This window comes from Capra hircus, chromosome 8 (genome assembly GCF_001704415.2).
Source record: "Capra hircus breed San Clemente chromosome 8, ASM170441v1, whole genome shotgun sequence".
NCBI classification, from domain to species: Eukaryota; Metazoa; Chordata; class Mammalia; order Artiodactyla; family Bovidae; genus Capra; species Capra hircus.
In genome coordinates, this window is record NC_030815.1 from 59,165,201 (window position 1) to 59,434,972 (window position 269,772).

At 41.0% G+C, this 269,772-nt stretch overlaps 1 protein-coding gene and 1 non-coding gene across 4 annotated transcripts; both read left to right on the top strand.

The window, feature by feature from the left end:
• On the top strand, positions 11,699–230,850 carry UNC13B (unc-13 homolog B). Of its 3 annotated transcripts, XM_005683831.3 has the most exons (40): positions 11,730–12,068; positions 61,887–61,916; positions 64,647–64,746; positions 72,240–72,357; positions 73,438–73,561; positions 79,068–79,141; positions 97,504–97,561; positions 126,708–126,942; positions 141,825–142,139; positions 144,351–144,441; positions 192,474–192,520; positions 195,341–195,419; positions 197,088–197,162; positions 197,631–197,850; positions 200,242–200,469; positions 201,079–201,220; positions 203,229–203,398; positions 203,845–203,960; positions 204,303–204,466; positions 206,900–207,050; positions 208,438–208,506; positions 209,897–209,986; positions 210,291–210,419; positions 216,302–216,429; positions 217,063–217,148; positions 222,205–222,331; positions 222,465–222,561; positions 222,795–222,938; positions 223,246–223,323; positions 223,796–223,873; positions 224,114–224,202; positions 224,439–224,591; positions 224,714–224,837; positions 224,947–225,003; positions 225,195–225,275; positions 226,225–226,372; positions 227,825–227,881; positions 228,687–228,779; positions 228,956–229,115; positions 229,280–229,585. In XM_005683831.3, the coding sequence occupies exons 1-40, from the start codon at positions 12,047–12,049 to the stop codon at positions 229,563–229,565; spliced, it is 4,833 nt and encodes a 1,610-aa protein (XP_005683888.2). In that variant the 5' UTR covers positions 11,730–12,046; the 3' UTR covers positions 229,566–229,585. The 3 variants fall into 3 exon arrangements, with proteins under 3 accessions (XP_005683889.2, XP_005683888.2, XP_017907606.1); XM_005683832.3 differs by lacking the exon at positions 227,825–227,881 and having other exon boundaries at positions 11,699–12,068; positions 229,280–230,479; XM_018052117.1 differs by lacking the exons at positions 11,730–12,068; positions 61,887–61,916; positions 64,647–64,746; ... (6 more) ...; positions 144,351–144,441; positions 227,825–227,881 and adding exons at positions 167,662–167,906; positions 175,939–178,448; positions 190,090–190,112 and having other exon boundaries at positions 229,280–230,850.
• TRNAC-GCA lies at positions 194,689–194,760 on the top strand. The gene has a single exon. It is a non-coding gene; the product is annotated as a tRNA-Cys (tRNA).

Consider the following 269,772-nt stretch of genomic DNA (forward strand, 5'->3'; position numbering starts at 1 on the left):
TGGCGCTGCAGCCCGGAACCGCTGGTTTTGATTGGCGGCGGTGGCCCCAGTGGATGGCGGAGGAGACAAAGTGATGGCTGCAGGTCGCCTGAGGGCCCACCCCGGCCACGTGCGGCTTCTGTGATGACAGGTCTAAAGGGGCGGGGCCTCAGTCCGCAGTGTGCGGCCTGGGCTGACCGGATCCGGCCGGAGATGGGGAGCTAGAACCTGCGCCAAAGCGCTAGCTTGTGGGCGCCCGAACCAGGTTGGAGCCCTCCCAGGCTTTCGAGCTGGTGTGAGCTGCCTGCGGAACTTGAGCCTCTTAGTGAAGGCGTCTGGGTTAGCGCGCGTATTTGCCCTAATGGGGGACATCTGTAGGGTTTGCAAAGTAGTGCAAAGAGCTTCAGAATTCTGTGAAAATGCGGGAATCTGGTTGGCCGGGGTCTCAAGTCTGTGAGGAAGAGCACTTTCTGTAGCCTACGGCGTGTAGGAGACAGGCAGTAAGAGTTAGGTCTATAGCTGTGGAGGTAGGTCGGCGAGAAGTCTGTGAATTTTATGAGCCAAAGTAGAGCCTTTGCTTTGTTCAGTCGACTGAACTGTGTGACTGTTACACACGTTCTGTAATTTAATTAGCGCTTGAGTCTTCAACTTCCCGGGAGCTCCACGAGTTTCCAAGATATGTCCAGGGGAGAGCGACGCTTACGAGCCACCGGTAGATGGCAACCCAGGTCCCTTGCAGAGCTGAGTGGCTCTGAGCCCAGAGCCTAGTGAGCTTCTCGATGGAGCCGGAGGTATTGATGGCTGTGTGATGGACTGGACCTGGTAAAGTTATCTCAAAGTCTCAGATTCTTTAGATCTCTGTGACTTTCTTTCTGTGAGTAGTTAAGAAGCGGCTTTACTAAACACCAATGGTGCGCTAGGCAAAATGAAAACAGAAAAAGAAAAAAATGTTCTGCTCTTACGGAACTGCTCAGATTGTCTTTCTAATACTTCTGTAATGCTCAGTTCAGTTCAGTCGCTCAGTCGTGTCCGACTCTTTGCGACCCCGTGAATCGCAGCACGCCAGGCCTTCCTGTCCATCACCAACTCCTGGAGTTCACCCAAACTCATGTGCATGAGTCGATGATGCCATCCAGCCATCTCATCCTCTGTCGTCCCCTTATAGAGGGTAAAATTGGAAGAGTTTTGTGTCATGGAAAAAGCTCAAATTTGAAGTCATTTGGTTTGGTAAGGACACTATACTAGCTGTATTGGGCAAATTACTTGATTACTAGCTAAATTTGGGTAAATTACTAGATTAAAAAAAATAAATTTTTAAAAAAGTTTTTTATTATCGGGATCATTTTAAAAGTCTTTATTGAATTTGTTATAATATTGTTTTTGTTTTATGTTTTTGATGTTTTGGTGGGAGGCATTGGAATCTTAGCTCCCCACCAGGGATCCAACCCACACCCCTTGCATTGAAAGGCTAACAGCAACCACTGGACCACCAGGAAAATCCCTAAAAATAAACTTTTCATTTTAGAATAATTTTAGATTTACAGAAAATTTGTGAAGATAGTACAGAAAGTTTCTGTGTACCCCACACTCAATTCTCCGCTTTGTTCTCCACAATTGTTTAGTAACGTCTTACATTATTAGTATGGTACATGTGCTATAATTAATTAACCGATATTGATACATTATATATATCAATACATGTAAATATGTATTTAGGATACATCCTAAAGGAGATCAGTCCTGGGTGTTCATTGGAAGGACTGATGTTGAAGCTGAAACTCCAATATTTTGGCCACCTGATGCGAAGAGCTGACTCATTTGAAAAGACCCTGATGCTGGGAAAGATTGAGGGCAGGAGGAGAAGGGGATGACAGAGGATTAGATGGTTGGATGGCATCACTGACTCAATGGACATGAGTTTTGGTAAACTCTGGGAGTTGGCAATGGACAGGGAGGCCTGGCGTACTGCAGTCCGTGGGGTTACAAAGAATCTGACACAACTGAGCAACTGAACTGAACTGATACATTATCATTAAAGTCCATACTTTATTCTGATTTCCTTAGTTTCTACCTAATGTCCCATCCAGAATAACACGTTAGGTTTAGTTTTCATGTCTCCTTAAACTCCTCTTGGCGTTGGTATTTTCTCAGACTTCCTTGTTCTTGATGATCTGGGCAATTTTATAGACAATTTTATTGATCAGATATTTCAGATATTTTGTGGAATGTCTTTCAGCTGGAATTTGTTTGATGTTTTTCTGATGAGGAATCTATTGCAAATCCATTTTCCCATTCTGTAGCTTGATTGTTTATTCTCTTAGTGGAGTCTTTCAATATGCAGAGCTTCTTTAACCTGTCCAGTTTACATCTTTTTGTTTATATTCAATGGTTTTTATGCCCTATTTTAAAAGTCTTTGTCTACTTGGAAATGAGTGTATTATCTTAGGTTATTGTCTAGGAACTTTATTATTTTACCTCTTATTTAATCATCTGGAATAGATTTTATGTATAGTGTGAAATAGATGTCAAGATTCATTTTTCCCTCATATAGTTATTTAGTTGAACCAGAAACTTTTACAAAAACTGTTATAGTACAATTTCCAAAAAGTTAAGAGCAAGATTCTTACAAGAAGCTAGAATGAACATATATCAAAGATAAGCAGGTAAAGCATGTGTAATGAGCAATTGAGGAAATTAGGGATTATATTAGTCAGAGTTCCGGGTGTGTGTATATGTAGATATACAAATGGAGAGGTTTTATTATAAGGAGTTGGCTCACAGTATTGCGGAGGCTGACAAGTCCCAAGCTGTCAAGCCAGAGACCCAGGATAGCTGATGGTGTAGTTCCAGTTCCAGTCCAAAGGCCTGAGAACCAAGAAAAATGCCAGTATAGTTACAGTCTGAAAGCCGGCAGCCTGAAGACCCAGGCAAAACTGATTTTTCAGTTCGAGTCCACTGGTAGGAAAAAAGACTAATGTCTCAGCTCAAAGGAAGTCAGTCAGAGAGAAATTCTCTTCTTCAGTTCTTTTGCCTATTCAGGTCTTCCACTGATTAGATGAGGACCCTCCCCTGCCCCACCACATTAGGGAGAGCAATCTGCTTTACTCAGTGAAAGTGAAAGTTGCTTAGTCCTGTCTGACTCTTTGGGACTCCATGGACTATACAGTCCATGGACTATTCTCCAGACCAAATACTGGAGTGGGTAGCTTTTTCCCTTCTCCAGGGGACTTTCCAACCCAGGGATCAAACCCAGGTCTCCGGCATTGCAGGCAGATTCTTTACCAGCCGAGCCACAAGGGAAGCCCTTCCTGAGTAAAGGAAGCTTTACTCAGTGTGCCTATTCAAATGTTAATTTCATTCAGAACCATCCTTATAGACATATCCAGAATAATGTTTGACCAAATATTTGGTACCCTGTGGCCCAGTTAAGTTGACACATAAAATTAACCATCCTGGGTATTCACAGGCATTTGAAAAAAGAGTGCTAAAATGAGATTTTAGATTAGATATAAAGGTAGTTAATGTCTAGAGGATAGTAACACCATAATGTTTTCTAATAATCAGAAATCCTTTGCATCATCACCAGACAAAAATCTATTCGTTAACATATGACTTCACAGAATTAGCCTTTATTTTTGTTTGTTTATTTATTTGGGGGGTGATTTCCTTTTTAAAATTTATTATTGGAGCTTCACAGTGTTGTGCGTCTGCTGTACAACAAAGTGAATCAGCTGTATCTATACATATATCACCTTCCTTTTGAGCCTCCCTCCCACCCTGCCTCCCCTCCCGCCCGTCTTGGGCATCACAGAGCACCGAACTGAGCTCCCTGTGCTGTATAACAGCTCCCCACTAGCTGCCTATTTTACACATGGTAGTACGCAGAGTTAGCCCTTAATAACACATCATGAGTAAAGCAAAAGTTTGTTGCCTGGGTAATCTTTGGCTGCCCCTGATGTCTTTTCTTTGCAGCATTTCCAAGTTTTGGATGATTTTTATGAACAAAATAATCCTTTCCCCCTTTTCTATGCAATGTCTGTTTTTCATAAAACACATGTTAATAATATATGATATGTTCCTGTCCCTCCTTGCACCATTGTCTCACTGTTTTAATTACTGTGTTGATATGTGGTGGTGCATATCCTCCAACTTTAAGATCATAAGATTATATTGACTATTTTCAGCCCATTCCATTTCTGTATAAATTTTAGGATCAGCTGGCCAGTTTTCATAGACACACATACACATGCCTATCTTCTAGGATTTTTATTAGGATTGCATTAAATGTACAGATAAAACAGGTTTTTTATAATTGTTTGTTGTTCCAAATAATGTCAACATTCCCTTATTTAGTAAGAGTTGTGAATCTTTACAAGAACCTTTTTACTTTAGGACCAACAGAAAAATAATAATTTGGTGACTCTAAGCACACTGATCTTTTAAAACAGAACAAGGAGATTTTATTTTGTCAAGTAGACTTTCTGGGTGAAGAAGTAGAATATATTTTAAGGCATTCCAGTGGTTTTAAATTTTCACATACTGAGTTTGAGTAACAAGAGTGATATTCAAGTAGAGAAACCTCGTGGGTTATTAGACATATAGGTCTGAAGCTGAGGAGAGCAGTCTGAACTAAAGATAAAGATTTGGAACCTACTGACATATATAGATAGCTGTGGGCAGGGTTTAGAGTTTGAGGAGGAGGAAAAACAAAGGCCACACATGGAGACTTGAGGTTCTACTTCACATCTATATTACATAGTTTGAAGAAGAAAATGAGTCAGAAATAGTAAATTAAGGAGGAAGAAGGCTCTAGATCATATGTATGCGTGTGTGTTGGACATGCCAGCAGGTCTTGGTTTGTGCCAGAGAGCTCCTCATCGTGCTTATGACCACTGGGCAGGTCTTTGTCAGTCCTGAGTTCCCTCTCCCCATCACCCGCCCCTTCCAACTCCACTGGCCCCCACCCACTTACTCCCCCTCTCCCCAGCATTACTAAAATCTTTGTGTGTTTTGGCTCTTGGAATTGGTAATTGTTCTCTTTTTGCCAGATGGGGTTGATTATCTCCAGAGGATGAGTTTGCCCATCTGTTCAGGTTCATAAAGATGTGAATTGAATTTTGACTTTCTCTTAGGATTTTCTCCTGCCATACCCTGTGTGCTTGGCAGCATTATGCCGTGTGGATTAGCCTTCAGCCCCTGACAGCCATTCCTTCTCCTTCTGTCCACACGGCTAGGCCCTGGGAGCCCTTGGCTCAAAAGACAGATCTTTTGGGAATTCTCTGGCAGTCCAGTGGTTAGGACTCTGTCCTTCCACCGCAGGAAGCCTGGTCAGGGACCTAAGATCCCTGCAGCTGTGCATGTGGAAAAAAAAAGATGTTTTGTATAGTGTATTTGTAGCTTGTTTCTTTAGCAACAGATTGTATAAACTTTTGTCTATGCACAGGGCCTATTGGAGAAGGCGACGGCACCCCACTCCAGTACTCTTGCCTGGAAAATCCCATGGACGGAGGAGCCTGGGTAGGCTGCGGTCCATGGGCTCGCAAAGAGTCGGACACTACTGAGTGACTTCACTTTCACTTTTCACTTTCATGCACTGGAGAAGGAAATGGCAACCCACTCCAGTCTTCTTGCCTGGAGAATCCCAGGGACGGGGGAGCCTGATGGGCTGCCGTCTATGGGGTCACACAGAGTCGGACACGACTGAAGTGACTTAGCAGCAACAGGGCCTATTCAATTTTAAATTATTTAGGTAGATATCTTTCTACCCCTTACATCACCCCCAAAGCTTCAGTAAAGCCTGCCATTCACAAATGCTTCCCATTAGGGGTTTGGGGGAGAAAAAGAATTCTGTCTAGGTTAGGAAAAAAAAAAAAAGAAAGATCAGCTGAGGGAGGTGAAACATGAGTGAATTACAAATTCAGTAAGGGCCAGGGACCCTAGGCCCAGAATGGTCATGAGACCATTCCTTAAATATTCTTAAATACTCCCAGTTCCTTAAATATTCTTAAAAGACCTTCAACCATCTAAGGATGTTTTATTGACCCTCTCTCATATTCCCCTGCACATCTCTCTATTCACAATGCTTTATTAAGCCAAACCATTTTTCTATACCCATCTCTTCTGGGAGTTTATATTTGCATATGAAAAGGCTTATTGCTATAGAAGACAAAATCCTTAAAGAAAACCTTAGGCCCTCTGACCCTAATCCTGAAGGAATGTGTTCTTTTTTGGTAATGAGAATACATTAATAGATCATTGGAGCATTATTCTTTGTTTTAAAGCAAGTTACTTTAAGTTCTGTGTTCCTCCTTTCTCAGAAGATAGGTCATATATTCTAATAACAAAAAAGAACATTTAATATTTACAAATGGTTGGAAGTCCTCTGTTTTGAGATAATGCCAATTTGATTTTTATCTTTCTGTTAAAGAATAGTTTCCCAAATGAAGTATGAGAATTGTAAGTGTATGTCACTGAGGAGACCCCAGTTTTGCCTCAGGAGAGGCTGTAAAAGGCCTGACAACAGTTGACATCTGCCTTGCTGTCTTATCTCCTGATTTGTAGTAGAGACCTCTAGTTTGCAGGGCCCAGGTTGCAAGCATACTCTTCTAGAGATCATTTGCCTCCAAACCGCAGAAAACATCAATTTAGGATTCAAAATGGTTTGGACAATTAACGAATCCTTTAGTATTCACTGGAACTTCCACCACTCCCTGGTATTTCCACTGCAAAGAAATGTTTGATTGTAGTAGTTTAAGAAATTAGTCCAAGAAAAGAAAATTGCATCTGTTCACGTTTTAAAATTTATTTGGCTGCATTGGGTCTTAGTTGTGGCGCTTGGGGTCTTTGTTGTGGCAAATGGACTCTCTAGTTGTGGTGCATGGGCTTAGTTGCCCTGTGGCATGTGGGATCTTAGTTCCCTGACCAGGGAGCAAACCTGCATCCCCTGAACTGCAAGGTAATTCATAACAACTAGACCCTCAGGGAAGTCCCTCTGGTTCCCTCTAATCACCTTTTGGTGAGAACATTTCCTTGGAGAGTTGAGGACTTTGAAAGTATTAAGTATAAATCGAAATTATTTTCTCCATTTATTAAGGGCAAAGGGACTGTTCACCCTCTCCCCAATTCTTAGAGTGTTTTATTGGAGACATGGTAAATCTGAGTCCTTATTCTAACCTTGGGAATAAAGATAAGTCTCTCTAAGGATTAAGTCTAGTCCCCAGTTTTACAATATAGAGTTATCTCCTAGGTTGTGAACTAAATGAACTTTAGATATTCAAACAAGGGTCTCTTTGGAGATGTACAGGAGATTATTAGGATGTGCAGCCTTTTGTCTCTTGAGGAGATATTGTTCTTTCTTCTGTTTTGCTGTATACATTCATGAGATTTTATCCTAATTTTGCAGTCATTTTCAGGCTATCTTTTATTGCAGGAAAATGGAGAACAAGAGAATGGTCATGTTCCAGGTCTTGGGCGAGTTCTTGGGATTGGCCACCAAGTGAGGGTCCTTGATGTTGCTCAGGAAAGAATTTAGGAGTGAGCCATAGAAAAAGTGAAAGTGGATTTATTTAGAGAGATACACATTCCATAGGCAGCATGTAGTCCTCAGAAGGTGAGAGGGCCCAGGGCTGTGGGAGTGGTTAGTTTTTATAGGCCAGGTAATTTCATGAGCTAATGAGTGGGAGGATTATGCCAACTATTATTGCCTCATTTTCTTTATCAACAAAATAGGGATTAAAATAGTCATATCTTTATTGACTGAAATCTCTATCTCTAGCCTGGATTGCTTTCTCAGGGTCAATTATATCTTACATACTGTCTAATGTGACTATCTGAAGGTTATCCCAGCACATCTCAAACTTAATATACATGTCCAAGGGACACATCTTTGTCCTCAAAACTACATTAACCATAACATCATCTTTTTAGCCAATCTGACTTTATTTATTAATTTTTTAAATTTATTTGGCTGCACCATTCAGTTTGTGGAATCTTAGTTCCCCAACCAGGGATTGAACCTGGGACCTTGCAGGGAAAGCACAGAGTCCTAACTACTGGACTGCCAGGGAATTCCCTAATCTGAGTTTAAAACTCTCTCCTTTGCCCTCTCACCCAGTTGTTGGCTATGAAAGAAAGGATCTTCTCTACTATATTCGTAGTCATTGTGTGCCAAGTTCCATCACTTTTGGCTCCTTAACACTGATGGAAGGGTTAGGGGGATTGTCTCTTTCCTTCCCCCTCAGTTCTATATTTACCGCCCTAGTTTAGTTCCCCCTCATCTCCCATAGATCTTTCCTATCACTTATAAACTATTTAAGGATAAGAACTGTGATTACTATGTTACTTTTGTATTGTCTCTCTATGCCTGACTTAAAAGGTGTTTAATAAATACTTGTTAAATTGAGTTATTTATCTATTGTTTATTTATGGTTGCACCATGTGGCATGTGGGATTTTTCATTGCAGCGCATCCTTCACCTAGTTGTGGCACATGGGCTCAGTAGTTGCAGCACGAAAGCTTCCAGAATGTGCAGGGTCTGGAAGGGTCTGTGGCACACGGGCTTAGCTGCTCTGCACCATGTGGGATCTTAGTTCCTGGACCGCAGAATGAACTCCTGTATCCCGCATTTCAAGGTGAATTATTTTTTTTTTTAATTTTAATTGGAAGAAAATTGCTTTACAGTGTGCAAGGTGGGTTCTTAACCACTGGACCACAAGGGAAGTCTCAGGAAGGGTAAACTTTTAATGGTCTTGGAGCATGACTTAAGGATGATCATGAAGTTAGTAGAGGGTTCCCCTAGAACAGGGTTTGTATTCTGCTCCTTCTGCCTGAGAGTTTCCAAAAAGACAGCAGCAATGCCGGCCCTTGGTATTTTGGCTTTACTGTCTTGAAATTTTGGGGTTTCCATTATTACCTATTTTCTTTGATCCTTCCCTCCTTCCTCCTCATCTCCTGGATCTCAGAAAGTCTTAGTGCTCAGCTACCTGCCAGCTAAATCTAAGTGTCAAATCCATGCAAATGCTGAAGAACTTTCAAGTACTGTGCTGTAAAAATTAATGTAAACAGTGGGACAGGAAGGTTCTGGCTTTTTATCCCTGTTTGAGTTGCTTCTGAAGATACCCTAAGCTTTCTTATGAGCATAATTGTTCCTGGTCAAGTGCCTAGAGAGCAGAGGACCTTAGTGCTTTCTTCCTCTGAACTTTTAACTGGGAAACTGGGATGCCTCAGAGTCTACATCACAACCTTCAGACACTGACTGTTGCTCTGCTTAGTGTCTTTTCACCTCCCAGCTGCATTCCCCCATCATGTTCACAACCTAAATAGTAACAAACATGTATTGGGCATGTAGTATGCACCAGGTATTTATTTATTTATTTTTGTCCATGCTGCGAGCAGGCTTTCTTTAGTTGGGATGTGTGGGCTTCTCTTGTTGTGGAGCACATGCTCTAATGTGCATGGGCTTCAGTAGTTGCAGTGCGTGGCTTTGGTATTTGCAGCTCCTTGGCTCTAGAGCACAGGCTCATTAGTTGTGGAGTATGGGCTTAATTGTTCAGAGGCACATGAGATCTTCCTGGACCTGGGATTGAACCAGTGTCTCCTGCTTTGGCAGGCGAATTTTTTACCATTGAGCCACCAGGGAAGCCCTAATTTAAAAGCATTTTGTCATTTGAACCTCAAAACCCTCTTATGAAGTAGATACTATCATTATTTCCTGGGAAATTGAAGTCATGTAGCTTGCCCTAGGTCACAAGTACCAGAGCTATGATTCAAATCCAGTTATGGTAGGCAGATTTCTAAGATGGCCCCCAAATGATCCTACCTCCTGGTGGTATTTATGTCCTTGTGGAATTCCCTTTTCCTGAGTGTGACTGCTTCTGATGAAAAAAAATAAGGAGATATCACTCTATTATTAGATTAGAAAAGATTGTGACTTCCCTCTTGCTATTAGACTTTATTGCCTTCTTGGTTTGCATGCTTTGAGGAAGCTACCTGCCATTTTGGAGAGGTCCACATGACAAGGAACTGAGACCAGTCAATGCCGACAAGGAGCTGAGGCCCTCTGTTCAAGTGCCCAGGAGAAATTGAGACCTGCCAACAATCATATGAGTGTTTGGAAGTGAATCCTTTTGCAGTCCAGCTGGAACTTTGCTTGCAGTCTGTAAGAAGCCTTGAACCAGAGGATCTGATTAAGCCATACCCAGATTTCTGACCCACAGAAACTGTGAGATAATATTGAAAATTTTTTTAATTGATAAAGATTTTTTAAATGTTATTGTTCAGTGTTACAGAGTACATATTAGTATATCACTCCCAGTTTGCTGATGGGAAATATGCTTGTGTAGACTTTTGAAGTCAACTTGGTATATATATTGATAGCACTAAAATATTTTTGTTTTTTTAAATAAAAAAAATTTAATTGAAATAGTTGATTTACATTGTGTTAATGATTTGTACAGCAAAGTGAGTCAGTTATAGATACATATATCTTTTTTACATTACGGTTTATCATAGGATATTGATAGTATAGTAATTATTATAGTAGTAATATTGTTCTCTGTGCTGTACAGTAACTGTGAGATAATAAATGCAGTTTTAAGCTACTAAGTTTTGGGGTAATTTGTTACATGACAATAGGTACTATACCAGGTGAATATGATTGGCTTCAAATTTCATGCTCTTCACGATTTTATTAGGTTGTTTCCCACTACTCTATACTTTTTCCAAGTGCAGAGTGACTTTCCATCCTTTGTTGGATGGCCTCTGCATCCCCTAGGAGAATCACTGGTTCCATAAGAGTTTTTTTGTTTGTTTTGTTTTTTGGTCTCTATTCTTAGTTCCAGAACCCAGAAGTTCAACATCTTTTTAGTTCCTTGCTCTTGAGGTTAGGACAGCTGGGCTAAAGAGCTAGATATTTCAACCTCCAGAAGTCCAGAGAATGCCCCTCAGGCATCTTTGTTGTTTAGGCTTGTGGAGTTGCTTTGCTCAAAATCTTTCTTTGGATATTTCTCTAAATTTGGACAAACCCTGGATAAATCAAGTCTTCCCCTTTCCTTCTCCAGGCTCCTACTTACAGCTAGCTAGGTTTGCTTTTGGAGGGCAAAGACCCTGTTAGATTAATATAGACCCTCCCTGGGTCTGACAGGCAGAATCCAGCTGTGCCAACGGCTTGCAAACACAGAAACTTGAGGAGAGCTAATGAGGACTCGGAGCTTCCCAGGTGACTCACTGTAGAGAATCTGCCTGCCAATACAGGCGATGAGGGTTCAATCCCTGGATGGGGAAGATTCCCTGGAGGAGGAAATGGCAACCCACTCCGGTATTCTTACCGAGGAAATCCCATGGACAGCGGAGCCTGGTAAGCTACAGTCCATGGGGTCGCAAAAGAGTCGGACACGACTTAGCGACTAATCAACAAATTAGTTTCAGTGTGGTACTTTCTTGTTAATGTTACAGAGGGATAGACTCTTTAAGGAAGTCGGACAGAAATTCTCAATGAAAAGAATCTGTTCCTGGGTAGAAGCCCCGCCCACATGAAAGGGGCACAAAGCTGCAATTCCCGCCTCACACAGGTGCCGGGGAAGCCCGCCCCTCCCGGCCCTAAGCCTCGTTAGTGGGCCGAGTTGCCTTCATTCTTTTACTGAGGCAAGCGGAAAGGGACCCCGCCTCCTACGTGCCCTTCGGGGGCGGGGCGGCGGACTGGGCGTGAGTTGATTGGCTGGGAGGCGGGGCGCCAGGGCTTGGCTCCAGCCAGGCGCTCGCTCGGATCCCGGGTGGAGTGAGGGAGGGAGTCCCGATCGCCTTTACCTCCCAGCGATGGCGCCGTGGTGCCGCGCCCAGTCCCCCGCCTGCCGGCCGGTAGTCCCCACTATCGGGAGCCCGCTCAGACGGTGAAGATTGGAGCGGGTCAGACGGAGCGGCGGGACGCTGCCTGCGACGGGGACCATGAGGAGCGACGAGACCCGTGGGGTCGATAGCGGGAACTGCCGCGGCACCTGCTAAGAGGGAAGAGGGAGCGGCCCGGCGCAGCGGCGGGGCGGGGGCGCGGCGGAGGATCGCCGGCTGCTCGGCCATGTCGCTGCTCTGCGTACGCGGTGAGTGCACGGACGGGGTGGAGGGACCGAGGTCGCTCAGGGATCTCCACGAGCTTCCAGTGGGCGTCGGGTTACCACCTTTTCCAAACTTCACGCCCCGCCCGTGTCTCGGGGAACCATTATGTTGACTCCTTTATGAACATCTTGAGTTCTTTCCACTCTTGTTTTTCCTCACGCTCCTGTGAGGGACTGTTACCTCTCCGTTCCGGTGGCCATGTGACAGTGTTGTTGGCTGGCAGGCCCAGATCCTGTTAAATAATATCTAGAGCTGTCCTCTAGTGAGAGTGGACGAGCTAGGGACCACGGATAGCGGGCGTCAATTGAGCGGGCAGCCTCTATTCTTTTCTTCCTTCTCACCGCACCGTAAAATCTCAGTCGGCTTAGTAGCAGGTTCTTTCTAATCATGCTTTGAAGGAGTACAGCTGTCATTATCCCTCCTTCCAATGTATTTATTGGCGTTCCACCCCCCTGTTGCTTGTCTTTGTCCCCTGCTTCTCCTGTGTAGTCCAGGCTAACTGTATGCTCATACTCGACTTGAAAAGGTGTGTCGGCTTCTCTTCTTTCAGAGCAGAGCATAAGAAGTATGATTTACTTATTTATATTTATTTCTCTCACACTAACTAAAGGTGAAGTCCTTTATTGCTTTTCCACTGAGGACGCTTGACCCACCTGAGACGATATTTTAACTCAAGAGCTTTGGGGTTTAAGATGAGGCAAGGTGTGTCGACTAAGCTTCATGAGGGTAGAGGCTGTTTCTTAATGGTTTTTGTGTTCTAGGCGCCTGATATAGTAGAAGCGCAGGGCTGGTTTTGAATGAGTGCAGGGACTGTGATTTTAGAGATTATCAGATCAGGAAAAGCAGGGTTTGGATTACCTATTGAATTTGATCTTGGGAAATTCAAGTTACAGCCTATCGTATCCGTGTTGAACAAGGTAGAATAAGGTGGCTCAGTTGTGAGTGAGGGAATTTATCTATGAGAACCTTTTCCCAGCACCTTTCATTGGATAGAGTTCATGTTTCTTTTGATTCTGTGGATTAGAAGCATGGTTGGTTGTGATCTCTGTTAAATGTTTCCCCCAGCTTCTGGCAAATGAAACTGCTTTCCTCTGTTCTCTCCCACTGTTTTGTTAAATCTGTATTAACCCAAAATGGATTTGGTTATTTCTAGGGATTATGAGACACAGAAATTTTCTTCATGCTTGATTTTTCATTAATGAGAATTTTGCTTTGCTTTTAGTAAGACATTTTCTCTCAGCAGCTGGGAATCTATTTATTCCTTTAGATCCCTGCTGTTGAGTAGCAGGATTTGGGAGAGGTTGGGGTTTGCAGTGTCCCTTGGACAGTTTTAATTCTCTACTGCCACACTGTATTACAGAACTATCCCTTATGAAAGATTCTTCAGCCAGGAGCACTATTAAACCAGAAATTCCTCTTTAATTGAATTGATGCTTCAGAGAAGGAGCTGCTGCTTTCAATTTGTTCTAATATCAGGCAGCTTTCATTTTCAAGGAATTCTGTTCAGCTAACTATGCTCTTTCTCTCTGTAATTGAAAATAATCTGAAAAATAATGCACAATATATGTTAAAACTGAATCACTTTGCTGTATACTTGTAACTAATACAACACTGTGAATTAACCGTAACTCAATTTAGAAAAAAAAAATTCAAACAGTATTTAATCTGATGTTGAATTTGACAAACTGATATTGATTTAATCATTCCAAATATCTCAATCAAGAAATCAATTTCTTGGTTTAAACCCTTTAATCATGCCTTATCCCCTGGAGGTTAAGGGTTCTCGGTAGTATGACTCTAGTCCTCTTTTTGGCCCTATGTTCTTGCCCATCCTTACGCAGATATTTTGCTCAGCACTAGCTTTGTTCATTCGCACCATGGCAGCGTTCTGTTTTCTGCTTGTTGAAAGTGTGTTCTTCCTTTCCTAGCTTATAGTCTACTTTTGTTGTTGAAAATGTCCTCAGTTCCTCACTCCGCAGTGATCTTTCTCTTTTAATGCTCTAAATTCCTTAAAACATAAATTACTTATGATCTGAACAGTGCTGCTGATTTGGCGATGAATTGTATACCGCCTAGCAACTACTCTTGCTCTGTGTTCATGGTGACCCAGCCTAAGGAGATAAAAGCACTGGTCAGATCAGTTCTGGAATTCTGTGTTCAATTAGGGTATTTGATTCTAAGAGGCAAACTGAGAAATTAGTTTGTTCAGAGGAGAATAATTAGAATAACGAAGGGTGTAGAAACCATTTGAGGAATTGGGAGGTTTTATTCTTGCAGAAGGATCATAATAGTAAATGAAAATTTTCTAAACTGTTGCTCAGAGAGAACTAGGACAAGTCAGCCAGTGTTGAAAATGATAGACATTTTAGCTTTTAACATAAGAAAGAACTTACAGAGTTGTTAACAAATGGAATGGACTATTTATGAGAATTTTTAACATAGGATACTTAAGCAGAGATTGAATGAGTGGTAAAAGGAATTTCAACGTTGAGTGGGAGGTTAGACTTGAATTTTGAAAAAAAAATTCTTTTATATAATTCACTTAAGTCTTTCAAGTATCTGGCACAGCTTTCCTCACAATACTGGTATCTTTTGCTTCCATAGGAGTCTGTACCACCTAAACAACTCCAGTAAACTAAATCAAGGATTTTCCTTAACTTTTGATGTCTTGATGTTCATGACAGTTTTCTCCAAATAAATGAGCACTTTGAGAATTGAGTCTTTCCATATTTCTTTGTAATTGCTATAGTGCTTATAACGGAGCTCTGGATTTTTCTCCCTAATTTGAACTAAAAGTGACCATACTTATTAAAAAATCTAAAACAAAAAAAGTTTTTGGGGTATAAGAAGCAATATATGCTAACATACTGTTAATCACAGAAAATTGAGAACATCCAGAAAAGTGTAAAAAGGAAACTAAAAATCATCATGGTCCTGTCACTTGCTCAGCATCGTTAAGTTTTTTGTTCATTGCTTTCATTGTTTTGTTTTTATTATAGAGGTGATATATATGTATGATAAGAAATTCAGTTTAGGATGTGACGTGAAAGGACAAAGTTCTCCTGTCTTCATTCCCTATTCTTACTCCCCAGAGGTAACTATTGTTTACTCTTTCTTATCCATCTTGGAAATTTTCATTACATTTAAATATATAGATTCTACAATTGGAGGTATATTTAACTTTTTAAAAAGCTTAATGATTTATTTTCCTATTAGCTTTTGTGAGTTTAAATTGTTCCTTTTAATGGCTGTGGAGTACCGTTTCATTTTATGAGCATATGTAATTTGACCAGTTTCATATTGATGAATAATCAGAATTTTTTTTGCTATTATAAATTTTACCTTTATAAACAATATAATTTTGCTGTTATAAACAATGCCACAATGAACATTGCTATAGATAGTTTTATTATGTTTGGAGATCGCCAGTCAGCTTTCCATCGTGATTTGCTCATTGCTGTTCTCTTGGCATAATAATTATACTTACCTGGACTCATTAGCAAACCAGGTACCTCAGGAGCTCTCATATCAGCAATCCTCTATTAGAAGCAGGTCCTTTAACCAGTGGGTAAAACTTTGTTTACCAAAATCCTGAAGACCTCAGCTCTTTTAAGTTTGACCTGTGATTTTCACGTGCTTGTTTATCTTCTTTGATTATTTAAAAATTTATTTTCTGTGTGTTAGTCGCTCAGTTGTGTCCAACTCTTTGCAACTCTATGGACTGAAGCCTGCCAGGCTCCTTTGTCCATGGAATTCTCCAGGCAAGAATACTGGAGTGGTTTGTCATTACCGTCTCCAGGGGATGTTTCCAACCCAGGGATCTGAACCTGAGTCTCCTGTACTGCAGGCAGATTCTTTACTGTCTGAGCCACCAAGGATGCTGAATATTTATTACTTGTGTTTTTAAAACAGAACAAACCAATATCACTAGTAATGAGAACTATATCAAGTCAATGTATGTTGTGACTTGCCCTTAGAAAAACTTAAATTTTATAAGCACATATCAGTCATCTAACTAACTGAACAGATACTACTGGGAAATTCTTAGAAGGTAGACTCTGATGGACACTCAGGACACCTGTTGATTGTGGGTTAATTCTAGCCTGAGAAGACTCCAGAGATATATTTTGATTTATTATCACTCTGAAAAGTAGGAATAATAATGATTTTAGAGTTTTCAGGTATAAGAACAGGTTGGTCAGGAGTTTCTTCTCATCTTATTTCTGCAACATTGTCATCTGCCTCAGCTAACTCCTTGCTGCTGGGTTTTCATCACATCAAGTAAAGTAGTTTCTGCCCTCATGAACAGAGTTGCTGCTGGGTTCCTTTTGCTTAGCTGTGGCAGCAGGAAGTTGATTATGCCTTATTTGAGCCAGGCAGCAGGGAAGGGGAAAAGGACCAATTTCCTCTGCCAAAGAGAGTTGTCACAATTGTGTTCTTCCTTATAAGCAGTACATTCTGTAATTTTTTTAGTTTTTGGAGGTTAAGTTTCTAGAAGTTGCACTCTTTAGGCCAGCAGGCTGAGTGTTGATCCTGTTTTACTAGTGCAAGGTATTTCAGACTTTGCTATGTGAATTTGTTTAAAGTTTGGGATGTGTATCATTGGTAAATATTTGTAGAGTACCTTTTTTATGCCTGTTTATGATACATATCTGTAGATAAGAGTCCAAGCAATCTACATAGGTCTTAAAATGTTAATATCTCCTTTCTTAGATAAACTCAGAATCCATTAGGATTATTAAGTCTGAGTTGGGATAAGTAGAATAAGTTAAGTTCCTGCTAGAGTGGGGAAATACTGCACTATTTTTTCTAACTTTTAAATAAAGCACTATTCTTTAAGTTGGGGTGTTCTATACATACATTAATAGTGGACTGTCTTTAATAAAGTTCAGAAAAGAGTCAATATTTATATATTAAAATTTTTTTGATTTATATGTATATTAAAGTAAACAAGTCTTTAAGTATATGACTCACTGAATTATCACAAAGTGAACACACTCATGTAATCACCACCTTGGTCAAGAAATAGAATACTACTAACACCCCAGAAGCCCACGTACTCTTCCTTTCAGTCAGTACTTCCTCTCATTTCCCCCAAAGGTAATGTTATACTATTCCAACGCTACAGAATAGTTTAGTATTTTTTTTTGTAACTATTAAACTTCATTTATTTATTTTTTTAAAATGAACTTTATTTTTTAAGAGCAGTTTTAGGCTCACAGCAAAATATAATATAGTTTGCCTGTTTTTGAGCTTTTAAGAATTGATGTATTATTGACATATTGGACTTCTCATAAATGGAATTATACAATATTTTTTGGGGGAATGCTTCTTCTGCTTAATCTTATGCTTGTCAGATGCTTCCACTTGATGGATTTTGCAGTAGTTTATTTATATTGCTGTGTAGCAGCTCAGTGTATGAATATGCCACAGTTTATTTACCTTTGCTGGATATATTTCTTTTTCTATCTTGGACTGTGATTTTATAATGCCACTCCAAATGTTTTTGTATGTTGTGTCTTTTGGTCTTACATTCGTATGTATTTCTGATGGGTGTGTGTATATATATGTGGGATCAAAATACTTGTTATGTTCAACTATAAGTTGATAATGTAAAACAGTCTTCTAAGATCTACCAGTTTACCCTCCTAGTAACTGTATTTCTGATATTCATCAAAAAGAAAAAAAAAAAAGGAAATTTGGCCAGTTATCAAACCACTTCATAGGAATTAATACATACTTTTTGCATGTAAATCCTATAGGCTTGGTAATGTCTTTTTTTTTTTTTAATGACCTGACCATTATGCTCAAATTGATGCCTCACATTTAAGACTGAAATTTGTGGCTTTCATTTTTTTGAAAGAAATATTGAATTCTTGTTTATCATGCTGAACAAAGATAATAGCTTAGCCCTGAACTTAGTGGCATTACATACCTTTAAAAAGGAATATCATTTTTCTAAAGAGAGAAGTTACATATTTTTATATTTGCAACTTTTTTGTAAGTCTGAAATTATTTTTGGGGCTTCCCTGGTGGCTGAGAGGTTAAAGCGTCTGCCTGCAATGCGGGAGACCTGGGTTCGATCCCTGGATTGGGAAGATCCCCTGGAGAAGGAAATGGCGACCCACTCCAGTATTCTTGCCTGGAGAATCCCATGGACGGAGGAGCCTGGTGGTCTACAGTCCACGGGGTAGCAAAGAGTTGGACACGACTGAGCGACTTCACTCACTAAGTCACTAATTATTTTTAGATGAAAAGTTTTAAAAGAAATTACTGACATGAGAAAATGCATGTGAACATGGAGCTCAATGAAAAAGGGGATGAGGAGAAAGGTCAAACGGTAGGTAACTGTAGGGGGGAAAAGGCTGAAAGATACATATCAAGATATTAACCGTGAGAAGCTCCTAATGGCCAAAGATGGGCAATTTGCGTCATCAATAAGGATAAAACCCACAAGGTTGAAGTACATCAGCTATGTTTATATCTATGACTTTGTCATATTGAAAATAACAGCAACTAATTGGTCACTGTTGGAGGACCACATATTTTGATAAGATTTGAACTGTCAGAGAAGGGCGGTGAGATGCATTTTCTTAGGGCTATATAAAAATAACTTATTTCCTTTTGTATAGAATACTTAGGTGTAGCTGCTACTGATGAGGAAGATCAGGCAACCAGCTTTGTATTTCCTCCTTTGTTGTGATCTTTCTGTGATTACTGAGAAAGAAAAGAAAAATGTAGGTATCGGTAGAATTTTATGTTCAGCCTTATAAAGGAAATTGTCTCATTCTTCCATTTGTCTTCTTCAGTAAAAATAAATTCTCAGGTATAATCTCCAAAAGCAACTATTTGAGAGAGGCCCTGACATCAAAGGAAAAAGTCATCAAGGCTTCCTTTTTGGTGTGTGCAGTGAACCCCATAGTGATAAAATATGTGGTCAAAATATGACAAGAGAAATTTCATGCTAGGGTGTATGTATACAAATTGTTTCCTCCTAAGCAATTATAGAAAATAGGAAAAATAAATTCTTAATCACAAGAAAGTACATATTTCCAAAAAGAAAAATCCTTTTTTCTATTACTTCTTTCTGTGCATTTAGTTCTTAGTACTTTTTTGGGACTGGAGAACAGATAGGCCTGTGGACTGTGTTAGGCTATTAATTTTCTCTTGCAGCTGTTTGCCTTAATAATTTTCATAGTGTTTTACTATAAGTGGTATTGAGAAGAGGCTAGAGGGCTGTGAATGAGGAAGATTCACCTAGCAACTAAGGGACTGGACAGTGGGAAGGTAATTGCTTTTATATGTGATTCAGAGTGGGACAGAGATGATTCAAAGGGCTAGCTCACTGATGTTTCTGTTAGTTATGAGCCAAATTTGTAGAGCCTTTATCTGCAAATGGATACAGAAAATCTGCTTGCCAAGGAGAGGATGGTGAATGATACAGATATCTCTGTCTACCTCATTTCAGCCATCCACACCTATGATCACATCCTAGAGTATGTCACTCCTTGGAATGGTGCTCTGCTTTTATAATTTTAAACTTCATCATCTGACTATTTGATGATGCTCTCCAGTCTGTCTTTCTTGCTTTTACTCTTACTATGCTTTACTAGTGTGATATGGGGTAGATATTAAAAGTTTTGGTTTTAGGCAGATCTGAGTTAGAGAGTTGACTCATTGGAAAAGACTTTGATGCTGGGAGGGATTGAGGGCAGGAGAAGAAGGGGATGACAGAGGATGAGATGGCTGGATGGCATCACTGACTCGATGGACGCGAGTCTGAGTGAACTCTGGGAGTTGGTGATGGACAGGGAGACCTGGCGTGCTGTGATTCATGGGGTCGCAAAGAGTCGGACACGACTGAGCGACTGAACTGAACTGAACTGAGTTAGTGAATATATCAGCTCCACCACTTGTTGTATGTGTTGTTTATCCTTACGTGTTACTTAACCTTAATTTCTACATCTTTAAAATTTACACATCTATTCAAACTATTTATGAAGCTCCTATTAAAGGTAGATACACAAATAAAGAATATGATTTCAGGAACTTCCCTGGAAGTCTAGTGGTCGAGACTCTGCACTTTCAATGCAGGGGATGTCGCATGGGTTTAACTCCTTGTTGGGGAACTAAGCTCCCACATGCTATGCAGTGTGGCCAGAGGGGAAAAAAAAGATATAAAATAAACAATACAATAGAAAGATTAACAAGTTAAAGGTTAATTAAATCCAAATTCTAATAAAAATAGAAACATCAGGGCTGGAAAATGGATCATACCTAAAAGATACTGCCAACATTAAAAAGTACTGTGAACTCAGTTCAAGATGGAGGAGTAGAAGGATGTGTGCTCATCTCCACCTGCAGGAGCACCAAAATCACAACTAGCTGTTGAGCAACCATTGACAAGAGGATACTGGAGGCCACCAAAGAAAGATACCCCATGTCCAAAGACAAAAGAAGCTGCAACAAGGTGGTAGGAGGGGTGCAAACATGATAATATCAAATCTCATACCCCTTGAGAAGGTGACCCACAATCTGGAGCATGGTAATACCAAAGAAGTTCTTCCACTGTTATGAAGTTTCTGAGCCTCATGTCAGGCTTCCCAACCTGAGGATCCAGCAAAGGGACCGGAAATCCCCAAGGAATCTGACCTTGAAGGCCTATGGGTTTGATTATAGGACTTCCCACAGGATGGGGGGAAACAGAGACTCCACTCTTGGAGGGCACAAACAAAATCTTGTGCACTCCAAGACCCAGGGAAAAGGAGCAGTGACCCCACAGGAAACGGAATCAGAACTACCTGCTAGTGTTGGAGGGTCTCCTGTGGAGGTGTGTGTTGGCAGTGGCTTGCCATGAGGATGGGATACTGGCAGCAGCTTGTACTGGAAGGGGCCCCTTGGCATTAAATCCTTTTGGAGGTTACCACTAACCCTACTATGGAGCTCAGTAGACCTCAGGGCTGGGTCACTCAGACCAGACAACTAACAGGGAGGGCACAACCCCACCCATCAGCAGGTAACTGGATTATAATTTTACTGAGCATAGCCCTGCCCACCAGAGTGAGACCCAGTTTTTCCCACCACCAGTTTCTCCGATCAGGAAGCTTATACAAGCCTCTTAGCCTTCTCCATCAGAGGGAAGACATAAGAAGCAAGAAGAACCACAGTCCCACAATGGCTAGAACCAAAAATCACACCACAGAAAGTTAACCAGGATGAAAAAGTAAGAGGTTTTTGTTCCAGACGAAGGGACAAGATAAAACCCCAGGGAAACAACCAAATGAAGTGGAGATAGGCAACCTTCCAAAAAAATAATTCATAATGCTAGTGAAGATGATTCAGGATCTTGGATAAAGAATGAAGGCAAAGATTGAGAAGATGCAATAAATGTTTACCAAAGACCTAGAAGGATTAAAGAACAAACAGAGAGGAACAGTACATTCAGATCAGTTCAGTCACTCAGTCGTGTCTGACTCTTTGCAACCCCATGAATCACAGCACGCCAGGCCTCCCTGTCCATCACCAACTCCCGGACTTCACTCAAACTCATGTCCATCGAGTCGGTGATGCCATCTAGCCATCTCATCCTCTGTCATCCCCTTCTGCTCCTGCCCCCAATCCCTCGAAGCATCAGGGTCTTTTCCAATGAGTCAACTCTTCGCATGAGGTGGCCAAAATATTGGAGTTTCAGCTTCAGCATCAGTCCCTACAATGAACACCCAGGACTGATCTCCTTTAGAATGGACTGGTTGGATCTCCTTGCAGTCCAAGGGACACTCAAGAGTCTTCTCCAACACCACAGTTCAGAAGCATCAATTCCTCGGCGCTCAGCTTTTTTCACAGTCCAACTCTCACATCCATACATGACCGCTGGAAAAACCATAGGCTTGACCAGACCATTACTTTGTTGGCAAAGTAATATCTCTGCTTTTCAATATGCTGTCTAGGTTGGTCATAACTTTCCTTCCAAGGAGTAAGCGTCTTTTAATTTCATGGCTGCAGTCACCATCTGCAGTGATTTTGGAGCCCCCCAGAATAAAGTCTGACACTGTTTCCACTGTTTCCCCATCTATCTGCCATGAAGTGATGGGACCAGATGCCATGATCTTAGTTTTCTGAACAATACATTAGAAGGAATCAATAGCAGAATAACTGCAGAAGAACAGATAAATGACCTGGAGGACAGAATGGTGGAAATAACTGCTGCAGAGCAGACTACATAAAAAAGGAATGAAAAAAAAAATGAAGACAACCTAAGAGACCTCTGGGACAACATTAAATGTACCTACATTCACATTATAGGAGTCCCAGAAGGAGGAGAGAGAGCGAGAGAGAGAGGACCCAAGAAAATATTTGAAGAAATAATAGCTGAAAACTTACCCTACATGGTAAAGAATCTGCCTGCAATGCGGAGACCTGGGTTCGATCCCTGGGTTGGGAAGATCCCTTGGAGGAGGAAATGGCCACCCACTCCAGTATTCTTGCCTGGAGAATTCCATGGACAGAGGAGCCTGGCAGGCTAAGGTTCATGGGGTTGCAGAGTTGGACATGACTGAGCAACTAATGTATATGTATACCTAACATGGGAATGAAAATAGTCAAATGAGTCCAGGAAGCAGAGAGCCTCAGGCAGGATAAACCCAAGGAGGAACACTGATACACATAGTAATCAAAATGATGAAAATTAAAGACGAAATATTAAAAGCAACAAGGGAAAAACGACAGATAACACACAAGGGAACTACCATAAGGTTACCAGCTGATTTGTCAACAGAAACTACAAGCCAGAAGGGAATGGCATGATATATTTAAAGTGATGAAAGGGAATAACCTACAACAAAGAGTACTCTACCCAGCAAGACTCTCATTCAGATTTGATGGAGAAATCAAAAGCTTTCCAGGCAAGCAAAAGTTGAGAGAGTTCAGCACCACCAAACCAGCTTTACAACAAATTTTAAAGGAATTTCTTTAGGCAGGAGACACAAGAGAGGGGAAAAATCTACACAAAATAAACCAGAAACAATTAGGAAAATAGTAATAGGATCATACATATCGATAATTACCTTATCTGTAAATGGATTAAATGCACCAACCAAATAGACTGCCTGGGCAGACTGAGAACATGTGCATGTATGCACTTCCACTTATCACATCACTCTGCTTGACCCTTCAAATTGTATGTAATTATTTTATATTGTTAGGTTAATCATGTTTCCATTGTGGTTTGCAACTATAATTATCTTCTATTTTTTTGTCTGGCTATTGATTGTGAAAACATAAACATTTGTTACTATTTTGATCATGGTTTTAATACTGATTATTTAATAATTAATTTTAGTAAATTTAATATTAAATTTAATAATTTCATAGTGATTATATATTTTAATACCATTGTATCATGATTGGTCAATAGGGAATCATAGCATTCTATATTACTAAAACTACCATTTAATAGAAAAGCAGTTTTTAAAATCCAGATGTGTAATAGAATTATCTTGTAATTTTTTGAAAAATGCAAATCCCCAGATATTGCTCTTCTTCTCCAAAGCTCCAGATGTGTTTCTAATGAGTACCCATGTTTAAAAACATCTGGACTATATGATCATCTTTTATCTAGTTTGTTTCATTTTTAAAATTTCATATTTAGTGCTCCCATATCATTTAGTTTATGTTTTCCAATTTCTCTGCCTCTTTTTTTCTGTTGTACTTTCTCAAGCCTTTAACAAGCATCATAGAAAAGCTTATGTATGCATATATATAGTATGTATAATATATACATTTTAGAAAATTTATGAATTTTTGCCTAGCTGAAAAAATTTATGACATTTTGATTCCACTATATTTCTCTATATAGAGAAATACTATACTATATGTTTAACAACATATACAATATGTTGTTAAAAAACAAGAAATTAACACGTGATACAGTATTTTAACTAAAGTACAGATTTTGTTCAAATTTCACAAAATTTTATGCTAGTGTCCATTATTTGTTTTTGTACTTTATTTAAGACTCCACATTGTATTTGACTGCATTGAGCAGCTGCAACGAATTCTGGTAAATTCTGTTTTCATTTTTGTTCTATTACAAATATTTCCTAATTTTCCTTGTTATGGCTTCTTAGTTATACCCCTCATCTAAAAGTGGACATTTAATTTCCAAATGTGTGGGATTTTATTTAAAGTATCTTTAATATTAACTTCTCATTTAAATGCTTTCTTCTCTGCAGTCACCCCTGTGGTTTTTTTCAGTCTAATTTTACTTAGGCTTTCAATGGCTAAGTTGAAGATATCTCTTGGTAAATGTCACATTGCACTTAAAAACATGTGGATTATTTTCAAATATCTTTTGATATTGATTCTACTGTAATTCCACAGTGACAAGAGAATAGGCTCTGTATGATTTCGATATGTTTAGACCGTGACATTTTTGCACCTTGTTTGATGTCCCTGGATATGTTCCAGTGTCTCCTAGTTTCTCGTCTGTGGGAACTTTGAATAGAATTTATATCCTGCTGTTGTGTGAAAATTGTATAAATTTTAATTATGTTGAATTGGTTCATAGTGCTTTTCAGGTCTACTATATCCTACTTCTCTGTATCTTTGTTCTGTTAATTTTGAGTTTGATATTGAAACTTCAACTAAAAATCTTAATTTATGTACTTAAAAATAATTGTAATATGCAATGGAACTATATGTAATATTCTTCTGTATTTTCCAAGTCACCTGTAAATGTGTTATCATACATACTTTAATAATTAAAAAAATAAAAATTAAAAAAGATACTGTAAGATTCAAGTCATATACATTAAAATGTACAAATATCAATCATACCTCAATAAAATATTGTTTAAAAGTAATATGATTTCAGGTAATCATAAATACAGTGAAGATAAGAAAGTAGGATAAAGAGATTGAGAGTGATCTGAGTGAGAGCTAATTGAAGTAGGATTTTCAAGGAAGGCCTCATTGACGAGGTAACATGGGAGCTGAGACCTGAATGAGGAGAAGGAACCATCAGAGACCTGAGGTAGGTTTTTCAGGCAAAGTGAATTGGAAGCAGATATTTGAGGGGAAGGTGAAAAAGAAGGGGTTACTAGAAGAGTGGTATATAGAGAGATAGGCAGAGGCTAAGTCATATGAGGTCCTATAGTTCATACCAAAGAGTTTCAGTGTTACTGTGAACAGCATTGGAAGCCACTGAGTGGTTCTAAGCGAAAGCGATGCTTCGATTTACAGCCAATTTGCGGTGAATAGACTGGAGTGGGTAGCCAGTGGAAGCATGGGGTCCGCTTGGAGTGTCCAGTGAGAGATGGATAAAGGCTTGTAATAAGGTAGTAGTACTAGAGATGGTGAAGATAGGTATAGCAAAGTATCACTGAGGTGACTGTGAAAGTGATTAGCAATATCCCAGGATTGAGTGAGCACTTCCTTCAGTATGAAAATAGTGTTAATAATCTTCATCCGGCTCTGTGACATCTGTTTATCTAAGTCAGGAAGTCATCCTAGACTTCTCAGTTGAGGAAAGAAACTTGTTAGGTTCAGTTGAGTTCATGGTGTCTGTAAGATAAGTTTCATGTAAAATATGTTGAGTTTAGAAGTATTAGTCTTGTTGCAGGTGACCCTTCAAAATGGTACCTAAACATGTAGAGCCATAGCTTAGTAGAGAAGCCTGTGTTAGAGATAAATTTTGGAGTTGTAGGTATTTGGTAGTAAAATCATTAGCTTGAGTGAAATTGTGTATGGAGGATAAAAGAGAAAAATGAGCTAATGCTGTACCTAAAGGGTTGGGTAGAAAAACTCATAGGTGTGGTCAAAACTGTAGGAAAAGGGAGGTGCTGTGTCAGTATCTGAAGCCGAGACTAGAAGCAGTTTCAAGAGGGAATGATCAGATGATCGAGATGAATGACACTGGTTGAGGATAAAGAAAAACAAGGTCATTGAATTTGAAAACGAGAACAGTTTCATTAGAGGTAGTGTGAGAGTGGGCTTCCCATGTGGCGCCAGTGGTAAAGAACCTGCCTGCTAACTGCAGGAGACCTAAGAGATGCAGGTTCCACCCCTGGGTCCGGAAGATTCCCAGGAGGAGGGCATGGCAACCCATATCAGTATTCTTGCCTGGAGAATCCCGTGAACAGAGGAGCCTGGTCGGCTACAGTCTGTGGGGTCGTAAAGAGTCAGACATGACTGAAGCAACTTAGCATGCACACATGTACGCAAGCAGTGTGAGAGTAAGCATCATATCAACATGGTTGAAGAGTATCAGGGAGGGGAATAAATGGAATCAGGAGTTGTAGGCTACTCATTCAGAAGTTTTGCAATGAAGAGAAGGGTGGCAGCCCAGTGGTTAAGACTCCGTGCTTCCAGTGCTTCCACTGCCAGGGGCACAGTTTGATCCCTGGTCGAATCAAGAAACTAAGATGCTGCATGCCTATGGGTATGGCAAAAAAAGAGAGAGAAGCATTGAGAGTGGTCTTAAGAGTAAGGAAATTTGAATGTTTGGAACTCAGATGAAAGGGATCTATAAGAAGTCAAGACGAGTTGGGGGGTAAGTAGAGAAAATAACTGATTTCTATGTAAAGTAGAATGCAAGATATTAGCTGAAGGTGGGGTGGTTGAGATGATTTAGCAAGCTCGAGGAGTGCTAAAGGATTCATTCATTCATTATTTCAGTAGCTTATTATGCCACATACTTGGGGCAGAATTGTGATTTTAAAAAATCCCTTGCCTTCTTAGAAGTTGGACTAGTGAGGGAGCTAGACATTAAGTAAATAAAAATCTTACAAGTTAATGTAAAATTACATCTAGAAAAAAAAATACAGCCATGATTTGTGCTATAAAGGAGAGAATGTTATGAGACCATGTGCTCAGAAAAGTTTCCTACTCAAGTCAGAGAAGGATTACCTAATGAAGTTAAGGTTGAACTGAGATCTGGAAGAAGAGGAAGCCTTAGTGAGACAAGGGAAGAAAAATATTCTAGGCAGAAGAAATAATATGTGCAAAAGGCTTTGTGGTGAGGAGGAGGAGCTGAAAGAAGGCAGCTACAACTGGCATGCAGAGAGGGAGGGAAAACAGGTCAAGACAAGGGAGACGGCCTTGTAGGTCATGTTAGGGTGGAAGATTGGTGGGCATGACACTGAGGGGGAGAGGCAGAAGGATAAAAGTTTATAAAGCATGGGGTTTAGAGTTGGCTTTAAGTTTGAATTCTTTTTTCCTACCATGGAAAACTTTTGGCAAGTGTCTTGACTATGAAGCTTCAATTTATGAATGAATCTGTCCAGTGTACCTAGGAGTTTAGAATTAAACCCTAAATGAGATCCTGTGATGAACAGGAGACAGGGATCAAGACCATCCCCAAGAAAAAGAAATGCAAAAAAGCAAAATGGCTGTCTGAGGAGGCCTTGCAAATAGCTGTGAAAAGAAGAGAAACCAAAAGCAAAGGAGAAAATGAAAGATATACCCATTTGAATGCAGAGTTTCAAAGAATAGCAACGAGAGATAAGAAAGCCTTCCTCAGTGATCAGTGCAAAGAAATAGAGGAAAACAATAGAATGGGAAAGACCTGAGATCTCTTCAAGCAAATTAGGAATACCAAGGGAACATTTCATGCAAAGATGGGCTCAATAAAGGGCAGAAATCGTATGGACCTAACAGAAGCAGAAGATATTAAGAAGAGGTGGCAAGAATACACAGAAGAACTGTACAAAAAAGATCTTCACGACCCAGATAATCACAATGGTGTGATCACTCACCTAGAACCAGACATCCTGGAATGTGAAGTCAAATGGGCCTTAGGAAGCATTATTGCGAACAAAGCTAGTGGAGGTGATGGAATTCCAGTTGAATTATTTCAAATCCTGAAAGATGATGCTGTGAAAGTGCTGCACTCAATATGTCAGCAAATTTGGAAAACTCAGCAGTGGCCACAGGACTGGAAAAGGTCAGTTTTCATTCCAATCCCAAAGAAAGGCAATGCCAAAGAATGTTCAAACTACTGCACAATTGCACTCATCTCACACGCTAGTAAAGTAATGCTCAAGATTCTCCAAGCCAGGCTTCAGCAATACGTGAACTTCCAGATGTTCAAGCTGGTTTTAGAAAAGGCAGAGGAACCAGAGATCAAATTGCCAACATCCGCTGGATCATGGAAAAAGCAAGAGAGTTCCAGAAAAACATCTATTTCCACTTTATTGATTATGCCAAAGCCTTTGACTGTGTGGATCACAATAAACTGTGGAAAATTCTGAAAGAGATGGGAATACCAGACCCCCTGACCTGTCTCTTGAGAAACCTGTATGCAGGCCAGGAAGTAACAGTTAGAACTGGACATGGAACAACAGACTGGTTCCAAATAGGAAAAGGAGTACGTCAAGGCTGTATATTATCACCCTGCTTATTTAACTTATATGCAGAGTACATCATGAGACATGCTGGGATGGAAGAAGCACAAGCTGGAATCAAGATTGCTGGGAGAAATATCAATAACCTCAGATATGCAGATGACACTACCCTTATGGCAGAAAGTGAAGAAGAACTAAAGAGCCTCTTGTTGAAAGTGAACGAGGAGAGTGGAAAAGTTGGCTTAAAGCTCAATATTCAGAAAACTAAGATGATGGCATCTGGTCCCATCACTTCAGAAAACTAAGATCATGGCATCTGGTCCCATCACTTCATGGGAAATAGATGGGGAAACAGTGGAAACAGTGTCAGACTTTATTTTTGGGGGCTCCAAAATCACTGCAGATGGTGAATGCAGCCATGAAATAAAAAGATGTTTACCCCTTGGAAGAAAAGTTGTGACCAACCTAGACAACATATGAAAAAGCAGAGACATTACTTTGCCAACAAAAGTCCGTCTAATTACGGCTATGATTTTTCCAGTAGTAATGTATGGATGTGAGAATTGGACTACAAAGAAAGCCGAGCACCAAAGAATTGTTGCTTTTGAATTATGGTATTGGAGAAGACTCTTGATAGTCCTTTGGACTGCAAGGACATGCAGCCAGTCCATCCTATCCATCCTAAAGGAGATCAGTCCTGGGTGTTCATTGGAAGGACTGATGTTGAAGCTGAAACTCCAGTACTTTGGCCACCTGATGTGAAGAGCTGACTGATTTGAAAAGACCCCGATGCTGGGAAAGATTAAAGGTGAGAGGAGAAGGGGATGACAGAGGATGAAATGGTTGTATGGCATCACCAACTCAGTGGACATGAGTTGAGTAAACTCCCAAAGTTGATGATGGACTAGTAGGCCTGGAATGCTGCAGTACATGGGGTTGCAAAGAGTCGGACACGACTGAGCGACTGAACTGAACTGAGATCATGTGTGTGAAATAACTTTGTAAGCATTTACTCTAGGATAGTCCCCTTTTCTCTTCATAAAGGGCTTAAATATCCTGAAACCTATAGACAAAGAGTTTATAAACATTTATTGATCACTTCCATAAACATTTACTGAGCAATTAGCTACAGGTGAGGCATTGAACTAGTCATCCTGGGTATATAAAAATGAGTAAGAAATGGGCCTTGCCCTCAAGAAACTGAGAGCCAAGATGGGGAAACAGCTATATGTACAACTAAATATGTTTCAAGGTACAGTTTGGTAATTTCTAGAATTGGAGAAGGAAATGGCAACCCACTCCAGTATTCTTGCCTAGAGAATCCCAGGGATGGGGGAGTCTGGTGGGCTGCTGTCTATGGGGTCGCACAGAGTTGGATACGACTGAAGTGACTTAGCAGCAGCAGCAGCAGAATAGAAGTAGAAAATAAAATGGGTGCAGAGATGGAGTGTTTGATTCCAACTGAGAGACAGGAAAGGCCTCAACTGGGAGAGCGAGAGGAAGGAGGTAAAGGTGGAGTCGGGTTTTTCTTCTTTTTTTTTTTAATTTGTAGAAAGATTTTAAATATTTGAACTTGTTGGTATGTAACAGTATTTGTAGGATAGTCCACTGGTTGATTGATTGATTGAAGTATAGATGATTTACAAAGTTTCAGGTGCGAGTTTTTCTTTAAGGTATCATTAATTTGGATCAGGAACAGAATAACAGCTTCTGAGGAGCTGATTTTGATTTTGGACTTGTTAAATTTGAGGTGCTGCCAATCTGTCCACATGTCACAGACGGAAACATGTCTTGGGAGAGCAGGGTTAGAGATGTAGATTGGGTGCATTGCTTGTGAATCTTTTGAATAGAAGAATGGTGGCAGGGTAAATGTTTGCTCAGCAGCATCTTATATTTCATATAATATTATATTTCATCAACTATAAAATCTCTTGCCAGAGATTGCAAGAAGCATCATTTTGTGTATCATTAAGAAAAAATACTATTGATTGAGCTATGATGCATCATTGATTATAAAATGGATTTTTTTTCAGAGTTGTTAAAATATAAGAAAATGTCCCACCATCTAAGAATCAGTGAAATATTAAAACTAACATTTAATGAGCCCTTACTTTTGACCAAACTCTCTTACTAATAAACAGATAAGGATTAATTATTTAATTCTCATGATAACCTTGTTAGTTTATTATTCTCATTTTACAGATGAGGGCAGTGGGCCCACAGAAATTAGTACTTTTATGTATTGTGTAGCTGAATTTAGATTTTTCTGCCTAACTGTAAACTACAAGATAAAACCAGGCAATCCTAAAGGAAATCAACCCTGAATATTCATTGGAAGGACTGATGCTGATGATGAAGCTCCAGTACTTTGGCCACCTGAAGCAAAGAGCTGACTCACTGGAAAATACCCTGATGCTGGGAAAGATTGAGGGCAGGAGGAGAAGGGGGCACCATAGGATGAGATGATTGGATGGCATCACTGACTTGATGGACATGAGTTTGAGCAAACTGCAGGAGATAGTGAAGGACAGGGAAGCCTGGTGTGCTGCAGTCCATGGGGTCACAATGAGTCGGGCACAAATGAGCCACTGAACAACAAGAACTATAAACTATAAAATACAAAATTAATATATAGGATAGTGCTTTGGAACAAAAAAGTCTTATTTTATGAATGTTTAGGGGAAGATGGTTTTGTGCATTGTTGCCTGTGAATCAGTCTCACTATAGCAGTGGTTTCTGTTTCCTTAGGATGTATTCAGGGGCAACATTATAGCAGGTGTTTGTTGACTGCTATAAAACACCTGCTGTAATATATATATATATAGACACTGTATGTAGGGAGTTCATTATGGCTGTCATTTAATAGAGTTTACAACTTAAATTCCCATTTCCCTCTTGGGAGAAAATGTGGTATAATGGAAAATCCAGGATTTTGGATTCAGGAGAACTGTTTTGAGTCTCACTGCATGCGTGCTAAGTCGCTTCAGTTGTGTCTGACTCTTGGCGACCCCATGGACTGTAGCCTGCCAGGTTCCTCTATCCATGGGATTCTCCAGGCAAGAGTACTGGAGTGGGTTGCCATTTCCTTCTTTATTGAGTCTCACTAGATAGTGACTAAAGTTTCATCTCTGTTTCTTCACTCAATCATCTTTTGTCAAATGGGAAAGATAATACCTGTGCTAGTCTCAGCTGGAGTGAGGGGCAAATTGACAGTAAATATGAAAGTACTCTGCAGTTAAAAAAGAAACATAATGCAGAGTGGTACATATAACTGTGTGGAAAAATTTAGGAGCTGGAAGCTATTCATTAAGTCTGACCTAAGATATATCTGGGAATTTATTGGTCTTCCACTGAAATACAGCCACTCTTGGGATATTGTATGCCAAGTCAACTTAAGACATAAAACTGTAGACTTTCTTTCCTGGCTAGGTCAGGCAAAGTGCTGGGCTGTTGTTCTTAGGCAGTTGATACTTGAAAATTTTGACATCTACTAGTCTTGAATATGGGAGAAGGAAATGGCAACTCACTCCAGTACTCTTGCCTGGAAAATCCCATGGATGGAGGAGCCTGGTGGGCTACAGTCCATGGGGTCGCAAAGAGTCGAATACAACTGAGCAACTTCACTTTCGCTTTCATGCATTGGAGAAGGAAATGGCAACCCAATCCAGTGTTCTTGCCTGGAGAATCCCAGGGACAGGGGAGCCTGGTGGGCTGCTGTCTATGGGGTCGCACAGAGTCGGACACGACTGAAGCGACTTAGCAGCAGCAGCAGCAGTCTTGAATATATCTGATTAAGAGAACTATCATGTTGGTATATGCATGCATTTAATATATGTATTTTTGTCGTGGATTCAGCAGGAATTTATTCAAGAGACTGAAGTTCACTGTTTGTCTTGTGCTCTCTATGAAGTTAGGCTAATATGCCTTACTGTTTTCATCTGAAGGACGATACAGCCTTAACCCATATAAGGCATTATTGTATACACTATATTATGTTGCTTACAAAGATAAACAGATGTGGTCTATTTGTCAACTAGTTTGCAGTCTAACAAGGAAGACAGATATGAGAGAATATAACTATGTTACAGAACAGAATATGATAAGTGACATTATAGATTTCATCTGGTTGATGGTAGGGAAAGCTTTGACAAACTTTTCCTCCGTTTAAGAGCAATATATGCTCACTTTAAGAATTTTGGAAAGTACATTGAGAGAAAAATTAAAATTATAATTCTACTGTCTCTGTAGTGTGTGTGTGTATAAACTTTTTTTTTTTACATAAAATTGCATCATACTTTATATACAACTTATCTTGACTTTTTGCTAGTGAAGTATTAGCATTTAGAATAGAATTTGACAAAACCTTTCTGGGTTTATATCTTTAATTTTTGGAAACTGGAAAGAATCTTGTAGAATGTTTAAGAGGTGCCAATGTAATGATCCATTTGAAATTATGATGGCAGCTTATAAGCTATTTGAAAGTATATATGAAAAAACAAGCAAAATAGACAAGGAAGGGAATATATTACTGTGTTAATAATGCTGATGTGCTTACAGTTAAGAGATCACTGTGTGTGCACGAATGCTCACTTGTGTCCGACTCTGTGACCCTATGGACTGCTCCTCTGCCCATGGGATTATTCAGGCAAGAATACTGGAGTGGGATGTTGTTTCCTACTCCAAGGGATCTTCCTGATCCAGGGATCAAACCTGTGTCTCTTGTGTCTCCTGCATTGCCAGGCAGGTTCTTTACCACTGAGGAAGCCCAAGCGATCACTGTAATGACATCATAATAAATCACTGACAAGAAATTATACCAGTATTTGATAATTGAGGATTGGTTGCCAAATGTGTCTTTGTGATGTCAGTAGCTATTGCTTTCCTTGGAATGGTCTGGCCATTTCTGGCAGAAGTCTAATCTAAAGTCACTTACAGCCTCTGTTCTCCTTTTAGGATGCTAACTGCTGTTTCTTGCTGTGATCTGTAAATGCTATTTATGTAATGTCTAAAAAACTTGCTGTCTACCTTTCTTGAGATCTAGGTCTGTACTTTTTGTTGCAACTGTAGAGGGGACTTAAGTTACTAAAAACTACACCACACACGTAGACATACCCGTCCACACACACATATTAATGATGAATTCTAGCTTATAGCTACTTTGAGATATCTTCAACAGGACCACAGACTCTTTCATATAATAAGTGCCTACCAGGCTCCTCCGTCCATGGGATTTTCCAGGCAAGAGTACTGGAGTGGGGTGCCGTTGCCTTCTCCGCATATAATAAGTAATGCTCAGTAAACATTTGCTTTGATTTAATGTGTATATGTATCAGTTGCATATCAGCAGTTAATAACCTGTGGGCTTCCCTGTGGGATATTTAATGGATTTTTAATAAAGACTAAGAAGTAGTTGTGATTTACATGCAAGATAAGAGATTTTATTATAGTAGTTTTAGGTATTGAAGTTAAAACATTAAGCTGAATGAATCAATAATGTTCTTAGTTTTCTTTCCATTCCACTGTAGTCTGAATGAGCTGCCTAAGGAAGGAATTAGGTGGATAGATGGCTAGACTGACCTTGTGCTATGTGTGTATAACTAAGCTGGAATTATTTCTGATAAATAGTAACCATAGAAATCTGGTTGTGTATTAATCTAAACTATTCCAACTGAGGTTTTGTTTATTTAGAAAACATTGAAAAAGATACACTTGAGCACTTGCACATGGTCAGTTATAACCTGGACTGTATTTACTTTAGAATTAGTCATCGGCTTTGTTAAAGTTTGACGTAAGTAAGTTGTTTGTCTTTTGGTTTGAGAAGGAGCTCATAGGTAGTACATTTTTGATTCTTTGAGAAATTAAGCCTTTTTTTCCCACAAGGACAGGGTAGCATATTTATACTTCATCAGTACTTAAGTTACGATAAATAGCATAGTAAAGTGGAGGATTAGCACTGATATTTGACTATTTCAGAAATGTAATCCTTGAATGAAATCATATGCATATTACTGTTTTGCAACTATTGTTTAGTCACATCACCATATTTTTACAGGATTTATTTTTCTGTGCTTTTGTTCATGTGAACATAAACTGAAGCATTAGCTATTTCAGTTGGTGTGGATTTAGTACAAATAGTGTATTGCAAGGAGAAAGCTGTGAACTGCAAGAAGTGTGGCTTTTGAAACTGGGTTTGAATTTCAGATTTCACTGTTTATTTAAATGTGAGACTTTGGATAAGTTACTTAAACTCTCTGTTTTAGTTAATATGTAAAGTGGAAAGTTGTACACCCTACTGTAGTGTTTTTTCCAAACTGTAGGCACAATTAATTAGTCTTGAAACCAGCTAGAAAAGTATTATTTTGTGAGACTTTTGTTTCATAGCTTCAATTCTTTGGCCATCTGATGTGAAGAGCCAACTCTTTGGAAAAGACCCTGATGCTGGCAAAGATTGAGGGTAGGAGGAGAAGGGAACAACAGGGGATGAGATGACTGAATGAACATGAGTTTAAGCAAACTCCAGGAGATCATGAAGTACAAGGAACCCTGGCATGCTGCAGTTCATGGGATTGCAGAGTCATTTAGCAACTGAACATACATATATACAAATGGATGTAAGCAGATGGGAACTTTGTTGCAATGTAAGACATGTTTCTTACTATAGGCTGGGTTAAAAAAAAATTGAAAAACATTTTTCTATAATGTTGTTAGGATTAAGTGCCTACTATAGCTCCTGTTTTACAGATAGGCATTGAAACGAAGATGGCATTGGAGAAATTCTAATGGAGTATTTTGGCTTTGTTGGATTTTGTTGTATTCATACAAATTTGGTCTTTATTCCAAGATCTATGAAATTGAAAGCTGGTTTGTTACTTCAAAATTGTTATTGAGTATGGACAATTATTTCTTATTTAGTAAATTATTTGACACATGAAGTTTTTTGATAAGTATTATTTTGGGAACTTATATGAACTGTGATGCTAGAGAAGACTCTTGAGAGTCCCTCAGACAGCAAAATCAAACCAGTCAATCCTAAAGGAAATCAACCCTGAATATTCATTGGAAAGACTGATGCTAACAATGAAGCTCCAATACTTTGGCCACTTGATGTAAAGAGCCGACTTGTTGGAAAAGATCTTGATACTGGGAAATGGGGGTGACATAGGATGAGATGGTTGGATAGTATCATTGACTCAGTAGACATGAGTTTGAGCAAACTCTGGGAAATACTGAAGGACAGGGAAGCCTGGCATGCTACAATCCGTGGGGTCGCAAAGAGTCAGACGCAACTTCAGTTCAGTTCAGTTCAGTCGCTCAGTCGTGTCCGACTCTTTGCGACCCCCTGAATCGCAGCACGCCAGGCCTCCCTGTCCATCACCAACTCCCGGAGTTCACTCAGATTCACGTCCATCGAGTCAGTGATGCCATCCAGCCATCTCATCCTCGGTCGTCCCCTTCTCCTCCTGCCCCCAATCCCTCCCAGCATCAGAGTCTTTTCCAATGAGTCAACTCTTCGCATGAGGTGGCCAAAGTACTGGAGTTTCAGCTTTAGCATCATTCCTTCCAAAGAAATCCCAGGGCTGATCTCCTTTAGAATGGACTGGTTGGATCTCCTTGCAGTCCAAGGGACTCTCAAGAGTCTTCTCCAACACCACAGTTCAAAAGCATCAATTCTTCAGTGCTCAGCCTTCTTCACAGTCCAACTCTCACATCCATACATGACTACTGGAAAAACCATAGCCTTAACTAGATGGACCTTAGTCGGCAAGGTAATGTCTCTGCTTCTGAATATGCTATCTAGGTTGGTCAGAACTTTTCTTCCAAGGAGTAAGTGTCTTTTAATTTCATGGCTGCAGTCACCATCTGCAGTGATTTTGGAGCCCCCAAAAATAAAGTCTGACACTGTTTCCACTGTTTCCCCATCTATTTCCCATGAAGTGATGGGACCAGATGCCATGATCTTAGTTTTCTGAATGTTGAGCTTTAAGCCAACCTTTTCACTCTCCTCTTTCACTTTCATCAAGAGGCTTTTTAGGTCCTCTTCACTTTCTGCCATAAGGGTGGTGTCATCTGCATATCTGAGGTTATTGATATTTCTCCCGGCAATCTTGATTCCAGCTTGTGTTTCTTCCAGTCCATCATTTCTCATGATGTACTCTGCATATAAGTTAAATAAGCAGGTGACAATAGACAGCCTTGACGTACTCCTTTTCCTACTTGGAACCAGTCTGTGGTTCCATGTCCAGTTCTAACTGTTACTTCCTGGCCTGCATACAGATTTCTCAAGAGGCAGGTCCGGTGGTCTGGTATTCCCATCTCTCTCAGAATTTTCCACAGTTTATTGTGATCCACACAGTCAAAGGCTTTGGCATAGTCAATAAAGCAGAAATAGATGTTTTTTGGAACTCTCTTGCTTTTTTGATGATCCAGTGAATGTTGGCAATTTGATCTCTGGTTCCTCTGCCTTTTCTAAAACCAGCTTGAACATCAGGAAGTTCACGGTTCACGTATTGCTGAAGCCTGGCTTGGAGAATTTTGAGCATTACTTTACTAGCATGTGAGATGAGTGCAATTGTGCAGTAGTTTGAGTATTTTTTGGCATTGCCTTTCTTTGGGATTGGAATGAAAACTGACCTTTTCCAGTCCTATGGCCACTGCTGAGTTTTCCAAATTTGCTGGCCTATTGAGTGCAGCACTTTCACAGCATCATCTTTCAGGATTTGAAATAGCTGAACTGGAATTCCATCACCTCCACTAGCTTTGTTCGTAGTGATGCTTTCTAAGGCCCACTTGGCTTCACATTCCAGGATGTCTGGCTCTAGATGAGTGATCACACCATCGTGATTATCCGGGTCGTGAAGAACTTAGCGACTGAATAATAACAACAGTGCAGTAGGTGGAAGTGTATGTTTATATGACCACTTGGAGTGCAATCTGGCAATACCTAGCAAAATTGAGACACATATACTTTATACTCTGGTGAATTCCAGTCCATGCATTTGGTCAAAGGAGACATGCAGGAGAATGTTCATTGCAGCATTATTCGCAATGGCAAGAATTTGGAAAGAACCTGAAAGTCTCACAGTAGAAGTCTGGATAAATAAATTATGATATGTTCATGAAATAGAATGCTAAACTAAGTTACATGAGTAAATCAAGCTTCACTTATCAATAATGATAAATCTCAAACCAAAAAGTATAGGAAAGCAAGTTTGCAGATTCATTCAATATAATGCCATATATTTAACATTTAGAAACATCCAAACAGTACTGTATATTATTTATGGACACAAATATATGTAGTAAAAAGTTTTTTGGACTGGAATGACACATATTACTGTCAGGATAATGGATATTTAAAGGAAGGAAAGGAATAGGATTAAGTAGGTATTTTAATGTTATCTGTAATGTTTTATTAAATATTGAAAAGAAGATCTGAAGCAAATATACCAAAATGTTGAGATCTAGTCAGTATAGCTGTTATGTATAGGTGTGGTCATAATTTGTTTCTGTATATTTAAAATATTTAAATAATACCATATTTCTTTATAAGATTTAATATACAATTCATGGTACATATTAAATACTCAATGGTATCTATTAAAAAATAGTACATTGTTTTGAGGTCCAGAGAACAATGAATCTTTTAGGAATTAGGGCTTAACCTACTTAGATGGTTTTCCAGGATTTCTAGTAAAATGAAAATTTAGTTAGGTGTAGACATAGGTTTAAGAAAGCATAACTATTATGGTGGAATTATTGAGTGTTTCTATAATACGGAGCTAGACATTTTTCTTTGTAAGCATGAATCTACCAACTTACCATGCATGTTATTTGCCCATTGTAATCTAGGGTGAGTCGCAGTGTGTGTGAGTACCCTTGAGAGGCTCCTGTGGTCTCTCAGATGGACTTTGTTGTAATTATGCTTCAGTGTGTCTCACCTTGGCTCCTGCCCTTATTGTGTTACAGATGTCCTCTGCTGAATCATCCTGAGCAATTTCTTGAGGAAATTGCTTGAGGATCCTGGTTAACCAGTTTTAGCACTTATTCAAAGATCTGTCGTGCCAAGCATTGTGATCCTGCATTCCAGGTCCTCAGTGTGTGCTAATGCAGTGATATTGCATAGAACTTTTTGTGATGAAGAAAATATTCCACGTTGGTGCTCTTCAGCGTGGTGACCACTAGTCACCATGTAGCTATTGAGGTTTTGATTGTGGCTGGTACAACCTAGGACTGACTCCTAATTTTACTTAATTTTGATTACTTTAAATAATCACATATGGCTGCAGGCTATCATATTAGACAGTTCATCTCTAGTCTTTTAAAAAGAATGCTAGGTTTGATTACTAGCACTGAATTTCCTGAGCCAGTTTTCCTAGATGTAAAAGGGGACTAATATTTCTTGTCCTAACCATCTCTGGGGATCCTAGAGAGAAGTTAAAGAATATATGAGACCATGTAAAGGAAAGATCAGTCATATGGGATGTTATGTACAGTTGACCCGTGAACAACACAGGTTTGAACTGCTGGGGTTCACTATTTGTGGACTTTTTAAAATTAGTGAATAATGTTGTACTACATGATTCACAGTTTTTATTTTATTTTATTTTATGTTTGCCACACAGCATGCAGGATCTTAGTTCCCTGACCAGGAATGGAACCCATGCCCCCTGCAGTGGAAGCACAAAGTCTTAAGTGCTGGACTGCCAGGGAAGTCCCCACAATTTAAGTCCATGGATGCCAAAGCACCCGTAGAGACTGCAGACAGAACAACTGCGTATGGGGAGCAATCTTGACTGTGCAGAGGGTCAGAGCCACTAGCCCTGGTGTTGTTCAATGGTCAGCTATATTAGGAGCCATAAAACTGCTGCTTATTTGACTGCAGTTCCACTTCTAGGGCTTTATCACAGGAAAATACATTAAAAAATTTTATTTATTTATTTAGCCATGCCAGGTCTTAGTTGCAGCATGCAGGATCTTTAGTTGCAGCTTGTGAACTCTTAGTTGCAACATGTGGGATCTAGTTCCCTAACCAGGGATTGAACTCAGGCCCCCTGCACTGGGAGCCTAGAGTCTTGGCCACTGGACCACGAGGGAAGTCCCCAGGAAAATACATTTTTTATACATTCCTGATTATCTTTAAGGATAGTCATCAGAGATTTTTACAGTTTTATCAGTTTGCTAGGGCTGCTGTAAAAACGTACTACAAACAAGGTGGCCTGAACAACAGAAGCTTGTTTCACAGTTATAAGTAGTAGATAACAGCATGGTTCCTGCTTTCATGGAAGGCATAGATTAGTGGGTGAGGAGATGACAGGTGGTCAGAAATAAATATGTAAATACAAGTCATCATAAATATTATAAAGAAAAAGAATTGGGAGTAAATAACCGTGTTAGTTTTGCAATGAATGGTTGAAGAAGGCCTCTCTGAAGTGTGGAGATTTCAACTAAAACTTAAAAGGTGAGAAGGAGCTATCTATAATCAGTAGACTGTTGGGGTAGGATGGAAGAAGAGCCTTTCCAATAGAGGAAATGGACCTGTTGGAAGGTCCTGTGGGTGAAAAGAGATTATAATATTCTAAGAATTGAAAGAAGGCCCAATGTTAGGCTAGAACAGAAGAGAATAAAGCTGCATAAGTTGAAAAGTAAGCAGGCCCAGATCAGGCAAAATTTTGATTGCCAATGGGCAACCATTGAAGGATCTAATTTACATTAAAAAAAATTGTGAGGTAGAGAGTACTCTAGTAGCATAGTGGTTAGGATTCTGGGCTTTCACTGGTGTGGATGGAGTTCAGTCCCTGGTCTGGGTCAAGAGGCATGGGCCCCCCAAAAAAAATCATGGGGAGAAGGCGATGGCAACCCACTCCAGTACTCTTGCCTGGAAAATGCCATGAACGGAGGGGCCTGGTAGGCTGCAGTCCATGGGGTCGCTAGGAGTCGGACACGACTAAGTGACTTCACTTTCACTTTTCACTTTCATGCATTGGAGAAGGAAATGGCAACCCACTCCAGTGTTCTTGCCTGGAGAATCCCAGGGACAGGGAAGCCTGGTGGACTGCCGTCTGTGAGGTCGCACAGAGTCGGACACAACTGCAGCGACTTAGCAGCAGCAGCAGCAGAATGGGTGTAGAATACTTTAAAGAGGACAGGATTAAAAACTGGAAGCTAATTAGTAGTCTACTGCAATAGACCAGGTGAAATGAGGATGGCTTAGGCTAATGGAAATAGAGATCCAGAATAGTGGATTTATTTGCGCACTGTTAAGTAGGTAAGATTGACAGGACTTGATAGGAAATGGAGGGTGACAGAGAAGGGATCCTTGAGGGTTGGTTCACAAATTTCTGTCTTGAGCAAGTGGATGATGGCAGTACTGTTTACTGAGGTACCAAAGATTTGGTGAAAGAACAGCCTTGGTGGGAGGATTAGTCAAGAATTCACTTGCAGAAATATTAGGTTTGAGAAACCTGGAAGACTGGTCTGCAGGTGGGCATTGGGAAATTGTAACCACAAAGATGGTATTTTAAAATCATGAGAGTAGATGATAATCATTTAGCGAGTGAGTGTAAAGCAAAACAAAGTATGAAAGCAAGTTCAAGGGAACTCCAGCAGTCTGAGGTCTTGGTAGAAATGATGACAAAGGAGACTGGAAAGGAGCCACCTCATATGCGGATACAAATCCACAGATACCACGAAAGTCAAGATGAATCTGTTTCAAAGAGTGAGGAGTTAATGTACAGTAGAGTCAGATGAGAACTGGAAAGTGTCTGTTGGGTTTGGTGGCATGGAGGTGACAGGCCTTGTCGAGAGCAGTTTCAGTGGGGTGGTGAGAGTAGAAGCCAGATTAGAATAGTTAAGAAGCAATAGGAGGTGGGGAGGCAGAGATGAATGTGTTAACAGTTCTCTTGTAGCACTTGTTCCCTGTTTGGATAATATGGCTGCTTCTCTGCTAGACTCAGTTCTTTAAGGGCACTGGTGATGTCATAGTTACTTTTCTGACCTCTCTTAAGACCTCCTCTTATACATAATTGACCCTCAATAAAATGTTGAATGAATAAAACACCTTGTAGTTTCCACAGCATACTATCCATTTTACTTTATAGTTTTAATCTTACACTTTCGAATCTATGTATTATAAACATTTCTTTTGTAATGTGTAAATAAATATTTATAATATATGGATCAATATAATTTTGATCCTTCATGCCCTCTTATACATTTTTGGTTATTAAGAAAAATTTTTCATGTCCTATAGATTTTTTTTGGAGCATGCTCTTTTTCTTTTTTCATGAAACAGTTAATGGTTTTAAAAAAAGTATATACTTGCTATGTTCAGTTTATTCTACATTATTGTACATTTGTGTAAAGCTGCTTCTTAGCCATCATTTCTAAAACTTGAAACGGTAGGAAATGAAGGTGTTTTTATATTGTCATACCTATAAATGTTCTCTACTTTTCTAAGAATCTTGTCTAATTTTTTTTCTTGTATAGCCTCCATGATAACACTTAGTGGGCGTCTTTATCAACACAGTTATTCCTTTTCCACAGTCACTATTTTCTCTAAGCTGAATTTAAGTTTTGAGCTTTTGCTAGTTATTCCTCCATTGTAAGTATATTCTCCTAAGTTTTTCCCACTTCACTCTTTTCCTTTCAGTATTCTTTTGCTTTGAACATTTCTGTGCTCTCCCTTTATATGCTTTTCACTGTATTTAGGGATATTAAGAGAGTCACATCCAGCAGATTATTCAGGTTAATTATTGTTGAGTTCATGTCCGAATCTGTGACCCCATGGACTGCAGCACACCAGGCTCGTCTGTCCTCCACCATCTCCTGGAGCTTGCTTAAGTTCATGTCTGTTGAGTCAGTGATGCTATTTAACCGTCTCATCCCAGTAGCATGTTGGACACCTTCTGACCTGAGGCCTCATCTTCTGATGTCATATCTTCTTGCCTTTTCATACTGTTCATGGGGTTCTCGCGACAAGAATACTGGAGTGGGTTGCCATTGTCTCCTCCAGTGAACCACAGTTTGTCAGAACTCTTCACTGTAACCTGTGTGTCTTGGGTGGCCCTGCATGGCAAGGCTCAGCTTCGTCGAGTTCTGCAACCCCTTTGTCACGACAAGGCTGTGATTCATGAAGGGGATTCAGGTTAATACACGCTCTTTGTTCTTAGCCAGGGCTTCTGGTCCTGATCCTGTATCTACTTTCTGCTTTCCTTCTTCAGTGAGCAAAGTAGGGAACTGAGGAAGTCTCAGCAACTGGTTTTTATCTTGCACCTTTAAATCCCAGAGCAGATCCAGGTGTAAGAAGCTACCTTGATTCCTTTCTTCTGGCGTTAGTACTGCTTATTTCCCTAGGACCACAGGGACTTCCTCAGAAAGAGGCATTATCAGTGCGATCTTGAAAGAGTACAGAGAGAATTACTGTTTTCCAGTCTCATAATTTTGTAGTTCCTTCAGTCTGCCTTCTTAGAAAAGCAGCACCAACCATCAAGTTGTGGGGATGAGTTATGAAATTAAGTCCATGAAAATAAAAAGTGAAAGCTAAGGAGCTCAGTTATAGTTTGGGAAATTGTGTTTAAGATGAGCCGAGGCAAACATCTGGGGGCTGAGCTGAGAATATCAGATCTTTTGCTGGTTTTGATTTTTTTTTTTTTTGAATGGTGACTACTATAACCCTGCAAGGTCCTGGATACAAATTACATTGTTGATTTGATCTTAAAATTGGAGAATGTCATTCAGCTTTGATAGAGTCAAACAGAATCAGAGGCATTGACAGCACATTGGCTGGTGCAGCCATTCTAATACTAGATTGAGATTGAGACCCTTGAGGGTAGAGAGGGTATCTATTTCTGTGTTACTCGGCAAAGTGCCTGACAGTAGTCCCTCAGTAAATATTGAAGGAATGAACCTGAAATGTAAAAGCATCTGTGTACCAGAGACTACTAATGCTCATCTACTCTGCCTTGGCTTTGGAAGCTAATTCTTAATCCTTCACATACTTTATTTTCCCAGATCTTTTTCACCATCTCTGCATTGTAGTCCATGGGGTCACAAAAAGTCAGACATGACTTAGTGACTAAACAACAACAGCAACCTGCACTACTTAGTGCAAACACCATCATCTCTTGTCTAGACCATTGCAATAGCTATCCAATACACGTATTTTCTCATCCATTTGTGCTCCCCTGAGGTACATTCTCCAAACAGTAATCAGAGCTGTCTTCTAAAAATGTAAATCAGATCATGTCACCCTCTACCCTGATCTTCCAATGGCTTCCCAGTGTGTATCTGTTGCTTTTTATTTGTTTCATTCTTGAGTTAGGAGAGCTGGCATTCTGATAACAAGAAATTCTTTTATACAATATTTCTACTCCCCCCTTCCCAATACACACACACACACACACACACACACACAGAGGACATCATTAGCAGCAGTCAGAAAAGCTTCAAAAGAGAGGTACAAATACATTTTAAAAACCCAGATCCAATTAAAACATCCATGTAAAGTCAGTAAACCTTTCCAACCCTCTCATCCTCAGTAAAGCCCTCTAGTATATACGTGTCGCATAATGGTGCCACCTACTGAACCCTTCCTAAGCTTCTTCCATTCAAAATGGAGGAAGCTAACAAGGACACCTTCTGGAAAAATACCTGTACTCTCCAGACCAGGAGAATGGCAACCTACCATGGTGATAAAGAATATAGATAGGTCTTTAAGTTGAACTGCCTGAGTTTGAGCCCCTGCGCTTTTACTTACTGACTATGTAACCTGAGCAAATTGGCTAAACATCTCCAAAACACAGTTTCCTTATGTATAACATGAAAATAATACCACTGCTTATCTCACAGAGTTTCTGTGGGGATGAAGCCAGCATTTAAGGGATTAAGTGGCACTGTGTTTTCAAAAAGTGTTAGTTGTAGTTATTGTTTTCACTGATCTCACTGTCATCACTATAATCCTATTCTATTCCAATGTCTTGTATTTATTGCCATTGTAGCATTTGTGTTGTAACTATTTCTACATCTACTTTCCCATAGACTTTAAGAGACCCATTTTTATTATTTGTGTATTTAAACAATTTATTTTTAGTTGGCTGTGTCAGGTCTTTGTTGTGGCGTGTAGGAGCTTCGATTTTCTTTGCGGCATGTGGGATCTTCAGTTGCAGCATGCAGACTCTTAGTTGTGGCATGTGGGATCTAGTTCTCTGACCAGGGCTCGGACCCAGGCCCCCTGCATTGGTGGCGTGGAGTCCTAGCCACTGGACCACCAGGAAAGTGCCAATAGACCTGTTTTTAAATTTATATTCCACTTATATATAAAGGAGATCAGCCCTGGGATTTCTTTGGAGGGAGTGATGCTAAAGCTGAAACTCCAGTACTTTGGCCACCTCATGTGAAGAGTTGACTCATTGGAAAAGACTCTGATGCTGGGAGGGATTGGGGGCAGGAGGAAAAGGGGACGACAGAGGATGAGATGGCTGGATGGCATCACCGACTCGATGGACGTGAGTTTGAGTGAACTCCAGGAGATGGTACTGGACAGGGAGGCCTGACATGCTGCGATTCATGAGGTCGCAAAGAGTCGGACACGACTGAGCAACTGAACTGAAAGTGAAAGAAAGTGAAGTCGCTCAGTCGTGTCCGACTCTTTGCGAGCCCATGGACGGTAGCCTACCAGGCTCCTCTGTCCATGGGATTTTCCAGGCAATAGTACTGGAGTGGATTGCCATTTCCTTCTCCAGGGGATCTTCCTGACCCAGGGATCGAACCCAGGTCTCCCGCATTGTAGACAGACGCTTTACCATCTGAGCCACCAGGGAACTGAACTATATATACTAGTGCCAAATATACTTGATGCACAATGTACATTTGGGTTAATCTGAATAAAGATTAATGTTTGAGAGCCTCTAAATTAGTGGGCCTTTGTACAGAGAACACAGGCTTACAAAGTCTGGATAAAACATAAGCAACTTTTAATAGTGCCTCCTAAGATCTAGTGGAGTAAAAGGGGATGATTCCTTTGCCATCTATGAAAATGGAGGGTTTTGTTTTGTTTTGTTATATATGTCAACCTCAGAGAAGGATGGGTAGAATTCTTCCCATAGCTTTTGGGTCCCCAAAGAACCTGAGTCCTTCAACCATTAGTTCTGTTGTCTCTAACTGTCCCAGAGAAATGGACATTGATCCTTCTCTTTTACGGGGCCAAGTAGATGTGGCCTTTACCCTTTTTTTGTTTGTTTGTTTGTTTTGGACCATGCTGTGTGGCATGTGGAGTTTCCCAACTAGGGATTGAATTCATGCACCCTGCATTGGAAGTGAAGAGTCTTAACCACTAGACCACCAGGGGAAGTCCCTGGAGTTTACTCTTTAATGTGTTTATGCATCCAAGGATTGGGCACAGATAACCCATTACTCCTAAAAATATGTAAGTAAAAGCCAATACCATGTTTATATTTTAGGTGTAGCCCTGGGTCGGGAAGATCCCCTGGAGGAGGAAATGGCACCCCACTCCAGTATTCTTGCCTGGAGAATCCCATGGATGGAGGAGCTTGGTGGGCTACGTCCATGGGTCGCACAGAGTCGGACACGACTGAGCCACTTCACTTCACTTTCACTGGCATCTAAACTCAAAACTGCCTTATTACAATTACATTGCATCAATCAATCTTATATGTAAGGCTCATGTTTTCTAATTATGTGAAAGAATTGGTAGTTACCAAATTGGTTACCAAAGAAAGTCTTGTTGCAAAGAAGTACTTATGGTATTTGTTTGGGGGAGGGGAGTGTATGTTTCAAAAAAGCAATTGTCTCATGAGCTAAAAAAGAATTTTGGCCTTAAAGAGTTTTTGCCCATTATAGGAGTTAAGATTTTGGTGTGAATAACTCCCAAGGGGAGATAGAAAGCAAGAGGTGAATATAAACTGCTGTAACAATTTGGAGCAAGGATGCTATTTTTGACAAACAGTACGTTGGAAAAAATTTGGGAAATTTAGTAAGAGATAGTATTAGTGTTTGATGTTGAAGAAGGAGTATTTAAACATGTGGAAATGAAATGTTTTGTGAATGTCCTTATTAAGGACAAGAGTCATATGTTTATTAACAGATTTTCTTTTTTGTACAATTTACTTTCTTCCATTTTTTGATAACAGTATTAACAGTCATCATCTTAGCTAACATTTATTGACTGCCTACTATGTGCCAGAATCTGTTCTAAGTGTTTCACCTTTATTAACTTAATCCTCATATATCTGTTATCTGTATTTTAACTTTTTTCTGCTTTGCTCATTCCTGCCAGACATTGCTTCTTTTTTTAAAAAATATTTGATCAAAATTCTACACATGTATAGTTTAAAGGGTCAGGCAGTAAGGTACTATACATTTTGTTAGGACAAACAGCAGTCTCCCTTCCTTCCCACTAGAAGTTTCTTTAAGGAGACCTTATTTTTTAAGGTTTTTAAAATTAAAAAAAACTTTTTTTTGGCCATGTTTTGCAGCATGCAGGATTTTAGTTCTCCGACCAAGATTTGAACCCAGGCCCTCACTCTTGCTGTTTTCTGTCCCCACTCTTTAGCTTCCAACTGTAATCAAACTACCAGAGATCCCTCAAGTGCGCTGTTTTTTCCCTCACTTCTGAAAATGCATAAAGAATAAAGATATGAAGATAAATCAAATGTAAGCTTAGCCTTGTGAAAACCAGCCAAGCCACACAACTAGGTTTCCTGGGAAGAAGAGAAATCAGTTCCTCAAGAGAATAGAGTTTACTTGGGGAACTAAAAGATTCAGGATGCATGCAGTCATAATAAACAGGCCATCTTGTTACTGCTTGAACCTCAGAAATTTGTCAGTGTGGAATGGAGACATAATAATTGTTTGGTTTTTCTCTTTATTTATTTATTTTTTCTACTTTTGTTCTCACTTTTCTCAGATTTGTCTGTGTGATTCACATTTCTCTCCTCTAAGTGAGATGCTGATTGATTTGGTCAGTCACTATCCCTTATGCTTACTTCTAGCATAGTTTTTCTTTCACAGCATCTGTTGAACAGCTAGCTGTGTAGTTTACTGATTGACTGCCCTTGGGGCTGATGATCACTCTTTATTTAATTAAAGAGGGACAGGATGATGGAGTCATGTTGTAGATGTAGGTACTTAAATACATGAAGAACTGCACCGAGTTGCTTTCCTTTGCTCAGGGTCACTGATGCAGTGTTTATTTTAGCAAGGCACCTAGAGCAGGATGGACTCCTTTCCATAGGTGAATGCCACGTAGCTGGGTATAGAATCCTTGGATTGCCATTTTTGGGGTCATTTTGTCTTGAGAAGAATGTCGATAGATGGTGCTTTTCACTAAAATATTTTTAGGTACTCATCCCTTCTTTTTTCATTAATCTTATCTGATACCCTTGAGCTCTTTCTTCATCTGAAGAAAACTTTCTTCTGTATTTGAATATTACTTCTGTTCCATTTGTTCCTGTATCATTTTTTAGGAACTCAAGTTATTCATGTGTTAGAGCTCTGCTACTGTCTATCTCTCCTTTCCCCTCACCTCTTAAAATTTTATTAATCTTTCATTTTTTTTTTCTTTTTCATTCATGGAGAATTTCTTAAATTTCTTCTTTAAATCATCATTTCAGTTTCTTCAGTGTTGAAAGGCCTCTTCTCTCTATATGTCTAATGAATTTTTTGGTAATTTCCCTCTTTCTTTTCTTTCAGTTTTAATTTTTATTATTACTTTATTCTTTTTCTTTTTCTGGCTACAGCACGGCTTAAAGGATTTCAATTCCTCGACCAGGCATCAAACATAGGCCATGGCAGTGAAAGCCTGGAATCCTAACCACTAGGCCACCAGGGAATTCCTGATAATTTTTCTTGTTTGCCTTAATATTCTTATCTCACTGAGCTTTTTTTTTTTTTTTTTTAAATCTGTCTCTTAGGAGACTTCCTTATTATTTTAGTCTTTCATTTTTCTTTTGTGACTCTATGTTTTAAATACTTAGAAGCTGTGAAATACTGCCTATTTTTTTTAATACGTAATTTTAAGTGTTACTTTTGAGTGCTGTTTTCTTATTTTTCTTGTTTTAGAATCATTTCATGATCTTCTTAAAAACAGTTAAAAATTTGTTTCCACCCAAGAATAATGAGATAGTCATTCATATGTAAGTTTTTTCCCCTCTAGAAACAGGATATTTCCTAAATGGCCTCATTCTCCATTTCCTGTTAGAAGCCTCCACTTAGATTTTCACAAAGGGCCCTGATTGCCAGTTAAGTGAGCCAGCACCCTCAGGAAATGAGGAGTAGCCTTGGCTGGAAATCATCCTAGTAGGGGAAATTTCTCATTGTGTAGTTTTTATTTGTCTTTGGCAAAGGTGCTATGTCAGGTTCAGATCTGGTATGGCCACACTGCTGCTTTGTATCAGAATAGTCCTGGCTTCTCCTAAAGAATGGGTCTGCTCCTGTAGCTACCTTTGTTGCACTAGAAAATGGTCTGCCGCTTGATAGTTGATCATAAAGGAGAGGGAAGGAAAAGGACATCTTGCTAACTAGTCAGAATGCCTGAGTCAACTCCTGTGTTCAGTTGTTTGAGAGCTGACACGGCTGGTGCATCTTTACATCCAGTTCAGTTCAGTTCAGTTGCTCAGTCGTGTCCGACTCTTTGCGACCCCATGAACCAAGCATGCCAGGCCTCCCTGTCCATCGCCAACTCTCGGAGTCTACCTGAACCCATGTCCATTGAGTTGGTGATGCCATCCAACCATCTCATCCTCTGTTGTCCCCTTCTCCTCCTGCCCTCAATCTTTCCCAGCATCAGGGTCTTTTCAAATGAGTCAGTTCTTCACATCAGGTGGCCAAAGTATTGGGGTTTCAGCTTCAACATCAGTCCTTCCGATGAACACCCAGGACTGATCTCCTTTAGGATGGACTGGTTGGATCTCCTTGCAGTCCAAGGGACTCTCAAGAGTCTTCTCCAACGCCATAGTTCAAAAGCATCAATTCTTCAGCACTGAGCTTTCTTTATAGAAACTCTCACATCCATTCATGACTACTGGAAAAACCATAGCCTTCACTAGACGGACCTTTGTTGACAAAGTAATGTCTGCTTTTTAATATGCTTGTCTAGGTTGGTCATAACTTTCCTTCCAAGGAGTAAGTGTCTTTTAATTTCATGGCTACAGTCACTATCTGTAGTGATTTTGGAGCCCCCCAAATTAAAGTCAGCCACTGTTTCCACTGTTTCCCCATCTATTTCCCATGAAGTAATGGGACTGGATGCCATGATCTTCATTTTCTGAGTGTTGAGCTTTAAGCCAACTTTTTCACTCTCTTCTTGGCTCTTTAGTTCTTCACTTTATAAGGATGGTGTCATCTCCATATCTGAGGTTATTGATATTTCCCCCAGCAATCTTGATTCCAGCTTGTGCTTCCTCCAGCCCAGCGTTTCTCATGATGTACTCTGCATATAAGTTAAATAAGCAGGGTGACAATACACAGCCTTGACATACATTTTTTCCTATTTGGAACCAGTCTGTTGTTCCATGTCCAGCTGTAAACATATAATACACCATAATAATTGCAACTATATTAAAAATACATACTATACCAGATTGAAAACAGAACAGTAGGATTATATGATTTCTGTCTTTTAAAATGTTAAAGAAAGAAAGAAAGAAAGAAAGTGAAGTCGCTCAGTCATGTCTGACTCTTTGCAACCCCACGGACTGTAGCCTACCAGGCTCCTCTGTCCATGGGATTTTCCAGGCAGTAGTACTGGAGTGGATTGCCATTTCCTTCTCCAGGGGATCTTCCCGACCCAGGGATCAAACCCGGGTCTCCCTCATTGTAGACAGGCACTTTACCATCTGAGCCACCAGGGGTATTTAAAATGTTAACTTTTTAGCAAAAAGGAAATGGTGGTTATCATATTTGACAAGTGACACTTCTTTAATGCTAGATTTTAAAACAGGAGGTTGCAAACAGGGGAACTAGTGCTATAAGGCTTTGGGAATTATTTCATGAGAAGGACGAAGTAGAACAAGGAAGGTTAGCCATTCCCAGTGCCTGAGGAACCAGGTCAGTGGTTGTAGAGTCAGTGTGAATAGGATTATTTCCTATAATCTCAAGGGTGCCAGTTGTAGATTTGATTCTTTAGCAAGGTCAGAGAAACTCAGGAACTGAAGTTCTAGTGTTTTTGAGCATTAAGCATGGTGCAAATAACAAAAGAAACACTCTCTTAATTTTTACTTTTAATTGTAAGCATCCTGGAGCCAAATGCTCTGCCTGTGCATTCTCTCTCTCTTTTTTCTTTCTTTTTTTTTTTTAAATTTATTATTTATTTATTTAGCTGTACCAGGTCTTAGTTGCAGCATTTGAACTCTTAGTTTCGGCATGTGGGATCCAATTCTCTGACTAGGGATCGAACCCAGACCCCTACATTGGGAGCACAGAGTCCTAGCCACTGGACCACAAGGAAAGCCCCTGAATTTTCTGTTATCTCTGACTTCCAGATTTTTCATATTGGCGGAGTCCTAAAGAGCTAGTGTTCAATTATGATTATCTCTTTTTTGCACATTTTACTTTTTGCTTTTCATACCTATTAGTGTCGTGGAATTAGATGATAAGGAGGGATTGTGTGCTGTAGCTGGAGCTCCTCTCAGCTTTGACTCTGAAAAAACTACCTTGAAATTAACTTCATATTTAGACAGATAACAAGTTTGTTGATCAGTCTGTTATGTTTTAACATCACTTTCAAATGATGTGACCAACAAGGCCTTAATTTCCAAAATATAAAACAGGTAATACAACTTAGTTTAAAAAAAACAAAAACAATCAACCAATAACACAGTAAAAACAGGCAGAAGATCTAAAGAGACATTTCTCCAAAGAAGACAGGCACATGAAAACATGCTCAACATCACTAATTATTAAAGAAATGCAAATTAAAAGTACAATGAGGTATCACCTTACACTGGTCAGAATGGCCATCATTAAAAAGTCTACAAATAACAAATGCTGGAGAGGGTGTGGAGAGAAGGGAAGCTTCCTGCACTGTTGGTGGCAATGTAAATTGGTGCAGTCGCTATGGAAAACAGTATGGAAATGGCAACCCCCTCTAGTATTCTTGCCTGGGAAATCCCATGAACAGAGGAGCCTAGCTGGTTACAGTCCATGGGATCTCAAAGAGTAGGACATGACTGAGCTCACACAAACACACACACAATAGCCTGTCATGAAAAAGAATGTGAAAATATATATATAACCTAATTACTTCACTGTACACCAGCAACTAACACAACATTGTAAATCAACTATACTTCAGTCAACAAAAGAGCACCTGGGGTAGGAGTTAACTTCACTACTTTTAAAGTCATCCATTGAGTTTTTAAATTTTGGTTACTGTAGTTTTTAGTTCTAAAACTGACACTTGGTTCTTCTTTATATCTTTCATTTCCTTGCCAAGTTCAGTTCAGTTGCCCAACTGTGTCTGACTCTTTGCCACCCCATAGACTGTAGCACGCCAGGCCTCCCTGTCCATCGCCAACTCCCAGAGTTTACTCAAACTCATGTCCATTGAGTCGGTGATGCCATCCAGCCATCTCATCCTCTGTTGTCCCCTTCTCCTCCCACCTTCAATCTTTCCCAGCATCAGGGTCTTTTCAAATAAGTCAGTTCTTCACATCAGGTGGTCAAAATATTGGAGTCCTAGCTTCAGCATCAGTCCTTCCAATGAATAGTCAGGACTGATTTCCTTTAGGATGGACTGGTTGGATCTCCTTGCAGTCCAAGGGACTCTCAAGAGTCTTCTGCAACACCAGAGTTCAAAAGCATCAATTCTTCAGCACTTAGCTTTCTTTATAGTCCAGATCTCATATCCATACATGACTATTGGAAAAACCATAGCTTTGACTAGATGGACCTTTGCTGGCAAAGTAATATCTCTGCTTTTTAATATGCTGTCTAGGTTGGTCATAACTTTTCTTCCAAGAAGCAAGCATCTTTTAATTTCATGGCTGCAGTCACCATCTTCAGTGGTTTTGGAGCCCAAGAAAATAAAGCCTGTCACTTTATTTTATAAATTCTTTGCCAAGAGTTTCCAGCTTTTCATTTATTCGGTTCAATTACAGATATGTTCGTAATTATTCATTGAAGCATCTTTATGATGTCTGTTCTAAAATCCTCATCAGATAATTTCAACCCTCCTGTCATCTCAGTTTTAGCACCTGATTTTATTTATTTATGTATTTTAAAAAAATTGGTTTGCTTAAAACTGCAGGTACATTTTGGAGAAAAGAATTGGTCAGAACAGCTAAAGAAGCCTGGAAAGCAGAGAACTCATTTTGTTTCACTTAGTTTGTTTGCTCCTAATCTTTTCTTGTTTGCAGTGAAGTCAACCCCTACCCCAGGTGCTCTTTTTTTTTTTGTAACTGAAGTATCAGGAACATTATAACATTATAGTTATAGAGTATTTGATATTTAAGTATGCACATATATTTTTATTACAAATAAGAAATAAAATGGGTATCAAATTTAGTATAGTATTCTAAGGTTAAAGTAGTGACAGCTGAAACAGTCTTTGTTACTCTCTAGGTATTAATATAAAAATTCAGAATAAATTAGTAAAACTAGGCCTTCAGAATTCTGAGGATTTTATTTTTCAAGTAACACCAAGCACTATTTGATGTTTCTTTAAAAGTGAATTTCCATGTTGTTGTTTTTGCCGAAATCTGTTGCATGTAACTTGATCATCAGAACACTGCAATTTATGAAAATAGTTAATTTTTAAATGGTAATTGGAATATTTTATGTCTCAGTGTCCTTCCACATCATTTCTTTTATCTCCTCTTCACCTCATTTTACAGAAACTGGCATCCGGTCCCATCACTTCATGGGAAATAGATGGGGAAACAGTGGAAACAGTGCCAGACTTTATTTTTTGGGCCTCCAAAATCACTGCAGATGGTGATTGCAGCCATGAAATTAAAAGATGCTTACTCCTTGGAAGAAAAGTTATGACCAACCTAGATAGTATATTCAAAAGCAGAGACATTACTTTGCTGACTAAGGTCCGTCTAGTCAAGGCTATGGTTTTTCCTGTGGTCATGTATGGATGTGAGAGTTGGACTGTGAAGAAGGCTGAGCACCGAAGAATTGATGCTTTTGAACTGTGGTGTTGGAGAAGACTCTTGAGAGTCCCTTGGACTGCAAGGAGATCCACCCAGTCCATTCTGAACGAGATTTCTTTGGAAGGAATGATGCTAAAGCTGAAACTCTAGTACTTTGGCCACCTCATGCGAAGAGTTGACTCATTGGAAAAGACTCTGATTTTGGGAGGGATTGGGGGCAGGAGAAGAAGGGGACGACCGAGGATGAGATGGCTGGATGGCATCACTGACTCAATGGACGTGAGTCTGAGTGAACTCCAGGAGTTGATGATGGACAGGGAGGCCTGGCGTGCTGCGATTCACGGGGTCGCAAAGAGTCGGACATGACTGAGCGAGTGAACTGAACAGATCGACAAAAATCTTCATTTTCTAGAACAAACGTAGTTTTCATTTCTATCTGAAAACCTTGAGGCCTAAGACAGTTATGCTTTTTGTCTAAGGGTCTATTTAATGAACCGGATAAGGCAATGGCACCCCACTCCAGTACTCTTACCTGGAAAATCCCATGGCCGGAGGAGCCTGGTAGGCTGCAGTCCATGGGGGTCGCTATGAGTTGGACACAACTAAGTGACTTCACTTTCACTTTTCACTTTCATGCATTGGAGAAGTAAATGGCAACCGACTCCAGTGTTCTTGCCTGGAGAATCTGAGAGACGGAGGAGCCTGGTGGGCTGCTGTCTATGGGGTCGCACAGAGTTGGACACGACTGAAGTGACTTAGCAGCAGCAGCTATATAATGAACAGTGTCAAAGCCAAGTCTAGAATCAAGAACTCCCAGTTCCTAGACATTAGCAGCTGTGGCTTTTGCACCACTGCTATCTAGGCTTAATGCAGCTTTTTAAGAGATATCATTGAAATATTGGAAAACACTGAGTTTTTAGGTGCTGTATATTCATAATGATAAACACTTGAAAAAACACATTTTCCTCTGACTGTGATTTCTCTCAAAAGCCTAGAGAAGACCCTGAATTAGCAATATTTCCATCCAATTCCTGAGATACCTGTTGAGCAAAGACCATGTAGTTAGTCTATTTAAATAGACAAAATAAGCTTAAGACAAATGAGTAAAAGCAGGATTTTGCAGATATAAAGTAGGGGAAAAATGTACATCCGTTCAGTTCAGTCGCTCAGTAGTGTCCAACTCTTTGCAACCCCATGAATCGCAGCATGCCAGGCCTCCCTGTCCATCACCAACTCCCGGAGTTCACTCAGACTCATGTCCATCGAGTCAGTGATGCCATCCAGCCATCTCATCCTCTGTTGCCCCCTTCTCCTCCTGCCCCCAACCCCTCCCAAAATCAGAGTCTTTTCCAATGAGTCAACTCTTCGCATGAGGTGGCCAAAGTACTGAAGTTTCAGCTTTAGCATCATTCCTTCCAAAGAAATCCCAGGGCTGATCTCTTTCAGAATAGACTGGTTGGTTCTCCTAGCAGTCCAAGGGACTCTCAAGAGTCTTCTCCAACACCACAGTTCAAAAGCATCAATTCTTCGGTGCTCAGCTTTCTTCGCAGTCCAGCTCTCGCATCCATACATGACCACAGGAAAAACCATAGCCTTGACTAGACGGACCTTTGTTGGCAAAGTAATTAATAAAACAAATTCAGTGAGAACAACAACACTGGTAATGTTAGGAAAAAGCATTTTTATTAGTAGATGATCTAACCTGCATGAATTTCCCTTTGATATGCACAGTGTTTTGCAGATGTATGTGCATTTTTCTGGAGAGCAGGTGTGTAGCTTTTGTTAAATTATCAGAGGAGTCTGTGATTTTAAAAAGGTGGACTTTCTTATAATACAGTGATGGGAGAGAAGGCATATTGGTACAGTTTCCCTGAGGAGTACATGATGATAAAAATGATGTGCAATGCCTGGGCGAAACTAAAAAGGAACAAAACATGTCCATCTCATTTCTGGACTTTCCTGGTATCCTCTCTTCTCACTTACGCTGTTTTTCCAAAGCAGAAGATCCAGAAAGATTTATTCTTGAAGAAATTAAATAGGAAAAGTTCTGGATTTAGGATACTGTTAAGTCCCTTGTTTTAGCCTTGTGCCCGACCAGCCCCCAGGACCTGGTACTCAAACTCTTAGAGATTTTGTGGTCTAATGGACTATGCCTCTCATTGGACTGAAATACTGCTCTGTGCCTTTTTAGAAAATGTTGTTCCTTCTTTTCTTTGCTTGTCTATGTTTTATCCATTTCCTTAATCTCAGTTCTACTTCTGTCTATTTGATAACGTCTTTGATTGTTAATCCCAGCCTTACTCATCTGTCCTTTCTCTTTGGCACATTTTATCTTAACATTGCATTTTGGTTTACATTACATTTATATTTACGTTAAGTTGAGTTACATGATTAGCACTTTTCCTCCATGTGCTTGCATGGTTTTTGCTGTTTCTCTCCCCTGCCTTAGGGTATGGATGATGTTTTTTTCTTTTTTCTTCTCCTCTTCCTTCTCCTGTAGCTGCCTCTGTGGCTGCATTCTGGTGAAATGGAAAGAACTAGACACAGAGTCAGAAGACCTGAATCCTTTATCTGGCTCCATTATTTAATCCATGTGATGTTCCCACTTGATTCTTAATGTGACTCAGCCACATAACCTCTCTGAGCTCAGGTTTCTCCTTACCTATAAAACGGAGATTAAAAAGGGAAATTGACATAAAACCCCAACATCCATTGACAGGAATGGTCCATTTTGGTGTTCTGATATAATTGGATGTAAACGGTTGTCTTTCAGAACTCTACTACTTTGAACATTCATGCTCTTCTACTGCAGAGAAGGCAATGGCAACCTACTCCAGTACTCTTGCCTGGAAAATCCCATGGATGGAGGAACCTGGTGGGCTACAGTCCATGGGGTCGCTAAGAGTTGGACACGACTGAGCGACTTTACTTTCACTTTTCACTTTCATGCATTGGAGAAGGAAATGGCAACCCACTCCAGTGTTCTTGCCTGGAGAATCCCAGGGACAGGGGAGCCTGGTGGGGAGCCTGAGGTCACAAAGAGTCGGACACGACTGAAGCAACTTGACAGCAGCAGCAGCAGCTCTTCTACTGGAATCCTAACTTTTCTTCAACTTTCTCTAACCAGCCATGCATCTTTGTTTCAGCCCCTCAAGATTCAGGTTGGGAGCGTGTGATTGCTATACCTCTATCTGTTGTCTTTGACTTCTTTTTTTCACTCCCCCCTTCTTTTTTATTTTTGTTATTTATTTATTTATTACCCCCCTGCCCCCCACCTTTGACTTTTGCAGTGAGTTGTAAGGTTCTGCTTCCCCCCTCTTTCAGGATTTCTTCAGAAGAGGGAGAGTATTTTGATATTAGGGAGCCCAGAGGACAAATAGCCACCTCATGCATTTAATGCAGTATTTGTTTTTCGTTTAACACCATTTTGTGCATAGTTGTTTCAATCTATAATTCCCTGATGACATATGATGTTGAACATCTTTTCATAGGATTACTTGCCATCGGTATATCTTTTTTGGTGAGGTGTCTGTTAAGGTCTTTTGCCCATTTTAAAATCAGATTGTGTGTTTTCTTATTTAGTTTTGAGTTTTTTATATATTTTGAATAACAGTCCTTTATCATATGTGTCTTTTGCAAAATACATGTCTATAGCTTGTTTTCTCATTCTCATTGTCTTTCACAGAGCAGTTTTTAATTTTAATGAAGTCCAGCTTATCAGTTATTTCTTTCATAAATTATTCCTCTTACAACTAAAAAATCCATCACATGCCCTAGATTTATCTAGATTTTTTCTCTTATGTTATTTTCTAGGAGTTTTATGTTTTACTTTGTGTCTGTGATCTGTTTTGAATTAACTTTCATGAAGGTCTTTGTCTAGATTCATTTTTTTATATGTTAATATCCATTTGTCCTAGCCCCATTTGTTGAAAACACTATCATTGCTCCGTTTTATTGCCTTTGCTCCTTTGTTTAAAGATTGGTTAATTACATTTTCATGAGCCTATTTCTAGCTCTCTATTCTGTTCCATTGATTTGTTTGTCTCTTCTTTTCCTAAGACTACATTGTCTTGAATACTATTAACTTTATAAAAAGTCAGTGTTGGGTAGTGTCAATCCTCCAAATTTGTTCTTTTACTTTGATATTAAGTTGGCTATTCTGAGTCTTTTTCCTTTCCATATAAACTTTAGAATCAGTTTATCTGTATCCACAAAGTACCTTGCTAGAATGTTGATTAGGATTCATTTCAAGTTAAGTTTTACATATGGCATGAAGTAAGGATAATATGTGTTATTTTACTATAATTTATATCATTACACAGTATATTTTATGCTATTCTTGGATATATTTCTATTTTATTCCATTGGTCTGTGTCTATTTTCCTTGTAGTGCCACACTGTCTTGATTACTGTAGCTTTTACAGTAAGTTGTGAATTAAATGAAATTGAAGAATAGTTAAGAGAAATTGACACAAGACTAAAAGGGAGAGTCCAGTGGGAGGCATACTTTGAATGAAAAGGAATAGATTTTGGCACTAATAAAATAGAGAAGGCCTTGTAAAAGGTGCTGAATTACCCATCTGTTGGAAAAAGCAAGGCTTGAATGTCAGCTAAGGTGAAGCTTTTAGTTGTAAATGCAGAACAAAGATAATGGCAGATCTGTACTCTGAGCCCCTAAGTAGCATTGTGTCTTAGAATTTCCTTTTATCTTTTTACCCCCCTGTGGCATTTAGGCGTAATCTTCTTTGACAGAAAGATAGTTGATGGTTTCTGGAGTTTAGCAGTTTTCCTGCTTGTGTGGTCTTTGATCTTTCCTAAGAGCTGGCACGCTACAGTCCCAGCATGGGGTTCTGTCTTAGGCAGTTCTCCACTGATGTTTTGGAAACCAAGCTTTGTGTGATCATTTGGACTGGAACACTCTCTCTCTCTCTCTTTTTTTTTAAAAGACAGTTTATTTTATTGAAGTATAGTTGACTTAACAACGCTGTGTTAATTTCTGAAGTACACTAAAGTGATTCAGTTGTACATACATATACAATCTTTTTCATACTCTTTTCCATTATGGTTTATCACAGGATATTGAATATAGTTTCCTGTGCTCTACAATAGGACATTGTTGTTTATCCATTCTCTATATATAATTGTTTGCTTCTGCTAATCCCAAATTTTGAATTCATCCCATCACCACCACCTGCCCCCTTGGCACCCACAAATCTGATCTCTATGTCTGTAAGTCTCTGTTTTATAGGTAAGTTCATTAGTGTCATATTTTAGATTCCATGTATAAGTGATACCATATGGTATTTGTCTTTCTCTTTCTGACTTCACTTAGTGTGACAATCTCAACATCTATCCTTGTTGCTGCATATGGCATTATTTCATTCTTTTTATGGCTGAGTAATATCACTGTATGTATTGTACCACATCTTTACCCTTGCATCTGTTGATGGACATTTAGGGTATTTCCCTGTCTTGGGTATTGTAAATAGTGCTGCTATGAGGATATGAGTGCATAAATCTTTTTTAAAAATTAATTTTTATTGGAGTATAGTCGCCTTACAATGTTGTGTTAATTTCTGTTGTATAGCAAAATAAACCAGCTCTTGCATGTATCTTTTGAATTATAGTTCTTCAAATATATGCCCAGGAGTGGAATTGCAGGATCATATGGCAACTCTATTTTTAGATTTTTAAGGAACCCCCACACTGTTCCCCATAGTGACTACACCTGTTTACACTCCCATCAACAATGTAGAAGAGTTCCTGTTTCTCTGCACCTTCTGCAGCATTTGTTGTTTGTAGACTTTTTAGTGAAGGCCATTCTGATACTTTATTTTAGTTCTGATTTACATTCCTCTCTAATAATTAGTGTGTTGAGCATCTTTTCATGTGCTTGTTGGCCATCTCATTGTCTTCTTTGGAGAAATCTCTCTTTAGAAAGTCTTCTGCCATTTTTTGATTGTGTTGTTTGTTTTTTGTTATTGAGTTGTATGAACTCTTTGTATATTTTGGTAATTAAACCCTGTTGGTCATAAAATTGCTGTGTTTTCTCCCATTCTGTAGGGTGTCTTTTTGTTTATGATTCCTTTTGCTGTACAAACGCGAATAAGTTTGATTGCATCCCATTTGTTTATTTTTTGCTTTTACTTCTACTGTCTTGGGAGACTGACCTAAGAAAACATTAGTATGATTCATGTCAGAGAATGTTTTGCCTATGTTCTCTTCTTGGAGTTTTATGACATCATAACTTATATTTAAGTCTTTAAACTATTTTGAGCTTATTTTTGTGTAGAGTGAGGCAGTGTTCTAATGTCATTGATTTACATGCAGCTGTCCAACTTTCCCAACACCAGTTGCCAAAGAAACTCTTTTCTCCCTTGTATATTCTTGTCTTCTTTGCCAAAGTTTAATTGCCTGTAGGTATGTGGGTTTATTTTCTGGGCTCTCTATTACACTTATCCACACATCTGTTTTTGTGGTAATACCACACCGTTTTGATGTAGCTTTGTAGTATTGTCTGAAGTCTGGGAGGGTTATGCCTCCTACATTGTTCTTTTTCTCAGGATTGCTTTGGCAATTCCATATAAATTTTAGGATTATTTGTTCTAGTTCTGTGGAAAAAGTCATGGGTAATTTGATAGGGATTCCATTAAACCTGCAGATTGCTTTAAGGTAGTATGGCCATATTAACAATGTTGATTCTTCCAATCCAAGAGCATAAGGTATCTTTCCATTTCTTTAAATCATCTTCAGTTTCCTTTGTAAGTGTTTTATACCTCTCTACCTATAAGCCTTTCCTCTCCTTGGTGAGGTTTACTCTTAAGTTTTGTTTTGTTTTTTTTAAAATGTTTATTTATTTGGCTGCACTGGGTCTTAGTTTTGGCATATGAACTCTTAATTGCAGCATATGGGATCTAGTTCATTGACCAGGGATCAAACCTGGCCCCCTTGCATTGGGAGCATAGAGTCTTTAGCCACTGGACCACCAGGGAAGTACCTTAAGTATTTCTTTTTTTGAATGTGATTTTAAAAGGGATTGTGTTTTTACTTTCCCTTTCTGATATTTCATTGTTAGTGAAAAGAAATGCAGCCAGTTTCTGTATGTTAATCTTCTATCCTGCTGCCTTGCTGAATTCATTTATCAGTTCTAGTGGTTTTTGTGTTGAGCCTTAAGGGTTTTTGATATATAGTATCATGTTATCTGCATATAAAGACAGTTTTACCTCTTCTGTTCTAGTTTGGATAGCTTTTACTTGAACAGGAATTCTTTTGTTATTTGCTTATTTCCAGAAAAACAGTTACTTTTCACTGTTGTTTAAAACTTGTCCCAGATTTAGCCTATTAGCTCTTATTTTGGCATGAATGGAATGGAGGAGTTCCTGTGATGGGTTTTAAATAAAGAATATAAATAATTTAAATCTTAGAAAGTTATCTGACATGAATTTGGGTGCCTGCCAATAGGAATAATTTAGTTCCCTTGACCTCTTTGTCAGGAGGCTGTAAGAGATGTCTTCTTGGCCCCGCCCCACCCCCACTGGCTGGGATGCTCTGGGATGCTCTGCGAGGAGACACTTTGCATCCCTGCAAACATGGCGCTCCGAGGGGTGCCTAAACTTGCGGGCTGCGGTCGGCACCCAACGCGCCCTGCTCACTGTGGCCCTGGGGACTTCGAGCAGGCGCTGCGCACTGGTCCTGCTCAGTTGTCGGGTCCAGAAATTCACAGAATAATAACACGAATGGGTAACAACAGAAAATGGTGTTGGAACAGTGGGAATCAGCAATTTTGCACAGGAAGCTTTGGGAGATGTTTACTGTAGTCTGCCTGAAGTTGGGACAAAATTGACAAACAAGAAGAGTTTGGTGCTTTGGAAAGTGTGAAAGCTGCTAGTGAACTCTATTCTCCTCTATCAGGAGAAGTAACTGAAGTTAGTAAAGCTCTAGCAGAAAATCCAGGACTTGTCAACAAATCTTGTTATGAAGATAGTTGGCTGATCAAGATGACATTCAGTAACCCTTCAGAACTAGGTGAACTAATGAGTGAAGAAGCATGTAAGAAATACATAAAATCTATTGAGGAGTGAAAATGGAACCCCTAAATAAGCTGGTTTGGAACAAAACAAAAAGATGTTTTCTTGGAGTATGAGATTAGATTGGATGACTTTTAAGGACCCTTCTAACTCTCTGCATTCAAGTTTTGATTGGAAGTCTCAGCTTTTTTTCTCTAATGACTTAGACTTAAAAATCTAGTCCTAACTCTAATCTTGGCACATACTAATTTACTAAAGAAATGCTGGTTAAATAAATTAATTTGCAGGAATTCTTCATGGTGTCCTCTTTTTTTCTCTTGCAGTTAAAAGAGCCAAATTCCAGGGTTCACCAGGTAAGGCCAGCCTTTAATTCTTACGTACTTCTCCCCTACTTGCTATGATTTAAAAACATTCTTTCAAAAAAACATAAATGTCATTTGATTCATTGGTTAAATTAGTTAAACTCACTAAGTTCATTAAATTAATTAAAAAGTCAGTATGGAAAGATGTTGGTCAAGAGGGTGCAAAGTTATGCAAAATGAATAATTTCTGAAGATCTGATGTATAATAATGTGTCTATGTTTAACAAATATTATATACTTCAAATTGCTAAGAGGATGGATCTTAAATGTGCTCAACCCACACAAACAGAGGAAATGGTAATTATGAGGTGGTGAGGAATGTGGATATTCTTGATTATGGTGATTATTTCACTTTGTATTCATATACAAAATCATCAGATTGTACACCTTAAATATATACAATTTTAAATTGCCAGTTATACCTCAAAAAGTTGAAGGAAAAAAAGCGATGCTTTTATAAAACATCAAAGAAATCTCTATCAATCTAGTGAAAAGTTAGTCTCCTTACCTATTGGCCAACTTAGTTCTACTTCTCAGAAGTAACTGTTTTGAGGTTTTTATACACCTTTTCAGAGTTTTTCTGTGTATGTGCATGTATACACTAATGAATCAGCTACACATCTTTGTGCAACCTGCTTTTTTTCAAACAATACATAAAAGTTTTTTGTGTATGTGTGTGTATACATATGGTTCTTGCTTTCAAAATGTTGTACACAGAATGTTATATTTAAAGCAGATAACCAACAAGAAACTGCTGTTAAAAAAAAAAGTACACAGAATGTTGTTGTACCTTAGGTCCCTGATTGAATATTCAGGTCATTTCAGTTTTTATTTGCCATAAGCAATACATCTTCTTAATGCATTTATTATTGCCTGCTTTTGAAAATGTATCTGTATGCTGGAGTCCAAAAGTAGAGAATTGCTGGGCCAAAGGTATGTATTTTAAACAAATTAAGTAGCTGCTGCCAAAGTGTGGCTCTGAAAGGTTTGCTAGCTTTTAATCAGGCCAAAAGTATATGAGTGTTTATTTTCCCAAATCCTTACCAACATTAAATAGCATGAAATTTTTTAATCTTTGCTCATGTGAAGGTGAAAAGGGTATCTCCTTATTTTAATACATATTTTCTTAACTGAATATCAAGTTAGTTACAAAGACTTACTCTGGATACCGCTGGGGCCAGAAAGAGAGTACTATGGATTGTGGGGGAAAAGAACATACTGGGAACCCAAGAAAAATCTGAAAAACCAAACCTGGATGCAACAGGAGCTAAAACAGTTTCTGAGCTTACTGCTCTCTCCAGTGGCTACAGATTAGGGCCTCTCTTTCTGAAAAGCTTTTTTGCTCTCCTTTGTCTTCCAGCAGGTTTTTTATGCTTACCTATTTTGCATATACCCCATAATAGCTACTCCAATGGAATTTATGTGCCTCTCCTTTGAGCTTCTTCACCAATCATTTGTCACTATTTCTCTATTTTCTCTATTGAAAATCTTTTGCGAGGGAATCATATTGGTCTCAGCTTTTGGTTAGCTTATTAATTGACTGCCTGCTTTTGGGTGGCATCTCCTTTTGATCCAGCCAGCTGTGGTTGAATATGGGGAATGGAGTACAAAATCCTATGCTAGAAAACAGCTCATTGGTATACTGCATAGCTACTACCAAATATGGATGGGAATTCCCTCACGTGGGTGGGCTTGTATCCTCATATACCTTTGATATAATTGTAGTTATAATTATGGGTATAAAACTCCATAGTTTTTTATGATGCTTAAGAGAAAGATTTACCTTCTAATACAAGTACATGACAGTGCCCATTTTCTTACACCTCTAACACTGGTAGTTGCTTTAAGTGATCTTTGACAATTTGATGAATCAAAAATGATAGTCTTTTTTTTTTCATTTTATAAAGTTACGATTAACTTCTTACACAGAAAAGTGAACTCTCAATTCAGTGTCTCTAATCATGGCTGATGCAAAGGAAACAAAATGTGCTGTATTAAGTCAGGTCAGATTTCTGAGTTTTGAGATCCAGGCCACCTACCTTTGTTTGGTACTCAATTTATACTCTCAGGTTAGAGAATTTCATTTTCTCAAATCTGTGATAATATTTCTTTTTATGTAAGTTGTGCTCTAGGCCAAAGTGAATAGATCGACTTTGAAATCCATTTCCTTTATGAGGGTTTTTCCTCCATGTTTGTCACTGTAAACAACTAGAGGTAACTGTTTGCTCTTCTGCCTTCTTTTAGTACTTTTTCTCTGTGGTACTTACTTCTTTATATATTAATTTGCATAACATCTTTTCTGTAAGATCAATTAGAGTATTATTTTTTCAAACTGCAAGTGGCTATAAAGTCAACCTAGGTGGTTATGATTAATATTTTAATTAAATTAGAATAGAAAATACCAAGGTATCACATCTTACATTTCATAAAGCTTTCGTTTTTGTTTATATGTGTGTGCATGTGTGTCTGTTGGAAAAGGATAAAGTAGAGTCCTTAAATTTGAAAAACACTATTATAGCTTATGCTTTTGAGAATAGTATGTGTTTTATAATTTTTTTGTACCTCTATGTTTAAAATGATACTATATTGTAGAATATATAATTTCAATTTTTCCTTACATGTAATACTATAATTTGGACATTACTTAATTCCAGGGACTTTGTGAGATTGGATAACCATCTGAGCACTAAGTATTATATCTTTGTTTTGCATTTTTCAAAGAAAAATTTAACACATATGTGACCCTGAAAGTGCAAAATGTGAAGAGTACAACTGTAGCAGTTCGTGGCGATCAACCTTCCTGGGAACAAGATTTTATGTTGTAAGTACTTTGCAGTAGCAGCATGCCTACAGTATTTGATAATATTTCCAAGGTAATCACATTGGATTAAACAAGTAGAGGTTAAAGATTTTGTGTATATATAAGATTTATAAAACATATTAAATATTAAAAAACACGTTTTAATAGCATGTTGAGTATTCTTTTTGAAAACAGAAGAGAGGAACAAGTGAGATGTGTAGTAGGGACACACACCTACTACAGTAAAGTGATCTGCAGTTTTGTTCTCTCCCAGATTTATAATATATTTTCAGAGATGAATTATGAATTCGAGTAAACTCTCAGTTTATGTGGGTGAAAATATACCTAGTCAGATTTACCTACTAGTCAGAATTAGCTGTAGTATAACATACTTAATATGATATTAAACCTAACTTAATGTTTTTTCAGTTCTCCAAAGGCTCCTTGAAGGAATGTGGTTATGCATGTGAGGACTGTGTTTGCGTTTCTAAGTTACCTGCTTTTTTAAAATGCTCTATTCAAACTGCTGTTTTTTTTATTTAAAAAAATTTTTTTAAATTTATTTTTTAATTGGAGGAAAATTGCTTTACAATGTTTTGTTGGTTTCTGGCTGTCCAATAACACAAATCAGCCATAATTACACATATATCTCTTCCTTCTGGAGCCTCCCTGCTTAAGTCACCTGCTTTTGAAGATAAGGACATGTGCTTTTAATCCTTTTTGTTTTATGGAGTAAAATATTCTACCTTTATCTAATCAATAATAAAAATGAGTAAATGTTAGTTGAATTGCTTGCATATGACACAGAATTTAGTATATTATGATTGTGACTTTAAAAACTTGCTATTTCCCTTTTTCCTCTTAAATTTAAGCAATTTTTTTTTTTCTGATCTAGGAAAGGAAAGTAAAATATAGGCTATCATTTCTGAAAGACTGAGCCAATCACTTAGCTTCTCTGAATGTCAATTTCCTTATCTGTAAAGGTCTACTCTCTCACAGGGTTATACTTATTTTGGGGGAAGGTAGATACAAGTTGGTCAAAAAGAAAATATATTAAAATTTCTGTGAAATTTGTGATTGAAGTGAAATTGTGAGTTTTATAGTGCATCTGAGACATATGATGACTCTCTTTATGGGGAAACATTCCAAACCTCTAGGCTTTTAATATGTTGCTGCTTATAGTACCACTTAGGAAACTTTATTATAATACTTAAAGGTTAAGATTATGAGGGTTTGGGCTAAGACAGTAACAGAAGGATAGATGGAAGATATTAAGGAGGTAGAACCAATGCTTGTCTTGGATGATTGGATAAGTGGTGTGCTACTCAATAGGACAGGACATACTATATCAGTTACGAACAAGCTTATATTTGAAGTTCTTACAGGACAGGTAGGAAGAACATTACAAAAGATAGAAACTTGAACCTGGTACTCATGGAGGAAGCCTAGGTTGGAGAAATATTTTGGTTAGTTGAAGGCATACGCGTAGATGAGAAAGCTTAGGGAAAATGTGTAGGGTGAGAAAAGGGGCTGGGGTAGGGCCTGGAGACCACCAGTATTTAAAGAGGGGACAAAGGGGACTAAGAAGGAGTGAACAGAGAAGAGAAAGGAGAAACGAGATAGTGGTGCCCTGGAAGCTGAAGAGCTTCCAGAAGAGCTAGTGGTGTCAGATTTCTCACTGGTTGCCTCTCTCTCAAGATTATAAACCTCATTTATTCCCTCTCTGTTGTACTGACATCAGAGTGAGATCATGTGTTTCTTTCTTCACTCATGCAAAGTCAGCTATAAACAGTTTTTTCAAGTCTCTTCCTTGTTTGCCATACCACAGTTCTGGCTGTGGTATATAAACCTAGCAATCCTTCGTTCTTTTGACTTCCCTGTGGCTGTCATAATCACTAAAATTATAACTGTTCCCAGCATGAGAAACGTAACAATCATCTACAGTCTCTCATCAGCACAGTAGCATTATTCTTGTTTATTTTCCAGTTTCCCATAGCACTTCCTCTTTCAGCCCTACTGTGATATGTGTGACTTTTCTTCTGTCTCCCACCTGGAGATACTGTGTGGATTTTCTCTCCTCTCCTTTACATGGGCTTTATTAGCCATGTTACCCACCTTTCTGCTGCTGTTCCTTACTCCTCCTATCCTGCTCTTCTGTCACTGGCAGCTCCATTGCTGGTCACTTGTCTCCCTTTCTCCTTTTCTTTTTTTCTCCCTGATACATTATGTGATAGTATCTAATGTTCATTTTGGTGTTTCTCATCTACCTTTAGTATTTATCTTATTTCCAGGAATAGACTGTTCATTCCTTAAGGGCAAGGAGGGCATCTTCACTTATTGTGAATTTCCTAGCCCAGGATCTTGTGTACATGTATGTACATATACTGTCAATTGAGTACTATAGAGAAAAGAAGCTTCCCCAGAGCACTGGGGATAAGGCAAAACAGAGCTCTCAGACTTCTCTTAGTTGAGCCATCTGAGCAGATGTAGATAAGAGGCTTCTTATAGAAGATATCTTCATTGTTTGGGCCTTATTCCCCAGAGTTCCCTAAAGAATAGATTTTCTTTTTTATCTGCTCCAAGTCAAGCTGTAAAGACCTCTGGCTGTTTTTTTTTTTTTTTTTTTTTTTTAGCTGTTGGCTTGAAAAGGGGCTTCCCTGGTGGCTCAGATGGTAAAGAATCTGCCTGCGATACAGGAGACACAGGTTCGATCCCTGGATCAGGAAGATCTCCTGGAGAAGGGAATGGCTAACCACTCTAATATTCTTGCCTGGGAAATCCCATGGACAGGGGAGCCTCGTGGGCTACAGTCCATGGGATAGCAAAAAGTCAGACACAACTGAGTGATTGACACCAACTTTTCACACACTTGAGATGCTATTTAGGACTTTCTCGGAGGATATTATATATATCCCTAAGTAATTTTTCTTTTTTAAATTCAAAAGATTTGGGATTGTTAGATTTATTTTCCAAGGCTGATCAGCTAATTAGGCTGAATGAAATGGTGTGCAAAAGCTACCTTTCCCCATGGTGAATGCCCTAACATAGTAACTGGGTATAGTCACCTACTTTTTGGTTTTGAACAGCTCTCCAGATAGCTTGGAAGTTTCTCGAGAGAGGAACTGGGTCCTGTATTGTGTGTCTTTCCCAAAGTACCAAGGCATATGTATTGTATATGCTCAGGGAAATTATATTAAATGAAAAAATTGAACTCAGTTCTTTTCTATTCTGTTGTATTTACATAAAAGGGGCAAATTTTCTCTGCTTTACTTGTCTTCAATATGCTTGATATGAATTTTACAGCTATAATGCCACATCCCAAACTAGTGAATCTAAGAATATGTATCTTAATAGTACAATAGGGAAGCCAAGCTCTCTCTCAAGCACACACTCAAAACTTCACGTGATGATGGGGAGGGTGGTGGGAAGGGGGTTCAGGGTTGGGAACTCATGTACACCTGTGGTGGATTCATGTCAATGTATGGCAAAACCAATACAGTATCGTAAAGTAAAAAAATAAAAAGTTAAAAAAAAAAAAAAAACTTCACGTGATGAATAGCTGTTGTTTTTCTAAGAATTCCATTGTGCTTTTCCTGCTGGAATTGGCCTTTTCTCATCTTTCTTACATTTCCCCCGCAAATAAATCTGTGCTTCCATAGGAGCTTTCTAGAGAATGTTTTTTAGTGTTAACATAAGGGTTTGCTTGTTTCATCTTAAGTCCGTAATTATTTTTGAGTTAGCCTTTCCTAACTGATATTCTTCCATATATGACACTTGCTTCTGCTTAGTTGTCGTCTGGCTCTTTTTAGTTTCTCTTCAAATATTTTTTCCTAGTTATTATTATAGGAAAATCATTGTGTTTATTGTTATCTTGTGATCATTTCATTTATAAGTAACAGTGCCTGCTTTAACTGATAATGACTACTGGGTTCTGCAGGGACTGACTAGTGTGAGCTAGCACACTCTAGAGTCCCTCACTTGCCTCACCCCATGTTCCCAACAGGATTAGATGTTCTCAGGGGCCCTTTTACTTTTTCTTCGACTCCCGTTCATATATCTGGTAAAGAAGCCTTGCTTTTTCCTCAAAGATTCTTGTCAGTTCAGTTCAGTTCAGTCGCTTAGTCGTATCCGACTCTTTGTGGCCCCGTGGACTGCAGCAAGCCAGGCCTCCCTGTCCATCACCAACTCCTGGAGTTTACTCAAATTCGTGTCCATTGAGTCGGTGATGCCATCCAACCATCTCGTCTTCTGTTGTCCCCTTCTCCCACCTTCAATCTTTCCCAGCATCAGGCTCTTTTCCAATGAGTCATTTTTTCATATCAGGTGGCCAAAGTATTGGAGTTTCAGCTTCAGCATCAGTCCTTCCATGAACATTCAGGACTGATTTCCTTTAGGAGGGACTGGTTGGATCTCCTTACAGCCCAAGGAACTCTCAAGAGTCTTTTCCAACATCACAGTTCAAAGGATCAATTCTTCAGCGCTCAGCTTTCTTTATAGTCCAGCTCTCACATCCATACATGACTACTGGAAAAACCATAGCTTTGCCTAGACAGACCTTTTTTGGCAAAGTAATGTCTCTGCTTTTTAATATGCTGTCAGGGTTGGTCATAAATTTTCTATCAAGGAGTAAGCGTCTTTTAATTTCATGGCTGCAGTCACCATCTGCAGTGATTTTGGAGCCCCCCAAAATAAAGTCTGTCACTGTTTCCATTGTTTCCCCATCTATTTGCCATGAAGTGATGGGACTAGATGCCATGATCTTGTTTTCTGAATGTTGAGTTTTAAGCAAACTTTTCCACTCTCCTCTTTCACTTTCATCAAGAGAATCTTTAGTTCTTCTCTTTCAGCCTTAAGAATGGTGTCATCTGCATATCTGAGGTTATTGATATTTCCCCCAGCAATCTTGATTGCAGCTTATGCTTCCTCCAGCCCAGCATTTCTCATGATGTACTCTGCATATAAGTTAAATAAGCAGGGTGACAATATACCACCTTGATGTACTCCTTTCCCTTTTTGGAGGCAGTCTGTTGTTCCATGTCCAGTTCTAACTGTTGCTTCCTGACCGTCATAGAAATTTCTCAAGAGGCAGGTCAGGGGGTCTGGTATTCCCATCTCTTTCAGAATTTTCCATAGTTTGTTGTGATCCACATAGTCAAAGGCTTTGGCATAGTCAGTAAAGCAGAAGTAGATGTTTTTCTGGAACTCTCTTGCTTTTTCCATGATTCACTGGATGTTGGCAATTTGATTTCTGGTTCCTCTGCCTTTTCTAAATCCAGCTTGGACATCTGGAAGTTCACAGTTCACGTTTCGCTAAAGCCTGGCTTGGAGAATTTTGAGCATTACTTTACTAGTGTGTGAGATGAATGCAATTGTGCAGTAGTTTAAGCGTTCTTTGGCATTGCCTTTCTTTGGGATTGGAATGAAAACTGACCTTTTCCAGACCTGTGGCCACGGCTGAGTTTTCCAAATTTGCTGGCATATTGAGTGCAGCACTTTCACAGCATCATCTTTCAGGATTTGAAACAGCTCAACTGGAATTCCTTCACCTCCACTAGCTTTGTTCGTAGTGATGCTTCCTAAGGCCCACTTGGCTTCACATTCCAGGATGTCTGGCTCTAGGTGAGTTATCACACCATCGTGATTATCTGGGTCGTGAAGATCTATTTTGTATTTTTTTGTTTTTCTGTGTATTCTTGACCCCACTTCTTAATATCTTCTGCTTCTGTTAGGTCCATACCATTTCTGTCCTTTATTGTGCCCATCTTTGCATGAAATGTTCTGTTGATACCTCTGATTTTCTTGAAGAGATCTCTGGTCTTTCCCATTCTATTGTTTTCCTCTATTTCTTTACACTGATCGCCGAGGAAAGCTTTTTTTAATCTCTCCTTAACTATTCTTTGGAACTCTACATTCAAATGGGTATTTGCTTTTTGCTTCTCTTCTTTTCACAGCTATTTGTAAGGCCTCCTCAGACAGCCATTTTGCTTTTTTGCATTTCTTTTTCTTGGAGATGGTCTTTATCCCTGTCTCTTGTACAGTGTCACAAACCTCCATCTGTAGTTCATCAGGCACTTTGTCTATCAGATCTAATCCCTTGAATCTGTTTCTCATTTCCACTGTATAATCGTAAGGGATTTGATTTAGGCCATACCTGAATGGTCTAGTGGTTTTCTCTACTTTCTTCATTTTAAGTCTGAGTTTGGCAATAAAAAGTTCATGATCTGAGCCACAGTCAGCTCCCAGTCTTGTTTTTGCTGACTGTATAGAGCTTCTTCATCTTTGGCTGCAAAGAATGTAATCAATCTGATTTCAGTATTGACCATGTCCATGTGATGTCCATGTGTATTCTTCTCTTGTGTTGTTGGAAGAGGGTGTTTGCTATGACCAGTTCCTACTCTTGGCAAAGCTCTGTTAGCCTTTGCCCTGCTTCATTCTGTACTCCAAAGCCAAATTTGCCTGTTACTTCAGGTGTTTCTTGACTTCTTACTTTTGCATTCCAGTCCCCTGTAATGAAAAGGACATCTTTTTTGGATGTTAGTTCTAGAAGGTCTTGTAAGTCTTCATAGAACCGTTCAATTTCAGCTTCTTCAGAATTACTGGTCAGGTCATAGACTTGGATTACTGTGATATTGAATGGTTTTCCTTGGAAACGAACAGAGATCATTCTGTTATTTTTGAGATTGCATCCAAGTACTGCATTTCAGACTCTTTTGTTGACTATGATGGCTACTCCATTTCTTCTAAGGGATTCTTGCCCACAGTAGTAGATATAATGGTCATGAGTTAAATTCACCCATTCCAGTCCATTTTAGTTTGCTGATTCCTAAAACGTCGATGTTCATTCTTGACACTTCCTGTTTGACCACTTCCAATTTGCCTTGTTCATGGACTTAACATTCCAGGTTCCTATGCAATATTGCTCTTCACAGCATCATCGGGCTTTGCTTCTGTCACCAGTCCCATCCACAACTGGGTGTTGTTTTTGTTTTGGATCCATCTCTTCATTCTTTCTGGAGTTATTTCTCTACTGATCTCCAGTAGCATATTGGGTACCTACCAACCTGGGGAGTTCATCTTTCAGTGTCCTATCTTTTTGCCTTTTCATACTGTTCATGGGGTTCTCAAGGCAAGAATACTGAATGGTTTGCCATTCCCTTCTCCAGTGGACCACATTTTGTCCAGAGGTATAACTTGGGGGCAGTGCTAGTATTATAATAAAACATGAAATTATTGCTTAAGTTCAGAGACTATGCAGATACTGCTGGCAGTAATGCTCTCATTCTTCTTGTGAAACTGTTAGTCTACCCATGATTGTAGCTCCAAGGGAGGAGGGACAGATTGACAGAGGAAACTTTCTGTATGTATGTGTCTAGGAACATAGAGAATGGTTGAATCATCTGGGACATTTTGATTTTTTCCTAATGACAGGATCCTGATGAGGTTTAGCAAAACAGATATCACTATTTCTTTTATATTACTTGGTTTCTAAAAAAGGGCTTTCTTCTTTCCTTTAGTGAGATTAGTCGCCTGGACCTGGGTCTAAGTGTGGAAGTATGGAACAAAGGACTGATCTGGGACACCATGGTGGGAACTGTGTGGATTGCACTGAAGACGATTCGTCAGTCGGATGAGGTCAGTCAATGCATTGCCCCTTTGGAGGTATGGCTCTAGCCCTTGCTTCTCCTCACCCTAGCTCCATTCAGCTAATGTTCATCCATATATTTCAGATTTTTCTGTCCCGTTTCTAACCAGGACATAATACCTGCTTATTCCTAACGTCACCCAGAGGTTCAAGGAGATTTTATTTCAGTCTGGCCTTCCCTCTGCCCTGTGACTGAGCTCAGGGATGCCAGAGTACCTTTTCAGCCTTGTCAGGTAGTTCGCCCCTCTGTGTACTCCGTGCATGGTGGTAGGAGTGTGTGTGGGATTGGCAGGGTGAAGGAGGGGAGTGCGAGGGAAGGGGAAAAGGAGAGAGAGAGAGAGAGTGTGTGTGTGAGAGAGAGAGTGAGAGAGCGAGAGATTGGTCAATCTAGGAAAACCGTGGCTTCTGAATTTCTTCTAAGACACTGTTCTGAGAAGAGTCCCATCAAAGTTTGTTAGCCAGCTCTTTGAGTCACTGATCCTAGGGACCTGATTTCAGTCTTCCTCCTTCTACTTATTGCCCTAATAGAGTTTAGGGAACTACAGGTTTGGCAGTTGGTAGTCACACTTGACTTCATACAGTGTTTTCAACACTGAATTTCTGCCGCACTTTACCAGATGAGAATGTAACTCAGCATCATTTCCTGTGTCACTGACTTTGAATATTTTCACTGTGGCCCCAGTTCAGGTCAGCTTAACTAGTGATGTTACTAGCTCTTTAGCAATTAGAAGTAGTGATGCATTAAGTGACATAGTCATTAAGAATCATACAAATTAAATATTGATCCATGGGGATGCCTTGTTTTTGAGTTTAGTGCTCTGGAAATTCTATCCCTGGTGGGCTGGCAGAAAGGTGAGCACAGTGAAAACTGCCTTCCCACCAGAGAGGGGGGTACAGAAGCCACCCACAGCAGAGGCAGGTGGTGCGACTCTGGTGTGTTTGCCTCATTAGGATATGTGAGTGGCCCTCAGAAGCTCTCTGACAGTGAAAATGAGAGAAAAACACTTGGGCCTTTAACCAAGAGAGAGTCCTGAAAGAGTGAAGTTTAATCTTAGATCTCTGTTTTCTAGGAGGGGCCTGGGGAATGGTCCACGTTGGAGGCAGAGACATTAATGAAAGATGATGAAATCTGTGGAACTAAAAACCCAACTCCTCATAAAATTTTGCTTGATACAAGATTTGAGTTGCCTTTTGGTGAGTCCGATTTAGAAAACCATTTAATACTTTTTACATTTAAAGCTGTTTGAAGTTGTTTCTAGTTGTTTTATTACTGTGTCTTTTGTCAGCTGTTCTCCTTCAGGGCATTCTGTTTTCTGTTCTCTTCCCTGTAACACCGAGCTCGGGTGTGTGCGAAGTAAAGTCTAGAATGTTGCTCACTAAAGAGTTCACACTAAAAGCATTCTTTTCAAGTCATCTAGTTTCTTATTAACTGTTTCTTATGATGACTTATGAAATACTTGTCAGAGAGTATCAGTGACTTATTCTTTTGATAATATTTTCACATTTATTGTCTTGAAGTTAATATATACCCTATGATTTGTCAATTTAAACGTTAAAGTAGCACTAATAGAATAGTAATTTTAAAAAATCACACAAAAATGCATATTCATTGTAAAAATTTAGATAGTATGGATAAAAAGTTAAGTCTCTCTTCCTGCTTCCTTTGACCTGTTTTGCATTCCCCAGAAATAAACTGTTGACTTGCTTGTGTCTTGGTCTAGCCACAAGAAATTTCTTCTCTAGAAATTTAGTTTGACAAATTTCGGTCATACTTTAGGTAGTATATATGGTGATAGTGTTGTATAAAGCATGTTATCTTGGCCATCATTTCATGTTATACTTATCTATGTTGCTGATCTCAGTAGTTTCTTTATATCATAAATTAAGCAGTCCTTTTTCTTTTGCAGTCATTTATTGATTGACATGTAGGTTGTTTCCAGTTTTTTTTTTAATATATATGCTGCTATAATGAACAGCTTTATCTGTACCCATTTATGAGTCTAAGAGAAATTCCTTAAAGTAGCATTTAAGGAATAGATAAAAAGATATGTTCATTGTTACTTTTCATAGTACTGCCAAGTTGCTTGTGTTAAACAAAAAAGGATTGTGCCAGTTTATATTCCTACCAACTATGTTTCAAGTGTCTTTTTTCTGCACATCTTTGCCAACATTTTGTAACTTCCCAATTTTTAAACATTGGTATCTTGTTTAATTTAATTTTAACTTTTTTCAGTTTTAATTTTGACTGTTTACTGATATTCATGTATACTCTTGTTGTTGCAGATATCAGTCTGTTTTTATCTTGTACCTTCTGGTGATTTGAGCAAAAATGGCATGATATTCCAATAAGCTCAGAAATAATAAACTCAGAACAACTATTACTTTACAAAAAACAGAAAGGAAGACTTTCTTGCATATCTGTAGGCCTAGTTTCAGGTGAAGAGAAAAACAGTTGGATTCTTGCTTAGAGCTTAGTTGCTTGTATTCTTAGTGCTGTGTTCTTAGCTGTACCTAGTCTGGAATGGAGTTTGTCTTGTTGAATTGGGAGCAGGGTGGGTGGGGAGGGATCTTGGTTCAAGTACATCACTTAAAGTTGTAGTTGATTTTCTTAAATATCTCTTAGGACCATTTCTAGAGACTTTCAGTTCAGTTCAGTTGCTCAGTTGTGTCTGACTCTTTGTGACCCCATGGACTGCAGCATGCCAGGCCTCCCTGTCCTCCAACTTTTCCACTTTCCTCTTTAAGTTTCATCAAAAGGCTCTTTACTTCCTCTTCACTTTCTGCTATAAGGGTGGTATCATCTGCATATCTGAGGTTATTGATAATTCTCCCTGCAGTTGATTGCAGCTTGTGCTTTATCCAGCTCCTCATTTCACATGATGTATTCTGCATATAAGTTAAATAAGCATTTGTACTCCTTTCCCAATTTGGAACCAGTCCATTATTCCATGTGCAGTTCTAACTGTTGCTTCTTGACCTACATACAGATTTCTCAGGAAGCAATTAAGGTATTCCCATCTCTTGAAGAATTTTCAGCAGCTTGTTGTGATCCACACAGTCAAAGGCTTTAGTGTAGTCAGTGAAGCAGGTGTGTTTCTGGAATTCTCTTGCTTTTTCTATGATTCACCAGATGTTCTCAATTTGATCTCTAGTTCCTCTGCCTGCTCTAAATCCAGCTTGAAGATGTGAAAGTTCTCAGGTCACATACTGTGAAGCCTATCTTGGAGAATTTTGAGTATTACTTTACTAGTGTGTGAGATGAGTGCAATTGTGTGGTAGTTTGAGCATTCTTTGGCATTGCCTTTCTTTGGGATTGGAATGAAAACTGACCTTTTTGAGTCCTGTGGCCACTCTGTGTTTTCCAAATATGCTGGCGTATTGAGTGTGGCACTTTCACAGCATCATCTTTTAGGATTTGAAATAGCTCAGCTGGAATTCCATCACCTCCAGTAGCTTTGTTTCTAATGATGCTACCTAAGGCCCACTTAACTTCACGCTTCAGGATGTCTGTTCTAGGTGAGTGATCACACCATTGTGGTTATCTGGGTCATTAAGATCTTTTTTTTATAGTTCTTCTGTGTATTCCTGACTTCCCTGGTGACTCAGATGGTAAAGTGTCTGCCTATAGTGCGGAAGGCCCGGGTTCAATCCCTGGGTCAGGAAGATTCCCTGGAGAAGGAAATGGCAACCCACTCCAGTATTCTTGCCTGGAAAATCCCATGGACGGAAGAGCCTGGAAGGCTACAGTCCATGGGGTCGCAAAGAGTCAGACACGACTGAGCGACTTTCTTTCTTTCTGTGTATTCTTGCCACCTCTTCTTAATATCTTTTACTTCTAGAGACTTTAAATGGTATTTTTAAAAAGTATGTTCAGTTTCTCTAGGAAATAGATCTGTGGAGCTCCTCACACTGTCATGCTAGAAATTGGTCAGTCCAGTTCTCATTGCATTTTAAGCAAGCATTCCTCTTTCAAAACTGCATCATTATGTTGTGTCATAGGGAGAAATATACATTTCTTTCTAGATTTTATTTCATGAGAACACTTGGATAGTTTATTTTGGTATCTATAGTATTTGCTTGGCACATAATAGGTGCCCAATTAATTTTTTTGAATAAACATTAAGGTAGAATCTCAGATAAGTGTCTTTGTGAGTTGATGTAAATGTGCTAATACGGTTTTGTCTCTATGATAACCATGATTGGGATATAGTTTTTAAAACCTTAAAGGGTCCTTCTTAAGGAAGAGTTTGGCTTGTAGCATGCCATATTTCAGCAAAGGAATTTTCCTTTGGATAATTCAGAAACCTATGAAATACTCTATTAAATTTTATACCATCATCTTTTAAAAATGTGAACTTTTAATTTTTAAAATCATATTGTAAGTGCAGAAAATACAGGTGTACAAAAAGACAAAGATTTCTTACAATCTCATTTACTAGATTTTTTTTACATATTATGTTTTTTCAATATAGGTATACAGTTTTTCCTATAAAATGGCACTGTATATTATTTTGAGCTGTTTTATATACTAATTACATAATTATAATATTAATATTATATAAAATGTGTTTCAGTGTATGAATGCACAATAATAGTAAAAATAGCATTTGTTAATCAGTAACTGTGTGCCTGTGGGTGTATCCTGCTGCTGCTGCTGCTAAGTCACTTCAGTCGTGTCCGACTCTGTGCGACCCCAGAGATGGCAGCCCACCAGGCTCCGCTCTCCCTGGGATTCTCCAGGCAAGAACACTGGAGTGGGTTGCCATTTACTTCTCCAATGCATGAAAGTGAAAAGTGAAAGTGAAGTCACTGAGTTGTGTCCAACTCTCAGCGACCTCATGGACTGCAGCACACCAGGCTCCTCCATCCATGGGATTTTCCAGGCAAGAGTACTGGAGTGGGGTGCCATTAAGCATTTACATATGTTATCTCATTTAATCTTCACTTTAGTCCTCTGAGGTAGACCCAACTATTAGTTCCATTTCAGAGATGAGGAAACAGAGGCACAAAGTATTTAAATCTTTTGCCTGAGATCATTTGGGTAGTTAAGTGGTAAAGTTAATTTTGAGATGATTTGGCTCCAGAGCCTGGGCTTTTAATTTAAACTAATATATATTTAACCACTCCTCTTGTTGGGTACTTTGATTGTTCTAAGTTTGTGCTATTAAATAGTACTGCAGTAACCATCCTTGTAGCTCTATATTTGTTCTTCTTAAAACTATTTTGAGCAGTGAGGCAGTAATACATGTACCATGGTGTAAAAACTACCCAGTAAAAATTAGGTCTCCCTCACAAATCAGTTACCTTTCTTCGTTATAGGCTACTACAGTTAATACTTGTGGATCTTTCCAGGCTCAGTCTTTGAATTTATAAGCATATATTTAAATCCCATCTCCTTTTGAAAACACAAATAGTACATATTCTAACACATCCGCTGTCCTTTGCTGTTTTCTACTTAGCAGTGTATGTATCTTGGTGAATTGTTCTACATCAGAACATACAGACCTGTAGCACAGCAGCCCTGCCTCCCCTCTCACTTCCTTTTAACGCATGCAGAGTACACTGTTTTATGGATGGGGAGTGCTGAACAAATTAGGTAGTAAATTACTTGAAGGTTTTATTGTAAGACTTTGAAATAGTGTCACCAGTTTCCGAAGAGTAAGTAGTTTGAGGGGAAGGAGGTGAAATTTTGCCTAGGAAGGACAAGGGCTGTATTTGATTCCTTTTTGTGGACTACTAGAAAGTGTACCTGTTTAAATGTCACCAAAGCTGACCTGATCCATATTTTGTCTCAGACTGGTTTCTCTTTTGTGTTGAATATATGGATATTTGATGTTTTTAAAAGATGTTTCATTTTTTGGAAGTTGTTATATTCAATCTTAAATATATAGAAAAAGGCTATGTGTATCATTTTTCTTTGCTCTTTTTTTTGTTGTTGTTGTGGTAGAATACACATAACATAAAATTAAGTACCTCAGCTATTTAAAATATACAGTTCAGCAGTGTGAATACATTCATAATGTTGGGCAGCTGTCACCGCTATTCATATCCATAGCTCTTTTCATCTTGCAAAACTAAAGCTCTCTACCCATTAAACAATAACTCCCCATTCTCCTCTGCCCCTAGCCCCTGGCAACTGCCATTCTTTCTGTCTCTGATTTGACTACTCTAAGTACCTTGTATAAGTGGAATCATATAGCACTTGGCTTTTTTGTGTGTAACTGGTTTATTTCACTTAGCCTAGTATCCTCAAGGTTTACCTGTGTTGTAGCATATATCAGAATTTCCTTGCTTTTTAAGGCTGAATAGTATTTCCTAGTATGTGTATATCACATTTTGTTTATCTGTTCATTCATTGATGGATACTTGGGTCGCTTCCACATTTTAACTATTGTGAATAATGTTGCTATGAACATTCGTATTTCTGCCAAAAAAACTGGGGTTTTTAATAGCGACTATGTTGAATCTATAATTGCTCTGGGTCTTATTGACATCTGCATGATTTTAAGTCTTCTGATCCGATGGGAATAATGATATATTATTTCAGCTTTTGTGAAGATTCAAGATAATGTTCATGGCAAGAACATGTAAAATTAGTCCATCACTACCACCCTTCTAACTTAGATCATTTAATAAAGTATTATCTACCTATGATTACATTATTAACCTGGTAATGTGGCTTCTTCTTTTTTTGTGATAGATATCCCAGAAGAGGAAGCTAGATATTGGACCTACAAATTGGAGCAAATCAATGTCTTGGGACCTGACAATGAGGTAGGAATTGTTATTACAATGTGAAAGTGGAAGTCACTCAGTCGTGTCCGACTCCTTGTGACCCCATGGACTCTACAGTCCACAGAATTCTCCAGGCCAGAATACCGGAGTGGGTAGCCTATCCCTTATCCAGTGGATCTTCCCTACCCAGCAATCGAACCAGGGTCTCCTGCATTGCAGGCAGATTCTTTAACCAGCTGAGCCACCAGGGAAACTTACAATGTGAAGAGTGTCTGTTTAGAACACTTTAAGGGACTGACTCGGGAACATACTAAAGAATGAAAGAATTTAAACTGTATTAAAGAAAACAATGTAGCTAGAAGATTGCCTTTTATTGGAAAGATCTATCCATTTTTTCTTTTCTTCCCATTGTTCCCCAGAAGTGGCTGAATTGGCACTAGTCTGACTTTAGACTGTTGGGGAGCAAGCTTATACTAGGGAATCTGTCCTCTTGCGACACAGATGGGGAAGGCTTTTTTCCAGCTCATTCCCAGATTTTTGGATATGTATCCTTATTTATGTGCTGTTGTTTAGACTACCACATTGCTTAGTTCCGCTGTCCTAACTTATTTCCAGAGATGAGTTTGGTGCACAGAATAGAACACAGTCAGCTCAGTCTAGGCCATTAGGAACGGGGAATGTTTTTGTTGGTGGTAGTAGAGGGAAAAGGTAAGTTTTTTACTTAGGACATGCTGGGCTGTTAGAGCATTTGTCTTATTAGACAGAGGTAGAATTTGGAGTTGTTGTTGTTTTTGAGTCTCTAAGTCAATTCCGACTCTGAGACCCCATGCACTGTAGTATGCCAGGCTTCCCTGTCCTTCACCAACTCCCGGAGCTTGCTCAAACTCATGTCCATTGAGTCGGGGATGCCATGCAACTATCTCATCCTCTGTTGCCCCTTCTCGTCCTGCCTTCAATCTTTCCCAGCATCAGGGTCTTTTCCAGTGAGTCAGTTCTTCACATCAGGTGGCCAAAGTATTGGCACTTTAGCTTCAGCACCAGTCCTTCCAGTGAATATTCAGGGTTGATTTCCTTTATTTTATTATTATTTTTTTGTATTTCTTTTTTAAAATTTAAATTTATTTATTTTAATTGGAGCTAATTACTTTACAATATTGTATTGGTTCTGCCACACATCAACATGAATCCACCACTAGCGTACACATGTTCCTCATCCTAAACCCCCCTCCCACCTCCCTCCCCATATCATCCCTCCGGGTCGTCCCAGTGCACCAGCCTCAAGCATCCTGTATCAAACCTGGACTGGCGATTCATTTCTTATATGATATTATACATGTTTCAATGCCGTCCCCCCAAATCATCCCACCCTCTCCCTCTCCCACAGAGTCCAAAAGACTGTTCTATACATCTGTGTCTTTTGCTGTCTTGCATATCGTTACCATCTTTCTAAATTCCATATGTATGTGTTAGTATACTGTATTGGTGTTTTTCTTTCTGGCTTACTTCACTCTGTTTATATACTCCCTGGTGGCTCAGACGGTAAAGCGTCTGTCTACAATGCAGGAGACCCGGGTTCGATCCCTGGGTTGGGAAGATCACCTGGAGAAGGAAATGGCAATCCACTCCAGGACTATTGCCTGGAAAATCCCATGGACAGAGGAGCCTGGTAGGCTACAGCCCATGGGGTAGCAAAGAGTCGGACATGACTGAGCGGCTTCTCTTCACTCACTCTGTATAATAGGCTCCAGTTTCATCCACCTCATTAGAACTGATTCAAATGTATTCTTTTTAATGGCTGAGTAATACTCCATTGTGTAAGCTTTCTTATCCATTTATCTGCTGATGGACATCTAGGTTGTTTCCATGTCCTGGCTATTATAAACAGTGCTGTGATGAACATTGGGGTACATGTGTCTCTTTCAGTTCTGGTTTCTTTGGTGTGTATGCCCAGCAGTGGGATTGCTGGGTCATAAGGCAGTTCTATTTCCAGTTTTTTAAGGAATCTCCACACTGTTCTCCATAGTGGCTGTACTAGTTTGCATTCCCACCAACAGTGTAAGAGGGTTCCCTTTTCTCCACACCCTCTCCAGCATTTATTGCTTGTAGACTTTTAGATCACAGCCATTTTGACTGGTGTGAAATGGTACTTCATTGTGGTTTTGATTTGCATTTCTCTGATAATGAGTGATGTTGAGCATCTTTTCATGTGTTTGTTAGCGATCTGTATGTCTTCTTTGGAGAAATGTCTGTTTAGTTCTTTGGCCCATTTTTTGATTGGGTGGTTTATTTTTCTGAAATTGAGCTGCAGTAGTTGCTTGTATATTTTTGAGATTAGTTGTTTGTCAGTTGCTTCATTTGCTATTATTTTCTCCCATTCTGAAGGCTGTCTTTTCACCTTGCTGTAGTTTCCTTTGTTGTACAGAAGCTTTTAATTTTAATTAGATCCTATTTGTTTATTTTTGCTTCTATTTCTAGTATTTTGGGAGGTGGGTCATAGAGGATCCTGCTGTGATTTATGTCAGAGAGTGTTTTGCCTGTGTTCTCCTCTAAGAGTTTTATAGTTTCTGGTCTTACATTTAGATCTTTAATCCATTTTGAGTTTATTTTTGTGTATGCTGTTAGAAAGTGTTCTAGTTTCATTATTTTACAAGTGGTTGACCAGTTTTCCCAGCACCACTTGTTAAAGAGATTATCTTTTCTCCATTGTATATGATTTCCTTTAGAATTTGGAGTGTGAGGGTATATTTTTGTGGAAATGACTGGTAGGCAACCTCCTGACAGAATCTGAAGCTCAGGATTGGATGAAGTCAGGCATAGAGTTTGGATTTATTAACATATTTGTAGCAATTGAAGTCATAAGAATAGAAGCACAGACTCAGGTAAAGTATGTAGAAAGAGTATTGAAGAATAGAGACAAAACTTAGGGAAACATCAAAGATAGAATCTTGAGAAACAAGAAAGTCTGAGGAAGAGCTGCCTAAAAGAGAGTGCGTGCTAAGTCACTTCAGTTGTCTGACTCTTTGCGACCCTATGGACCATGGCCCACCAGGCTCCTCTGTCCGAGGGATTTTCCAGGCAAGAGTACTGGAGTGAGATGCCATGCCTTCTTCCAGAGAACCAGAAAAGGTTTTCAGAGCAAAGAAAAATAGTTTTAAGGCAGAAATTCTTGACAGTGTGAAGTATCACCGAGAGTGATTTGATGAGTCTGTTGGTTTCCCAGGGCTGCCAAAACAAAGTAACACATACTGGGTGACTTACAATAACAGAAATATATTTTCTTATGCAGTTCTGGAGGCTGAAATTCTGACATCAGTTTTGGTGGGATCAATTTCTCCTGGAGGCTTTGGGAAGAAGCCATTCCATGCTTCTCTTCTAGTTTCTGGTGCTTCCTAGCAGCCTTTGCTGTTCCTTTGCTTATCAAACACATTATTTCAGTCTCTGTCTCCATTGTTACATGCCTTCCTGTGTTGTCTGCCTGGCCTCATAAAATAGTCTCTCTTTTTGTATCTATATTCAAACTTCCATTCATTTTTTGGGGATATTAGTCATTGGATTAACTTGATTACATCTGCAGGGAGTCTATTTCCAAATAAGGTTGCATTCGTAAGTACTAAGGCTTAGGAGTTCACAAAATATCTTTCTTTTTAAAAAATATTTATTTGATTGTGCCAAGTCTTAGTTGCTGCATGTGGGATCTATTTCCCTGACCAGGGATTGAACTCAGGGCCTCTGCATTGGGAGTGTGGTTTTAGCCACTGGACCACCAGGGACGTCCCCACAACATGCCTTTTTGAAGGACACAATTCAACCCACAATGAGTTAACTCAAAGATGAAGAAGTGGGACAAGTGTGAACTACTCTTTTCAGGGTTTTTCTTTACCTTATCTAAATCCTTAGTAGGCTCTCTGTTATTAAAGCTGCATAACTTTTCTCATATCCAAACCAGCACCCTAACTTTTCTTCATTGAAAGCTTCAGTCTGCCTTCTCCCCTTGGTAAATGCCAAAATCCACTCTATCCTTATATTCACCTTACTCTTTGTATTTCTCTTTTCCCAAACCCTGCCTGTGGAGTGCTATACAGTTTTCAAACCTTTGATCTTTGTTTTCCTAGTAAAGAGATGCATTGCATTTTTTATTTTACAGGCTTTACTTTATGTAGAATCAGATGAAGGGGTTAAAACGATAAAAAAACAAACCCCAAAATGTAGCATACACAATTGTAGAATTTTCCTAGTTGTAGAAATGATGGTTCTTGGTCTATAGTTTCAACTCTTGAGTTTTTTGCTTTCTGCTTCTCTTCTAGTACATGGCGCTCACTGAGTTTATTTTCTTCATCTGTTCCTAGGCCTCCCTGTTTTTTTTTTTTATTAAAATGCAGTTCACATAGCATATAGTTACCACATTTAGTAGATTTTAGTATATTTGGAGTTGTACATTAATCACAATTTTAGAGCATTTTCATTGCCCTGTAAGAAGCCCTGTGCCCTTAGCTATTATACTCTAATCCTGGGAGTATCCTTCTCAGACCTAGGTAACCACTAATCTACTTTCTGTCTGTGTACATTGGCTTATAATAGATATTCATATAAATGGAATTATACGATATATGATCCTTTGTGACTGTCTTCCTTTACTTGACATATTTTCAAAGTTTCTTCTATCTTGTGGCATATAACAGTACTCTGTTCTCTTCCATTGCCAAATAGTGTTCCCCTCTATAGCTATGTACTATGTTTTATTTATCCATTTGTCAGTTAATGAACACTTGAGTTGTTTCCATCTTTCTATTAGTATGGATAATGCTTCTGTGAACATTCAGGTGTAAGTTTTTGTTTGGACATATACTTTTAATTCTCATAGGTATATACCTGGGAATAGAATTGCCGGAAAAGATAGTAACTTATAGTTAACAGTTTTAGAAACATCCAGATTGTTTTACAAAGTAGCTATACCAGTTTACATTCCCATCAGGGCTTTATAAGGGGTCTAATTTCTTCATATCTTTGCCAACATTTATCTGTCTTTTTGAACAGCCCTTCTAGTGGTTAAAAGTGGTATCTCATTGTGATTGTTAGTTTGTTTAAAGGCTGTTTTTATTATCAAAAGTTTTGAACATGAAAAATATATAGAAATAACTCTTCCCTCTTTTGATGGAGTATTTTAAAACAGATCCCAGACATCATCTTCTCTCACCCACAAATACATAAGTGTCGCAGTATACATCATTAACTTGAGAAATAATTGCAGTGCCTTTAACACATTGAATTTAACCATAATTTCTTACTAGTTTGAGTTCAGTTTTCCATTAGTGTCTCAAAGATGTCTTTTCACAGTAGATATATTCAATTCAGGATCCAGGCAAATTGTATGTATTTGGTTATTATGTTTCTTAAACCATTTTTATTCTAGACTTGGTTTCCTCTTCTCTCATTTGTTCTATAGAATTCCACACATTCTGGATTTGGCTGATTATGTCCCCGAGATCTTACTTACCATGTTCCTCTATCCGTCTTATTTTTTTAAACTGAAAAACTATATCTAGTAGTTTGAGGATTAGATGGAGATTTAGATTGACGTTGTTTTTTGGTTTGTTTTGAAGGCAGATTGTGTCTTGCCTCAGTTTTAGTGATGGTAGAATTAAACAGTGGATTCCACTTGATGTGAGTCTATTTCATCTGTTATAAAGTGATCCCACCAGCCTTTTACCTAATGGTTTTAGCAACAAATAATGATGATTATTTTATTAGGGTTGCACAGTGATGTTTTTCTAATTATATCACCTCTTCAACATTTACTAGCTATGATTTGTCTATAAAACAGAACTTTCTCTCACCTGCTATTTGGTTCACTTGAAGTAAAGTCTGTGTAAGAAAAACATTCCCTTTAGCAGTTTTCAGATTAATGAGCTGGTGCATAAGCAGCTTCTCAAGGTGACCTGTGCATTGTTTTCCTTTTTCTAATGGCATATCATTATCAATTTATGAATTTTTATGTATGTCTGTTTCAACCCATTGCAGTCTTTGCTCTTTTTAATACTAAACTTGTCTCATCTTTGATTATTGGAAGCTTCTTCTTTTCTTTTTTCTATATTTATCATGAAAAAGTTTTAAAGGAAAATGTAAAAGTTGAAGGAGTAGTAAAATGAAACCTGTACACTTATCTCCAAGATTCAGTGATTATCAAAATTTGGTCAAACTCACTGCAAAATCATTTTAAAAACACAATGTTGAATCTTATATTTTTTCCCCTATGGTGTGCAACAGTTCCCATGCACAGCAGCTTCTTGGGTCAAGACTGGCCCTGGAATCTACTACTTGAGCTTAAATGCGTCACTGTTTATTACTTTTTCTACTCATGGAAAATTAGGTTTTCACTATTATAAATGCACGCTTCTGTAAACATCTCTGAGTCTGTTTCTCTATGCTTATGTAAGGGAGAATCTCTGGGTATATACCTGGAAATAGAATAGCTCTGTTGGGGCATGTGCTCTATGCAACATTATTAGATGTTGCTAAATTGTTTGCTAAGGTAATTGTGCCCATTTATATTCTAGTTTTCCTCTTCTCTATATTTTTACTAATACTTGTTATTGTCAGATTTTAAATTTTTGCTAATCTACTGGGTTTAGAGGTTTATAATTTAAATTAGCATTTCTGTCTTAACTTAAAAAATATATTTATCTATTTTAAATAGAACAAAGGTGAATATTTTTAATGATAAAAGGTACAATTCACAAAGAAGATAGACATCATAAACCATTAGGCACCTTAACAACAAAGAAACATACATAAAGTAAATATCAGAAGAAATAGAAAAGAAAAAATATATAATCATAGTAAGACATATGTACATTTCTCTGAGAATATTTTACCAAGTGCAGAAAAAATAAAAATAGGAGCATCTTGAATGATGCCATTAATAAGTTAAATATAATAGATTTATATTTAATTAATTTATATTAACCATATCCTATAAAAATATATTAAAAATTTTGTATCTCATAGGTTGTTATTAGATGTCCATAGGACATTTAGAAAAACTGGCAAAAAGATAAACATTACAAAATTTCAAACAGTAGAATTATTTTTGTGTGTGTGTGATTCAGTTATACATATACACATATTTTTGAAATTATTTTCCATTATAAGATATTGATTATAGTTCCTGTGCTATACAGTAAACTTTTGTTGCTTGTTTAGTTTTTTAAGTTAGAAATCTAGCATTCTATTCCTACAAGTGGAATCAAAATGTCATACATTTTTTTACTTAGGCAAAAATTCATGTTTCTAAAATATATATTTTATACATATTATATATATGTATACAAAAGCTTTTCTACTGTGCTTGATAAAGGCTTGAGAAAGAACATCCCAAAAAAAGTGAAGAGATGGAGAAATTGGAGAAAATAAACTAAATGAAATGGAAGCACTGAATATGAAATAGAAAATGTGAAACAAACTAGATAAAAGTAAAAGATCCTCATTAAGTCCATTGTTTTTAAACATGGCTGCTCATTAGAAACATATCTGGAGCTCTGTCAAAAAAAAAAAGCAGTACCTAGACATTTGTATTTTTCAGAAAATTCTAAGATAATTCTGATATGCATATGAAATTTAAGAAGTGATTACAGATTTTTCTGTTAGGTGGTTATTTTGGTGATATAGAATTCTATAATTTTTCTGTTGACCAATCATGGTACAATGGTATTAAGTGGGTGATAATTACATAATCACAATAGTAAAAGATATTTATCAGTTTTAACAATCAATAAGAGAAGGCAGTGGCACCCCACTCCAGTACTCTTGCCTGGAAAATGCCATGGTTGGAGGAGCCTGGTGGCCTGCAGACCATGGGGTCGCTAAGAGTTGGTCACGACTGAGCAACTTCACTTTCACTTTTTACTTTCATGCATTGGAGAAGGCAATGGCAACCCACTCCAGTGTTCTTGCCTGGAGAATCCTAGGGATGGCTGAGCCTCGTAGGCTGCCATCTCTGGGGTCACGCAGAGTCGGACACAACTGAAGTGACTTAGCAGCAGCAGCAGCCAGACAAAAAATAAAAGATAATTACAGTTGCAAGCCATAATGGAAACATGATTAACCTAACAATATAAAATAATTACATACAATTTGGGGGGTCAAGCAGAGTGACGTGGTAAGTGGACGTGCATACATGTACATGTTTTCTTCTGCTCAGCCAGTCTGTGTCTTTTGGTTGGTGCATTTAATCCATTTACATTCAAGGTAATTTTTGATGTGTATGATCCTATTACAGTTGTCTTAATTAAAAATAAATGTTTTGAGGTTTGTTTTCTGTAGGTAAGGCTTTTCCTTCTCTTGTTTTCTGACTAGAGAAAACATTTGTTGTAAAGCTGGTTTGGTGGTGCTGAATTCTGTTAACTTGCTTGTCTGGAAAGCTTTTGATTTCTCCATCAAATCTGAACGAGAGTCTTGCTGGGTCAAGTATTCTTGGTTGTAGTTTCTTCCTTTTCATCACTTTAAGTATATCATGCCATTCCCTTCTGGCTTGTAGAGTTTCTGTTGAGAAATCAGCTGATAGCCTGATGAGAATTCCCTTGTTTGTTATTTGTTGTTTTTAGTATTTTATCTCTGTCTTTAATTGTTGTCAGTTTGATTACTATGTGTCTTGGTGTACTCCTCGTTGGGTTTATCCTGGCTGGGACTCTCTGTACTTCCTGGACTTTGTTGATTATTTCCTTGCCCATGTTAGGGAAGTTTTCAACTATTATCTCTCTCCGAATATTTTCTCAGGTCCTTTCTCTCTCTCCTCCTTGTGGGATGTCTATAATGTGAATGTTGGTGCATTAAATGTTGTCCCAGAGGTCTCCTAGTCTGTCTTCATTTCTTTCATTCTTTTTTTTTCTGTATTCTGTTCTGTGGCAGTGATTTCCACCATTTTGTCCTCCAGATCATTTGTCCATGCTTCTGCCTCGGTTATTCTGCTATGGATTCCTTCTAATGTATTATTTATCTCTGCTTGTTTATTCTTTAGTTCTTCTAGGTCTTTGGTAAACATTTCTTGCATTATCTCAATCTTTGCCTCAATTCTTTTTCCAAGATCCTGAATCATACTCACTATCATTATTCTGAATTCTTTTTTTGGAAGGTTGCCCATCTCCACTTCATTTAGTTGTTTTTCTGGTGTTTTATCTTGTCCTTTCATCTGGGACGTAACTTTCTGCTTTTTCATGCTGATTAACTTTCTATGGTATGGTTTTGGTTTTAGCCACAGTTCGCCCGAGGTAAGAGAAACCCAAGTAAGATGGTAGGTGTTGCAAGAGGGGATCAGAGAGCAGACACACTGAAACCATACTCACAGAAACCTAATCAATCTAATCACACTAGGACCACAGCCTTGTCTAACTCAATGAAACTAAGCCATGCCTGTGGGGCAACCCAAGAGGGGCAGGTCATGGTGGAAAGGTCTGACAGAACGTGGTCCACTGGAGAAGGGAATGGCAAACCACTTCAGTATTCTTGCCTTGAGAACCCCATGAACAGTATGAAAAGGCAAAATGATAGGATACTGAAAGAGGAACTCCCCAGGTCAGTAGGTGCCCAATATGCCACTGGAGATCAGTGGAGAAATAACTCCAGAAAGAATGAAGGGATGGAGCCAAAGCAAAAACAATACCCAGCTGTGGATGTGACTGGTGATAGAAGCAAGGTCCGATGCTGTAAAGAGCAATATTGCATAGGAACCTGGAATGTCAGGTCCATCCATCAAGGCAAATTGGAAGTGGTCAAACAAGAGATGGCAAGAGTGAACGTCGACATTCTAGGAATGAGTGAACTAAAATGGACTGGAATGGGTGAATTTAACTCAGATGACCATTATATCTACTACTGCAGGCAGGAATCCCTCAGAAGAAATGGAGTAGCCATCATGGTCAACAAAAGAGTCCGAAATGCAGTACTTGGATGCAATCTCAAAAACGACAGAATGATCTCTGTTCGTTTCCAAGGCAAACCATTCAATATCACAGTTATCCAAGTTTATGCCCTAACCAGTAATGCTGAAGAAGCTGAAGTTGAACGGTTCTATGAAGACGTATAAGACCTTTTAGAACTAACACCCACAAAAGATGTCCTTTTCATTATAGGGGACTGGAATGCAAAAGTAGGAAGTCAAGAAACACCTGGAGTAACAGGCAAATTTGGCCTTGGAATGCGGAATGAAGCAGGGCAAAGACTAAGAGTTTTGCCAAGAAAATGCACTGGTCATAGCAAACACCCTCTTCCAACAACACAAGAGAAGACTCTACACATGGACATCACCGGATGATCAACACCGAAATCAGATTGATTATATTCTTTGCAGCCAAAGATGGAGAAGCTCTATACAGTCAGCAAAAACAAGACCAGGAGCTGACTGTGGCTCAGATCATGAACTCCTTATTACCAAATTAAGACTTAAATTGAAGAAAGTAGGGGAAACTACTAGACCATTCAGGTATGACCTAAATCAAATCCCTTATGATTATACAGTGGAAGTGAGAAATAGATTTAAGGGCCTAGATCGGATAGATAGAGTGCCTGATGACCTATGGAATGAGGTTCGTGACATTGTACAGGAGACAGGGATCAAGACCATCTCCATGGAAAAGAAATGCAAAAAAGCAAAATGGCTGTCTGAGGAGGCCTTACAAATAGCTGTGAAAAGAAGAGAAGCAAAAAGCAAAGGAGAAAAGGAAAGATATAAGCATCTGAATGCCGAGTTCCAAGAATAGCAAGAAGAGATAAGAAAGCCTTCTTCAGTGATCAATGCAAAGAAATAGAGGACAAAAACAGAATGGGGAAGACTAGAGATCTCTTCAAGAAAATTAGAGATACCAAGGGAACATTTCATGCAAAGATGGGCTCGGTAAAGGACAGAAATGGTATGGACCTAACAGAAGCAGAAGATATTAAGAAGAGGTGGCAAGAATACACTGAAGAACTATACAAAAAAGATCTTCATGACCCAGATAATCATGATGATGTAATCACTCATCTAGAGCCAGACATCCTGGAATGTGAAGTCAAGTGGGCCTTAGAAAGCATCACTACGAAGAAAGCTTGTGGAAGTGATGTAACTCCAGTTGAGGTATTTCAAATCCTGAAACATGATGCTGTGAAAGTGCTGCACTCAATATGCCAGCAAATTTGGAAAACTCAGCAGTGGCCACAGGACTGGAAAAGGTCAGTTTTCATTCCAATCCCAAAGAAAGGCAACACCAAAGAATGCTCAAGCTACTGCACCATTGCACTCATCTCACATGCTAGTAAAGTAATGCTCAAAATTCTCCAAGCCAGGCTTCAACAGTACGTGAATCGTGAACTTCCTGATGTTCAGTCTGGTTTTAGAAAAGGCAGAGGAACCAGAGATGAAATTGCTAACATCTGCTGGATCATGGAAAAAGCAAGGAGTTCCAGAAAGACATCGGTTTCCGCTTTATTGATTATGCCAAAGCCTTTGACTGTGTGGATCACAATAAATTGTGGAAAATTCTGAAAGAGATGGGAATACCAGACCCCCTGACCTGTCTCTTGAGAAATCTGTATGCAGGTCAGGAAGCAAAAGTTAGAACTGGACATGGAACAACAGACTGGTTCCAAATAGGAAAAGGAGTACGTCAAGGCTGTATATTGTCACCCTGCTTATTTAACTTATATGCAGAGTACATCATGAGAAACACTGGACTGGAAGAAGCACAAGCTGGAATCAAGATTGGCGGGAGAAATATCAATAACCTCAGATTTGCAGATGACCCACCTTTATGGTAGAAAGTGAAGAGGAACTAAAAAGCTTCTTGATGAAAGTGAAAGAGGAGACTGAAAAAGTTGGCTTAAAGCTCAACATTCAGAAAACTAAGATCATGGCATCTGGTCCCATCACTTCATGGGAAATAGATGGGGAAACAGTGGAAACAGTGTCAGACTTTATTTTTGGGGGCTCCAAAATCACTGCAGATGGTGATTGCAGCCATGAAATTAAAAGACGCCTACTTCTTGGAAGAAAAGTTATGAGCAACCTAGATAGCATATTCAAAAGCAGAGACATTACTTTGCCAACTAAGATCCATCTAGTCAAGGCTATGGTTTTTCCTGTGGTCATGTATGGATGTGAGAGTTGGACTGTGAAGGAGACTGAGCACCGAAGAACTGATGCTTTTGAACTGTGGTGTTGGAGAAGACTCTTGAGAGTCCCTTGGACTGCAAGGAGATCCAACCAGTCCATTCTGAAGGAGATCAGCCCTGGGTGTTCTTTGGAAGGAATGATGCTAAAGCTGAAACTCCAGTACTTTGGCCACCTCATGCGAAGAGTTGACTCATTGGAAAAGACTCTGATTTGGGGAGGGATTGGGGGCAGGAGGAGAAGGGGACGACCAAGGATGAGATGGCTGGATGGCATCACTGACTCGATGGACGTGAGTCTGAGTGAACTCCGGGAGTTGGTGATGGACAGGGAGGCCTGGCGTGCTGCGATTCATGGGGTTGCAAAGAGTCGGACACGACTGAGCGACTGAACTGAACTGTTGGATTGTTGTTCTTCCTTCTGCCTGCCCTCTGATGGAGGAAGCTAATCTGTGAGCTTCTTGATGGGAGAGACTGGTGGTGGGAAAAACTATGTCTTGCTCTGGTGGGCACGTCCTTGCTCCGTAAAGCTTTAATCCAATTATCTGCTGATGGGTGGGGTTGCTCTTCTTCCCTATTAATTTTTTGGCCTCAGCCCTCATGTCTAAGGGTTTCTCTCATAGCTGAGATGGAAACAAATCTGCCTGCAGTGCAGGAGACCTGGGTTTGATCCCATGGTCGAGAAGATCCCCTGGAGTAGGAAATGGCAACCCACTCCAGTATCCTTGCCTGGAAAATCCCGTTGACAGAGGAGTCTAGTGGGCTGTAGTCCATGGGGTCGCAAAGAGTTGGGCACAACTAACACACAGACACACTCACGTTTATGGACTCTGTGGTTGGGTTATTGGTGACCTCCAAGAGGGTTTATGCCAAAGGGGACCTTCCCAGACAGCTGCTGCCAGTTACCCCATCCCTTGGTGAGCCTGTGCCAACCCAGTCCTCCATAGGAGACCCTCCAACACTAGCAGGTAGTTTTGGTTCAGTTTCCTATGCAGTCACTGCTCCTTTCCTCTCAGTCTTGGTATGCTCAAGGTTTTGTTTGTGCCCTTTAAGATTAGAGCTTCTGTTTCCCCAGTCCTGTGGAAATCAAATCCTACTGGCCTTCCAGGTCAGATTCCCTGGGGATTCCCAGTCCCTTTGATGGGTCCCCAGGCTGGGGAGCCTCATATGGGGTTCCGAACCTTTATGACAGTGGGAGAACGTCTTTGGTATTATTGTTCTCCAGCTCGTGGATCACGCACCAAATGGGTATGGGATTTGATTTTATCATGATTGTGCCCCTGCTTCTGTCTTGCTGCAGGTTCTCCTTGTCTTTGAACGTGAGCTGTCTTTTTCTGGTAGGTTCCAGTGTCCTCCTTTTGTGGTTGTTCAACAACTAGTTGTGATTTTGGTGCTTTTGCAGGAGGAGATGAGCACACGTCTTTTCTACTCTGCCATCTTGAACCGAAAGGCACATTTGTCTGTTTATTGGTGACATTTGTCAGCAATTTATTTAGTCATTTGCTCACCAAATAACTTTTTGAGCACTGTGTACCAGGCACTATTGTACATGCTTTGTATACATCAGAAGTTAAAACAAAGACCAGTGTCCTCTTCGATCAGCTAGGAGGAGATGTGTAATAAATATAGTTAAACTTCAGAAGATCAGAAATGCTGTAGGAGAAAAACCCATCTTCTCCATACAGGGTTCTTTCCTTTTAAATTATTCATTTATTTTTGTCTGCTCTGGGTCTTCATTGCTTAGAAGGGGCTACTCTCTAGTTGTGGTGTGTGGGCTTCTTATTGCAGTGGCTTCTCTTGTGGAGCACAGGCTGTAGGTGAGTGGGCTCAGAAGTTGCACCTCCTGGGCTCTTGAGCACAGGCTCACTAGTTGGGGTGCTAGGGCTTAGTTCCTCTATGGTTTGTGGGATCTTCCCAGATCAGTGTCTCCTGCATTGTCAGGCAGATTCTTTACCACAGACCCACCAGGGAAGCCCCTCATGAAGTTTCGTGCTGCTTTTGTTAGGTTTATTCCTAGTAATTGTGAATGGTATATTTAAAAATTACATTTTCTAGTAGTTTATTGCTATCTATATAAGGCAGTGCTGTTCAATTTTATTTTTAGCATTTGTCTTATTTACCAACTCATTATTCTACTAGCTTAGAAATTCCTTTGGGTGTTTTAATTTTTGTATTTTTGAATAGTAAGTCTTTCTTTCTCATCCTTATGTCTTATTTTTTAAGTGAAATATTTTGCACATTTATTTTTATTAACAGAATTTATTTTTTATAGCAATTGTACGTTTACAAAAATATTAAGCAGTTGTAGAGGAGGTTTCCATATCACCTCTTATCCGCCCCCTCCCTCTAGTTTTCCTTATTAGTAACATCTTACATTAGTATGGTACATTTATTACAATTCAGTTCAGTTCAGTTCAGTTTCAGTTGTGTCCGACTCTTTGCAACCCCATGGGCCACAGCATGCCAGGCCTCCCTGTCTATCACCAACTCCTGCAGTTTATCCAAACTCATGTCCACTGAGTCAGTGATGCCATCTAACCATCTCATCCTCTGTCATCTTCTCCTCATGCCTTCAATCTTTCCCAGGATCAGGGTCTTTTCAAATGAGTCAGCTCTTCGCATCAGGTGGCCAAAGTTTTGGAGTTTCAGCTTAAACATCAGTCCTTCCAATGACCACTCAGGACTGATCTCCTTTAGGATGGACTGGTTGGATCTCCTTACAGTCCAAGGGACTCTCAAGAGTCTTCTCCAACACCACAGTTCAACAGCATCAATTCTTCAGCGCTCAGCTTTCTTTATAGTCTAACTCTCACATCCATACATGACTATTGGAAAAACATAGCCTTGACTAGATGGACCTTTGTTGGCAAAATAATCTTTCTGCTTTTTAATATGCTTGTCTAGGTTGGTCATAACTTTCCTTCCAAGGAGTAAGTGTCTTTTAATTTCATGGCTGCAGTCACCATCTGCAGTGATTTTGGAGCCCCAAAAAGTAAAGTCAGCCACCGTTTCCACGGTTTCCCCATCTGTTTGCCATGAAGTAATGGGACCAGATGCCATGATCTTAGTTTTCTGAATGTTGAGCTTTAAGCCTACTTTTTCACTCTCCTCGTTCACTTTCATCAAGAGGCTCTTTAGATCTTCTTTGCTTTCTGCCATAAGGGTGGTGTCATCTGCATATCTGAGGTTATTGATATTTCTCCCGGCAATGCTGATTCCAGCTTGTGCTTCCTCCAGCTCAGCATTTCTCATGATGTACTCTGCATATAAGTTAAATAAGCAGGGTGACAATACACATCCTTGACATATTCCTTTTCCTATTTGGAACCAGTCTGTTGTTCCATGTCCAGTTTTAACTTTTGCTTCCTGACCTGCATACAGATTTCTCAAGAGGCAAGTCAGGTGGTCTGGTATTCCCATCTCTTTCAGAATTTTCCACAGTTTGTTGTGATCCACACAGTCAAAGGCTTTGGCATAATCAATAAAGCGGAAACCGATGTTTTTCTGGAACTCTCTTGCTTTTTCCATGATCCAGCGGATGTTGGCAATTTGATATCTGGTTCATTTGCCTTTTCTAAAACCAGCTTGAACATCTGAAAATTCATGGTTCATGTATTGCTGAAGCCTGGCTTGGAGAATTTTGAGCATTACTTTACTAGCATGTGAGATGAGTGCAATTGTGCGGTAGTTTGAGCATTCTGTGGCATTGCCTTTCTTTGGGATTGGAATGAAAACTGACCTTTTCCAGTCCTGTGGCCACTGCTGAGTTTTCCAAATTTGCTGGCATATTGAGTGCAGCACTTTCACAGCATCATCTTTCAGGATTTGAAATAGCTTAACTGGAATTCCATCACTTCCACTAGCTTTGTTAGTGGGCTGATTGATATGTTATTATTAACTAAAAGTTAATATTTTATATTTTATTTTATTAATCACTAAAATCCTTAGTTTTTGAAAAACTTTTAAAGACTTTTCTCTCATGTTGTTTTTCAGTACCATTATCCCATACAGAACACTGTATTACGTTTAAGTGTCATGTCTCCTTAGCCTGCTCTTGACTGTGATATTTTTTCAGACATTCCTTCTTTTGATGACCTCTTATTTTAAAAATGTCATTGTGTAAAACATCGTGTGTAATTTTTAATAGAGAAAGTGGGGAAGCTTTGTCTTTTTCCTGACTGTAAAGAGAATACTTCATGAGTCTTGAAATATGATATTTGCTATAGATTTTGATGGATACCCTTTATCAGATTAAGGAAAATCTTATTTTCCTTCTGATTTTCCAAGGTATTTTATCATGAAAAAGTAAGGGATTTTATCAAGATTTTTTTCTGCATTGGTAGATCATATAGTTTTTCTCCTTTAATCTCTTCATGTGGTGATATTGAAGTATCCTTTAAAGTTCTTTTGGTCATGCTACATTATTTATATGTCAGCATTCCTACATATGCATACATATACATAACATTCACATGGAAATATTAAAGACATATATGATGAATAAGCGACATATGATTTGGTTTGATAATCTAGGATTTTTGCATCCATTTTCATAAATGAGATTGGCCTTTAATTTTCCTTACTTATAATACATTTTCTGTAGGTAAATATTATGGATTTTTTTTCCTTAGATCTCTTAATATTATTAATTAGATTATAGGTGGTCTTTAGCTTTCTGTTGGACCTTAAAGAGATTCATTAAACATGTCTTCTGGAAATATCTGCTTCATCTATTAAGTCTGAATTCTTCTAGTCTAATGCTTAAAGTTTTATGATTTCCTCACTGTTATACCTGTCTATAAAAATCATCATTATTTATACTAGTTATTATAATCAAGTCCTTTTGTTACTTTGGAGTGGGTTGCTTGGCCTCTAGGAAGTTTTGAACTTTTTTATGATTGACAGTTTTACTAATACTATTATATTGTTTGAACTGTGCTTGACTTCTGCTCCTTACTGTAATGGAGGTAGTAATAACATTGTCTGCCTCTGGTATTCATATTGTAGTTTGTTGCTTGTAAAGTACTTTATATAGAAGAGTATGTTTATATACGAAAAGTGTTTCGTGTTTTGTATCCAACCACTTGACATGCCCTTCATCACTAACATTCATATGCAAGCCACTAATCACCTTTCATCTGAATAATTCCAGTAACTAGTCTTATTTCCCTGTATTTCCCTACAGTTCTTCTCACACAGCAGCCGGAGTGATTTTTAAAGTGTAATCAAGTCATATCCCTCTGGTGTTTAAAACTTCACACAGCTTCTCAACAGACTAGAGTAATGTCTAAACTCCTTACCGTGATTTCTATTCCCCCAGTGCCTGGAACAATGCCTTACACATAATAGGCACTCAAGAAATATCTGTTGAATGGATGACACTTTCAGTGTTCCAGAAGCTCTGTCTTGCCCAGAATCTACAATTTATTAAGAAATGGCAGAGTCAGGATGAAAACTCACATTCGCAACTTACCTTTATAAATTGCTGAACCATGTGGACTTACATTTTTCCATTTCTCCAGTGGGCTCTGAACCAAACCCATTTTACCTTCCAAACTCTCTGTACCTGTGTTAATTTGTTTATGCTTTTTTGTTTTGCCTTTCTAAATCTTGCCCATCTTCAATACATAACTTAATTTGGCTTCCTTTTACAGAACTTTCTTTTTATGGCTTCAGTGGTCTGTTTTTTTGGTGCTGATAGTGGTGAGTTGTGTTGGGGAGGTTAGAGTATAACTGGGAAGGAGACTCTAGTAAATACCAGATGTTGTATTGCATGCTTACGTAAGTGATTTCACTTCCCACGGGATCTTGTGAGGGAAGAACCACTTTTTTTTTTTTTTTTTTAAAGATGGAGAAAATTCAAATCTCAGAGAGGTTTTCAGTTCCACCACCCAGATGGGGAAATCTATACATTATCTGAGTTTTCTAAGTCCTCTAAAACTTTTAAGACTAAAGCCTTCCACCACTGCCTGGCAGAGCTAGAATGATGCCCAGCTGACCTTGATCAGAGCCGACTTTCTGCTCTCCTGGTTTAGCTTGTCACACTGGGCCAATGCCATATCTGATAGTCTGGCCTGTATGTGATGATCACACAGGAAAATCAACAGCAGGATGATCTGTTTCTGTTTGATAAGAAATCTGACTCCAGTCAAATGCTAAACCTTTTTATAGGTAGCTATGTTTCCCCCCACCCAGCCTTCCTCTTTACTTGGGCCTCTTACTATGTTTTGTTTTGTTTTTTTTTTTCTCCTTTCTTCCTCTAGTATTCTAGTCAAGAAGAAAGCCAGAGGAAGGAATTGCCTACTGCTGCCGCCCAGTGTTGTAAGTGAGAAACTTGTCTCTGAATCGCTTCTTAATCACAGCTTTCTGTCAGTTCTCCAAATGTTGCTTATTTTGAGTTGGGGAGGTTGGAGACATATGGTGTGTATAAACAGAAGATATTCCAGAAATACACCTTATTCAGGCCCATCCTCCCAATGGCTATCTCCTCGTTACCTTTAAGAAGAGATCTTTTGGTTTTGTGTGGCTGTAGGTAGGGCAGTGAGGCTTTTTTTCCTCTGTTTACCAGCTTTTACCCCTGGAGGAATGATTTTTCCCGCTCTGTCCCCATTTATCTGTTATTGCCCTTTAAGAGTGTCCACCTCTGGAATCTCTTTGTGCTGTTTCCTTCTTCTCCCCAGTCTAGTTTAGGTCTTCCCTCTGCTCCCATTGTATCCTGTATATATATAGCCATCATATGTTATAATATATATATATTTATTTGACAAGAATGCAAAATATTTTAAAGGCCAAAATTTGTATTCCTAGCATCTGGCTCAACACCTGATAACATGTGTGTGTGTGGGCTCAGTTGCTTCAATTGTGTCTGACTCTTCGTGACCCCATGGACTATAGCCCACCAGACTCCTCTGTCCATGGAATTCTCCAGGCAAGAATATAGGAGTGGGTTGCCATTTCCTCCTCCAGGGGATCTTCCCTACCCAGGGATCGAACCCATGTCTCTTGTATTTCCTGCATTGGTAGGCGGGTTCTTTACCCACTAGTGCCACCTGGAAGGAACTCAGGTAAGCCTCAATAAAGGAACTCAGTAAGCCTCAGTGAAGTTTGATAAATGATTAACTGAGTGAGAGAATTTGTTATTTCCTTTGAGGTTAACTTATCCAGACCACACAAATTCCTTTTTGAAATGAACTGTACATTGTTGGAATATTGGTATCTTTTCAGTTTCTCTCAGAATAGTTTGAGGAGACACCAAAGGATTGACTTGAAATCGGTTCCCTTTCACTTTTTTAACTCGTCGGGGTGGCCATGTCTGTGTTTTGTTTCTTTTGTGTTGCTGTAGTGTTTCTGAATCACTGCCAAAATCTTACCAATGGCAGGTTGATAGTCCTGGTAATAGTGGTAGTAGTTATTGTAGTAATGCTACTAATAATAAGAACCATAGCAGCTATATTTTGAGGTTTTATAGTATGCCAGATGCTGCTGTAAGAGCTAAAATGTAGTAACTTATTTAATCTTCACAGCAACCCTACGACATAGATTTTACTGTTTTCATCATTTTTAAGATGAGGAAACTGAGATTGAGTTATTTGCCACAGATCACATAGCTAGTAAGTGGTGAAGTAAATACTCAGATACAAACAGTCTAACTCTATAGCCCATGCATTGAGCCACCATGTTATACTACTTCGCACTGTTTCTGAGAAGAAGAACCTCTATCCATGGTTTATAAAACCATTGGTTGTCTTCTATTCTATTGGCTACTTACTTTCCTGATAAAAGTGAGACCACTGGCAGAGGTCAGTACTTTTTCTTAATTTAAATAACACCTATTTTACATATGATTTGTTACTTTCATTTTTCCCATTTGGGAACTAGTATTTATCAAGCATTTAGAGTCATGGGAGACAAGAATCTGAATTGAACACCAAGTTGTGAATTAAAGTCTCTAAGTCATTTCCAAAACTCATTGTAATGAGATAATTTTGAGTTTTTAATCTTTTAAGTCTTTTTCCAAGATGGCTAATGCAAGTGAAATGGAATAATTGAGCTTTCTCTTCCATTCCTTCTTGGTTCCATTTCATGAAATGCAGTTCAAGTGATTAAAGAGCAAATGCTTAGAGGGCGGGAGGAAATAAGAGAATATAAATAATCAGCATTTATGAATTCTCTTACTTTTTTAATATGTTTACTAGCTAATTTGTTTTATGTGAAGTAAAGTGAAAAGTCGCTCAGTGGTGTCTGACTCTTTGTGACCCCGTGGACTGTAGCCTGCCAGGCTCCTCTGTCCGTGGAATTCTTCAGGCCAGAATACCGGAGTGGGTATCTGTTCCCTTCTCCAGGGGATCTTTCCAACCCAGGTCTCCTGCATTGCAGGTGGATTCCTTACTGTCTGAGCCACCAGGGAAGCCCAGTTTGTTTTACATGCATAGCCTATCCCTGTCTTTTGACTACTCTCTAATATATTTTTATTTGGAAAAATTTTAAACTTATAGGAAGGTTGAGAAAACAGTACATTGAATACCTCTTTACCTTTTACTAGATTCAGTGATTAACATTTTACCAAATTTACTTCTCTTCCTCCCGACTGATGTTTCCCATTTCTGTGTATAATATGCACATACATAAAAATATACATGTGTGTTTTCTGGAATCATTTGAATATAAGCATCAGACTTTATGACACATCAGCATGTGTCTCCTAAGAGAACATTTGTATAACAAAAATACCATTATTAGAATCAAGAGATTTAACATTGATTATATATATTAATAATATATATAGTTAATATTAAGAATTCCCCAATTGTCCCCCAAGTGTTTTCATAGGCCTGCCTTGCACCAGCATATAATTTAATCAAAATTGCACATTTTTACTCAGTTGTCCTGAATCTTTAATCTCCTTTAATAAAAAACTTGCCTTTTTAGTCATTTATGACACTGGCTTTTTTTCAGTTAGAAAAATATTTTTATTCTAATTATAATATCTACTGCAGATGGCAGTATATACTAGTATAGGTTTGTGGGAAGCCATTTGATAATATGTACCAAGAGGCTTTAAAAATCCATAACCTTTGACTCAGCAGTTGAATTTCTAGAAATTTGTTCTAAATAATCAAGAAACTGACAATGATTTGTATAGAAAGATGTTCACTTCAAAATATTTAAATAGCAAAATTTGAAAATGACTTAATAAGCAACAGTAAATACAGTAGTCATAAGATTTGAATATTATGCTTTGAATAATAGGGAAATTTTCATGAAACTAAATTAAAATATACAAAACTCTTACTCTCTGTATGTGCATATGCATATACATCAGTTCAGTTCAGTTCAGTTGCTCAGTCATGTCTGACTCTGCAACCCCATGAATCACAGCACGCCAGGCCTCCCTGTCTATCACCAACTCCCAGAGTTCACTCAAACTCATGTCCATCGAGTCGGTGATGCCGTCCAGCCATCTTATCCTCTGTCGTCCCCTTCTCCTCCTGCCCCCAATCCCTCCCAGCATCAGAGTCTTTTCCAATGAGTCAACTCTTCACATGAGGTGGCCAAAGTATTGCCATCAGTCCTTCCAATGAACACCCAGGACTGATCTCCTTCCGAATGGACTGGTTGGATCTCCTTGCAGTCCAAGGGACTCTCAAGAGTCTTCTCCAACATCGCAGTTCAGAGGCATCAATTCTTCAGCACTCAGCCTTCTTCACAGTCCAACTCTCACATCCATACATGACCACAGGAAAAACCATGGCCTTGACTAGATGGACCTTTGTTGGCAAAGTAATGTCTCTGCTTTTCAATATGCTATCTAGGTTGGTCATAACTTTCCTTCCAAGGAGTAGGCATCTTTTAATTTCATGGCTGCAGTCACCATCTGCAGTGATTTTGGAGGCCAGAAAAATAACATCTGACACTGTTTCCACTGTTTCCCCATCTGTTTCCCATGAAGTGATGGGACCAGATGCCATGATCTTTGTTTTCTGAATGTTGAGCTTTAAGCCAACTTTTTCACTCATAGGTATGTGTATATAATTTATATATATATAATTTAAGAGTTTTTGCTATATACCCCAAATTGCATACCCCTAAAATTCATATGTTGAAGCCCTGGCCCCTTACGTGACTGTATTTGGAGATAGAGCCTGTGAGCAGATGAGAAAGGTTAATTGAAAATGTAAGAATGAGGCTCTGATTTGATAGGGCTGATAACCTTAGCGATTTCTTTGGGGCAATGGAGCAAGAAGGTAGCCATCTGCAGGCGAGAAAGAGAACTTTCATGAGGAACCAAATCAGCTGGCACCTTGAGCTTGAATTTCCTACACTTCAAACCTGTGGGATACAAATTTCTGTTGTTTAGACCACCTAGACTGTGGTATTTTGTTACGGCAGCTGAGCAGACTAGTATAGGTTTTAGTACTGAGAGTCGGGGTGCTTCAGTAACAAATACCTAAAAATGTGACAGTGGCTTTGGAAGTTTGGGTAATGGATATAAAGACTGGAAGAATTTTGAGGTGCAAACAAGGTTGTTGTGCAGGGACTGTTTGGGAGAAATGGATACTAAAGGATGTTCTGGAGAAGTGTCAGATGGAAATGAGGGATAGTTTATTGGAAACTGGAGGAAAGGTGATCTTTGGGGCAATGAACTTAGCTAAATTGTGTGAGGTTTTGTGAAAGGTACAGTTTATAAGTGATCAAATTGGATGTTTAGCAGAGGTGATTTCTAAACTAAATAATGAAGATATGCTTTGGGTCTTCCTTATTGCTTATAGTAAAATGCCAGAAGAGAGGGTTGAATTGAAGATGAAATTATTAAATAAAAAGGAACTTGAATTTGGAGATTTGGCAATTCTTAGCCTATCCTTAGCCTACATTTTGTGAAAAATGAAAAATCTTGTTCTGAAGAAAATACTAAAGAGATCATGGTCTGACTCATGGATTTAACCAGCCATCAGCAGAAGCCAGGAATAGAGATGGAATTATACCAGCAGAGACATTGCCAATTTCAACGAAAGGGGACAGAGAAAGAGGGATGGAATGAAGGAAGGCTGTTGGATTTCTTGAATTCTTCAAGACCCAATCATAGAGTTATTTGACTGTAAACATGTGCTGTTCTTGAGGAAAGGCAAAAGTGACCTGGAAGGTGATTTGGAGAATATCAGGGCTGCCACTCTTAGCACAGGCCCAGGGGACAGAGATGTTTCCTTTTGTTTCAGAGGGTGGTCACCACTGACAGCTATGGGGCCAGGGCCCTTCTGCAGAGCTGTGGGAGTGACAGTGCCACTCCAGTGGAGGATGGGTCATGGAACCAAAGAGAATTATTCTCTAGCCTCATGATCTAATGGAATTTGCGTTGCTAGGTTTTGGACTAGGTTGAGACCTGTCACTTCTTTCCTATCTCTTCCTGGTGGAGTGAGGTTATCCTTCTGTCTCATCATGGTAATTTGGAAGCACATATTTGGTTTCACAGGTTCACAGCTAGAGAGGAATTTTGCCTCAGGATGAATCATAACTGAATTCTCACTCATATCTAATTTAGTTGATATTTAAATGAGTTTTTGGACTTTAGAATTGATGCTGGAATGAATGAATGCATTTTGCATGTTTTAAGGATGTGAATTTTGGGGGACCAGAGGCAGAATGCTAGAGCTGAATTTTGTCCCCCTGAAATTCGTATATTGAGGCCCCAACTCCCAATGTGTTTGTATTGAGAGAGTCATTTATGACTTTAAATGAAGTCATAAAGACGGAGCCCTAATCTGATAAGTCTGTTACCTATTTAAAAAGAAGAGACAACTGTGCCCTCTGCCATCTGAGAATACATCGCAAGAAGGTGGCCATTTATAAGCTGGGAAGAGAGTTCTCACTGAACTCTGCTAGAATGCTGATCTCTAACTTTTCAGCCTCCAGAGACTGAGAAAATACATTTATGTTGTTAAGCTACCTAGTCTATAGTATTTTGTTATGGCAGTCTGAGCAGGCTAATATACTTATTTTAAATATATCTGTACAGTTAGGGGGAGAATATCTAGAGAGACACTAAAATACTAACCAAACTTCTCTTTGACATGTGGGGACTTTTTAAATCCCTTTTTGCATTTCTTTCATTTTCTAAATATTTAACAGTGTACTAATTTTAATAGTTAAAGGTTATTAACAAGAGGAATGGAATAACTGGATCCTTGTTCTAGGATCCAGTCTCTCTGAGTGATTTTGAAAGTCTTTCCATTTTCTGTTTCAATATCTTGATGTATAAAATGGGAGTGTTGGTCTAAATAACCTCTGGAACTCTTAGCTGTAATATCATGTGACTGTAGCTTCCCAATCCTGAGAGTTCTTCATGTGGATGGTCCCTCTTCTGTTTTCTCTGCTAGGGTCAGTTCTCTGTAGTCACTGTGACATGTCCACAAAATATTTTCAGAAATCACTGGGCTACTACTCTAAAGAAACCCCTTTTCTTATCTTTGAAATGAAAGTTCCTCTGGCCCCAATTGTGTCTTTAAAAATTTGGGGGTGAACTATATTTTTTTTCCAATGTTTTCTTTCCAAACTTTTCTCATGGTGAGTTTAACATTCAGTAATAACAGTTTGCGTTCACTTTTATCTTAGGGTATGTCATTCTCCTTTGGTGACTGTGATATATGTAGATATGTCATACGGGGATTATTACATTATGTCCACATATCTTTTATCCCCTGTGTTATTGTCAGTTCTTGTTCCCATTACTTCAGGGAAAGATATGGAAGGCAAGAACTGAAGAAATAGTGTTCCTGACCTTAGTAACTGAAAGCCTAGGATTTGAGGGGAATGTTCAAACTGTTTTGAACAAATATTATGGGAGGAAGTAGAGATTCACCTTAATCTTCCTTTTCTTGAATAAGAGAAGCCTTGCTTGACTCGGGAGAGAAAGAAGGTGACCAGAGTAGACCTCTTGGGACCTTATGTCTACTTTCCGGGTGTACTAGTGAACAGCAGCAGCAGCAGTGAACAGTAGGACCCTGGAAAAGGAATGGCTTGGTGCTGTGTCTAGGCCAGCGGATGCTCCCTGGGATTGCTATGCTCCAACAAGTTGTACATGCTGCAGAAGGAATCCTGGGCTCTCTGGAAGTAGCAAGTGAGACTCTGGTTCCAGTGATGCCACTTGGGCAGGATTAAGAGAAATCTCAAATGTTTTCTGTGTACTGGAGGTGACCTGGGATATTTCAGTGAATGCTGTTACACAGACATACATGAACAGTCATATCACTCCAGTGTCTTATTCTCACACTGTCAGTATTTGGAGCAATTTTCCTGGACAGGTAAGACTTACACTAAGATTTTCAAGATATTTGTGTTTTCTAAGAACAATAACATCTATCCTCCTCGAAGAGGTCTTGAGCCTCTTTTTGTTGGTTGTTGTTGCCTATCGGGTTGCTACTGCTTGATTCTTCCTGTCTTCTCTTGTTATCTCATTGTACCCTTCAGGGTCCAGTTCCTGGATGCGAGAGATTGCTTTGGTTTAGCCTCTTTCTTACACTGCTGACTTCTGCCAACAGTAGATGTACTTAGCTTGCTGCTGCTGGGATCCTACCACATAGAGACTTTTAAATGGGGAGAGTAACAGGACAGCTCAGGCCCAGGCACCACCAGCAGTAAAGAACCCGCCTGCCAATGCAGGAGACATAAGAGATGTGGGTTTGATCCCTGCGTTGAGAAGATCCCTTGGAGGAGGGCATGGCAACCCACTCCAGTATTCTTACCTGGAGAATTGCATGGTTAGAGGAGTCTGGTGGGCTACAGTCCATGTGGTTGCAAAGAGCTGGACATGACTAATCAACTTAGCATGCACACAGGCCCAACCATATTCCACAAAATTTATTTGACTCTCGGGGAGCTCACTTATTCTTGATCTGAGAAACCAAGGCAATTTCCTTCTATCCTCTATCTCCCAGCTCTGCTTCCTCTTTTTAGTCCTCTTGTCTTCTTAGGTAGGTGCAGGGTTCAGATTAGCAGTTCTTCCACCCACATAGACCTGTCTGGCTTCCCTCCTGCAAGCACCTCTAGTCTTTGTGGATCTTAGAACTTCTCCTCACTTGAATTCAGAGAGGAGAAACAATTGCTCTCTCCAAAAGTTGTTTATTTCCCACATCAACATGGCCATTCTGCTGGACAGCTGACAAGGATCCAGTTAAAGTGTCTTTCAGAATTACCTAAAATTTGGATTGATCTGATTGTTTCTTCATAATTAGTTCTGGTTACTACAGACCTGATGTGAGTTTGTCCCTTTATTTGTGATGCTTATGTTAATTATTCAGTTAAGTTTAGTTCAGTTGCTCAGTCGTGTCCGACTCTTTGCGACCCCATGGACTGCAGCATGCCAGGCCTCCCTGTCCATCAGCAACTCCCGCAGTTTACCCAAACTCATGTCCACTGAGTCAGTGATGCCATCTAACCATCTCATCCTCTGTTGTCCCCTTCTCCTCCTGCCCTCAGTCTAACCCAGCATCAGGGTCTTTTCAAATGAGTCAGCTCTTCACATCAGGTGACCAAAGTATTGGAGTATCAGCTTCAACATCAGTCTTTCCAATGACCACTCAGGACTGATCTCCTTTAGGATGGACTGGTTAGATCTCCTTGCAGTCCAAGGGACTCTCAAGAGTCTTCTCCAACACCATAGTTCAAAAACAATTCTTCTATGCTCAGCTTTCTTCATAGTCCAACTGTCACATCCATACATGACTACTGGAAAAAACAGAATTATTAGTTCAGATGATGTTCTCCAGATTTCTCCACTGCTAAGGTATTTTTTTTCCCTTTTGTAATTAATAAGTAAAGTACTAGGGGTAGGTAGGTAGTACTTTGAGACTGTGTGTATTTAACCTATTTCTTGTAACCTATTTCTTCTTCATCCATTAATTTTATTTTATTTATTTTTTAACCATTTATCATTTATTATTATTATTTTACATAACAATATTGTATTGGTTTTGCCATACATCAACATGAATCCGCCACAGGTGTACACGTGTTCCCCATCCTGAACCCCCCTCCCACCTCCCTCTCCATCCCATCCCTCTGGGTCATCCCAGTGCACCAGCCCCAAGCATCCTGTATCCTGCATCGAACCTAGACTGGCGAGTCGTTTCTTATGTGATATTATACATGTTTCAATGCCATTCTCCCAAATCATCCCACCCTCTCCCTCTCCCACAGAGTCCAAAAGACTGTTCTATACATCTGTGTCTCTTTTGCTCTCTTACATACAGGGTTATCGTCACCGTCTTTCTAAATTCCATATATATGCGTTAGTACACTGTATTGGTGTTTTTCCTTCTGGCTTACTTCACTCTGTATAATAGGCTTCAGTTTCATCCACCTCATTAGAACTGATTCAAATGTATTCTTTTTAATGGCTGAGTAATACTCCATTGTGTATATGTACCACAGCTTTCTCATCCATTCATCTGCTGATGGACATCTAGGTTGCTTCCATGTCATCCATTAATTTTAGAATCTATTATGATTATGGCCTAAATTTATTATTACATCTGTGGTCACAAAATGTTGGTTTCCTGATTCTATCATTCCTTTACCTTGAGTAACTGTCAGTGTTCTGTAAAGCTTTCCCTCCTCTCTTACCGTCCTGTTTTATGACTATCACTATGGACTTATGAATTCACTTCTGTCATTCTCTGTGCTCAAATTGTCCCAAATTTGGCCTGTCACAGTCCCCTTAACCCAGACCTTTGTCCTTTTGATGTGACCCCATTATTTATTTATTTATTTTACCATTTCCTTCCTTTCCTGATATAAGCTGTTCCAGGTTCACCTTGTCCTTTCCTGCTTCAGTTATAGAATAGGTCATTTCTTCAGTGAGCCCTGGCTTCTTTTAGTGGGGGGGTTGTATTTAGAAATCAAGGTATTCAAACTTTAGTCTTCAGTAAGGATGTTTATACCTGTGTCTTGTCGAGGAATGCAGTAGCACACTGTGTTGCCACACCAAGTGATTACTAAGTTCTACAGCTTTCTGCTATATTCAGTTTTTACATGTCTGCTTTGCCCACCCACTGTATTATCAATGACAGTATCACTGGCTGCAACTGAGAAATGAATCAAAAGTGAATCAGCATCTGGCAAGGACTTGATGAGATGAGTACTCATATATTCTGTCAGGGTGTGTAAATTAGTACAACCTTTCTAACTCAGTAATTTCACTTCTAGGAATCATTCAGGGAAAATAACTTGAGATGCAAAGAAACACATGAATAGGTTTTAGTTAAAACGGGGAAAAATTGCAAAATTACTGGAAGAGTGGGTAATTGTGGCAAGTTTCATATAATGGAATAACATGTTTGTAAGTAATTTTTTTTAATGCAGGAAACATTTATGTGAATAAGTTTTTAGAAAAGCAGGATCCTAAACTGATGAAGTAGTAGGATCCCAGTTATCTGAAATACAAATTACTCATAAGCATAGGGACAAAACCTAGGAAATAGTTTTAATAGTGTCTCTCAGTGGTAGAATTGTGAGTAATTTTTTTTCTTTATCCTTCTTTATACTTTCCCTGGGCTTCCCTGGTGGTGCAGAGGTTAAAGCATCTACCTGCAATGTGGGAGACCTGGATTCGATCCCTGGGTCGGGAAGATCCCCTAGAGAAGGAAATGGCAACCCACTCCAGTATTCTTGCCTGGAGAATCCCATGGACGGAGGAGCTTGGTGGGCTACAGTCCACAGGTCGCAAAGAGTCGACACGACTAAGCGACTTCACTTTCACTTATACTTTCTAAATTTTCTCCAAATGCATTTATTTCATGATAATTTAAAAGCTAATAAATATTTATTAGAAAATGGTCCCAGCCCTGACACTATAGAGGTAGGCCATTGTAGATTTATTTTTTTAGTTTGTATTTGAGACTTAATTGAATGATGGTTGTTGGTTGATGGTTGAATGATGCTGGTTGTTGGAATTGACAATGTTTAGCTAAACAATACTAGTGGTTCCTTGATTGAGAGTTTTAAGTAGCTCCTAAAGTTGTCTCTTCTGTTGGTTACATCTCTGAGGTCTCTCGTAATAAATTACTATGGTTGAAATAAATTTGGGGGTCTGTTTTTTAATATGGAATATGACCTCTAAGCAAGCTTGAAACTTTGAGATACAGGCCCGCCATTGATGTTTCAAAGAGATTTTCTCTGATTGTCTATGAAAGGTTTGTTTCACTGCTTTTGTTACAATGTTGCCTATAAATAGTGCCTTATCAGATCCTATACTGAAATCTCCTGAGTATGAATCAGTCTTCTAAATTAGCAAAATAGGGCATAACTCAACATATTGTTTAAAATTTTTCTTAAAGAATGAGTCAGTTCAGAGCAGTTGGATGTTAGTCACATGTATGAAAAACAGTGACCAACATTCAGAGGCATCATCAGCAATACAATTTGCCTATCAATTTATGACATCTTATTTGATCACAATGACTTCAAAAGGGTTTCTTTTACCAACATGGCCAGAAATGACATGTTTACATAAAAATGTCTTTCCTTTTTTTCCCTTTTCAACTGTTAGTGTTATATTTCCTGGTGATCCATCATGCTGATATTACTGATCCTTAAGAAGCATGAGGTATTAGTGCTTCCCACTACGCTTAAATCATCAGGCTTGACATACTATATCCCTTGTCTGTACCACACTCAAATGTTCCTCTTATATTGTCTGATTCTTGGTCTTCATCTGAAACTGTCCAGTGCCATGCTGTGATTTCTCTTATTTTTTATATTCTACCTGTTTGGGGAGGCAGGGAAATAGGCTATTATATATGTGTAACCAGATATTCCTCACCTGGAAGATTAGATTACTGCCTATTACTGTATAGATGATGGTTTAATTCCCAAGCAAGATTCAGCCAAACGCAGAAGTCTGGGCAGATACTGCCAATTCTGTTATTAGTTCCATTTCTCTAGCTACCACAAGCAAGACTAGATTTACACTGTACTAATGAACTTACTCACAAAATAGAAGTGTTAATACAGTCATGGATGTAGAAAACAAACTTATGGTTACCAGGGGATGAGGGGCAGGGACAAATTTGGAATTGACACATACACACTACTGTATAAAAAGTAGACAGCTCATAAGAACTGGCTATGTAGTACAGGGAACTCTACTCAGTACTTTGTAATGACCTATATGGGAAAAGAGTCTGGAAAAAAAGAGTGGATATATGTGTATGTATAACTGATTCACTTTGCTGTACAGCTGAAACTAATATTTCATTGTAAATCAATTATACTAAAGAAAAATTGGTGGCTATAACTAAAGATGTATTTCTGTGAACAGTGGAAGCAGAAAAGTGAAAGTGTTAGTGCTTAGTGGTATCCAGTTCCTTGGGACCCCATGGTCTGTAGCCTGCCAGGCTCCTCTGTCCATGGGATATCCCAGGCAAGAATACTAGAGTGGGTGGCAGTTCCCTTCTTCAGGGGATCTTCCCAATCTAGGGATCGAACCCTGGTCTCCTGCTTTGCAGGCAGTTTCTTTTTTGTCTGAGCCTCCAGGGAAGCCTGAGAGCAAGCTTGTGTCACTGATTAGAGGCCATTAGCATGTGTGCTCAGACGTGTCCGACTCTTTGCAACCCTTTGCACTGTAGCCTTCCAGGCTCCTCCGTCCATGGGATTTTCCAGGCAAGCATACTGGAGCGGTTTGCCATTTCCTCCACCAGGGGATCTCCCTGACCCAGGGATCTTCAGTGTCTCCTGCATTGCAGGTGGAGTCTTTACCCGCTGAGCCATCACTTACTTTCACTTATTTATCGAGGACTACATGCCCTGCAGGAAAGCAGGACTGCGTTCGCACCTGGCCTCTATTCTGCAGATTCTCCCACCTCATCAGTTTCCCTTACCCCCTTCTTATTTCTCAGATCCCAGGAAGCTGAAGTCTAGCTCATATCCATTCTTTGCCATTTTTCTTCCACTACTTACCACTTTATCTGAGGAATAGTGATACCTTGGAAATAGAGAGGGAAATATTAAGGAGGCAAAGAAGCAAGTGGTTAAGAATGACATGTAGTTTGTTCAGGAAGACTTTCCAGAAGAGATGAGTTTAGAGATGACTTTTGAAGAAGCTAATTGGAATGTACTGATATATCCTACTAAGATATTCATAGTAGGATAAGTCAAAATTATGAAGGGGAAATTCAAAACAGAGCCCACTCTATTCCCTCAGTCCTAGCTGAGGAACCTCTTCCTGGCTGGCATATCATCTGTTCTGGGTAGTGGGAGTAACGGATCAGTCCATAGCTTCTGGTACATCTAGTTCAGGACTAGGACTCTCAGACAGGGAAATATGCTAGTTACAGACTCCTAGAGTGTAGGGAGTCTTATTTTAGTAGTAGGGCAGCACAGTGGGCCTAGGACTTCTGTCAGTAAGAGTGGGTGATGAGTTTTACATTGTACATGTGATATTGGTGATATTGATGTTAATACTGATGCTAATTATAGGTGTTGGCAAACTAACAAAGAAAAGAGACAGACTATAACAATATGGTTTGGCTGATAAAAATAATGTTAATTGCAGCCTTCTGACTCGCTTATTTATTTCTAAACTGCCATCTTCCAGAAAAAATTTGATGTGGCTAATTGCAGTCAGTACATCAACTTATTATCATTTCTGTTCAATTGCTATGTTAGACAATTATGCAGGTTAAAAATGTCAGGTTAGTGTATCAAAGTTTTATTTGATTAAAACATTTAAGTGCCTAATCTGGGCATAAATTAGCTGTTATATGTTAATTGCATAACTGTTATTCCCATAAAAGCATGGTCATCTTATGGCTTTTTATTATAGATTTTATTGGTAAAAGTGGTAAGAAATGAATTTGATTGATAAAACATGATTGACAGAATATGGTAGATATCAACAATTGATAGAATTGTTCATTACACTAACAGTTATTGGGCACCTCTTCCTCATGCGAAGAATCATGCTAGGCACCAGACGGTATAGAAATGAAAGGTCCTTGATCTTAGTGAACCCAAGTCCAGAGAGGAGGAAACAGGTAACTAGTACCATGTGATATGTAAATGGTAGGGGAGTATAGAGAAAGAAAACTTAATCCACATTTGGGATGGTTAGGAATATCTTCCTAGAGGAAATATCTAAATTGAAAAAAAAAAGTTTAAGATCAACCAAAGTCCATATGTTTCATTATGATTCACTCTTTGGGTTGTATATTCGATGGGATTATTCCTTTTTTTTCCTTCCAGTTTTAAGATATAAGACATACAGTACTGTGTAAGTTTAAGGTATACAGTATAATGATTTGATTTACATACATCATGAAATGATTATCACCATAAGATCGGTGAACATCATTTTGTATAAATACAAAGTTAAAAGAAGTTTTTTGTGAGAACTCAGGATTTACTGTTAACCACTTTCATATATGACATACAGTAGTGTTAATTATGGAGAAGGCAATGGCAACCCATTCCAGTACTCTTGCCTGGAAACTCCTATGGATGGAGGAGCCTGGTAGGCTGTAGTCCATGGGGTCGTGAAGAGTCAGACATGACTGAGCGACTTCACTTTCACTTTTCACTTTTATGCATTGGAGAAGGAAATGGCAACCCACTCCAGCGTTCTTGCCTGGAGAATCCCAAGGACGGAGGAGCCTGGTGGGCTGCCGTCTACGGGGTAACACATAGTTGAACACGGCTGAAGCGACTTAGCAGCAGCAGCAGCAGCAGTGTTAATTATATTTTTCATGTTGTGCATTACATCGCTACATATTGTATGGGTTTTGACAAATATGTAATGACACATATACCCTAATAGTATCATACAGAATAATTTCACTCCCTACTATTCTCCTGTGTTGTAGCTATCCATTCCCCACACCCCACAAAACTCCAAAATAAACTGAGTTTTGAAAGATGAGTAGGAGTCAGTCAAGGAAAGGAGGAAAGAGTTTATGGTATTAGGATATCAAGATGAAAAAGCATCACTTAAAATCCAGTTGCCAATGCAGGGGACACAGGTTCGATCCCTTGTCCAGGAAGATCCCACATGCCATGGTGCAGCTGAGCCCCTGTGCCACAACTACTGAGCCCACACTCCGCAACCAGAGAAGCCTTCACAGTTGAGAAGCCTCACACCGCTCTGAAGACCCAGCGCAGCCTAAATAAATAAATAAAACATACTAATAGTTAAGAAAAAGCATCCCTTAAGTATACTATATTCTGAATGGCTTGAAGGCAGGAGATAGAGTAAGGAAGGGGTCAGAGAAGAAGAGGCCAGAGAGGCACAGAATGCTCCTGTCGGGAAGAGTTTGAATGTCACAGCAAGCTGTTTATATTTTTATCTTGAAGACAATGGGGAGCCTTTAAAGACTTAATGCAGGAGAATGAAACAATCAGATGGTGGTGGTGGTTGTGGTGTGAGCATTTTGCTTGATGCAGTAAAAAAAAAAAAAAAAACCTAATTATGGAATATAAGTAAAATAAGCTTTTGTTTTATGAGGTTATATATATATATATAATGTTATATATATAAATAAATGTATTTTATGTTATATTCTACAATTACAACTTTTATATGTTATAATCTAATTGTAGAATATAACCAGCTGAGCCACCAGGGAACCCCATTTACATATATAACACATACATCATAAAACAGAAAGTTTATTTTATTATTTTGACTTTATGATCATAACTTCCTCAATTCTCTGAATGTGCACATAGATCTCCCCTCCCCTACTATATATTCTTTTATGGACCTCTGTGTATTTACCTTTCCTTTATAACTTACTTGGAACTGTGATTATTTGCTTAATATTTATTTTTATCTCTAGGTCATAAATTTCATGAGTAGGGAAAATGCTTATCTGTGTATCCCCAGTACCTTTGCTCAATATATATCATTTGAATTAATGTATTTCTATTAAGTGGAATCGCTGAGTTAAGGAATATGCACATTTGAAATTTTGTTAGATACTGCCAGATTATTTGCTAGAAAGATTGTACCTGTGTATAAACCCTGTTGTTTATACTCCTTTTCTTACATCCAGCCATACTGCCCTTTCACCCTCCCCTCTCCTGTCTGCTTGTATCCCTCAATCCTTTTTTTCTACAGACATTTTTCGGCACATTCTGGGTTCTCTTCTATGTGCTTAGGACATATCAGGAAGCAAAACAGACAAAGATCCTGGGTGGCAGGAGATAGATAATAAACATACTCAATAAGGAAATAATATAGGATGTTAGAGAGTGGACCAGTAAAAGAGTAGCTGGTGAAAAGCAATTGGGAATGCTAGAACTGAAATGGAATTATAATTTTAAATAAGGCGGTTAAGTATATAAGCCACAGTGAAATGACTTTTGCGTAAAGACTTGGAGGAAGTGAGAGAAGTAGCAGTTGGCTCTCTCGGAAAAGTGCGATGGGCATCAGCTGGTTCAAAGGCTAGTTGAGTGACTGAAAAGAGGTAGGAAGAGATCTGCTGGGGTGCTGCTAATACTGTTTCTTGATCTGTGTGGTGGTTACTTGAGTGTGTTCACATGTTCACTGAGCACTACACTTATCATTTGTGTACTTCTGTGCATTTTATTCCCCAATAGTTTTCACATTAACCGTGAATGTGAATGGATGTTGAACGTTTCAGAATGCCTTAATTGGGACTCCCTGGTGGTCCAGTCATTACCTTCCAATGCAGGGGCAGTGGGTTTGATCCCTGGTTGGGGAGCTAAAGCCTGATATGCCCTGGGGCCAAAAAACCAAAACAGAAGCAGTATTCTAACAAATTCAGTAAAAACTTTAAAAATGGTCCACATCAAAATAACCTTTTAAAAAAACTTAAACCAAAAATACCTTAGTAGTTGTTGTTTAGTCAGTAAGTCACATCTGACTCTTGTTGACCCCATGAACTGTAGCCCGCCAAACTCCTCTGTCATTTCCCAGGAAAGAATACTGGAGTGGGTTACCATTTCCTTCTACAGGGAATCTTCCTGACCCAGGAAATGAACCTATGTCTCTTTGTCTCCTGCATTGCAGGAGGATTCTTTACCATTGAGCCACCTGGGAAGCCCTTAATAATATCTATCCAGTAATTCAAGGGTATTTTCCTTTGACTTACAAATAGCGATGAATGTACTAGTCAATTTCTGTTAATCATTTTGCCTTCCTTCAACATTCTCTACTTGATTATGGTAAAAAACATTCTTTTTTTAAAAAAAGTATTCTTTTAATATAATGCTGTGTTTGATTTGCTTATATTTTATTTTGGATTTTTATATCTATATTCACAAGGAAGTTTGGTCAATAGTTTCTTTTTGTTATTTGCCTATGTTAGGTTCAAAGTATTCAATACTTTTCTTAATTATAGATTCTTTACTGTTTTTCCATGAAAAGAGAAGCTCTGTGGTATTCATCTAGTCTACTGTCTCGAGAGAGGAATTTCCCATGTTTGACTTCATTGTTCTTTGTGAGCTACCTAGTAATTACTACAATTTAGTAATTGATAGGTGAGTCCTGTCATTGCTGTTCTAGACAGATGGCTATCCACTTGAAGTCTAGGACTCAAATCTCTTGTCATTTCACTGTCATAGAAAAATTGACCAGCACTGGACTATTCATTGGTGATATAATAGTTGTCCGGAGGTGTTTTGTTGGATAATTATAGACCTTATTTTCTTTAATGTATTTCTGATTTCTTACACTTTCCACTAGAAACAGGATGAAGTAGGCAGAAGCAGCTTGTGAGTATGTTATAGCATAGTCAACAGGAATAAGTGCAGAAGCTTTGCCTTCTGGTAAGAGGATTCATTTTTAATTATTAAAATTAATGGGACCAGTTATTTGGTCCTGGACTTGGTAGAATTTTTTCAGTTAGCTGTATGATCACAGTGAACTGGTCTTCAAGCCCAAGGGAGAGCTTATCTGGCTGCTTCCTCCATCCTTCAGCACAGGAGCACTGTGCTAGAGTGCTCAGTCTGGAGACTGGTGTTTTTCATATAGGAGATTCTATAGCCGTGTTTTTCAAATTGTTATTCAAGAATCACTTGGCATTAGAGTCCAAGTTGCTTATTGAAAAAGCAGTTACAACAACCAATGCAGGTTCCCATGCCACTCAGGCATTTTAAATTAGAATTTACGGGAATATGGACTAGGAATCTGCATTTTAAACAAGAGTCTCAAGTAATTCTTAAAATTTAAAGAAAGCGCTTTCTAAGATTAAGAAGAACTTGATTTTATTCACTTGTTATCTCCTTCAGTACAGGATTTCTGTGCTGAGCATTGGGAGGAATATAAAGGGAATATAAGATTGGATCTTGCTCTCAAGAACTTAAACCTAGGCTAGAGATGGGATTCACTGGAGGAAGGCAAGCAGTAAAATACGTCACATTCTAAAGCAAGTGTTTTTAAAAAAATCAACTTTGTTGAGATATAATGTACATGCAAAAGAGTCACCCATTTGAAGTGTAGAGTTTGATTGCTTTTGACAGATGTATATACCAGTGAAACTACCACCACAGTCAAAATACAGAACATTTCCATTATCTCTAAACAATTCCTTATGCTCTTTGCGGTTCATCCTTCTCCCCACCCCTGGCTCCAGGCAACCACTGATAGGCTTTTTTATTGCTATAGATTAAATTTGATTTCCTAGAGTTTTATGTGAAATGGAAACATATAACATGTAGTCCTTTGTGTCTAGCTTCCTTCACTCAGCCGAAGAATTTGAGATTGTTCCATTTTGTCCAGTGTATCAGTAATTTGTTTCTTTTTATTGAGTAGTCTTCTATTACATGAGTATATACATTTTATTTATCCATTCAGTTGTTGATAGACATTTGGATTGTTTCCAGTTATTATAATTAATATGAACATCCACATGATCATGTGTTTTCATTTCTCTTGTTAAATACCTAGGAGTGGAACGGCTGGATCATATGGGTTGGTGTATGTTTAACTTTTTAAGAGATAAACAGATGGTTTTTATTTTGATTATTCACAGAGACACTGTACTAATGTCATTGAGCATTGTTTAAGGAGAGTTGTTTAACAAAGACACTGTACTGAAGTCATTGAGCATTGTTCAAAGAGAGTTGTTTAAGTAGAACTTCAGGATGGGTTCCAACTATATACAAGAGGATAGGGAATATTTACTGAATAATTACCATTTGTCTAGCATGGTAGTAAAATGCTACATATGTGATTTTCAATATTTCTGCAAATCTGAGTAGTATTACTCTTCACTCTTTATGAATGACAAATAGAAGTATAGAGAAGTTAACCAGCCTAAGGTTACACAGCTAGTAAGCGATGGCTTTGAACCTAGGTTTATTTGATTCCAAAGCTCAAATCATTTTCATTATACCAACAAGGAGTAGAAGTGAAGGATAGTCCAGCCTCAGAAGTTAGGGGATGGGTCAGGGAAATTGGACTCATTCCTTTTTCTATCTCCTGAGTACAGCAAGCATAGGAACTTTGACAATCTGTTTGCCAGTAACAAAAGCTTTGTTTTGGGGGACTGGTTAACAATGGGGTTTCATGTTTATTTGATACCAGAGCCAGGAAGATAAATATACTTATTTATAAAGACTTGTATATTGTTTAAAGGATAATGAAGTGATTAGAAGCTAGATTTAGGAAAATTAATCTAGTTTCAGTCTGCTGAATAGATTGAATGGAACAGGGATTAGAAGGTCTTGCTGCTGTGCTGTGCTTAGTCGCTCAGTCCTGTCTGACTCTTTGTGACCCCATGGACTATAGCCTGCCAGGCTCCTCTGTCCATGGGGATTCTCCAGGCAAGAAGACTGGAATGGGTTGTCATGCCCTTCCCCAAGGGATCTTCTCAACCCAGGGACTGAACCCAGGTCTCCCACATTGCAGGTGGATTCCCTACCATCTGAGACACAGGAAAGCCTTAGAAGGTCTTCAGTTCAGTTCAGTCGCTCAGTCGTGTCCGACTCTTTGCAACCCCATGAACTGCAGCACTCCAGGCCTCCCTGTCCATCACTAACTCCCGAAGTTTACCCAAACTCATGTCCATTGAGTCGGTGATGCCATCTAACCATCTCATCCTCTGTCGTCCCCTTCTCCTCCTGCCTTCAATCTTTCCCAACATCAGGGTCTTTTCAAATGAGTCAGCTCTTCACATCAGGTGGCCAAAATATTGGAGTTTCAGCTTCAACCTCAGTCCTTCCAGTGAACACCCAGGACTGTTTTCCTTTAGGATGGACTGGTTGGATCTCCTTGCAGTCCAAGGGACTCTCAGGAGTCTTCTCCAACACCACAGTTCAAAAGCATCAGTTCTTCTGTGCTTAGCTTTCTTTATAGTCCAACTCTCACATCTGTACATGACTACTGGAAAAACCATAGCGCTGACTAGACAGACCTTAGTCCAATCAAAATCTGTAATAATTCAAGCATGAGATAACAAGTTCTTCGATAAGAAGAGTGAAACCTATCCGGAAGGGACAGTTGGAAGGAGACTTCAATGAACTTAATTACTAAGCTTGTTGACAGATTGGACATGGGAGATAAAAATAGAAAGGAATTGTAGGAATAGTTTTGAAGTGTTGGCTTTCAAATGTCCAGAGTTCTGTGGTTTTGGACTTGATGTATATACTTGGTATGCTAATATATATGAAGAGAGCTCATAACATTTTAAATAAACTGTCGCTGACAGTGGAGGCTCTAGTTTTCTAGTCTGCCTTACTCTTATGAATGTGAATGGATGTCGCTGAGTCGTGTCCGACTCTTTGCGACCCCGTGGACTGTAGCCTACCAGGCTTCTCCGTCCATGGGATTCTCCAAGCAAGAATACTGGAGTGGGTTACCATTTCCTTCTCCAGGGGATCTTCCCGACCCAGGGATCAAACCCAGGTCTCCCACATTGGAGGCAGCTGCTTTAACCTCTGAGCCACCTCAGGCAACACTGAGCTAGAGGGTAATTGGTTATTCATTTGTCAAGTATGTGAACTTGAAGACATTCGAAGCTCTAGGGAGGTGGGAAACATTAGCCTATTCATTAAAATTGTCAGTTTGATACTCATTTGATGTGTGAATGTCCAACATGAGGATGTTACTGGTTTTCTAATAAGCTTTTAGCATACTTGAAGGTTTTTCTGTAACACGTGTGGCCAGTGTCTTTTCTCACTTTGCTTCCTCTCGAATGTCCTTTGATAAGTGGTACCCTCAGCCTTGCTCATGAGGCACGTTTTACGCATGAATTGTGGAATCTCTTGATGTCTTTTTATTCCACTACTTGTGTTTCCATTTGCTTCTGAACAATCTATACTCTAGCTTTCACTCATTAAAATTTCTGTCATTAAAATTACTGTGACTTTTTTGTTTCTAAATTCAGTAGCACATTCTCAGTTTTATTTTGATCACTCTTTAGCACTGCTACTTGTTAACCACTCACTCCTTTCTTGAAAACTTGTTTTCCTGACTTCAGGGACCTCATTGTCATGGTTTTCTTCCTTTCCAGCTTTTTTGCAGGCTCCTTTGTGGACTCTTCCTTTTTTTAAAATTCAGATTTATTAGTGTATAATTCACATATAATAAAATTCTCCCTTTTAGTGTACAATCTTATGAGTTTTTTCAAACACATACAGTTATGTAACCATAACCACAGTCAAGGTATAGAGCAGTTCCATCAACCCTAAAAATTCCCTTAACCTCTTTACAGTCAGCCTCTCCCCTTCTTGGCCCGTGACAACCACTAATCTGTTTTCTGTCTCTATAGTTTTGCCTTTTCCAGAAAGTTATTTAAGTGGAATTATATAGTGTGTAGCTTTGGGTCTGGCTTGTTTCACTTATTGTAATGCATTTGGAATTCATTTATGCGTGTCATTAGTTTATTCCTTTTTATTCCTGAGTAGTATTCTGCTGTATCAGTGTACTGTGGTTTATTTATTCATCAGTTGAAGGACACTTGTTTCCAGTTTTTAGTGAATATGAATTAAGCAGCTGTAAACATTTGTATATAGGATTTTTTATTTTTCTTGGGTAAATATATAGGAAGAATACTGCTGGGTTGCATGGTGTGTGTATAACTTCATAAGAAATGCCCAGATTATTTTCCAGGGTGGCCTACCACTTGGCATTCTTGCCAGCCACATGTGAGAGTTTTGGTTGCTCCACAGCCTCACCAACACTGTATTGTCAGTTCTTTTTTTTTTAATGTTTTTTAAAAAATGTGTCTATTCCATAGATTCCCTCTTCTCCTATATACATTTTTTTTCTTGTCCTATCCTCTCTACCTCATTGTTTTATTTACTTACATTTTAATTTTATCTATTCAGTTACAAATATTTGTGGAGCTTCTGCTTTGTGCCAGACACTGTTTAGGCACTATAGATATGACAAGGGACAAAGAAAAGTTCCTGTAACTCATGGGATCTTGTGCTCTGAAAACATCCAAGTCTTTTGTTCCACATCTCTTTTCTCACATATCCAGCTGTCTATCATTCATACTCATTTGAGATGTCTCATAGATACTACAGAGCCAATAAATGTATCTAACACTGAATTCATCATCTTTCAACCTTCCTCTCTTTTGTATTTCTTTTAATGAATGATGTCATATCCACCCAGTAACTCAAGATAAAAACCTGGGCAATATTATTTAGGCTTTATTTTCTCCACTCTCCACATTCAGTTACCTGTTAAACCCTATTGACTTTACCTCCAGCATATCTTATAAATGTATCTACTTCTCTCCACTCCCTCTGCTATTTCCCTAGTTCAAGCCTTTGTCAGGTCAGTGCAATAGCCTCCTTACCAGCCTCCCTGTCTACCTGCTGTACCAACCTCTGGCCACACTGTACCACCATTCTCTTTCTAAAATGAGAAATCTGATCCTGTCTCTCCCCTGCTCAAAAGCTGTAATAGCTCTCTATTACCCTCCAAATAATTCTAAACTAGTAACATTACTAAATTTTTAAACATACATGTATTAATACTTAAGACTCACTTTGTTCAGGTTCTTTCATAACCCTGCAGAGTCTCATTCAGACATGCTAGAACTATCCTCAGTTTACTGAATGGGCCTTTGCATGTATAATTTTGGTTTCCTAGAACACTTCAGTCCTCCTTTTCTTGGTTCTTATGCCTAGTACAGCAGAGATATTGCTTTACCAACAAAGGTCCATACAGTCAAAGATATGGTTTTTCCAGTAGTCATGCATGGGTATGAGTGTTGGACCATAAAGAAGGCTGAACACCAAAGAACTGATGCTTTTGAACTGTGATGTTGGAGAAGACTCTTAAGAGTCCCTTGGACTGCAAGATCAAATTAGTCAATCCTAAACAAAATCAATCCTGAGTATCTATTGGAAGGACTCATGAAGCTCCAATACTTTGGCCACTTGATGTGAAGAACTGACTCATTGGAAAAGACTCTGATGCTGGAAAAGATTGAAGGCAGGAGGAGAAGGGGATGACAGAGAATGAGTTAGTTGGATGGCATCACTGACTCAATGGACATAAGTTCATGAGTTTGAGCAAGCTCTGGGAGATGGTGAAGGACAGGGAAGCCTGGCCTGCTACAGTCCATGGGGTTGCAAAAAGTCAGACATGACTGAGCGACTGAACAACAATGCCTAGTAAAATCTAATTCTCCACAGTAATAGTTCTGTTGGCTAGTGTGATGTTTTAGTGGTTTTGAGGGGTGGAAAGGAAACTTGGCCTAATTAAACTAGTGTTGTTTCTCTTACAATGGTACCAGGCTGAAGTGAGAATAGGGAACTGTATAGTCAGAGAACATAACTGTTATTTTCGTGGTTTAGAGATGGACTCAGTAGATGGGATTGGGTCATATGTTGGATTTATTCGCATAAGAAATATTTATTGAGCACCTACTAGGTACTGCTGCTGACCATTTAAGAATGAGGCTATGCAATGCAAGAGAGCCTTCTGTGAGCCCAGAGTTTCAGTGAGAAGCAGCCTGAAGCAATCTAAGTTGATAGGCATATTTGGAAGTTCCATGTGATTATTTTTCAGTTTTCTTTGGAAAAGAAACACAGTACTTATCCTGTTGCAGTTGCTATGGCAACTACGCTATAGCCTGGGAGAATTTTTACCCCCACTTCATGGTTAGAAAGTTAAATTGTTAAAATTTTTTAAATCACACACTAAACTGAGAAGAGACATAGGTGGTAGGAAGAAGGTAAGTATGTAAGAAGAAAATTGACCCTCAGGGTATAAACACCCTGTGTCACATGCATAGTCTCATTTCCTCAGGATTGGGAATTAATTCAAGTAGTAAAACCAGCCTGTGTTGGCATCATTCAATGCTTCCAGAATTTTTAGTCTTGTGGCAAGCAGTTAAGATAGCTGCACCCTCAGACCTCTGGGGACTTTTAAACCTAGATGTCATCAATCCCTTAGTGGACATTACAGCTGTTGAAGTGTGCTGATCTTCCTGCTATCTATTACCATTTGTTAGGAACCTGTAAAGCAAGTGAAAACCTGGCAACATGACAAAACAACAAGAAATGTGAATTGCTTACCATTTTTCAGGAACCTGTGCTAAGTACCCTACTTGCATTTTCTCTTGTAATCCTTATAGAAACCAATGAGACTCATATTATTATCGTTCTCATATTACAGATAAGGAAGCATCTATAATAACTTTTTCAAGATACACTAGTACATGGAAGAGCCACAAGAATTTAACTTTGATTTCGATGTCCATATTCTTAACTATGAAGCCGACTTGTTCCTTGTTTCTTGGGATTGAGGCCCATTTTTAGTGATTTCTTTGTTGCATTTGAGTTGCCTCAAATTCAGCTTGGATGTGGGATAGGATTTACATTTAATTAATATTGAATTTTTTAACCTGGAAAAATGTGTAGGAAATGTTTTCAGTTTTCTTTGGTTGAAGCTTCTGTGTTTTAACAGACTCTATTAAAAATTTATAGAAAATTCAGAAAAAAGTAGCTATATCTGAGTGCCCTGCAAGCTACAGAGTTTTGTTACATATTAGAAGACTAGAGATTAATACCATCCTTTGGCTTTTTAATTTTCAATAGAAAGCAGAAAAATTAGATGTCATTGCTCCCGAATAAGGGAATTGCTGTCTTTCCCAGAGTAACCAGGTCTGAGTTTCTTGTGGATTTATTGTAGTAGGCTCAGGTTTGGTGAACATAGAGATAAGGAAGGGTTTCTTAGAAGCAGGTCAAATTTTTCTCATTTTGAATATGGAAGGATATATTAACTCCTCGGTGATGATGTTCTGAGAGACACCTAGGCCAGAAGGAGATTGTCTTATGCTCTATAGAAGGCAAATGCTGTCTATATGTTATGAAAAATAAATGGAATACAATAGGGTAGACTCAAGTCAGATAGGTATATACTAATTGGTGAGATGGGAAATGATCTTTGAATTCTTCCTAAAATTGTCTCTGTCACTCTTCTTCTTTGTTACCACTTGTGATTTTCTTAGGTCACTGGACCTATTTGGGCTGGGGAGACCAACAGAGTACGTAAGAATTTGAATACCTTATAATTTTCTTAATTTTACCCTTTAACATACTCCCTCTGACTGAGGCTGGATATTCATGCATATAAGCATATATAATGCCAATCCCTCCTCTTCCCCTTCTTGAAGCCCAGGAGAGAATTTGCTGCAGTGGAAAGTTATATCCTTTCAGGCTGATTTCCTGAAGACTTTGTCTATGCATGTGCATGCATGTTTGTGTATGTGTGTGTGTGAGTGTGAGAGACACAGAGAGAGAGATGGAGAAATTTCAAAGTTTCAATTATAATCCTGACAGGACCTCCTGATTTATCTTCCGCAGAGACAAGTGCCATCAGCCCCTCCTTTGGCCTTTTAGCTAAGGGGCACAATGACTAGCAGGAGAAATTTCATTCTAGGAGAGGTCATTGGTTTTGTGATGTGAACAAGAGGCTGGGGACATGATTTGCCTTTCCTTGAAGCAATCTAGCTAGGCTAGAGGCCACCTTTGTTCTTGAGCTTAGAGAGTGGGCTCTCTCTAAGAACTTAAGAGAGTTCATTCTAGCAAGAGTCACAGCCCTAGGCTGGCATTACTGGCTGTGTTACCTGGGCCGACAGGAGGTGGACAGGTTGATTGAGTTTCAGTGATTAGGTATCCAGTAGTTGCTAAGAGGGGCCAAATTTTGTTCTGTCACTATAATTTCTCATGGAGTACGTACTTCCTATGATTTGAATCCTGAGTATTTGCACCAGGAAACTATGCAAACACAGCCTGAGAGAGCTCGGATTATTAAGGTTTTCGAATAGAAAGAAGTAAGCCATGAAAAAAAAGTTTGAATTTTCACTCCTTCTCTGATAAAGTTTTGCCTATATTCTGGATTTAAAGATGGGGACTCAATCCAGGAGCACCACATACTGGAGAACCTCACTGTTCAATACATCATTCAGTTTTGAGTGCCTACTGTCTGCCTGAGGCTCATCTCTGTCCCAGCCTACTCTTCCATGTTTATTTCTGTCATTTCCCTTTCATGTCCTTTTATGTACTTGCTAAATGAGCTATAAAATGTTTCATAAAAATATATACATAGCCTTTAAAAATATATATGACCCAAAATATATATGACCTTTTACACATATATATATATATATATATATATATATATATATCCTTTCCCATCATTGGACCTTTACTCATGCCATTGCTTTTCTCCAGATTCTAAAAGGCATTTCCCCTCACCCACATCTTCACCTGTTAAAAACCCACCAGTCTTTCAGAGTCATAACTTCCTTAATGATTTCCCTGTTCATTTTAACGGGAAGTGATCCAACCTTCAACTCATATAGCATTTGGTTTATACTGTTCTCATGATAGATACTTCCTTGTATCTGTATCCATATTTTCTCTCTCCTATTAGACTGACTCTATAATCCAAGTCTTCTGTGTTGTTTAGCCTTGCAGCTGGTGGACGTTCAATAAATATTTGAATGAGTAAAATTTCCCAGCCTTTTAATTTCAAAGGGCTTTTCAACTTTTGCCCTCAGACTAGCTCACAAGTCCTCCATAAGCTGAATAACCAAACCTGTTCTCAGTGTCTCTTTCTCAGGGAAACCAGAAGTTTTCTGTTCTAGGTGAAATGGTTCTGTGCAGTAGCAGGTAGATCCAGTAAGAAATCATTGCTGGGACACTGAAAGCACGATGCTTTCACTCAAGTCTTTTCCGTAATTTCCCTTTTCAGTTTCTAATCAGCTTTGGTGGTGCCAGGATATTTCCTTTCTAAGAAAATTGGGGATGGTGTAGGGGGAGAAAAGCTGGCTTTTGCCCTTGACCACCCTTTTTTCTGCTCCTATTCTTTGTCTCACCTCACTTCCTTGTATTGCCTTTCTCCAGTCTCCTCCTATTTTTCATACCCTCTTTTCTTCTGCTCCCTGCTTCTGCTTTATTTGCCCTTTATTCCTTCAGCACAGAAATGTGTCAGACTTTAGGGGTGTTGTGGAATACCCCTCCCCTTAGCTTAGCAAAATAAAGCCGATCATTATTAAGGAGTCATAGGTCAGGAGTCATAGGTCAGATGCAGTGAGGAAGGGTCTCTCCACATAGTTTCTGGCTCAGGATACTGGGCTCCTAACTCTGGCTGAGCTACCCTCTCCTGGCCTCATAGTCAACAGGATTGTCTATCACTGTGCTGCTTTGGAGACTCCCATCTTGAGTCTCTGGATGATATACTAATAGCACAATCTCCTGCCGGAGTTTAAGTAGACTTTTGGCTTTGTCTCCTTGGTTGCCTCTGCCCCCTCATCTGTATGCATGAATAATCCAGCACTGACTTCTTCACACTTACTCCTTCTGTGAGTTCAGAAAGAATACATCTGAATGGCATACTGGTTTTTGCCCCTTGATCCTTTCTAGTCGTCAGCACAACAGATGCATCAAGGTCTAAAACCAGTACCTCCAAAGTCTCTTTTTCCTAACGTGTAATCAGAGTGATTTGTAAACAGAGTGTTTTCTCTCCCCATGTTTGACTGGTATTTTTCCTGACCATTTGAAGATTAGCCTTTCTCATACTGATTTTTTTCCCCCTGAAGTTCTGCTCACTTCCCTGTTCCTTTTGTTACCTTAAACTTAAGTGGGCAAAACTCAGAAGATCTTATTACTCCTACTCCCAGCTGTAACCCCGAGCGATGTCTGGAACCCACATGTTCACGTTCCCTGTCTTTTAGTGGGATTATCTACCAAGTTGTCTGATGTAGAAGCCAAGGGGCCATTTCCCTCTTACCTTCCGTTTGTCCCCAACTGTTATCATTTCTGTCTTTTTTCTTCCTCTAGTTCATTAACTCTCTTCTGTTTCCATTGTGTGGATATATCTTATCTCCTACATGAGCTATTGTAAAAGCCTCATTTTATGGTCATTAGGAGGCTTCTGCTGCCCACATTGCTACCAAGATTTCTTTTTAATTACTAAATGAGTCCATCATCTGCTTAAAGTATCTACATTTTGGGATGGTGAATGTTCCTTTTCCTTATTGTGAGCCAAATAGAAACTTGGCAAGAAAGAACATATGGGACCTTATTAATTACACGCATATGGGTATCGTGTCAGAAATGGCTTCTGTGGAAAATAAACTACAAAACACTGTTAGGTTGAACTCCCTTTCCAAGCACAGTGTTGCATATTTTGATTTTTGCTTGGAGCAAGATTTGTAACTCTGGTCATTTTAGCTAACACCAAGAAAAAAATGGCGACCAGTCAGGTACTAACTGGAAAAGCGGAAATAAGTCTATGAAATTGTAGTCACTGCTATTAGATAAATTGGCTGCTTTGTTAGTAAGACCCCATTGGCAGTGAATGTGTTTTCCTCTTCTTCTGAGGAAATGGGATGAAGGCTTGGGATGGGAATTCTGAGCCCAGGGTATGGGTGCTCAATAGAAATTATTAGAAAAAAACAGTGTTGCAGCTAGACAGTAAGACTGCTGCTATTCTCGGCTGCATACAGAACTTGACTTCTAAGTCTTGACTTTGACCTTCTTGATTTCCTGTACCAGTTTTCAATGGTGGACCTGCTTATTTGACTCAACAATGTATTTTTAAAGTCTGAAAAACATCATGCTAACTTTAAACAAAAATTTCGCTTTTCCAAGAGATGAAGAAACTGTTTCTTCTCCTTTTGCCCTATTTTGATAATAGTGGAGCACCAGAATCTATTTAAGACATTTAAAAGCAGGTTTTCATTAGGGTTACAGTAGCTTAGAGAAACAGAATTCCAGAAAATTCTGCATTGGGGAGATGCCACTTGGAACTCCTCTGAGAATCAGCACTAAAATTAAACCAGCTGTCTTATCTTGTTAGAGAAGGAGAGAGACTTGTGGGTATTGAGACAGTTTTTTGCATGACTTTAAGGTCACTACGCTCATGGGCAGCTCAGCTTGCTCTTGTTCTCAAGGCTCAGGCTTTTGGCTCCCTGTGTTGGAAGCAGAAAAGCATTCTAGAGAACCGAATCAAGCTGGGATATTTTGATTGACTGTGCTTATTCCACAGCTTTCGAAGATCCTGACAGTGCCGTGGATGACCGAGATAGTGACTATCGCAGTGAGACCAGCAATAGCATCCCGCCTCCTTACCATACAACTGCCCAGCCCAACGCTTCTGTGCACCAGTTCCCAGTGCCTGTGCGATTGCCACAGCAGCTGCTGCTTCAGGGCAGTTCCCGGGACTCTTGCAATGACTCTGTGCAAAGTTATGACCTCGATTATCCAGAGCGGCGGGCCCTCAGGTGGGTGTTGGGAACAAAACGCTTTCTCTTCCTAGTATGCAGGTCCCAGGATGCAACTGACATCAAGGATTTGGGTACTTGAGGTGATAGAGGAACTTTAGCAGTATGGTGGACCAACCTACAGCCATTTTATGTAGAATCTCAGTCTTTATTTTCCCCTCTTCTTTATAAAATTCACATTTATGCATGGGATGGTAGCTTAGTCATTAAGTTTTCTCCAACTCTTGCGACCCCATGGACTGTAGCCCACCAGCCTCCTCTGTCCATGGGATTTCCCAGGCAAGAATACTGGAGTGGGTTGCTATTTCCTTCTCTAGGGGATCTTCTGAAACCCGGGATCAAACCCGGGTCTCCCACACTGCAGGCAGGTTCTTTGCCTTGAGCCACCAGGGAAGCCCACATTTATGCATATCCATCAGTAAGAGTTTTTCTTTATTATTAGCAGGTGAGGGCAGACACACTTGGAGTAGATGGCTGAAAAAAACCTGCTCACCTCTCTGCCCAGCCCAGTGACTTTGATATACCTTTCATTAAGATTGAAAAAAAAAATCACAGTTGTTAAATGCTTGGGTAATTCATCCTACCTAAATATTTCCCTGGGAATGTCAGAAGAAAACCAATATAATCTCACTATAGCAGATTCAGTACTTTTGCTGGAACTTAAAAAAAAAAGTTTTTTATTAATTTCTTAAATACATAAAACATTTAATGTGAAAGTATGTTGCTGCTGTAAGCTGCTAAGTCGCTTCAGTCGTGTCCGACTCTGTGCGACCCCATAGACGGCAGCCTAAGTATGTTAAGGTACAAAATAATACACAGCAAAGAATTACCCACCCACACCTGTTTGTCTTCGTCTATTGCCTCTTCTTGCCTCCTCGTTCTCTACCACCCTTGTTTCTTATGCACACTTCCATAGACCATTGTCATATACTTAAAAGCATAAAAGCAAATACATACATATATGCTCCCTACTCTTCCCCAAACTTAAAAAAAATCATACTTAAAATTTAGAGAAATAATATATACTTCTCATATATTCATATAGCCTAGATTCGTTAGTTGTATTAACATTCTGTCATGTTTACTTTGTCTCATTCTCTCTAATATATATTCATATACACATACATTTTTTTGTTTTTTGGCCATGCCTTACAACTTGTGGGATCTTAGCTCCCCAACCAGGGATTGAACCCATGTGCTTGGTAGTGAAAGCATGGAGTCCTAACCGCTGGACTGCCAGGGAAGTACCACACATGCATTTTCTTTTTTCCTGAACCATTTGAAAGTAAGTTGCAGATACCAAGTTACTTTACCAGGAGGTACTTCAGCGCATAACTCCCAAGAAAAAGGACTTTCTTTTACATAACCATAATATTATGATCACACTCAAAGAAATGTAAAGATACAATATTATTTAACATCTAGACCATATTTAAATTTTTTCAGTTGTCCCAATAATGTTCTTTATGCTGCTGCTGCTGCTAAGTTGCTTTAGTCATGTCCGATTCTGTGCGATCCCATAGACAGCAGCCCACCATGCTCCTCTGTCCCTGGGATTCTCCAGGTGAAAATACTGGAGTGGGTTGCCATTTCCTTCTCCAATGCATGAAAGTGAAAAGTGAAAGTGAAATCTCTCAGTCGTCTATGACTCTTAGCGACCCTATGGACTGTAGCCTACCAGGCTCCTCTGTCCATGTGATTTCCCAGGCAAGAGTACCGGAGTGGGTTGCTATTTCCTTCTCCTATATATATATATTTTTTTTTCTTTTTGATGCAGGATCCAGTTAAAGAGTGTGATGCCTTACATGTGATTTCCCTATTTCTGTAGTCTCCTATAATCTCACAAAATTCCCTTACTTTTTTATTTTTAATCTTTTGAGACACTAACATTTTTTGAAGAGTCCAAACCAGTTTTGAGAATGCCTCTTAATTTAGTGTGGTCTGATTGCTTTTTCAAATTTATAATCAGGTTAAATATGTTTGACATAAACACTACATAGACGTTTCCTTCACAGTGCATCAGCAGTCACATTTTACGTTGTCTCATTATTGTTGACATTTAGTTTGGTTTCTGGATTAATCTGGTATGTATACCAGATTTCTCTAATGTAAAGTTACCTTTCTTCTTTGTAATTGTGGATCTCTGGGATGATACCTGAGATTGTGAATATATTCTTTTTTTTCAACAACAGTTTATCTATTGATTTTAGCGTCCATTGATAATTGTTTCCTGAATCAAGATTTCACTGGTTGGAGGTTAGTTTTTTGAAAAACCACTCTAATTTAGCTCATAATTTTGGTTGCTAAAATTGACTATATTATAGGATGATCTGAGAGTTTTCCCCACCATTTCAAACTGGTGAGTAAATATTCTGAACCTCAGATGGTCATATACCTGCTAGACAACATCTAACTCTGTTTACTGTCATCTCTGAGAGTATTTTCAGTAACATTTTATCATGTAGAATTCTTACTGTTCACAATTTAATTCTGAAAAGAAGTGTGGCAGGAATCCTACTGAAGTTGGTCCCTACTTCTTGCTGGTTTATTAATTGCTTATTTTATTCATTTGGTTTTAGTTATTTATATTTTATTTAAGAAAAAACTATAGCAAAAACAAAATTGTTTTGGCTCTCTTTCCCCTCTGTATTAAGCGTTGAGTGTGTAGGCCAGCAATAATAATGGCACATCAACTTGAATTATGACTGCAGTTGCCCAGAAGAATATGTAGTTTACCTGATCATTACCTTGTTATCACTGCTGTAGTAACACTTGGAAGAGCATTAGTGCTGTACTTTAAGTTGTAAATTTTTTTCCTAAAATTTTTCTTTAATTGATCACATATAAATTTGATTAGTTTTCTATATCAGTATATGAAATGAGATTAAAGAGTAAATATTTTAGCATCTCCAGCAAAGGAAACATTAACATGATTTTTAAGTCAACTTGTATTACAGACATTTTTAACTTAAATTTTTGACTTGATTTTTCTTTAAAAATTTTTTGAAGAAATTGTACCACTAGTTTGGTTTTTAAACTTCTATTACTGTAAATATTAAGTTCTTGGAAATAGTCTAAGACCTTAAGTTAAAGCTTTTAAGGAAGAATTTAAAATCCTTGATTGAATCAACAGTTTGTAGTACCCTCCAGTAAATTAGAAATGTAAAAATAAATAGTTTCTATTACCACAGCCATGGCTATTGACTGATTTATGTTGCAATGATAAAGACTTCTTCTAGGATGGAGTTAATTAGTTTGACTTTTTCAGAATATCTGAGAGTAATGAAACTGCATATTTTATGTGTGTGTGTATATATATATATATATACACACACACACACACATATATATGTATGTATAAATTGGTTTCCCTCACTCAACCAAATAATGGGAATAACCAGAATAATGGGAAATGTATTTATATTATGTAAAAATGCATAATTGGAGGTTTGACAATGGTGTTGGACTTTGTGAGCTATTAAGCATATCTCTAGTGTTGAGGGGTGTCAAAAAAATATCTGTCTCACTCTTGATGGCTCTTTAGTGGCTAAGTGACACTTTGATGTGGTTTGTTTCCTAAATAAATGCTATCAGATGTTAGATCTATAGAAGAACACACTGAGCTGACAAACTCCTAGTCTGCAGGCCTTCTCTACACCCCCACCTCGGTACACAGGAAATAGGCAGTCTTTAACTTAAGTGAAAGAAAGGTCGGCTGTCTTCTGTATTCACTGACCGAAGTTGAATGTGTAGCTTCTGATTCTGTAATCAGTATGCAAAATATGTTTGTTTCACTGTGATCCTCAATGCATATAGCCTTTAGGTTTCACAAATGACAAATTTTGATACTTTAAATAATTTTCTCTTTTTGGTACTGTGACAAGGTTTGACTTATGGTAGTCAAAAAGTTTTATTCTATTTTCTACATATTTTTCTTTTTAAAAGTACTATGTTTGACCATATTCTTGGCTATACTGCCTAAAATACAACCTACAGCAAGTTAACAGCTTGGTGGCTTCTCAGACCCAAATTCATCAGCAAATTTAGATTTCTTGATATCCCTTGATATATGTTCATGGGATATGTAACAGTTCTAAACTTTGGCATTATAAATACATTCTAAATATTGATGGAACATATTCTTATTATTTGCCTATTTCTTTCTTAGGAAACAATAGGATCCTAAGTAGCAGGTGAAGTATTTTAAAGTTGTTACAGGTAGTCTTTCTCTGATGTGGAAAAAACTTTTTGACTATGTTGTTATAATGCTGAATTAAGAATGTATGGATTTCCTTATATCTTTTCAGTCTGAATGGTTTTTATCAGACAGATAATTTTACTAATTTTAGTTTTCTCATTGAATATGCACTAAATCTTACAATTTTTTTTTCTTTTCCCTGTTTCTCCTTTTTTTTTCTTGCCTTACTATTCCTCCATTTTTCTCTTTACATCAGACAAGGCTTTCAGGCTCAAAATGACAAAATTAGAATTATTTCATCTTTCTCTGATGTTGACTATGAAGAGCAAGAATGTATATATGAGGAGGTAGAGGGGGAAATGTCTCAAGAGTTTCTAGAAGACAGTAACATAAACTTAAAGGAAGCAGAGGTAAAAGAAGTGAGAACTCTTTTGAAAACTGATAAATATTACAACCAACAAATACAACCAAAGTACAAGAATTCAAAAAGGGCACCATCTCAAAGCCAAGAATTCTCTGCTGCCTTTAATTATGACGTTAAGTTTGAAATGCCTGCTTTCTCCAGATATCCTCAGAAATATGATACAATAGATAGGAGAAGGAAAAAAACACCCTTGTATAGTCATTTTGAAGACAGTGAAAGAGGACAATATGATGATAATTCAGGAACTAAGACTAACTTCCAAAGTACATACCCTAACACTGGAAATTGTGACTTTTGCCACACTGAAAAGAAGGAACAAAACTTCACAGTTTTGCATCCCTACAAAAATGGATTTGTGGTTAAGAGTGGCAAATGGGCCACTGACTTAGATAATCATGATTTTGGTCTTCCTGGTTGTTTGAAGAACTATGAAAAGTCATCTGATTTAAACCAGCATGTTACTGATTTCACTCCATTAGATATTCTTGAAGATTCTACCAGCAGTACTTCTGATGAACTTCTGGGTTCTCCTGTTTCTGATAAGCAGGAAGGTTTACTCTCACCAACATGTCATCCATCCAATGTCCATCATATTGGAGGTTTTCCAGAAGAATATTATAGAGCGAATCCTTCATTCCCATCCCAAAGGATGAATTGTGATACAGACACACTTGGAGATGTGTCTGAGTGCCCCACGAAAGAGATGACCTCTTCCTGTGTTGAGGAACCCAAGGAGGGCTATGTTGATACAATGGATGAGCTTCAGTGTTTGGTAGAAACAGTGTCAGAATATTTAGCAGAGAAGGAAGAGGAGATTAATAAATTTAGTTCCCTTTCAGAAACTAAAAAAACACTTAAACATAATAGTACTATTAATAATGCAGAAAAGAAAATCCCTGAGGATCAAATACAATCTTCAAACCTTGTCAAGAACGATAAGGACAAGGCCATCTCTTTCCCTGAGCTGAATGGAGTGAAATGTGCTGTTGGTTCTTTATTTAGTTCACTCTCAGAAAAGGTGGGTTCAGGCACAAAGCATCTAACAACCTCTGTGGAAAAGCTGGTTCATTTAGTTCCAGAGAAAACAGAAACTCTCAATCAAACAGGGGTGAGTAATTCGCCATCTAGACCCAGAGCCAGGTCAGTATCAGAGAATGATCTTTCCATACGATCTCCGTCTCTGATATCTTCTCAAACAGTTGACAATAAGGACTTTTGCAAAGTGGACAGAACTTCTGAAAATGAGCACAAGGACAGTACAACTGGAAATCTAAACTCTCAGGATCCAATGGAAACTATTGGAAGGGACTCAGCTCCACAGAGTCAGAGTTCGGTTATAAAGTCTGTTTTCAGCATGCTAAATCCATTAAAGATTTTTTCGGAAAAGGATGAAACCAAAAACGATGATGACCAGAACAAGTCAACAAGAAAGGAAAACTTTGTTGCATATGATTTGGGGTCAAATCAAGGGGAAGACACCCTTGGCAATGACAGTAGCATTGTCACTTTAAATAGGAGTGATGGAGAAACTCCCCACCACCAAATGCCCCTAAGTGAGGATTTGTTTTCTTCTAACTCAGCCTTTGAACCTTCTAACTCAGCTCTTTCTGCAAGTAAGAAAGATGATGTTGTGAATCTATTGGAAAGAGAACCTGGTACAGATCTGTCTGTGTTACCAGAGCAACCAAAAATATGTGTCAAGGATACTTTGGCATATCCCTGTGTAGCTGGGAGTGGAACTGTAAATAAAGAGGCATCTTCAGAGCCATTAGAGGGGAAGAAAATTACTGGTGATGATTTCCTGGAACCACTCAGAAAATCTTTTAGCCAGTTTTTGCTCACTTCCCCTGAGGCCTGTTCAAAGGAGACTTTGTCAGACTCTATGAAAATTCACCAGTTGGAAGAAGATGGATGGGAAAGGGACCCTAAGAAAGATGGATGTTCCTTTCCCTTTAGTGGAAAATTACATATTCCATTTCTCAAAGTTCTTAGTCATTCTGAAAAGCAGCAGGATTTAAAAGAGAAAGGAAGCGTGTTCCCTTTGTTTAAATTTTCTTTCACTGACAGCCATAAAACTGTCAATGACCAGAGTTTTCGTGGCTCAGCAGTAACCACTGATGAAGAAGTCCAAAGAAACTGCCGTGCAAATGCCAAACTTAGTTCAATAAAATCTAGTTCAGTTCCAGATATTCATAGTAATCTAAGGAAATTTGGTGATATAAAGACATCTAATGAGAGTGACCAAATAAATACTTCTGAAGATGCCACACTTACTAAAATAAAGTGTGATTCGGCTCCAAATATTAATAGTAATCTTGGGAAATTTGGGAGTATAGAGAAATTAAACTCAAGTAACCACACAGCAGTAGAGAACTGTGAGAGAGATACCTTAAACATTCCTGGAGATATGTCCAAAGAACATATACCTTTAGATTCTTTAGAAGAAAGTAAGGCTCTTACACAAGTGACATCCTTAACAGTACCAGACTCTTCATTAGCAGTTAGTTCTACCATTTCAAAACCCACCTCGGTTAATGAAATGAGTGATGCCAAACTTGTAGACAAAGCTTCTGAGAAAAGAACCCAAGGAGGACTCTTTTCTAGCCTGTTTAACAAGTTTTCTTCTTTAGAAAACTTGTCTAATCAACAAGAATTAAACGTGAAAAAAGATGACTCTCCTCACAGGAGTAATACCTCAAGCTTATTCTCTGGAATATTTAACTTGATATCCAGTAGCAGTATGACTGATTCTAAACCAGATGAAGCAAAGTCTATGTCTTTAGGTGACCTAAAAGGTTTGAATGGAACTAAACGTTTATCCTCGGATGAGATCCCTGTTACTTCATGTGTGATTTCTGAAAACCAGAGGAATCATGAAAAACAAGAAACTTCTGGCTTTATAAAAAGATGCTTGACTTTACCTAAAGAAGACATTCCATTATCTGATGCTGGGGTTGACAATCATTGCCCTCCTACGTGGAAAAACCAGCAAAGTGAAAAGAATTGCCCCTCTTCTGCAAACAGTGTACTTCAATGCACTCCAGTTGCACAGCAGGACCTATCAGAGAAATCTTTGCCTATGAGGCAAATACCACATCATGTTCTTGAGGCAAAACTACATGAGAATTCTAACAAGTCAACTTCACCTATATTAAATACTAATATTCTTAGTCATTCAAACCACTATCAGTCTTTTGAAGACATGGACAGTCCTTTCTCTTATGACTGGGATTCTGATATAAAAGATTTCTCAACGAGTTCCAGAAAAATTCAGCCAGTATATTATGTGTTGAATCAAAATACATTTCCACCAACCGATGATTTCTTGTGGCCTGACTCAGAAAACTCAGCAATAAACTTTTGCCAAAAGGATCAAAATGCAAATATCTTGGAGGAGAGAACAAATCCAAACAGTGTCATTTGGTGTGACTTACCATATGAATCATTCAACCAGTTAGCATTTAATGAAGATTACTTATTAAGAGGTGATATGTGGGCAGCTAACTCATTATATGGAAGTTCTTGTTATTTTCCAATTAATGAGACTAAGAATTCACTAGAAGAACTACCCATTGACTTAAGTTGTTCTTCAGGTTATGAGAAGAGTACACGCCCCATAGTTGATCTAGATTCATCAAGAATGGATGAAAACTTTATTTTTTCAAGTGTTGGTTATGAATATCAGGAGTGGTTGTCATGTCTTGAAAATGGAATGTGGTGGCCATCAGAGGATGGTGATTATGGATATTTTATGTTTCATGATGGCCAATATATCTATTTTTTCCTTACCGATTCTACTGGGCAGTATGCATATTTATTTATACCTGATTTTTCTTATGAAGACTGTTTGAATTGTGACTTACAAAATGTGACAAATGATCTGTCAAGTATTATGTTGGATGATTGTACTGTTTCTGCTTACAGTTTTAAAGTACTTGACAAGGAAGATGAATTACTGTGGTATGTTGAAGAGGAACCAGATGATGACCCACTTGATTTATCTGTAGTTTTGCCAAGAAGTGAGGGACCAGTGTATCTAAATTTAGGAACCTTTTCACAAGTACTTGAGTCAGATTATGACCAAAGGAATCAACCATTAGATTTTTCAGGCTATAATCAAAAGTCTAAAGGAAATTTTGTAGCTTTTAAAGAAAGGCCATGTGGTTCTGAAGACTCTGAATGTATATTGGATCTCAGAAATCAGCCCCAAACTATTGGTAATCATGTCTTAAATAAAAATGAAATTATAAAGGGAGATAAACATCAGCCTCTCTCTAAGGATTCATCAGTTAACCTTTCTAGTTTCCATTGGATCCAGTCTTCTTCTGAAGAAGCTTCCTCTTCAGAAGGTAAGACTAACACATTTCCTAAAAATAAGGCTAACATCCCACAGCAAACAGAAGAGATGTCATCATTAAACAAAGTGACTTCGTTATTTTCTGCTTTGGGTGCTTCAATTGGAAATACTTTGAATTTTGAGAAGAGTGAAACCTTAAAGTCATCAGCCACAGAGAAAAGAGATCAGCAGTCAAACTTAGCAGAGATAACAAATGACAGTCTTCAGTTATTAATCTCAAGTAAGCAACTAGAGAGTAACTCTCAAAATGAGGAAGAAAGTCTTCTCAAGAAGGATTTAGAGAGACAAATAGTATCCAGTGTTCAGCAACTAGAATTCACTAAAAATATGAAGAAAGAATCCCCTTTAAATAAAAGCATACATGTGAAAAAGCAAAGTTTGTTAAAACCTGTTTTTCAGGTAAGCCAAACAACTCCTCAGGATAATTCAGATATAGAAGATGACAAGATGATTACAGCTGACTCTGTTTCAGCTTCCCGTGTATCACAGCTTAGTAGGGATGAACACAAGAACTGTAAGCCTCCCCAGGACCAATCTTCCAAAGAGCCTGAGAGAACTTTATTTAAAAGCGCACTGAAGCTCTTTGGCCGGGAAGAAGACCCTTCAGTAAGTGCAGCGGCAAATGAAAAGCAGTCATCTGGATTTCTGAACCTGTTTAAAACCCAAGTAAATAAAGAAGGATCACCAAGTTTAGAAAAGAATAATGATAAAAATAGAAAGATATCATCTCAGGAAAAGAATGAATCTCCTGGTGTTTCAAATTTTTTTGGTACTCTAGGGGATTTCTTTAAAAGCAGTATGTCTCCTATACAAACAACGGAAAATGTGGCTGTTTCTTCAGTGACTAATAAGGAAGAGGTCAAGTCTAGTCCTGATGCCACACATCTAGCTAGACAGGATATTGGGAACTTCCCTGCTGCACCAGTTTCCTCTAAAGGGAAAGTTCGAGTTAGAGGTCTGAACAAGCAGACTACCATTGATGACAGTGAGCTAAAGGAACCAGCAATTAAGGACATCAAGGGTGATCATTTGACTGAAGAAGAGGTACCCTCCAGAAACCACCTAACCTACAAGTCACCAAATTCATCTTTCTCAACAGGTTTCAAAGACTCTTCCAAAGATTCTTCAGTAGAAACCAGTGGTGGGTCTATAGTGACAGAAGTCCCAAGAAGTGATAAAATATCTTTAGATATTCCGAGCAGAAGAAATTCAAATGAACAAGATCAGTTTTCTGACAAAGACCACAGTTTTTCAACTGCCACAACATCTCCCTCCCAACCAGAATTGCCAACAAGAAAGAGTATATTTTCTTTCCTGACTGGATCTGAAAAATCTGAGAACAGAGCCTCTACTGCTCTACCCAGAACCAAATCTCAAGCAGAAGGGCTATTCACACTTCCTTCCTTTTTCCCCACTGCTAACTCAGGCAGCAAGAAGGATGCCTCTCCTAAAAGCTCTTTCAGTTTCTTCAACTTGTCTTTTCTGGATGAAAAGCAGCAGAGTCCTGGGAACAAACAGAACCTTTCAACTACTGCTCCAGTGACTTCCCAGCCCTGTAAGAAGCCAAGTGTTTTTGTGGACATGAGTGGTACAATAACTAAAGAAGGTTCTAATGGCAACAGAGATAGCATGGTCCAGGAAGTAGTTCATGAACAGCAAGTGGCTTTTTGTGTTTCCATTAGCAACACCACTGAGATGATCTCCCTTGCAGATGAGCTCAATGTAGAGGAGAAAGATCCAGGAAAACTAGGTTCCAGTAATGGACCAAGGACATCTTCAGATTTCCAGACAAATCAATCACAAAAAGACATTGTTCCTCATTCACCAGGATTTCAGGCACAGACTGAAACACTGCTCATTGGTCCAGAGAGCCTTGAGATATCTACCCACGAAGAAGCTTTTATACAAGAAGCATCCATGAGTGACTCACTGACCAGCTCTTTTTCCCGTGATAGCCATTTGGTTGAAAAGCTCAACAATTTAGACACTTGTACTAACTCCCACCAAAATGAAAGATTTACTAGTGATCCGTTGAATTTGCCATTAGAAAAGGCCCCTGATGAGGTCTTAACAAAGATCCTGGAGCCAACTTCTTCCTCTGTGGAGCCAGGAGGTACATGGCACCTCCAGAGTCAAGGTGCAGATAAAGAGGAAGACAAATCAGTGTTGGACTCTTCAGTAGAAATGCTTTCAGGGTTTGTGACCAAAGTGAAATCTTTCTCTGGGTCCTTAATTGAACCTCCCAAAACGTTCTCCGGACTTTTCTCTTCTCCTAAACCTCCAAAGAAAAATTCTTTTTTCTCTCTTTCTTCTGGTACAGCATCTCAGCCTCTCAAAGGTGAGTTATTTGGAATTTTTAAAAGTCCCAAACCAGAGACATGCAAACAAGAATCATCTGTTGCAGCTACTGCATTGCTTCAAAATGGTAGTCTCAAAGATACTGTAGGGTCAGTACCTCCAGAAAATTTATGTAAAGAAGTTACCTTGGGAGCACTCAATTCAGAATCTATGGTCAGTGACTGTGGAATGACAGTGGTTAGTGCAGAGTCAGACTTGGAGACCTTGACAGATGATCCTAAATTAACAACTGAAATGGAAAACAATAATATTCCAGACAATATTCCAGAACCCCAACATTCTGAAACAATTGAGGGTACATCTTCTGTCTCAGGGGATGATACTGGGCAAGGAGTATTGTCTCTGAGCGATGAAGGAGACATGGGGATGCTGCAGGCTATGGACACAGAGGCATCATTGGAAGCAGAGCATATCCCATTGCCAATGCAGTTGCATCCAGATCCTACCTGGATTGCCAAAGAGCTTCCTCCTCCAGTTCAGCCACCTCTTCCTCTTGAGCCAGAGCCAGATATGCAATCCATCTCCGCAAACCAAGACTTCTTAGAGCTACAGGCAGCCAGTTCACTAGAAACAGCGCTATTCAGTGAGGCAAGTGTCAGCCAGAGTGCCACACCGGAAACCCAAGGGTACATTTCTCACCCTCCACTGGAGGAACCTGTGCTTTGTGCCAAAGAACATTGTGAGATACTTGATGCCCAGAAAGACTCACCTGCAGTCCCTCAGGAAATGGAGCAGCCAATCCCAAACGTGACCAGTTGGCCAAAGCTCCATTTCCCATCTTCTGCTGCTGACTACGGGAAATCACTGAGCTCTTTCTTTTCCTCACCTTCCTCCACTGGCAGTAGAGCAGCAGAGACTGGTTTAATGTCCAGTTTTAAGAAGTTGTCAACTCTCTTTGAGGGAGGTAGTGAGGGGAAGGGGAGTAGTGTAGTGGCAAGCGATTCAAAACTAAGGTTTGGAAAGAAGCTGGATCTTTCATTTCCATGGCCGAAAGAGAACAAAGGGGACTCTGAACAAATGCCTGCAGAATCCTCCTCTCCAGGTTTGGTTATAAGCAGTGATCAAGACCTTAAATCTGGTGAGACTGACAAAACTTTGGAGTCTTTTCAAATGTCTGGGGCCTGTGCTGAGCCAGCTAAGGCTCAGCCCACTGGGACCTTCGAGCAGCTGGGGGCTGGGCAACGTGTATGTACTCAGGAGCTTTCAAGGCCTGGAGAAGTGGAAAACCAGCAAGAAATCCCAGCATCTGGAGAAGACAAGGATACCAAAGATATCTGTCCTTCAGAGAATCATGAGGAAGAACACTGCACTGTCTCTGAGCTACTTCAACCAGAAACACATGAAGAGGAGGCAGAGCCTGCTAGCACTGGCTCTGTTTCAAATGTACAGCAGCCAATTACTCTGCTGGACATCAAGGAACCAAAGACCAGCAAAAGGCCTGTTCTCAACTAAAGCATCATAAATGATTTTAAGGAATTGACCATTTATGATGCAATGACTTAGTGGTAGCTTAACCATAGCCTGCTTTTTATCCTCCTTGTGTCTTTCCCAGCACCTGAGCTTCATGTTAGGCATTAAGTAACAAGAAATAATATGTGGATATTGTCATCTCTTCTCTCTACCAAATATAATTCACTTATTGGAACAATGCGCTTCCTGCTTAAAGGAAAGGCTAAATTCTGGGATTTACTTACTCTGGCTTGCTCTGCCTTGAATAATGTAGAAGGGAGAAGGGAGGGCAAGAAGAGGCAGCAAGTCATTGAGTGGCATATATTATTAATAATTATAGCCATGTGATAGGCTTGAATGCTTCCTTGGGCCTTGAACACTTATATCTGTAATAGCTGGGAGAGATCTACTTTGCTTTGCTTTTCCAAGTCTTCTAAGATGCTTTCTCCAGTGGCAATGAGATTACTAAGTAGAATATAAAATGCAAAGGATGGCTTGGAATAATCTATACTGTATATCCTATTCCATATGGATTTCCATAGCTTCTTGCAGTTTCTGAATTTTATCACCCATGAGACTGGTGTTTGTTAGGTGTTTTTGGTAGAGTCTCCCAGGAGCTCAGGGCTGTCATTTGCTGTGGAGCATTGTGCTCTATGGTAGAGCAGTGTACAGGGTCCAGCTGCAAGTTCAGTTCAGTTCAGTCGCTCAGTCGTGTCCGACTCTTTGCAACCCCATGAATTGCAAAGTGTACTATTATTTCTCCTAAGAGGAAGCACCATACAGGACAGTTTAAGAGTGCTGCCTTGAACACTGGCCCAAAGCAGTCCAAAGAAGTTGGTCAAATACTTTGGAGATTGTGTGTTAGGAACTACTCAGCACAGTAGCCTGGTACCTCTCCTACTGCTATGGGGTGAAAAATCAGAAATCAGCCTGGAAACACCAGATAATTGGGAGGAACCGGAGGGAAAATAACACTGGAAAACAATAAACATTAGCCCTTTAGTTAAAGCCTGACTCTTTGGCAAGGGAATTCCTGTCTATTGTCCCCACAGAATTAAAATGAAGGGCCCCTGACTTGGGATGGAACTATCTAGATGGGGCTAGGATAGGTCATGTAGATCATCCCCAAGTCCCTCTATTTTGAATAGGACTGAATCCTTAAAATTCAGTACATGGCTCAAGGGAGTAACTTCTAAATCCTATTCTTTCTATACAGTCACAATTCACTGCCACTTTCTCTATGCCTCTTATACCAGGAGAACAAATTTCCTTTCTGGGTATGGGAATTCAGGTGGTTGAGAGAGGGGGTTGTTCTGGTCTCTCTTCAGGAACAAAAATGCATTAATGTGGCCCTGACTCAGATCTTGGAGATGGACTGTGTCCATTTTGTCCAAAACTGAGCCATGACCTGAGAAGAACTCAGTTATAGATGGCTCTGGGATACTTCCTATGCTGCCAGGGATACCACGGTAACATTCATGTCAATGAGACCATTCTCCCTGAGGAATTTCTTTGTCCTAGCCTCTATTCGGCTTCCATTACCTTGTGCAGATGGTTGAGGGACAATTGAAGGAACATGTTCACTTTCCTTTGCACATTCTGAGGAACAGACCTTTATATTTCCAATTGGAGAGGAAGAAAAGAGTTCTCAATTTAATAGGTAACAGAAAAAGGGAGTAGAGTTCATCCATCCATTTTACTTTGTGAAAATTAGAAAACTTTGATTACAGCCACTGGACAGGTTGTTTTTAAGAAGTTCGAGCAGGGAATTTTAGGCATAAACAGACTATTTGAAAAATTCTTAATCCTACTTAGAAAATAGCAGATTAAGATAAAGAATTCTTCAAAGTCAGTTGCAGGGCTGGGGCTAAGTGCTGTTGGAGAACCCAGCATGCTGTGTTGTTTTTCCTTGTTGTGATTTTGCTGAATAGAGCCTAGTTCTTCTAGAATGTGAACTTTGCTCCTCTCTTCCCAGGAACCTCCTGTTTGTGATCCTTGCCACTGATAGAATCATTATTTCCTGGATTCATCCATTATTTTGTTCCGGTCTTTAGTTTGTATTTGTTTACTAATCTGTCCTCCTCTCATTCTCACAGCCCCACCAGCAGTAGTAGGTATGGCTCCTCCTGTAACGTGAGTCAAGGAAGCTCTCAGTTAAGTGAACTGGACCAGTGTCATGAACAAGATGATGACCGTCGGGAGAGGGACTCCATTCATTCCTGCCACAGCTCTAGTAGCCTCTCCAGAGATGGCCAAGTGGGTTTTGGAGAACAAGAGAAAGCCTTGGAGGTGACAGGTGAAGAGGAGAAAGGGGGAGTGTGTGAACCCAAGGAGATGAAAGAAGATGCCACAGCCCATCCACCCCCAGATATGGTGCTACACAGAGACCTTGTCCGAGGCCCCCAGGAGAGGTAGGTCATGGCTACCTTGAGGAGCTCATATGGTTTCCTCAGTACTTGCCCTATGGTACTGCTGACAGAATGCAATTGCTGTTTGTTTCCCTGCAGCTGGGTATGGTTGTGATCCGGATACTGAGGCTTACCTCTGCACTGCTTCCATTGTTTTCTGGTGTAATTACCAAAGTATTTCAAGGATCTCTGAAGAACATTGTAGCTGCAGTGTACCAGGTCTTCTAGAGTCTGTAGTTCTTGGCTTACTAGTTGACCCCATATATGACAACCTCTGAGTCTGGAACTGACCTGAGCCCTGCAGATTATTTCATTCAGAGGAGCTGCTTCAAATAAAACAGGCTTCCTAGCCTATTAATGTTTTAATTTTTTATGGTGAACAGTGTTTTTCATTTTTGTTTTTTTCCTTGACTAATCTGGGAGACAGTTAAAGAATCGATCTAGAAGCCAAATCTAAATCACCTTTCTGTCTCCCTGGGGCCTAGCAGTATGTCTGGCAGTTGATACCCAGAAGAAGGAAAATTTTAAATTTGTCCTTTTAATAGTCACATAATGAATGTAGTTTGAGTATTGTTATTGTTGAGCTAAATTGGTCAGTGAGTTGCTGATAGGTTGGGGCAAAGCAGGGTTTCTCAGTCTTGGCACTATTAACGTTTTTAGCCAGATAATTCTTTCTTCGTTTTTTTGTTTTGTTTTGTTTTCGATATTTTAGCTACATTGTTCAGCATGTGGTATGGTTCCCTGACCAGGGGTCAAATTCAGGCCTCCACAGTGAAAGCACTGAATCGTAACCACTAGGCCATCAGGGGACTCCGAGAGCCAGATTATTGTTTGTTATGGGGAGCTACTGTATGCCTTGTAGAATGTTTAGTGCCATCCCTGGCCTCTGCACACTACATGCCTGTAGCAGCTCTCGGTGTGACAACCAGACATGTCTCCAGATATTATTGCCAGAGTTCTCCTGAGGGGTGAAACTGTCCTTAATTGAAAACCACTGGAGTAGAGTGACAAGAGCTAGGTGTGACTTAAATTCTCAAATTTCAAGGTCATGGGAAGATCAGAGCAGCGAACACTGATTATATGGTAAAAGTTAGAAAACAGTTGATGCCTCTACTGTACCACTCGAAGGTAGAAACTTATTTTCTGTTTGTTTTCCTGATTTTTAATCATCTCTGGTGGCTCATCTAGTAGACAAGACATCAGAGAGACTGAGTTCTGGACCAGCTTTTTTTTTAAACTGGATTGACAACTCACTAAAAGATAGCTCTTTGTAGACCTTGGACTTTAAAGATGCTATTGTCTGGGTAGAGTTCTTGGTCAAGCAGCAGAAGTGCCCATCCTTCTCTCAGGCTTTGTCATCCCAGATCCTAGCTGCGCAAGTGACATCCAGGCTGGTTTCAGAAGGGCCCGCAGATGCTTTAAAACAACTGACGCAGTGAAGTGGCGTCAGTGCCTAGCATATATATTGTGTGTCTGTATGGTGGTTTCTTGTTTACTGCCTTGGCAATAGATGCCAGTGAGCGAGGGGAGAAGCATCATCACCGAGAATGAACCGCTATTCCACAGGCAAAACCTAGATGATTATTTGTTTAATATAGGCTAGTGTTTCTGCCTCAGAGCTCCTTTGTTATGTGTATTGTTCCCTGCACTTAGGATGTTCCTGAGGCAGCTCAAGGAACAAGATCACAGCAGGAGGAGGGCTCTGCCTTTTTTCTTAGTGCTTTGATGTAGACTAGGAATTGATAGGCCTTCCAAAATACTTAGTGGAGTAGGAAGGGTTTGCAGGAACACAGTTCTGCCCCAAGGATGCTATGTAGAGCCCCTAAGGGAGAGTGGTGATCCTGAGAGGTGGGGAAGAGGCCTACTCCATGCCTCTCTGCACCGTTTCCATGTTAGCCACTGACTTAGGGCCCTTGTCACTGCTTTTAGTATTCTGACCCCTAACTGTTCCAGTGAGCTGCCTCGTCAGGTGAGTGGAAAAAGGGAAAGAAAGAAAGGGAACAGATGAAAAGCTAAAAGCAATTGTCATTTTTAGAGAAGAATTTTTTTCATGTTGGATGTTCAGGATATGCTGTTTTAGTGGCTTGAATCACTAGAGAAGTATAGGCATGAATGCAAACCTTTTAATTTTAGGTATTTGGCAGTTTTGACTTGAGCACTGTCATCCTGTGGCCTGGGCTTATTCTTAAGGAACATTCTTTTCTCTGTTACAAGTTTTCCTGAGGAGACTGCATCTTCGCCATTTACCCAAGCCAGAGCGCACTGGATCCGAGCAGTTACCAAGGTTCGACTCCAGCTACAGGAGGTAGGAAGTCTGTTGTTCCAGTTCTAGCTGGGACAGTTTTTCCTTTGAAACTGGGAGACATATGGTGCTGAAGAAGCAGCCAGTGATTAGTCATATTATAGTGTGCTTCTGGGAATGCATGACAAGTAAGCTAGAGCCTTAAGAGATGGGAAGGTAGCTGTTGACTTCCTTCTACCCTAAATAATGGAACTCAAATAGACCTGGTGGGTCTATTTAATTTGGTACTACTATCATCGGTGAGGCTATTTCGAGTTTAGGATAGGAGACTATTTCAGGGCCTCTTAGGGTTAGTTGTTGTTTCCTTTGGCCAGCCAGTTCAAGTGCCACTGGCTGACTTTTACAGGGTTGGAAATTTTACTCCAGAGTTTCTGTGGGGTCCCCTCATTTAAGGTCCAAAACATCAACACATTAAACTAATGTAAAAAAGTAAAAATAGAAATATTTTTCATTTTCAATGTTACAAGTTTGGAGTATCTTTATCTGTGTTTCAGTAGTCAGTCTTCAGGCAGAAAGGTGGTTTTTAAATGATGACAGGTGGCTGTCAGTAGTATAATACCTGGCAGCTGTTAAAAATGAAAGCATGCTTACCTGTGTAAACACACTTTAAAAGTAATTTATTTTGAAATAACCTAAGAGAAAAGTTGACAAAACAGTAGTGTAAAGAACTCCCATATCCTGCTCACCAAAGTGCCCCAGTTGTTGACATTTTGTATTATTTTTGCTTTCTCACCCTGCATCTATAATGACTAATCTTTTGCTGAACCATTTGAGAGAAAGGGAGAGGCATGATGTTCTCCTTTTTGTATTTTCCAAAAAGGCAAGGCTACTCTCCACTGTAACCAAGAAATCCACAGTGACAACGCTGTCATCAAAACCCCATGCAAATTTTGCTAACTATCCCAACAATGTCTCTTCTCTGGTCCAGGATACAACTCAGGCTAACATGTTGCATTTAATAATCTTGTCTCTTAATCTCCTTTACTCTGAAACAGTTCCTCTTGTTTTTGACAGATACTATAGGCCTTCACTTTGTATTCTTCACTTTGGGTCCGTCTAGTGTTTCCTCATGTCCAGACTCAAGCCATACTTCCTTGGCAGGGATTACACAAAAATGGTATATTGGACTCTTTTTAGTGAATTGCATCAGAAAGTACATGTTGTCAGCCTGTCCTACCTCTTGTAATGTTAACCTTAATCACCTAGTTAAGGTTGTATCAATCAGATTTCTCCACTGTTAGGCACCATTTTTTCTTGGCAATTCATAAGTGTTTTGTGGTTCAGTACTCTGAGATGATGCCAGTATCTCGTTCTCATCAAATCTCCATGTACAGGCTAAGGATCCGTGTATGACTTCTGTCTGAATCTACCACCACAAACGCTGGTTGCCAAATGGTAACTTTCTATTTCCATTATCCTTTCTACATTCGTTAGTTGGCATACTACTATAAAGAAGAGAATTCTCTTTTTTTCATCAGTTTTTTATTACTAATTTTTTAAAAGTAAGGGTCTTATAATTATAATAAAGGAAAATAAAATAAATAACCTCCATGTAGAAGAAGAGTTCTGAATGAGAAAAACAAGAATGTATTGGAGCGGTTTGTCAAGGCCTTTTAAGAGGCAGTTCAGAGTCTCTCAAGGATAGCTAAAAGCAGTTGCCAGAGCTTGGAATCATCTAGAGAAAAGCATGCTTTATTTAAGAGTAACCAAGAATGATTGCAATTTAATGAATACTGGAACAGTAGTAAATATATTCTTAACACAGGTCATGTAACTGAAAGCTGATTAGGTGTGGCCAAGAGGAGGAAGGGGAGCCAGAGAAGGATCTGATAACAGCTGAAGATAGAGGCAGAAGTACACCATTTATACTTAAGATGAGATTTACTGGCAGATTGAGGTTTTGAGACAGTAAGAAGTTCAGTATGGCACCAAGGACTTTTTTTTCTGAGTAATTGAAAGTTCTACCCATCTGCCCTAAGATAATAATTTTTTGTTAGTTTCTTTTTCTTATAGAATTTCCCTATGCAGGTATAAGTAAATATGAATTATATTCTAATCCCCCCTTTTTTCTTTACCCCCCCCCAAAAAAAAAAGGTATGTTATACACATAGGGAATATCTTGTTTTTTCACTTGGATATTCTTCCATATTACTTCTAAGAGAACTTCTTTCTTTTTAAGTGGTTGCATAACATTTCATTGTAGAATGAACTACAGTGTTTAATTAGTCTTCTGTTGATGTTCATTTGGTTGTTTTGGGCCATTTGCTGTAACAAACCATATTGCAAATGATTACCTTTTACATACATCATTTTGTTTGTGTTCAAATATATCTGAGAGGATATATTTATAATTTCAATAAATATTGGTCTCCATTTATCAGTGTCTTAAAACAACAAAGGTTTATTTTACTCATGCTTCTTATCATCCTGTATGTTGAATTCTACTTTGTTATCTTCTGTGCAATCCAGGGTAAGTGATCAGCCAGCTTCTAGAACATTGCCGATATTGATGGTGGAGGGAAAGAAAAGATAACAAATGAAAGAGAACATAGCAGATTACTCTTTGGCCCAGAAGATACAGTATGTCACTTTTGCTCACATTTCTATGGCTTAACCAAATTATATATATAATCATATATAACTTCAAGCAAATGGTATACCTTGAAATAGATAGATTGGGATATTTGTGAAAAACTTTAATAACTAGCTCAAAGTGTATCTGCCTTCCACCAACTTAAACTCTTACCAGTAATGTCATGACATATTGGGAATAAAGAAACCAGATCCTTTGCAGGAAGAATTTGAAAAGCAATGATATAGACTATATTCCTTTCCAGTGCTACTTCTTTCCCTACTCTGTTTAGTCAACATTTCCAATATATAAAATCTTTTGTTCAAAGTACTTACTGTTTCCAGGCATGGAATAAATACTCTTTCTCCTTCTCCGTGTCTCTAACTGTTCATCCACATCTTTTATATCCAGTCAGATGTCAGTTTTTGGATAAAACTTCCAGACTCTGTGCATAGAGTAGACCCCCACCTGTATCTTTGGTTTTGCCTTTTGCAGTTTTGTTTACCTATAGTTAGCCACAGTCCAAAAATAATAAATGGAAAGTTCCAGAAATAATTCTTAAGTTTTAAGTTGAATGCTTTTCTGAGTAGTGTGATGAAATCTCGTGCTGTCCCACTCCTTCTCATTCTGCATGTGAATCATCTCTTTTTTCAGCATATCCCACCCATTAAACACTTAGTAACCATCTCAGCTCTGATTGACTGTCATGAGATGGCAGTCCTTGTGAACAGATAACCATTATTTTACTTAATAATGGCTCCAGAGTGCAAGAGTAGTGATACTAGCAATTCGTTACTTCTTTCACCTTTCCTGTTTTATTTTTTTATTAATTTTTTATTAGAGTACAGTTGATTTGCAAAGTTGTATTAGTTTCTGCATATAGCACAGTGAAGCAGCCATACATATACAATATATCCATTCTCTACACTTCATTACCATATAGGTCATTCAGTTTAGTTCAGTCGCTCAGTCGTGTCTACTCTTTGCAACCCCGTGAATCGCAGCACGCCAGGCCTCCCTGTCCAACACCAACTCCCGGAGTTCACTCAGACTCACGTCCATCGAGTCCGTGATGCCATCCAGCCATCTCATCCTCGGTCGTCCCCTTCTCCTCCTGCCCCCAATCCCTTCCAGCATCAGAGTCTTTTCCAATGAGTCAACTCTTCACATGAGGTGGCCAAAGTACTGGAGTTTCAGCTTTAGCATCATTCCTTCCAAAGAAATCCAGGGCTGATCTCCTTCAGAATGGACTGGTTGGATCTCCTTGCGGTCCAAGGGACTCTCAAGAGTCTTCTCCAACACCACAGTTCAAAAGCATCAATTCTTCGGCCCTCAGCTTTCTTCACAGTCCAACTCTCACATCCATACATGACCACAGGAAAAACCATGGCCTTGACTAGACGGACCTTTGTTGGCAAAGTAATGTCTCTGCTTTTGAATATACTGTCTAGGTTGGTCATAACTTTTCTTCCAAGGAGAAAGTGTCTCTTAGTTTCATGGCTGTAGTCACCATCAGCAGTAATTTTGGAGCCCAAAAAAATAAAGTCTGACACTGTTTCTACTGTTTCCCCATCTATTTCCCATGAAGTGATGGGACCAGATGCCATGATCTTTGTTTTCTGAATGTTGAGCTTTAAGCCAACTTTTTCACTCTCCTCTTTCACTTTCATCAAGAGGCTCTTTAGTTCCTCTTTACTTTCTGCCATAAGGGTGGTGTCATCTGCATATCTGAGGTTATTGATATTTCTCCCAGCAATCTTGATTCCAGCTTGTGCTTCATCTAGTCCAGCATTTCTCATGATATACTCTGCATATAAGTTAAATAAGCAGGGTGATAATATACAACCTTGACGTACTCCTTTTCCTATTTGGAACCAGTCTGTTTTTCCATGTCTAGTTCTAACTGTTGCTTCCTGACCTGCATACAGATTTCTCAAGAGGCAAGTCAGGTGGTCTGGTATTCCCATCTCTTTCAGAATTTTCCACAGTTTATTGTGATCCAGTCAAAGGCTTTGGCATAGTCAATAAAGCAGAAATAGATGTTTTTCTGGAACTCTCTTGCTTTTTCCATGATCCAGCAGATAATGGCAATTTGATCTCTGGTTCCTCTGCCTTTCCTAAAACCAGCTTGAACATCAGGAAGTTCATGGTTCGCGTATTGCTGAAGCCTGGCTTGGAGAATTTTGAGCATTACTTTACTAGCATGTGAGATGAGTGCAGCTGTGCAGTAGTTTGAGCATTCTTTGGCATTGCCTTTCTTTGGGATTGGAATGAAAACTGACCTTTTCCAGTCCTGTGGCCACTGCTGAGTTTTCCAAATTTGCTGGCATACTAAGTGCAGCAGTTTCACAGCATCATCTTTCAGGATTTGAAATAGCTCCACTGGAATTCCATCACCTCCACCAGCTTTGTTCATAGTGATGCTTTCTAAGGCCCACTTGACTTCACATTCCAGGATGTTTGGCTCTAGGTGAGTGATCACACCATCCTGATTATCTTGGTCGTGAAGATCTTTTTTGTACAGTTCTTCCATGTATTCTTGCCACCTCTTCTTAATATCTTCTGCTTCTGTTAGGTCCATACCATTTCTGTCCTTTATCGAGGCCATCTTTGCATGAAATGTTCCCTTGGTATTTCTAATTTTCTTGAAGAGATCTCTAGTCTTTTCCATTCTGTTTTTTGCCTCTATTTCTTTGCGTTGATCGCTGAGGAAGGCTTTCTTATCTCTCCTTGCTATTCTTTGGAACTCTGCATTCAGATGCTTATATCTTTCCTTTTCTCCTTTGCTTTTCACTTCTCTTCTTTTCTCAGCTATTTGTAAGGCTTCCCCAGACAACCATTTTGCTTTTTTGCATTTCTTTTCCATGGAGATGGTCTTGATCCCTGTCTCCTGTACAGTGTCACGAACCTCAGTCCATAGTTCATCAGGTACTCTATCTGTCAGATCTAGTCCCTTAAATCTATTTCTCACTTCCACTGTATAATCATTACAGAGCACCAAATAGAGTTCTCTGTGCTATACAGTAGGTTCTTATTAGTTATTCTTATATAAAAGTAGTGTGTGTGTATATGTCTGGCAATTCATATATACCACTGAAAAGCAGTAAAGTGCTTCCTTTAAGAGAAATCGGTGAAAGTTCTTGATTTTTAAAAGGCAAGAGGGATAGTTAGAGAGTTTGGGATGGGCATATACACACTTCTGTATTTAAAATGGATAATCAACAAGGACCTACTGTATAGCACATGGAACTCTGCTCAATGTTACATGACAGCCTGGATGGAAGGGGAGTTTGGAGGAGAATGGATACTTGTATATGTATGGCTGAGTCCCTTCACTGTTTTATCACCTGAAACTATCACAGCAGTGTTAATTGGCTATACTCCAATACAAAATAAACAGTTTTTTATAAAGTAAATTTAAAATAAGGAAAGAAAAAAATGATACACTGAGGTGGCTAAGATCTATAGTTAGGATGAATCTTCTAACCATGGAATTGGTAAGAAGGAAAAAGAAATTCATGCTAGTTTTGCTGTCACACCTCAAACTGCAAAAGTTGTGGTCATAGTGTGTGATAAATGCTTAGTAAAATTAGAAAAAGCATTAGGTTTTTACAGTTTTAGAGAGAGCAAGAGAGACCACATTCACGAAAATTTTATTACAGTATGAAGTTGACCTTTGAACAATACAGATTTGAACTGCATGGGTCCATTTATATGTGGGTTTTTAAAAATAAACACTGCAGATCTATGCAATCTCTGGTTGAATCTGCAGATGCACAACCTTGAATACCAAAGGCCAATTGTGGGACTTGAGCATCCTTGGATTTTGATATTCATGGCAGGTCCTGGAACCAATTTTCTGTGGATACTGAGAGATAACTGTATTATTATAATTGTTCTATCATTAATTATTACTGTTAATTTATATATATATATACAGGCATCCATTGGGGTCTTGGAACATAGCCCCGGAATAAGGAGAGACTACCGTACTTTGGCTAAATTTGCGTTTAATGGAGTTACTTGTTTACTGTTACATCTATCCTGTGTACTTGTAAGATCTTTGAATGCCAGGGCTATGCTTTTTATTGCTGCTGTTCTAGAGCTCAATATAGAACCTGGCAGAGTGTTTAGCCAGTCTTTTATGGATGCTTAAGTCGTCAGAAAAGCCCATTAGCATTTCCACAGAAATCTCCCTGTACTTCTTTATCTTCTCGTAATTCTTTAAAAAGAAAGTTTCCCAAGGCCTAGCACCTAAAGGCAATAACTGCAAAATACTAACTGTTGAAGTTGGCTATGTTATATGATTTATATATACATTAATATAAAGTTAACAGAGTTTATATTTCTCTGTGTGAATTTAGAATTTTTCTCCCTTAGGCATTGTCTTGTAAGCTTTATTCTGAGTTATTAAATATTTTTCAAAAGCATGTTTTAATGATTATTGGTAGATTACAGTATTCCATCATGTAGATGTTCCTTAACAATTCCTCTTATTTCTTTGCTGTTGTAAATAATGCCATGATGAATATCATTATACATAAGTTTCTTTTCATTTCTGATTATTTAACTTAGCTTTCTCAAAGTAGTCAGATAAATTGCTGAGTTTAAAAGTGCACACCTTTTAAAGGTTTGTGATAAACTTCTACCCATGCTTTCAGAAAAGTTTTTCCAATTTATACTTTCAGTAATTGAATGTCTTGCACCAAGATTGAGTATTACTGTTTTAGAAATTTTTAGTCAATTTGGCAGAAGAAGAATGGTATCTCATTGTTTTAATTTGCATTTTTTGATTACTTGTGATTTGAGTATTTCCCATAGGTTTGTAGATCTTTTACACTTCTTTAGCTGATAGTGCATTCAGCAGACTTTAAGAAAGTGCCATATGGACCTAGCTACCCTTATGCCTTTCCCATAAGCAACTTAGGGGAAGAGGTCATATAGGTCATGTCTGTATCTGGGCTGACTGAGTACCTGGCCATATGTACTTAATGAGTGTTTGACATTGCTAATGCTGTTGAGGCAGTAATGTTGGTAGTGTGGGTGGAATGGATGTGATTCTGTACCTTATTTGGCTTAGCTGCAGAAAAATCTGGGGGAGGAGGTGAGACTTTTTAGCTCTAGAAACAGAGACTGCGGTGGCAGCAGGTGGGTGGGTGTTCCAGGTGGAAGGGACAGTGAAGGAGATGGCATGGAGGTAGGCCATGAGGAAGACTTGACAGAAGTTCTTAGGGTGCTAAAGAAAGCTGATGGAGGAGAGTCAGTGGCAGAGATGGAACTGAGCAAATAGATTAGAGGGCTCGTGTTTAAATGGAGCCATCCCAAGAGGTCCAAGATTGCAGCTGGTTAGCTTGAGGGATGAATCAACATTTTCTCAAGAAAGATCATGAAGACAGAACAAACTGACTCTCTGCTGCAAAGTTCTCTTCTGACTGTGACTCTCTCCCCAGCAAAGCGACATGCACCTTGTGCTGCTGCTGAAGCCCTAAAAAATTAATTCCTCTTCAGAAAATAGTGAGGTTCAAGGGAGGGCCTTTGAGGACCCCATGTCTTAGGCTTAGTTGCACAAGGAAAGCACTTTTTCTGTAATTTTCAACTCTGGGAATTTTGCTCATGTCTGCCTATCTTGACTTTTCTTACCTCAGCTTTTTGCCCTCATGGAGACCACAGTTGTCCTTCCTTTTTCTCAAAATCTCTCAGCCTTCTCCCTAACAATTGCTATTGTAACACTAAAAAAAATAAAACAAAAAACTAAAGAATGACATGAATCAGTAATAAATAGAAAAATGTAAAGTTACATGAAAAAGATATGTATAATGTAAAGTTTTCCTCCTGCTTCAGACTTCCAGGCCATCTCCCCCATCTCTTTGTTACCTGTGTCTTATGAATCAGTCTGGAGGTAAACTGCGTTTATAAGCATGTGTCTGTGTGTATTGCATACATTGTCCTTCACTTTTTATTCATTTATTGTTGCATCTTGAAGATTTTTCCCTATCCTAAAGAGCTACTGCATTTTAAAAATAGCTGCATAGTATTTTTTTCTGTGGATGTATTACAGTTTGTGTACTGTCTTCTCTATTGGTGGATCTCAATTAGATGGTTGTTTCTGACATTTTGCTGCTTCCACAATGTTGCAATACAAGTCCTGTAGTAAACCCCAATACTTTTGGATCTCTCTTAACCACAGCTTTTAGCACCCCACTTCAGACTTATGGTAAGCCCTACCTAAGAACAGGCCCTACTGCCGCTTCACAGATTAGAGAGACCTCTCTTAGACAAGAGCCCTCCAGGCCCTGTCTGTCCTTTGGAAAACTGTGGAGTCCTTACCTGATATCTGAGACCAGTACAGATACATTCTTTACTGCCTTAAACCTGACAGTTCATTAAAGCCCTTTTGTGTAGAGACTATGCCTTTTTGAAAATGCCCCATGTATTACCAGATCAGGAATGAGGTTTGGTTTTCTCTGGCTTTCTCTGCCACTTCAAGGCCATTACTAGATCCTTGCATAAACTGTTCTCACACCTGCCTTCCTTGTTGAAATTAGACCTCAACTTTTGCGTAGCTCCCCATTCAGTCATTGAAAACGTTAGTATATACATCACAGTCTTCCTTCTTATCTCAATTACTTTCCATAGTCCTTGCATCATCATTATCATAGTAATCATTATTGAAGACTATTATTTTAAGTGCTTTCCATGCATTATCTAAGTGAATCCCTACAATAATTCTATGAATTAGGCTTATGTTATTAGGCCTATTTGTAGATTAAGAAACTGAGGTTTAGAAAGAAACTTGTCCAGGATCACCTGTGTGATAAGAGTTAGAACCAGATTTGAATCCAGACCTATTTAACTCCAGAGCCTTCTTAATACTAGTATCTACCACCGTCATCTTAGAACCCTGTTTTCCAAAGTGTGTTTCATAGGACTCCATTTTCTAGAAATGTTAGTAGATTCTTTATCATTTGATAGAGTTTTATGGTCAAAGACATTTGGAAAACACTGAGTTCCAATAGAGTGCAACATAAACAGATGGCTTTATCACAGGACTTCTCAGAAACTTGAATATATTTAGGTTTGTTGTGATTCTTCAAGAGGGGGAAAAATACAGAGCATTAAACTTTTTAAACTATGAAACTCTGATTTGAAAAAGCATCCTGTAGGAGTTATTTTCCAAGGCGTACACTTGAGGAAAGGTTTTCCCAGATTATTTCATTGTCAGTTCATTAAATCTGTGTTTGTGAAGGTCCGTAGCTACCTTATCCTGTGGTTTTCAAGTCTTTATCTTATTGGACTCACTGCAGTATTTGATGTGCCTGCACGCTCCTTCTTGTTTTTACATCCAAGAAACCATCTCTAGTGTTCTCTGGTGTCTCTTCAGTCTCCCTTTTCTGAATTTTCTCTCTGCTCACTTCTTAAACGTCTGTGAGGAAATTGGCAATATCACCCAAGCCTCTGAAGCAGTAAGATGTTGTCTGCTTTTACAGGGTGTGGAAGAAACTTGCCCAGTTTGTTAGTAATAAAAGCATGCCCTTGAGCTGCTAGGTCTTGCTACAGCCTGATAGTCTCAGCACCTCCTGTTCTGTTATTTTAATATACAAATCTAGCTCAGTCTTTGGAATTTAACTGTTTTGGTAAAAACTAGGCAGAGGGAAGTTCCAGAGAAGAAGCTGAATGGGTAATAGTAATGACATCCTTAAGAAATTAAGCTGTTACATATTCCTTTATACACAGAGAAAAGCCCTCTACCTCTTCTCCCATCTGCACTGAACTGAGCAGAAATATCCAGAAAGGACTCAAATGGTCCTTCTGCTCGTGTACTCCATGTCAGGTAGGCAGCAGGCCAGAGAAGAGATGAAAGCTGAGATTGGCTTAATTCTTTTTCTCTAAAGCCAACAACTAGAATGTTCCTTCTACTCTAGTCCGAAGACTCTTGACACAAGAAAGGAAAACACCCAGGGTGCCTGGATTTTGGTTCTAGATTGTAGCCTTTATTCCCCTGCCTTTTAAATTCCTGATGAATTTTCATTTTAAATTCTTGAAAGCTCTGATTTTACCTTTTCTACCTGTTATGGGCTGAATTGCCCTCCACTTCCTGGTTCCTATGTTGAAGTTGTAATACCCAGTGACTTAGAATGTGATTGTATTTTGTGATAGGGCCTTTGAAGAGATAATTACAATAAACTGAGGTACTTTGGATGGGCCCTGCTGAAATCTGGCTGTATCCTTGTAAGGAGAGATTAGGACACACACATACACAGAAGGAAGGTCTTGTGAAGACAGAGAGGAGATGGCTGTCTACATAAGCCAAGGAGAGAGGCCTCAGAAAGAACCAGCCTTGCTGACACCTTGATCTTGGACCCCTAGCCTCCAGAACTGTAAGAATAAATTTCTGTTCCTTAAGCCACCCGGTCTGTAGTAGTATGTTATAGCAGCCCTAGCAGACAAAAACTTGGGCAGAAGGGGGAAGAAGATGGCTTAGAAGCATCAGTGTTTCTCAACTGAGAATCTTTTATTTCCCAAGGTCTAGTTGGTGGGAAATATGCTCTCCAGGCTACTGGATGCAGACCCATGCATGATATCCAGTGCCTTTTGTATTTGTTTACTCTTATCCCTATTACTAATAAAATTTAGGACTCAACTAGAAATACAAAGAACTAGGTCCTTGCAGTAGCTTAGTCTTGAAATCTGAGAGAACAAAGTACTTCCTATTTCTTAGTCTCCTTAGCTGTAAAATTAGGAATAATAACTGTCCCCTCTTAGAGTTTTGGTGAGATCATAGAAAAATGCATTTTTGAGGGCAGAGCTTTATACACAATTGCCTAAGTCATCAGTGGGGTTCTAATTACTGAAGTGTTGTCAGGGCTTTCTCATGACCTCCCTAGCCTAGGCCTTAGCGACCCGCCAAAGATGTTGGGGAGCACAGCTGGAGGCTTTGCTGCCAAATGGGAACCCGGTGAAGCTGCTTCCGATGGTTGAAGTGGCATGGAGCCAGTCCCGAGGATTTCAGGCTCTTACAGGGCTCTAGACTACAGATGGCGTGGTGTTCCTGGGATAACTTGCTATGCAGATCTCTCAGATGAGGCTGTCTATATATGGTGCTTCTCTGGGACCTGCAAGGAAAAACATCTGTGGAGTGCTTTACCCTGAGCAGCCTGGGAGAACAGGCCAAAGGCTACCCTGGGCACTGTGGAAACACTTTCCAGGAGCTGTTTTTGTGTACTTGTCAGGCGAAATGCTTAACATTTCTCTGAAATATTCTGGACCCATTTATGTCCTGGATCTGGGTGATTATCAGTGATTGTTCTTCTGCAAACCTTAGATCTCATTCTAAACTGTGAGTGAACCTTGAGAATTATAAGACGTCACATCTGGGACTGGGGTTTGGGACGCCTTGTTTCAAAGGATGGAGTTTGGCTCTGGTTTCTGAGGAGTATGTTGGAACATTTCTGAGGAATGCTGTCATATCATTAGCCTACCTAGAGTCAGAGGAGGGAGTCAGGTTCTGGTAGCAGGCCTTCACTCTTGCTGGTGGTATTTTCTGGACATAGTGTCAGCAAAGAGAAGTGCTTTGTAAATGTGTATGGAATAAGTAACAAAGCAGCCCTTCTTGCTTTCTCCTGCTTTCTCTGACTCTTGCTACTTATGTGACTATCCAGCGACTGGGAGCATTTGATCCTGTCTGGGAAGGAATTCTTGCTCTGTATGACAGAATTCATCTGCAAAAGTTATTTAAAAGGAGGCAGCTAATATAGTTATTCCATTAAAAAAAAATCAAGTCAGCTAATAAGTAGGTACAGTGGGTACTGTTGGGGCTATTTGTAAGATATTTTCTTTTTAAAATAATTAAAAAAAAATGTTTGTCTGCTCTGGGTCTTCTGTTGCAGCACACAGGCTCAGTAGTTGGGGCATGTGGGCTTATTGACCCACAGCATGTGGATTCTCAACCACTATACCACCAGAGAAGTTCCCAGCATTTTCTTATTATTTAGGAGCTTGTAAGCCAGAGAGTAGATAGAAATATTAATCATTAAGTTAAATATTAAACACTTTTTTTGGTCAGATACTTCAGTCTCTATTCTCATTTTACTCTGTGGCATTCCTCAGTAACTTTGGAAACTCCTTACTCGTAGCTCCCTGTTTTCATGGGTTCTTCTAGTTCTTTGTTACCTTGCTCGCCTCCTTTCCTGTCTGTGTCTGTCTCTTCTTTCTACACTCTCCTCCTCAGGCATCTTTTTTAATCTCAAATCTGTATCTCCTCAGCCTCTAATCCAGTCATTAATTGATGTACACTAATTGAACTGCTCTATGGCCAGTACAGTGCTTGATCCTGGCTTCCATGCTGGGCAGCCAGTAGACTCCTAACAAGCCTTTCAAGCAGATGATTCCCAAATATATACTTCTCACCCTCCCTTTTTCCCTTAGGTTCTAGCCTTCATATCTACTACTATTGTCACCACAGTATCTCAATGTTTGAAGCTTCCATTTTGGGCCTGTTCCTCTTCCTTTGTTCTCTGTTTGTATTAACATCACCATCATTTTGCTAGTTCACCCACTCAAAATTATGGTGTCATTCTTCCTTCTCTCTTACCTCCCACATTAGATCACTTGCCAGATCTTGCTCTTTTTCTCTCTGTGACATCTTTTATCAGTCCCCTCTCTGTTCCTCTCTGCATTCATGTTCTCTTTACTGCTTAGACTATGGTAATAGTCTTCCAGTTGTTTTCTTGATTTTATTTATTTTTCTTGGAATCTGTTGTGTATTCCACTACCAGACTTATCTTTCTGAAAAAGAGCATTAGTCATGGCTACTGCTTGTGCTCAGGGTTCAACTTAAATGTCACATCCTTTGAAGCCTTCCTGAAAGTCCCCATTTAGAATTAGATACACATTTTTCTCTCTTTCTATAGCATTTTATATATAGTCAATTTTGGTATTTATCATACTGTCCTGGAATTGTGTGAGCATTTGACCTCAAGATTATATATTTCTTAAAAGAGTATTTACTATGTGACTCCTTTTGTATTAAATTCAGAAACAGGCAAAAGTAATCTGTGGTGTCAGATTTCAGGATAGTGATTATTTTTGGCGTAAGGGGGTAGGTAGTAACTAGATATAAGTATAGTGGGGCTTCTCTGATGATGTTCTGTCCTTGATCTGAATCTGTTTACATTGGTGTACTTTTGGTTTGTATACTTTTTTGTATGTATGCTACAATTCAATAAAACGTTTAAATAAAAGCTAGGTGAAAAGAGCATAGCAATACAAAATACAGACTGTGTCTGTTAAACTTTATATCCCTGATGCCTGGCATCCAGCAAGTCTTAACAGATATATGTGACTGTGTGAATGAATGAATTAAAAATTTTTTTCTTAAAAAACATTAGTTTTTCTTTCCATTGGTAGTTAAATTATAATCTCAACTTTTTAGCTTGACATCCATGACCATCATGAATTGGTCCAACCTCCTTTTCTAACCTTTGTTAATCCAGAGGACATATCATACAGTTGGAAGAAATTGAGCCTTGGAATCAGCAAGAGCCTGAATTTGAGGTATGGCTCCACCACTTACTGACTATGTAACCGTAGGCAAGTTGCCCAGTCTCTTATAAACTTAGTTTCCTCATTTCCGAATTGGATAGTGTTTGCCTCCGTGAATAAATATGGATTAAATAAGATAATACATGTAGGGTAGGAACTGGCATGTTGTTAACATTTAGTATATGTTACTTTTCCTTCCTTTCCAACATCACACCTTCCTTTTTATCCTTTTCATATCTTTGCGTATCCTATATCCTCTGCCTTGAATGTCTTTTCTTCTCTTCAGTTTTTCCTCTTTCACAGAGCCTTCCCTGATTCTCATCCAAACCAACACCTTGAAAGATGGAAATATTTACTCTTACAAATTCTCATACATTTCACCTGTGTCTTTTATGATACATATTACTCCCTCACATTAACCTTTAGACATTACCAAAGGCTGCCCTCTCATTCCAGGCCCAAAGAATAGACACTCCAGTTGTAATGCTGGAGGCAGGAGCTCTTCAGTTGGAAATAAATTGGGGCATGAAAAGGCAGGTGAGAAAAACTGATTTGGGCCTTTGATTTTTTTTTTTTTTTCTAGTACTTCCTTCTGCACAGGGAGAAATTCAGATGTCTAGTCAAGGATATGGACCCAGGAGCAAAGGGGTCAAGTTGCAGACTGCTTGACTTGTCGTTGGAATTGTTCTTCTATTCAAGATGTCTTTTTGGCACAGCCTGATATAAGTTAGAAGGCCTTGCAAGAGTATGAGTCAGAAGTCTTGGGAATTGAGTGAATTTTCATGTGGAGTGGGCTTCCCTGTTGGCTCAGACGGTAAAAATCTGCCTACGGTGCAGGAGACCTGGGTTCCATCCCTGGGTTGGGAAGATCCCCTGGAGGAGGCAGTGGCTACCCACTCCAGTATTCACCTGTTTAAAATGCCTTGAGGGCCTGGTACATGTAGGTTTAAAAAAAAAAAGAAAAGAGTTCAGGGATTCAGAGATCCTATTCCTGGCCACTTATTTTCTTGTTACTTCTGCTTTCTACTGGCTTTATCCTTGTACATATGGAGATTTAACTCCTTTCCTAGATCGTACTTGAGGTCAGGAACGAATTATCCCTATAATTTTTGATTCCTTAGGCACTCAGCAAAGTTTTGTGGGAAGATTGCTTAAAAGTATGAAGTGGTATTGCAAGACCATAGGTAACTAGTTCAAAAGGAATGAAAAGTTTTATAACGAAATAATTGCCATAAGACTAAAGTAAGGAGTAATCCCTTTGAGTTAAGGTGGTCAGAGAAGTCTTGTCAGAGGAATTCCCAGAGGGAGCTAAATCAACAATTGTTATTAAATATCAAGAAATAAAATAATGAGCTTAGAAAGAAACCAAGGGATAACTTGTTTCCTTAAGCAAGTCATTAAGGAGATCCATGACTCCTTGTAAATGGCAAGTTGTGTTCTTTTCATAAACAATGCAGCTGAGATTTACCACCATTCCAAAGCAGGCATATCCCGAAGTACAGTCAAATATATAAAATAAGACATCTTCAAGCCAAAGGGAAGAGGTGAGTTGCAGCAAATAATCTTTGCCAGTTCTGAGGGTGTCTACTTCCCTTTGCTGGTTGTCATCTTCAGGCATGCTAGGGAAATGTGTTTATTTGGTCCACACCTAAGGACATTCAGACATAAATAGCCAAAGATGACAAATTAGGAAGGGCATTCTAGATGAAAACCAACACCCTAGAGCATTTCTTATGACAGGTGAGACAAAAGCTGTTGACTGGTTTCTCCCAGAATGTTCTTCCTTCTTGGCTTTTGCCATATCTGTCCCTTGAAGTCCTTTTTTTAATTTCTGACAGTTCCGTCTTTGTTTCCCTTTCAGCATTTCTTTTTCTCTGCTTGCCCCTTAAAACTTGGTGATTTCCAGGGTTCTGTTTCCTATCTCATGCTCTTCTAAACTCCACACTCATGACAAGGTGCCTGTGATATTGTCACCAGAAATTTCATAGGTACCTGATGCAGCATGTTCAAACCGTATTCATTGTTTTTTCTTTCTTCTCGACCTCCTTTCATGTATGTGCTTTATTGGTAAATGGCACTACCAGTCTTCCAAGCACAAGCGCTAACACTCCTCAGAATATGGGTATGTGTAGCAGTGCTCCATATCATAACATTTCCTCTGTTAGGTTATGAACTCCCTAAGGGCAAGGATTATATCTTTTCATCATGCCTGGTATTATACCCAGGTACCTAGTAAGTATTCATTCTATTATTTATTTATTTTGGTGAAATTGTATTCAGTTCAGTTCAATTGCTCAGTAGTGTCTGACTCTTTGCGACCCCTAATGTTCAAAGATACTGTACTAGTCTGTTAGGGCTGCCATAACAAAGGATCACAGACTGGGTGGCTTACACAACAGAAATTTACTCTCTCACAGTTCTGGAGGCTAGAAGTCCAAAATCAAGGTGTAAAGCAGGGTTAGCTCCTTCTGAGTACTGTAAGGGGAGGATCTATTCCAGTCTTCTTCCTTGGTCTGTAGGTAGTCGTCTTCTCCCTGTGTCTCTTCACACTGTTTTTTCTTTATGTATATCTTTATGTCCAGACTTCTTTTTTTATAAGGATACCAGTCATATTGGATAGAGCTCACCTTAATGACCTTATTTTAACTTGATTATATCTCTAAAGACGCCTTGTTTGTCTCCAAACAAGGTGGCACACTGAGGTACTGAGGATGAGGACTTCAACACAGATTTTGAAAAACACAGTTCAACCCATAACAAGACACCAAAGTAGTTTTTGCTGTTTGGGCTCCAAGTCTTGTTTTCTGACAAGCATTTGTAAGGTTTTTTAGCATCCTCAGCATACTGGTTTTTACTCTGATAGCACTCTAGACCGGAGAAGGCAACCCACTCCAGTACTCTTGCATGGAAAATCCCATGGACAGAGGAGCCTGGTAGGCCGCAGTCCAAGGGGTCGCTAAGAGTCAGGCATGACTGAGCGACTTCACTTCCACTTTTCACTTTCATGCATTGGAGAGGGAAATGGCAACCCACTGCAGTATTCTTGCCTGGAGAATCCCAGGGATGGGGGAGCCTGGTGGGCTGCTGTCTATGAGGTTGCACAGAGTTGGACACGACTGAAGTGACTTAGCGGCAGCAGCAGCACTCTAGACAGTGTCGTATGGAAAGAACAAAGGATGGGATGGCACATTCAGTGAGTGTAAGGAGTTTGGTTTGATCAAACTTAGGGAATTGGGGTACTTTAGATTCCTCTAGACATGGACAGGTCAAGAAAGAACTTTGATAATATGCCAAGGAGTGAGCATGGACTTTTTCCTGAGAGCAGTCACAGAAGGATTTTAAGAAAATGAGCAACAAGTCTATCTACATTTTAGAGCTATCCCTCTAATAAATTGTCAGGAATGGATTAGGAGTAGGGAGGGGTGATAGGGAGGTGGCTCTGGAGGAAGAGAGACTAGGGAGGATGGATATTTTAAAGCAACTTGAGTGAGAGATAAGCATAGACTATGGGTTGTAGAAAAAGGAATGACTTTATAGGTAAGAAGGTAAATTGATTAGACTTTGTGACATAGCGGGGGGATAAAGGATTTTGCAAGAGGATTCTGTCATTGAATAGAGAATTAGAATATAGGGGTTCTAAAGATCTTGTGTCTGAGGAGAGAGATTATTTCTGGGTGTGATTTGTATGGGTGAGCTGTCAGCATAGGGTTCCAATGCCTGTACCACCAACAGGGTTTCCCATGGGCATTCCCTGCTTTCAGGCTAAATCCAGTGCTTTCTCTCTTCTGCTTTACCTAGTTGGGTACTTCCCTTTCTTCTGTGTGTGTGTGTGTGTGTGTTAGTTGCTCAGTCGTGTCCAACTCTTTGTGACCCCGTTCTTCTGTGTGTGTGTGTGTGTGTGTGTGTGTGTGTGTGTGTGTGTTAGTCGCTCAGTCGTGTCCAACTCTTTGTGACCCCGTGGACCCACCAGGCTCCTCCATTCATGGAATTCTCCAGACAAGAAGAGTGGGGAACCCCCCTCCTTCTCTAGGGGGTCTTCCTGACCCAGGGGCCAAACCTGGCTCTCCTAACTTGCAGGCAGATTGTTTACTGTCTGAGCCACCAGGGAAGCCCTTTCTCCCCCATGCATCCCTAGTTATCTGTCAGAGATCCCCAGCTAATAATATAGGTATCCCTTAAGTTTTCTCTTCCTTCTTTGAACATTAGCTAGTTTTCTATAACTCAGTGCCTCAAACCAAATATATTTAAATATATAGAAAATCATACAGGGAAAACCCCTCCTTTTGGGGAGTCCCTTCATTGAGTCCCAAGACACTTGAGATTTGTTTGTTGGCTAGGGACTTATTTTGAAGAGCTTATAGAAACAGGAGCCTATACCAAGAGAATTTTCCAGAATTGGGTTCACTCAGGTAGATCTCAGAACAAGCCACAAAGAATTGAAGGGGATTATTTGATCAATATTAGACAGTCAGAACATAGTGCTAGAGGTTTACTTCCCCCTGAAATTTCGAGTTTTGGGTTCCCACTAGAGAATTCTCAGCATATGGACCCTTGGCTCCTTTGGGGCACAGAGACTAAGGCAGGACCAGTTCACTTTGTGGACTAGACCAGGAAATACATAATCAGATATATAGGTCAGCACCAGCCTTAGTCCTAAGGAGCCCTCATCTGGGAACTGTGACTTTAACTAAGTTTATTTAAGAGGGCGGTGGACATGTACACAGCTTTGCTGTGTATATTTTGTGTATATTTTTGATCATTAGTTCCAGAGTGAAAACAGGACCACACGCTTCAGAAGTCTAGACTGGAAACCTGTTTAGCTGGGCAGTCCTGAAGAGTTTATCAGCTTTTAAAAATTTTGCTAATCAGAGCTTGACCTGATTATAGAACTGAAATTTGTCAGCAGTTTGTGACTCCTTAGGCCTGCCTTGCAGCTTGTCAAGTCTGATTTAGACTGTGCAGCAGCTGTGTCTTAGCACATCAGTAAAGTGAGTGTGTCCCTGCCAGGCTGCTTACTCCTTTAACGGGCATGTTCTTGTGGGAAGAGGAGAACCACCTCCCGTCACCCATCATTCTCTGCTGCATGTAATTTCTGAGTAGTCTATAGAGGACAGGGGAAAAAGAGACTTTGCCACCAGAACAAAGTGTTTTCCTCATGAAACAGATCCGGGTTGTCTGACCATATACCAGCCTCTTCATATTGCTCCTGGCTTTACTTAGTGGTAGAGAAAGAAGCGTCACAAGCTTATTCCTGCATAGGTCAGGCTTGGGTCAACCTATCCTTTGCACCCTGTGTATGTGATTGTTAACACTGGAAGAAAAGGCAGGCACGTGTTGGTTCTGACCCAGCCACTCTATGGTAGTGACATCTGAAAAGGCAGGCCGGGTTTGGAGCAGACTCATTCTTTGCTTCCGAGCCGATTGTATTTAGCCCCAAGGAGACGTAATTTGGTTTGTATGAGAGGAGAGAACTGCGATTGGTGAGCCCCTCCTCTGGCCTTTGTGTGACAACTCTCAGATGCATTAGCTGAAGATGAGTTTTATGCACCAGGTGGTCTTCTGACTAACCCACCCATTTGGTTCTCCTTTAGAGCTCCTGCAGCTCTGAACCTTCCCACAACTCTGCGTGAGTGTCAGTGTCTCATGCTGAATTTCCATCTTGACTCATTTGTCTCTAGGCGAAGATCCCTGCAAAGATTTAAATTGGGAACCAGTCCTTGAGAATGTCTGTTCAGAGCATTTCACAGCTTCTGGATAAATGCATTTTCCTTCTTAACCCAATCTGTTTTCCTAATTCTGTCCAGCTGGTTCTTGAACAGCCCTGCTTTGAGGAAGCTGCCCAGCTAAGGTGGGTGCTTGTACTAACTCTTACCTCTACAAGGCACTCCTATCCTTTTCTGCCTGCCCAGGATTCCCAAGAAAGAGATCCACGGTGAGAAGGGAGCTGCAGTTTGCTCACATGGCTCAGGAAACAGAAATTATGTCTATCCCAAAAGGGGCTTCCCAGGTGGCTCAATGGTAAAGAATCTGCCTGCCGGTGCAGTAGACACAGGAGATGTGGGTTCAGTCCCTGGGTCGGGAAGATCCCCTGGAGGAGAAAATGGCAACCCACTCCAGTATTCTTGCCTGGAGAATCTCACAGACAGAGAAGCCTGGCGGGCTACAGTCCAAAGGGTTGCAAACAGTCGGACACAGTTGAGCCACTGGGCACACACAAGACTAGTTCCTTGAGGAGGTCTGATTGTCCTTTGGTCACATAATGTCTGGCACTCTCTGGGCTCTGTTGAACAGTGACAAAAGGAGCACTGCTTTTTTACTGAGTTGGCAGTGACTGCTGTTTACCACTTTCTCACTTAAGCCCCTTGTTTCTTTTGCTGAACCTTGAGAAGGAGGAAAGATACAAAAGTAGTTTATGGACAGAGCCACATGAGTGCTCTCGTGAAGACTAGAACTAGAGATAGCAGATTTGTTACGCCTCATGTCCTAAACACATTTTCTCTTGTCTGAGCCTTTGTTTTTCTGGAAAACTCAGACTGCTTAGAAGATGAGCTGAATGTGCTTGCGTAGGCATATGGACAAGACGGACACATCAGCCTCAGTTACAGCCTCTGGAGGTCCTAGCCCCTGGTGGATATGCTAGGAAGAAGTAGGTTCTATGGGTGGTGTCCTACCTCTGAGGGTCTTTCTCAGTCTTGAGAGTTTGATCTTCTCTTGAGTGTAGGAAGCTCAGACCCAAATCTGGTCACGACAGCCACTGCTCTGACCTCTTTAGGAGTGGCTACAGATCTGGGGGAGGGAATTCCAATTTCATCAGTCTTTGCTATATTTCTTGTGTTAATAAACCCTTTACCTCTTTCTCCTGGCTGAAATATGAGGAGCTCCACAGTAAATTTGCCATGACTTCCACTGAAATTTGACAGTTTTCAAGTTTTTTTTTTTCTTTCTGTATTTAGATGTGGTTATGGTTGCACTGTCAGCCTTATCTCTTCTGTCATCCAGCCAGCTCCCAACTGGGTTAGGAGGTATTTGCTTTGCTGTCAGTGTTCGCTGCATAATGAGGTGGATGGTTAAGAAATGGGTTGTGTAGTGTCTCTGGAAATCTAATTTTTTTTTCCTTGGTTGAGGGGGAAGCAGTATTATTGGAAGAAGGCAGTAGGGAGGCAAATGTTGGCTCTGGCTTCAACGCTTTCTCCTCAGGATCTTGGATAAGCCGAGGAAATCATTCTTAATTTAAAAGCTTGTTTTATCTACTGTATAGGGCTGCTGTTCTGTAATGACAGAGTCCAAGGTGGCCCCCATAGACTGCCTGCTTCCTGGCCAGCAGGGCCTCATTTTGTTGTGCATGGTCATGAGGAATGTTGCAGGGCAGCAGAAATAGGAAGGCTTGAGAGCCTGGTTTGGGCATAATGGGTGAATCCAATCTGCCCACCTGCTGTTAACCTGAGGAGGAGGGGATTATTTTATTAGATTAGGCTCAGAGGAGGTAGAATAGGAATGGCTTCACTGGATTGTTACTGGCTGACTAGGCACTATTTTGAGAAGAATTCTGAGGTTCTCTGGGCTCAAACAGTGTTTTTCCTGTCCTGTGGTTGCAGAGTAGAAAGAGGTATCATGTGTTTCACGTTTTTGTCATTAATGCTCCAGGGCTTCAAGGGTCCCCGGATTATGCTTGGCATTGTGTTGCAGTGAACAACTTGAGTGCTCTTTGAAGGTAAGGTAATTTCCTGATGAAATTTAACTGGAATTTCCTGATAATTCCACTAGAATTGTTGAATTATTTGGAATTAGGGCCATGTGAGAACCACCTGACTAGCAAGTCTCCAGGGAGGTGAGGCTGCCACTGGCAAAGGTCCAGGAAATTTGGGACTGTGAGACCAGGGTCCTAAACATTATGCACTTTAGATCAACATGATATTACTTTAGGTTTATTGTTCAGTCACTCGGTCGTGTCCGACTCTTTGCAAACCCATGGACTGCAGCACACCAAGCCTCCTTGTCCTTCACCATCTCCCGGAACTTGCTCAAACTCATGTCCATTGAGTCAGTGATGCCATCATCGCCCCCTTCTCCTCCTGCCTTTAGTCTTTCCCAACATCAGGGTCTTTTCCACTTTAGGTTAGCTAGTTTCTAATTTAGGTTAGTTAGTTCCTGATTCTAGATTTCAAAACAATCTGTGGTCCTGACTTCTGCAGTATAGAGGGCCTTCCTCAGCCCACCTTGTTTCTCTACTTCTGTCTAATCATTGCCTTGGCATAGCCTAAGGGAGTTCTTGTTTTCTGGTTGGTTCTTTTGCTGTGGCCATTCAGAAGAACTAGACTAGGTACCTACTTTGAGAACGTGGTGTTGTTTGATGTTAACTGCCCTTGGGACTTTACTTGTTCTCCAGCTTTGCCAAAGGCACACGCAGATTATATACATAGAAAACCAAAACTAAAAAGCAACCAAACAAAAAAACCTAGAGCTTATCTCAGTAGAAGGGACAACTCCTTTTGTATTATGCTCTGACTGTTTTTACTGTGTTCTGTCTTCCCTCTGAGGCTGGGATCTCCTCTGAGCATAGGGCTCTGTCTTCTGTCTCTCTGTATCCTCTAGCCCAGACATGAGCGAGGTGGATAGGCAGAGGAAAAGAAAGGAGGGGGAGAAGAGGTGGGGGGAAGAAATGGGGGAGGGGAGAGAGTAACATCTATATTTAGGGAGAGGGAGAGACACAGAGGGTGTGTGAGTGAGCTTGCTGGTGAGGTCTGTGTGTGCGTGAGTGTGCTGGGAAAGGGGGTGTGTGCGCCGGGAACGTGTGAGGAGGGCTGGTGCCCTATGGGAGGTTGCAGGCAGGAAGCAGCTGGAGAGGAGGAGGAGCAGCAGCAGGAGCAGTAGCTGCCCTGCTTTCTGTCTCTGTCTCAAAGCCCGGAATCGATTGAGTTAGAATTCCACGTCCAGTCAAAGTTTGGCTGCTATAACCTTCAGCAGGCTGGTCGTCAGTATCCCCCCTCAGCAGAGAGGTGTGGACCAGATTGGATTTCTAGATTTGCAGCTAGCAAGACTCCTGCCCAGCCCATCACTGAGGGAATTTCTCTGCCGGGTATTGTTCCTATCTTCAACTTTGCACCAAGGAGCCAGCCAGCTGGGTGCAGCCGGGAATAATTGCTCCTCAGCTCTCTGTTTATTGGGTGGGCAAGCAGCCGTGCTGTGGCTTACAAAGTTCATCCTGTGGCTTCTCTGTCAAACCAAGGAGTGCTTCTGAATGGATTTCCTTTTAGAGACAGCACTTGCATTCTAAAACTTGAGAATTTGTGATTCTCATATGTTTTTTTTTCCCCCTTTTCATTTCTTTAACTCTTATTTTGATTGCAGCAGCAAGGTAAGTGGTGTTGAGTGTATGACTGACTCTGAATGAGAAGCAGGGACAAAAGCAAAGCATTTGTGGGTGGAATATGGAACAGCTACATTAATTACATAACTGCATGAGCCAACTTGCTGGTGGGGGGTCATTATAAGGAGTGGAAAACAGCATACTCAGCACTGAAGGTAGAATCTTCACGTGCACGTGTTTGTATGCTGATAACCTGACCGTCCATTCCTCCTTGAAACTCTCCTGTATGTATATAAATACCATCCACCCTTTTGTATATGTGCATACCTGTATACGAAGAATCTGTATCTCTCTCTTGATATGTTCATATGTTTATAAATAACCTGTCCGTTCCTCTCTTGTGTGTTACATATATATATATATATATAGAGAGAGAGAGAGAGAGACAACTCATTCATTCACCTTACATAAATATACACAAGCCATCTTTCCTTTCATGTGCATGCATATATATGTTCTTTTATATCATACATGTATGCATATACCTACATAACCTTCCTATTCTTGGATATGCCTATGTATATTCAGAAACCTTTCCATTTTTCCAACGTGTGAGAGTGTGTTTAAGTGTCTATACTGTGCTTCTGTCTAATGTGAGTATTAATTCATCCTCGTGTTTTTACTCTCTATATACAAAAGTCATCTTGAGTTTTCTCAGATTTAAATGTGGACACACATGGGTAACAGATAATATGTCCACTTGTGTCATGCTTGTAAGATGAAAAAAGCACTAACTTTGTAGATTGAGGACCCTGTTTTAAATCCCAGCTCTACTCAGTGACCTTGGTCAAGTCATTAAAACCCTCTGAACTTTATTTTCCTCATTTATGAAATCAGAATAGTAATTCTTACCTCTTACCTCACAGAATTGTTGTGATGATAAAATGGGAACCTTGTAAACTGTAAAATTTTAAACAATTTTACTACTGCTGTGTTTCCCTCTAGTGTGAGTTGTGTAGGATTGCATACCTTTGACCCAGCTGCATTGAGACTACCTACGCTCTGTCCGTGAGAGGTCTCTAAGTCTTCCCTGCGAAGGTGTAGCTTCTGTTGAAGTTACCGTATTTTTCTTGTAAGTTTGCCCATAGTATTGGACCTAAGCTACACGGAGTTGCATGGTCTCTAGAAAGAATCAGGTTGAGAAAAGGGTCTCATTCCCTGCAGGTTTGGGCCTTTGGTCTTTGTAGCCTTGGGGAGGATCAAGCCCGACACCAAATGAAAATATGCTGCTTGGAGCTAGGATCCGAGTGAGCAGGTGAAAGGGAGAATGAAAGAACAGAACATTCTACTGCCCCTGAGATGACAGTCTCTTCTTGGCAGTGAGCATCCACTGCCAGGTTTTAAAGGTTCTCCAGAGTATCCCCTGCCCTACTTCTAAAACTATGCAATTCAGTGTAGTAGCCATCAGCCACATGTGGTTGTTGAGTGCTTGAAGAGTGGCTAGTTTAAACTGAGATGTGCTGTAAATAGAAGATACATACCAGAGTTCAAGGACTCAGTATGAAAAACAGAATGCCTACATGTGATGATATTTTTAGATTGATTTTGTGTTGAAAGAATAATATCTTGGGTAATGGGTGAAATAAAATACAGTAAAATTAATTTTACTTATTTCTTTTAATTTGTGCAGCCACTAGAAATGTTTAAAATTATATATGTGGCTCACATTCTATTTCTGTTGAACAGTGTGGTTCTAGACCCCCCCCCAAGGATGAAAGCAGCTCTTCCAGCTAGAGGGCAAGTGGAAGCCCCATGACGGCATCCCTGGGGAAGACACACAGGGTCTCTTTCTACCAGTCTTGTATTCTGGAGAGATACCAGCTAACTGACAGTCTGGCAGAGGCTGGTGCTGCCAGTACTCTATTTATTTGTACTGAATGAGTGCCCCCCCACACCAAATTGTGAGCAAGTATATTTGGGGAGAAGTTTCCAGCTTAGTTTTACAATGGAAGGGGATTGTAAGCCATCAGCCTGTAAGAAAATGTAGAACTCAAAGGCAGTATGTTTTTATCGGAACAGAAATGGACTAGGAAGCAGAACACTTGGATTCTAAATCATTTCTGCCATCACTTACTTATTCCTTCCATGGCACTGAGCTCTCACTGTATGCTGGGCTATATGCTTGGCATAGTAATGCCCTGTGCTAGGCATTAGGAATTAAAACACAAACAAGGCCCAGTTTTCAATGTAATGGAGTTCACATTCACTTAAGCAAGAGCCTCCCACTTAGGTGTCTGCCAAAGTAAAATAGATTAACAACAAGGGTGTCATTCTAGTTCAAGTATTACAAACTTGGGTAATTGGGCTTTTGAGAAGCCTGTATATTCACTGTTCTGCCTAAAGCCTTTCAAATTTAAAATTCAGAAAAATGTGTGATAGCCAAACAAAACTAGCCCATAGGCTAGATCATAATGTAGTCTGAGATTCCAGGCCTTGATAAACTCTAAAGAACTCTTCCAACTCTAGCATTTTTTGCTTTTGTGTCCTGGATCCATTTATTATAATGGCAAGATTTATTTTGTTTTAGTTTGAGCATCATATATGCCAGGCACTGTGTACTAAGGCTGCAGCAATGAACAAAACAGAGTCCTTGCTCACATTCTAGGATAGAGGTTGGGGAGAAAGACAGATGATAAGCAGACAAATATATGATCTATCAGGTGGTAGTATCAATAAGTTCTGTGAAGAAACTAGAGCAGAGCGAAAGGATAAAGAATGTGGGGGTGCCGGGGGTGGATAGAGTGTTCAGGGGCTAGATTCCTACTCACATGCCATCTTCAGTTTACTCACAAGAGTCTTAGGTAGTAAAGAAAAAGAGAACATGATGAGTGCTTAAGAAAAAAGTTGTTCTGTTACTTGATAGAAATGGTAAGACAGACTTTATTCAGGGGGGGCTATTATTCTGCAGTACTGTAAGGGGAGAAAGATTGAGCCCAACTCTGAATACAAGTGAGAATTTTTAGCCAAGGAACAGGGTGAGGGTCAGTGGATGGAAAATGACTAAGAGGAAGCATCAGGGGAAGAGAGGCATCTGGTTAAATGGACTTGACAGGGTTTTTGCTGGAATCAGGCCAGGGTGAGGGATAAGGAATTTGGTCTGATATCAAAGGTGGGGAATTTTCACTAAACTGACCTGGTGAGATGCTTGCTAAAATTGGACTAAACAGAGTCCAAGGACAGGGGCCTAGTCACAAAGAGGGCTCAAAGGAGCCTGACTCAAGTTTGGGCAAAGAGTCTTTGTCAAGAGCATCCGAGTCTAGGTACATATGTATTTGTTTTATGGTTTGTTAGACTCTTCGGTATAATAAACCCTGGTAGTGCTGGCAGGGCACCCTGGGAAGGGCACAGAATACCCAGCTCTCCTGACTGCTATTCAGTCTTCATTCTGGGGTCTTGATATGCTAACCCTCAGAAGGCAGCATCCTTTTCCATGCTACTGTACACCCCCTGAGGGTCTGTCTCCCTTCTTGGATACAGTGCTTGAAGTTTTCTGTCCTTTACCGTGTTCGGCTTCTGGCCAATAAATGGAGGGCCTCCTGAGGCAGGTGAGGAGGGGGGCAACTGCAGTACAGGGACCTTTGTTGTTGTTCAGTCGCTAAATCGCGTTGGACTCTTTGCAGCCCCGTGGACTGAGTGTGCCAGGTTTCCCTGTCCTTCACTATTTCTCGGAATTTGTTCAAACTCAGGGACCTTGCTACACATTTGAGGAGCATTCTTTGTTCCCTTTGGCTAATCTCAGCCTTTATACCTTGTGACTCTGATCATTGTGTCTGACAAGATTCTCTGTGAGCATTGATAATTTCTCAAAGATTAACATCATAAGAGTACCCCTATCTGCCTTGGTCCTAGAAATTCATTTCCCACCATATTAGCCATACAGCATTATTGGTAAATGGCCCAGGAATGATCTGACTTCCGTGGGTGATATGGGAGAGATAGGTAGGAGACTCAGAGCTCTTGGCTTTTGCCTTCTGTGCTTGTTTCACACAGAATGAGAGGCTGCTTGATATATGTGCAGAGAGTCCTGGCCTATTCCCAGAGGTCTCCCCTTTGTTTCCTCCAAGCCAAGATTTGGGTCAGAAGCAATTTTACAAGGAATACTCACATTCCTAATGACATTTATTTGATAAGGCAGAGAGAGATGAAAGAACCAGGCATTTCAGAAAGCTGAGAGCTTTTTTTTCTTGACTCTTTGTGGCAGGCTGGTGCTGATGCAGTGTGATATAAGGGATCTCCTCCCTGACATTGTTCTCAGCTTTCCATCATTGAAACTTTGTTCCTTTTGATTAATTCATTTTGTTTTGGTATGTTCCTTTTTCAAAAGCAGGTATTCCTTGAAAGGGCCACCTTATTCTTCCCAGCCTTAGGCATTCCTTAGGAAAAGACTACAGAAAGATATCATCATTTTCAAGGGTATATATATGAAGTTTGGAGAGTTGACTTGAGTGGATAGGCCAAGCGGATAGGACAGCATGACAGCACTATATACCTCGAAGGAAACTAGAGGGCTGGCTTTGAGCTGGTTGGGCCCCAAGGCCTCCTTATGCCTTTCCAGTTCAAGTATTACTTCTTTTCTCCCCCCCGAGTATTACTTCTTCTTGGTGGCCTTTCCTGTCCTGCTTTTGCTGGACTTCCCAGCAACTTCCCATTCCCCACCCTGGAATTAGGTGCTCACTTTTCTATTACAACTTCTATTATAACATGTATCACTTTGTGATAGTTTATTTGCCTAACTCTGTTTCCAAACTTTAATATATTAGAGAACAGGAACTGTCTTATATTCCTAGCACGTAGCTTAGTGCCTAGCACATTGGTTGAATTGATTTAAAGATCAACTGTTTTACTCACACTTTGGCCCCAGTTATCCCATTCCTGTGGACAGAAGTAGCAAAGAAAGGCTGAAGAAGGAGGGGGCCTTGAGCTGGACATCCTGGCTCTTCTGGTTGCCCTTTCAGCCCATCCTGTCTCCTGGTATCCTATGGTGTTCTGAGCAGAGTGATTGGTTAATCCTCTGGGCATCACAGTGAGCTCTGTCCCGTTTTCTAAATAGGTGGACGACTGGGTGGCTTTGGTGCCTTTACAGAACCCATGTCCCTAGGAGGTGATTCTTAAGTTCAGAGTTCACCTGGGAGCTGCGGCTACCAATTCAGAAGAAGGTTTAGAGGGTTTTTTTTGTTTAGAAGGAACACAAGCATCTTTGTTTGAGCCCAGGAGGAGCTACTCTGGGAGCTCTAGCTGGAAAATGTATTAAATAGGGAAGCAGGCAGCTCTGCCTTTAGACCTTCAGGATGCCACAGGAAAAGGCTCTGGATGGCAGCGGCTGTGCCATTGGTTCCCTGTGTGGCTGGCCAGCCGGTGGTGTAGGCACTGCACTCTTGGACCTGGCAAGACTGTCCAGGAAGTTAGGCCAGGCCCACCTGGAATACTGATCTGATGGGTAGAAGTAGATAGGCCCAAAGTTAACCTGGCCTGCACTGAAGCAATAACAGGACAGTCAGCTTCAGTGTTGTTCCTGGAAAACTGCCCCTAGGCTGGAGTGGGGCCAGCCGTGGAGGGCCTGGCAGTGCGTTCTGGGCCGTGCCAGCATTAGAAAGGAAGACTCGGCCCATGCAGCTGTTCTTCCCCTTCCTTGTGCTTTCAGGCTGCCTGAGGGAGGGTGGCAAGCATCCTGTCACCTGAGTGAAATGTTGGGAGTGAATATTTTGCTCTTCCCTTTTCTTACCTTAAAAAGAAAACTTCTAGAAGAAAGACTGACAAAAAGGCACACTATAATGGTTGTCATCCAAGCCTTGCTGCAGACCGTTAGAAGACACTGGGAAGACTAGGGGTCTGGGGCTGGGATGGAAGTCATGGTTCGCTCAAATCATACTATTTAGGCAGCTGCACACTAGGCTTAGACACTGGTCTCCCTGCATCTTTGTTTCAGGGTCTTGCCATGTCAGTAATAATAACTGTGCTCCGCTGCTGTACAGCTTACCAATTACCTCATTTTATAACATCTCCATGATGAGCTCCCCCACTTTACAGATGAGGAAATTAAGGCACAGAGCGGAGAAGTGTTTAATCCAAGGTCACTGGTGAAGCAAGACTCAAACTTAATGTCTGGGGATTATCAGCCTAGTACCACTTGCTTGTGGCATATACACAGAGCTTCCATCTTGGTTTAGTAAACGGTCTTTCTCTTTTGAGAAGAGCTTGAAAGGCAAATTGCCAGCTCTAGTCCATCAGGCTGGGGACATGGTTTAAAGCTAATACCGAGCACCAAGACCAAATCAGGGTACCCAGACCTTGCACCTTAGGGAGAAAAGAGGGGTGGCTTTGGAAATGTAGATTTTGTTCTTTTGGAAGGAGAGAAGTAAGAATTTGACTCATTCCTGGAATTGGGGGCTTTGATGGCTAGGCAACTGGATCTCTAAACCCGAGACTCAGGAGTTCAGATTGTGCATGTATTGTCTGTCTGTCTGTGTATCTGTCTCTCTCTCTCTCTCTCTCTCTCACACACACACACACACACACACACACACACACACACACACACACAGACTAGGTTGAGTTGACTACATTATGGGTATGGCTGATCCTGACCCCTTGAAACATTGAAATAAAGCAGTAATGCTTAAAAAGCAGTAATTAGGCCTCTCCAATGCCTCACAGGATGGTTAAGAGTTCTTAAATGAAGAGTTCCTTGATGAAGTAAGGGTTTTTACATGAACTAGAGAGAAGGGAAGAATGAAAAGGAAATTAATCTAGTCTCTTGATTCTTGGCCTAGTTATTTCCAGTAAAAGAGGTCAGCTTCATCTTTATTTCAAGTCTTGGGACTTGTTCTTCTGGTTCTTCGTAGTCTGGAGAAGTCCAGTGCCTTTAATTTTCAGACCCACAGACTCTAGTTGGTGGTCTTCGCCACAAATGATTGCTGTGGGAGCAGTCAGCTTGTGCTCTTCACAGACAGGTTTCACTTTTTAGGGTTAACTTGAGTTAGGAGGAGGCAGGGGTGTTAGAAGATATAGAAATCTAGGTCAGATCTAGAAAATAGAGAAACCATCTCCAGTTGAAGAACGGGAAGGATAGCGTGTCTCCCACCAACCTATTTGAGCCATTTCCAGCTGACCTAGCAGAGCCAGAGAGTACTGGCAGTCCCATGCACTCCTGGGCTCTCTGCTTCTCACACTTTGTCCTTTCCACTCTGCTCCTTCCCTACATTCTGCATTTTTCCAGTAAAAAGGGAATGGATTCCCACCCCATGCCCCACCCCACAGAAGGTAATAGTCATCTTTGTAAGTTACAGTCACTGGTAGCTTAGTATTTAGGGGCAAGACTGGTGGCAGGTCTTTTTTCACCTTTTTGGAGAACAGCAGAGCACCCTGCAACCCTCTCCAATGTACTCCAACTCCTCGTCTGCCAGATGTATTGTTCTCTCCAGGCAATTCAGCAGGTTAGAGCAGCGCTCTGTTACTCCAGCAGTAAACAGACAGGAAATCACTTTCATGTCATGGTCCTCTCTCCAAGTTGCTGTCACTAAGCAGGGGGAAAACACTTTGTGCTATAAGCATAGGCAGGAACAAACCTTTAAGTAGCTGAGTCTTCACCAGAACAACAAACTGGAGGGGAAAAAAAAAGAAACATTCCATGTCTTCTCTGTTACTTGTGTGTGTGATTTGAGGTTTGGTGGTTAAACATCTGTGTGTTCGTTGCTGAGCCTCATGTTGAATTTGTAAAGGTTCAGTCTCTGTCGAGTTCATCCCACCTGTTTCCCAGGAGTCTGTTTCAATCCTGATGCCTTTGGCATCAGCCCTTGCTCACAACACAAGGGCTTGATCTGATTTTACATCAAAACTCTGATGGGAAGCCAAGGAGAGAGAGAGAAGTGACTGCCTGTAACCTTTAAGGCTAGCCTTGGCAGGCAGGTCACTGTTGACTCCTAGAGTGTTAGAAGGTAATGTTCTTATTCCTGCTTGACGGCTTGATTCATATTACCATGCTGCCTTCTGATCCAAGCACACTATTTTCCTTTTTTGCTAGCTGCAGGGTAAGAGTCAAACCAGGATCCAGGGACATGTGCCAGGTTTGAGACCACACATGGGACCATTCCAGGCATCACTGTGGGCCAAGCCCCAGGCATCAGCCATCAATAATTGCTAAAAACAGACGGAAAAGAGCAGGTCAGGATATTGCCTTCTAACACAATCTCTATTAATCGTCCTGACCAGAAACAAGAGGAACAAGCTTGAGAATCCCTCAGACCCTGAGGGAGAAAATGAAGCGATTGTTGCAAGAGTCAGAGGAAGAAATCATGGTCACCTTGGGATCCTCCTCCAGGCTTTCCCCAGATAAAAAGGCAGAGACTCTGTGTGGCATCAAGAGCAAGTCCTCAGGCCCTGCCGGAACCTTGCCAGAGGACAGCTTCCTGCCCCCTCACTGTGGGCCTGTAGCCTCCGCCACTGGTGGGGATACAGATGGGGGCCTGGCCCAGCGTTGCAGCTTTGGGCAGCAGGCCAGCAGCCAGCTTCCTCTGGGCTCCACAGCCTGTGTTTCAGGGTCTGCCTCTCAGGACCTCTCATCTGCCAGCATTACCACAAGCTGTCCAGAGCCCTCAGAGAGGGATCAAGCCAAGCCCCTCTTGTCCAGAGGCCTTGGCCAAGGCTGTCGCCACGAACAGCAAGAACCTTTGGGGGATGTAGTGGACTATATCATCAGAGAACTGCAGGGCATCAGCCGTCTCCAAACTGAGATTGCTGAGTTGCGACAGCACTTGAGCCAAGTCCGAGGTTCAGTGGATGAGGTCTCTAGCTGTGTAGATTCAGTTCTGAGTGAAATAGAAGGCTTGCATGTGGGCAGCAGTTCCCTGGCCAAAGGGTGTGTGGGGGGAAAGGCCCAGGAGCCCCATGTGGACAGACCCAGCGAGGAAGCCATTCTGTATCTGTATGGACTTCCTGAGCAAGATGGGGAAAATACCATGGAGCTGGCTCACAACTTCCTGGCCAAGCACATGTATGTTAATGGCATGCAGTGCAATAGGTTCATTAAAGAGGCTTACCGAGCTGGCAGCGCCCCAGCTCCCAGGCCTACTGTTGTGAAGCTTGCCCATCTAGAGCATAGGGACCTCATATTGCAGAAATCCATCCTCTTGCAGAGTTTAGGGGTCCGGATCACCACCAGAGAAGAACCAAGCCAGCCACCGTGCTCTAAGAATCCCCCAAAGGGGTCTCTCTCATCTTTGGAACAACAACTCCAGCATCGTAATTTGAATTCTTTACACCTGGATGAGCCAGTTTTTCAGGTGGAAACAGGGGACAGAGGACCAATAACAGGAGCACATCAAATGAGGGCTCAGAATCAACACAGAGAACCCCAGACCCCTGAAGAGCAAGGCCTTTGCTTCCCACCCAAGAATGATTTGGCAAAGCCAAGCAATGAGTCTAAGCCAGGGGGTGAAGTCAGAGGAACATTAGGAAACCCCCAGATTCTCAGGGGCTCCTGCAATGAATTGACAGGAGGAGAAGCTTCTTTGTCCACCCTCCATCAATGTGAGGAACTTTCCCTAGGGTTAATCTCGAAAGAGGAGGATTCTGGGAAATCCCAGGTTTTCAAACAGTGTAACCAAGGACTTGAAGCATATAAAACAGCAAAAACAGAAAACTGCAGTGACAAAAGTGAGACTGGCAGTTGCCTATCACTGTCTGGGTTGCTGAAGACAGAGGACAAACTCCTGGCCTGTGAAGCTGGGTTGGATATTCTGAGCTCAAAGCAGCTAGAGGACCTCTTGACAGACAAGTCCAGAAGGTTTGCAACTCTGAGCTGTGACAGCCTAATGGAGGAAATCAGCATTGGGCCCGAGACTTTCAATGACCTGGTTCATATTGACTTGAATGAGGAGGAGGAACATTCCGCTCAGGTCCTCAAAGATGTCTTGGAAAAGTCCTCTCACCTGGGTGGCTTGCAGGAGGATGAAGATGTAGAGATCAAGTTTTACACGAGTAAACTGGGCCGAGCAATTGACCACTTTCGTTCAGCTTTGCAGGGAGTGTTTCAGAAGCTGGAGAACAGTGGGTCCATCACCCCTGAGGACCTTGAAAGTATTGAGAGTGGCTCCCGGTCCGAAAACAGTGATAGACTTCTTGGCACAGTGAGTTCAGAGGGTGCTCAGGATTTCTCACTAGGGAGCCCCGGGAGTCAGGGGAGTGAAAGCATACTCAGCGTGGTGTCTGGTGGAGTGGGCATCTCTGCCCAGGGAGACCAGACCTCTCAGGATCCCAGCAACTCCTCTCTGGCTTCCAGTAACTTGCCTCTTGCATATTCATCGCCAGGGTTTGCTCTGGCTCCATGTCTGGGAAGTGAAAGTTGTTCCAGGCCTGAATCTCCCAAACAGGGCAGACTAAGCCTAGAGCAAGTGTGCACAGAGACCATCTACCTCAGCAGATGCATCAGCAATTTTAAAGATGTTCTAAGAGAGAAAAGACTGAGGCAGAAAAAACTTATACACGAGCTAGTACAGAAGACAGACCATCTCTCAGTAGAAGACATGCACCCAGGTATTTCACGTCTCTGGTGAAATGGGTTTGGAGCTGGCTGGGTGTGACCTGCATCAGGCCAGCATGAGATCCAACTTGGTGGTGAGCTTCACAAGATGATGGAGGAGGTTCACATCTTCAATCAGTCTCAATTATTGGGGTATAGATTTGTAAGTTGATCCTGTGGGAATTGAAGTGACAGAATTGAAAAGCAACAGAAAAAGAGTTCTTGTCCATAGGGAGCTCCCAGTTTATTGGCAAGAGCTTTAGAAAGTACCTTTTCAAAAGAGGAAAAGCATTTGAGCAAAAATAGTTTATAGCTGCAGAACTTTAGGCTATCCTGGTGTAAAGTAGGTGTGGGGTAGGAGGCAGGAATGGGGGAAAGAGGCATGTTTCTCATAGAAGCTAAGATGCTGATGCAATCCTGTGTTGCATTTTAAAATTATTCTCCATGAGCTTCTTGCTGAGATAAGATTGCCATTTCTCCATCAGCTGATGGGGCTTCTCCACCTTGTGGGCCACTGTGGGAATTTCCCTTATGCTGACCTGTCTCCTTCCCAGTACTGGAGTTGACAGTACAGAACCTTAGTTCTAACTCAGAGCTGTCCAGAAATTTCTTGCAGCGCTGACCCTGCCCAAGAGCCTGACTCTGCTCTGCACTGGTCATATTCCCTTTCTTCCATCTCCAGTTAAAGGCTGCTTACCTAACATTTAGACAATGAAATGGTTTTTGGCTACAAAAATTGAGAAAAGTCTTTTCTGGGCAGCATGGAGATGACATGTAGCTTTAAAATTACCTCTCCCAATCAAAATTATAATAAATTTATCCAAAGAGCATATGCTTTATTCATCTAATTTTAAATGTAAATGAGGTTGTCCTCTTATGCATATAACCTGATTAATCTTTCTAAGGCAAGATTAAAATTATGAAACATATTGTGTTGGCAAAGATGTGAGAGAACAGGTACTCATCTATTGCTGGTGGCATGGGAGTGGAAATTGGTATAACCTCTGAGGAAGGCAACATTCATCAGGATTGTGTATGCCCTTTGAGGCCTAGCATTGCTTCCAAGAATATATCCTGCAGGTACATTTTCACATGTAGAAGGGACATTATGTTCAAGGCTATTTCTGAGGTATTGTTTTTAATAGTGAAGATTGAAAACAACCTAAATATTCTTAAGAAAGCCTGGTTAAATAACTTACTGGGACATCCAAACAATGAAATGCAGTACCATGCAGCTGTAAAAAGAAAGAGGTACCTCTTTGCTGAAATGGAAAGATACATTGACATATTTCAGAAAACAAGGTGCAGAACAGTATGTATAAGATGCTTTGTTGTTGTTTAGGCTCTAAGTCGTATCAGACTCTTGCAACCCCATGGGCCATCAGGCTCCTCTGTCCATGGGATTCTCCAGGCAAGAATAATGGAGTGGATTGCCATTTCCTACTCCAGGGGAATCCCTGACTCAGGAGTCAAGCCTGTGTCTTCTGCATTAGCAGGCTGATTTTTTTTTTTTTTTTTAAACCACTGAGCCACTAGGGAAGCCCATACATTTGCATAAAAAGGAGAGATGAAGAATACATATACAAACGCATAGTGTTTGTTTGTATATATGTATAGAATATTTAACAAAGGAGTTCCCTAGTGACCTAGTGGTTAGGATTCTGGGCTTTCATTGCTGTCACCCAGGATCAGTCCCTGGCCAGGGAACTGAGATCTTGCAAGCCACATGGCATGGCCAAAAAACAACAATAACAACCCAGTTAACCAACCAAACAAAAAACCACTAAGATACATAAGAAACTGGTTATAGGATTGCCCGTGGGAAAAGGTATTAGGTAAAAAACTAGAGAAATGAGGTTCTTCTTTACTGTATATACTTTTTTCTAATTTTTAGAATTTGAATCATGAATATGTCATTGTAAAATTAAACTGAAAAATTAAAATCATGTTCCTTTCAAATATCCCTAGAGCTACTCTTTATACCCTATCAAGAAGTCTCAATTTCTTCACTTGGCATTCAAGGCCACTACACCTGGTCTCTAGTTTACATTTCCAGGCTTATCTTCTCTTGTCCCACGGTCCTCCACCTGGGAGGAATCTTCTGTCTCACAAATTGACCTTGTACTTTGTTTTCAGCATATCACATATACATGCTTCCTTCTAGCTTGAGGTGTTATGTTTGCCACATCAACCTAGGAAAATGTACTCAGTTCTTCAACATACAGCCAAAGTTTCACCTCCTCCAGGAAGCTTTCTATAATTCCTCAGATAGAAGGGGTTTTGGTCTTTCTTTAACTTTGCAGCCCCTTTTCTTTCTTCCTGGGCACTTAGAAATTTTTATATTGGATTGGCCAAAAAGGTCACTCAGGTTTTTTCCATAACATGTTACAGAAAAATCCAAATGAACTTTTTGGCCAACCCAATACTGCAGCAACAGTAGAAACAACTCTGTGGTGGGAGTCAGTGTTAGCCTGAGGATCCAGAACTCTGGGGCTCAGTTCTTCAAGTTGCAATGTTTCTCTTCTGGGCTGACATCCTGCTGCACCATGCAGGAACTTGTGACAGCAGCAGAAATAATGAGAAGGAAGTGTTCTGAAACACCAGTACGAGATCAAGCCAGAATTCTCGGTGCTTTCTAAGATCCACTCTGGCCCGTGGGCTACAGGCGGGATGGTAGAGAGGCTGTCGGGCAGTGGCAACATCCCTTCAGTGCTAGATCCAGCCTGACTCCAGCACCATTCATCAAAGCACAAGCAGTAGAGCAAGGTAAATGAGCACGCAGGCAGGCCTCTGGCCAACACTCTCTGGCTGTAGAGTCCACGAGAGAAGCCACGCCAACCTGGTAAACTGATTCAATACAACAGGGACTGCTACCACAAGAAAGATTTGAAGAAGCTCTCTTCACTGCTCTGCTTGGGACCTTTTACGGTCTAAGCTTACTCAGACCAGTGTTTTCAAAACTGACCAATGTTGTGGCACGTATGGGTGCTTCATTTCTTTTTGTGGCTGAATAATATTCCATTATATGGAAATAGTACATTTTGTTCATACATTGATCAGTTGATGGACATTTTGTTGTGCCTTTTTTTTTTTTTTACCACGTTTTTGGCTATTATGAATAATGTTGCTGTTTTTGTGTGGACATATATTCTGATTCTCTTGTGTATATACCTAGAAATGGAACACTGGGTCATATGGTAACTGTTTCACGTATTTTTGGAACTTCTAGACTGTTTACCACTGTGGTTGCACCATTTTGGATTTCTGCCAGCAGTGTATGCAAGTTCAAATTTCTCCACATCCTAGCCATTCTGTTTTTACTAGAGCCATCCTAGTGAGTGTGACTGGTATCTTCTAGCTTTGATTTTCATTTCTCTAGTGGTTAATGATGTTAAAACATCTTTTCATATGCTTATTGGCCATTTTTATATTTTCTTTGAAGAAATGTCTATTTAAATCCTTTATCCATTTTTAAATTGAGTTGTTTGTCTTTTTCTGTTGAGTTGTAAGAGTTGTTTATATGTTCTGGACATCAGTTCAGTTCAGTCGCTCAGTCATGTCCAACTCTTTGTGACCCCCTGGACTGCAGCATGCCAGGCTTCCCTGTCTATCACCAACCCCTGGAGCTTGCTCAAACTTGTACATTAAGTCATTGATGCCATCCAACCATCTCATCCTCTGTCGTCCCTTTCCTCCTGCCTTCAATCTTTCCCAGCATCAGGGTCTTTTCCAATGAGTCAGTTCTTCACATCAGGTAGCCAAAGTATTGGAGTTTCAGCTTCAGTATCAGTCCTTTCAATGAATATTCAGGACTGATCTCCTTTAGGATGGACTGGTTTGATCTCCTTTCAGTCCAAGGGATTCTCAAGAGTCTTCTCCAACACCACAGTTCAAAAGCATCAATTCTTTGGCCCTCAGCTTTCCTTATAGTCCAGCTCTAACATCCATACATGACTACTGGAAAAACTATAGCTTTGACTAGACAGACCTTTGTTGGCAAAGTAATGTCTCTGCTTTTTAATGTGCTGTCTATGTTGGTCATAGCTTTTCTTCCAAGGAGCAAGCATCTTTTAATTTCATGGCTGCAGTCACCATCTGCAGTGATTTTGGAGCCAAAAAAAATAAAGTCTGTCACTGTTTCCCTTGTTGCTCCATCTATTTGCCAAGGAGTGATGGGACCGGATGATCTTAGTTTTTTGAATGTTGAATTTTAGGCCAGTTTTTTCACTCTCCTCTTTCACTTTCATCAAGAGGCTCTTTAGTCCCCCTTCACTTTCTGCCATAGAGTGGTGTCATCTGTGTACCTGAGGTGTGTCTGAGGTTATTGATATTTCTCCCAGCAATCTTGATTCCAGGTTGTGCTTCCTCCAGCCCGGCATTTTGCATGATGTACTCTCCATATAAGTTAAATAAGCAGGGTGACAATATACAGCCTTGACATACTCCTTTCCCGACTTGGAACCAGTCTGTTGTTCCATGTCCAGTTCTAACTGTTGCTTCTTGACCTGCATACAGTTTTCTTGGCAGGCAGGTCAGGTGGTCTGGTATTCCCATTTCTTAAACAATTTTCCTCAGTTTGTCATGATCTACACAGTCAAAGGCTTTGATATAGTCAATAAAGCAAAAGTAGATGTTTTTCTGGAACTCTCTTGCTTTTTCGATAATCCAACAGATGTTGGCAATTTGATCTGTTTCCTCTGCCTTTCCTAAATCCAGCTTGAACATCTGGAAGTTCTTACTGCATGTACTGTTGAAGCCTGGCTTGGAGAATTTTGAGCATTACCTTGCTTGCACATGAAATGAGTACAGTTGTGCAGTAGTTTAACATTCTTTGGGATTGCAATGAAAACTGACCTTTTCTAGTCCTGTGGCCACTGCTAACTTTTCTAAATTTGCTGGCATATTGAGTGCAGCACTTTCACAGCAGCATCTTTTAGGATTTGAAATAGCTCAACTGAAATGCCATCACCTCCACCAGCTTTGTTCATAGTGATGCTTCCTAAAGCCCATTTGACTTCACATTCCAGGATGTCTGGCTCTAGGTGAGTGATCACACTGTCATGGTTATCTAGGTTGTGAAGATCTTTTTTGTATAGTTCTTTGTGTATTCTTGCCACCTCTTAATATCTTCTGCTTCTGTTAGGTCCATACCATTTCTGTCCTTTATTGTGTCCATCTTTGCAAGAGATGTTCCCTCGGTATCTCAAATTTTCTTGAAAAGATCTCTAGTCTTTCCCATTCTGTTGTTTTCCTCTATTTCTTTGCATTGATCACTGAGGAAGGCTTTCTTATCTCTCGTTGCTATTCTTTGGAACTCTGCATTCAAATGGGTATATCTTTCCTTTTCTCCTTTGCCTTTCGCTTCTCTTCTTTTCACAGCTATTTGTAAGGCCTTTTCAGACAACCATTTTGCCTTTTTGCATTTCTTTTTCTTGGGAATGGATGGTCTTGATCCCTGCCTCCTATACAGAGTCACAAACCTCCGTCCCTAGTTCTTCAGGCACTCTGTCAGTCAGATCTAATCCCTTGAATCAATTTGTTACTTCCACTGTATAATCATAAGGGTCCAGATAATAATGACATAAGGACATAGGTCCAGATAATTTGTAAATATTTTCCCCCAATTTGTTGGTTGTCTTTTTACTTTCTTTATGGTGTGCTTTGAAACATAAATGTTTTATTTTTCAAAAAAAATTATTGTAATATAAAAAACATAAAATTTAACATTTTAGCCATTTAAAATTCATTCACATGACCATCCCATGTGGTCATCACCACCATCTAATCCCCAGAACTTTTTCCATTTTCCCTAGCTGAAGCTCTGTACCCGTTAAATTAACTCCCTGTTCTCTCCTCCCCTCAGCCATTGGCAGTCGCCATTGTACTTTCTGTCTCTCTAAATTTGACTGCTCCAGGTACCTCATATAAGTGTATTTGCACAATATTTGTTCTTTTTTGACTGGCTCATTTCACTTGACATAATGTCTTTGAAGTTCACCATGTTGTAGCATGTATCAGAATTTCCTGGCTTTCTAAGGGTGAATGACATTCCATTGTATGTATACATACTACGTTTGTTTATCCATTCATCCATCAGTGGACACTTGGGTTTCTTCTACGTTTTGGCTATTGTGAATAATGCTGCTATAAATAAGGGGGTACAAATACCTGTTGAAGTTCTTGCTTTCGTTTCTTTTGGGTATATACGCAGGAGTGGCATTGTTGGATCATATGGTAATCCTGATTTTTTTATGAGGCATTGCTGTGTTGTTTTCTACAGCAGCTGTCATTGCACATTCCTAACAATAGTGCACATAGGTTCTTTTTTTTTGACATCCTTGCTAAATAACATTTGTTATTTCCTGCTTGGCTTTGTTTGGTTTGCCATCGTAATATGGGTATCAGAGCACAAAAGTTTTAAATTTTGAATGAGTTCTATTTATCTATTCTCGTGTTGATTTTGCTTTTGGTTTTATAGCTAAACCATTGTCTAATCCAAGGTCACAAAAATTTACTCCTACTTTTTTCCCTAAATGTTTCATAGTTTTATTTAGTGCTTATATTTAGGTCTGTGATTCATTTTGAGTTAATTTTTGTGAATGGTGTGAGACAGGGGTCCAGCTTCCTTCCTAAGCATGTGTATGTCTAGTTATCTCAGCACCATTTATGAAAAATAATATTCTTTATCTGTTGAATGGTCAAAATCAACTGGCCATAAATGTAGGAGTTTATTTCTGGACTACCAGTTCTAGTCCATTAATCTTTAGTCTATTTTTATGCCTCAATTTCTTTCTTTCCTTTTTTTTTTGACATGTGTGATGTGGGATTCTTAGTTCTCCGACCTGGAGATCGAACCTACATCCTGTATAATGGAATTGCAGTCTTAACCACTGGGCCACTAGGGTAGTCCCTAGATTCCTTCTTTTTGAAATACTTTCTTCACTTGGCTTCCAGAATACCTCTCTGTCTTGTATCTCCTCCAACATTATTGACTGTTTCTTCTGGAGTCATTTTTGCTATTCCCACCTTATCTTCCCACCCTTGTAGTACCTCCCAATTCAATCCTGACCACTATTTTTTATTTATACTCACTTCCTAGATAATCTCTTTCAGTCTCATGATTTTCATAAGCATTCCCAGATTGATATCTGGCCCAGATATCTTCTAGGAATACCAGATTCCACATATACTTAACACCCACATTTCCGTGTGAATAGACATCTCAGATTAGACATATTCAATCTGAATATATGGTAAACCCTGCCAAACCTACTTTCCCTATAGTCTTCCTTACCAGTAAATGGCAACTCCATTCTTGCAGCTAGCTGCTCAGACCCAAATCCATAAAGTCATTCTTTAAAAAAAAAAAACAAAAACATTGTTTTGTTTTTTATTTGCTTGTTTGTTTTCGGCTGTGCTGGGTCTTAGTTGCGGCATGTAGGATCTAGTTCCCTGACCAGGGATTGACCCTGGGCCCCCTGCATTGGGAGTCTTAAACACTGCACCACCGGGGAAGTCCCCATAGAGTCAATCTTGACTTCTGTTTCTTTTATAAGCCATATCCAATCAGTTATTAAATTCCACCTGCTTTGCCTTTCAAACATATTCCAAACCTTAGCACTAACATCTCAGTATCGGTCACCGCTTTCTCTCGCCCAGATGATAGTGGCAGTCTTGCTGATCTCCTGGCTTCTGCCCCTGTCTGTCTGCACTCTATTCTCCCCAGCCATAGTAATCCGCATAAAAGACAAGTCAGATCATATCACTTCTCTGTTCAGAACCTTCTGGTGATTTTTTCTGTCTCACTCAGAATGAAAGCCAAAGTGCTTAGGAGGGCCCTATTTGAAATGATCCTCTAAGGCAGACTTGTTCCTTCACACCAGCTATGCTGTCACCTCAGACTTTACACTTGCTGTATGTTCTGACTGGAATACTTTTCTCTTTGCACTCTGAATAGCTTCTTTACTAATTTTTCTTCATATCTCTGCTTAGATGTTCTTTTAGCAATGAGGCCTCCTGACAATCATTTATAAACTTTTCATAGCATAACATCACCACTGGGGACAATATCTTTTCCCCTTACCTGGATTTTTCAGCTAAGTCCCTATCATCTGTGATCAGTTCAGTCGCTCAGCCGTGTCCGACTGTTTGTGACCTCATGAGCTGCAGCACACCAGGCCTCCCTGTCCATCACCAACTCCTGGAGTTCACTCAAACTCATTCCATTGAGTCAGTGATGCCATCCAGCCATCTCCTCCCCTGTCATCCCCTTCTCCTCCTGCCCACAATCCCTCCCAGCTTCAGAGTCTTTTCCAGTGAGTCAGCTCTTCCCATCAGATTACAGTATACATAGTTCCAGATTCTGGAACCAGAGTACCTGTTTCGAATTTTGACTTTGCCACTTGCTGTGACTTCAGGCAAGTTTCTGAACATCTCTGTGATCTTCATTTTAATCAATAGAAAAATGGAGATTATAACAGTATTTACTCAGTAGAGTTGTTGTGAGATGTAAATGAGCTTACTCAAATAAAATGCCAGATAAGTATTGTGTTCGCTTGGTGTTCACAGCTGTCATCATCTTCATCATCATTATTAATTGTCTGTTCCTCCTACTAGAATAGAAGCTTCTTAAGATCGCAGTTCACTGCTCTAGAACCATGAGAACAGCACCTAATGTGAAGTAGGTTCTCAGTGAGTATTTAAGGAATGGAAGTTGTGGTGCATATATACAATGAAATATTACTCAGCCATAAAAGGAACACATTTGACTCCATTCTGGTGAGGTGGATGAACCTATAACAGAGCCTGTTACACAGAGTAAAGTAAGTCAGAAAGAGGAAAACAAATATCTATGTATTAATGCTTATATATGGACTCTAGACAGAGAAGGCAATGGCACCCTACTCCAGTACTCTTGCCTGGAAAATCCCATGGATGGAGGAGCCTGGTAGGCTGCAGTCCACGGGGTCGCTAAGGTTCGGACACGACTGAGTGATTTCTCTTTCACTTTTCACTTTCATGCATTGGAGAAGGAAATGGGCAACCCACTCCAATGTTCTTGCCTGGAGAATCCCAGGGATGGGGAAGCCTGTCTGTAGGGTCACACAGAGTTGGACACGACTGAAGTGACTTAGCAGCTTAGCAGCATGGACTCTAGAAAAATGGTACTGATGAACTTATTTGCAGGGCAGGAATAGAGGCTCAGACACAGAGAACAGACCTGTGGCCACAGCAGGGAAAGGAGAGGGTGGCATGGATTGAGAAAGTAGCATTGACATACATACATTACCATGTGTAAAACAGATAGCTAATGAGAAGTTGTTGTATAACACAGGGAGCTCAACCTGGTGCTCTGAGACAGCCTAGAGGGGTGGGATGAGGTAGGAGGGAGGTCCAAGAGTGAGGGGACATATATACTTATGGCTGATTCATGCTGATGTATGACAGAAACCAGCACAATGTTGTAAAGCAATTATCCTCCAATTAAAAATAAATAAAAATTTTTAAAAAGAAATGAATCCTCACAATAACTCTGGGCAATCGCTAGTCTTATCTTCTTTTTAAAGATAAGGAAATGCAGGCTCAGATAAGTTGAGTGCCTCAAATCTTTGACTCCTAAGTAATGGAGTTAAGATTGTTTTAACAGTGAGGAAGTGTGTCTCTTCTTATCAGATGGACTGTCTGGAAGAGTGAGATTATTCTTAGGGATCAGGAATTTTCCTGCAAAGCAGGTGTTATATAGACATGTATCACTTAAACTGAAAACTAAATCTGAATGGAAAAATCCTAAGGCATTTTAAGAAGTTAGGAGGCACAAAGTGTTTGATTCCTAACAAGAAAAAATGTTTTTAAGTTATTAATAAGAAAATGTTTGGCCAGTGGTTGGGACAAACTGAAAGGACTAGTACAATAGTTCTTTGGGGTCTGGAAAATGGTACAGGCTAAGAGGCCCATCTTTTCTCTTAGGCAAGACACATGTCCTTAGAAGGCTGTTGTTTTCTAAGTTCTGAAATTTCAAGTTCCTTTTACTACATAAAAACGCCAGATGTGCTAAACCCTCAGACTACAAAGGTGAAATAAAAAATATATATAATTCTTCCTCTCAAGAAATTCACAATATGTAAAGAGAGACTTTTATACAGACAATTAACAATGAAACATACTGACAACAAACTGTCATAGAAGTGTGTACACAAAAGTGTGTGTACCACGGACACATAGTAGAGAAGCACCTAATTCTGTTTTTGAGAGGAAGGCAGATAAATTTTCAGAGACATTAATATTTGATCTAAATTTTTAAGAATAAGTCTGAGTTCACCCAGTCAGTGCAAGAGGCCAGGTCATGACAATATATTGACTTTTCTTCTTTAGGCATCATGGGGAACTCTGGGAAGAATAGAAGGACACAACTGAAGTAACTTTGACATGATGTGTACAATATATTTAAGATAGTGGAGGAAGAGAGAAACCTTTTCAACTTGAATCACGGGGTCAGTTTGTTGCCGAGCTTTCTTTTTCAAAGTGAACAGAGTGTTCCCAGGAAGTAGGGAGTAGAAGTAGTAGAAGAGACAGTTCCCTCTCCCAGAAATGTTTTTTTAATCTCACCCACTTTTCTGCACTGTTTTGGAAGATTCCTATTCCTGAATCTCTTCTGTCAAGTCAGGTGACCCATTAGGTAATCAGACATAGCTTGAAAAATTGAGAGCTTATTAGTTACCATGACTCTCCCTTCTACTTGTTATGTAACATCAGTGATTCTTTATTCAAAGGGATGGGAAAAAAATAAAAGAGGGGCTAATGGGCCCAGATAATGGACTTTGCTTAGAGAAGGAAGCCTCTGTCAAGCAAGTGTGGCCTAGAAGGCTATGTAGTGTCTGGCAAATAGGAAAGGAGTAATTTCTGGACTTTATTCTTCCTCTCCTGTGGTTTGCTTGGGTCCTTCTGGAAGTGTCAGTTTGTTTTGACATATTGTTCTAAGTTTGGTAAATAATCAAACCTGGGATTGCCACCATGGTTTTATCATTCAGATCATAGTGACTTAAGTCACAGTGACTTGATAAGGACTTGGTGCCTCCAAATTTATGGCCACTGAGCATCCAGGTCCTGGCCTTACTTCCAGGCTCTAACTTGGCCTAACTTAACATAGGCTCTGGGAAAACAGGCCAAGGCTTGTGAGGCAAAACATGTAGCCAGCCTGTGTTAGAAAAGGGAGAGGGCTCAGCTACCGAGCCTTTGGGGTTTGCAGACTTAGCCCAGATTCAGATGAGCTCGTGTAGCTCATCTGAGGAAGGAACCTGCTCTGTGTTCAGTCAGTTCAGACGGCCTGTGGGAGTGGCCCTTGGTAACACAGCTGGCCTTGTGGCCCTGGTGGCCCTGACCCTGCATGCAGACCAATTTGGAAAGGGGGTAAAGGGTGGCTGAAATTCCCAGGCCGACTTGGTCCTTTGGCTTTTGTAGCCAAACCTGTTCTAAACTAAAAGGCAGGGGCAGCGAATACAGGTGAGGATTCCGGGAGCCAGGCTCTGTGAACTGCCCAGTTGTCAGAGGACTTCTCTGAGCTCTCCTCCATGTCCCATGAGGTTAGCTCTACCTGGTTTAGGATGAATCTACTAACCTCTCTGCCCTTTTTTTTCCCTGCTCTTTCTCTCCTTGCAGAAGGAAAGCGAGGAGCCCTTCAGGTTGTGCTCTGGCCCTTTGGGGCCCCTTTGTTGTTGGTTCTCTCCCCTCCCTGCTGAGTACAGTGTGTGTATGTGGGTGTGTGCACGCATGCGTGCTTATGAGCTGTGGCTCATGCAGCCGGTGTGTTTGTCCTGACAGCAGTTTGTGTGCATGCTCCATGCCTGTGTGTGCTCCTGCAGACACCCGTGGAGCCTTGTGAGGATGTGTGTGCCTGCATGGCACACATTCAGTGTAGCATGTGTGTGCTTACCCCTGTGCTCAGTTTGACTCCCCCAGGTACTGACTGCCTTCCTCTTTTCCTACTTTGCACAGTGTGTGTCCATTTTCTACTTGTGGCTGCCGACTGGCATATGCTGTAAACCCTCGCTGAGCCCAGCATGCATACACACTTTGTATTTGAGAGCAGGAGTTTTTGTAGGCTTTTTGTGCCTCTTGCTTGGGGCCTAAATGTGAAAGTGCTTTGTGCTTGTGGGCAGGCTTCCTGGCCTCTCTGTGAGCACAAGGGTCTGCAGACCTGTGGTGTGGTTTCCCCACACCATGAGAATGTGTGGTGTACTAAAGCTCTGTGCCTACAAGCACTGGTTCCTCAAGATGGTAAGGGTGCGCTTTGCTGGTGATTTGAGCCCTGGTGAACACCGAGTCCTCCCCCAGATGGATGTGTGCGCATGCTCTGTATCTGTGTGCAGGATCCGTGCTCACCTGTGGTTCTTCAGGTGCAAGTTGTGTCTATGAATGTACCTCCTATAGGTACTTTGCTGAGACCTGCTCTCGTTCCCCTAGCCCTCCTTCTGTGCCCTGTGTGTGCATGCTCTGCACTGTGTCTTCAGGCTTCTGCAGACCCACTGCCCCCTCTAAGCACAGGAAATGTGTATGATCTGAGCCTGTGAACCCTGGCTGCCAAAGGTGTTTTGTGATTTTGTTTCCCTAAGCCCAGTGGCTTCTGGCAACCACCTAATTCTAGGTAGGAAGTAAAAAATCTGCTGAGTAGTGACTGTTTCTAAAGGGAGGATAAGTTGGTTGGTGGGATCTGGGGATTTAGGGGTGGGCTGCCCCTCACAGGAACCTTAGGAGACTTGATTCAACCTTCTCACTGCCTTTTGCGCCTGGCCCTCCCTCTACCATTTCATCCCACTCATAGAACCAGGGTAGGAGGCAGAAGCAGCGAAGTGTGGTCATGAAGGGCCTCAGGCAGTAGGCAGCTAGGCTTGATTAGAACACAGGCAACCTGAAAAGGATCTTAAATCCAAAGTGCATCTTGAGCTTCCTGCTGGTCCAGGGTCACTCTTACCCACTTTTACATCACCGATTAGCTTGTCCTACCTCTCTTTTTCACTCTCTTGCCTCATTTTGTCTATAACTCCTCCTATCTTTAGCCCTCCCAAAACTTTACCCCCTGTCCAGAGCCTAACAGCTACCTCTGCCTCCCTTGATCTGGAGCTCCTTTGCTCAGGATGGCTAGCTGGAATCTAGATCCCAGGAGTCAGGGAAGTCATTGGGGGTGGAGGGAACAAGGAAGAACAGAAAGCCCCAGACCCACTAGTACTGTCTGTTGCGCCTAAATAGCAGGTGCCATTGGTCCTCTGAGAGCCCTGGCAGCATTGGAACTCTTTGTACTCTGCCTGAAGGATTTGCTTTGGATTTTTTTTTTTTTTTTTACAAAAAGCTTTAAAAATTGTTTTCCAGTCGTTCCTTGCTTGAATTATTTGGTGCTTCAGTTTTCAGCTTCTTATTGTAGAGTTCATAAAATTCACAAGAATGGTAATCCAAGTATCTAATCTGCCCTGGATTCTTTTGTTATATCGAGTTTATCAAATGTAGAGCATACTCAGTGTCAATGAGTTATAGCTTCAAGGACCCTAGGCCAAGTCAAATCACAAGATGAGACAGGAATCCAGAAAGACCAGGTCTGACTCTAGGGCAGCCAACAGAACTTAAGAATATAGCTGGAAGACTGGACTCTATATGAAGTTGTCCTTTTGCTTTAGTGAGGCCTGGAAGCCTACCTGGGCCCTCTCTTGGCCCATGCTTCCTGTTCTATACCAGTGGATGTGTGCTAGGGCTCTACATTCTGGCAGCTCTCACACTCCCAGTGGATCTTAGTCCTGGGTTCCCTGTGAGCTTATATCCTCCGTGTTCACTGGGGAGAAGGGAGATGAAGTACCACTCACTTCAGCTGCCTGCTTGTGGCCCTGGATGATCAGGGAACTGGCTTACACCTCAAGTCGGCTATGTTACCACACGGTGTATGTGACCTACGCTGCTCTGAGCTTCCTACTTTACTGCTCACTGCCTGACTGAAGAAATAGGGCATTCTCCCATCTTTCCCAGGAGCTAACTTCTCTTTCTTTCTCTCTTTAAAGATTCCAGATGATGGTGATCCCAGTTTGCCCCAGTGGCTTCCAGAAGGGTAAGTGTGGCACTTCAGGGTTTCTGTGAATCTTACGGAGTCTCGTATGCTGCTTTTGCTTTTCCCTTGGGAAGCAGGAGAAGCAGCTTCATCAGCTGGATTCTAGAGAAGGAAGAGTTTCCACTGTCAAGACAGTTGTTTCTCCTGGGCAGAGGAGAGGACTCTGCAGACTGATTCCCCAGAGACGGAAGAGAGAGCTTTGCAGAATGGTTTCCCTGAAGCAGGGGAGGGAACTTTGGGGCTCCCCATCCTTACTTCTGGAATTTCTGCTGTATTGCATCATAGTGGTGGTATGCCTTTTATGTATAAGGATGAGAAAACTAGAAAAATATCGGCACTTAGAGCTGGTTTCCTTCTATTCCACTGTTGATAGTGTAACTGCTTAGCTTGCTGCTGGCCTCAGCTGTTGTGAGTCACTCCCTTAACTCCATTCTACTATAGTGAAGACATAAGTAGCATCCTTTATGAGCTCTGTGTGTTCTGTCTGTGTTTCTTGTCTGGGAGTTTCAGACCCATGTGATTGCACCAGAGAATCATTTTAAATTGTTCAACTGCTACGACTTACTGTTATTAAGAGAGGAAAGTGTTTAAGTGCCTGTGCCACCTCTGTCCTCCACATACAGTTCTCAAGACCGCTAGGCTCTTCCTTCTCTCCTTGCCCCTCAAAGTCCTGGCGTCGAAGTTCTCCGTGGCTGCCTCCTCTTCCTCATCACCAGGGAAGAAAAAAGATTAGATCAGAAAGTTATCAACTATATTTTTAAATGCCTCTTTTTCTTGCTATGTCTTTTTTATAGCAAGAGTTAATCATGTGAATGAGCCACTCTTCTTTTGTCAAAAGCTCATTTGTGTTGCCAAAAAAAGATACTTCTTGGCTTAAGGTATACATTTTATAGTTTTCAGAATTAGCCACAAACTTGTGGCATCGGTTGCTTCTTCAACAGCCCTTCTTCAGGGCTTTAGCATTTTTCTTCAAATAATTTTAAACTTGATACATACCAACGCAACATAACCAGGCTATTTTTAAATGGAGCCATGCAGGGATTTTCTAAATGTCTCCCTGTTGTCATCTTTCCCTTCCTTCAGCTTAGTCCTTAGAAACTGTCACAAGTTTCAAACTTTCATAGGTGTGGTGGTCTCATTGAGAACAAAGCTCACTGCCCATATTCAGGAAGCTAGATGATTAAAAATCAGCATATAGGGTTGCCTGCTCCAACTCCTAACCTTGACCTAATTTGTGGCTCCATTTTTTGCCCATATAGCTAGCAGTATGTACTTATTCTTCTGTGACATTTCTCTTTTCACACCAGCTATGGTGTACAACCCAGCCACCCTTCTTTCCCCACCTCATTGCTTACCTGAAAACCAAATACCTGAGTTAATTTAATTGAAGCTCAGAAGGATAATTTCCGAAAGGTCAGAGAGGATTTTATAGTTCCTCTCATTTTATGGAAGTGACACCAACATCCAGAGAGAGGAAGGAATTTTGGCAGAGGATATGTAGTGAATTAGTAGAAGAGTTGGGGATAAAATCCAGATCATCTTAATGTAAGAATGATGTTCTTTTTAGGAAATTCTCTGTATTTTTATTGTGCATTGTTATATGGAATAAGAGGTGAAGAACAGCAAAGTTAATAAGTATAAAAAAAGTATAAGAATTTTAGAAATCTTAAGTTGCTCATAGGCTTCCCCAGTGACACTGATGGTAAAGAATCCGCCTTCAGTGCAAGAGACCTTGGTTTGATCCCTGTTTGGGGAAGATCCCCTGGAGAAGAGCATGGCAACCCATTCCAATAACCTTGCCTGGAGAATCCCATGGACAGAGGAGCCTGGCGGGCTATAGTCCATGGGGCTGCAAAGAGTTGGACATGACTGGGTGACTGACACTTTCACTTCACTTTCAGTTGCTCTAGCTATATTTTTTTTTCCCTGGTTTCTGTTGATGTGACCATAGGGCTAGGCCACACTCTGAGTCACTTTGCTGTTTCCTTCTTTTTTTTTTTTTTTTAATTTTTTTTTTTTTTTTAATTTTTTTAATTTTTTTAATCTTTTAGTTTTTTATTTTTTTAATTTTAAAATCTTTAATTCTTACATGCGTTCCCAAACATGAACCCCCCTCCCACCTCCCTGCTGTTTCCTTCTTAAATGGTCTTTTTCCCCTCTAAAGGGCTTCCCTGGTGGCTCAGACGGTAAAGCGTCTGCCTGCAATGCAGGAGACCCAGGTTCGATTCCTGGGTTGGGAAGTTCATCTACTTCTCCTGCTTCCATTTGATTATGCAGGCTCCCCTTTCCAGAGACTCTTTTTTCTTCAGGAGGCTTGGATAGACAGAACTGGGGACTCTTCCTCAGGATGGAGAAGGTCTGCTTCTACATGTTCTTGTTTGTCAGTCTTGCTCACCTAGGCAGCACCTCTTCTGTAGAGCTATTCCTGGGCTCTATTCTAGCACAGGTCCGGAAAGACTTAACTTTAGGCATCAGTGTCTCTGGCCTGAGTGTAGGGAGAAGCTATCTTAAGCATCAATTCCCACCTGGAGCACAGGGGTCTTCAAATAAACAAAGGTACCTTGGACTGGCATAGTGTGATAAAAGACCTTTCAGTCCTTGGCTAACACCTTAGAAGGAGACTGAGAGCAGATTCCATTGTTTGTCATCCCATGGCTTTATTTCCCTCACTTTCTGTCCTCCTTTCTCCTCTTAAAGGCCCATGATGAGGGTCAGTTCATCCTTCTTTGGGGAGAGGATGAGCAAGGAGAATGGAACATTGAACCTGCCAGTAACTCAAGGGGAGACTAACGGTCCTGACATATTTTCCTCTCTCCTCAGGCCAGCTGGAGGGCTCTATGGCATTGACAGCATGCCGGATCTACGCAGAAAGAAGCCACTGCCGCTTGTCAGCGACCTGGTGAGTGAGCGATCTTAGTGAGCTGTCAGGAATGGAAGTGGGGCCTTCAGCAGCAGGTATTAGTCTGATGATCAGTCATTTAAAGCCTCATTTAATGACTTAGTGATGGCTTCAGTAGGACCTTGTATGATCTCACTGGGCTTAGAGTGGCACCCAGGTACCCTAGAGTCCCAGAACCACATGTTCAGTAAGACTTGAACCCTTTTTCTATTCCTGGTTTTTTTCTCCCTATTCAATCTATTTTATATTTTTTTTGTCCACTCCTTTTTTTATTTGTCCTCCATATTGTGCTCTTTTTTCCCTACCAGTTTCTCCCTTCTTAACTGACTGAATACAAGTATCCTTTGCCATTTTCTCTTCATCATTCTTTCTTTCCTTCCCTTTCCTGCTGCTGTTGATACGTCTTTCCCTGTCTCCTCCTTTCTAGTGCACCTCTTATCCCACCAACGCTTCATCTAGCTGGCTGGTTGAAGATGATGTCAACTCTTCTTGATTACCTTCTTTCATTGTCTTTCATCTCCTCTTTTTTCTCTTCTTTCTTTCTTTTCTTCCTGCTTTTTCTCACTTTCTCCCTCCTTGCTCACCAGTTTTTTTTGCTTAACCGAGTGGATGGCAGTATCTTACTCATTTCTTGTTTCCCGTCCTTTGTCTTTTAACCTTGTCCATATTTCACTTTATGGCATGACTCTCCTTCTAGGCCTTGGGCCCTGGGAAGCTGTCTGGGTTGGATACGGTGGATAGAGGATAGAGACGTGGGGGGGTGGGGGGGGGTTGGGACATGTGTCCTGCTTTAGACTTCAGGGAAGAACCTCTCAGTTGTGTCTGAAAGCTTTCATGCCCTTGTGGGGCTTTTAACATCATGTTATTCCTTTCTCTGCTGTCCTCTGCACAGGCTATGGTGAGTGTCTCCAGAGCCCGTTTCCATCCTTTATAAAAGCCCGAATCTCGACCTCCCTGGGCACGTCCCCACTATTCTTGCTTCTCAGGCTGATGTAATGACTTCCGTCTGCCTGGTGTCCACTGCCTAAGGAAACCGTGTGCCTCTCTGGAGGCTGCCCCTAAAGCTTGGCGTTGGCAGACTCATGGGCCTTTCTAGCAGGGCATCCTAGACCTCATGTGAACCCCCTGCCCTGTGTGATTTCAGTGAGGCTACAGTGCCCCCTTTCACTCAGTGCCCTGCTCATTTGGGCTGTTGGCCTCCACAGCCACCTAGGATAGTGTGGGCATGGGCTGGTGCTCAGGACTGGAGATTTAGTATAGCATCATTGTTCCCAGTGATGGTTCTTGAATGTGACTCTGACAGAGTTTTGTGTCTGTCCTGTTCTTAATGACCTGTTTCATACTGTAATTCTAGACTTTTCATTTTCCTCTGCTTTCCTTTGAGGCAGATACCTAAAAATATTGGAGGAAGGAGAAACTCTTTAGATGACAGGTACCCTGAGAGAAGTGCTATTCTATCATTGTTAGAACAGTTCCCTGAGGGCCTTGATTTGAATCTTAACCTCAGGTGCTTGTTACCCATTACCTGTGGAGAGTCCCCTGTGAATGACAGTAAAAATAGAAAGTAGTAAGTTATCATCAGATAGCTTTGGTCACTGAAACTCCCTCCCCAGGACTTTGCCCAGCCCTTGGTAGTAGCCAGGGCTGACAGCAAGTCTTCTCTCACAGTCACTGGTCCAGTCCCGGAAAGCAGGCATTACTTCTGCGATGGCTACACGCACCTCTCTCAAAGATGAAGAGCTGGTAAGTGACCCCATGGGCTTTCATGAATTCACTTGCCTATGGCCCAGTGATCATCTCTGTAGCTATACACTGGGAATTCAACAGTTCTGGGCGGACTCTGTTAATGAAACAGACAGATATTATAGCATCCAGTTTTCCACATTGGGAGAAGCAAAGGTCCAGACCAGGGGTAAACCTAAATCTCATGTTGGAGTACGTGACCACTCATGTCAGGGATTTATGGTGAGCCTAGTACTCTCTGTTTCCCTAAAAAGCCTGAATGCTGGGGCAAGGCTCAAATCCAGCATTCAGGTCATGGATGTGCTCCTTGCATGACCAGGAGCACATGATGTTGGGGGCTTCTTTCTGCCAGGCTGAAGCATCTCCTTGACTGCCAGAGGTCTTGATAGCCATGCACTGGGCTTAGTAGTGGTATCTCTCAGCCGAGAACTAAAGTCACTGATGGGTGATGGGATATGTGTTTTTCAGAAATCACATGTATATAAGAAAACCCTGCAGGCCTTAATCTATCCCATCTCGTGCACCACACCCCACAACTTTGAGGTGTGGTCAGCCACCACCCCCACCTACTGCTATGAGTGCGAAGGCCTGCTCTGGGGCATTGCCCGGCAGGGCATGCGCTGCAGCGAGTGTGGAGTCAAGTGCCATGAGAAGTGCCAGGACCTGCTCAATGCCGACTGCCTGCAGCGTGAGTACACCTGTGGGGTGACAGGTTGGGGAGGGGGCTTGTGGGCAGCAGGGCCTCTCCAGCATAGCCTGACAACAAGGAACCAGGATGGCTGAGCCATCATCCCTCCAATTTACCTGACTCTGAAGCTCTTTCCTTCTTAGAGAAAGTAGGTTCCTAAGTCAAGAGACATTGCCTTTCCAAATAACAGGTCTTGTTAACACTCGCTTAAACACCTTTAGAAAAAATTCATTGAGCTTCCTATGGCATTTGGATAGAGTTAGAATTTCTTCCAGGATTCAGGTGATCCCAAAGGCTCTACTTGGGTATTGTACACACCATGATGGCTGTATTGCCCAAAAGACTAGAGCATGTTTAATCAGGGTCCAGAACTAATAGGAAGAGAGAGTTCTGGGGTTCTAGGCCTCAGAGAGGTGCCTCCTAAGGTCTAGACCTCCAGATTCAGGGAAGGTAGAATTTACTCCTTGCTTCTAGGTGGAGATTTTAGACATCAGTACCAAGAACAAAATCTTCAAATGGATGAGGCAGAGGTCCAGAAGGAGAATGTGTAACTCCCAAAGCCCTTGCTAAACATGTGACTTGTGCCACCATCTGAGTGGGAAGAACAGGAGCAGGGAAAGCAGCAAGTCTTGGCACAGGAGGTGGTAGTGCTCCAAGTTCTTATCTCCTTGCTCCACTCCTGCTCGGCTTGCACCGCTATCGTTAGACCCTGGGAAGAGCAGGGGTGGGCGGGTGGGAAAGTATTCTGTCACCCTCCAGGTCTTCAGGTGTTCGTCATTGCCACGCCACAGCAATGAAAGCTTCAAGAATTATGGTAGGAGAAAGGAAGGTCACCTTTAGACTCACAAGCACTTCATTATCCCAAGGAAAGATATGAGACCTAAAAGGGCCTTGAGGAATTGTTGACTTAAAATGTCATTCTCTGAAGAACTCTAGACTGATGCCAGTGACATGGCTGTAATGGACATGAAGAGACAGGCTGAATGTAGCAGAAGAGTTAGGTGCTGGCGATGACTTTACCCAAACCCATCATGAGAGGGTGACAAGGACAGGTGCCAGCAGCACCCTGCTTCAATTGGGAGAACTAGCAACTGGCTGCATAGGCTGCTTGCTGGAAGCCTCTAAAGTGGTGCTCTGTAATAGCCAGGGTGTCTTATCTTCTCTTTAAGAGCCTTTCCGAGATCCCCTTCCAGGGAAATAGCATTGCATGGGATATGCTAAATGCAAGAGTAGATGCAGCCCAGGTCACTTTTCATTTATCTAAGTCTTCTATGAAGTACAGAGTGGAATTAAATGCCCTTTTGTAGACCCCTAGACAGAAAATCTGCTTTCCATCCTCCCAGGGTTAGGAGGTGAATGTTGACCTTTCTTCTTTGCTCCAAGTTTTGTAGTTAAGGCCTGAGCCTTTGGAGACTGGAGAGAGGTTAAGAGCCAATCTGCCAATAAAGAAAGGATGAATCCTTTGCCTGAGAAACCTGGTTGGTGAAATACGCTGGAGGAAATCTCTGTTCCTCCATAATCCTTAGGACAGCAGAGATGAGCTGGCTGGGGTCATGGCTGATAAAAATGGACCTTGACCTTGCCAGGATAATACTGATGGTAACAATAGTAGAGAGTGTTTATTACTCAATAAATAAAGCACCTAGCTCAGGGTCAGATGGCAGGCACTGGGCTGGATGCTTTATGCTAATAAAATGCTTACTACAAATCTTGAGAGATAGGTGCCACATTCTTCTCATAGAAGAAATGTATTTACCCAGCAGGGAGTAGTAGAGTCAGGATTGGAACCCAAGTCTGTCAGATAACAAAGCCATAATTTTCTCACCATACCACAATGTTTTGAGATTTGAGACACTGGAGCCACAGAGTAGGATGTGCCCAGCTACATGCTGTGATGAATTCTGAGATCTGTATCATGACTTGGCATTTGGATGAGTTTGGTGGAGTTTTGCCTATCCACAACTGTTCCCTGATAACTGGGATACCCATTTTGATATTTTGGCCTTAGACTTAGAGGGTATCTCTCAACAGCCATGTGGATGGAAGAAAGACAAAACCAACTGCAGACTGAGCTACCTTTTTTTTTTTCCTTTTCTCATGAAAAACTCAATATGTTTCTAAATAGAATGGACTGATATAACATATTAGTTATATTGTTAACATACAACAATGATCAACTTTTTGCTACTCTTTGAGTTGCCTTTTAAACTCCACTGGCCAGGCATTAAACTCTAGCAGGCCCACAGATACCAACTTTCCCCAGAAAAATACGTCTTCCTAAGCTTCTCACACTGCTCAGTGACACCTCCTACACCCCAGTCTTCAACCTGATCCTTGATCTGGTAGGTGACCTGTTGGTTACCCTACTTTCTGTCCCTGGCCACTCTTCAGGGGCTGCAGAAAAGAGCTCTAAACATGGAGCGGAGGACCGGACCCAGAACATCATCATGGCCATGAAGGACCGCATGAAGATCCGAGAGCGGAATAAGCCGGAGATCTTTGAAGTGATCCGGGATGTCTTCAATGTGAGCAAAGTCGCTCATGTGCAACAGATGAAAACTGTGAAGCAGAGTGTGTTGGATGGCACCTCCAAATGGTCAGCCAAAATCACCATCACTGGTGAGCAGGCCAGAGTTTGAGGGGACAGGAGGGCCTTGGCTATGGGGAGGAGCCTGGGCAGGAAGCATCCTGAGCATGAAGAAGCAGGGACTTGCGGGGAAAGAACACAGAATGAAGCCCTCATTGTTCATCACGCCTCCTCTTCTAGACTCCAATGCCAGTGGTGCTGGGAGAGGCAAGACTGACACTTGCAATCTGAATGATAATGCAAGGGTTTAGTAACAATCTGATACTACAGACTTGGTTAACAGTTTGATGTTATAAGACCTGGGAGGCTAGGGGAATGGGGACAGGCAGGAGATCAGGGAATAGTTAACCAGTGATTTATTAGCTGGGTGCATATGACTGAAGCATGCATGTATCAGAACAGGTAAGGACCTGTCTGGGTACGCGGTCAGTTATGGTCCAGGGAAGAGGTAGGATTCTTGGGCTAGGCTTTGAGGGAAAAGCTTAGGGCTATGAATAGAAGTGGAGGAGTGAGGAAATCTGCTCCTGTACGAGGAGCAGATAGAGGGTGCTCTAAGATGGGAAGTATGAGTCGTTCTTTGGAGGGCTCATGATTTCCGGAGTGTACTCTGAAGCCTTCTTCTATGTGTGTCTGGGTTGCAGTGGTATGTGCCCAGGGCCTACAAGCCAAGGACAAGACAGGATCCAGTGACCCTTATGTGACTGTGCAAGTGGGCAAAACCAAGAAGCGTACCAAGACCATTTTTGGAAACCTGAATCCTGTTTGGGAGGAGAAGTTCCATTTGTAAGTCGTAGTGAGAAAGTCATCTTTCCTGGGACTGTGTATATTTTGGGAACAGCATTAAATCCTGTTATTCTGGACTTGGACTCTAAGAGAGATGGGGTAGAGGCAATGGAGAAAACCCATTTCTCACTTGCTTTAATTGGATAGCATTTATTCTTTTCCTAGGTCTCCTTCTCATAGACTGTTGTATCAGGGTTACTGCACTCAAGTCTTAACTCGGGCTATTAAAGGGGCCCCTAGGCAAACCATACTGCTTTTTCTAGTGCTGGCAAGATTTTACTACAGCTGAATGACAGTTCCAGAGACTGCCATGCAACTGTGTGCCTTGCAGCCCTGCCATCCTGTAAAGCTAGACTTTGCATTTTTCTAACCCCTAGGAAGAGTTAGTCTCTTCTAGGGAGTAGGGCGGGAACAGCTTGTCCTACAAGTGGGTAGACTTGAAGATAGAAACCTTGGATTTGGACAGTTTTCCATTTCCCTTAAAGGGCTCTGCTTTTCTTTCTGCCTCAGCTTCCACTCCCTTCTCCTTTATTCAGTATCTCACTTTTGTACAGGCTATTTCATATGACAGCAAGGGATGACTGCTGAAAAATGGCAAGCTGTAGCCAGATGCTTTATCACACCCCCGTTAATGCCTAGGACCAGGACTTTGAGTCTGAATCAGCCAAACAAGCAGCTTATGTAGAGACCTTTCTCTTGGCTCCTTGGAAGGAGATTGGGAAAAGGGATTGGGGCCTATAAAAGCAATCTCCAGTCCAGAGGCAATAGTTACTGAGGGGAGCACCTGTTTTTCAAGAAGCTGACTGGTTCCTGCTTGAATATTACTTATGGTTAATTCTACACTCAATCTTGGCAAAAGGCCAAGAAGCGATACTTACAGTTAATTCTAAATGAGTTGGCTCTATAGTCAGTTTTGCCCACTTTTCATTTAGTAAGCAATTTGTAGTCTGTATGGGCTTCCCTGGTGGCTCAGATGGTAAAGAATCTGCCTGCAGTCTGGGAGACCCAGGTTCAATCCCTGGGTTGGGAAGATCCCCTGGAAAGGGATACTTTCACTCCAGTATTCTTGCCTGGAGAATTCCACGGACAGAGGAGCCTGGTGGGCTACAGTCTGTGGGGTTGCAAAGAGCCAGACATGACTGAGTGACTAACACACACTTGTATTCTGTATAAGACACCCAACATGATATTGTCTATCTAAAAATGTGTAAGACAATGCCTGGCTTTAAGAGGCTTATTGATGATTTGTCTGTTATTTTTCAGTAGACCAGTAGTTATCCTATAATATCTTAACAGAATGTACAAAGACATTATGAGAACATAGGGTAAGGAGCAGCAGACTCTGCCAAGTACAACTTTTAGATAAGGCAATGGGGATCCAAAAAGCAACTGCTGGGGATGGAGAGTGTGAGGGAGGTACCTGGCAAGCTACCCTTCCAAAGCAAGCACCATAGAGAAAATGACAAGTCAAGTGGATATTAAAGAATGATTAAAAAAAAAGAAGAAGAAGGAGAATGAGAGAAGTCCACCAAGCACATTCCCAGATATATGGGGATGTTAGGTAGAAAACTAAAGCAAATATGACCAGATGGGCTTACCATGAACATTTAACATCTTTATGGACTTCATATAGGACTCTGGGGAGGGAACTACCAGCTGCTTCCTAGGGTTCTGTGGCATCTGTCAGGCTGCTTTCTGTTGGTTTTGTTTATATAGCTAGCTGGCAGGAAATCAACATTGTCCCTAATTACTCCTCTCCTCCCCGCTTCTGTCCAGCGCAGTCAGGACTGGATAATAGCATGACGAGGGCTACCCAGGCTAAGGGCTGGAGAGCCATTTGCTCAGATAGCCCAACTCACTGGGGACTTGAGTACCAGCGTTCTTTGACTCCTCCTCTTCCTCTGTCAGCCTCAAGTGCAGCTGGTAGAGCTTTCGGAAGGAAGTGGAAGTCATAAGAGAGAGGGTTGCTGGGTCCATCCATAACAGAACCTGCCTGACTCTCTTACAGTGAGTGCCACAACTCTTCCGACCGCATTAAGGTACGTGTGTGGGATGAGGATGATGACATCAAGTCACGAGTAAAGCAGCGGCTAAAGCGAGAGTCTGACGATTTCCTTGGCCAAACCATCATTGAGGTTCGAACTCTGAGTGGCGAAATGGACGTCTGGTACAACTTGGGTGAGGAAGCAGGACCAGAGAAAGCTTCTGGGAAGGGAGAGCATGACTGGGGAACCTGAGGAAAACCGTGTCTACCGAGTCCACCACTCAGTCCCCAGAGCATTCACATCTCCATACAGAGCTTGCTTTCCCAGCAGAGAACCTACCACAGATAGAGACGGGGACAGAAGCCTGGGGGTGTCTGGGGTGGACTCTGGCTGAACATTTTTTCCAGCTTTTAGAAAGTGAGATCTCACCCATAGTGCCTTTAGCCCACTGGGCACTTCTTTTCTCCCATGCAGGCAGTTCTGGGGTATTTGTGAAGTATACGTTCACTGCAGTGAGTTCGCCTGTTTGGTGAACGCTTGTGTCGGTGCCTCCTTTCCTTTGGGTTAAGCCGGGATGGGAGCTGTGGGTGCTGTCTGCAGATGCATTGTAGTCAGTCTCCAGTCTTCTTTCCTTCCTAGAGAAGAGGACAGACAAGTCAGCTGTCTCGGGGGCCATCCGACTGCAAATCAGCGTGGAGATCAAGGGGGAGGAGAAGGTAGCCCCATATCATGTGCAGTATACGTGTCTCCATGAGGTGAGCCCGCTCTTGGGAGATGGGGTGCCAGAAAGCTAGGTTGGGAGGTGCCTTTGACAATAAGTAGGATGGCTTGCTACTTGAAGTTCTGGAGCCCATTTTTATTTTATTCTTGGCTCACTGTGTGTGGCGGACAAGCCCAAGAAACAGTCCCAGCCTCAGTTCTCTTTTACTAACACGAGAACAGACTACTGGGGCCATAGGAGTTACCAAGCAGTGACTTAAGGACAGAATTTCTGTTGAACCCTATTCATGCTCTCCTGGTCTTTACCAACAGGGGTTTTTCCTAATATATAGTTTAACTCTTTAATATCAATATATATTTTACTGTGTCTCCTACAGAACCTCTTCCATTACCTTACGGACATTCAGGGCAGTGGAGGAGTCCAGATCCCTGAGGCTCGAGGAGACGATGCGTGGAAGGTGTACTTTGATGAGACTGCCCAGGAAATTGTGGATGAATTTGCCATGCGCTATGGCATTGAGTCCATATATCAGGCCATGACGTAAGGCTCCCCTGGGGCCCTGGGAAATGGCTACTAACTCTTGAAATAGCTGATGGAGGTACATTGATGGAGTGGACAGGTCCCTAGTTGGGTAGTATGCAGTAATTCATTGCTTTCCCTCTCTGAGCTGAGTGAGTGGATCTGTTCCCCAAGGCAGATGGAGTATATGTATAAAGGGAGTGTGTTTATCAGTAACTCAAGGAGAGGGGAGTTGTCTGTCTACCCCAAAATTCACAGAGCATGGGTGTGTATATGAGAACAGACTTGCCCAGTCATTACAGGCCTGAGCATACAGGGTACACGTGCTATGACAGAAATCCCCACTGTGAGAAGAGTTACAGGCTCTGTGTCAGAGGGGCTGCAAAGGAAACAGCGCTGGGAAAGCAGAAGGTAGCTAGAGCCCTGGCTGTGCTGCTTTTATTTAGTTTGACTTAGTTCTTTGTATGTGTCATATGTTGTGCCACATGCTGAGAACACGAAGATGAATAAGGGGGCCTCTGTGTTTGGGGAACTTGGTGGAGCAGGAGAGCTGCTGCTGCTGCTAAGTCACTTCAGTCACGTCTGACCCTGTGCGATCCCCATAGACAGCAGCCCACCAGGCTCCACTGACCCTGGGATTTTCCAGGCAAGAACACTGGAGTGGGTTGCCATTTCCTTCTCCACTGCATGAAAGTGAAAAGTGAAAGTGAAGTCGCTTAGTCGTGTCCAACTCTTAGCGACCCCATGGACTGCAGCCCACCAGGCTCCTCCATCCCTGGGATTCTCAAGGCAAGAATACTGGAGAGACAGACCAGTAAACAAACAATTGCATTATAATGTGATAATTGCTATCGAGAAGTAATGAGAGCATCTAAATGATGAGAGCATCTAAATTTGAGGGGAGGCCTGTGAGGGAAGCTGTTGAAGAGCTGACACTTGAAATACAGAAAAGAGGGAAGGGCATTTCTGGTAGAACATGTGCAGAGATGCTAAGATTCAGCAGAGCATAGACTATTCAAAGAATTACAAGAAGTTTAGTCTAGAGGGAGAAACATGTTGAGGAATGAGGTTAGAGAATGGCCCCTCTGCCTTTCTTGCTCTCTTCACGCTCCCTGGATGACTTCATTCAAGCCTATAACCTCAACTACTACTTTTGAGCTTAGGACTCCCAGATCTCTTTCTCCAGACCAGATCTTTTCCTGAGTTTCAGATCCATTTTGATTTGCTTTCTGGGTATTGCCACAGGCATTGCAAACTCAATATGATCAAAATCCAAATCAATGTTGTCTCCAGCAAATCTGTTCTGTTCTTCCTGTATTTCTGATTTTAGTAAATGGAACAGTTTATTACACGGTTATCCAAACAGAAATTCAGATGTCAGCTTAAACTTTTTTTTCTTACTACCACCATGCAATCAGTCTGAAACCTCTAGATTCTACCTTCTAGAAACATTTTTAATCTATCAGTATTGCTATAGCTCAGTAATAATGATAATAATAACAACTTCTATATACCATTTCCTTACGTGCCAGGCACTGGTCTAAGTAATTTATGAATGTTAACTCATTTCATCCCCAGGTCATTATTATTTCCATTTTGTAGGTAAAAAACAGGCATAAAGAAGTTGAAGTAATTGATCTAAAGTCCCTGAGTGGTGGAGCTGTGACTCAACCCTAGAGTCTGGTTATTGGGTCTATGCTCTTAACCATTTCTTTGTTCCATTTGGTGCCTTGTTGCTTCCTTTCTGAGTGATTGCAATAACTCTTCAATTGGTCTTTCTGTCTTAGTCTTACCTCTCTCCAAGTTTTCTTTTCTGATATTTACCATCAGGGTGACCTTCTTGAAAAACTAATCTGATCACAGTAAGCCTTTGTTTAAAAAGTACCATAGCATCTCGGATAAACTCCTTTTACTGTCTGTTCTCTGTCTGCTGCTCCTCTGTCATTCCTTAGTATTTGTCTATCAAACACTTGCACAAGGGCTATACGGAAGGTTTCCCAAATGAACGACTTTATCCATGAAGAGATTTGGTTTTGAAATACAGTTTCCCTTTGCCCGCATACTTCTCCAATGATTAATTCTTACTATCTTTTAAGACTTGTTTCAACTATCTCTTCTTTGAGAAGCCTTTTTTCTAGTCTGTTCTAGCCCCCAGCCATTCTAATTTAGATGACCTTCCTGCATGTTCCCACAGAATTTTTGTATAGCATGCCTTAAGTTACTGACTTACCTTCTGACACTTGCCAGGCTATCACCTTTTCGGATTCTGGAACTTAACATAAGGCCTGGCACATAGTAGGTATTCATTGAATGTATATTTGAATAAATAAATTATGAAAATCTTTGTTTGCCAAGGTGATCATAAGCTTCATACACAAGAGTGGGATCTTTTGATTACTTGGCTTTTACCACAAACCCTGAAGAGTCTTTGAGGCTGAAGATGCTGTTTTTCAGGCATTTTGCATGTTTGTCATCCAAGTACATGTGTCCTGGTGTGCCAGCAGTGATGAGCACCTTACTGGCCAACATCAATGCCTACTATGCCCACACAACTGCCTCCACCAATGTCTCTGCATCTGATCGTTTTGCAGCCTCCAACTTTGGGGTGAGTGTGATATTAAGACATGTTACCTGATTGTTATCAATTAACAAGTGTTTGATTGTTCAATTGGTACTGCTGATATGCCTAAAAATTCAAATATATAGTGCCACCTAGATAGTGAACTTGTTTCCTTATGGGTATTTAGTCTATGCCAGTAGACTCTCCTCAGATATGGATAAATGAGAAAAGGTGGAATAGCACCATGGTGGTTTGGTAGGGGCACGACGTGGGCTGAGGGAGAACTTTCTGGGCCAAAAGCTTGGTTGAGTCACCATGTTCCTCAGCCCTGCAGGTTCACAAAGGAACCTTCTTATTATTCAGTCTCTCTCTGACAGATTCGTACCACTTAAGTTCATATGGTCTGACATCTAAGCAAGAATACCAGTACATACCTGAACTTAACCCTTTCTTAGTGTCTGGACTGTTTTCCTGATCCAGGGTATACCCTTTCCTGTTGTTAAAGTATTTGAGAAGTTGAATCATTGCTCGTAATGTCACCTGATGTAAGTTCAATATAAGCTGGATGGAATATTTCTGATCCACCACAAAGACTACTCTTAGAGATAATATTACTGATACTCCCAAATCAGTATCTCTGATCTCTGAGTGCTTTTCCTTGGTAGTAATCACTTTTTTGATGTTGATAGTCTTTCTGTAGAGGAATTAGTGTCATTGATTAAGCCAGTCAAATATCTGCTCCTTTCTGTCTCTTGACAGTATATTTACTTAATATCTAATGTTATAATATTATCAATATGTGAGTTCTAGGACCACTGTATGAATAGCCTACAGGAACGTTATTCTGTATTTAATTATACTTTTATAAAAATAAACTATCAAATAGTATTCGTTATTTATTTTGATATTTAAAATGCGTAAACTAAGGGAAATGATGTGGAATGTGGTTCCACCTTCCAAATATATCACTGATCACCTTCCAAATGTATCACTATTTCTCTCTCCCCTTGTCACTGCCAGGCAGTGGCTGTTTCACTGTTAAGAGCTATCCTGAGATAAGTTAGGACACCACAGACTCAGGAATAAGTTGGAGACTGTGTCTAGAGTTTCCTGAGATGAGTTAGAGTCCCAGCGGGATGGAGATGGACTGGTCATCTCCTCTTGATTTGTATTAAGCGCTGTTTCCAGTCCCAGAAACGTATCTCCTTTTGTCAGTGTGGGAAGAGTCCCCAGTCTGAATGCTAAGAGATGGAACAAGAACGACCTATCCCATTTCTCTGCGTGGTTTGTAGTTCTCTTTGGCAAATATGAGACCCGATGTGTCCCCAACTCAGTGTTTTCTCCTCACCTCGAGATGGTGCTGTTTTTGCTACAGTCTGAGGGCTCATGAACTGATCTTTTTTCTTCTCCATTATTTGTTTACCACCCTCAGAAAGAGAGATTTGTGAAACTCCTGGACCAGCTGCACAACTCACTGAGGATTGACCTCTCTACCTACAGGGTGAGTGAAGACATGGCTGTGGGGTAGGACGAGGATAATATCAAGATCAGTCTAGAGAGACTATGGGCCAATCACAACTATAAAAATTGAAGGCAAGGAAAATTAGTCCTTTTCATCACATCTGAGTACGGCCAACATCACTGACACCTGTGGGTCCTCCAACTCCAGGGACCATGCAGTGTTTAAACAGTAGCAGGTGTGGTTGCTCTTTATAGATAGTTGGCTTTCTAACCCCACACATGTCACTCTACCAAACTCTCTGATGATATTCCCATCAGGGAGTCTCCTAAGGATAATCTCTTCCAGAAATGCCCTTTAAAACATAGATAGTTATGTTTTCTTATTGTGTCTTGCCAGATTCTCCTCATTTTCCAGGCAAGGTGTGCGAATCTGGCTAAGGGAAGAGAGAGTAGCTTGGCTTGGGCAAGTAATTTGTAGCAGATATGTCCATTTCTAGAATGGAGGGAGGACAGAGATATACCAGGAAGCTGAGTGTCTAGATCAGGACAGGGAAATGGGCAGTTTTTTTGTTCTTCATAAGTTAAGCCTTAGAATGACTTCATTACTTGCTTTAAAGTGTTGTGAATTTCCAGAACAGGCAATATACCCACATTAAAAAGTAAGTATAAAACAACCTCAAAGTCAAGAAGTGCAGTTTTAATTATCTGCACCTTCAGTGCCCTCCATTTGCACGAATAATGGAGAGTTGACTGTATATCTTGTATTTGGCATATAAGTAGCCCTTTGAAGGTTTAAAAAAAGCAACCCTTAAAATGGAGAGTGGTGCAGCATCTTCCTTAAGCTCTCTTTGGCAGCTTCTCCCTAAAACTCATGCCAAAAGGAAAGAAAGATCCTAAGGTGGAAAGAGCCTAAGGAACTCACTCCAAAAGCAGTTCTGCTCAGAGCTTTGCCATCTGCTGGCTCCAGAATGGTAGAGTAACCAAGATCCACTGTACAGAAAGTATATGTCCTGGATCCCAGTCTTTTTTGTAGTGTGGCTCCACTTATATTCCATGATATACAGTTAGATTGTAACTTCTGAAGAACTCATTGTTTGGGTGTAAGACTCTTCACCCAAGAAAAAAGTGTGTGTGTGTGTGTGTGAATGTCTGTATGTTTATTTGTGCAAATACTCACACGTTGCATGGGAAGTAGGGTTTAGGGTAGGACGTGTTGCTTTCTGGGCCTGGGGTTATTAACACCTGCTTTTGGCAAGGGCCTGAGTCCATGGAAAAGAGAGAGAGAGATGTAGTCTTACAGCATTTTTGTTCTGCTTCACTAGGAGAGATCCCTATGGGTGGTCCTTAGGAAGCTTCTGATCCCTTGCTTTTCGCAGGGAAGGCTTTCATATTCTTCTGTTCCTCTCTTACATTTTCTTGATTCGCAACAGAATAATTTCCCTGCTGGGAGCCCTGAGCGACTTCAGGACTTAAAGTCCACAGTGGATTTGCTGACCAGCATTACTTTCTTCCGAATGAAGGTAAGAGATGAATTTGGGCTGGGTGGTGCTAGGCTGGGGACCTGGCCTCAGGACATGGAAGCTAAGACTCATTGAGTATATAGTCTAAGGCTATAAGATCCATCACCTCTAAACTTATATTTCCATACATCTGTTCCTGAGTTACTTCCAAGAAGATCATAGATCATGAAAGATGGACTAGGTAGTTCTCTCCGTCAGCTATGCTGACAATTTCATCTCAGCGCAAGTTTGGGGGCACTTCTAGGAAGAAATCTCACTCAGGTCAGCAGGACCCTGGACCCATATTTTTTTAATTAATTGGCAGGTTCAAGAACTTCAGAGCCCTCCAAGAGCCAGCCAGGTAGTAAAAGATTGTGTGAAGGCCTGTTTGAACTCAACATATGAGTATATCTTCAACAACTGCCATGACTTGTACAGTCGCCAGTACCAGCTGGTAAGAGGATCGGACTCAGGTGGGGCCAGCTATCAGTGGTTCTTGAAGCCTCAGCTTTCTTTCCTATGATTGTGGTGGAAAGGAGCTCAGGAAAAGTCCTTGATGTTCTCGGGAGTGAGTGGGTTGTGGAGTGGGGCCCATCTAGATCATGTGAGACATTTGTAGATGGATAGGAACCATTGGATAAGATGTTACATAACTGAGTTGAACAGAAACAGCAACAATAAATTTTACTTTGGTATTGAAGAAAAGGACCTAAATTTGAACTCAGTTCAGGGAGTGAGTAGGTGAATTCTTAGTCCTTTCTAGAGTCTGCTTTCCCCCTGAGGTTAATTTTATTCTGACTCACGTAAACACCTCTGTGTTCCAGGCTCCCTTCCCCTGAGATCTGAGCTACTGGAGCCTTTGTTTAGCTTGCCGCACTCAAGGCTTCGCCATCCATCTACAGATTCTCTCTGTTGGGGAAAGAAACTGTTTTTAGCTTTTATCTTTCAGTTATGCAGGAGTCTGTCTGAATACTTGGTCTCTATTCCCTAGGTCTTCCCTAGTGGCTCAGTTGGTAAAGAGTCTGCCTGCAATCAGGGAGACCCAGGTTCAGTCCCTGACTCAGGAAGATCCCCTGGAGAAGGAAATGACAACCCACTCTACTATTCTTGGACAGAAGAGCCTTTTGGCTTCAGTCCGTGGGATCACAAAGAGGAATCTGACCTAGTTTTAGATAAATCTAGACTTTGAAAGAGGCCTTATAAACCATTCAAGGACTTTCTTTAGCTTTTCTATTTTGCTGTTGTTTTATTTTTAACTTTCTTTCACTCTTACTTTCTCATTATTTGTACTGAAGTAAACCCTCAGTGAAAGTGAAAGTCACTCAGTCGTATCTGACTCTTTCTGACCCCATATATAGAGTCCATGGAATTCCCCAGGCCAGAATACTGGGGTGGGTAGTGTTTTCCTTCTCCAGGGGATCTTCCCAACCCAGAGATCGAGCCCAGGTCTCTCATGTTGCAGGTGGATTCTTTACCAGCTGAGCCACAAGGGAAGCCCAAGAACTCTGGAGTGGGTAGGCAATCCCTTCTCCAGCAGATCTTCCTGACCCAGGAGTTGAACTGGGGTCTCCTGCATTGCAGGTGGATTCTCTACCTACTGAGCTCTCAGGAAAGCCTGAAGTAAACCCTTGGTGTCGTTCATTTCCCTCTACTGACCTTCAGTCCTTGATTCATTCATCTATCTGTTCTTTGAACAAGGTCAAGTGCTAGGGATATAATCTGCATCTCACTCACATTTATCTCTTCTCTTTTTGATAAAAGCCATTCTAACAGATATGAGGTGATATCTCATTGATTTGCATTTCCCTACTGATTCAGTTCTGCTTTTGAACTGTGTTGTTGGAGAAGGCTCTTGAGAGTCCCTTGGACTACAACCAGTCCATCCTGAAGGAGATCAGCCCTGGGATTTCTTTGGAAGGAATGATGCTAAAGCTGAAACTCCAGTACTTTGGCCACCTCATGCAAAGAGTTGACTCATTGGAAAAGACTTTGATGCTGGGAGGGATTGGGGGCAGGAAGAGAAGGGACGACTGAGGATGAGATGGCTGGATGACATCACTGACTCAATGGACGTGAGTCTGAGTGAACTCTGGGATTTGGTGATGGACAGGGAGGCCTGGTGTGCTGTGATTCATGGGGTTGCAAAGAGAGAGTCGGATATGACTGAGCAACTGAACTGAACTGAACTGATTAATGAACTGACCGGATGCCATGATCTTAGTTTTCTGATTCAGTTCAGTTCAGTCGCTCAGTCTTGTCTGCCTCTTTGCAACGCCATGGACTGCAGCACGCAAGGCTTCCCTGTCCATCACCAACTCCCAGAGCTTCCTCAAACTTCTGTCCATTGAGTGGGTGATGCCATCCAACCATCTCATCCTCTGTTGTCCCCTTCTCCTCCCTCCCTCAATCTTTCCCAGCTTCAAGGTCTTTTCCAATGAGTCAGTTCTTTGCATCAGGTAGCCAAAGTATTGGAGTTTCAGCTTCAGAATCAGTCCTTCTAATGAACATTCAGGACTGATTTCCTTTAGGATGGACTGGTTGGATCTCCTTGAAGTCCAAGGGGCTCTCAAGAGCCTTCTCCAACAACACAGTTCAAAAATATCAATTCTTCGGTGCTCAGCTTTCTTTATAGTCCAACTCTCACATCCATACATGACTACTGGAAAAACCATAGCCTTGACTAGACAGACCTTTATTGGCAAAGTAATGTCTCTGCTTTTTAATATGCTGCCTAGGTTGGTCATAACTTTTCTTCCAAGGAGCAAGTGTCTTTTAATTTCATGGCTGCAGTCACTACCTGCAGTGATTTTGGAGCCCCCCAAAATAAAGTCTGTCACCGTTTCCATTGTTTCCCCATCGATTTGCCATGAAGTGATGGGACCAGATGCCGTGATCTTAGTTTTCTGAATGTTGAGTTTTAAGCCAACTTTTTCACTCTCCTCTTTCATTTTCATCAAGAGGCTCTTTAGTTCTTACTCGCTTTCTGCCATAAGGGTGGTGTCATCTGCATACCTGAGGTTATTGATATTTCTCCAGGCAATCTTGATTCCAGCTTGTGCTTCATCCAGTCCAGGATTTCTCATGATGTACTCTGCATATAAGTTAAATAAGCAGGGTGATAATACACAGCCTTGACGTACTCCTTTCACGATTTGGAACCAGTGTATTGTTCCATGTCCAGTTCTAACTGTTGCTTCTTGACCTGCATACAGATTTCTCAGGAGGCAGGTCAGGTGGTCTGGTATTCCCATCTGTTGAAGAATTTTCCTCAGTTTGTTGTGATCTACACAGTCAAAGGCTTTGCATAGTCAATAAAGCAGAAGTAGATGTTTTTCTGGAACTTTCTTGCTTTTTCCATGATCCACCGGATTATAGCAATTTGATCTCTGGTTCCTCTGCCTTTTCTAAAACCAGCTTGAACATCTGGAATTTCATGGTTCACGTATTGTTGAAGCCTGGCATGGAGAATTTTGAGCATTACTTTGTTAGCATGTGAGATGAGTGCCATTGTGCAGTAGTTTGAGCATTCTTTGGCATTGCCTTTCTTTGGGATTGGAATGAAAACTGACCTTTTCCAGTCCTGTGGCCACTGCTGAGTTTTCCAAATTTACTGGCATATTGAGTGCAGCACTTTCACAGCATCATCTTTTAGGATTTGAAATAGCTCAACTGGAATGCTATCACCTCCACTAGCTTTGTTCATAATGATTCTTCCTAAGGCCCACTTGACTTCACATTCCAGGATGTCTGGCTCTAGGTGAGTGATCACACCACCATGATTACCTGGGTCATGAAGATCTTTCTGTATAGTTCTTCTGTGTATCCTTGCCACCTCTTTTTAATATCTTCTGCTTCTGTTAGGTCCATACCATTTCTGTCTTTTATTGTGCCCATCTTTGCATGAAATGTTCCCTTGGTATCTCTAATTTTCTTCAAGAGATCTCTAGTCTTTCCCATTCTGTTGTTTTCCTCCATTTGTTTGTGTTTATCACTGAGGGAGGCTGTCTTACCTCTCCTTGCTATTCTTTGGAACTCTGCATTCTCTTTCCTTTTCTCCTTTGCCTTTTGCTTCTCTTCTTTTCACAGCTATTTGTAAGGCCTCTTCAGACAACCATTTTGCCTTTTTGCATTTCTTTTTCCTGGGGATGGTCTTGATCGCTGCCTCCTATACAATGTCATCAACCTCCATCCATAGTTCTTCAAGCACTCTATCAGATCGAATCCCTTGAATCTATGTATCACTTCCACTGTATAATCATAAATTATTTGATTGAGGTCATACCTGAATGGTCTAGTGGATTTCCCTACTTTCTTCAATTTCGGTCTGAATTTGGCAATGAGGAGTTCATCATTTGAGCCACAGTCCACTCCTAGTCTTGTTTTTCCTGACTATATAGAGCTTCTCCAGAGCTTCTCCATCTCCGATTTTGGTATTGACCGTCTGGTGATATCCATGTATAGAGTCTTCTCTTGTGTTGTTAGAAGAGGGTGTTTGCTATGACCAGTGCGTTCTCTTGGCAAAATTCTATTAGCCTTTGCCCTGCTTCATTCTGTACTCCAAGGCCAAATTTGCCTGTTACTCCAGGTATTTCTTGACATCCTACTTTTGCATTCCAGTCCCATATAATGAAAAGGACATCTTTTTTGGGTATTAGTTCTAGAAGGTCTTGTAGGTCTTCATAGAACCGTTCAACTATAGCTTCTTCAGCATTACTGGTCGGGGCATAGACTTAGATTACTGTGATATTGAATGGTTTTCCTTGGAAATGAACAGACGTCATTCTGTCATTTTTGAGATTGCATCCAAGTACTGCATTTTGGACTCTTTTGTTGACTATGATGGCTACTCCATTTCTTCTAAGGGATTCTTGCCCACAGTAGTAGATATAATGGTCATGAGTTAAATTCACCCCTTCCAGTCCATTTTAGTTCACTGATTCCTAAATTGTTGATGTTCACTCTTGCCATCTCCTGTTTGACCACTTCCAATTTGCCTTCATTCACGGACCTAACATTCTCCATTCCTATGCAGTATTGCTCTTTACAGAATCGGACTTTACTTCCATCACCAATCACATCCACATCCCTAATGATTGGTGATTTGAAAACCTCTCCATGTACTTGTTGGGCATTTGTGTATTTCCTTTGGAGAAATGTCTGTTTAAGTCTTCCCCCAGTTTTTTTGCCAGATTGGGCGTTTTTTTGTTTGTTTTGTTTTTTGCTATTGAGTTATTTGAGTTCCTTATCTATTTGGGAATTAACCCCTTATCAGATAGGTGGTTTACAAATACTTTCCACCCTCTGTAGGTTGTCTTTTCATTTTGTTGATTGTTTCTTTTGCTGTGTAGAAACCTTTTAGTTTGATATAGTCTTTTTGATTTTTTATTTTGTTGTCATATCCAAAATGACTATCAGGGAGCTTTTCCCATGTTTTTTTTTTTTCCAAGGAGCTTTATGGTTTCAGGTCTTACATTTAAGTCCTTAATCCATTTTGAGTTAGAGGACTGGAGTGGGTTGCCATTTCCTTCTCCAGGGGATCTTCCTGACCCAGGGATCAAACCCGGGTCTCGCGCATTATAGGCAGACGCTTTACCCTCTGAGCTACATGGCCTCTGCATAACGTATGGGTCTAATTTCATTCTTTTGCTTGTGGCTATCCAGTTTTCTGAACATCATTTATTGAAGAGAATATCCTTTCCCCATTGAATATTCTTGGCTTCCCAAGGCCTTTTCTTATCCAGCTAGGCAAATAACTTCCAAATGCAGTTCTTTCCCCTAATGATTTTCAGGGGGCTAAGGGAGGTTTTGCTTCCCTGAGGGCTGGGCCAGCCTGCATGCTGGAACTGTTCTGTAGCTCCTGTAGAACTTGAAGGAACTTCTCAGTGCTGAGATGTACTTATGTGTGGTGGGGCAGTGGGTAATGTTAGAGGGGGCCACCACTAGAATAAAAGAACTGCCAGTGGGGATCACAGGGAACTAGACCTATTTAGACTGACGGGGCTGTTTACTTCAACCAGGAATTCACTATGCTCTTAGCTACTTGGAGAAGAAGGAAGGGAGACAGGCATCTTTATGTCTCCTGGACTGGTCAAGCTTATTAGAGCAATGCTCTGGAGCTTGGGAGAGAAGTTCTCAGGGACAGATTCTTTCTGTTCAAGGACCTCCCAGTGGTCATCGCTCTGATAGAACGGGTGGTGGTATCTTGTGGAAGACAGGGTATGGGAAAGGAAGGGTGCCTGATTCTAAAGGAAGGGCCACAGCGTGGGGAAGGGGGAGAGGAAGACTCCATATTCTTCTCTGACTCTCTCTATCTATCACCATCTTCTTGGGAATAAGAATCAGGAGCTGCCTCCAGAAGAACAGGGGCCCAGCATTAGGAACCTGGATTTCTGGCCCAAACTCATCACACTCATTGTGTCAATCATAGAGGAAGATAAGAATTCCTACACCCTCGTTCTGAACCAGTAAGTATCACCTCACTTGGCCTTTCTGTTTGGTGGTTGGTTTGTCCACCTGTCTAACAGCCTCTTTCTTTCCTGTCTCTGTGTGTTCACAGTGCCACCTCTTCCTCCTGTTCGTCCGTCTGTCCCTCTGTCCCTTGTATCTGTCTGGGTAACTGTTTCTGGAGACAGGTGTGGAAACATAATGAGGGGCCCCGCCCAGACTGAGCCAGCCTCCCTGGAGAGAGACCTCTGGGAGTGGCTGCCCTAGGAGTCCCTGGGGATCCAGAGGCCAGGCGTGTATGTGTCCGTCTGCTGTGAATAAAGAGGGCCTTCTGATGCCCAACTTCTTGCTCCTTCTGCTCTAGCTTATTTAGCCTGGGCTTGTCTTTCAGCCCTTCTCCTCTTGGCCAGAGTTCCCTGCCTTCTAGGCATCATCTCCCCTAGGGCCACCTTGCCTGAGGGGATCCTCTGCCCCAATGTGTCCCTCTGCCTACCACTGGCCCTGGGTCCTTATTCTACAGTTGGAGCCTAGCCCTGTTTCCTAGGCTTCTCCTCTCTTCAATCTGACCTCAGAATGAATTAATCAAATCAAAGAATTAATCAAATCAAATGCCTCTGCCTTCTTCTCTGACTGTGTCTCCTTCCATCATCCAGGTTTCCCCAGGAGTTGAATGTGGGAAAAGTCAGCGCAGAAGTGATGTGGCAACTCTTTGCCCAAGACATGAAATATGCACTGGAGGGTAAGGGTGTGCCCATGGCAGTGGGCTGCAAACCCCTAGCCAAAGCACCTGTTTGCCATCCCTTTCGTCTCCCAGACAACTACACGTTCTAGGTGAATAGTGTAGTAGGAAACTAGAGAGATTCTAGGCATAGTGGGTGATAGGCCTCAGGAGACCTTGGGTAGGCAAAGCTTCAGCCAAAGGAGTAATGGAAATTGCTGTGTGGATGTAGGTTCCTCCTTCCAGCTCCAGAGCAGGTACCTATTTCACACTTTCCCAGCCCAGAGATCAACTCTTCCCATGCTGGGTGTTCTCAAGTGGCCCACTCCCTAGAGAATGGCCTTATGACACTTGCCTTTACAGTTTTACAGAGTCATGGAACTTTAAATACATAGATAAGGTTATTTTCTCACACCATAGACTGCTTGGCCTGACTTTCTTTGAAAGTTGTTCTAGATTGGCATGACAAACCCAGAAAGATGCTTCTCTCCTCACTACTTCCATGGAACCAGTTATTACTCATCTTGTTCATTCTGCTGTTCTGCTCATCCCGCACTTTGGCCCACAAAGATGCCACTCCCTATCAGACCTTCCTGGGTCAGACCTTCCTGTTTCCACTCATCTGCGCTCGCTCATTCAGTTGCATTTCCTGTTGCTGTATGTTATGTTAGTCATCTCCTCAGTCTGTTAAAGTGGACCTAGATGGAGGGGAGCAGTCCGGAGCAAGGACAGACCAGAGTCTGCCTGTGTTATTTGGGTAGGGTGGTAGGAAATGGGTAACCCTCTCAGACTTTTAAACTTTTGAGGTTTAGGAGCAGTAACTTTGGAGGTTGAAAGAAACCTTGCAGATCTGTGCTTAGTTTGAGACAGTCACGTCCTGTCCGTGCACACTCTGTAATTCTTCCCCAGAGCAGGCTGCCTCCTGTCCGCGCTGGGTCATGCCTGGGGCTGTAGCCCATGCCTTAGCCGGTCAGGCCTCTGACTTGGTCACCTGTCCCTTTCCCCCAGGCAGCACGTGGTGAGTGCAACAAGGAGTGTTGCCCCAGTTCTTAAAGAACTCCAGCTGTAGTGAATTTGGGGCGTGGGGCAGGGTGGCAGGGGCGGGGGGCAGGGTGGCGGGGGCGGGAAGACAAGTACCTGTGAAAAATGTATGGATTCCACAAGAGGAATAGTGTAAGGTTGGACAGAGGTTTTTCAAACAGAGGAATTAAGTAAAAAGGGGAAACGGCAAGAGGAGGGTGGAGGTGGGGGCAGGAGAGGGGCGTGCAGGGCTAGAACTCCAGGACTTCTACTTGCTGCCTGCCAAGTCAGCTCTGCTTTTATCAATTTTATATGAGGCTTTAAATGAAATTTCTTTCAAAAGGGGAATTCTGCTGATGTTTAAAAGAAACATAAAAGAGTTGAAAACTGCTTTAAAGAAAGAACTCATGTTGACCTGGTTTCAAATCTCAGTTTTACCACTTACTCCACAGTGTGTTCTAGACTGAGCTACTTAATTCTTGTGAGCTCCCATTTTTATTCATCTATAAAATGGGAGTGATGATGGCATCTATTTCATTGAGCTAATGAAGCAGCTGAGATGTATGTGACATACTTAGAATACTGCCTGACATTTATTAAAGGCTCATGAGCAGAGATGCAGTGTTAACACAATAGCATTTTTATAAGATTTTACCTCAGTGGAAAATGGGGGCAGGCAGAACAGGGAGAGACTGGAAGCTGGGTACAGACAATGTGATAGTTTATGGCAGGGGGTTAGGCTCGAATTATAGCAGAGAACTTAGAGGAAGAATGGGCGTGGATAGACGTTGGAAGGAAGCTGTGACAGGGCTTGGTGATTGTCAGGATGGCGAAGGGCAAGAGAAAGGGAGGGGTTTGGAGACCTGGTTGATAAAAGGATAGTGTTGACTGCTGCTGTTAGAATGCTACCATTCACTCAGCCTTTTTAAAGTCAACTTTATTGAGATATAATATGCATAAAATAAAATAACACTCTAAGTACAATTTGGTGAGTTTAGACAAATAAGTACACCTGTGTAACTACTGTCCCAGTTATGATACAGAACAGAAAGTTTCTTCAGGAAATCCACACCCTGTTCACCAAGCATATTGAGTACATTCTTTGTGCCACATACTGTGCTAGTTGTTGGAACCCCAATGAGATACATGAGGCATAGTCCTAGCTGGTGAGAAGCTCAGATCAGTCTAGATAACAAACCTATAAATTGGCAGTTACAATTCAAACTTAAGTGCTACCAAGGGAATAGGCATTGGGTGCTGAGAATCATATAACCCAGACCTGGAAAGAGCACCTGTGAGGGCTTTCTCTAGGAGGTGATATACTGACTGACACCTGAAGGATGATAGAACTTAGCTGGTGGGGAGGGAAGGCATTCGTGACAGGAAAGGGAGAGACAGATGTTTTAGGCAGAGGTTACAGTATGTTCAGAGACTTGGGTTCTAGAGAGAGCTGGCATGCTTCGGGAACTGGATACAGTAATTCAGTGTGATTAACACTTTAGCTTGTAGGGGAAGAGATGCGTGAGAGGTGAAGACAGAGAAGCAGGATAAAGCGAGATCATACAGGAAGTTTTAAGCCATATTTAGGATTTTGGACTCTATCCTGAGGCAGTTGAGAGCCATTGAACAGCAACCCAGGTTAAACAAGGGATTAACATGACCACATTTTTAATATAGAAAAGCCACTTACTCTGGCTACCATATAGAGAATAGGTTGGAGGAGGACCAGATTGGAGACTATTATAGTAATACAGGTTGGAGATGGTGGTAATGAGACCTAGACAGGTACAAGTGTGACTATAAAGAAATGGATAAATTTCAGAGAAGTTTTAGAGATGAAATTAACAGGGATTGGTGAGTTAAATGGATATGAATAGATAGGAAGAAGGAAGACTTGAAGATGATGCTCAGTACTAAACAAGAGGTGAAGATGTTAAGATAGCAAAGATGGTGACTGGAGTTAAACCCAGGCAAAGTGAGATGTTCCATCAAAGACTTGAACAGACATTACCAGAACCAGAGAGAGATCTGGAGGAGATGTCAGCAGTCTGGTAGCTGAAATCACGAGGCTGAAAGAACTCTCCAGGGAGAAAGATGAATGGAGGGAGGAACATGGAAGTCAGGGGCAGGAGAAGGTTTAGATACTCAATTGCCCCTTTTTAACAGATGAACCATCCTCTAACACCCCTGGCCCCCAACAACAGCCTCAAGTAACTGCTGGAGCATGACTCCATGAGACTTGTTAGAATAAAGTGTGGCCAGTGTTTCATCCAGAGAAGGCAATGGCAATCCACTCCAGTACTCTCGCCTGGAAAATCCCATGGGCGGAGGAACCTGGTAGGCTGCAGTCTATGGGGTCGCACAGAGTGGGACACAGCTAAAGCGACTTAGCAGCAGCAGCAGCAGCAGCAATGTTTCATCATTCATCCTGTTAGGTTTTGTACCATAGAAGTTAATTAGAAATTAGGGATTGAGGCCAGAGTACGGATTATGGATTGACAGAGAAAGTGAGAATTCTCTGCAAACGCAGTAGCTTGAAGGTCCCTAGAAGAAAAGAATCAGGTAGCTCTGAAGGGATAGAGCAGCACTGCCCCTTCTCCCAGTGGGTTGTTGACCAGAAAGGAGAGAGGGCCCTCCTGGTGGTTCCTGTTTATGTTTCTAGGTTCTTGGCCTGGTTTAAGGACAGCAGGGTGGGAGAGAAGGGGGAGGCCCTGGGAGGGTCTCTTTGGTGTCCCTGACTTTTTCACTTTCTGTGTTGCTCATTGGCGTCTCTGCTCTGTCACAAGCCTCCACTGTCATTCGTATACGAAAAGTCCTCTTTCTGGGTGGTAAGCACTTTTGGTTGTTGTCCCTATACCTCTAGTCTTACTCCTTTTTCCTCTTCTCTGGCTCACTGCTTCATAGAAGAGTCTGCAAATGCAACCTCGGGTTGAGGCGGTGCTGCCTTCAGTGCCGGGAGATGACATTCCTGGGACAAAGGAGCCTTTTGAGGCTGAATCCCAGTCTCCCATTTCCTCCTTGGGTGTCTGCTGTACTGATTGACAAGGGCAGACTGGCTGTTCTATCTTGACATGGAGGAGCATCACCCGTGGCAACTCGGAGTTGAGCAGTAGTGTTCCCGAGGACAACGACCTTCCCCTCCCTGTCACTCAGTACTCTCCCCATTTTGCTTGCTTTCACCATTATGTTATATGTAGGCACACAGTTGGCTTTTATTATTCAAACAAAATTAATGCTTCATCTCTAAAGGGGGTAGGTGAAGGAAACCTGTGGGTGTGGCCAGTGCTCTAGACTCTCTGGGCAAGCTGTTGGTGATCTTTATCCTAGATTTTCCAGAAGCCTCTGCAGACTTGGCTGTATAACCTTTCACATAAGCATCCCATTTCCTGTAGCAGGATGGCTCTTTCATCTGGCTGTGTTTCCACGGTTTCCACACTGACTGATTTCATACTTCTCCGAGAGTTCATTTTCCAGTGTTTCAGCTCTGCTCTGGCACCGTCCAGTTTACCTCAGGATTCTGTTACGCTGTGGCTGCTCAACTGCTCTTCCTGTTAGCTTGGGCCCACTTTGGTTTTCCCTGTCTCTATGTGGCTGTCAGTAACCCATGTATGTCATGTATGACTGCTCATCTCTGCATTTAAGTCCATCTGAGGAAATGGCTCAGCTACTAGGATTAGTAAAGCCCTGGAAGATAAAGCGTAAAGTAAAGTGTCATCCCTCTCATGTCCTGGGCCGTTTCCCCAGGTCAGCCTTAGCGCCCGTATCCTTTTCTCCCCTTCTTCACCAGTGGCCGGTATCTCGCTAGTACTTCCAAAAGCCAGCACAGGAAGACTGTGGGCCTTATCTGGGTGTCTGACTTAGCCTCTAAAGGAAGATTTGGGTCAGGCTTTTAGCAGAATACTCACTGCTAGGGGGAGGTGGCTGTGGGGAGGTGCTGGGAAGTCACCCTTCTTCTAAGACATCTGATAGCGCCACCCAACTGGATCTGCCTTGGGAAAGCTCAGGAAGCATGGCCTGCACTGCTGGTACCTGACCCCGCCTCTCTCCCCCCAACCAGAGCATGAGAAAGACAGGCTGTGTAAGAGTGCTGACTACATGAACCTGCACTTCAAGGTGAAGTGGCTCCACAATGAATACGTGCGGGATCTGCCTGCCCTCCAGGGCCAGGTGCCCGAATACCCAGCGTGAGTCATCATGTGGGGGGCTGCAGAAGGAAGGGGGGCTCAGGGGCTGGGCACTGCCAGTATCCTTGCTCTCAGGCACATGGCAGCTGCCAACCACTAGCTCCAACCCCTCCATCTTCCTGCCTGGCTGCAGATGGTTTGAGCAGTTTGTCCTGCAGTGGCTGGACGAGAATGAGGATGTGTCTTTGGAATTCCTGCGTGGGGCCTTGGAACGAGATAAGAAGGATGGGGTAAGTCAGGGGCTTGAACTTCACAGGTGTCTAGCCGGGTCTCCCAGCAATTAGCTGTCAGCAGGAGTTCCTGGGCTGTAGCCGGGATGGCCGTCCCTGCCTGGTGGAGTCCATACGGAGGGCTGTCCAGAGCCATGGAGCCACCCTTCCTGTGCAGAGAGCCCTTCAGAGCCTTACAGACTTGGGACGAGGTAGCAGCTGCAGATGATGACCCTGTGTGTGGCCTTCCTTAGTTCCAGCAGACATCAGAGCACGCACTCTTCTCTTGCTCTGTGGTGGATGTCTTCACACAGCTCAATCAGAGCTTTGAGATCATCCGGAAATTGGAATGCCCAGACCCCAACATCCTTGCCCACTACATGAGGAGATTTGCTAAGGTACCATGACCCTCCTACCCTTTTCCCCTTACTCCATGACACTCACAGCCTATCTACAGACATGAGATCAACCCCTCTTTGTGATGGCCTTTGGGTACAGCCTGGCATCACCCCATGCTCCTTTACTTGAGTCTGGGGCAGATAGGTGGGTTTGTTTCAGTAAGGTAGAGAGGGAGATTGGTCCCCTACTTTGAGATTCCTCTTTATGTACATGTTGTTACTGTTCTGGGAGAAGTGTGACCCCAGGTACGATCCTCATGGGGAAAGCTAAGGGTCCCCTCTCCTTCTTCTTCCCCTTTCTTCTCAGACCATCGGGAAGGTGCTCATGGAATATGCAGACATCTTATCAAAGAACTTCCCAGCTTACTGCACAAAGGAGAAAATGGTGAGGGCCAGGCTTTTTGCTTTTGAAACTGTCCTCAGAGCTGAGGAGGATGGGGTGATGCTCCTGACTTGTGACTCCCAGCAGGGCTGTGCTTGAGATTATGCCACAAAATAACAAGAACCTGATAAGGAGTTCTTTTGAGCCTCCATTTGGTAATTTATCCTCTACTGAGCTAGAGACCCTTTGCTTAGGCTTTTTTTTTTTTTTAATACATTCAGAGAGTTATAAAGGGTAATCCCATGAATACCTGGGGCCCCCCTATTCAGGGTTAAAGCAGAAACATTTGCTTCTAGTCTTCCTTTAAGGAGAGCTGTCAGCATTGCTTCCAGATCTCAGTGCTTAGGGAGAGACAGGTATAACATGTGCTGTAAATTCCCTGTGGTTTTTGGAGTCATGTGATAGAGGCAGGGGCCCTAGATTGAGTTCTGTGCTGAATGGAGCTAAGACTTAACACTTCTGTCTGTCCCCACAGCCTTGCATCCTGATGAACAACATGCAGCAGCTGAGGGTGCAGCTGGAGAAGATGTTTGAGGCCATGGGAGGCAAGGAGGTAGGTCTGAGGTTCAGGGTTGCTGCATTCTTCCTTTGTTCTCGAGCTCCTCAGCCATAGAACTCTGCCCTCTCCTGACTGGGTCTAGACCTGAAGTTTAGCTTGGGATTTGGACTGGTTTTAGCTGAGAGATTTGAGTAGGCATTGGGGTAGAGGCCCTAGGAGGGAGGGGTCGGGGCACAGGAGGGGAGAAAAGCCTAAGAGAACCAGCTTAGCCAAGCCTGCCTCCTGTGGATACAGCTGGACCCTGAAACTGCAGACAGTCTGAAGGAGCTTCAGGTGAAACTGAATACAGTTTTGGATGAGCTCAGCATGGTGTTTGGAAACAGGTCAGTGGCCCCAGAACACACAGCCCTCAGAGCCAGGTGTGGTGCCTGGCCAGTCCCGGAGCCCCTGCCCCACTGGCCTCCGCCCAGCGCACCTTTGTGCATCTTCCCCTCTTCCTACCGGCCTGCCCTGTCGGGGCTGCACCACGTGTGCGCTTGGGTGGGACCGAGCAGCTGGAGCTGCTTAGAGCCCGTGTGTGTGGGGGTCGAGGAGGGCTGCACTGTGGGCACATGTGTAGTTTCCAGGTGCGGATTGACGAGTGCGTGCGACAAATGGCTGACATCCTGAGCCAGGTGCGGGGCCCAGGGAACGCGTCCCCCAACACAAGGGCCTCGGTGACTCAGGATGCAGACAGTGTGCTCCGGCCTCTCATGGACTTCCTGGACGGCAAGTGAGTATAGCACCCAGCACTGTCCTGTAGGGACGAAGCAGGTAGAGGCAATCAGAGGAGCTGCTCAGGGAGGGGGCCTCTCGAGCACTCACCCCATCCTGACCTGTGGCCTGGCCCTGCAGCCTCACACTTTTTGCCACTGTGTGTGAGAAGACGGTCCTGAAGCGGGTACTGAAGGAGCTCTGGCGGGTGGTAATGAACACAATGGAAAGGATGATTGTTCTGCCTCCACTTACTGACCAGACGGTAAGGACAGCTCCTTTCCACTTCCCCCTGCTGTGTCTCCCTTACCCAGTTCTCTGCTTCCTGATGGAGTTTGCAGTTCTCTGCTCTGAATGATTCTCTCTCTGCCTAGGGCACCCAGCTGATCTTCACTGCTGCCAAGGAGCTGAGCCAACTTTCCAAACTCAAGGTACTCTGGATACGTGGGGTCCTTTTGCAGCCAGATGGGAGGGGCAGGGTTGCCTGGGAGAGGGGAAATCCGAGCTCTGAAGACTGAAGAGGAGGAGAAGGAGAGGGGCATGCAGCTGTGGGCTGACAAGTGGGGGACTTTCATGACGGCCACAAGCTGTCCTGACGTTGTTGCTTTCTCTGGGGCTCCAGGACCACATGGTGCGAGAGGAAACACGGAATCTGACTCCAAAGCAGTGTGCTGTCCTTGACCTCGCCCTGGACACCATCAAGGTGGAGGACCCCCTCCTCCATACTGCCTTCCTACCCTACCCTCTTGGTCCTGGCATTCTGCTTGGCCAGATTAGGGGTCCCTCAGGCTGTTGCCACCCCGCATCCAGGAGAGAGTGGGTTTTGTGTCTGTATCTTTCTCTGTTACGTCCACATTCCTCTTGGGAGCAACCAAAATGGTACCTCCTGTGTGGCCTCAGATGAATCACCAAAGACCTGGAACATTTATTCTTGGCTTCTGAGGACACATCAGTTCACTTAGTAACTTCGTTGTCATTCTGGAATATTTCCCACTGGGAATTAATCTTCCAGATCCAATATCCCAGATCGGGCTAACCTCTTCATTTATGTTTAAAATCATTTGGGTTTCAAAGGGTTTTTTTTCCCCTACAATGCATTCATTTATTCAACCAGACAACATGTGTTTAGGCACTATACACTAGGAAGGATGCAGAGAGAATCAGATATGGTTCCTGCATCAGGATACTCTGGTATAATTTGGTGATAACCAAACTATCACCTGGTATAAGGTGGTAATAAGGCAGGTACACATGGGCTGTGATTCAGGGCACTGGGGACAGAGGTAGGTCATAGGTATAAAGTGCTCTAAGGGTTCCCAAGAGTAAAGCACCACTTCTGACTGAAAAGCTTCTGCCTGAAAAGCTTCTGTCCCGTATCTGTGCCTGTCCATATAGATTCATCCATCAGACATCACATCCAGAAGTATGGCTATCCGTTACCACTCCTGCTAGATACTCACATAAGACTCTGCACCTGAGAGACTGTGACCCTGGCTCTGTGTGGCATTCCTGATCTTGTTTATTGAATGACTCCCGGTCCTCTTCTGGCATCTTTGCTGGCCTGTGCTTGGATGTCCTTTCTCTGAGGATATTGTTGGGGAGCTGCCTCTCTGAAGGGGGATGACGCAGTAGCAGTTATTCTTGTCTTTCAGCAATACTTTCATGCCGGAGGCAACGGGCTGAAGAAAACCTTCCTGGAGAAGAGCCCAGATCTGCAGTCCCTGCGCTATGCCCTATCTCTGTACACACAGACCACAGACACCCTCATCAAGACCTTTGTGCGCTCACAGACTGCCCAAGGTAAGGCCCAAGGGTTTTGGGTCCCCACTCTCCTCCCTGCTATGTCTCTGCCCCTAGGGAGTCAGTCTCCTGTAGCCCTCAGGGAGGCTCCAGGTACTTCTTCAGAAAGCCCTTCACATACAGACATCAGGATTTTCTTGATGGACCCCAGTACTTACCCCTACCTACCCCAGACTCATACCAGATAGGAATCCCAGAGATCTGGGAGATGTGCCTGAGCTTTCATTTCCCAACATCATCCGGCCAGTGCATGTATGTTGACCTCAAGCAGGATACCCTGTTTGATAGGGAAAATGTGTGAGGAAGCCTTGAGAATGAGTGGTTAAGATACTCACGAAGTCTTATAGCTTTGGGAGCCAAAGATTTCCCAGATTCTCCAGTGTGAATGAGAAGAAGACTAAGAGGGGTGATCTGTGGGAGGACTTGAAAGGAGGGTACGGATCACAGGGCTGTACAGACCTGAGGTTCCAGCCTCATGTATGATGCTAGTGCACGGGGCACCGAGGCAGCTGGTTCCCTCCCAACGATTTTCAGTTCTCAGAACCCCTCCCTGTCTCCAGGCAGGCCCATCCATAACAAAACACATCTGCACAAACACGGCTCAGACTGAAATTTAGACCCTGATCCTGAGGAGGTCCTCCTGGGAAGGACCTTCAAGGTGCAATCATTAATTGCTCCTTCCAGGGAAACCTAGGCATGCTGCCTGGAGGAGTGAACCTGGCAGGGGCCTGGGGGTGGGAAGGCTTAAGCCTTACTGAGCTGTGAACTGACCCAGATTGGAAGAGGGTGGGAATCTGAGCAGTTAGGATGGGGTTGATGGAAGGTGAAAAAATGCAGGGGAACCTGCAATACTGTTTCATTTTCCACGTGTGTTCTTATTTCAAGCCCAGAGTGAGAAGAAAGAGCAAAAGGAGTAATGAGCCTTGCTCAGCAAGATAGGGGGATCTTTCACAGAGATGAGTATGTGTAAAGGTCCATAACATCAGCGAGGCTAGGAGTTAATCTAAAAGGTTTTTCAGAGACACTGAGCTTTGAGCTAGATATAAAGATGAGGCGAGGCTGGACTGGGCACATAGGAAGTAAGACCAGGCAAGAGCGGTGACCACAGGGAGTCTGCAGTTGTGTGTGTGTGTTCTACCCACTGCTTTGTCATTTAGAGCCTAGGAAATTAGAGCCTACAGCTTTCTCTATTGTGTCCTGCCGGTCTCAGAAACTTGCTGTATTTTCTACTGCCTCTGTCTGTGATTTCATTGATGTGCAAACTGTTAAGTATAATTTGGAGCATTCACTGGCCCCAGTTCTTAGACTCCTCTCTGCACTCTGCTCCACCTCTGTGCTCCCTCAGAATATGTGTAGAGCTGCTCTGAATGCCTGTGAACTTCTTAGACTCTAACTGATTCTTCTTTCTCTGTCCTACTGCTGCTACCTCTTGACTTGCCTGTCCTCACTCAGTGCATGATGGGAAAGGTATTAGGTTTACTGCTAATGAGGACATTCAGCCGGAAAAGGGTATGTTATACACTGTGCAGATGTGAATCTAATACGGGCTAACACTGTCCCCTGTGAACTAAAATGAGCTGCTTCAGGTGGGGCTGAGGGAACCAGATGTCAAAGGTCAGAAGTTCTAGCCCAAGTCTCAGAGATAGGCAGTGTATTTGTACAGTCCGAGATGGGGTTAACAATAGTTGTCTTCAGAATTCCCCCACCTCTCCATCTGAGGACAAAAAAAATTTTATCTGGGGTGCAGGGTACTGGGGTTTTCCCAAAATAAAGTGAAGCCTCTACTGAGGGGAGCCTGCAGATTGGCCAGGGGGCACTGGAGAGCTGTGTGTGGAGAGGTCCAGGTTTGAGTAGGAAGAAGTCACTGTGTGCAGGGCAGCCCATAGGTGGGAAGGTGCTGCTTTGGGCTAGATGGGATCCGCATTGTTCTGCTGAGAAACCATGGGGTGGACACAATTCTCAGACTAAAATATAGGATGGCAGCACTGTTCTTTCCCAACATCTTTCAATGAAAAATTCTTTAGCCCAGGAGATAAGAGAAGTTTGGAGAACCTGAGAGATTCCAGTTGTAGTTTTGGAAGAAATTTCACCAAAAATGTTGTCACCCTGACTTGTATTTTTATACACAGCCTCATTCTTCATCCCCTTTCTTTTCCTTTCCCTGTGGCTCACATCCCCATAGCTTCTGTGGGTGACTGCTTCTTGCTTTAGGGTGTAGGATAGTAGCCTCCCAGCTCTTGGTTTTACCTGGAGTAACTGGGCCTAAAGTCTTCAAGTTCTCCAATAGGGAACCATCTGTCCCTCTGCCCGCCAGGGTCCGGTGTGGATGATCCTGTGGGAGAAGTCTCTATTCAGGTGGACTTGTTTACACATCCTGGAACTGGGGAGCACAAGGTCACAGTGAAAGGTGAGTGGCATGGATGCACAGGCTTGAGACCTTTTCTTGCCCAGTGGCCCTATCAGTCAAAGGCACTGCTTATCCCAGTCCTTCAGCTTAGCCCTCCTCCAAGGGGAATCCCACCTGGGGGCTCAAGAACTGGGAATGCGTGATGGGTTGCCTCACAGGTTTCCATGTTTGTGTAGTGGTGGCTGCCAATGACCTCAAGTGGCAGACGGCAGGTATGTTCCGGCCCTTTGTTGAAGTCACCATGGTTGGCCCTCACCAAAGTGATAAAAAGAGGAAGTTCACAACCAAGTCAAAAAGTAACAACTGGGCTCCCAAGTACAACGAGACGTTTCACTTGTAAGTTATGGTTGGGGGATCTAAAGGACTTTGGGATGGGGGTGATCTGTGGAGTAAGAATTAAGAGAGGAGAGAAGGGATGGGCTGGATGGTGTCTGGAGTGAATTCATTTGAGGACGCCCTCATCTCTGGTCTCCTATCTTCCATCTGCCCTGTCCTCACAGCCTCCTGGGAAATGAAGAGGGGCCAGAAGCCTATGAGTTGCAGATATGTGTGAAGGATTACTGCTTTGCCCGGGAGGACCGTGTGCTGGGGCTGGCTGTGATGCCTCTGAGGGATGTGGCAGCCAAGGGCAGCTGTGCTTGCTGGTGCCCCTTGGGCCGGAAGATCCACATGGATGAGACAGGCGTGACCATTCTCCGGATTCTGTCTCAGAGGAGCAATGATGAAGTGGCCCGGGAGTTTGTGAAGCTCAAATCGGAGTCTCGTTCCATGGAAGAGGGGAGCTGAGCACCCAGGCTCCTGTGCCAACCAGAGGGCACCAGTTCCACAAGCCAGGGATAATGGGAGTTACTACATAGTCATCTTAGATCCTCAGTCAAGAGGCTGATTCATTCAGTTAGGAAAGTGTAAGGGAAAATCTGGTGATGCGAGTGTGGCTTTTCACAGAAGGGGTCCGAATCCTTGACCAGCAGGTCTGTGGTGCTAGGAGCTGGGCTATGGGGCTTACCACACAGGGAGATTTTTTCATGGAGGGGAAGACATTTCTGAGAGTGTCAGCCATTCTTGGTAGAGATCCTTCCACTCCCACACCCCTTTTCTCCCCCTCTCCATACCACACCTAATCCAGTTAGATCCATATGTACCAATCATTAGAGGAACACGTTTAGAGGGCCTGGAGCTTTTGCCTAATTAGGTAAGTAATCCGTTGAGTCTACAGGTAATTCCTGAGCCCTGTAGTCTGAACTGGAGTATGGCCAGAGCAGGAACACACAGAATAGAATGCAGACCATCCCTTGAGCAGAACCCAGCAGTGTAGAGTAGCTCAAGTGAGTACAGGGCATTGAGACTGAACAAGATACCTTTCAGCAATGAGCTATGCTAATCCCTTCCCCCAGATTAGCTCTCATGAGTAGAACCAGGTTCACATGGTGCTTCAGAGGCCTGAGCAGAATTTCTTTGGAACCCAAGCACCAGGGGCCACCTGCCCAGGAGTCTCCCTACCTCACTCCTTTAGGAAGGGGAGTGATGCTTCAGGACATGAGAGGCTCTTAAGTATACATATCTGAGAGCTAGCTGAAGAATCCAGGAGAGAGGGCTTCTTCATAGATAAGCCCTGAACAAAGCCAAAAATTGTGGAAATCAGTCTAGAAGGAGTCCTATTCAGCTATGGCCACTGCCTTCTGGTGGTCCTTCCCCTTGCAGACAGAATCCAGCTTTTGTCCTCACTCCCTTTCATTTAGGTCAGCTGCTCTCCCCCTCATAAACCATTCAACTCTACAGAAGGAACTTAGACTGTGATCCCTCCGTACAGGCTAGATTGGGGGTGGAGGGATGGGGAGCAGAGGGGGAGGGGGGCTCAACACTCCCGGGGAGTTGTGCACTTCCCAGGCCCTTGCCCACAGATGTGACATGATCCTTCAGTATCCTCATAGCAGCCTCTTGGACTTCTTGAGGACTCTGCATTAGCCATTACATGAAACAAGAAACGAAGCATCTTTGCTGTTTTAAATTGTATGTGCCATTGTCACAAGAAATTATTGACTAGTCTGTAATAAATTATCTTGTAGCAGCCTTTGGGATCTGGTAATTCCAGTAAAGTGTGGAAAGCTGTAGAAATGACTTTCTAATATAATGATAGATTTAGACCAGCGGCTCTTTCCTCCTCTCTGCAGTCACAAGCGGAGGAGCCTAACACAGCTAGGGGAAAGGGCAGATTTCTGAGAAAGGGGCCGTGGTGGGCGGCGGAAGTGAGGATGAGGGGTGTGGCGGGAGGCGGGGCTCTCTCTGGGCTCCCGGGCACCTGCGCAGAAAGGTGCGTTAAGATGGCGGCCGTTCCCTGGAGTCGACGGCTGCGGAGCGATGGTGAGAAAGAGGCACCCGAAGGTGGCGCCCGAGGAAAGGTTATCACCTTCTCCCTCCCAAGACTGAAGAAATTGTACCCCTCATATCGTACTCTGTATTTCCCAGTAGCTCTCTGTCTTTATGCTTTCTTGTAAACTGTTCTCCCAATCCTCCACATCCCCATACTGGAATATGGGTTTTCTAGATGCTTCAGAGACTTATCTGCCCAGATACCTAACAGAGGGGATCTTACCCCACAAATTCCTTCCAGAGGGTATCTGTTTGTCTAGTTAATAAAGCAGATATCCCCCAGTCAAGGTACATTCCTACTAACTCAAGGAGTTTTCTGTCCACTTTTCCCGCACTGTCCACAGAGTCTCTGAGAAGGAAGCCGTGAATCCTATACTATATTTGACTTGAAAGTGGGACGTTTGCTATTATTCCTCTCTCATATGGAGCAGGAAACCTACCCCGTAAGGAAAAGTACAAACTCTGGCTGATAGCCTACAAAAGACTTCCATATTTGAATTAGTAACTAACTTTTAAAGAACATTTAAAAAGTGCATATTTCCTGCTTTGGGGGAAAAACTGTTAATTCATGTACCCAAAAAGTGACAGGTGGTTGGAGCTCAGAAGCAACTAGCAAATTAGTTTTCTACAGTTTATATAGACTCCAGGGACTTCTCTGGTGATCCAGTGGTTAAGACTGCTTCCAATGCAGGGGGAATGGGCCCAGGAACTAAGATCCTGCATGCCACAAGTAATGCTCGCCCCCTGCCTAAAAGCACTGAGTAGACTCCATTATTCCTTATTTTGTCATACTGGATTTTACATTATTTACCTGGTGCCTGGGAGGCATTTGAGTTTATAATCCCTGATGTAAGACTTTGGGTAATTCTCTGTACCCATATTCTACTCTGAGCTCTTAATGGAAACTAAAATCCAAAGAGGCTGCATATATGTTTAGGTTATCTTTGGTTTCTGTGATACCCTGATTAGTATCAGAGATCATACTAGTAGTTAAAACCCAGGGTGAAATCTGTATTAAAGAGTTCTTCATAAGAGAATTCAGTCAGAAAAACTGCAGATGGCTTCTTGGTGCATTTAATCTTGAAGAAATCATGTGACAGCCCCTCTCTGGTGGAGTCAGGCTGAGAAACAAGATGCTGTTTCTCTGAACACCTGGTTTTGAAAGGGCCTGACTTTGGTCTGTACTGAAAGTGATGTCTCAAAAGTGCTGTCTCCTTCACTCCAGACCACACAGATGGTAACTGTCCTCTCTGTGGAAAATAACAAGCCTTGTAGTATCAAGAGTTGGAGGTATTCTGCAGACTGTATCTAATCAGAAGTGGAATAGAAGTACCTTTAAGTGGATTTTTTTAAAAAAGCAAAATCATTTCTATCAGCATAAGTGTGTAATTCATCTAGTCATTGTGACTATTTGGGCTAGCTCCGTGAATGAACCCCGCCCCCCCCTTTCTTGAAGCAGCATGGCTAAGCTAAAGAAGCAACATGGAGTAGTGGAGGGAAGTGGGAGTCAGAAAACTTGAACAGGAGCCTCCACTCTGCAACATACTAGTCAGGGGACCTTGACTTTGAACCTTTCAGAGGCTGTTGCTTGCATCTGTTAAACAGACTATGCATCCTGCTGTGTTTACCTCAGAGGGATTAAATGGGCTTTTTAAAATTGGAAAGCACTTTGAAAACTATACATTTTCTTTGTATGAAGGATTATTATCATTATTACAGATGATCCTCTGAGCTCTGATAACTTCCAAGGAATTTGTCTTTCTGTGTCCTGGATTCAAAATCAATAAATATGTGCTGTGTGTATCATATGTACCAGGTACTCATCTAGGCATGGAGCCTAGTATTGAACAAAGCAAAGCCCACATGAATTTAGGAGCGAGTAATCATATTGAGTGCCTATTAGGTACCCAGTGCAGTATCACAGCCTGGTGGAATAGTAGGCAGAGTTTAGATGATGAACCTAGGTCTGCAGCTGTATAGCTGTGAGAGTCTTTCTCTGTGTGAGCCTGAACCTTCCTATCTGTAAAGTAAGGTGGTTAGACAAGGTAAAGTCTTCCCTGGTGCCTCAGTCAGTAAAGAATCTGCCTGCAATGTGGGAGACCCAGGCTTGATCAGTGGTTTGGGAAGATCCCCTGGAGAAGGGATTGGCAACTTGCTCCAGTATTCTTGCCTGGAGAATTCCATGGATAGAGGAGCCTGGTGGGCTGTATAGTCCATGGGGTCACACAGAGTTGGACATGACTGAGTGATAACATGGCTTCCCTAGTGACTCAGACAGTAAAGAGTCTGCCTGCAGTGCAGAAGACCTGGGTTCAATCCCTGGGTCAGGAAGATCCTTGGAGAAGGGAATGACTACGCACTCCAGTATTCTTGCCTGGAGAATTCCATGGACAGAGGAGCCTGGCGGGCTACAGTCCATGGAGTTGCAAAGAGTCAGACATAACTGAGTGACTTTCACTTCAGACAAGGTAAAGTCTAAGGTTCTTTTGAGCTAAAATTTGTTTGTTTGGAGATTAAAATTGCTCAGTTTCCCTGCAATGAGTTTATTGTCCTACCAGGATGGTCAGACTAACAGAGTCAACCAGTCTTAGAACTACAAGAACAACAGAGTGCCAATGTCACTTGAGATTCAGCAGAATAGTAACAGCAGTGTTGCTCTGTGGGTAATAGAATGCTTAGACTTCTTGGGACACCATGTAGACATGGAAAGATGGGAAGCTTCAGATAAAAGGAGAGGAAGGAGACTTGATTGAAGACACTAGAAATTTAATGAGTGGAAGAACAAAGGAGAAGAACATGCCATTTATTGTTTTTCTAGTGTATCAGTCAAGAGTCCTTGTAGGAAAATAATTGGTGGTTTCAAAAGAATTTAAGAAGAGTTTAACCAAAGGATGATTTACAGACGTATGATCATTGTTAACAAAAACTAAAAAGAAATGATGAAACCCAACAGTGGGAATCAGTAGCACTCCTAGGCCTCAAGGGTAAGAAAGGGGAGTGTTGTTGCTAGGGCCCAGTGAGACCTACAATTTGGGAGACTGTCTGACAGGAAGCTATAGCCATAAGTGTTAAGCAGCTGTTATAAGGACTTAGACAAGGCAGCAGGAAAGTAGAGAAATAATCCCCTAACCTTTCTCTTCTTGGCCTCTCGTCTCCAGCTGGTGCCTGCAATTGACAAAACCCAGACAGAAGCCAGGGGCAAGGTAGTTTGGGTAATGTAGTTCATTGAGGTCAGCTTCCCAGAGCAGGGCAGAGGGAGTTGGCTGGAAGGAGGCCCAGCAAACAGAATAACCAGCATACAAGATATCTAGGGGAGGAAAAGTCACCACTATGGACTCTTTCCAAGGAAGTTATCCCTCTGTTTAAATTCAAAATCTACTCTTAGGCTTAGTCTGTTTAGCTGTCATTGTCCAATATTTCACTCAGTCCATGGAAATGGCGGTAGTATTTCCTTTGTCCTAGAGCGATTGTGAGGGTCCTGTGATATGACACATGCAAGTGCCTAGCACATGCTGGAGGCTCAGTGTTTAGTTCCTTCCTTAATGCATGTGCCTCAATGGCTCCTTGGCTGAAATGCTTTTCCAGTCAAGGCTTCAGAGAGTTGCTGGAACTGAGTGAATGAAGGGGAGAATACCAGGAGATGAAGTCAGAACGCTGTAGCCCATTGTAATGACTTTGGCTTTTAATCAGAGTAAGGTAGGAAGTCATTGGGAAGTTGTGTAGCTTCTGATATCAGGATTCCTATTATTCACTAGGGCATCACTTGTTCATTTAAAAATATTTATTTAGAACATACCACATGCTATGTACTGTTTTAGGCACTGGAGATACATTGATATGTAGTCCCTACCCTCAAGCATAATGTGGTCTTTAAAGGAGACAGATGACTTTAACTTAAATATAATATTAAGATATGAGTAAACATAGAAGCTCATAATAAGGACATCATCTTTGGGGCATCTGAAAGGCTTCCTGAGCATGATGATGTAAATTCAATCTTTCCTGTAGAATTTAGCCAAGTCTAAACTGAGGGAAATGAAGTGCTAGGGGTTTGGAGTGATATGTGCACTTGGGTTAAAAAAAAAAAAAAGCTGGTGATGAGCTAGAAATTGCAGGAAGCTTATATCACTGCATTTTGGCTTTGTGTAGGACAATGGTTAGAGATAAAACAGAGAAGTAAACAGAGGCCAGATCATGAAGAATTTATCCTAAAGGCAATGGTGGGTTTTTAAGCAAAATGATATAAGTCACTCTGGCAAGATGAAGAAGAGTCAGTTGAAGTGGGGTTTATATGGAAGGTGGGAAGGTGCAAAACTGCTGGAGACTATGAGGCTAATAATGGTGGCCTGAACTTAAGTAGAAGCTTTGGGGACAGTGATAGAGGACTATTCCAAGTTAACGTTTTATTAATGAGGGAAAAAGTACAGAGCTTCATGATTGATTGTTAAGTGGGAGAATGAAAGAGCATTGTCAGAGATGACTCGGATATCTGGCATGGGCTACTAGGTAAATAATAAGACTAGTAATAAATGTCCAAAGACAGGAAATATAAGAGAAAGCACAAATTTGGGGTGTGTGGGAGGTTGAGAATAGAGGTGATAATATCAGTTTTGTAAATGTAGATTTTGCATTGTAAAATGCATGTTATGTTAAGTATACCATTTGAAAGTGTACAATTACATGACACTAAGTACATTCAGAAAACTAAGATCATGGCATCTGGTCCCATCACTTCATGGGAAATAGATGGGGAAACAGTGGAAACAGTGTCAGACTTTATTTTTTGGTGCTCCAAAATCACTGCAAATGGTGATTGCAGCCATGAAATTAAAAGACGCTTACTCCTTGGAAGGAAAGTTATGACCAGCCTACATAGCATATTCAAAAGCAGAGACATTACTTTGCCAACAAAGGTCCGTCTAGTCAAGGCTATGGTTTTTCCAGTAGTCATGTATGGATGTGAGAGTTGGACTGTGAAGAAAGCTGAGCACCGAAGAATTGATGCTTTTGAACTGTGGTGTTGGAGAAGACTCTTGAGAGTCCCTTGGACTGCAAGGAGATCCAACCAGTCCATTCTAAAGGAGATCAGTCCTGGGTGTCCTTTGGAAGGAATGATGCTGAAGCTGAAACTCCAGTACTTTGGCCACCTCATGCGAAGAGCTGACTCATTGGAAAAGACTCTGATGCTGAGAGGGATTGGGGGCAGGAGGAGAAGGGGATGACAGAGGATGAGATGGCTGGATGGCATCACCGACTTGAAGGACGTGAGTTTGAGTGAACTCCGGAGTTGGTGATGGACAGGGAGGCCTGGCGTGCTGCAATTCATGGGGTCTCAAAGAGTCAGACACAACTGAGCGACTGAACTGAACTAAAGTATATTCACACTGTTTCACAACCATCATTACTGTCTGGTTCCAGAACTTTTTAATATAATTATGTATTTTTGGCTGTACTGGTTGCTTTGTGTGGGCTTTCTCTAATTACAGTGAGCAGGGGCTACTCTTCGTTGTGGTGCTCGGGCTTCCCATTTCCACGGCTTCTCTTGTTGCGGAGCATGGGCTCTAGGCACACGGGCTTCACTGGTTGTGGCATACAGACTCAGTAGTTGTGGCACTTGGGCTCAGTAGTTGCAGCTTGTGAGCTCAGTAAGTGCAGACTCAGTTGTTATGTTGCAGGGGCTTAGTTGCTCCATGCCGTGTGGAATCTTCCTGAACCAGTGATTGAACCTGTGACCCCTGCGTTGACAGGCAGATTCTTGTCCACTCCATCACCAAGGAAGTCCCAGAACTTCTTCATCTGCCAAGAAGGAATGCCATCCCTATCAAACAGTCACTCCTCAATACATGTAGATTTTGATTTTTTTTTAATTTTTTAATTTTTTTTTTATTTTTTAAATTTTAAAATCTTTAATTCTTACATGCGTTCCCAAACATGAACCCCCCTCCCACCTCCCTCCCCACAACATCTCTCTGGGTCATCCCCATGCACCAGCCCCAAGCATGCTGCACCCTACGTCAGACATGGACTGGCGATTCAATTCTTACGACAGTATACATGTTAGAATTCCCATTCTCCCAAATCATCCCACATCTCCCTCTCCCTCTGAGTCCAAAAGTCCGTTATATACATCTGTGTCTTTTTTCCTGTCTTGCATACAGGGTCGTCATTGCCATCTTCCTAAATTCCATATATATGTGTTAGTATACTGTATTGGTGTTTTTCTTTCTGGCTTACTTCACTCTGTATAATCGGCTCCAGTTTCATCCATCTCATCAGAACTGATTCAAATGAATTCTTTTTAACGGCTGAGTAATACTCCATTGTGTATATGTACCACAGCTTTCTTATCCATTCATCTGCTGATGGACATCTAGGTTGTTTCCATGTCCTGGCTATTATAAACAGTGCTGCGATGAACATTGGGGTACATGTGTCTCTTTCAATTCTGGTTTCCTCAGTGTGTATGCCCAGCAATGGGATTGCTGGGTCATAAGGTAGTTCTATTTGCAATTTTTTAAGGAATCTCCACACTGTTCTCCATAGTGGCTGTACTAGTTTGCATTCCCACCAACAGTGTAGGCGGGTTCCCTTTTCTCCACACCCTCTCCAGCATTTATTGCTTGCAGATTGTTCATGGATCGGAAGAATCAATATAGTGAAAATGAGTATACTACAGCAATTTACAAATTCAATGCAATCCCTGTCAAGCTACCAGCCACATTTTTCACAGAACTAGAACAAATAATTTCAAGATTTGTATGGAAATACAAAAAACCTCGAATAGCCAAAGCAATCTTGAGAAAGAAGAATGGAACTGGAGGAATCAACTTGCCTGACTTCAGGCTCTACTACAAAGCCACAGTCATCAAGACAGTATGGTACTGGCACAAAGACAGACATATAGATCAATGGAACAAAATAGAAAGCCCAGAGATAAATCCACACACATATGGACACCTTATCTTTGACAAAGGAGGCAAGAATATACAATGGAGTAAAGACAATCTCTTTAACAAGTGGTGCTGGGAAAACTGGTCAACCACTTGTAAAAGAATGAAACTAGATCACTTTCTAACACCGTACACAAAAATAAACTCAAAATGGATTAAAGATCTAAATGTAAGATCAGAAACTATAAAACTCCTAGAGGAGAACATAGGCAAAACACTCTCAGACATAAATCACAGCAGGATCCTCTATGATCCACCTCCCAGAATTCTGGAAATAAAAGCAAAAATAAACAAATGGGATCTAATTAAAATTAAAAGCTTCTGCACAACAAAGGAAAATATAAGCAAGGTGAAAAGACAGCCTTCTGAATGGGAGAAAATAATAGCAAATGAAGCAACTGACAAACAACTAATCTCAAAAATATACAAGGAACTTCTGCAGCTCAATTCCAGAAAAATAAACGACCCAATCAAAAAATGGGCCAAAGAACTAAATAGACATTTCTCCAAAGAAGATATACAGATGGCTAACAAACACATGAAAAGATGCTCAACATCACTCATTATTAGAGAAATGCAAATCAAAACCACAATGAGGTACCACTTCACACCAGTCAGAATGGCTGCGATCCAAAAATCTACATGTAGATTTTGAGACAATTGTATGACATCCAAATACAGATGTTAAATAGATATTTGAATATGTACTACTGAAGCTCAAGATAAAAATTCAGGCTGAAGATACATATTTTTGAAGCATTAGCATACAAGTAAGGGGTTCTCAACCTGGGGCCTATTGTCTTGAGTGACATATGCATATCAGTTCAGTTCAGTCGCTCAGTCGTGTCTGACTCTGTGACCCCATGAATCGCAGCACGCCAGGCCTCCCTGTCCATCACCAACTCCCAGGGTTCACTCAGACTCATGTCCATTGAGTCAGTGATGCCATCCAGCCATCTCATCCTCTGTCGTCCTCTTCTCCTGCCCCCAGTCCCTCCCAGCATCAGAGTCTTTTCCAGTGAGTCATCTCTTCGCATGAGGTGTATTTCTGCTCTAGAACAGATTGTCTCGTTAGGTGACTAGCCATAACTTCTCTCTGAGTAATCTTTTTTGGCTGTTAGATGGGTAAAGAGAGTATCATTTACAAAGTCAACAATAGGGAGTTAACTAACTTGCCATAATTTACAAGTGTGTGTGAATCCAATATAATGTAGAAAGTGTGAAAATGAAAGTCGCTCAGCCGTGTCCGACTCTTTGCAACTGCAACCCCATGGACTTCTCCAGGTCAGAATACCTGGAGTGGATAGACATTCCCTTCTCCAGGGGATCTTCCCAACCCAGGGATCAAACCCAGGTCTCCCACATTGCAGGCAGATTTTTACCAGCTGAGCCACCAGGGAAGCCTGGGATGCGTAGCTGAGCCACCAGGAGTACTGGGATGGGTAGCCTATCCCCTTTCCAGCAGATCTTCCAGACCCAGAAGTCAAATCAGGGTCTCTTGCATTGCAGGTGGATTCTTTACCAGCTGAGCTATCAGGGAAGCCCGGTATAGTGTAGACCTTCTGATACACAAGCAGTTCTCAAAATATTAGATCTGAACAGCATCAGCATCACCTGTATTTGTAAGAGAGAGAAATTCTTGGGCACTACCATAGACCTGCTGAATTAGAATTTGTGGTCAAGGGCTAGAAGAGGGGGGAAAGAGGGGCACAGCCACCAGGTGATTCTGATACATATTAAAGTTTGAGAAAAACTGTGGTGGACTATTCCTGGCCACCTCTCTCAGTCCAGTAATAAAACATGAGTTCCTGGTTTTCTCATTATCTTATATGTAACAAAATCTTCATGGCAACATTTTGCAATGGCTGATGAATTCCTCATGAAAAAGTTTTCTTTGAGTACTCTTGTCCATCTGTGACCTTCTCTGTCATCCCTAATCATAGATACAAATATTAGTACCTACATGCTATTTCCCCCTTTAGTATGCAGGAGTTATCTTCAACAACTGTAAAGATTGTTTATTTATAGATAACTGTGTTTATCTATAAATTGTAGACTGTTCAGTTACCTAACTGCTGTGGAAAGGAAAATATTTTTGTGAATACCCTTTATTTTCTACCTAGTCCTTTGTCTTGGAATCTCCCAGTCTTCTGCTGAGTCATATTCTTGGCTTTGGAGAATATGAAATGAATCTCACTGAAATTGCACCATTCTTTTTTCTCTACCCCTGTCAAGGAATATTAAGCTGCATGGCCATGTCTAGAGATGCAGTAGCTATATTCAAATCCTTGTGTCCCCTGGAATAAATAGCCATAGTCAGGAACAAATTAAAAGCCACAGACTGATTCTGAAGAGAAATGGACTTTGTCATCAAGGCCAGTCAAGGAAAGTTTTCAATTTCTGCCAATCCAAGGGTTAAGTCAGGCAGTGCAGTATTTTAGTTGTCTCTGTCTTTCTAAGAATACTGTATACTAATTGAGGGCATGGATGATATTTTTTTGCATTTTTGACCATGTCTTGGAGAAGGAAATGGCAATCCACTGCAGTACTATTGCCTGGAAAATCCCATGGACAGAGGAGCCTGGTAGGCTACAGTCCATGGGGTCACAAAGAGTCGGACACAAAGAGTCACTTCACTAGCTAACATGTACTAGGCACTCAGTAATCACTTGCCAAATTTAATTTACTTAATCTAGAAGTTAGAATATAAAGATTTAAATTCTGGCCCTACCTTTAAGCCACTGAAAGCTAACTTAGTTGACCTTTGATTTCCCCATCTCTAAAACATAAGTTTTGCCCTGCCTACTTCCCCTGTGTAAAAATCTAAAGAGAAAATGTATATGAAGTACTCTTTAAAAAAATACAGAGAGATCTGAAAATGTGAACTTACATAATAATTTGATTTGTGTGCTCTTACCTTAGAGGAACAGTTGGTTCATTCTGATTGAGGAGAGAGAATAATATAGAATGGTGAGCTAGCAGTCAAGAGATACTGGTTTGAATCTTGATCACCTTTCAGTTCTTTGGGTCTTAGTCTCCTTTTATCTTGAATGACAGCACAGATCAGATTACTGCAGTGGTTCCCAGCTTTGGATATATATAGGAATCCCCTGATACTGAAAAATACAACTTGCATAGACTTGATTTAGTTGGTTTAGGATGTATGCTGGGTCTTGAGATTTTTTTTTCTTAACTCCCCTTTATTTTAAATCAGCAGAGCTGTTTACTCAGATTAAATTTTATACAGGAATCCAGGTTACAAAACATCTATCAGTAGGGCTTCTGCAGTCACTTTTTTAGGACTTTAAACTCTGACTACTGGTTCCTTTTTCTGATATCCCATTTTATAACTCCTAAGGCTACATGGAACACTGATAGAAAACCATTGAAATAGACAATTTCCAAGATCTTTTCCAGTTCCCAAAGTAGATTTTGGCTCTAGGTCTACTCACAAGATCTCTGTCCTTTTTCTTAACACCAGCCTGACTTGGAGGTTAGCTTTCCATTTACTTCCTTTTCATTACCCTGGCTCTTTTGCTCCGAGGCGATGAGTAGTCTAAAATTCAGTAGGCAAAAGCACCTCTAGGGTATCTTGTTGTCATACCTCCCCCGATCCAATACATCCGGGGTGGGGGCCAGATATCTCTATTTTCTACAAAGATTTTTCAATTGTCTTTGAAACAACTGATCCATGAGTGATACTTTTGGGAAAGATTGTCCTAAGAGATTTTGGGTCAAATGTAAAGCAGTAATGAATGATGAAATGTGGGGTCATAGTAGAACGCTGGATTTCATCCTGAACTCAGTGCCAGATCTATCAAAGAGGAGCATCTGGGCATTTAAGGCTCTGATTTATACTTCTGAACCAGGCATGTGACCAGAATTCTCAGTAACCGCCACAGATCCCTATTTGACAATCACCTCTTTTTTTAAATCACTTATTAAGTTTTATAGAAAAAACACAGCTGAGCATCATTCTGTTGGACAATCACCTCTTCATCTGGGGCCGTGTGTATAAGAAGGATGATACAGAATCATGGTCACCAGGGGTCAGGCAAGCAGGATTCAAATCTCTATCACTGTGACTCTGCCACTCTCTGATTGTATGTCCCTGAGCACGTCTTAACCTTAAACCTCGGATTTTTCCTCTTTTAAAAAGAATAATACCCTCTTCTTAGGCCTAGATTTTAGTAAAAATTAAGCAAGATGATCTACCTAAAGCATGTAGGAATGTATCCAGCACACAGTAAAGTTTGTCAAATTGTAGGTATTATTCTATCAGCAGGGCCTGAGCTAACTGACAAGGAGTTTTTTGTTTTATTCTTAGGTGGTGTTTCTCTGAGATTAAATATATAAAACCTTTTAATTCAGGTAAGTGCTTAGCTCATATCTGCTGAGATACCCAAAGTTCAGTAATCAACAATAGTATTTACTTAGTACTGCGCTGTACCACGTTCTACTCAGAAAGCCAGGAAATTGGCAGCTTGTGCTCTCAGAGTACTCACAGAATTGAACTGAAGCCCACCAAGAAGCTCCTTACAATTTTATATTTCCAAGAAACTTCTTGATGCAAGACTCAGACTTGACTTCGCTCTGACCTGGCTTGAGACTATTTTTGGCTGCAAAGGTGGGAGGAAAAAAATTATAGAGTTGAAATTATTATAGAAAGTTTTTGGTTTTAACCACTGATGATATTAACTCACATTTGAGAGGAGTGTTTCAGTGTTCTTTTTAGAGGGCAATGAGAGGGATATTCTACCTATAGACTTGAGGCAGACAGGTGAGTGCTTTAATTTTGAAGGCATTTAAGAGAGAACACCAAAGATCTGCTGTGATAACCATGGTGGAAGTGTCTTTAGCAAAAGCTGAAGATGAGAAACTGTTTTCCATATATGAACTTGCAGGGGAAATAGAAATGGACCAATAGGAACTTTCACTGGGCTAATTGAATTAATTTGGATTATTAACATTCTATAAAATGAATCATGATTTGAATACTCCTCCTGTCATTAGTCCTTTTTCCATGTCAGTTTAAGGTAAGATGACTGAAGGGTTTTGTTGAACTTGTTTCTGTTTTTATAGAGGCCTAACTTAATAACTAATTTCTTTAAAACTGGACCATGTACTTTGCATTTTTAGTGTGATAATTTGTCATATTAATATCATTTTCTGATATGGCTATTTTGGAGAAAGCTTAGATTTTCTAGCAAGGTTTGGAACTAAACTCTTGACATAATTCCAACCAAGGATTCTCTCTAACAGAAGGAAAATCTTCTCTTGTAGTTCTTTGTAGACATACACGCTTTAAAAGAATTTGAAAAACAATAAAAGAGCTATGGGATTTCCAAAGAGTGTGTGTGTGTTTGAGGAAGACAGGAAGTTATTTTGGGCTTGGTAAAACAAAATCAGTTCCATTTGAACTATACTTGTTATTATAATTTTAAAAGCTGAGCTTTGAAGGATGGGTGGATGGATTTTAGCTAAATAGAGGAATATGAGGGTTGTATAAAAGAGAATTATCCTGAGATTGAGAAGGGAGAGTTGTTTAATATTTCACATGAAACCTTATGGAGTTTGAATTCTTTTTAAGCTTATGTATTTGATTTGACTCTAATTTTCTTCCATAGGAAATTTCACTCTTCTTGGCCTGTTCATAATCTGTTTTTGTCTAATGATGGCATCAGCATATTTGTGCCTTTATAGACATACTATCTGGTTAAGATCTATGCCCATCTTTGTCTTGCTCTGTCTTTATGAGAGCCTGTAGTATTTACCTAAACACATTTTTAGGCCTGAAGCTGTTTTCGCTTAATGTCCTTTAATATAGGCTGTTGGCATAGTGCCAAAGCATTGTTCCATAAAAGCCAGTCTGAGTTTGGGGCAAAACAATGAGATTGAGGTAAAGCTTTGATTGTCTGTCTCAATCCAAGGAAGAACAAATTTTACAGTCCATAAAGAGTCTTAGCTCTTTAAAAAAAAAAAAGCATATTAAGAAAGTTTTAAAAGCTTAGGACCTCTCCCCAGAAGAAATGCACAGGTATAGACAATTTTAGAAGGTTCACAAAGTTTCTGGAGTTCATCTGTCAAGCCTTGGCATTAAAAAAAAAAACTAACTCATACTAAGAAGTGGACAAGGTGTATATCCTTCAAGTAATTCTGCATAAATATTGTATCTGAAGCTTTTAATATATATTGAACATCACTAAGTTTAGAGTTATACCTGAAGTAAAGAGTCTATATTCTAGAATTGTGTGCTTTGTCTGTCAGATCTTTCTTAGAAGGGACCATTGACCCAAATTGAGGGTTTTAGAAATAGGACTGAATTAAATTTAAAAAAAATGCACGTCCTCTGCATTTCAAGGACTCCTAATCATAGGACCACCAGGGAAGTTCATCTTTTCATCTTTAAATCTGAAACTCTGTACCCATTGAACAATAACTCCCCTTTCTCCCAACTGCCAGCCCCTGGGATGGCAGCCACCACTCTTCTTTCTGTGTCTATGAATGGGACTACTCTAGGTGCCTCATAAAAGTATGATCATACAGTATTTATCTTTCTACGACTGGCTTATTCACTTAACATAATGTTCCTAAGGTTCCTTTATGTTGTAGCATGTCATAATTTCCTTCCTTTTTAAGGCTGAATAATATTTTGTTATATACATATGTGTGTTGCTTAACATGTCACATGTTGTTTAGCTATTTGTCAGTGGATATTTGGGTTGCTTCTGCTCCTTAGCTATTGTGAATAATACTGCCAAAAGCATGAGTATACAATTCTCTTTAAGTCCCTGCTTTCAGTTCTTTTGGGTATATACCCCAAAGTAGAATTGCTACATTGTATGCTAATTCTGTTTTTAATTCTTTTAAGAACCACCATATTGTTCTCCATATCAGCTGTACCATTTTAAATTTCCACCAACAGTGCACAAGGATCTAATTTCTAATTGCATTCTAATTTCTCCACATCTTTGCCAATAGTATTTTTTTTCTTTTTTAAAAAATAGTAGCCATCCTAATGAATGTGTTGGAGTAGGTTTTGCATACAAAAACCTGGGAAGACATCCTGAGACTGTGGTACATTTTTAAGAAGCTTTGAAGGCACCATTGTATGAGGAGGGAGTTGTTACCGACACAGGGCAGATTCAGATACCAAAACCACATAAGCTGGGGATAAAGTTGATAGCTCCTCATGAAAATTAAGAGACCTCTAGGTATATAATCCAGAGAAGGTGATGACACCCCACTCCAGTACTCCTGCCTGGAAAATCCTATGGACGGAGGAGCCTGGTAGGCTGCAGTCCATGGGGTCGCAAAGAGTCGGACACGACTGAACGACTTCACTTTCACTTTTCACTTTCATGCATTGGAGAAGGAAATGGCAACCCACTCCAGTGTTCTTGCTGGAGAACCCCAGGGACGGGGGAGCCTGGTGGGCTGCCATCTATGGGATCGCACAGAGTTGGACACGACTGAAGCGACTTAGCAGCAGCAGCAGCAGCAGCAGCAGCAGGTATATAATCACTATACAAAAATCAAAAGTTTTCTTACTCAATAGCATTATCAATTAGAAAATATAATAGAAAGATTCCATTCACATTAGGAACAAAATCTTAAACTGTCTAAGAATAAACATAAAAAGAAATGCAGAAAACTTAACTGTAAGACTTTATTGATAGACAAAAAGAAGGCCTGAATAAATGACAAAATATAGGCATGTTTGTAGATGGAAAAAAAATCCTGAAACTATGTACCTTATTTGTATAAATATGCATAAATGCAAAGTAAAAGTTATGGCAAGAGGAATAGCAAACTATTAACAGTGATTCTAGAAAGGGAAGTGGGATGTAGTGGTGGATATTATGAAAAGGGACTTTACTATTTTACTTTGTGTACCTCTGTCTTATGAGTTTTTAAAATAAGAATGTACTAATGTATTATTTGTGGGGAAAAAACCTTTCTTAAAGAAATGAAAATAACTTGAAATATTTCATGGCCCTTTATTTCTGCATGCTGCTGTTGCTAAGTCACTTCAGTCATGTCCGACTCGGTGTGACCCCATAGACGGCAGCCCACCAGGCTCCCACATCCTTGGGATTCTCCAGGCAAGAACACTGGAGTGGGTTGCCATTTCCTTCTCCAAAGCATGAAAGTGAAAAGTGAAAGGGAAGTCGCTCAGTCGTGTCCGACTCTTCACAACCCCATGGACTGCAGCCTACCAGGCTCCTCCAGCCACGGGATTTTCCAGGTCAGAGTACTGGAGTGGGGTGCTGTCACCTTCTCCATATTTCTGTATAAAGATGGGGTAATCTAATTCTCACTGTGTGTAGAGCCCCAGTCCCTAGGATTTTTGGAAGGTATTCAAAGGGAAAGAAAATACAATTCCCATACCTCAAGATTATAGATTAAGAAGGAATTAAGACTCCCAAGCATCACTGACTCAATGGACATGAGTTTGAGTAAACTCTGGGAGTTGGTGAAGGACAGGGAGGCCTGATGTGCTGCAGTCCACAGAGCTGCAAATAGTCGAACATGACTGAACGATTGAACGGAAGACTCCCAAAGAGTGGAATGGCAGAAGTAAGTACATAAACATCAGTAAGTAAACATCACTGGAAAATAAATGATTTTTTCAGATAACAAAATTTATTTTCTGTTCAGCAATGTTTCTGTTCTAACCATTTTAGACAAAACACTTTCTAAAATTTCTTAGATGTTTTCTCGCTTTCTTAAATACAATATACTAAACAAATTTTAACCTTTATTTTGATGATTCAGTGTACATGTTATGAAACTATTATTTCTAGTGCCTTCTGGAGCTATTGAATTGTATGTGGCTTTTGTTACTATAGTTTTTAAAATATTTGTTTATATTTATGACTGTGCTATGTCTTCATTGCCTTGTGGGCTTTTCTCTAGTTGCAGCGAGCAGGGGCTCCTCTTCGTTGCAGTGTGTGGGCTTCTCATTGCAGTGGCTTCTCATGTTGAGCACAGGCTTTCAGGTGCGAGGGTTTCAGTAGCTGCAGCTCCCGGGATCTAGAGCACAGGCTCAGTAGTTGTGGTACACAGGCTTAGTTGCTCCGCAGCATGTGGGATCTTCCCCGACCAGGGATCGAACCCACATCTCCTGCTTTGGCAGGCAGATTCTTCACCACTGAGCCACCAGGAAAGCCCCTTTTGTTACTATATTAAATAGCCCCTCCTTGCTTGAATTAAAATACTTTAGTGCATAAATTTTATGTTGTCTACATTGGCTGTTCAATGGTTAGTTGTTGCTTACCACCAGCTCTCTGCCAGATATGAATATTATGGATAAGGGGCTGCTATAATACAAAGTGACTGGACTTCAGGGAAGACAATAGAAGAGGGCTTCTTCTCTATTCATATCTCACAGTTTTTCTCCCCACATTTTCCCTGCCATTCCTGGTTATCCCCTAGTTGTTGGTATACATTTTTATATTAATCATAATAATGTGGTTAAAAGCACAGGCTTTGAAATCAGACTATCTGTGTTCCGTACTGGCTTTGCCACGTACTAGCTGAGTGATTGGAGAAGGAAATGGCAACCCACTCCAGTACTCTTGCCTGGAAAATCCAATGGATGGAGGAGCCTGGTTAGCTGCCGTCTCTGCATTGGAGAAGGAAATGGCAACCCTCTCCAGTGTTCTTGCCTGGAGAATCCTAGGGATGGGGGAGCCTGGTGGGCTGCCATCTCTGGGGTTGCATAGAGTCAGACACGACTGAAGCTACTTAACAGCTTAACAACATCTATTGCTCTTTACAGCATCAGACTTTGCTTCTATCACCAGTCACATCCACAACTGGGTGTTGTTTTTGCTTTGGCTCCATCCCTTCATTCTTTCTGGAGTTATTTCTCCACTGATCTCTAGTAGCATATTGGGCACCTAGTGACCTGGGGAATTCATCTTTCAGTGTCCTATCTTTTTGCCTTTTCATACTGTTCATGGGGTTCTCAAGGCAAGAATACTGAAGTGGTTTGCCATTCCCTTCTCTAGTGGGCCACATTCTGTCAGACCTCTTCACCATGATCCGTCCATCTTGGGTGGCCCCACATGTCATGGCTTAGTTTCATTGAGTTAGAGAAGCTGTGGTCCATGTGATCAGATTGGATACTTGTCTGTGATTCTGTTTTCAGTCTGTCTGCCCTCTGATGCCCTCTCTCAGCGCCTACCATCTCACTTGAGTTTCTCTTACCTTGAACATGGTGTATCTCTTCACACCTGCTCCAGTAAAGCACAGCCACTGCTCCTTAACTTGGATGTGGGGTAGCTCCTCTCGGCTGCCGTCCCTGACCTTGGGTGTGGGGTAGCTCCTCTCAGCTGCCCCCGCAATATTGCATAAGAACGTGGAATGTTAGGTCCATGAATCAAGGCAAATTGGAAGTGGTCAAACGGGAGATGGCAAGAGTGAATGTCAACATTCTAGGAATCAGCTAACTAAGATGGACTGGAAGGGGTGAATTTAACTCATGACCATTATATCTACTATTGTGGGCAGGAATCTTGTAGAAGAAATGGAATAGCTATCATAGTCAACAAAAGAGTCTGAAATGCAATACTTGGATGCAGTCTCAAAAACAACAGAATGATCTCTGTTCGTTTCCGAGGCAAACGATTCAGTATCATGGTAATCCAAGTCTATGCCCTAACCAGTAATGCTGAAGAAGCTGAAGTTGAACAGTTCTATGAAGACCTACAAGACCTTTTAGAACTAACACCCAAAAAAGATGTCCTTTTCATTATAGGGGACTGGAATGCAAAAGTAGGAAGTCAAGAAATACCTGGAGTAACAGGTAAATTTGGCCTTGAAGTACAGAATGAAGCAGGGCAAAGACTATTTAATAGAGTTTTGCCAAGAGAACGCACTGGTCACAGAAAACACCCTCTTCCAACAACACAAGAGAAAACTCTACACACGGACATCACCAGATGGTCAACACCGAAATCAGATTGATTATATTCTTTGCAGCCAAAGATGGAGAAGCTCTATACAGTCAGCAAAAGAAGACCGGGAACTGATTGTGGCTCAGATCATGAACTCCTTATTGTCAAATTAAGACTAAAATTAAAGAAAGTGGGGAAAACCACTAGACCATTCAGCTATGACCTAAATCAAATCCCTTATGATTGACTATACAGTGGAAGTGAGAAATAGATTTAAGGGACTAGATCTGATAGAGTACCTGATGAACTATGGAGGGAGGTTCATGACATTGTACAAGAGACAGGAATCAAGACCATTCCCATGGAAAAGAAATGCAGAAAGCAAAATGGGTGTCTGAGGAGTCCTTACAAATAGCTGTGAAAAGAAGAGAAATGAAAAGCAAAGGAGAAAGGGAAAGATATACCCATTTGAATACAGAGTTCCAAAGAATAGCACGGAGAGATAAGAAAGCCTTCCTCAGCAATCAAGGCAAAGAAATAGAGGAAACCAATAGAATGGGAAAGACCAGAGATCTCTTCAAGGAAATTCAAGATGCCAAGGGAACATTTCATGCAAAGATGGGCACAATAAAGGACAGAAGTGGTATGGACCTAACAGAAGCAGAAGATATTAAGAAGAGATGGCAAGAATACACAGAAGAAGTATACAAAAAAGATCTTCACAACCCAGATAATCACAATGGTGTGATCACTCACCTAGAGCCAGACATCCTGGAATGTGAAGTCAAGTGGGCCTTAGGAAGAATCATTATGAACAAAGCTAGTGGAGGCGATGGCATTCCAGTTGAGCTATTTCAAATCCTAAAAGATAATGCTGTGAAAGTGCTGCACTCAATATGCCAGTAAATTTGGAAAACTCAGCAGTGGCCACAGGACTGGAAAAGGTCAGTTTTCATTCCAATCCCAAAGAAAGGCAATGCCACTGAATGCTCAAACTACCGCACAATTGCTCTCATCTCACACGCTAGTAAAGTAATACTCAAAATTCACCAAGCCAGGCTTCAACAATACGTGAACCGTGAACTTCCAGATGTTCAAGCTAGTTTTAGAGAAGGCAGAGATCAAATTGCCAACTTCTGCTGGATCATGGAAAAAGCAAGAGAGTTCCAGAAAAACATCTATTTCTGCTTTATTGACTATGCCAAAGCCTTTGGCTTTGTGGCTCACAGTAAACTGTGGAAAATTCTGAAAGAGATGGGAATACCAGACCACCTGACCTGCCGCTTGAGAAATCTGTATGCAGGTCAGGAAGCAGCAGTTAGAACTGGACACGGAACAAACAACAGACTGGTTCCAAAAAGGAAAAGGAGTACATCAAGGCTGTATATTGTCACCCTGCTTATTTAACTTATATGCAGAGTACATCATGAGAAGTGCTGGGCTGGAGGAAGCACAAGCTGGAATCAAGATTGGTGGGAGAAATATCAATAACCTCAGATATGCAGATAACACCACCCTTATGGCAGAAAGTGAAGGAACTAAAGAGCCTGTTGGTGTAAGTAAAAGAGGAGAGTGAAAAAGTTGGCTTAATGCTCAACATTCAGAAAACTAAGATCATCGCATCCGGTCCCATTACTTCATCAGAAATAGATGGGGAAACAGTGGAAACAGTGGCTGATTTTATTTTTGGGGGCTCCAAAATCACTGCAGATGGTGACTGCAGCCATGAAATTAAAAGACGCTTGCTCCTTAGAAGAAAAGCTATGACCAATCTAGACAGCATATTAAAAAGCAGAGACATTACTTTGTCCACAAAGGTCCGTCTAGTCAAGGCTGTGGTTTTTCCAGTAGTAATATATGGATGAAGACTCTTGAGAGTCCCTTGGATTGCAAGGAGATCCAACCAGTCCATTCTGAAGGAGATCAACCCTGGGATTTCTTTGGAAGGAATGATGCTAAAGCTGAAACTCCAGTACTTTGGCCACCTCATGCGAAGGGTTGACTCATTGGAAAAGACTGATTTTGGGAGGGATTGGGGGCAGGAGAAGAAGGGGATGACAGAATATGAGATGTCTGGATGGCATCACTGACTCGATGGAGGCGAGTCTGAGTGAACTCTGGGAGTTGGTGATGGACAGGAAGGCCTGGCGTGCTGCGATTCATGAGGTCACAAAGGGTCGAACATGACTGAGCGACTGAACTGAACTGAACTGAATATGTGGATGTGAGAGTTGGACTATAAAGAAAGCTGAGCACTGAAAAATTGATGCTTTTGAACTGTGGCATTGGAGAAGACTCTTGAGAGTCCCTTGGACTGCAAGGAGATCCAATCAGTCCATCCTAAAGGAGATCAGTCCTGGGTGTTCATTGGAAGGACTGATGTTGAAGCTGAAATTCCAGTACTTTGGCCACCTGATGCAAAGAGCTGACTCATTTGAAAAGACCCTGATGTTGGGAAAGATTGAAGGCAGGAGGGGAAGGGGATGACAAACGATGAAATGGTTAGATGGCATCACCGACTCAATGGTATGAGTTTGGTGAACTCCAGGAGTTGGTGATAGACAGGGAGGCCTGGTATGCTGTGATTCATGGGGTTGCAAAGAATTGTACACGACTGAGTGACTGAACTGAACTTGTTATGCCCAGAGTCCGAGTCCCCAAAACTGAGAGAATAAAATGTCTACAGCAATGCAAAAGCATAAAGGGGTTTATTGCTAGCTCAAGTTAGGGCCCAGGTCTCATCCAGCACAGTGGAATCCGACAAGAGCCCCGAGCTCTGAATCACATCTACTTTTATACAGACGGTTCTTTGTTCCTGTAACAGCATAGCTGATTGGCTAAACCATACGCGCACACGGGACTTTTAACCTTGCATCCCTATCTGGATTGGCTCAGGTCTGGTGTGGGCGGGGGACTACGGGGATTTTTCTGATTGGTTGAGCTACACTGCCTGCCGGAGTTCCCAGTGCCTCAGCTTTCCTAGAGAGTAAACCTCAGGCCTAGCCTGCCCCTTAGAGCCTGTCCTGGCTCCAGTTTGGTCCTAACAAACTGATACTGAGCTGAGTGATGTTGGGCAAATTACTTAGCCTCTCCTTTGCCTTAGTTTCATCATCTGTAATTTGGAAATAATAATACAATGGTATTAATAGTACAGTGGTATTCATGATTGTAATACTAATCATAAGGTTATTTTAAGGGTTAAGTGAAAAAAAAATATGTAGGCGCTGACAACATAATGAGCTCTGGATTAATGTTACCTCATTTATTATTTGGAGAAGGCAATGGCAGTACTCTCGCCTGGAAAATCCCATGGACAGAGGAGCCCAGTGGGTTGCAGTCCATGGGGTCGCTAAGAGTCGGACACGACTGAGCAACTTCACTTTCACTTTTCACTTTCATGCATTGGAGAAGGAAGTGGCAACACACTCCAGTGTTCTTGCCTGGAGAATCCCAGGGACATGGGAGCCTGGTGGGCTGTCGTCTATGGGGTCACACAGAGTCGGACACGACTGAAGTGACTCAGCAGCAGCAACGGCAGCATTTATTATTCAGAGAAGGCAATGGCAGCCCACTCCAGTACTCTTGCCTGGAAAATCCCATGGATGGAAGAGTCTGGTGGGCTGCAGTCCATGGGATTGCAACTGAGTGACTTCACTTTCACTTTTCACTTTCATGCATTGGAGAAGGAAATGATAACCCACTCCAGTGTTCTTGCCTGGAAAATCCCAGGCAAGAGCCTGGGACTGAAGCGACTTAGCAGTCACAGTAGCAGCAGCAGCATTTATTATTGGCCTTCCTGGTAGGTTAGATTGTAAAGAATCTGCTTTCATGCAGGAGACCTAGCTTCAATCACTGGGTCAGGAAAATCCCCTGGAGAAGAAAATGCGTTTCCTTCCTTCCTTCCTTTCACTCCAGTATTCTTGCCTAGAGAAACCCATGGACAGAAGAGCCTGGTAGGCTACAGTCCATAGGGTCACAAAAGTTGGACATGATCGAGCGACTTAGCACTTTTATTATTAAGTTTAATAATAGAGCTCTCCTCTTGCCTATTTATGTAAAATGCCTAAGCTTTTAGCTCGTAGACACTTTGTCATTAGTTTTGGCTGCCCGGTGGTCAACATGCCTTTAATATGTTAGCTTTCATTCTCAGTTAAGTCCTTAAGGAATTTCAAATTCAAATACTTTTGGCATGAGCTAAGCCCAGCATAATTAGGAAACTGAATCTACTACTAAAAAAAATCACAGATCCAAAGCTACTAATGTATAATCTTTCATTTTGCATGCCACTGTCTTCTCTCCAAGCCTGACTTCTTAAGAGTTTGCCGCACTGTCACTCAGTGACCAAGTACAAGATAGAAATTCAAGTACAGGCCTTGTTAGCAAGTATTAGAAACGTCCATACCAGTATCATGACATTATACAACTCCAGGGACACAGTTCCCATTGTGGTCTGTGAATAGTAACCACTAAAGATATGCAGTGTACAACCTTGGTGGCCACATATGTTGCCTCAGGCAAGGTAACCAAGGAGATTAGACCTTCATTTTCTTGAAAAAATGGGAGACATTCTACACAACAAAAAAGAATCCCTGTGGTTTAAAATGGAGAAATGTTCACCCAAAGGATAGGAACGGGCCTTAAATTCAGGACTTAGAATCAAAAAGCTTGATTCCCAGGTCTGTTTTTTTTCCACTTAATATTTCTCAGAGCCTTAGTTTTCTCAGCTGTAAATGGATAATTACCTTTCTCTATATCTCAAGCGTAATAAGATAATTTTTATAAGCCATAAAACCTAAACAAATGCAAATGATGAGTTTCCCTTATTTCTTGTTATCATTTTTGTGCTAAGGAAAAATAGTCTTCAAAAGGTTTGTGATCTATCGTTTATTCATGGTTCAGAAACTTAAAGGAATTTTTTTTTTAAGCAATGATTGATCTAGCTCTGATGATCAGATGCAAAGAGCATTGCATAATGTTCTGTATAATGAGGAGTGTTTCTGAGAATATAAAATGAAGAGAGATGAAACTGATGGGGGAGAAAAGTATAATAGTTAACGGATTTTTTACTCCTTTAGTTACTGTTGTAGTGAATTGTATATTTTCCTACTAAAATAAAAGATCCAGTAGGTTTAAAACAATAAAATGAAGCTTAATGAATAGTATAATTATAAAATTCTAAAATCCGTGGGTTGATAAGACCAAGTATACCATTTTTCTTTTTAAAATTTTTTTTTAATTGGAGGAAAATTGCTTTACAGTCTTGTGTTAGTTTCTGCCATACAACAACACGAATCAGCCATAATTATACATATATCCTCTCCCTCTTGAGTGTCCCTTCGCTTCCCCCATCCCTTCCCTTTAGGTCCCAAATATACCTTTTAAGAAAAAAAAATTCTTTTTTCATCTCTTGGTCATCCCTTTGAGAGAGCCCACTAGTAAGAAAACTGCTTGACCTCCAAAAGAGCCAAACAGGAAATTTTTTTTTAATTAACTTTATTGAAATATAGTTGATTTATAAAATTGTGTTAGTTTCTAGTATACAGCAAAGTGATTCAGTTGTACATATATATAATAGTTTGCATCTGCTAATCCCAAGCTACCAATCCATCCCTCCCCCACCCCCCCCTCCCTTTTAGAAACCACAAAGGCTCTTCTCTTTGTGAGTCTGTTCTGGTTCATAGATTAGTTCACTTGTGTCATATTTTAGATTCCACATGTAAGTGATATCATATGATATTTGTCTTTCTGACTTACTTCATTTAGTATGATAACCTCTAGGTCCATCCATACTGCTGTAAATGGCATTATTTCATTCTTTTTTATGGCTGAGTAGTATTCCATATCAGTTCAGTTCAGTTGCTCAGTTGTATCTGACCCCTTGCAACCCCATGGACTGCCCCACCTTATTTACTTTTCTGTTTAGCTTTTCCCTTTGTATCTTCCATTTTTTAAATGTATATCTAATTATATCCATAAAGTTTTTCATAACTGGCTATAAGTATTAATAAATAATGATAAAATTTTAATTAATATGACATATCTTTGATTTTAAAGGTTATTTGATTATCAATGGAAAAAATTATTTGAATCTGTTTTTACCAAGACTTTCACTGCTTCTGTAAGACAAATGCCACTTTTTCTTGACTTCTCCACCTAGAATAACTCTTCCTTCAGAACTATTTTGGCATTTTGTTTACTATCTTCTCCAAATCTCCTTAAAGCATTTATCATTTTTGCATTATATCTGTTTGTACTTTTAGATCTCATTATCTTCCTCATTCACAATCTTATTCATTTTGGTATTTCACTGTAACATGTACATGATTGCTTCTTTTTTTGTTCCCAACTTTATTGAGATATAATTGACATTTAACACATTGTACAATGTAATTATTCAATATTGTGTGTATGTTAGTATGACTGTTTGTAACCCCATGAACTGTAGCCACCAGGCTCCTCAGTCCACAGGATTCTCCAAGCAAGAATACTGGAGTGGGTTGCCATTTCCTACTCTAGGGGATCTTCCCAATGCAGGGATTGAACCTGGGTCTCCTGCATTACAGGCAGATTCTTTACTGTCTGAACCACCAGGGAAGCCCATATATAAGTTGCATATGTATTTAATTTGTTTGAGTTGTGAAGTTTTATATATCCAGCCTATGGTTAAATGCCTTAAGAACCATCTCTTTGTAAACTACATTTTGTTTGGATCCTACTCATTTCCCTCCTATCCCATTGTCTTTTTCATCTTTTGCTTGGATTGTAGGCTGTAAATGGTGACTAAGAAGTCAGTTGTTCTTCCACTTTCATTTCTAAGATCTTGAAAATGAGGGAAACTAGATTTACACCTGAAAATTAAATTGTAAATTCAGCACAAATCAAGGCAAAGCTACCCAAAAATCACCCTTAAAAGACAGCCTGGGCAGATTAAGAGTTGACTAAATATATTTGTCTAAAGAATATTCATAAAGTGCTATTAGTTAACAAAATGACATAGGAACACAAGAGTGAGAAGCATATTTTGGTTGTGCCTGTGCAAGTACTGTCCAGGGGAGAGAAGGTAGGTAGGTCACAAACTTGAACATTTCTCTTGCTGCTTTGTGGCCTGATGTTATTAAATGTTTAAAGCACACAATTTAATTTCCCTATTCTCTAATTCCGTGTTGATCAAGCAATCATCTGATAATGATTGGTTTTTCATATATATATATATCTTTTTCCAAGGAGAAAATATCTGAATGTGCCAAAGTAAAAGTTATAGTCACTGGGACAATTAATCAGTTTCATTACAAATAATCATCTGCCATTCTGATCTTAATTAGCCTCTAAAACCTTATCAGTGTTAATGTGAATTGTGGATTCAGTCTCAGTGAACAGCCAAAACCAAGTTTCTGAGTCTAGAAACTGAAGTTCACATCCTAGACTTTATAGTGAATCACAAGGTAAATTCCACTTCATGGATATTTTACCTCGTATAGAAAAACTGTCAAATGTCACCCCTTCTCCCATCCTCATTACAAATGCCTTAACTCATATATTCATTATTTTTTCCTCTCAATTACAAATAGCAGCATCTTAACTCATTTCCGGGCCATCAGTCAAGCTAGATTCCATTCTGATGCTGTATCTTTCTGAATCACAAGTCTGATCATGTAAACTAACCTTTTAAAGTATTCAGTGGCATTCTGCAATGTACTTCACTTCATGCCATTTCATATTTTGTGCCTCGCTCCTGCCTGGAAAACTCCCATCCACCATGTTCACTAAGCTAACTTAATATTTATTCTTGAAGACTCAGCTCAGGATCTGCTCGAGAAACATTACCAGATCCCTGCAATCTGGTTCAGATGCTTCGCATTTACACTTCTGTAGCACCCTGTCCTTACCTCTCTCCTACTACCCACCACACTGCAATTTTTCCTTGTATGTCTCCCCTACTATCACTTCAAGGCAGTGATAGGGGTAGTATTTGATCCTGTTCTGCAGCCCTTCAGTTCAGTCGCTCAGTCGTGTCCAACTCTTTGCAACCCCATGAATCGCAGCACGCCAGGCCTCCCTGTCCATCACCATCTCCCGGAGTTCACTCAGACTCACGTCCATCGAGTCCGTGATGCCATCCAGCCATCTCATCCTCGGTCGTCCCCTTCTCCTCCTGCCACCAATCCCTCCCAGCATCAGAGTCTTTTCTAATGAGTCAACTCTTCGCATGAGTTGGCCAAAGTACTGGAGTTTCAGCTTTAGCATCATTCCTTCCAAAGAAATCCCAGGGTTGATCTCCTTCAGAATGGACTGGTTGGATCTCCTTGCAGTCCAAGGGACTCTCAAGAGTCTTCTCCAACACCACAGTTCAAAAGGATCAATTCTTCGGCGCTTAGCCTTCTTCACAGTCCAACTCTCACATCCATACGTGACCACAGGAAAAGCCATAGCCTTGACTAGATGGACCTTAGTCGGCAAAGTAATGTCTCTGCTTTTGAATATACTATCTAGGTTGGTCATAACTTTTCTTCAGCCCTAGTGTAATACTTGACACATTTGTTAAATAAAATTATGAGCCTTTCTATAACCTTACTCATTTCATTTAAACTTCAAAAAGTTTCTGCAGTCTCCTTTCATTTCCCCGATCTGTATTTTCTTCTTGATCTTTGACAATTCATCCCTAGCCACTTTTGTTCCCACTTTGAACTTGTCATGTTCTTCATCTGCATCTTCAGAGCCCTATGGCCAACCACCCATCGTGTGTGAGTGTGTGTGCATGTATCCATTCATGAAAAGATTGTCAGGTGTCATAAATTTGTGAATGGCATTGTAATGTATAATTCTTCCTGTTGTTGTGTTAGTTGGTCAGTCGTATCTGACTCTTTTGAATGTATAATTCTTCCTGTAGAATAAAATGTAACTGAATAAAAATAAATTAATATTAAAGAAAATATAATTGAAAAGGTAAGTAGCTTCTTCTGCTTGACTATGCGAAAGCTTTTGACTGTGTGGATCACAATAAACTGTGGAAAATTCTGAAAGAGATGGGAATACCAGACCACCTGACCTGCCTCTTGAGAAATCTATATGCAGGTCAGGAAGCAACAGTTAGAACTGGACATGGAACAACTTACTATTGCTTCCCTGGTGGCTCAGAGGATAAAGCGTCTGCCTGCAATGCAGGAGACCAGAGTTCGACCCCTGGGTTGGGAAGATGCCCTGGAGAAGGAAATGGCAACCCACTCCAGTATTGTTGCCTGGAGAATCCCATGGACAGAGGAGCCTGGCGGGCTACAGTCCATGGGGTCACAAAGAGTCGGACACAACTGAGCAACTTCACACAAACACACATGGAACAACAGACTGGTTCCAAATAGGAAAAGGAGTATGTCAAGGCTGTATATTGTCACCCTGCTTATTTAACTTATATGCAGAGTACATCATGAGAAATACTGGGCTGGAGGAAGCACAAGCTGGAATCAAGATTGCTGGGAGAAATATCAATAACCTCAGATATGCGGTTGACACCACCCTTATGGCGGAAAGTGAAGAAGAAATAAAGAGCCTCTTGATGAAAGTAAAAGAGGAGAGTGAAAAAGTTGGCTTAAAGCTCAACATTCAGAAAACGAAGATCATGGCATCCAGTCCCATCACTTCTTGGGAAATAGATGGGGAAACAGTGGCTGACTTTATTTTGGGGGGCTCCAAAATCACTGCAGATGGTGACTGCAGCCATGAAATTAAAAGACACTTGCTCCTTGGAAGAAAAGCTATGACCAACCTAGACAGCATATTAAAACTTAAATTTAAAAAGCAGAGACGTTACTTTGTCCACAAAGGTCTGTCTAGTCAAGGCTTTGGTTTTTCCAGTAGTCATGTATGGATGTGAGAATTGCACTATAAAGAAAGCTGAGGGTTGAAGAATTTGTGCTTTTGAACTGTGTTGTTGGAGAAGACTCTTGAGAGTCCCTTGGACTGCAAGGAGATCCAACCAATCCATCCTAAAGGAGATCAGTCCTGGGTGTTCATTGGAAGGACTGATGTTGAAGCTGAAACTCCAGTACTTTGGCCACCTGATGCGAAGAGCTGACTCATTTGAAAAGACCCTGATTCTTGGAAAGATTGAGGGCAGGAGAAGGGGATGACAGAGGATGAGGTGGTTGGATGGCATCACCGACTCAATGGACATGGGTTTGGGTAGACTCTGGTAGTTGGTGATGGATAGAGAGGCCCGGTGTGCTGCAGTTCATGGGGTCACAAAGAGTTGGACACGACTGAGTGACTAAACTGAAATGAACTGAAGTAGCTTCTGGGTCTTAAATGAAAATTACTACATAAATGATAGCTCGTAGAATACACACAAAAATCAGCCTCTTTGAGATGCAAATTCTAGGCAGTCAGCTAGGCTCACTCATTATTTTACTGTACACTGACTTAACACAGCGCCCAGTTCAGATTTATGCCTCAGTAACAGCAGTGTATAGTATGAGCTTTCAAGGTTGCTTATGAAAGCTGACTTTATACAGCTATTAAATCTAAGAATGCCAGGTTCACAGTACTACATGTATGTTCTAGGCTTGATGATGTATTAAAGCAATGAAAAGTGGGGATTTTGCCTTCAAAAAGTATACAAGACTTTCTTTTATACAAAGAACTTAGAAACTTGTACCTCCTCTAGGAAACCCCAATTGGAAAGATACTAAATGAGTGCTCTCTTTACATATACATTTTTAAATTATTCAGTTTCAAAAAAGTTCCATTGGTTGTGATTGTATTGAAATTGTGGCTTAATCTGGGGGTAGTGTATATTTCTGCAATGTTGAGTCTCCCTATCAGGAACATGTTATTTCTATGTTAATTCAGGTCTTCTTCTACAGACCTCAGTAAAATTTTGTGACTTTTTGTATTGATCTATACATTTATTGTTAGGCATATTCCTAGTTGTTTTAAATCTTCTTGCCTTATGAAAGAGTTGGACATGACTGAAGTGACTTAGCATGCACACACACACACACACACACCCCCTATGTAAATGGCACTTTTCCCATTTTTTCCCCAACTGTTTATTATAAGTATCTAGAAAGGCCGTTTAGTTGTAAATTTAGTTTGTAACTAGGCACCTTACTGAAATCTTGTTATTTCTAATAGCAAGAATAATTCTAAGACCGGAAAGGGCAGTAGAAATTATCTTGTCCAACCTTCTTATGTATAGATGAGAAGACTCAGACTCAGGGTTGAGTTAAAATGTTAGAGTTCATGAATCTCTAATCATTGCATTTTATAAATACCATATTGTTGTGGAAAAATGAGGTAGTGAGACTGAGACAACAAACTACTAAGATTGGGCCTCTCAAATCTATACCCTGCTGTAGTCATCACCAATCCAGGGCTTACAAATTTAGTTCAATTTATGGCTTATCCTAAGACTAATCAGGTCCTAGGGGATCAATTCACTCTTTTCTTCTTGGAAAGAATAATTTATCAACAAAACACCTAATTTAGAAGTTTTACCATGGGAAATCTTGTAATGTTTAGGTCATTGCTTTCAAGTGGCCAGCTCTACCCAGGAAACCAAATTCAAGGTCCCAGAATTACAACAAAGAGAACTGGATGTTTCTATATGGTAGTTACATTAAGATATGGTATTCTGATAGTCTGATAAACTGTTCTGTTCTAGTGATACTTCTTTCCAAATAATTCTCATTGGCATTATTATCAGAGAAACTTTTCCCCAGGCAGTGGTTGAAATAGTGGTTGAATAATTTTTATTCTAAAAACAGTCACTCCTTCACTCTCTCATGACCAACATGTTGCTGTTAATGAGTAGAGTTTCTCTTAGATTAGTTCTATTTTAATTTCATGCCTCCCTTTTTAGAGAGGGACCTAAGCCCCATGCTGAGATTTATTTAGGCTGTACTTTAATCTTATCAGCACATTTGTAAATCATCTCTTAAGCAGATTACTTCAGAAAATATTTCCATAGATGGTTAAACATTCATGAATATTGAGTTCTTGTTAACTTTCAAGGGCGTGGGTGAGCATGTTTAAAATCTGGTTCCCAAATTTTTACCATATTTGTCTTTTTGGATCCTGTAGCTTCCTTATCAAACACCCCACAGCTTCCTGAGATCAACCATACAACTGACCACTCAGCATAACCCAGAAGAAGTCCATCAGAAGTTACTGAAATTACAGGAGTGTAGGGATTCTCCATTAATTGGAGTTGCTGAGGAAGCCTGTAAGATAAATAATTGTGTCCACCTGCTCAATCTGTTGTCAGGACTGCAATGAGCAGAAGTATTACTCTTGCTTTACATAGCATTTGTCTGAGTAGGCCCAACCAGTTGAGCTAGCACATGATTTGAATTTGTTGGATTGGAATTGAAATATGTAGAGTTAGGTTATTGGAAATCTCTGGGAGCTAAAATAGAGAATTGAAATCCCTAAAAGGATTTGAGGTTGAATAAGATTGGAGTTGAGTGCATTTAAGAATTAGGGCAAGCAGCAAAGCTAAGATGTCCTAGATCTGTGCTGAAAAACAGATAAGGTGCTCATAGTTCATTTTATTGGCTGCTGCTTTTGTAGTAGGTGGATCAGCCAGATTTCAGGGCTCACAGGTGACCACATTGCCACATGATGGAAGGTGATGGTAGGTGAAGGGTAAATATATAAAGGAGCACCCTCAAGGTCTGCATGCTTGTTCATCTCAGTGCTCACAAGCTAGGATAAGATAGAATTCAGGCAGGCCCTATTGTTGGCGCTTGCTTACCTCCAGGGCTTAAGGTCAGGAGAAATCTAATGAATAAAGGAATTTATAAATAGAGTTGTCTGAAAATGCAGAGGCTATCTTAAGAGACGGTGATTTCTTCTTCACTGGAAGTATTTAAGCAAGGTGGTCAGGGTTGCTGGGGATGATTGCTCTGAGTGGGAGAATGAACCATTTATCTCCCAGTGCTTTTCCAATTGTGGAATTCTGTAATTTTCAGAACCAAAGTGACCATGAGAGGCCACACAAGATCCAGGATGGCTCCCAGCTCAGACATGCCTGGTGGGAGTGGAAGGCGATGTGATTCTTCTCATTTGGGCTTAGTTTGATTGAGTCTGATCCCCCTGTGGCTCACTCTCCTTAGATCCAATAAAACCCCATTTGACATGAGAAAATGACTTGACAGCTTTAGTTGTCAACTGCCAGTTTAGTCTCAAAGCCAGGGCTTCCTGGGGATATGTGGGCACCAGGAGCCTCATATGGGAGTTACTTGAACTCCCACAGCTTGTTGACCTGGTCGCATCAGAAATGTTCTGCGTTCGACTATGAAGTAGAGTAATGGAGCATAGACCACCAGCAGAGAAGTGGCACATGGAGCCAGAAAATCCCTTAGAGTCTAGGATTTGAGGTTATGTAAGTCACAGATTGTCCCCACTTTCTGGCTGCCACATGTGTATCTAATGAAGTAGTTCAGCTAATGAGAATGTCTCTTTGGGATGGTTGTAACTGAGATGTACAGATCCCGGATAAATCATCAGATAAAATGTATTCTTGATGGCAGTTGTCTTGATGAAATTATTAGAAGGAGACATCTTATAACATGTATTATTCAGAAAGGATTTCCTTGGTCTGATTTTCTTAATGAACTCACCAATTGCTGGTCTTTTCTTTTTTCAAGTTCACAATTTTTTTTTTTTTACATCTGATCTCCTGTTTAGAAGCCAAGCCCTTTGCTAGGGCTTTAGAGGATACAGAAATTATGTAGGCATTTTCACACTTGCCAAGAGGGATGAAGTTGAGAAAAATAATTATAGTACAAGAACAACTATTAGTTTTAGGGAAATGATGTCAACCAAGTGGTATGGGAGTTGGAATGGGAGAAATATTATTTTTGGATCAGGGAAGCAGAGAAACATCATTGAGAAGTTCATGGGATTTGAACAGGCCTTTGTAAGTTAACCTTTGAAAGATTTTGACTGATACAGAGTAGGGCATTAGCCTTGGAAGGAACAGTGTGAGCAATGGCATAGGTGCAGGAAAGCATGGGCCATATAGAGGGAAAAGTACATAGGCCATTTTGAGTAAAGGTAAATAGTGGAAAAGAAAGATAAAAGAGCAGTTTGTGTTCAAACTAGAGCATCTTGTATGTGTGGCTGAACTTCATTCAGTAACCCATGGGAAGCCACTGAAGGTTTCTGAGCTGGTAAGAAGTCATGACCACTGTCCGCTCTAGGGCAGCAGTGGACAGCTTATAAAATTGGAAGCAAATCAAAAGAAATTGAATCCAGGAGTAAATATAAAGAATCTGATCTACTAGAGGGATTACAAAGAAGTTAATAGCTTCAGGAGACCCTCAGATGGAATTTCTAGAATCTGACAGGTGATCAGAGAAGGAACAGAGGGTAACACTTGTTTTACAAACAAGTTACAGAATAATAAGGCAGAGGAACAGATATGCTAACTAGCAGAGAAGGTAAGCAATGTAATTTTGGAATATATTTATCTTGAGATGCAAGTGACCACCTAAGAGGAAATGTCCAACTGTTTAAGTTTGGTACTAGAGATAGCTTTAGGAGCCAGGGCTAGAGATGCAGTGAGGGGATATGATATCATACATAACTCAGAGAAGAACCCACACAAAAAACAGGGATAAGAACAGTGCCTTGGAGGAAGCTCACCTAAATATGTGCAAGACACTGTAAAAAAAAATACTAGACCATCCCCATGGAAAAGAAATGCAAAAAAGCAAAATGGCTGTCTGGGGAGGCCTTACAAATAGCTGTGAAAAGAAGAGAGGTGAAAAGCAAAGGAGAAAAGGAAAGATATAAGCACCTGAATGCAGAGTTCCAAACAATAGCAAGAAGAGATAAGAAAGCCTTCTTCAGTGATCAATGCAAAGAAATAGAGTAAAACAACAGAACGGGAAAGACTACAGATCTCTTCAAGAAAATTAGAGATACCAAGGGAACATTTCATGCAAGGATGGGCTCGATAAAGGACAGAAATGGTATGGACCTAACAGAAGCAGAAGATATTAAGAAGAGGTGGCAAGAATACATGGAAGAACTGTACAAAAAAGATCTTCATGACCCAGATAATCATGATGATGTGATCACTAATCTAGAGCCAGACATCTTGGAATGTGAAGTCAAGCGGGCCTTAGAAAGCATCACTACGAACAAAGCTAGTGGAGGTGATGAAATTCCAGTTGAGCTGTTTCAAATCCTGAAAGATGATGCTGTGAAAGTGCTGCACTTAGTATGCCAGCAAATTTGGAAAACTCAGCAGTGGCCACAGGACTGGAAAAGGTCAGTTTTCATTCCGAATCCCAAAGAAAGGCAATGCCAAAGAATGCTCAAACTACCGCACCATTGCACTCATCTCACATGCTAGTAAAGTAATGCTCAAAATTCTCCAAGCCAGGCTTCAGCAATACGTGAACCGTGAACTTCCTGATGTTCAAGCTGGTTTTAGAAAAGGCAGAGGAACCAGAGATCAAATTGCCAACATCCGCTGGATCATGGAAAAAGCAAGAGAGTTCCAGAAAAACATCTATTTCTGCTTTTTGACTATGCCAAAGCCTTTGACTGTGTGGATCACAATAAACTGTGGAAAATTCTGAAAGAGATGGGAATACCAGATCACCTGACCTGCCTCTTGAGAAATCTGTATGCAGGTCAGGAAGCAACAATTAGAACTGGACATGGAACAGACAGGTTCCAAATAGGAAAAGGAGTACATCAAGGCTGTCTATTGTCACCCTGCTTATTTAACTTATATGCAGAGTACATCATGAGAAACGCTGGACTGGAAGAAACACAAGCTGGAATCAAGATTGGTGGGAGAAATATCAATAACCTCAGGTATGCAGATGACACCACCCTTATGGCAGAAAGTGAAGAGGAGCTACAAAGCCTCTTGATGAAAGTGAAAGAGGAGAGTGAAAAAGTTGGCTTAAAGCTCAACATTCAGAAAACTAAGACCATGGCATCCGGTCCCATCAGTTCATGGGAAATAGATGGGGAAACAGTGGAAACAGTGGCAGACTTCATTTTGAAAGGCTCCAAAATCACTGCAGATGGTGATTGCAGCCATGAAAATAAAGGACGCTTACTCCTTGGAAAAAAAGTTATGTCCAACCTGGATAGTATATTCAAAAGCAGAGACATTACTTTGCTGACTAAGGTCCATCTAGTCAAGGCTATGGTTTTTCCTGTGGTCATGTATGGATGTGAGAGCTGGACTGTGAAGAAGGCTGAGCGCTGAAGAATTGATGCTTTTGAACTGTGGTGTTGGAGAAGACTCTTGAGAGTCCCTTGGACTGCAAGGAGATCCAACCAGTCCATTCTGAAAGAGATCAGCCCTGGGATTTCTTTGGAAGGAATGATGCTAAAGCTGAAACTCCAGTACTTTGGCCACCTCATGTGAAGAGTTGACTCATTGGAAAAGACTCTGATGCTGGAGGGATTGGGGGCAGGAGGAGAAGGGGATAACAGAGGATGAGATAGCTGGATGACATCATGGACTCGATGGACGTGAGTCTGAGTGAACTCCGGGAGGTGGTGATGTACAGGGAGGCCTGGTGTGCTGCGATTCATGGAGTCACAAAGAGTCGGACACGACTGAGCTACTGAACTGAACTGAACTGATACTTTATCTTACATAGAGGGCTTCCCAGGTGGCGCTAGTGGTAAAGAATCTACCTGTCAGTGCAGGGGATGTAAGAGACCTGGGTTCGAGCCATAGGTCAGGAAGATCCCCCAGAGGAGGAAATGGCAACCCACTCCAGTATATTCTTGCCTGGAAAATTCCATGGACAGAGGAACCTCTCAGGCTCCTCTGTGTTGCAAAGAGTCCTTGCAACCAAGGTGAAGTGATTATGCTCATGTGAGAGATAAGGAGAAGTTCAGACTGATTATCTCACTAAACCAAGGTCATACACTTGATAGTGCTGCCTCCAAGGTTTAGCGAAGGAGATCCAACCAGTCCATCCTAAAAGAGATCAGTCCTGGATGTTTATTGGAGGGCCTGATGCTGAAGCTGAAACTCCAATATTTTGGCCACCTCATGCGAAGAGTTGGCTCATTGGAAAAGACCATGATGCTGGGAGGGATTGAGGGCAGGGGGGGAAGGGGCTGACAAAGGATGAGATGACTGGATGGCATCACCAACTCGATGGACATGAGTTTGAGTGAACTCCGGGAGTTGGTGATGGACAGGGAGGCCTGGTGTGCTGTGATTTATGGGATCGCAAAGAGTTGGACACGACTGAGCGGCTGAACTGCGCAGCCTAATTCTATTACATCACACTTTTGTTCAGATGCTAGTTCAGTTCAGTCGCTAGTTCAGTTCAGTCGCTCAGTCATGTCCGACTCTTTGGGACCCCATGAACCGCAGCACACCAGGCCTCCCTGTCCATCACCAACTACCGAGTCTACCCAAACCCATGTCCATTGAGTTGGTGATGCCATCCAACCATCTTATCCTCTGTCGTCCCCTTCTCCTCCTGCCCTCAATCTTTCCCAGCATCAGGGTCTTTTCAAATAAGTCAGCTCTTCACATCAAGTGGCCAAAGTATTGGAGTTTCAGCTTTCAGTCACTAAGTCATGTACGACTCTTTACGACCCCATGGGCTGCAGCATGCTAGGCCTCCCTATCCCCCACTGTCTCCCAGAATTTGTCCAGTCTGTTATCTTCTTCTCCTGCCTTCAACCTTTCCCAGCATCAGGGTCTTTCCCAATGAGTTGGCTCTTCGCATTGGATGGCCACAGTATTGGAGCTTCAGCTTCAGCATCAGTCCTTCCAGTGAGTATTCAGGGTTGATCTCCTTGCTGTCCAAGAGACTCTCAAGAGTCTTCTCCAGCACCACAGTTTGAAAGCATCAGTTCTTCAGTGCTCTGCCTTCTTTATGGTCCAGCTCTCACATCTGTACATAACTACCACATCACACTGCAGAGCTGTCAAAGAGGCATGGAGGAAAACCAAATTAATTGTCATGTAAACAAGGGAAGAGAAGACTAAATGTCTTAATGAACTGTGGTGTGACTGTGGGAGTAGAAAAGATGAGGGTGAGGAGGTGAAATATTTTCCGTGGTTCCCAGTAGTTCCAGCTTTTGTTGGTAATTTGTTTAAGACCACATAGATGCCAGTGTTAGGTACCCTGAAAGAGGCTGTTTAAGGAATAGCTAGAGGTTAAGTTCCATCTACAAACATACATTTTCACTTGCTCAAGTAAGCACTTACCCCAGAAGCAGCACCTGATCTTCCAACATTTTTTTAGCAGGAGAAACTATTTTTTCCATTTAGAATATAGAAAAATCCCAGATAAAGTCAGAGTTATTCAAGTTGAAGGAGAGGAAGTCCCTTCTCCTTTCTCCCCTCTACCCTTAATCCAGTTCAGAATAGGGTTCTGAAACCTCCTTGCTCTACATAATAGCTTTTGAAAAAAAAACCTGCTTTACATTAAATTTTGGTGGGACAGGGAGTGATAAAGGGAAATGACAGGTATTGCCTTTTATTATAGATGAGAAAAGCTAGAAAACTGAGGGGAAGTATCATTTGTTTGTGCTATGCTGTGCTTAGTTGCTTCAGTCGTGACCGACTCTGCGACGCCATGGACCGTAGCCTGCCAGGCTCCTCTGGCCATGGGACTCTCCAGGCAAGAGTACTGGAGTGGATTGCCATTTCCTCCTTCAGGGGATCTTCCCGACCCAGGGATTGAACCCAAGTCTCTTATGTCTCCTGCACTATCAGGTGGGTTCTTTACCACTAGCCCTACCTGAGATGCCTAAGTACAGATAATTTAGAAATCCAGCTTAGAATAGTACAGGGATGTCCAAGCTCCCCAATAGTCAGCACTCTTTCTATTATCTCACTCTTGCTCCCAATTTTAAAACAAATAAAATTTGTTTAAAAAAGAACATAGCATTTAGTTTCTAAGATTCCATTGAACAGATACTTGTTAACTACATGTATGTGTAAAATAGTCAAGACCAGCTTAGTAAAACACTGACTCATTTTTATAGACTGAAAGAAAGGGAAAATTAATTATCCCAAAGCCCCAGTGTTACACTACCTAATAAGGAACTTTCTCTGCAAGACAGCAAAATTACAAGTGCCAGGAGATTATGTGGACTCCAACATTTGTTCAGACCCAAATTAAAACTCTAGGCAGAAAAGAGGGGGTTCTGTAGTACACAGTTGCTTTACAAAGCCTGTCTTATAGGCTGAGCAGATAACTCCTGGGGAAGACCATGAGTTTGAAAGTAAAAGCAGTGGCTAAGAAACTGTTCTGTTTTGCAGGATTTTTTCTGTTCCATTGTGTTTGAAGTTTTGTTTTATATTCATCCTATATTCTTTTTGCTTTAAACCACTTGAAACCAAATCCAAGTTAATTGGAAGGTTATGAGGGATCCATGAACCACCTTTGGAAGAAGCAGATTGCAGACAAGGGTTTTGAAGCTCTCTTCATTTTCCCTATTTAAAGGAAACAGTTTTAAAATACACACTCAAACACGTACACAGAATTTGACAAGTTCCCAGAAGCCAGGAATCAGACACAGGAAACTGAAGGAGATCTAGCCATCTAAGTGGCCTCATAGACTAGTAGGTATTTCAACCTCTTCCTTCCCCAACCACAGGTTTAAAGTTGCTAAGTTTAGAAGATCTTTGTTTTCGTAGAGTGTTTTCCTGTCAGAAAGAATTTATGGTTAAAATAAGGGAGGGGTAAGGCAAGGACTCCCACTAAGAAGAGAGGTGTAGTGTGGAGTTCTGGCAGTTTTCAGGCTGTGCCTTTTAAAAGCCTTTCAGGGTAAGACTTGCTTTTGATTTTTTTTTTTAGTATAGGTGCAGTTGCTCAGTCGTGTCCAGCTCTTTGTGATCCCGTGGACTGACTATAGCTTACCAGGCTCCTCCGTCCATGGGATTTTCCAGGGAAGAGTACCAGAGTGGTTTGCCATTTCCTTGTCCAGGGGATCTTCCCAACCCAGGGATCAAACCTGTGTCTCCCCCATTGCAGGAAGATGCTTTACCCTCTGAGCCACCAGGGCAGCCCTTAGTACAGGTGTTTCTGTTGAGTTTTTTAAAAAAGAAGAAAGAATTAAGCAGAAACCTTCTATTACCTTTGCTGAGATTCATGGGGGTGGGGATTGAGACAGAGAAACACTGATTTCTGGGGTAACTCTGGGGATTTGTGCATCGGCTATAATAGCTAACACAGAGAAACCTTAATGGAGTAGACTGGAAGCATCCATGGTTTTACACAACTGTTTTGGGGAAATGTAGCTCTTCTTTTAATCCAGGGATGATGGGCACATCTCTTCTATGTGAGAGTCCTTCCCTCAGATTTTCATAAGCATTCAAGTCAACCCAGAGTTTGTTCCTTCGTTGGTAAAGAGCTCTCTTCTCTGGAAGACAGATTTGCTTTTTGAAAGTCAGTAATGACTGTGTGCATGCTGTCTGTGATATTCTAGTACTGAGTCATTGGCTATGTTTGTATCACAAATATGCCCTTGCTAGACTACACTGTGTTTTAGTTTATGCAGTTTTCAGACTATGCTAATTATAAAGACTTTCTCTAATACTTTGCAGTTTGTAAATTCACTAGTTTTTATATATAAGTGTAGGGAGGTTACTGTATGCTGGCAGTACAGAATCACAGCTGTGGCTTGGGGGAACTTGAAGTTGGTTTGCAGTGTGATGCCAGTTGGAACTCTAATCTAATAGATTGGTAGATCAGTACTCCACCCTCCACCCCATTTCTATGTTAGACAGTTCATTTCAAAGTCTAGGCAGCTTGGAGGTTA

Excerpts from the sequence above, each read along its gene's own strand:
- UNC13B (XM_018052117.1), top strand. The coding sequence starts at position 176,174 with ATGAAGCGATTGTTGCAAGAGTCAGAGGAAGAAATCATGGTCACCTTG. Across the intron at positions 197,163-197,630 it reads CTCTCAAAGATGAAGAGCTG|AAATCACATGTATATAAGAA; the intron begins GTAAGTGACCCC and ends TGTGTTTTTCAG. Across the intron at positions 225,004-225,194 it reads GCCAACTTTCCAAACTCAAG|GACCACATGGTGCGAGAGGA; the intron begins GTACTCTGGATA and ends CTGGGGCTCCAG.